We start from the raw sequence: 228591 nt of genomic DNA on the forward strand, positions 1-228591 counted from the left end.
TCCTAATTAAGTGTGTTAGTTTGTTACTGTTGCTTAAATTGTTCAAATTGTTGCCATATCAAACTACAAGCATTATTAATCATAAAGAAACTAGTTTTAACCCCATAAAATGTAATCAGAGATGGCTGCCATCTTGTTTTTACATGGGTCATGTGATGTCCTCATATGAGGACACAGGGTTTCAGGAGGATACTGTAGATAGATAGACAGATACACAGATTGGTGTATAAATTGGTGTATGCTTGGACATTGCTTGAGCTCCACATTCAAACTGTTCCATAAATTTACTCCACATATTGAAATACAAAAAGTTTTACTGGTAATATGCACACCATGAATCTTGAAATTAAATAATCCCTTTAAATTATAACCCCCCTCTCGGTCACTTAACAGTTTTGGGGTTTTTTTGTTAAATATTTCATGTAGCAGGTCATTTCTTGCTTTAAACATTATTACTGTAGTATGAAAATCCACAAGATGTCGGACTTAAATCTATGATAAAGTACTTTTAGACAATAATATTTCTAATTTTAATTGAGTAAAAGATATGAGTACTTCCTCCACCCTGTTTCCTCCTGACTGTAAAACCGCTGCTGACCGTCCTGTGCTTGCTGACTCAGGCCGGCAGGTGTCGCTGTTTCTCCGCCGCAGCCCAACGAGGACACGCCCCCTCTCCTCCCGCTGGTTTCAGGAAGCGGAAGCAGGAATGTTGGAGTGTTTTCAGAAAAGTTTGGACAAGTTTGACAGTTTGGGAGTAGAGACACAAACAGCGGAGAAACATGACGGTGAGTAAATGTACCTGCTCTCTTTACTGCGACTAATACAGTTTATTGTACCGCTGTGTGTGATAATAGCGCTGCTGCTGTTAGTTGTGACAGTACACGCACTTTGACTACTGTCAGTCTCATGTCCTCCTTGTCAAACAGAGCAGGAACAACTGAACAGGACAAACAAGTTAGTCTGAGCTAAAAACAAAAAAAACGAAAGGTTAATGGACAAACAAGTTAGTCTGAGCTAAAGAAAACAAACAAGCGAAACTTTAACGACGCATGGTGCTCACTTTTATTTTTACAGCGGTACAGCAGGTATTTAAAGGTAAAGTGGTTCATATTAGCATCCACTGTACAGGATATGTGTTGGAACTAGACAGAGGGGGTAAGTACTTGTATGCTTATTTTACAACTTTTACAACTATATTTCAGAGGGTAATTGTAACTTTTGCTTAATTACATTTGTCTGACAGCTTTAGTTACTTTATAAATTAAGATTTTTGCACACAAATCATTCAAAACGCTCACAAAAAGCTCTAAATTGTACCTTTTTTTTTTTACTGAATTATATAAGTCTGACAGCTTTAGTTACTTTACAAATTAAGAATTTTGCACTCAAAACACAAAAAGCTTACAAAAGCTGATGATTTGTTTAAAAAATTAAACTACAAGTGCAGCTCAATTATTTTTTTGTGGGGTTGCAGCGATGTATCGGTTTTACGGTATACCGTGATATAAAAGTTGACGGTTATCATACCGTGTACATTTCAACTGACAGACTTTAAAGGGAGACTTTTTACACATAAGTCCATTAACAAAATGGTTTCAAGTTTTAATTATAGAAATAAAACATTTGTTCTGTTTTCGTTCCTTTAAGAGTAATTCTGAAACCAAATTATCTGCACAGGTTTCTTCCTCTCCAAAACAAACCGATTGTTTTAAAAAATCTGTGTCTTCTCAACACTTCTCATTATGGAGGGGTAGGGTTGCAGCGATTTATTGGTTTTAAGGTGTACTGTGATATAAAAGTTGACGGTTATCATACTGTGTACAGTTGCTAATCTATGATATTGGGGGGAAAAAAACAACTGGAGAATCTCCATTTTTTATTTTAGGTAAATTAGAAGGGAGACGTTTACACATATTTCCATTAACAAAATGGTTTCAAGTTTTAATTATAGTATTAAAACGTTTGTTTAAACAAAAATATCTACTTTTAATTACGTTTTAATTCCTATAAAGGTCATTCTGACTGATAATAATATAAATTCTGTAATGCTCATACCATTGCAACCCTAGTCTATTGACAGCAAATTAATTGGCAACTATTTTCGTGATTGTTCATTGATTTTTCATGCAAAAAAAACATCATGTTTCCAGGTTCCCAAAAATGAAGATTTGCTACTTTAGTTGTTTTTTTTTTTATTATTATTTTTAGTTATTTCAATACTTTAATTTTAGTTATTTGTATGACTGGTTGGAAGGGTTGGGGGAAAAAAATCGATACAGCATATATTGCAGTATTTCTATGTGGCAATATCGTATTGTCACAGAGTGCCAAGCAGGGCTGAGCGATATGACGATATATATCGTGTGTCCATCGTTTCATATTTTGCTCTATCGTTTATATCGTTGTGATGCAAATTACACTTTTTACGGCAATATTTTTCGTCATTTGGAGTACGTCCATCTTTTGCACGGATCTCATTGATAAATTACTCTTCTTGGCTTTTTAATTCGCGAAGCTTTTACGGCACTTACAGAAACATAACGAGTGATATAACTCTGCTGTCTGACTTTTTATTAATTGGATTAAAATGTGCTATATCGATCGGGATATGAAATGACCTATATCTTGATATGAAATTATGGTCAAATTGCCCAGCCCTAGTGCCAAGTAGTATAGATTTTTTATGACATAAATGATTAAAATTGCAAATACAAATTAACCTTTAATAATCAATTGTTTTTTCAGTTCACTAGATACAGTTTGCTGCTGCAAAAAATGGCTGCAGTGAGATGAACAGACTGAATTTATTGTTATCTTAATAGATGAAATAAATGTAGGCAAAGTTTTTATTTGGGGACATAATTTACAGTAGAAAAAAAGGTAATAAATCGCAGCATATTTTATCACAATATTCAGCATATTAAACCAAATTTGTGACGTAAGTATCGTGATAATTTCATATCGTGGATTCTCCGGTGATTCCCAGCCCTACTAATTGGAGAAAACAAGCAACATGAAGATGTCACTTTGGACTTCACTGTTTTAAATCTATCGATTAATTGAGAAAATAATTTGCAGGTTAATCCATAATGAAAACAATCATTAGTCTGATACAAAATGGTTAAAATTCAGCTCCACTTCAACCAACTGCAACAAATAATCCTGCTTTTACACTATTGCATGAGTAATATTCATGTAATCATGTAACAGTATAACACTCACAGGCACCCTTTTCCTGCACTGAGTACTTTTAATACCTTAAGTATACTTCCCTGATTATACTAATGTTATTTAAAGACTTTGTTCAGCTTCTATTTGATCCCCCAGAGTGGCATCCTGCAGTTTAACTATAACAGTGATGTAACAGTGATGTAAACGTCTCCGTGTCCCCACGTTTCCACTGTTTAAGTCCGTTTGCAGTGAGCGTACATCACTGTCAGAGAGATGAAGGTTCAGGTTGCAGGAAACAGACAGTAAGTGCGGTTTCATTCACAGAGTCGTGACCTCAAAGTCTGCTTTCTATCACAGCTCACAGTCAGTGGGTCATCTTCTCTCAAAGACATTTGATTTATGGTGAGATAAAACAGAGAAAAGCAGGTAAATCTCACTTTTTTATATGTTATTGCAAGAGTGCCACAAAGAAGTGGAGGAAGTATTCAGATAATTTACTCAGGGGAAAGTACGAGAGTTGTAAATGTAAGTCATGCATTAGAAATGTCACTTTAGTAAAAGTATTATCAAGAATATTAAAGTGACAGTTCTCAATGCTGAAACATAACTTTTATAACTTTTATAATTATATTATTATCACTCATGCAATAACATAATGCAGGATTTTACTGCATCAGTTTGATTCTGATTTGGTGATGTGCAGGTCAGAAAACGTCCAAGTGTCGAGGTTGAAGTGTGTTGGAAGTTTTGTGTGTTGGAAGTGAAAGTTTTGTTGGAAACTGAATGTTCTTAGAAGTTTAAGTTGTGTGTAACTGTTGCTTCAACAGCATATAGGCTGAGTGACTGTATTTCAGAGTGAAAATGGACCACATTCAGCACCACTAAATGAAATTTAGTGGTGAGTGAGTGGTGCTCATTTAAAGGAACAGTGTGTAAGATTTAAGGGGATTTAGTGGCATCTAGTGGTGAGGATTGCAGATTGCAATGAGTGGTTACTTGTCCTGGTTAGAATTCCTTCACTGTTCATTGTTCAGGAGGTTTTTACTGGGAGCTTGCTGGGAGCTTCCTCTCCAAAACAAACGGACCAGGGGTCTCAAATGTGAACATTGTGTACGGTTGAAATTGGGCCTTAAGGAGGTGTACACACCACTTCTCACGCAAAAGTTGTGATCTATGAAAACAGACTTGATGGGAGAAACTTTGACACATGCTTACGAACATTTCGGAGACAGTGAATTAGCGATGCAGATGGTGAGGTGGAAGCCTGACTGTAGAAATTGTCTAATATTTTTTTGGCGCACACCTGGCTTTGGTCTGTACGTACATTTTTAGTATGGATCCAAAACGTTGCTTTATAAATGAAACCCCAGGTGATTTAAACCAGTAAGTAAGTTTCTCCTATGTTGTTCCTCACATCGCAGATAGGCCGCTGCCCAACTCCTGCTAATGTGTTTTCTCTAGTAAATCTGGTCATTCAGGAGATTTTTACCAGGAACTGAATTATCTGCAGAGATCTCTTCCTCTCCGAAACAAACCGATCCTGTGGTTTAAACCAGTAAAAATACTGAATAAAGCAGTTTATTGTTAAGAAAAGACATGTTTTTCTAAGGCTGCTCATCACGGAGGGGTAGGGTTACAACAATATACAGCTTTTAAGGTATACCGTGATATAGAAGTTGATGGTTATCATACCACATACGTCCGTATTTGCTTATCTATGATGTTGAAAATAAAAATGCAAAGGGATGGAGATTCTCCCCTTTATTTTAGTTGTTGTCACATACATACTTCCATTAATACAATGGTTTCAGGTTTCAGTTATAGTAATAAAACATTTGTTCAACCAAAAGTAACCCTTCCATTTTCATTCCTTTAAGGGTCATTCCGAAAATATAAATTCTTTGATACCATGAATACCCTGAAACCGCAATATTTTCTGAGACAGTTATCGTACTGTGAAAATCCCATATCATCGCAACTCTACGGAGGGGCTGCTAACTACGGTCACTGACACGAAAACGTGATTTGGCTATATCTACAGCCAGTGTTTGGCTTGTCCATCTTGGGCTACTGTAGAAACATGGTGGTGCAACATGGCAGTCTCTGTAGATGAGGACCCACTCCCTATGTAGATATGAACGGTTCATTCCAAGGTAATTAAAAGCCAGTTATTCTCATTTTTCAGGTGATTATACACTAAAGAAAACACATTTTTAAGTTATATTCCTTTTCTGCCAATATATCTCCTAAATCAGGGGTAAGCAACCTGCAGCTCTGGAGCTGTATGTGGCTCTTTAGGCGCTCTTTTTAACATTTTGTCAACTAAAATGTGCGTCATACGTCTACGACCTGACACCTTTTCCTCTATATTTTGTCAAATCTCAACAGCGGTGGCTAGTCTTTAGCCTCCCTGGCTAGGCTAGCAATGGATTCCAAATCCATAAAAGTATAAGTGTTAGAGGGAAATACAGAATTAAATAGTGCATGGACAAATATGTTTGCTTTCACCGCCAAAGTTGCAAATATAAACTACCAATTAATCATAAATAGCTAGGGATGTCCCGATCACATTTTTTTGCATCCAATCCGATACAGAGTCCTTTATTTTGAAACCGAGTCCAATACCGAGTTCGATCCGATACTTTGCAAAGCATTAAGAAAGAAAAAAAAGAATGCATCCAAGTTGTCCCATAAGGTTTGTTTTTTATTTAAATAGTATCAAAAAAGCTTATCGGTGGTTCAGCAGCACAAAATGTAAACAAATTCAATATCATCTTCTTCTTGTCTTCAACAAACAAAGTAGCGGAAAGTGGAGGCAACAATGAACAACATAGATGAAAAACCTGGCCATTTTTGTTTTGATTCCTCCAGTCTTTTATTACCGATTCCGATTTTGTAAAAATAACATGATCGGAGCCAATACTCGATCCGAGGATCCGATCGGGACATCCCTATAAATAGCCCACTGCAGAGAAGCCTTCTTGTATTAAAACATATTTTTGAATGCTCATTTAGGCTTATTTTTAATGTCGAAAGGCTAATTTAGACTCAATGTGCAGTGTTACGATAAGGTTCAAATATGTTTGCGGCTCCAGGCAGATTTTTTAAAATGATTTTTGGTTGAAAATGGCTCTTTTGATAGGTAAGATGGCTGACCCTTACATTAAATCCTACACAATGTGACCTTTAAATGTGGCTATAAGGCACACATCTAAATAGCTTGAGCTGAAACGATTAATATTGTATTTTAATATTGACCACTTTAACAGTACCTAGTCCCAGATTCTCAATAATGAAGATTAGCTGCTTTTCTTTGTGTTACATGATAGTAAATTGAATATTTTTGGGTTGTGGATTGTTGATCTAATAAAACAAGCAATGTGAAGATGTCACTTTGGGCTTTAGAAAACATTTTTCCCTGACATTTTAAAGACTAAACAACCCTTTTCTAGATGTTTGGATGCTTTTCTCTATGAAAGCTTGTCACCGTTGAAACCTTTAATAACTGTCAGAATACAAACTAAACATAGCTGCTGTTCTCCATAAAGAACGGCACTGCAAAGTTTTTATAGTCTCCTTTACAAGCCTATACGAGTGTTTGATACCTAAAGACAGATGTCGGGGTGAAGGATGACTGAGATGAGGCTGAGAACAGTTGACCACCTCCTCCTCTATTTGGCTGTGTGTTAAAGACTTTGCTTCCTCTCTGCACACCGTGTCGTCGTTTTGTGACATTCAAGTTTGTTTTGCATGTGCAAGAGAAATCTAAAAATAAACCAATCCCTCCCTCCCCCTCCCATCTCTCTCATTCTCTCTCTCGGACAGGAAGTTGTTCTGTTATTCATCCTAAACACTTGTTTCCTGTTTCACACGTTCTCACTTAAATTTGGCTTCATGCTCCTCTGTTTTTCCCTCTCCATCCTTCTCCTCCAGTCAGTAGCTCCGTGCTGTAGTTTTGTCCTCCCATCACCTCATATTGTTAACTTGAGTCAGCTGCTGTTAGAGACCATGTAACCTAATAACCTATTATTACAATTCAGTTTGTAAACAGTGTTAAAGACATACAGCACTTCCTCTGTAGTAAACTGTGGTCTTGTTCTTGATACAACAGTCGGCTGATGGCTGGCTGCCGGGGCTCAGGCAGCCTTTTGCCTGTGAGACAGAGCTGAGGGAGTTAGGCTACTGCAAAAAGAAATTAAACAGCTGCTACCAGTATTTCTTTTCTGTTAACAATAAATCTGCTGATTACTTTTACAGTTAAGCAGCAAATCCTCATATTTCAGGAAACAAAACTAGACATGTTTGGACATTTAGATCCCTTAAGTTACGGCTGGTGAAACTGCTGTTATTTAATTTTCTGTTGATCAACTAGTCAGTGAGTCTGTTAAGCCGATTGTTGAAGCTCTTCTTCTTTGTGTCAGGGTCTGCTGCAGACTGACTTGGCAGAGGTGGCTGCCGTCTTGTTTTTACATGGATTAGTGTATTGTGCTCTTACTACCACTACATAGCACAAAAAAGTGTCCACGAACAAGGATGACAGGTCTACATTAAGCAGAATGAAGTATAAGGTCTGGTAGAAATGTGATGTCCTCATATGAGGACACAGGGTCTTAGGAGGTTATGTAATTATTAATTGAATATTGTTGGGTTTTGGCTGTCATTTATAGCCTGGTGAGACTGTCCTGATGACTTGAGCACACCATATGTTTTGTCCTCTGTATCAGTCTGAACTCAGTGCCGCTCCAAACACTTTCCAGATATTAAAATCCAATCAGGCCAATCGGGGATCCACACCGTAGTTTACAACGTTAGCAGCCAGTCAGTGTTTGCGTCCTAGTCGATGACGTAAAATGCAGGCTGCAGCTTTGCAAACGTTTGTTGCAAACATTAGTAGAGTAAACACAGCAGTAAGTGACGTCATTGCAGAAATTGAGTCAATAACAACAATTTACAAGAGGAACAGTGTGCAGTCACTGGGGAAAAAACACTATCGCTGTTCTTCCAACTGGATTTGGTGAAAGCTTAATTTATTAACTGGCTCTGTTGGTAATGAAGATGTTCCCTGGTATTTTGTTATGCTGATTGGGTGAAGGAGTTTTTCTGTCAAGGTGAGTACTCCCGTCCACTGACAGTGTTCGGAGCGGCACCGACTCCAGACTCATACAGACTATGTGTTATTAAAAACAGACCAAGACTTTCATGGTGCAACGTTAATGATTTTTTTTAACTTGCCTGGTCAGGTTAGTGGATCAGAAATCTACTTACCCGAGGTCAGTTTTTATTTGCCCCTTTACAAACTGTTTTATTTATTAGCAGTTATCACAAAAACATCAAAGACTAAAGTTAATTTTCATTAAAAAAACGACTCCTTTTTATGCGCCTTGCTCTTAAACTTGTGGCAAAATGTATAATACATAGTTGAAGATTGGGCCATTCTCTAACGCTACCTCCAAGATAAATTTTGAAGTGCTCCCTTGCGCTTCAGCTCATAAATTTTGTCTTAACCTGCCGCCATTTTCTTGCAGGTGCCGAATCAGTACTGCACATGTGCAGCTCTTCAGAAACTCTTAACTACTTCCATTATCAGCTCCAGAAAAAATGACGTGCTCAGTTTTTTAAACACTTGTGAGTTGCTAGATTTACTAGCCCAACATGAGATTTTACTTGCCCTGGCCTATCAGGCAATCCCCATTGTTGAGCCCTGTATTTGAAAATGTCACCTTGGACGCTCAGAACTGTTGTTCGGCATGCTGGTGTTTTATAGTGTGTCAACCAGATGAATTAATCTAAAAACTAATGGACGCAGTTAATAAAAATAACCATTATCTACAGCCCTAAAAATCGCTTCTAAACTTTCTATGAAATGTACCCTCTTGTCTGAGCATCAACTCAATCAAAACTTCAGTACTGCACAATTTCAGTGCAGCAGTCACAGTTCCTAGAGGCAAATTCTGTGACAACACACGTTACTGCTGATCAATTCCCAAATCCGTTTTTAGATCTACCTCCTTTCATTCATTTCTATGACGAATCAACTTGCAGAGACTTGAAGCTTGTCTCACACTGAGATGATCCATCAAGTCAACATTTACTCACCTTTATTTTTTTTGGTCAAAGTCATGTTATCATTGTGGTAACTGCTTGGAAAACTCCCTGTTAGTGCACTGAAGGACACTTGGGTGTTTAAAAGTTGAGGGATGAGCTGCTTAGAAGAAGCCACAAAATTCACATGAGTTTGACGAGTTTTGCGTCACCTGGATGCCTTTTGCTGGTGGATGGGCGGGGAGCTTTGGAGCCTCGAGGCACTAGGGAAAACAAACACTGTTCATCTTACACACTGCCCACGCAGCGGTGACACAGACAAGGTAGGAAAGTGGTAGTTTTCCTTTAAGTAAAAGTAGCAACACCACAGTGTAAAAGCTGTCCATTAGAAATAAATGTCCTGCAACTTATTTCCTATTTCTTACTTCCTACTTCCTACATAAAATTAGAGAAGTATTATCAGCAAAATATACTTCAAGTATCATCATTATGCAGCAGAAAGACTTGAGTGTTATTCTAAATACTCTGCTTATTATGCCTCATAAATGTAAAAGCAGCAATTAGATTTTAACAATTTTATATCCTGTAGCATAGCATCATTATTTTCAGGCAGAAAAAAACAAAATTATAATCTACAATTCTGAATGTTGAATAAATGACATGGGGTGAAAAGTAAAACTAGGAACGTCCTGAACAAGTTTTTTGGGGCCCGATCAGAGACATTTGATATTGATACAAGTCTGATTTGATACTCAGATAAGCTGCAACCTGAAAATGAGCTAACACAGACCTTAAGTCATTGCAAAAGTAGTGTTTTTTGCTTAGTATACATAATAAAAATAAATATATAGGCCTCCATATTAGCAGCATGTTTATCAAACATGTATCCGACACATAAATAACAGCCGTAACTACTAATTATTGGCGCACCTACTTGATCCAAATACCAAAGGCTCTGATTCAAAACTATTAAAATGATGATTGATGACTATTAAAACTGAAAGTTGACCCAGTAGAGTGCCACTCCCCAAATTGTCATGATGGGATCAGGTGATCGTTTAGAGCTGTTATTGTTGTTACTACAAACACAGTCTGCTCGTGGTTGCATGCTGACGTTACAGAGCTTATACCCCCAATCAGTCTTTTATTACAGACACAAACCTGATGACAGCCAAGTTTAGTTTTGCCTATTACTTTTGCCTATGAAATGTTGGTAGAAGAAGTACTCAGACTCTGTGCTAAAATAAAAGTAAAAATACCATGGTCTAAGAATACTAATCATTACAGGTAAAAGTCTTGAATTCAAAATGTTACTTAAGTAAAAGTGAAGAAGTATTACTACAGATTGGCCTTAAAGTATCAAAAGTAGAAGTACTTTTCAGTGGTTCCTTTCAAAGTGCTATGATGTTTTAATCTTGTAGTTTGTCAATGTGGAGCAAGTTTTAGTTGCTTTGTATATTACCGGGTAGTGTAATAGTGTAGTGCTGCATCATATCATGTAAGCACATCATGTTTATTACCATAAAAACCAGGCTATTAAAATGCTTAAATCCCCAAACCCAACAGGCTTACATGTGGGACAGGTGTCTATATGGGACAGGCCTTAACTCCTTTTACATAAAACTATTATGCAGCAAAGGTGGGAAAAAAATAGGCTTCAAATAACATACCAGTGACAAATCATTCATTTGATCTAGCTCCCACAGACAGGACCTCTTAGAGAGATAGCATGATGACACTTGTTTTACAGCACTCGAGGATTACAACACCCGGCATACCAACACAACAAGACATTATCCTGTTAAAACAATTTTCACAAATTGGATTAATTTTTATGAAAAACCCCTTTGATTCTTTTGATCAGTGGACCCTTATGGACTAAAGTAATGTGAATAGCACACTGGGTAATTGAGGAATGGACACACACATTCTAACTCTATGATAGCTTCTGAGGAAGGTAGTCACCACTTGTTTTATCATCATGCTAGTAAACCGGAATGAATGATAGTCTTCTCTGGAACTCATGGTTTCAGTAAAATGAACTTCACGTTTGAATTGTTCAGAATCTAAATGTGAACATTTATATTTGTATGTGTGATCTAAACAGCTAACTGATGTTAGTTCCAGTGAGTAGCCAACAACTGGCTTCACACATCCAAAGATCTTCTATAGAAATAAACTGTTTGGCAATCAGACCATGCGTCTAATCAGCACAGGTCTTTATCTGTCAAAATGTGTAGCCACATTGGGCAAGTAAAAAGGATTGGGCATTAAACGTGGACTAGGCTTTTTTAGGGTATGGAAAAACTGTCAATTAAATGTGGACTAAAAAGTACAGTATTTCCCTTTGAAATGTAGTGGAGTGGAAGTATAATCTGGCATATAAATGAAATACTCAAGTTAAAATACAAGCATGCCAAATTTGTACTTAAATACGTACTTTCAAAAAATTATTTAGTAACTTTCTGCTAGTGTTTTTTTCTCAGTGTCCATTCCTCACTGTTTGTCTTGCCTTGCCTGGGTTTGATTTTTTTGGACAACAGAGCTCAGCACTGGATTTTATTTTGGCTGTTCCTGTGCATGTGTGTGTGTGTGTTTGTGATCTCAGTTGGTCTCAGTGTGGGTAACTTGGTCATTAATAATAAAGACCTCTTCTCATCTCACCACAAAACATCTTCGCTCTGTTTCATCTCTCGAGGTTGGGACACACTACTATTTATTTAGAGCTCATTTAAAGTAATTAATTATATATATATATATGTATATTTATATATATATATATATATATATATACACAGATATAGATAGTACTAGTCTAATATACTATATATATATATATATATATATATATATATATATATTATATATATATATATATATAGATATATACATATCTATATATATATATATATACATATATATGTATCTCTCTCTCTCTCTCTCTCTCTCTCTCTCTCTCTCTCTCTCTCTCTCTCTATATATATATAGTCTTTTTGTGTGTGACTTTGTAACATCTGCCTAAGAACTACAGATGAAAAATGACCATTTGACCTACTCTGCCACATTTACAGCAATATTTATTAATGTGCACAGTTACTGTTAAATAACCCAATGAATAAATAAATAAATAAATAAGTGAGATGAATTCTTTTTTTCTCTCCATCTCTAGGTGTGTTACCTGTTACTGATGTTGCTGTAGAGTCGTCAGTCGCCTCTGACTGACTGACTGACCCTGACCAGACACACAGACAGGCAGATATGAAGAGTGGATCACAGGGAATGGACACCAGCACTGCTCCAGGTGGGTCATCTTACTTCAACAGTGGAAATCATTAGCCAAAAGTAGTGGACATAAGTAAAGAATAAACAGTTGAAATAGTGGATGAAAATATGGATTAACAGCTTAAAAAATGAGCTAAAAATAACAAAGTTAAACAGTTGAAATACAGTAGTTAGCTAAAAGTAACTGATAAACAGTTGGAATAGTTAGTTAAAAGTAACAAATAAAGAAGTAGAATAGTTAGCATAAAATAACAAATAAACAGTTTGTATAGTTAGCTAAAAGTAATGAATAAACAGTTGGAATATTTAGAAAATATTTACAGATGAAGAATTAGAATAGTTAGCTTAAAGTAAAGGATAAACACTTTAACTAAAATGAAAGGATTAACAGTTGGAATAGTTAGCTACAGGTAATGGATAAACAGTTGGTATAGTTTGCTAAAAGTACTGGATAAACAGTTGGTATAGTTTGCTAAAAGTATGGATAAAGAGTTGAAATAGTTGGCTAAAAGTAATGGATAAAGAGTTGAAATAGTTAGCTAAAGGTAACAGATTAACAGTTGGAATAGTTAGCTAAAAGTAACGGATAGACAGTTGGAATAATTAGCTAAAGTAATGGATGAACAGTTGGAATAGTTAGCTAAAAGTAACGGATAGACCAGGGGTAGGCAACCTGTGGCTCCGGAGCCACATGTGGCTCTTTAGCCCCTGTCCAGTGGCTCCTTGAGCCTTTGAGAAAAGAAGTCTATGGAAATTCATTCTATGAATCCAAATGTTGCTGAACCTCGATACCAGTGGCTGGTTAGCTATGGATGCCAAATCCAAAAAAGTAAATTGAATAAAATAGAAAATGTAGTAGTGCGTGGACAGATTTGTTTGCTCTCACTGCCAACTCTGCAAAATTTAACTACCAGATAATTATTAATAGTGCCCTGCACAGTGGCCACCTTGTGGTAAAACATATTAACAAATGCTTATTTAGACCATAAGTATATGCTAATTTAGACTTAATAGGCTATTTACCTTGATTATAAGGCTCAAACATGTTTTGTGGCTCCACACAGATTTTTTCAAATTATTTTTGGTCAAAAATGGCTCTTTTAATGGCAAAGGTTGCAGACCCTTGGGATAGGCAGTTGAAATAGTTAGCTAAAAGTAATGGATAAAGTGTTGGAATCGTTAGCTAAAGGTAACAGATTAACAATTTGAATAGTTAGCTAAAAATAACGGATAAGCAGTTGAAATAGTTAGCTAAAGTAACGGATAAACACTTGGAATAGTTAGCTAAAATTAACAGATAAACAGTTGGAATAGTTAGCTAAAAGTAACGGATAGACAGTTGTAACAGTTAAATAAAAATTAACAGATAAGCAATCAGAATAGTTAGCTAAAAGTAAAGGATAAATAGTTGGAATAGTTAGCCTAAGGTAACGGATGAACATTAAGGTAAAAGTAACAAAGAAATGACTGAAAGATCCAGCATCTGACACCAGTGCTAGCAGTATGAATGCAACTGGACCAATCAACCAAAAATGAACAGTTAAATTGTATAAAAAAATATTGTACATGTTTGTAGTGTTACTTTATTTGGAACATGACAGGTGGTACAAATGAAACGGTACTTGAGCTTATCTGATCAGGATGAAGGGGAACAGGAACATTGTGAATTGTTTGGTGGCACAAATTCAAATGTCACAGTTTATCAAAGTTGAACAGCAGGTGACAGATTTATTTTTTCACAGTTAGTCTTAAAATAAATTGGAATTCAATGTGATATTACATTGTCATTAATTCTGGGCCCTCTGTCATGTCTTTATTGTCCCTTATCAAAGTGGTCATTGAAAAGAACAGTTAGGTGACCTATACATGCAGGGCAGGACTGGTGCGTGTGACCACCACGCTCGACTCACCTGCTGTGTGTGTTTGTATTCAATCAGTTGTAGTTTCTGTCTGTCAGGTTGAATACCTGCCAAACCTGATTGATAGCGTCATAGTAGTCAGGGTTTCTAACAGAATTATTTGTTGATTGATCCTCAGATCCCAGAGTGCAGTCAGACTGCAGCTTAGCGTGTCTGCGACGTCGGGCCTGGGCCCAGAGCAGAGACTCCATCTGGCAAGAATCAGAAGCAGAGAGCCTTGACTCCCAGGGGCCCCAACAGAGCCAGAGGGACGGGGGAGAGCAGAGACCCTCAGAGGATCCAGGTTAGACTGAGCTAACCAATGTTGTAACTGGGGATTTTGGACTCGGGAATCTTGCTAACCGTTCCCTTAATAAGAATAACATTTCGGATTAACTCTTTATTTCAAACTCCTATATGCCAAAGTCAGAGCTAAATACGGCCCATTATCATACCATTTTATCTCAATACAGTTATGTCAGTATCACGGTGTATGGTGGCTAATAAGCAACAAGAAATAGGACTGAAAGGTTGATGGTAGGGTTACATGAGGTAACTTAGAAACAGTGTCTCCATTACAGTAAGCACTGACAAGTTTATGATTTGTTTATTTGTCACAGTAGAAAACAAATATTGGCAAATATATTGTTTTTTTTAAACTGTTAAATGTTGATATTGGTATGGCTTCAAAAACCCAGCTCTCATGCTGAAGTGTGTTAAGCTGCAGTACCCCTAGTGTCCACTAGATACTACTCTAAAAAAACTGCGTTGAAGTGAGTGGGGGGAAAAACAAAATCACTTATTTTTTCTATACTGTAAGATATTTAATATATATTTTTATGTAACTGTTACGTCACAATATTTGTCGGGTTTCCACCCAAATGTTGTGCAAATTTTAACAAACTTTTCAGTAATTTGGCTGAAGAAATGCACATTTATGTGCTTTTACATCAACTACTCTGATGCGAATATTGGGAGTTGATTTATCAAGATAAGCATTAGGGCGCAACAAGATGACAAAATTAAAAGAATGCCAGTTAAACCTCAAACAAAACAATGGATTTATTACAACAGAGAGAACACTGGACAGTCGAAGCAGAGAGTCTTAAACTGCAGCTTTGAGCTCTTGAAAGAGTTCTGGTTAAAGCCCTGTGTGCACACATAAGAATGTTAAAAGCCATTCAGAGAGGACGAAGAGCTTGTAGCGGCCTGTGTTATGATGGTATGACAAAATTGTACCCCCCCCCCCCTTTGTTTTTTTGTTTTTTTTTTTATCATTTATCTTTACTTTTATTAATTCATTTGTTTATTTCTTCCTGCCTAAAATTTTTTACCAATAACAGTTTTCTATATACTTTGTAAGTTTATTTTTACCATCTCTTCATGTATGTATAGGCATAAAATAAGTGTTCTGTCTTTATTTGATCGCTATATTACTGTATTTTCAAAAAAGTTTGTAATTATGATGTGCTCAAAGACTTACTCCAACTTTGTTCTAAAAAGAAATTTAAATAAAAAATCGTCATACTGTTAACTAACAGTAAATGAGTCTATATATCATGCATCGAGAGCCCCAAAATATTGTGATATAATTTTCAGGACATATTGCCCGGCCCTAAACACACTAAACTAACATGGTGAATACAGTAAACATTATACCTGCTAAACATCAACATGTTTGTGTTGTCACTATGAGCATGTTAGCATGATGATGTTAGCATTTAGCTCAAAGTACAGCTGTGCCTAAGCACATCCTCACAGAGCCACTGGTAAGGCTGCAGACTCTTAGTCTTGTTTAAACATGCACAATCCTCTCACGTCACTGAGACCATTTCTTTCTTAAATATAAACTACTTTTGGATATTTGGACTTTGATAACCAATTAATTAAGTCATTCACTAAGCAAAAATGTCAAACATTCACTGGTTCCAGCTTTTCAAAAACAATTATAGACATCACACTGGGTTCCTGGAAACTTCATGGGCCATTTTTCACTAAATAACTAATATGAAAAATAATGGATATATTAAATGTTAATAAAAATTATGAATAGCTAGTGCTACAGCAGTGTGAGCAGGAACTGAGTGTGGCCCATTTACGTGTAAACTGTGGTGGAATTGCAGCCTGTTGGCACACTGACTATAATCGGCTGAGATGTTGAGTTACATCCTGATGTCTAGCACCACTGTAATACTTTTTATAGTGTGTCGTAACAACTGTTGCACACCACATCTGCTGGCTTATTGCATTAACACGCTCATCTGTCTCTCTCTGTCAGGGCAAGTTCCTAACAAGATCACCAGCTGGCTGATTGACTGCAGGTACAGTAACCATACACCACCTGATTAAAGGAACACAGCAATGTTTTTCAATGTCCTGTTTTAGCCTGTTTGGTACATGTCATATATGAGATTTCAGATCACTTGATAACTTAAGATAAAGCTGACATAAGCTGAGTGCAGCCAGTTGCTGTAAGTTGATTTTCTTGCAGGTGAACTGAAATCAGTGACTATCTATAAGCAGTAAAATCAATCATAAAATTGATAGAGGATTAGAAAGTGATCAATATTAATGTACAGTAAACAGACTTGAAAATTGAAATGACAGGGTCCTTAAAATTCCAAATGACTGGTTGAGTGGCTCACTGGTTTCCTTGCTGATTGGTTTATTGATATGTTGTCCCGGTGTCTGGAGGTGCATGTGTGTGTTTAGTAGCGACGTTATCAGCTGCTGACGTAGGACGGACACACAGCCTACGCCTAGACATACAACACACAGAACACACACACATACAAAGGCTGCAGACCAACGCCCAGAGATAGGGAACACAGAGCAGTTCATGCAAAAGAAAGAAGGAAAGAAGGAAAGAAAGATGCAGGAAGAAGCCAACAGAAGACGGAAAGAAAGGAGAGTAAACAGAGGAGGGGTTTCTCCCTGCTAAGTCAACATTGTTGTCACACTCACAGACAGAACTTTCGCTGCTGTCACTCACAACCCTGTGGCTGTACAGCGCTCTTATGTGTCCTCTGGCACGTCACCGTAGTAACATGACCAGCAGAATTAGAATCACAGGTTGCTATAGCAACAGCCACAGGCAGGGGCTTGAGGCCAACATGGCTGCCGGTGGAAAATGGGAGGATTACCAAATACTGCGGCTGCGCACAGTTACACAACCGTGTGTGTGTGTGTGTGTGTGTGTGTGTGAGTGTGTGTTAAATGGTGGCATGAAGTTTGTCCCATTGATAAGAGTGGCAGGTTGTATAACAGCTCAGTGTTCTCAGCGTCCGGCTGCAGACAGCAGCTCAGATCCACTAGCTCACTACTAGCGTCAACTTGCCTGGTCTGTCAGCCAGTTAGCCTGGGACAACTAGTCTGGTCAGTAGAACACACCTGGGACTGGTACCAACAAACAGGATTTAGCCTGGGATGTTTAGTCTAGCCTGGTCAGGAGTGGACTACCAGGAGTAGCCTGGTCTGACAAGGAGTTATTCTGGATAGTTGGCCTTTGCCTGACAGGCAGTCAGCCTGTATTAATTAGCCTTAGCCCAATAGACAGTCAGCTTGCGTTACCTAGCCTTAGCTTGACAGGTAGTAAATCTTTGGTACTTAACCTTAGCCCAATGGGCAGCCTGTGTTACTCAGCCTTAGCCCAACAGGTAGTTACCCTGCGTTACTTAGCCTTAGCTTGACAGGCAGTTAACTTGTGTTACTGAGCCTTAACCCAACAAGCACTTAGCCCTAGTTACTTAGCCTTAGCCCCACAGACAGTTAGCCTGTGTAACTTAGACTTAGTCTGACAGGCAGTTAGTTAGCCTGTGTAACTTAGTCTCAACCTGACAGGCAGTTAGGTTGTGTTACTTAGCCTTAGCCTGACAGGCAGTTGGGTAGCCTGCGTAACTTAGTCTCAGCCTAAAAGGCAGTTAGTGAGCCTGCGTAACTTAGTCTCAGCCTGACAGGCTGCTGGGCTGCGTTACTTAGCTGTAGCCCAAAAGACAGTTGGCCTGCGTTACTTCAGCCTGAGTTAGTTAGACTGGGTAACTTAGCCTCAGCCTGACGAGTGGTTAGACTGCTTTACGTAGCCTTAGCGAGACAGACCATTAGCCTGCATCACGTAGCCTTAGCCCATCATGCACTTAGTGTGTAACTTAGCCTAAGCCTGACGAGCGGTTAGACTGCTTTACTTAGCCTTAGCACGACAGGCCATTAGTCTGCATCACTTAGCCTTAGCCCGACATGCAGTTAGTACGCCTGCGTAACTTAGCCTCAGCCTAATGGGCTATTAGCCTGTGTTACTTAGACTTAGCCTGTGTTACTTGGCCTTAGCCTGGCAGGCATTTAGTTTTAATGTTGGTATAATCGATCTTAGTCTCACTGGTAGTTAGCCTGGGATTGTTACCCTTCAACTGACAGACACCTAACATTGGCATAGTTAGCCTTGGCCTGACTAGATTGGGACTGTTCTATTTAGCCTTACAGGAGATTAGCCTGGAATAGTTATCTTAAGACATCCTAGGAGGTGTAATGCTATCCTTAGCCATATCCTGTTCTGTAGTAATCTGAGAAACTTTACCTTAGCCTGACAGGCAGTTAGGGCTCTTCTAGACTGTCGAAAGGTTATTGGACAGAGCGGATCAAATCTTGATGGTGAAACAAGTCATTCTGTGGAGTTTGTGCCACTCACAGATGTTTCTTTCTCAATGTAAAAAAGACTTTTTAGGACCAGTGACATCATGTGACAAACCCAGAGTTGTAGTTACACGGTTTTGCCACTGTGTCAAATTGGCTTCAAAGTCTGGGGTACCTCCTGGGGGCCTGGTCGGCTTGAGATAATTACCCTCAGTTAGTCTAGTATTTGTAGCCTGGTTTGTTGTTAGCAAACCTAGCCTGGTAAGGACAATATATAACTCTCTCTGTCTCTATGTCTCTTGTCCAGGACTCCCCTCGGAGCCTCTCTAGATGATCAGACTGCTTCTCCCAGCAAAGGTAATCCAGGTTTTCTGTCTGTCTGTTTTTTTATACATTGTGAGGACTCCAACCTGTAAGGACACTTTCAAGGGACGTAGATTAAACTCTTGCAACCAGCCATCACAACTTGTTTTAAAAGTTAGGATTTGTTTTTGTTCGCTAGCAGTTCAGAATCGGTAAAGAAATGTCTCTTACCCTATGTATCCATGGATATGTTACCGAAGGATTTCATAACTATTTTGTGTACTGTGTGTGTGTGTGTGTGTGTGTGTGTGTGTGTGTGTGAGAACAGGAGTGCTGAAGAACGGCTGCAGCTTTGAAGATGACCTTTCACTGGGAGCTGAAGGTCAGTCCTGAGAATAACTCACAATGCAAACAAGATTACAAATCTCTGCTCATTGTTAACAGTTTCCCCCCATGTTCTGCTAATTCTGTATTTTAACTATCGACTCCAACATAAGGAACACTTTGACATTTGGTAAATTGTGTCCTCCATCTAACCTGTCGTCAGATAGGAAGATGGATAAGGGTAGAGCTTTCCCTCAAACACTGATGATTTGAATTAGTAGTTAAAAAAAAAGCTCAGATTTGGAGGGCAACAGGTTTTAATGCTTATTTCTATCCCAACGATCCCTGTGGTAGCCATTTCAACATACCAAAGTTCCTAGGCCACTTAGTTTGTAGGGTGTCTCGGTTTTGACTCGTGTTTTTGTTCCTTTTCTGGAGATCCACAGTACTCACATGAGGCAGGGGAAATGTGTAACAAGGTTTATTGAAATAAATAAAAAAAAAGACGTTGTCCGCAATCTCCTACTGTCATGCACACTAAACTGCCTTATGGCATTAGTGCATATATTGACAGTAGTTTTTATCAGACAGGAACAGTGAGTAGACATACTGAGTGTGATTAAGAACAAGTTCGTAGTCACTGTTCATTGTTAATGCGGTTCAACAGTGGGCTCCATGTTTTCAAGAGCAGGGGCCAGTGTCAAACAAAGGCAAAGAAAGTTAAACAGTTAAAAGGATATTTTATTGTAAAAAAATTTAATGAGGTTAAAGGTTAAAGGTTTAGTGTTATTGTCATTATACAATACAGGATTGCACAATGGAATGCATATATCATAAGAATACATGCATATACATAATAAAACAATAAAATATGCAATAAAATAGAAAAAAGTAGCACTAAGGGAAAAAATAAAAAAGGAAAACTACACTACCACTTTATTAGGTACACCTTATCAACTTCTTGCTAATGCAAATAACTAATCAGCCAATCACGTGGCAGCAACTCAACGCATTTAGGCATGTAGACATGGTCAAGACGACCTGCTGAAGAATGTGGAAGAAATGTGATTTCAGTGACTTTGAACGTGGCATGGTTGTTGGTGCCAGAAACTGCTAATCTACTGGGATTTTCACACACAACCATCTCTAGGGTTTACAGAGGATGGTCTGAAAAAGAGAGAGAGAGAGAGAGAAAAATGGTAGGGTCAGAAATTGGTGTAAACATGGAAGAATGGATCCATCCTGCCTTGTATCAACGGTTCAGGCTGCTGCTGGTGGTGTAATGGTGTGGGGGAGATTTTCTTAGTACCAACTGAGCATGGTTTAAACACCACAGCCTACCTGAGTATTGTTGCTGACCGTGTCCATCCCTTCATGACCACAGTGTACCCATCTTCTGATGGCTACTTCCAGCAGGATAACGCACCATGTCACAAAGCTCAAATCATCTCAAACTGGTGTCTTGAACGTGACAATGAGGTCACTGTACTCCAATGGCCTCCACAGTCACCAGATCTCAATCCAATAGAGCACCTTTGGGATGTGGTGGAACAGGAGATTCACATCATGGGTGTGCAGCCAACAAATCTGCAGCAACTGTGTGATGTCATCATGTCAATATGGACCAACATCTCTGAGGAATGTTTCCAGCACCTTGTTGGATCTATGACACCAAGAATTAAGGCCGTTCAAAAGGGGGTCCAACATGGCACTAGAAAGGTGTACCTAATAAAGTGGCTAGACCGTAGTTCATAGTGGGAATAAGAGAAATGATATGGTTAAAAGAAGACCAGAAGAAGAATATTTTTCTGGTCTCACGAAGAGCTTATGAAGAAAAAACTAATAACAAGTATCATTAGTATTATAAGACTCTTTGTGTGTTGTGCAAAAATTCCTTTGATATAATGAGAAACAGCTCGATCATGTGTGTAAATGAAGACATCTGTCAAACACAACAGTGTCTGTAAAATCAACAGAACCTGGTGTGAAACACAGCAATACACCGCTCCATCCTCATTCCTCAGTCTTGTTTCTTCATGAGGAGAAAAGTCAACAATCACAGAGGTGTGGAAACACACTGCATGCATGACTTACTGTCTTCTGAATGAGTCTGTGTGTGTTTTCATTATTTGTCTGAACTGCTGTGAATACATCAGTAATGGCTCTGATAGCGAAAGGGTTTATGTGTTACTGAGATAACAATAGACTGTAATGGCTTATTGTTGAAGCACTGAATGCTGGCACGTAGGTATGCTCTGTATATGTGTGTGTGTGTGTGTGTGTGTGTGGGCCGAAGGTCAGCTTGCTTGTGGAATTTGGGACTGAATAGATGCTAATGAGTCGATGCTGAGAGGCCACAGGTTGTATAGATTTGATCAGAGACACCTTGTTGAGGAACAGCAGCCAGTTGTCTAACAATATACAGTGTGAGTTTCCTTCATTCAATTTCATACACAGTAAAAAGAAATTAGACAACAGAAGCCGCTCTTTTGCTGTCCCTCAAATCATTTCAGCATTGATAATTGTTTAACTAGTAATTCCGCCTTTCTGTAGTAATGTCCGACTGGTTCTCCAGCTTAGTTTCCTGAACCTGGGTGAAATTTTTGGTCAGTAAATTCCTTGCTACCGTTGAAAAACCTCGCCCATGTTCTTAGGAATAGTTTGCAAAGTGCTGCACAACCTCAACATTTTTCTGTCAAGTGCAATCACAGCTGGAAGGCTTTGTTATGCTGTATGTGCTGGGGTTATTATTCATGCATGACACAATAATAAAAATAATAATGATATCAAACTAAAGAATAGTGTCGAGGTAATTAGAGTGACTTTAAACTTCTCTTCAATTAGTGCCACTAAGACTGAGTGTGAGTTTCTAAATATTCCTGCTGCCTCCGAATATTGCGTCCTCTTTCATCTTCACTCACTACAATCATAGAAATAAACTAAATAGAAAGCACATTGAACTGTTTGCTGAGGTCATTAGTACAAAGGAACGTGGTGATTGTTGTCAGCTGTTATGGTGCCACATTTACGCCTCGTTTCCACTTATTTTTATGTACGAAGACAAGGTAACTGAAGGTCAATTCATTCCTATGGGAATCTCTGTGATATCTGCCTGTGAAACTCCTCCCCTCAGTAATATTTTGGTCTGGAACTTGCCTCTAGTACATTAAAAAAATGTAACTTTTGTGGTGGATTTCAGAGAGACCGTATGACAGTGTGCTAGTTATGCTAACAGGCTGCTAACTGGCTAACCGGCTATTTTCCTCAATTCAGTTACCTGTGTTGTCAAGTGAGTTTATTTGATTGAAAAGAACTTGATTATCCAAATTTAACACATTGTGTCTCTGAGTAGTAGTGTTCTGCAAAAATATGTTTATCCATTATATACAGTCAGATCGTCATTATGACTCATTCAGCCGTTCATACATCTGTTTAATGAAATATTTCACAAAACATGCTACGTACCCGGCAGGCCAACATATTCATTTATTTGGTGCCATGCAATATGGCTACAGGTAGTTTCTATCAAGTTTCTATCCATCCGTAAAGACATGCACTTCCTTGCGTTGGACACAAGAGGCATCATCTGTATATTTACACATCTGCAGACACCAGTCACATAACTAAATGGAAATGGGGTGTCACTAGTTTAGAATACTGTATTGGCCTATACTTCTGTTTATTTTTTTCTGTTAAACATACAGCAATCCAAGTTTCTCTTTTATTTTTATTTTTTTTATCAAACTATGGCTAACGTTAGCTTAATTGACTTGTAAGCTCATTATAAAAAACACTATACAAACTCAGAAACTAAATAAAACTCACCAAATCCATCTTAATTAGTGTTGTTAGTCATCTAGGTAGTTAGTCCACTGTTACAATAATCATCAGCTCTGGTTTGGCCGAAATGAACCCTTAATTCACAGAGGTAGATCTGAAAATGCGCTGCACACTGTTTATTCCAGCTGCCTCTTTGCCTCTCAGCTGTCCACTCAGCTCTCCCTTGTTTTTTGGAGGCAGCTACAGTACGTCAAAAGACATGCAGTTAATGGCAGCAAAATAAAAAAGGAAATTACAGTTACAGTAATATTTGAAAGTAATGGCAAGCCTATTTGAAAACAGACTACAACAAAGCTTGTTTGGTCGTTACTACAAAACCTCGCCTCAGTGAGTTTGAAACTGTTCATTTTATTTATTTATTTATTTAACCTTTATTTAACCAGGAAGTCCCATTGAGACTGAAAATCTCTTTTACAAGAGAGACCTGGCCGAGGTAGCAGCCACTTAAAACACAAATATAATACAAAAATCCACAATAAAACAACAACTATTCAAACATAGTGGCCTCTCAAGAAACACACACACGTCTCTGTTACCACATTCTTTATGATGCCCTTAAATTCATCAATGGGTTTCTAATTTTATTTTTGAAGATTGTTCAATGTCCAAGGTGCAGAGTAGGAGAATGCAGTTTCCCCCAGATCTGTTAAAACCCGGGGAACATTAAAAAGCAACCACTTGGAGGAGCATAGCTGGTAACTACCAGAGCTGACACACAGCAGGGTGCAGAGGTTGGCTGGAAGTTTGCCCAATAATGCTTTATAGATAAAAATATACCAGTGCTGTCGTCTGCGAGAAAGAATGCAGTGATGAGTAAGTGACTCATGGTAGTGATGTGTGGTATACTGAATCAAGGCTACGTAAAATGGAGGAGGTTGCATGCATATACAATATGTCACCATAATCAATCACAGACAGAAAACTTGCCGCCGGTCAGTTTGTTTATACGGATGTTTATATGGAAGTTAGCCCGATACAGCTGTTGCAATAGTAATGGTACACAGAAAAAAGGCTGCCACTCTGGCTATCCTGCCACGTTGGTTTGAATGAGAATGTCTGTATTATGACTACAACCTTTGAAGACTTGCAACCTTTCTCCATTTGAGTTTTTATGTGGATGTGACATTGGGATGAAAAGATAATGGTATCACTTTTAGATTAGAGTGAAGTATTTGTTGAAACCTCATTAGCTGAGTAGACTCTCTGCTTCTTGTCATCAGCCTAAATCTCACCTCACATCGTCATGTCCTGACAGTAAGTGCCTTAATCATGTTGACATGTGTCAGAAGGCCTCAGTGGTGCAGAAGACTCATGACATGTCATGTATGAACAGATCTTAGTGGGCTATAATGATGTCAAACATTGTCAGAACAGGAGGATGGGAGGGGATTAAAGTGTCACTGTGTGAATGGGATAGAAGTGAATTAGTTCATTAAAGGATTCAGGCTGAATGAGGTGCAAGTGAATCAGTGAATTAGTGTCTGAAGGCAAGTGGTGTTCACGTCTGGCTCTTTTAAACCAGGAAGAAAACACTGCGGATTCAAAGAAAGAGAAAGAAATTCAGCTGAAATTAAGTGGAAAAGAGCGTGAGACGCTGTGAGACAGGCAGCGGCAGGGCAACAGGTCCCAACAGGTCCCAACAGGTTCTTATACAGTGCAAAAGAAAACAACAGTCACACCTGCAGCTGGAGATGACTTTCATTTCTCTGACAGAATGAAAGTGAACCTGTTTCAGCGTTATTTATAAAGTCAGAGCTGCAGCAGATTTAACCTTTAAAACTCTTAGTACGTTTTTAAATAGAGGGTTCTTGATTTCAGAGCGAGGTGGACCAAAGCAGCTTCTCATTTATTAGCTGATGATTGTTGATTATGCTCACTGAAATGAAAACTGTCGCTGGCAGTATTTATTTGTTAAAGCTCGCTACTAGTGAAGCTAACATTAGCTCTGTGAGTTGGTTTAAAAAGCCATCTCTGGCTCGTCCTTGGCAATATATTGATATGTATTGAGACTGTGATATGAGGCTAGATATCATCTTAGATTTTGGGTACTGTAACTGTTGTCTTTGCCTGATTTTCTAGGCTGAATTGCAGTAAAATTATGTAACTTTCTGAACTTGCCAGACTGCTCTAGCTGTGCTATTATTTGCACTCACCCACTTAGTCATTATATCCACATTATTGATGATTATTTAGCAAAAATCTCATTGTGTAAACATATTGTGAACGAACCAGTAGTCAACCCTACACTATAGTAGCAATATTGATGTAGAGATATTTGGTCAACAATATCGTGACACTGGATTTTCTCCATATCATCCGGCCCTGTCTCTGCCTGACCTTTTTTTATTCATTCATTCATCTTCTAACCGCTTCATCCTCTTGAGGGTCACGGGGGGGCTGGAGCCTATCCCAGCTGACATCGGGCAAGAGGCAGGGTACACCCTGGACAGGTCGCCAGACTATCGCAGGGCTGACACATAGAGACAAACAACCATTCACGCTCACATTCACACCTACGGACAATTTAGAGTTATCAATTAACCTAGTCCCCAGTCTGCATGTCTTTGGACTGTGGGAGGAAGAGAACCCACGCTGACACGGGGAGAACATGCAAACTCCGCACAGAAGGGCTCCCACGCCCGGGATCGAACTGGCAACCCTCTTGCTGTGAGGCGAGAGTGCTAACCACCACACCACCGTGCCGGGCTATTATTTGCTTAGGCCTATATTTGGGACAGGACTTTAATTCCTTTCACACCAAACTGTCGGGGAAAGATTGGGAAATATGGTCAAATTCTTTATATAAACCAGTCTGAATATTACTTGTTAAAAGTTCGGCTTCAGATAATATGTCAGTGATGAATCATCCATTTGATCTAGCTCCGACAGGCAGCGCATCAGAGACAGAGATGAGTCACAGCACTCGAGGATTACAGCACCCAGCATACCGACACAACACCACTTTATCCTGTTAAAACAATCCTCACAACTTGGATTCATTTTTATAAAAAAACATTTGATCTGATGATCCTTACTGACTAAAGAAATATGAATAACTTATAGAGTAATCGAGGAAAGGACACATAATTTGAGGTAGCAAACAACCCAGTTTTAAACATCCAAAGAACTTCTATAAAAAAATTAACTGCTTGGCAACCAGACCATCTAATTGAGACAGATGTTTAACTGTCAAAATGTGTAGCCACACCGGGCTAGTAAAAGAGACTAGGCTTTTAATTGTTAAGTTTCAGTTGATTGATTTTAAAACAAAAATCTTGTGAAAGGGTCTAAAATATGCATCTGGATACACACATATTATGCTTGAAGACTGAAGTTAGTGCTTCAAGACTGAAGTATAGTTCCTCAGTTGATGATAGGCTGTATGGAGAAAACATGTAAATAAAGAAACAGCATTGCTTTAGTGTTGCAGAGAGCAGCTAGTTTGTCATAATATTAATGTTAATCTAACCTCTGACAGCATCCTGAAACGTCCTCCACACAGAGAGGAAGAACCACACAGTGGATATGCTAGTTGTGAATGGAGCTTTTTAATGTAATCTGCAACCCCACAGACTAATGTAGTTTGTTTATGACATGCCAGGTTGTTAGGTAGCAAGCTAGTCAGCCAGACATGCTAAAGATGACAGCTTATGTCAGAGAAGATAAACTGTTCTTTTCTCTCTTACTGTAGTAACGTGCACTACTTCAAGGTGTGGAGAAATCCACAGCTTGACGGATCTGGCATGCCAAGTTACGGTTGCTAAGATAGATTTGACAGTCACTGTCTGGGGGAGGGGTTTATTGAAAAGTCAGTAAATTCTCAGGAAGCTGCTGGATGAACAACAAAAGAAATTTCAAGACCAGCTTGAGCACTGGGGGAATTCTGTTATTTGTATGTTTATTTTCTTTACTTTTTTCTGACTTGTATTTCTCAATGAATCAGAAAAAAATATCAAAAGATTCATATAAAATAATAAAAATAACGGATGTGCTGCCTTCCTTTCTGATTAACAGAACAGAATGTATTCTAAATCTTCTTGTTTTCCTCTGCAGCCAACCATCTTCAGTCCAGTAACAATAAAACTGAATCCTGGTGAGTTGACTTTTATCTTATTCCCCACATTCAGTCATTAAACTCTGTGTATGTGTGTTAATGCTTCTGTTTGTATGTCAATGTGTAGTTTTGGTCTTGCGGCGGATCAGAAGAGGAGTCAGTTTAAAGAGAGAGGAAGAAGTATGAACTCCACAGGATCAGGGAAAAGCAGCACTGTGTCCAGGTAAGTTCACTTCATCGGCCGTCAGTCAGACTCATGGAGGGTTCTGCAGGAAGTAATGCAGGTAGAGCGGGGCAGAGACACAGAGGGCTGTTATTAAATTTCAAACCAATTAAATGACACCGCAGAGAATTCGAGGTGCTGTTTTTGAGACCCAGGAATTTAGAGCAGAGGTTACTAACCAAGGGGTCCCAAGATAAAATCTGATGTGACACATGATTAAAGAAAATAAAAATAATGCTTAAGTTTCAGAAAATAACCATTATAGACTGGATCCTTTCCACCTCATGTGGTCCCAGAAAATCCCCAGAATTATACACAATAAATACTGTCTTCCCTTAAAGTTAGAATCTGTAACGTTTTCGTGAAACCCCCGATTTTAAAATGTTACATAACTTTTTTCCAGCAATATCCACTCTACCCCTCTTTAAAGTTGTTTTATTGTTAGTGGCGGAGTCTGCCATCCCCACGAGGGATTCACAGGAAACACTGCAGCATGAAATTCAGCATTACTGTTTGTAATTTTATATCACTGATACCAGCCTCACTGTTTGTTGTTCACTGTCAGAGCGATATTAAGTTACTGCTCATGTTAACATAACATTTTGTCTTGTCACTGCTTCTCATTGAAAGTTTAAACTAGCAAAACACAAGGTAGCTTTTATCGTGAAGCCGTAAAATGCTATGTATATGTATTTAAATATCAACATCGGTATGGGCCTCCAAAGTCCAGTATTTGTCAGGCTATGCTCGGACATTGCTTCATTTTTAGTGGTCAAAAGCAAAAAGCATTGGGAACCAGTAATTTAAGACTGTGTAAGAAGTATCTGAAGATGTAAAGACATTGACACAGTTGATTTAATAAACCATTGTGGTTAGTTTCTGGCAAAAAGGTTGTATTTTCTCCCACTTATGTTACCTACAACAGTGAAGACGTGAACCAGACTTTTCTCAGAGCTCCTCCCAGTGAAATTTGAGTGGTTTGAATTAGAGACGCTCTAATGCCATTTTTGCCTTCCTGATACTGATACCTGAACTGAATCGGCCAATACTGAGTGCCGATCCGATACCTTTTATTAAGAAAAAGAGTAATAGTTCTATAATACCAACCCTGAAACTAAAGCATTGTAAACTGTGCCTGTTGTATTTTTACTGGGGGTCCAGTGTAAAATGCAACCAATATAGCTGACTAAATCACGTGGTATCAGATCAGTGCGTGGACTGGCGTACTTGCTGATGCCCAGTCCAGCACTATAGGGAGTAACAGAGGCATTTCAGACACTAGTATAGGTATTGGAGCAACTCTAGTTAGAATAAGAACAGCTCACAGTGTCACTGCTCTGTCAGAAGCTTGGAGGGTTAAATGTTTAGAGATCTTGAAGCAGGTGTGGTCACAAAACTATTTTAAATGTATGTCTGAGGTGTGTCACCAGTACATTTGTGTTTGGAGGATTCATTGTCAAACTGAGTGTCTGGGATGGAAAGTCTTATAGAAGGCTGATTTATTGGAGGTGGTGGGTAAGCGGGGCAAGGTGATAAGATAAGAGTGGGGGCTGATGGTGCCAGGGTTGGGCGTCGTTCCAGAAATTGAAGGGGGAATGGTGGACTGTATGTGTAAAGGTTCATAAGGGGGATATGCATCATGGGTGATCTATCCATGTTGTTGATACAAGGTTTGAGAACCTCCTGGGTTGTGGTCAGTGCGACAGAGTTTTGCAGCAGGTTGAAAGATTTTTCAGATTTCTGAGTGTGTCAGGAAGAAAAGCAATTAATTTGTTGAGAGCACTGATGTATGCAAACACCCCAGAGCCTCATAATTAAACGATAGGTTCACATTTTAAGATAGCAATAGTGATGTGCCTGTACTGACAATGAAGTTGTTATTGCTTGCTGTCGAATTTGACGAATTTGTATTATTTATGGCCATTAAAAGCTTATAAACAGGACATTTCTGAGATCCATATAAACTCCTTTTTTCCCCTCTAACTTAAACCTGTTAAGCATTTACTATGTTTTCTTGTCGACCAATAAGCCTACAGTTGGTAACGTTTATAAAAACAACTTTCTGTCATACTTACTGAAATGGTCACTAGATCCACACTGTAGTGCATGAAACAGATATTCTGTGAAAAACAAATTATGTTACTCCTTCTGGCCTTACTACATGTGAACGAAAGCAAGCAACCAGAGCCGAGTAGTCTCTAAAGCAGCTGTCAGTCATATCAAAAACTGCTTGTGAAGTGTCAAACTAGGTAGCGCTCATCAAATATGAATCAAGGATCTGTCACTGCATTGCGTATTTCTTTTTTTTTTTTTAAAGATATTTTTTGGGGCATTTTTAGCCTTTAATGGATAGGACAGAGAAGTGTGAAAGGGGGGAGAGAGAGAGGGAGTGACATGCAGCAAAGGGCCACAGGCTGGAGTCGAACCCAGGCCGCTGCGGCAAGAGCCTCGTACATGGGGCACCTGCTCTACCACTAAGCCACCGACACCCCTGCATTGCATATTTCTTGCCTCAGATACATATTATAGTGTACAGTTTAGCTGAAAAAGAGAATGTTTGCTTAGGCTGGTGGGTGGTACTTCATTTGGATCCACTGTTTTCAACATGGCAGCCGAGTCACAAATGCTCTCATTTTACTGCTTAACAGTAAAATTTGTTTCTGGGACAATTGAGGTGACAAATAGACAATGCAGTGACAGACTCTTGAGTCATATTTGATCAGCGCAGCCTAGTTTGACAGTTTGTCTGCAGCTCGCAAACAGTGATTGACATGATTGAAGCTGTGTTAGGGGCCGTACACATGACCCTTCTTTAGCAATGTGGAAAATGCAAGGTCGGGTACTCTGTGCTACTCTTGTGCCTTTTTTGCTCTAGCGTTCAAGAGCATGTTGGCAGGTTGTGTCTGAGATTGCAAAGCAATCTTAATGAGCGTTAAGGCGCCTGTTAATGACGCTGTCGGCAAAGCAGTAATGATTGTGCTAAGTGGCTAATGGGCATGTAGCTACTTCCATGTTACAGATGATACGTCATGTTTGTAGTCGACCAATGAAGATGAGTTTACATATCACCTTGGGTTCGTCCTTCACCTTCTCAAAATGATCCCACACTTTGGATTTCCTGCCTGACATGTTATTAACTAGCCTGTGGAATAACCGCAGGTACCAGCCCTGGAAATTAGGGGCCGTACACATGCCACGTCTTTACTGCCTGGACAATGTGAGGTCGTGCACTAGGCACTACTATTGTGTGCTCTTTTTTTGCCAGCTTTCAAGAGCATGGTGGCAGGTTGCATCTGAGGTTACCTTAAAAAGCACTGTATCATAGCCTATTTATCTGAAATCCTGAGTGCAGAGCTGACAGTGTCGCTCTGGCGTTTGAGCATGCCTGAAAACAATGAATTTGAGGGCACCAAAAAAGCAGCATGTGTTAGGCGCCTTAGGGACCCCAGGGGCTCTGACTGGTTGTTTTTGTTCACATGTGGATTCTTGCAAATGCCATCAGAAGCACCATCATGAGGAGGAACATGATTTTTTTCACAGACTGTCTCATGCACTACTGTCTGGATACAGTGAAAGTTTCATTAAATATGACCAAAAAGTAATTTTTATAAACTTTACTTAGTGAAGCTTTGAACAGGCAGTTTTTATAAATGACTAGCATTTATTAATAATACCATAATTAGCAGAAATGTCTGTGTGGTCTTTCTGAAAGCTGCTGCAAAATGAGCTCCAACTGGGTCATTTTGTGCCTCAACAATCACAAACAACTTTTGCGGGTTCTTGAAGGGGCTGATCGTCTGCTGCTGGTCCGGTTTTCTCTGGTCTTTACTTCCTCTAGGTGGGGCTGTTGAGGAGCTGGGAAGGGGCGGAGCATTGTTGCATTCTCCAGGGCGGCTGAGCCATCATACTTATTAACTGCCCTATTAACTAAATAATTAACTATCTCACTAACAGACTAACCCACTGTCATAAAGCTATGCGTGCAAAGTACTAACTGGCTGTCTGTGTTCTCGTAGTGTTTCAGAGGTGTTGGAGCAGTCAGACGAGCACCCAGAGGAGACCTTCCTTAACCTGCGGTTAGGCTGACTAAACTAACCAGCAGACTAACTCACCAGCTAACTGACTAAGTGACTGACTTACAGACTGACTTACTGACTGTATGCCTGTGTGTGTGTCCACAGTGTGTCAGAGCTGCTGGATCTGTACGAGGAGGATCCAGAGGAAATCCTCTTAAATCTTGGTTTTGGTCGAGAAGAACCCGACCTAGCCTCAAAGGTTCCTGCCAGGTTCTTCAACAACTCCTCCATAGCACGAGGCATTGACATCAAGGTACTGACGACAGCAGCAATAAAATCTAAGTGAAAACATATGTGGCTTGTTTCCAAAGACAAACTACACATCAGCACATTAACATACTCCTTCACAACCTCACAGTCCTGTCTACTTCAACTAATTGGACTAAATATAATCCAAGAAGACTTCATAATGATGATAGGAAAAATTCAGTCAGTAGGATTCATCCTCTGGGAACCATGACCATAAGTGGAGCTGTAAAGATATTTTACTAGATAAGTGAAAACTTTGATATGCAGGTGGCATTACAGGAAAAGTCGGGATAATGAAAGTCATTTGGATTCATCCTCTCGGGACGAATGCAGGATTTATATGTCTGCATCAATTTGACGCAGTACCTACGGCATAGGCTGTGCATTTACATAGAGCCTATGCTGTAGCCTGATGTGAACCTCCCCAAAAATGTAACTACAGGTCGCGGCAACGCAGACCTCCTGTCTGTTTTTGTAAGCTGAAACCATTTCCCTCAGTGGAAACAAAGCTTTTATTTACTTTAATTTCAAGAGTTAAGAAACAATAAATTGTGAAGACAATAAAGCCTCCACAAAATAGCATTTTAAGAGGATGAACAGAGGAAATCTCCGCTTGTCGCTAGGCTAATTTATACAGTGTAAAATGCCATGGGCTTGTGCTAAAAACATTAGCATGTTGTATTTGTGGAGAAAATGTGTCCAATAAAAGAGAAGTGCTTTGTCTGTGAATGCTGCGAGTTATAGTGAAGCTGATTTGTGTACTTGTGTACATGTTCAATGTATGTTTTAGGTGCGTTTTGAATCAACCAACTAAAGCACTTAAAACCCCGCTTCTGACTAGTGTTTTGGAAGTGTAACTGCAGAGTGACACAAACACACCACCACACAAGTATAAATGCTCACAGTGGTGTAGGCTACGTGTGTAGGCTCTGCATAGCGCTGATGCATAAGTATAAATCCTGCTAATGAATGTCTGTACAAAACTTCCATTCAATAGTTGTTTGGATATTTTAGTTTAAACTAAAGTGGTGAACTGCTGCTAGAATTGCTAAACAACACCAAACTCCCAAAAAAATCTGTCCATTTATTTTGATGATTTGTGGGGAAAGCCTCACTTTTGGTCATTTTACCCATGACAACACACCAGATTAACTTTTTTGGAGTCTGCTGCCTGCCTTACACCATTAATTACTGATACTGTTTTATAATGATATCATTTCCTGCTGTGGTTCACCTGCAGGTATACCTGGGAGCTCAGCTACAGCGCATGGAAGTGGAGAACCCCAACTACGCCCTGACTAGTATGTACCTCTCCACGCTGTCCCCAGTTCTCCTGCATCTGTTGTGGTGTTTATGGCTGTACTCTGCTCTCTACATCCTCAGCAGTGTGTTCGACTGTAGTCAGTTTCAGAGGGGCAACAACACCCGAACACCTCAGTGCTGCAGATCGAGGGTTAACATGTCAGTGATGAGGAATTCAGGGGTTCATGTCCTGAAACTGTAGACAGAGGAAGTGAAGCTCAAAGACTTTGTGTGTGTGTCCTGTTCCCAGTATTATTATGGTGTTTTATGGGGTCCTTCGGCTCTTTAGCTGTTCTGCCAAGTGCCTGGACAACACCGCTAGCACGGACAAAGATCTATTTGTCCCAGACACACACACACACACACCGCACACATACACACAGACCTGCTCCGCTAACATTCTGGCCTCTTTTTGTTTTCAAACTCGTGTTTGCATGAAGGTACTGGCTCCCTAATTGAACACACACACACACAGCTGATTCTCCTCTCCTTGACAGTTTAACTGTCTTGGTGCTGTTTAAAAGAAAAAAGCTAAACCAAAGATCCTCTGTGTGTGAGAAGATGAATCACTACAGGGCTGAAAGCACTCAAATTCTGCAGACATTTGATTTTACACTCTGATGGCTGTTTGGCCAGTTTGAAACTCATCACTGGTCCCAGTTTGTTTGATGAGACAATTATTGAGTGTCCTTAAGCCGAGCGGTCTCAACATTTTCACTTCAACGTGGTAAAAATAGGTTTCGACTTGTGTCTCTGATCTTTCAGTGTGTGGATTTTTTTATGTTGTTCAGTGCAGCAGATTTATGTTCTTGCCACTATGCACCGGCACTAGGTTGCACCAGCTCCGTGTATGTTAGGGCATAAATTCGACACTAGAAGCTTTGTAACTATGAGTGATTTCTTAACTAAATCACCTACTAGTTCCTCTTTTCGATAGTCTTGGGCTGGCTTGGTTCGGCTTGGCACAGCAGGGATTTGCATTTCCACTACAACAGGGCTACCTTCTTCAAGGTGTGTCTTAAACCGATGACAGCTTGTCTTGAGTGATGATGTTTGAAAGCAGAGTCGCCTGTTATTTTTGCTGCAGGTGTTTTTCCATCACAGAGCAGGGCATGTGTGACATTTTACGATTTAGATCGACCCTAGGAGCATATGTAACTGTTTAGTTGCAACTTAGATATGTTACAACTATTCTCCATGATGCAACAGCTTTTATTTTAGCAATGCATAAACCACAACTTGTTAATAATTTACATTATAACTAGGTTAAGTTTGAACTTACACACAACGTGTAACTGGCTGCTGTCTTCCTAGTCTTACTGGCCTTATGTGGGGTGCCTGTTATTTTGTTGGTTTCATCTTTGGTTGTGTTTGTAAACTTTCATTTGCTATTGCTGGCTGTAGTTTAAACAAGTTCAAAGTTGCGGTCCTGTTCGGTTCACACAGCCTAACATATGTTTGTCAAAGTTGGGAACACACATCCACATATGAATGTAAATAAACCGTTATTTGCATTCTTCGCATACCAGATAATTTTGTTGGTCTGGAATCTGATTTAACTGATTTAAACATAAATTAAAACATATGTTTTCACCCAACTTGTATAATTAATGCATCTTATGAATAGTATAAATAGAAATGACCAGGTTCTACACAATAATAATAAGTACATGTCATAGTAAAACAAATTGTAATAGTCTAACTATCCAAATGAGTCTCCACTGTGACGCTGCATTTTGGATGAAGACATACTTTATCAACAAACATTTTGAGCAGCCACACAGACAGCTGTTGTGGCATGATATTGCTATAAACACATAAAACAATAAAACACAAATACCAACACATTCTGACCGTGACCATTACAACCAGCTGACCCGAGAGCTGTGCAGGAGCGCTGATGTAACATCAGCTGCTGTTTGTCAGACTGCTGTAGATGAACGTCTCTTATTTTCTCCGAGCTCTCCTTCCTTATATTGTGAAACTGTTCAAACATTTGCTGAAACGCAGGTGCAGGGTGATCACAAGCAGCAGATGTTCACCTATACAGAACGACATGTTCTCACTTATGAAGGAAATAAAAAAGACAAAACGATGAAGAGCACTAAAACAGCCACATAAAGGTTGAAATAATGCGTCAGATACGGTCACTGTTAAGGACTGACACTGTTAAACTAAGTGGTTTCTGATCACTCTTTCCGTTTGTTTAGGATTGACATTTGCTTTTTTAGTCTACTGGGTCACCAGAGGTGTTGACCTGGATGTTGGATGTCTAAAACAAACAACCTGACTCATTGCATTATGGACATTCATACACTTTCCATCGGCTTATCTCAAGATCACGGCCTAATTTTCTGGTTATCTGCAGATAACAACTAAATGAGTCACACACTGCTCGGTTGCACGCACACTGAAGCTCAGTGAACTGAGTCAGCAGGAGGAGAGCGGGCCAACATTTAGCCTGACGGGCAGGAAAATAGCTCATGATGACAATAAACTAGGGAACGAGGACACATTAAAAGGCCCGCTGAGATAAAGTGGAGGGGCTAAAGAGGCGCATGTTCACTGTCAAAATGCTCTTTACTGTATCACTGAATCACTAATGTTAATCCAACCTTGGCACCCCTCAGTGGAAGTATTATAAAAGGCAGCAGTTCAGGATTCAACCAAGGGATGAATAGGCTGAAAGCAGCACGTACAGTAGTGCTGCAGAGCAATGTCGCTCACCTCTCCCATGGATTACAACAGCAAAAGGGTTGAGATAAGGCGGGAGACACCCCTTTATAGGTGGGGTACCCTCAAAGGTGAACGTAGGGCTACAGAAACTGAGTATCAGATGTTCCACATATTGAGTATGGAGGCCTAAGCATGTCAGGTAATAACAACTGAAATAAATTTTTGACTTTGTTATACATATTACTGCTGTATAACTGACCCTGTTCCAACTATACCTAGTACATTTTTTTGATATCACCTTGGTTGAGGTTTAAATCCGGGTCAAGAGATCCTCCTCCTGAGACCTCATATGAGGACATCACATGTTAGGTTTACTTGACCTTACACTTTATTCTACTTAAGTTAGACCTGTTGTTCTCGTTCGTGGACACTTTTTTGTGCCATCTAGTGGTAGTAAGTAGACAATACAAGATAGCAGCCATCTCTGCCAAGTCAGTCTGTAGCCGATCCTGACACAAAAGCGGACAAGGTCCAAAACCTGATCAGATTTTATGGTTGAAACTTGTTTATTTTACTGATGTCCCGTTTGAGGACACTGGGACTTAATTCTCATTGGCAGTGTTTAGTTTTTTACTTATCGGGTCCTACTGATCCCAAATAGCTAAAAGAAATTAAAAATGCATACCAAACAAAAGTTAAGGTCTCAGGAGGATATGCTCCAGTGACAGCTGAGCAAGTTTGTAACCTGACAGAACCTCGGTCAAATTTTCCCTTCCCTGTTATACTTAGATTTACTATGAGGTAGGTAAAGAGGTTGAAAAGAAAACAAAATTTTGAAGATGGTTAAAAGATGTGGCAGAGGGGTCTGTCACAGTCTTCACGGAAACATTAAATTGTATATTGTCATGTCTTAAGTTAGCTAATGTTAGCAAAATGCTCGCCAACTAGCTAGCAAATGTATAGCTATGTCAAGTGGAGTTATCTTAAAGTCAGTTTAGCAGCGCTAGGTTTGACTTTGTCTCTAAGCAGAACCAGCATTGCCATGTTTCTTTTTGTGAAGCTTGTCCAACATAGTAACAGTAACTAAGGGGATGGGACTTAGGATTGGTCAATTGAGGAAGTGCAGGTGCACTTCAACCACCTATAAAAGGATTGAGCAAGTCTCTTGTTAAAGATGGTGTCACGGCAGTTTCACACAGTGTTGCTATAGCGCTCAGCTGATGATCCTGAGAAACAGGGAAAAGGTCCTAGCACTAAAATGGAGTGGAGTTGAGTTGAACCATGCAGTGTATACGAGGTGTATGTGTGCCTTTACACATAACCTGTTTGGTTAAAACAAACTCGTGTGTGTTTCTGTGGTTCAGTGTTGGCTGATTTGAAAACTGTCAGTCAAACTCTGGTGCAAACTAAACAAGCTGAGACCGCCTGAAAGGGAGGGACCTCTGGTGTGTTTCGTTTTGTGGTGTGAAAGCAAAGCAGATCAGTCACAGGACTGTTATGGCGTGTTCCCATTATTGCTGTGAAACATGAGGTTGAGTTGCAGTCTTGAATGTTTGGACTCTGTGAAGCAGGAGAACATAAACACACATGAGAAGCATTAAAATTCTGTGTGACTCTCTGTCAGTCACCAGAATTACATTTCCTGGTTTTTCTACCTATTAAACTTCCACAAAAGAGTAACTCAAATTGTCTTTTATTGTCTGTAAACACACTCACGAGTGAAACCAAAGGTAAGAGCCAACCCGTGATTCACTCTTGTTTGGTTTTACGCCTCCTTTATTTGCGTTTTTTGGAGTTGTGTCTAGGATGCCTGCTACTTACAGTCTGGCATAGGGATGCACCAATATGGGTTTTTTTCAACCAATACCAATAACCGATAATTACCTGCTTCTCATGGCCAATAACTGATATGATAACTGATCATTTCAGTGTGTATAACCTGTAGTTTATGTCCACAAAATATAGCTGATATAATGTTTCATAGCTCTGACCTAGCCAAATCAAACTGACTCATTTTTGTTAACGTCCATCTGTTGTTAAATCCAGACTGGGTTGTCAGGTAACAATACAAATAATCGCTAACTGTAGCATCACATGGCTAGCGGTTATTGATAAGTTTAACAACAGAATTGAGCCTTTTAAAAGCTCTGTGTTGGATGTTAGCCGCTGCTGCTAATTAGCTCGTGCTAACACTCTGGAGACGGTCATTCAGCGCTGCATCTAACCTTTGTTGTGGGGCGGCTGGAGGTCAGACCCTTGCCGTAATCCTGTTGTCTTCCTCTGAAACTGCGAAAGACGTCCACACTGCAACATGTTTTGCCCTCCTGACAGTGTGCTGCAGTTGTTGTTGTTCTTCTCTGTATTTATTTGCGGCTAGCAAACGATATTTAAAGGTACATGTACCGCCACTCACTGTGTCAGGTGTGTAGATGCTGCCATTGTTGAGTCAGTGAAAGCAGTCTGGCATCATGTTATCTGCGCTATTTATCTGCTATAATTTTATTTATCAGAATAATGCATAATAGTTAAAATGTCCCATTATCAGCCGGTAAATTGTTGGCTTGATATATATCGTGCATCCCTAGTCCAGCACCTGGTTGCCACACCGCCACACACTTCTTGTGGATCATGAGAGGGATTACTTCTGTATGAGCCTACACATTGTTTTTAGAAAAATCCTGCATCATGTTTTTTTTAAAAGCGCATTCTCAGATCACCTTAAGGCATTGCAAATGGCTTCCTGAGTGACCCTGGTGTTGTAAAAGTTTGGTTTAAAACTAACTAATAACTGATTTTACCAAAAGCTGCAGTGACTCAGATCTGTGGATCTTTTTCTTTCTTTACATGAACTGCTCCTTTAACAGTCTCTGGGCTGTCTGTGGTTCCTGGAAGCTATTTTTCTTTTCCAGAACATTCTCATACTGTTACCATCGGTTCCTCGGATCCCAGACATGTGTATGTGTGTGTGTGTGTGTGTGTGTGTGTGTGTGTGTATTGTTGTTGTTTGTTATGTAAGCTCTGTTCTCACCATCAGAAAGAATCTCTTGGGATAAGGAGAGAAAAAGAGGGAGTACGTGTCGTTTTCTCTTATTCCTCACTTCCTGTTTTAGGATCCTCAGAATGAGCTTTAGTGTGGAGTCAGCAGTCGGCAGGAAACAGGCTCACGCAGTATTACTATCATCACACATGGCCGCTGTAATAAGAGGTTCATGTTCTGTAGTCGGGTCCAGATGTGAATGAAAAAACTCGACTGCATGACTGACTGGTTTGTAGCGTTGACACAATCATTTGTTTGTGTGTTTAAGATTGAAGGTTCTTTGTGACAGCAGATTAAGCTGAAAACTTTACAGTGGCATTCTTGAGTGCTATATGGTAGGCAACTGGACTTGCCTGAGTTTCTTGAAGGCATTTCACCTCTCATCCAAGGGGCTTCTTCAGTTCTAAAGGTTTTAAGTTTTTAGAGTTTAAGTTTATCTTACCACTTTACCTTGTTCCAACAGGGAGCTGAGGACGTTATCTATGCTCTCCTCAAAGCCAACAGACTCCATTGACAGCAACTTCAACATCGACTTTATTTTGCCCCTAGAGGGCAATTAGTTGCACAGCAAGTAAAGACAAACATAAAACAGACACAAGAGAACGCATATAAATACTCAACAATCAGGGGGAGGTGGGGGAACCAAATATAGTGATCTGAAACAACAGTGGCCGTCAACAACAACCATCAATATCAACACGAACAACATAAACATCACTCATCACGAGTAACAACCAGCCAAAAGAGTAGCCTCAGTACGAAGTTTGACACGAGCACACAGGAGTTGCTGGTCCACCGACAACTGGATTGTTAACTGTGTTTGTTATTTTGCGACTTCTGGAACCGAGCTGACGTAACATCCACAGCAGTACATGGGTTTATATGTAGCAATGGCATCCTGCAGAAACCGACATCAGGTCACGTAGGAAAAAGTTGTTGGAAGGGCTTGGGAAAAAAGCTCTTTGAGGGTTAATCATTCATACTTTGACCAAAACTAGAATTTTTGACTGAATACATCGTGAACACTACTGGAAAGTAGGGGTGTGGATCACAAAAGGCTCCACGATACAATATTATTGTGATTTTAAATGTGTTGCGATATGCTGGGTATAATGTCCCCAGTGTAGAATGATGTACAAAGATAAAAAAAGGAGCTGCCCTTTACATAATAATTCTACAGCAAGTTTCAGAGTTGCAAGGAGGGTCTTTTTTTTCTGTAAGTGGATCTTTGGACGTTTATTTGCAATGAGCAATGGAAATATTACACGTGCAATGGTATGTCAAACTGTAAATCATACATGATCTGAATATGTGTCTGAAGTCTCATGTTTGCTCAGATCTGACTGAGTTACGACTCTGAGAGGGAGTATGTTTTTTGGCACCAACTGCGGCAGTTTGGTTGTAAAATCCTTCAATAGCCTCGATCAGTTACGTGTCACAGACCATGTTGATGAGCAGCCAAATCAGCATGCCAAACTACAATTACAAACTTCCTGTTGTTGTCAGGACACCTTTGGCTTTTACCTCACACAGTGTCTTCACCTCACCTCTCTCCCTCTGTGCCTCCCTTTGAACTCTCCTGCCTTGTTTATAGTGAGGTTGTTTCAGGGCAGAATACCTTTTTAAATATCTTTGTAATGTCAGCTCAGGTCAGTTCTCAACACAGCTGCACTGTATGTAGTGTGAAGGTGTGCTTATTTTGGCTGTCCTGATATCCTAGTGGAGGGGATATTTTGCAGAACCAGCCTTGTATCGTAACAATATGGGTCGTATGTGTAACTATACTGTGTTAAATCTTCCTGGATCATACCAGCACCTAGATCTCAGTCCTCATCTCTCAGCTCAAATTCACTTGGGAAGCATTTTGCATCATCCTGCAGCCTTTCACTGGCACCCGGGCTGTTGCTCAAACTACAGATTGTGCTTCTGCATTTTCGTATATCCGCCACCACAGACACAAAGAGTATAGAAGTGGATCAACTCAGATTAAACTGTAAGACTGAGCAGTAATTCTACTGTACTGCTTGTGTCTCTTCAAAAAACATATTATAGTGCACTGTTTGGCTGTTATACGAGATCATTTGTTACCAGCCAGCTGCCATATTGTTTCCTGTGACAACAATGGTCAAGCTTGCATTATGTCACCCACCAGAGGGAGCATTTATTGGTCTTGTGTGGCGCAGTGCATTCTGGTAGTTGTAGGTTTTCTATCTCTTGAGCTAAATCAAACGCCACAGCTCTTTTCCTCTGTTTTCTCTGGTCATGTAGCACCAAAAGTATTTGTGTTTCCTGCTGCATAGACAGCTTAGTTTATGAAAGACCATCTTTCCAGCAGTGAAATACCTTTTTAAGATACATACTATGTAATTCTCTCCTCCTCCTCTCTCCCCATGTTTACTATCTGTCTGCCTAAAATACCAAAAGAAAATGTGTTGATTGTAGTTTACATTGGACTTTTCCCGGGTTGTCCTGAATACCAGTTTTTGGGCATTGAAGCTTCAGATAGAAAAATCTGTAATTAACCTAAGCTTCAGTGGGGGTTAATGAGAGACGGGAACGTAAGTCAGACTTTTTTTTAAATTTTAGTTTTCAGTCGAGCATGTGACTATTAGCCATTTTGTTAGCATGCAGGTCATAGTAACATTAACCATAATAGCTAGAAAAAAAAGAATAGAAAGAAATTTGTGATGGCGTCCATCTGTGTTTACGAAAGTTCACTGTAATGCTAAGTAAAGCCCACTAAAACAGTTATTATGGTAGCTGTCTTCTACCCAGACAAGAAGTTTCAGTCCTTCATCGAATATTAAATTAGAATGAGAGTCACCAGAATTAGAGTTGGGAGAAGAGTGATGTAACTGAATGCCACTAATGAAATGTGTCAGCCACAGTGAGTCAGTTATTTTAGGAGTTAGAGGTCAGACTGGGATCAAAGGTGAGAGGCTAAGAGCGAGCAGGCCCCTGCTGTATTTCAGGTGATGACATCAGAGCGAGTTATGTGGCATTTGCAGAGTGGCGGACAAAAGGCAGAGGTCTGTGTTTCATAACAGACTGACAACTATTTAGACAGTGAGGGATAGAGGGATGGAGGGATGGAGGGACGAGTACGGAAGGAAGGAAAGTATGCAAGTCATCATCCTGTTAGAGATGAGACTGACAGCTCGACTTACACAACCACAGAAGAAGGAGGGAGGGGAGGCTTTGACGTCTGTGTCCAGTTAGACCATGAAATTACTTCATGAATTATTCTTCTGCTGCAGATAGTTACTGAATTCCAAACTTTTATTTTTGTTAAATGGGTGTAAGAATCAGCCAATGGCATGGTTGATATCTTTTATATTTTTTAAGAGTAACATGTAATTTTCAAAATTTTAGCGCAGCGCTCTACCTGACTCTGGCTGAGATCACTCATGTTCACTCACTGACTAATCCCTTACTAATAAAAATAACATTTATAGTGAAACTTTGGACAATAAAATGATAGAGCACTACACAGTAAATGGGGGATTGATGTTTCCTGAGACACTGCACTGGAACCTCACTGGTGGAGTTTATTGTGGTTTGAAGAACACTAATTTTTGTGGGAGGGAGTGCTTTAAAAACAAGCTGAGAGACACCAGGAAACATCCGACTAGCAGAGATATTTGAACTGGGTCAGAGGAGGAAGAGCGCTGCTGGATACTGACATGTTTCAGACTCTAAACTAAACTGCCTCCTGATCTACTCACTGCCTGTTACAGTTCACCAGTACGCCAGGACACATAAAGGAGCAGGTTAGGAAAAGCCTTCTTAAAAATCTTAGAGAATCCAAATCAGTGCAATGTTTTTAAAAAGCATCTTTTGTTTTTTAGTAGCATTTAACTAGTGTACATATTTTGTCTTTATTTTGACTCTGTGAAGCACTTTGTAACTTTGTTTTTTTCGTTTCTGTCTCTTTCAGGTCGTTTCCGTCAGATTGAGGTCTTGACCTCAGTAGCTAATGAGTTCTTCCAGCTCTACAGTCAAGTTTCTGGTCAACCTGTCCAACGCATCAGCTCCAGGGACCAAGGTAACCATGGCAACCAAGCCAAATCCACCAAAAGACAGTTATTGCTTTCAGACCTAGAGTTGTCTTGCTTTGCTCCAAATCAGGGACTATTTTTGTTACAAAGTTGTATAATTGCCTAGAGTTGGTTCGTGTTCTCACGGCAGCATTTACAAGCGGACCAGATCAAATGTCTTGTGTGAGAAAGCTGCTCTTGATTGGTCAGACTTTCCATGTGGGAAAAATCCAGGAAGTAAACAAAACGTTGAAGAAGAGTACACTTGCACAGCAGGAAAGGGCACTTCAAAATTAAAACCTCTGTGCTGGAAATTCACCGTACTTAAAAAGAAAGTGTGATATTTTTTTTTTTACAAACTTGACATGTTCATGAGTCACTTGCGATCCTTTCAAAATGGACCCGCAACCCACCTTTGGACCCTGACCCACCATTTGGGAGCCACTGTTCTAGACTTTTAGAGGACACTGGACTTTTTTGTCTAGACCAAGTTTGAGCACTTCAGTGAAACGTAAAACAACCTACTTTGAGATTGAGTTTTTGTCAATGATAGAAATTTTGTGATAGTTTCATTCCATCATTTTTTTTTTTCATCTCAATAACGTCTTATCTTCACCATGGACAAAACGTTAGTTGATGAATATATTTTGTCTCAGACTATGTTAACAGAACAAGCACTACGTTTGGTTGATAGTGGTTTTTACTCTGATTGTTTTATCTCTCAGGAGGAGAAGTGGGTGAAGCAGGTGAGGAGAAGTCATCTCCTTCTCTAAAGAGGAGCGGCTCGGCTCGAAACGTCGCCAAACTCCTCAAGAAAACCATCACCAAACACAACCTGCTTGCAGCCTCCTCCGAGTTGCCTGAAGTGAACACACCTAACCAGAAAACACCATCAAACGGACACGCCACTTCTGATCACACACACACCAACGATCACGCACACACCACCACCGGGCTGGAACAGAACGGCAGCAGCACCGAACCCGACCACCAGGTGGAGACCGGCACCCAGAAACACATGCGCAAGAAAGACAGCTGTCCCTTGGCGACAGTTAAAGAGGAAACCAATGGGGATGGAGAGGAAAGGTAGGACAGACCAGTAGCTAATGTAAGCTGGCTAATATTAAAACCAGTTTGCAGTGGAGATGGAAGTACTCAGACACCTTACGTAAAAATACCAGTACATCAGGTACTCTAGTTACACACACATTAAAATCCTACTTGAGTAAAAGTACAGAAATATTAGTAGCACAATGTAAAAGTATTTTAGCATCGTTACTGATCTCACCTCCCATCAGTCCTGAACAGAGCAGCAGCACCGAACCAGCAGCCAATGGAGAGCATCAACCAGAGTCAGCTGACTCTCAGTCATCCAATCAGAAAACTGAAGAGGGAACCCAGGTGGTCAAGGAGGAGGAGAAGAATCTGACTTCAACCCCAGAGAAAGCTCCTCCCTCCCTGCCCCCGCTCCAGCTGGCCCAGCTTCGCACAGAAAACACGGACTCTTTCGACATGGAGGAGGTACGGCGTTCCCCTGGGTTCTCTCCTGGGTTCTCTTAGGTTCTTCATACTTGTGTTCTCCACCCGCACAATGTAGTGGGACAGATATCTGTTTCACAAACATCACAGCTTTTTACTTCTTGTCAACTCTACAGTAACGTTACCCTTGCCTCCGATGTTAGTGATAAAAGTGCTTTTTTGTCCTAAAGTTATTTAAGATAGTTTCCAGAGTTAGCTTTGTACATATTGTTGATAGCATTTACAGTTTGTTTTGGTACGTAGTGTTTTGGTGATTTTAATAGTGAAGTTTGCCTGTAAATTAACCTAGCTAGCTATTAAAATGAAAATAAAGCATATATAGCAACCTTACGTTAGCTAAGCTCTGAAAACCAGGCTAATGTTGGTGCTACACATTGACTGTATAAAATAATGGATGTAGCCACCATGACATCATCCACTGGTTTGTGGACTCACACTCACCATATTCGAATGTGAGGGTGGAGCTGTGGAGGAGTGAGGGGTGGATCTGATTTATATCAGTAATGAAAATAATACATTGTATTTAAAAAGGCGTATTTTAAAACACCCAAGGTCACCTTACACAGCATAAAATTACATACAGAGCAAGATACATGAATTGGGCAAACACATACTGTTGCTGTGATGGGTTTTGAGATGGGATTTGCAGGACATTATGCTGTCGGACTGTCGAATGTGTGGAGGTAGGGAGTTCCAGAGCTTGGAGGGAGTGCAGCTGAAAGCCTTGGCACACATGATGCTGAGGCGTGAGGTGGGAATGGTCAGGAGACCAGCAGAGGGAGAGTGCAGGGAGTGGAGGGGGCTTGTGGCGACGGCTTTCATACAGCGTGTCACTCAAATTCCTCAATATGCGTAACTTAAAGCCTTAATAAAATGTAAATGGGTGAGTGATATAAAAGAACAAAAATAGTTTTACAGGAGACTCCATGTGGATTATACAGGAAGATATCGTTGTTTTTATTCATTGAGTCACTCAGCTCAGTTCCACATGTGCCTATATTGAAATCAGAAAGCTCACAGTGAAATTAACTGCCTTGATTTATCATTATGGGTATAATTAGTTCATACAGTCCGTACAGACAGAAAGAGATCTGTTGGATTTGAGTAGCTTCCCTGGAGCTTACATTTTATTAGTCATACCAGACAAAAAAAAAAAGGGGGGCTCGAACTCGCAATGTTGGAACGCAACCTGACGTCACGCTGTGGTGGCCAATCACGTAACAGGTGAACAGACTAGAAAGATGCCAGAAATACTTTCTTTCTATTGTTAAATATTACAGTGAGTAAAAAAAATAAAGTATTTATTATATCTGCTGCGCAGCGATGGGTCAGGTCCGGGCATTTTTAGGCAGTTCTGAGCAACAAGCAGAAGAATTGGAAGACATTTAGGAATTTAGCAACACAATCTGCCTTTTGCATCAGCTGAGGCTTGAACTCACAACCTCTGAGACTAAGAATCAACTTCTATCTCACTGAGCTAATTAGTCAGTGACAATTTATATGTAGCTTCACAAATTGACTAAGCCAGATGTGCAGGTTTAGCAGCCATCCATGCATGGAAAAGCAGATTTCAAACCACTGTAAAAAATTCAGTTATCAAAATAAAAATCTGAAAATACACATATTGCATCTAGACAGCATGGAGATGTTAGTAATTTGTTTGTAACAATGATTGATTTGCTCCATAAGTGAAAAACTGATGTTTAAAATTGCCATTTTTACATTGACTCCGATTGTTCACATTAGAGCAAAATTCAAAATGCTGAGATAAAATTCTGAAATATGCCACACATCATCTACCATGACTCTAGAATTTTGTCTTTTTTTCATGAACATTGAAGATTTATTTAGCAAGAATTTGCACGTATATGTTTACAGTACCGTTTACAGTCAAACATTTTGATGCACTGTAGGCTCAATTTTTGATAAATCAAAAATCTGAGAAACATAGTTTGTGTAGGACAGTCTGAAGATGCTCTGTAGCAAGTTCGGTGTCAATTGAGCAAAAATTGTGGGAGGAGATAAGTTTAAGAAGTTTTACAGTTTTTGAGTAATGAACTTCATAACTTTTAATAGGTTTAAATGTTTCTTCAGCACTGGGGCTACAGTTTGATGAAAGTTGTGAAGTTGTAGCACGTATGGTTGATTTGTTATGAATTTTCAAAGTTTTGAACTTTAGACACTTGCTGTAGCGCCACCATCAGGACTATTGGCTTGAGTTTACAGCTGAGGATATCTGGCATGAGACTGGACCTTTGTGCAAAGTTTGGTGAGTTTTCACCCATGGGAAGTATGATTTCCTTGGAGGGAGAAAGAAGAAAAATACCTAAGATTACAATAGTGTCTGCCCGGACCCTAATTAATACCTCATGTTCACCACCCTACAAAGGAAAGCACTTGCTTGGTTTGTTTGCGCACACGTGTGTCTTTTCTGGCGGTAAAGATACGACAACGATGATAATCAAAAAAGAGTTCTACAGATCTTTGAAGCCATAATGAACTCTTAACGAAGACAAAAAGTCTGTGAGATGGGGAGATTGGCTTTCTCTCCACACTGCACTCCCCCATAAATAGGCCAGGTTAGTGACTCCCACACCGCCTCACAACCTTACAGCTTATCGCCGCAATTCCTGATTTGGTGTGAATGCGGCCTGAGACACTTAAAAAATGAACGCACCAAAAACCGGCGTGGATTGACCTTTACAGTGAGTCCTATTTCATGAGGAGCCTGATCGAGGTTTGCTGCTTTAGATGAAGCAGCATGTTGACCAAGCGTGTTTCTGTCTTTTAATATTCAGTGTGCTTTTGGTCTTTCAGATTCAGAGTAACGAAGATGAGGCTCTTCCACTCAGAACTTCCAGAGCCACTGGTGAGTTCACCTTTCAATCTTTCAAGTGCCCTGTCAACTTGTGAACATGCAGGGTTGACATTCAGTGATGCCAAAATACTTTCTTTGAGGTTTAAGAAATATGTTGACTGCATTTCCTTCCTCATTAAATATTTGCAACACATATTTCTGTTTTAACATTTTGAAACTTACAGCTGTGTTAACTTGCTAGTCTCTCAGTCATTGTTGACACATTTCTACATTCCTCTCCAGTGTATCAATGACAGTTTATATCTGCAGCCTGTGTCTGTATGCAATAAACATGTTTCCTGTGTTCACTTAGATCTCAGTGAGGACAGACTGTCCTGTCTCTTTATGCTCAGTATAAATGATTCTGCTGTGCCGCCAGCTGGACAGATGGGGTACTGCAGGAGTAATCATGTTGTCTCATTGTCTGTGTCTTTCTCAGACCTGTTGAGGACAGTCAGTCAGCAGTCAGACAGCAGTGGTTTCGCTGAAGAGCCCTCCGCCGACTCCAACAGCTACCTCAAGGTCTGTTTGTGAGTTTTTGTTTGAAGTTGCCTGTGTCTCAGTCAGGATCACCAAGTTTGACCTTTAAGTTCTTTGAACTGACTCATATAATTCCGCTTAGTCTTATCTCACCAGGAGGAGAACATCCCTACACATTAATCAAATGTGGGAGAAAATGGTTTCATGATGTGCTATGAAACCTTGTAAGGCAGTGTGGGACATTTATCCCTGCTGCAGATTCTCAAATGTCTGCAGTCTGCAATATATCACAGTGAACACCCCCTCCCATCCCTCCAGTGGAGTACAAGGCACTTTTTCTTATACACTGGGGACATTATGACACAGAAAATGACTCAACAAAATTATTCTCATGGTGACTTTAATGCTTGTGCTACAGCTTAATTTATCTCTCCCTGTAGAGCTTCATCTTATTTTAGTAAACGATCACCAATAAACAGTGATAGAATGGAAGTAAGTGTATTTATTGAAGCACTTTACTTCCACAAAATCTTGAGTTTCTTGTACATTACTGCAGCATTTTAGTTCTAGGCAACTTTATACTACCTCATTCTACTTCACTTTTTAGAGGGAAACCACTAGACCAGTGGTTCCCAACTGGCCCACCCACAGGGTTCAGATTTCTACTTAGTCATTAGTTAAAGGTCCACACAGTAGAGGTGTGCCATATCATCTTGTTCACGGTAATACCTATATAGTTTTTAACATGGCATGAAAATTCCTATCACGATACTCGCGATATTTCAACTTGTTAACATACTGACGCCATACTTCTACCCGCGGCAACAACAAGCATGGCTGAAAGTGGAATTATTAGCGACTCCGCGGTGGTTCCAAAAAGAGGAGTAGCTTCAGTAGTGTGGAACCAACTGTGGCGTCCTGAATGTTTTATGAACAACCCTGGACTTCTCAGACTCTCTTAGTGACTTACCGCTCAGAGGGAACTCATTCAGCGGCTCCTCTGGCAGCAGCACAGCGTCTCTCCCTCTCCTCTCTCGCTGTGCGTCAAGTGATTTTGTCATAAACCTTTCGTAATGTAAACCTACGTGTCGCTTGCGGCTTGACAAACAGACAAACAGTGACTGAAATAATAGTAATAACTGTAAAAATAGGACAAGAATAACCCGATGACATCACGCACGTCGTAAAAGACAACCTGGGATGATTGGTGTGGACCACTGTGTAGTCTGTCATGTCTGTCGGCCAAGTCACGGCACGTTTTATGACTCCACAACCATGTTATCTGACATAGTGACTGTTGGAACAAACAAAAATGTCATGTTGTTTTAAATTTTAAAGATGATACTTTTCGGCTCTGAGTTAAGAAGAAGTTTGAATGCAGAACTTTCACTTGTAATGGAGTATTTTTACATTGTAGTATACTTAACACAAGGATCTGAGTGCCTCAACGACAACTGGTGAATTAATTGTTGATAATTGTGATCAGGTGCAGGATAGCAGTGACAGCTGTGACAGCGAGACCACTGTGACGTCACACCCTTCACTCGATTCGGCCACGCCACTTGCGATGGACCAACCAGTGTTCGAGCTGCCAGATGGCCCAGAGACAGAGGCAGGGCCTGGTGGTGCTACTGAGGTGGATGGGAGGAGTAGTTCCAGGGAAGAAGATGAGCATGATGGGAATTCAGAGCAGTTTCCACAGTACACAGCTCACCACCTGCCCAGGAACCAACCAATTGGAGTGCGGCAGGATGAGAGCGAGGAGAAGGAGGAGGAACAGCAAGTTGAGATTGGAGACCGAACTGATCCCAAACCAGAACCAGAACCAGAGCCAGAGCCAGAGCCAGAACCAGAACCAGAACAGGAGAGTCTGTCTGCTGCAAAAGAAGAACCACAACAGACCACAGCAGACACAGAGCCACCCACAGCAGAAGTGGCTGCTGAGGTTCAAGAAGAGCGTGAATTCTTGGATGATTCTGGTTCACTCTGTTATCCTCCTCCTCCATCCTCTCCAGTTCTCAACGCTCTGATCCGAGCCAAGCAGAACCAGCTGACCCGGAATGGGCAGCGGGGTGACCCCCAGTCCGCCAACCCCCCCCCAACCCCAGGTAGAGGACGAGGAAGACGTGGTGTCCCTCTACAGAGGTCCTCCTCCCTCCCACTCTCGTTCCTCTCACCCTCCAGGGTTGTGTCCTCCGTCAGGATCCAGTTTGGGCGCGGCCAGGCGTCCTGCACGCAGCCCAGGTACTCCTTCAAATACACCCAGGAGGCTGAGGGGGACAAGGGAGAGGAAGAAGAGCAGGAAGGACGAACTAACATTCTGTCTACTCTGATCATAAACCCCGCTTCGTCGTCTGACTCTATCAACCATCCGACAAGGCTTCCCACAGAAGCTCCCGTCCCACCTAAACCAATCCCACGCCACCTGATGCGGTCAACAATGTCACTGCAGAGTGCCAGCCCTCCTCCTAATTGGTCACCAGGAAGCCAAGCCCACTCCTGGAGTACCCAGAGCGTTCCCGATCTCTCCTTCAATCAGCGGCAACCAGGCCAGTCCCAGCAGAACATGAGCGCCAACCAGAACCAGCAGAGTTGGAATCCAGGGCAGACGATGTTCCGTTACCCTAATCCTAATCCTACAGCTCAGTACCCAAGCCCCAATCCTAGTCCCAGCCCCTACCCCTTCACTCCGAACCTTCCTACACCCTACCCTTCCCCTCTCCATCCATACGCCAGCCTCCCTAACCTCGCTCACCACCACAACTTGTCCCACCATTCCAGTCTAACCAGTCTCTACCAGCCTGCAACTTCTGCAAACCCCCACCACAGCAGCTTCTCTAACATGCATCATGCCTCAGCTCCTGCAACTCCCCACCACGTCAATCTGGGCGGCCTACATCCAGGAACTCCACCGATGCCCCACCAAGCGTACAGTCATCTATACGGTCATCAGCCACCTTACCACGCAACTCCATATGGCTCGCAGTTTGTCTCACCCTACCTTGGTTACCATGGGTACAACATGAACCCACACATGGCCTACCCTCCACACGTCACCCAGTATCCACCACCTCCAGAGCACAGCCTCCACCCGGGGCTTGCTCCTCCTGCTGCAGGCTTCCACCCAGGCCTGGCTTCATCCCTCGGCTCGGGTCACAGCCTCCACCCGGGCCTCGCTCCTCACGCTGCTCAAGGTCCAGGATCCAGCCAGGGCCCATCCAGCACTGAGATGCAGCTGAGGAGAGTTCTGCACGACATTAGAGGAACGGTTCAGAGTCTGGGCCAGGTAAATCCTCTTTGATCCCAGTGTCTAAAACTGAAACTGTCGGTTGTAAATGAAAAGGTTGTGTATTACTACTTTGTTTTATTTTGTAACTCTTGCCATGAAAATAGGTCCAACTGGTTAATCAATGGTTAGACAATGATTTTGCCAGATTAGCACATCCACAATGTTTTTAATAATCTCTGACTGGGACCAACGACTTCTTGTAGTCTCCGCTGGTTGCCAGGAACAAGTCTAGACTGAAAAACAGTTCAGCACAGACCACTCATTGTTTTTACACTTCGAGTTTTCTACGAATCAAACAAAGGAGACACAGCATGCTAATTGGTGAGCTTTGAGGTGTTGGTAGACGAGTATTGTTACCTCTAGACAGAACTGGGCTAGCAATAACCCCCCCGTTTTCAGTCTTTATGCTAAGATAATCATGAAATTGTTCTATTCTGCTTTTATCGAGTCTGTTCTTTCTTTTAACATCATGTGTTGGTTTGGTAATCTGAGCCTTAAAAACAAGAACAAGTTGGAAAAAGTGGTCAAGTTGTGCTCTAAGATCACTAGTGTTACTTTAATTAACCTTCAGCATCTGTATAAAGAGAGGGTCACCTCTAAAGTTTGGTCTATTGTCTCAGGCTCTCAACATCCCCTCCATGTTGAGTTTCAGATGCTTTCTTCAGGGTGGAGGTTTTGCCTCCCTAAATACAGCACTAAGCGTTACAGATTGTCCTCTGTCCCGACTGCAATCGTTTATCTTAAACAGCAGTGACCACTACTGTCCATGATTTACCCCCGACAGAGTGTGGATACTGGATTTTGTGTGTTTGTTTTGTATTGTATTGCCTGTTACTCTTGGCCACTGTCTGTGTCCAGAATTACTCCTCAGGGACATTTAAGTTTACCTTACCTTAACTTATCTTACCATACCATACCATACCTTACCTTACCTTACCTCACCTTACCTCACCTTACCGTACCTTACCTCACCTTACCTCACCTTACCTCACCTTACCGTACCTTACCTTACCTTACCTCACCTCACCTTACCTTAGTTAGCTGGCTTTAGGCGGCTTCATATTTAGCATACAGACATGAGAGGGGTATCAAGCTTTTTGTCTTACTCTTGGCAAATAGAGTCAAGGCCATTAATGACTTAAATGTCAAACATTTAATTTAAGCTGTGGTGGATGTTAATAACAGACAGCTTGGCAAGAAAAGCAATTTGATTTATAAAGCACATTTGATCCACAGAGGCAGGTTCAAGGTTAAACAGCACAATACAAAAGACAATTTCAATTCAAAGTTAAACAATACAATTTAAATTTAAGATAAATAAATCAAAAGAATGAGCAGGAAAAAATTTCAAATTTAAAAGACTTTGAGATTTAAAAACAGTTAAATGTGTTTGGGAAAGCAATTCTCTGGTGGTTGTGTGTTGGTGTGGATGTGGGTGGGGTCAGATGCTTTAGATATGGGCCTCTAGTTTCATAGTTGTAAACTGGCAGTAATGGCTGGAAAATTGCGTGATTAATCAGCTATTGACCCCTGAAGCCCATCTGCAACACCAGGGCTAATGACCTCATTTCCTGTAGTAAAGTTTTAACTAGATTAACTCTCACTTTCGTCAGCTTGTTGTGTTCCCCTTCTTGTCCTGACATCACTGTCCTCTCCGTCTAGATGCGAGCTGACACTCCAGATGTGTTCAGGCACCACAGAGCACCTCTGTCAAGCCACCAGGTACCGTCATCCCTTGTCACTCCTGCAATATCCATCTGATGCTTGAATTCTTTCTGTGTACACTTTTTATGTGGGAAGTGAAGTAGTGAAGGTTGTGGGTTAAATCTAGCGTAAACGCTTCCTGCAGTTAAAGTGTGTTTAAATCTTACCATGTATAAATTTTACTGGCAGTCCACGATACAAACACAGAATCCAAACTTCTCTTTGAAGGCAGGTCTGATCTCGAACTGGGCTTTACTAAGGAGACAACATGTGGAGAACATTGTGCTCCATACTTACGTATTTTCCACCACTGTGTATTCAGTTATATAATACAGTTTGCATAACCTAAAATTTACATACTGTTAGTTTGGAGTATGATATATGAGACTGTTTCCATTCAGGAAGCAACAGAGAGAAGAATGTTGTTGAGTTTCACTTCATTACTCTCCCTCCCTGTTTTCAGCCTTTGGAAGAGTTTCAGCAGAAGAGGCAGAGTCTCAACTTGTTCCGCAGTCAGATGATGGACTTGGAGCTGTCGATCATCAGACAGCAGGCTCAGGTCTACAAACACCTGAGCCCGGCCGACAGGTGACTCATAAACAAACAGACTCATGCTTCACAGTACTCAGGACTGTGATGTTACTGTGACGCAAAACAAACCCGTGTGTGTTTGCGTCTGCGTCTGCAGGATGGAGGTGGAGCAGCTTCAGTCTCTGAGGTCAGCAGTGAGGGAGGAACTTCAGGAGCTGGAACAACAGCTGGAAGACAGACTGATGGAGCTGACGCATCACACACAACACAGGGTATATACACACAACACACTGTAGGGTATACATATACACTTAACATATGCAACACACCAAAATCTTTTATGTACCAAGCTGTAAACATGTTAATTTCTACTGTGAAGTTGGGAATTTTTATGTGGGGGTCTGTGGGGATTAATTCGCTTTTAGAGCCTCAGGAACTTTTTGGCTCATGGCTTAATTTTTTAGCCCCGGAGGTTGACACTTGTTCGAGACTAACAGTCAAACAACACAGGTTATACACACACAACTCACTCGTGACAGTGTGTACACAAGGCAAAAGGCACATATGCATAATCTGCACACAGGATAGTTGTCCTCCACCAGCTGTCTCTCGGCATTCTTCAGAAACTCAAAGTACGCCCAGACCTCAGACTTTGTGCATTTAGTTGAGGGGAAAATATCCTGAGTGCCGCTATCACCACCTTCCACCATGTTTTCATTCTTTGTGTTTACACATGCTACGCATTCATGCAGCACCTGCATTGCGAGACTTGAATGAGGCTGTTATTACATATCCTGATAATCCACCGCGATAATGCAATTAATTTAAACATAAACGGTAATTCCTACCGTGTAAAAATTAACTGAGATTTACCGTAATATCGGTAATCGTTACATCCCTAACGCATACACACACACAAGAACTGACAGGCGTCAGTTTTGAGACAGTTCATGTGATTTTCGACTAAACAGATAAACTTGACAGGATGTGACCCTGCTCTCTTCCTCAGGGTCTCCATAGAGACAGCAGTGTTGACAGTCTGTCCACAGAATCTGCACTGAGAGCCATGGAGCCGGTCAGCACACACACACACACACACACATTTGTTATATGAAGCTGTTCATGCTAATATTTGTCTTAATGTACGACCTCCTCTCTATCCAGGTGTCAGACCTCCTCAGAGAGCAGCATTACCTCCGATCGGAGCTCAGCTACGACGGCCACGCCACCCCCACCGATCCCTCTTCCCGATCCTCCAGTCCAGTCCATGGAGGGGACGGCGAGCAGAGAGGAGGCGTGTACAAGGCATCAGTTAACATAACCCCTGCCCCACCTCCTCGACCGAACGCACACATTGAGGAACAGAAGGAGGAGGAGGAGGAGGAGGAAGCGGAGGAGGAAAATAGGGATGCAGGAGAAAGAGGAGGAGGGAGTGGAGGAACAGGAGGAGGAGGAGGAGGAGAAGCATCCAAGGAAGAGGGAGCAGCAGGAGGAGTCAGAGTGGAGAATCTGCAGCAGCTCATCAAAGAGGTAACAGTCTGTCAGTCAGCACTTTGACTGGTCGAGGAGACGACTCGTACATTAAATGTAATGTGCATTGTCATAGTTTTTGTTTTTATTAGTCTTATATTTTTCGTGATAAAAGGTCATAACAAATGAATTTTGCCGTAAGATTTGTTTACAAAAATGAACAATTCATTTTACATTGTTGGGCAACAAGCAACAGTGATTGGACAAAGAAAAGTTACCTAGCAGCAGAATGCGCTCTTATTACTGTTAGTAGTTTCTTTTGTTTTTTAAAGACCTTTTTAGGTAAATTTGGCTTCTTGTTAAGGCCCCGATCACACAGACAGACAGCCACCCCATCACATCCTTACCCTAACCTTCCCATGTATTCAAGCTACCATTTTTTTCCACATTAATTAGTATCCAGCTCCTAAAATGTTGAGGCAGAGGGTACTTGCTGTAGCTCTGGTTGAGGGTGAGAGGCTGTCAGTAAATAGTTTGTTGGACACAGGGAAACAGAGATCTGTGTGGGTACATGAGACCGTATAAAAGAGGGTGGATCATGGGGAGTACCACCAGTTGGTCCAGGAGCTTCTCCTCCATGATGGCTGTTTCCAGGCATATTTTAGGATGACTCAGGGGCAGTTTGACAGCCTGCTGTCTGTTTTCTGGTCGTATAGCTCTGGGTATCCAGCAACCACTACCACCAGTTTCTCCTCCATTGTTTATCAACTGTAAACTTGTTGTCGTGACCACCACAGAAGGCTCGCCTCTCAAATCATCCAATTGGACAATGGGAAAAAAGACGACGAAACTGAAATGATGTGGGGGACTTTTCCGCTTTGAGTTGAAGTTTTTTCAACTCGAGGAGTTCAGAGCACTCTGGCGAAAACGTTAGGCATCTAAAGCGCAAAAAAGCAAGGCACATAGCAATGCAAAAACAGCGAGCAAAAAGCTTCATTATCATTAAAAACAATTACAACCAGCAGCTCCTGTGTTATGCGAGGTAAAATTACTGTTTTTGTCAGTGGAGTCTGGCTTTGAAGGAAGCATAGATAAGTTTCACTTTCTGTACAGTTACCTATCAGAAAGGGCGTCTGTTTGAGAAGTACTGAGCATACGACTGGACAAATGAGACTTGGATTGCACTGCACAAGTTGTGTGAGAGTTTGTAAAAGGTGGTCGTGGTGAAGTGCTCCTGTAAAACAGAGGACATGAGTAAAGACAGCGGCTGTTTGAATGTTCACCAGTTCTGTCTCTGTTCTCCAGATTCGGGAGAGCGTGGCACAGGAGGTCCGACAGGAGATCTACAGCGAGCTGCTCGCTGCCGTGTCGCCACGGCGATCGCCCCTGCCTGGCAGGCAGCACCCCCTGTAGTCACGACGACAGCAGAGCACTGCCCACTTTCACCTTCAGCCTTCATGACCACAGCCTGAGAGCAACACTGTCTGTCTGTAACACTGTATAGCTGAGTAACACTGTCTGTGTGGAACACTATGCGTCTGTAACACTGTATGTCTGTAACACTGATGACGGATTGAGCACATCGCCCGCATGTGATAAACTCAGACGGGACGCAGAGCACGGCAAGGACGCTTGTGTGTCTGTTTGCCAGTGTGATGCATGCTGGGAACAGCAGTCTGGACCTGTGAACGATCAGCGATGTTGCGTCATCTTTTCCTGTTTTGTTTTTCTAAGCTGTTTTGATCAAAGTCAGGCCTCAAACTATTTTCACTGCCACTAATACTACAAGTACGACAAGTACTACGAGTGGTGCTGCTAACAGTGCTCTGCCAGTACCAGCACTATGAGTCCCAGTCCTGTGAATGTACCCATCACGTTCTTTTGCCTACAGTCCCAGTCTGAGATCAGATCAGTCCGTCCTGATAAGAATAAGAACAAATAATCAGTAGCTTGTGACCTAAAACATTCATTCATTTGGTTGTTTGGCTGATTTGAGCCTTTAACATGTTGTCAGCATCACACAGGGGACCAACTTCCTTTAATTATACTGTAAGTGCCTTAATAATCTTTAATCTGAGCTCTTGTGCCTTTTTAGTTTGGGGGCTACATTCCTTCATCTTTAATAAGATTTCTCTGAGTCTATCAAACTTTAACGCCTTAAAGTTACTCATTCCATGCACATTTCACCTTCGTGTAAAACATTTAAAGAGGTCTTAAAATATACAATTAAGGGATCATGATCCTTCAGCTATCCACATTCCTTCATCATCATCTTCATCACCATCATCATTGTCATTGTGCATCTGTTCCTCACGCCTCATTCACAGTTAAATCTGTTGGTTAATGTTTTTTTCTTTGTGCTAAGCTGAACTGAAAGGATCTCACAAAACGCTGGACTGTCCCTTTAAAGGCCCAGACAAACAACACTGACGTCAGAGAACTCGTGGCGACAAAAGCCGACTGTTGAGTTGTCTTACGTCGCCTGTGTGTCGGTCAAAAAGTTGCACATGATATGTCATACAGATGTTATACATCTGCGTGACAGGAAATAACGTTCCATATCAGCAGGCGGCAATAGACCCATTTTGTGTTTGTAATAGTGATGACGTATTTTGTGGGCGGAGCCAAACTGGAGGCAGAAAGGGACAGTAGTTGTGTCGGTATCAGCGCCAAGTAAAAAAGCAATATATCGTTTATATTTCTTAACATGAGTTTATGATCTGTGTGTAGTGGAAAAAAGTTTTGTCTGCAGTTAATTAGGATCTTGATATTTAGGCTAATCACTGCTCAATGCTCAGTAGAGGAGGTTGCGTTGGGATTATTTGGATTATTTAATTATTTACGTGGTGAAAGATAAATCGTCATAAGAGCTGTAAAAACTCTAATTTGTCATGCATGAATTTGACTTATTGTCCTTGATTAATAGTTGTGGAGACGTCCCCACGTAATATGATTTAGTACAACTTATGACTATGCTAACGCACTAGCTAGCTAACACTGTCTGCTTATTAACACCTTAATCATATCTAAATATATTAACTTTCACCACTACTCTCTTTAGAAAGGCCACCGCAAGAAAACACGTTCTTTGTTTATGTTAAAGTCTAGCCAATAATGTACATTTAGATCGCTTCATCTGCGTCCAGGCAGGGAAAGTGAAATGACCCTAACATTAGCGATGTAGCTAACGTAGCTAGCATGCTACCTTTGGCTAATCGCTGACAGCTTGAAACAAGTGATGATTAATTTTCTGTTTTTTAATCTAGACAAAGAACGTGTTTTCTTGTGGTGTCCTTTCTATGTGACCGCTGGTGAAAGTTACTGTATTCTGGAGTTAATAAGCAGACAGCGTTAGCTAGCTAGTTGAAAAGTTGTCTAATGTTACTATTAGCCAAATCCATGCTAGCCAAATGTGACTTTTTACAGTTTATAATGATGATGAATTATCTTTCACCCATCAGTTATTCTGTTTGTGTAAGCCTCCATGGACTATTCAGCAGCGATTATATCCTGAATATCGAGATTATAATTAACTGGAGACAAAACTTTTACTAGACATTTTTATTTCTGGTATGTCAACTGTTTCTCTCCGATGTCCACTGTTTTTTTGCCACCAGTATGCGCACACAACTGCCTTGACGTGACCGTGACGTCCAGTGAACATTGGTCCATAGTCTTAAATTGTTGTTCGAAAAGGGCAACCGGGAAACTGTCAGAATGGATTCAAGACAGTTGTCAGCCAGTTAGCATATGAACAACACAGGCCTATGTCGATAGAACAAATGATAGTTACCGTGTGCTAGCAAACAATAACACAAACAATTACGAAACATTTTTTCCACATAAAAGCCAACAAGGGCCAGCGGTGCAAGACACACTGCAAAAACTACGGCAACAGATGCCGGCTGATGGCTCAACATCGAGCAATGTCCGGCTGTTGGCGTCATGCGTCGGGGCCTTTACACCTACAGTCTTGGCTTTGTGTGTGTTGGTTGTTACTGAGCAGGTGATTCGGTTCGTGTGTGATGTCATGAGGTACTGTGGAGGTCAAAGGTTACTCCGCAGCAGCAGCAGGTTTCAGTAAGTTGTCATGGTGACAGTGATGGTGATGATGTCGATAATGATGCAATCCCCAGTGTGAGGGAGGAGCTTAGCGAGCACACCTGAGCTGAGTTAGCCTGGTTAGCATGTTAGCTTCCCACTGTCCAATGACAAATCTGTGTGCAATAATAATATGAATATATTGATTATGTATTGATTACTGACACTATCAGTAAGTCACTGCTAACATTTCAGGTCATCCTGCACCACTTCAGCACAAACTGTCTACCTGCAGATCGGATACAAACTAATCTGCAGCTGGTTTTCTGTCGAGAGAAACTCTGATTTTCCTGCTTTTTGCACAGAATCCACAGAAATAATTGATTATTGAACAATTGATTACTAATTATTGACCAACCTAATTAATGAGCATCCATTTTCTTGAGCTCTTAAGCCTGTGTGGAGTGTCTCTGTGGTCCCTCGATGGTTTTCAGATGAACAGTCACATCTGAAAACTTTGGGAGTCTCTGAGGTGACACGAGCACTCGGCACCCACCATCGCTGAGTGTGATTGACCTGTCAATCAATGCAGACATGCTCCTAAATACCTCTTCTTCTTCTTCTTCTTCTTCTTCTTTTTTTTTTTTTAAATCTTCGTAGAACAATGAGTCTTAAATCTTCCTCACAGACTCACATTAGAATTTAAATATCTACTGAAAGCTGAACTTTTGGAAACAATTAACTTCTTGTTTTTGTGGATGTTCATTTGTGATGTTTGGGAGCAGTACATGGTGAAGAGAATCTGAGTTGTATTAAAAGCTCTAAATCATTATTAACCTTTGACCTTTTGATTCTCTTCACCATTTATTGATGTTGTTTGTTTCAACTTTTTTATTTTTCATGTTCACTGATCACAAACTTTGCTCTGCTGGACCAACACTCACTGTGAGCTCCGAGGCTCTACGTGCTTTTATTTTTATTTTTTATTTTTAACTGATCAAGAAAAGAAAAATCCCTCACACACTTCTAATTACAGTTCACTGTCTGTCTGTTGGTGTCTATTAATTTCTATTGATGTCTATTAATGATGTGTATTTTGTATTGATGTCTTATCGGCGGGGTGCAGGGGAGGGATCACTCTGTAGAGATGAGAATAATAAAGATGTATTTATTTTCAGTACACACGAGTGCTGCTTCACTTCTGTGGGACTGTGTTTCCTGCCTCAAAGCTCAGAGCTCAGATCTGTCAGAACAGAACATAAAGAAAAGTTACGAAAGTAAGTAAAGTATTTAATTACAGAAGCACTTATACCTAACTTGAGCGCTTAAATTTTATTCTGTATTATAGTTCCACTCCTCGACATCTCAATTTGAAACACTGCCCTTTATACTCCACTATGTTAATGTGACTGCCATGGCCAATATTTCTGTTAATATTTTACATACAGAACTAATAGCAAGCTTATGAGATATGAAGAAAATAGAAATAAGCATGCCATAAAAAATGTGTTAATATATAACAATATATACATATAAATAAAATAAGAATCTAAGAAAATATAAACATAAGAAAGATTTGTTGTATAAGGTAAAGTGATAATGCATGAGAGCTTGAAGTAGAAAAAACACGTTGGAGGAGATCATCCTACTCACCACTAGGGAGCGACTCTGACAGCCTACCGGCTATTATTTTGAAAGCCGGAAGTCTACCATGACCCGGAAGTAATATATTTCATTGGAGGAAGTTTTCCGCCACAAGAACGACACTGATTTTACGGGGGGACTGAGACAAAACGAGAAGAGGACGCTTAAAACCAAAGAAAACAAAGTAAGAATACTTTATTTAAAGACGTTAAAGAAACTTCTGGAGGTTTTAACAACGGACTAGCCAGTAACTAGCATCTTGGCTAAGTAGCCGGAGCTATGATGGGATTAGCCGACGAGCTAACATTAGCTCATCCAAACACACATGGCGACAAAACTGACAACCGTTGACGATAATTTGAAGTTATAGATGATATCGTTGTTTTAATAACTCGTCCAAATGACTTGGCGCACAGACATATGCATTGTATTTTACTGTGAGTTATATTCTGTAGGAGATTGGTCACTTCACACAGTATTAGCTGTTGCTGTACGTCAGCTGAACTTCATTAACAGAGAGCTGTTGATCTTTTACCTTAAACTCATGTACACTGTCTTTAAAGGGTCAGTTAACCCAAGCAATGTAACAGGGAGTATTTTTTATAATATATAAATAAATGGAACAAGTTACAAGAGGTATTGAAATTAGACAGGTATGTGTCGTTAGATCATTTCAAGTGTATACAAGGTGTTATGGTTGTTTTACAGTGACCCTGCTTTGGTTAATTCACAGACATGATTTTCTACATTTTACAGGTTTTATTATTTAACCTTTTTCCTCTTTTTTTTTTTTTTTTTTTTTTTTACAGTTTTTTGTTATTATAGTCAGTGCTGCTTCTTAGTTGTTATTATGGACTTTTTTCATCACTGTATTGCTTTTGCTGTTATATATTTGTATCCCTATAGCCCACTGAGTATGAACTCTAGGCATTGTTGTAAAAAAGCTTAATGCTTAGTCAGTTTTCCCGGACTCAACAATGGTTTGATTGATTGATTATTTCAGTAATCAGTAAGCCGACCGACAGAATAAAAAAAAATCATGAACCATTTTTATGATCATTCAGTTCAAAACACCAGTATTTTGATGATACCAGCATCTTAAATGTGAAGATTTGGTGCTTCCCTTGTATATTATAGTAAACTGGTTAATTCCATGTTTTGGACTGTTGCTGGGCCAATAAAAAAGTAATTTGAAGACATGCTCTTGGATTCAAGCAATGGTTGCAGTGATATACCAGTTTAAAGGTATACTGTGATAGTAAAAGATGATGGTTTTCTTACCAAGTACATGTGCTTATCTACGATATTAACTGGAAATTGAATCTCCGCTTTATTTTAGTTATTTTCAAAGGAGAGACTTTTTACACATACTTTAATTTACACAATGGCCTCAGGGTTCAGTAATAAAATGTTAGTTCAACCTAAAAAAAACCCTCTCCATTTTCATTCTTTTAGGTCATTCTGACTAATAATATAAATTCTTTAATACCATGATACCGTGAAACTGCACTATTTTCTGAGACAGTAATCACACTTTGAAATCTCATACTGTTGCAACCCTAATTTAAGCAAATTGGCAAAGGGGCATTTGCCATTTTCACTGCTTTCCAATGTTTCATAAACTGACAGCTCAGTGATTATTCGAGAAAACAGTCTGTACATAATTGATTATAAAAATGTGTGATGGTTTGAGCCCTTCTTCCCACAGTCAGTGTCCTGTGCCCTTTTCTGCTCACATAAACAACCGAGTTGGTGTGACTTTTCTTGGCTGGCTTGGAGATTGTCTGAAGTCGATTGTTGTCAGAGCAAAATGTCTTTAAAATGATCCCTCAAAAATTAAGCTATTCACAGTCAGCTGGATCTTGACCAAGACCTTTTAAATGCAGAAACTGTCAAGATTCTGTGTGGTACTTGAAATAGTTTCCAAAGAGATGCACTACTTCTTCCCATTGTAACATTTGATAGAAACCACAGTGGCTGCTGTTTTAGGAAATTACTCAACCGGTTTTTCAAAATGAAACAATACATTTGTGAGCCTTTTTTTTTTTTTTTTTAAGATTTACACCTTTTGTATGGACCAGTAGGTTTGGGGCTGAGATCCAAAGACAGAGAATAGAGAAGTCAGAAAGTATTGAGAAATGGGTTAAAACACGTTTTACGTCTTTTTGTGCGATGATAATTTGACATTTGTAAAATATTATCGCTTTGTTCAGTAACCGAATCTTTCTGCTTTTCTGTACAAGTTGATTCGTGATGACTGTTACAATATTTGTTTGTTATCATCATAAATGTGTATGTGTCTATCAGGTATGGACTCTCCAGACAGTAGTCCAAGTCCTGCGCAAAAAGAACAAAGTGGTGAGTAAAACGTCCCGTGACAATTTTATGTTGTTGTTGTAGTAACAGTAGCAGTTGTAGTTGTTATAGATGTAGTATATTTATCTGATAAGGCTGCTCTCTGTCTTCAGGACCTTCGGAAGATGAGTCCACTTCAGCAGAGAAGCCCCAAGAGGCTGACTCGGCCGAGAAAAGCCCCAAAGAGAGGTCTCCTCAGGCCAGTCCTGCAGATCGTTCCCCCTCCAGGAGTCCTGCCTCCAGCAGCTCAGACGACAGCAGCAGCAGTGATGATGACGAAGAACATCAGGGGGCACTGAGGAAGTTAAGGAGCAGTGTGGCTCAGATCAAAGTAAGCAAGAACGTATGTGGATGATTTTAATGGCATGTCGTGTTTACATGCAACGTGGTGTTGTCACGATGCTGGAATTTCTAGCTTAGGGTGTTTTCACATGTGGTCCTTTTTAAATAAACCAAGCTCAGTCCTCTTAAAGCGCACCATGGACTTGAAGTGAGCTGAAGGTGGTCTGAGTTCGAGTTTTCAATATCGGTAGGAAAAAATGCATTGAGGGCATAAAATTTAAATTTTATATTTAAAAGCTAACTGTAACAAGGCCATAACATGACATGATTGTAACAGTGGCTAAGATACCGACTCCCCAAATCGATATTTTTGGTAACACTGATGCACCAATTGCTCTGGACGTCTTGCAGATGTTTAGGTCCTTGAAACAAGATTAGTCTGGTGTCTACAATCAGCTTCAGGGGTTAGAAAATGGAAGTAGACACTTACACTTAAGCATCTGCTGGAATAAAATCTCTGAAAGGCAAATTGTTGCTGTGACAAGAAATGTCGTGTAGTAACATTCAAGGCTCGGCACCAATTTCCTGCTTAGATTTTGAGTCACAAAGTCCACAATACATATGTTACAATACATATGTTGCATCAAGTGCTTTTCAGAATTTATTCATCCATGTATTTTCTGCTGCATCTCTGCTGAGCCTCTTAGTGCTGACTTGGTGTAATCTTTACCCTCATCCCGACCTCAGCAGGGAGAAAAGGCTTTTAATGGGATCTTTAATGACTCTCCTGGTCTTATCCTTGGTACAAACATCCTTTAGAGCAGTGCCTATTATATGTTCAGCTGAACAAACCTGCTAGGTGATCCGGCGAGTTAGATGAGGTATATAATCTCTCTAGCGTGTTCTGGGTCTCCTGCCAGTTACATGAGAATTTATCCTAGGAGCTTAAATTTACAGGCTAAATTGTAAACACATTTGCGGGGTATAAGGCTGTGGGCCAAGGATTTATTTTCGTTTATACAACATGGCTAAAAACTGACACACCTGTAGTTTTTCGGCTCACGTGTGCAGAACAGTTCAGCAAGAAAAATAAAGGACTGCAACACTGGCAGGTAGAAGAGAAGGAGTCTGCGCGTCACAAAGTGTGCTTCGCTTTTAATAGGCTCTCTTTAAAATATCTGGCCTCACTCAAAAAGCATTTTGTGATTGTGGATAACTGGCTTTGCAAGTTTGCCTGGTCTGCAGTGTTAGTTTCCATGGCAACGGAGCATGGTGGAGACGGAGTAGCCAGGGTTAAAGTTAGCTGGCCTGCTTCATGAAACAGACCATTGACCAGATAAGAAGCATCTCGACTGAATAAAGATGCAGCTTGTTTGATTGACAGAGTCACAGATAGAAGAGAACTGTGTGTCCATTACTGTCATCGTAGATGTGGACTCCCGGGGTGCCTACGAGCGTTTACTCAAAGTAGAAACTGACTCAGACTGACTCCAGTAGCTCCTGTGTTCTCTCTCTTCTTCAGCCAAACTCAGGCTTTTAAAAATGTCAGCATGCTGATCCAGTTTTCTCTGAGGAGTTCACCTTGAAGTCCATCGTTCACGGACGATCAGATCCTTTTGACGTGACCGAGGTCTGCTAGAAATACTGCTGACATGCTTTGTTTCCTTGTTGTCCAGAGATCAAGATCCAAGTCCAGGTCCAGGGAGCGAGACAGATCCATATCCAGAGAAAACGACAGATCGAGGTCCAGAGAGCGAGACAGATCGAGATCAAGATCCAGATCCAGAGAGAGAGACCGATCAAGGTCCAGAGGACGCGACAGGTCCAGGTCCAGAGAGCGGGACAGGTCCAGGTCCAGGTCCAGAGAGCGGGACAGGTCCAGGTCAAGAGGTCGAGACCGATCAAGGTCCAGAGAGAGAGACCGAGACCGTGGACGCTATGACAGAGGACGCTATACAAGGTAACGAACAGAAACACACAACAACAACTTAATTTCCAGATTCTGTTCAGCAAATAAATTATTCCCAGAAACATAATTTTTGTTTTGTCTTCCTGCTTTGCCCAGGGATCGCTATGACGATCACCGTGACGACAGGGATGGTCGTTTTGACCGGCGGACCAATAGAGATGCAGAGTCGGATTACAGGAGGCGAGGACGCTCAGGCTCCCCAACAGCAGACAAAGATCCAGCGGCAGCAGAGGAGCCGCCTGTCAAGAAGAAGAAGGAGGAGCTCGACCCGATCTTGACGAGGACGGGCGGAGCTTACATCCCCCCTGCCAAGCTGCGCATGATGCAGGCGCAAATTACTGACAAGACCAGGTAAGGCTGTTTATTATTATTTCCTTTTTATAGACGTCAGGATTAGGTCTTTTTCATTACCTCATTAATAACACTGTTATCTTTTGGTAAAAGTTGAGTAAGCATTGTTTGAACAGTTGAATGTGGGGCATTCAAGGACATATTTGTGTGTTGGCTCTGATGAGCTCTGTCAGAAAATGAAACCCTGAGATATGTTACTGTATCTCGACTGTTGAAACGACTATATATAATCTGTGTGTGTGTGCAGCCTGGCCTATCAGAGGATGAGCTGGGAGGCCCTGAAGAAGTCCATCAACGGTCTGATCAACAAAGTCAACGTGTCGAACATCGTCCACATCATCCAGGAGCTGCTGCAGGAGAACATCGTCAGGGGGAGGTAGGAGATGACACAAACCAAAAAACAGCTTCACATTAACCCTCAGTATTCACTTCTAAACATCTTTAACAGCCAAAGTGACGTTTCTTGGGAGCTACGTACGAAAGATCACATCACAAAAAGATAAAGATAAAACTTACAGATCCATGTGAAACCCGTACAGTGCAATGAGAAGCAGTCAGGTATCCATCAACTATCAAGTCTCTCCTCTTTGTCCCAGTTTGTCTCTGACTTCTCCTCTGTCTGTCTACCTGTCTGTCTCTCAGGGGTCTGCTGGCTCGCTCGGTGCTACAGGCTCAGGCGGCATCTCCGATCTTTACTCACGTTTACTCAGCCGTTGTCGCCATCATCAACTCCAAGTTTCCTCAGATTGGAGAGCTGATCCTCAAACGCCTCATCCTGACCTTCAGGAGGAGCTACCGCCGCAACCTCAAGGTACCTGTCTGTCTCTCTGACTGTCTGTCTTTCTGTTGCTGTTGATTGGAGGATCAACAGAAATTTTCTGGATCAATTTACAAGTGCCAAAAATAAATTTTGGTAGTAACGTTGGTTAATAATGTAATACTGATGAAATGAAAAGGGTGGAACTTAACCACAAGAGCACAGTGCAGCACCAACTCAAGCTAATGTCTACACTGTCTGTTCATTAGCTGTTTTAGATTTGGAGATGTGGGAGATTTGTTTTTACAAAAGTATAAAATAGAAAATACAATCTTGAGGTATACATTCACGCTCCATCCAGCATCTGAGCTCACAACAATGTCAGTGAGGAAGTTTGTGACAAAGAGAAACTCAGACGGAAACATTTGCTCAAATAAGTTAGTTTATGTGCAGTCTGAAGACACCTTAAAATTTAAATTGGCTGTAACAAGTCTGAGAGTCTTTTTTTTACAGCTTTATCAGCAGTCGTATTTGTGATGTATTAAAACCAGTTTGGGCGGCACGGTGGTGTGGTGGTTAGCACTGTCACCTCACAGCAAGAGGGTTGCCGGTTTGATCCCGGGCGTGGGAGCCCTTCTGTGTGGAGTTTGCATGTTCTCCCCGTGTCAGCGTGGGTTCTCTCCGGGCATTCTGGCTTCCTCCCACAGTCCAAAGACATGCAGGTTAATTGGTGACTCTAAATTGTCCGTAGGTGTGAATGTGAGTGTGAATGGTTGTCTGTCTCTATGTGTCAGCCCTGTGATAGTCTGGCGACCTGTCCAGGGTGTACCCTGCCTCTCGCCCAATGTCAGCTGGGATAGGCTCCAGCCCACCGCGACCCTCAAGAGGATGAAGCGGTTAGAAAATGAATGAATGAATGAAAACCAGTTTGTCTTTTGTTTTCCAGCAACAGTGCCTGACAGCCTCCAAGTTTGTGGCCCATCTCATCAACCAGAACGTGGTAGGTCCTGCAGTCTGGCTTTAGTATTAACAGAAGAGTTTAATGATGATATTCAGCTCTAATGAAGTTCGTTTTCTTCGCTATGTCTGCTCCGGCGTGTCTCTTACCCTCAGGCACACGAGGTCTTGTGTCTGGAGATGCTCACTCTGCTGCTGGAGCGTCCGACTGACGACAGCGTGGAGGTCGCCATCGCCTTCCTGAAGGAGTGTGGACTCAAACTGACCGAGGTGTCCCCGCGAGGAATCAACGGTAGCTACAACTCTTAACTCATTTGAGCTCATGATGATTGGTTAATCAATTAAGCCAATTATCACAGACAAAAAAAATCCCAAATATCAGAAAAATGCCTACAAATTCTGCTGGTTTCTTTTTCCAGCCATATTTGAGCGTCTCAGGAACGTCCTCCACGAGTCGGCCATTGATAAGAGGGTCCAATACATGATCGAGGTGATGTTCGCCATCAGGAAAGACGGTTTCAAAGATCATCCAGTGATCCCAGAGGGGCTGGACCTGGTGGACGAGGAGGACCAGTTCACCCACATGCTGCCACTGGACGACGAGTACAACCCAGAGGACATCCTCAGTAAGACCCGGAGGAGGAGACGGCATTTTACGGGACTCTCTGTAAAGATAAGCGTGAGTATGTAGCACTAACATGTGTGTCTGTGTTCACTTAGACGTGTTCAAGATGGACCCAGACTTCCAGGAGAACGAGGAGAAATACAAAACCATCAAAAGAGATATCCTGGACGAGGGCAGCAGCGACTCGGGGGAGGAGGGCGACGGCAGTGACGAAGATGAAGACGATGAAGAAGAGAATGCAGAAGAGGGAGAAGGTGAGACAAATGAGTCGACGACCAGAACAGACAGTTTTCTTCCCTGTCAAATTAAAGGGTCATTCCACTGATTTTTACTACTCAGCCTGTGGAAGCAGTTGTGTCGTGCTGGGAGGCCCTGAAGGAGTCCATCATTTTAGTATAAGTTTTAGTTTTAGTTTAGTTTGTTTTTGTTTAAGTACACGTTTTAGGTTTAGATTTAGTTTTAGTTTATTTTTAACTTTTTAAGTTTTTAAGTATTTTTAAGTTTTTAAGTTAAGTCTTGGCTCTGAAGGCAACAAACTCTGGCTACATGCACAACTAAATCCCAATAATTAAAATATCAGAAAACAGTTCGCCACAAAACTCTAGCCTCTTGTTTTTTGACTTGACAGTTTTTGATTTTGAGATGGAGCAGAGCCTGAACTGTTTGCACCTATTTCTCGTCTTTATGCTAAACAAAGCTAACAAGCTGCTTCCTTTAATTTCATATTTATCACACAGACATAAGAGTGGTATTGATCTTCTCATCCAAGTCTTGGCAAGAAAGAGAATGAGCATAAGTATCTAAAATGTCCAACAATTTCTTTGTTTTGTCTCTAACAAGTCCCCCAGCTTTATGGAAGTGTAACATTAAATCACTGAAATACTAAATGCAAATAAAATTAGTCAAATATTCTCTAAAGAAATTCCATAAATGAAACAGAAACTGAGGTGAATTCCAGGTTGGAGGTGGAGGATTAAAGAACAACTCACTGACCATGTTGGCTGTCTGATATTCTGATATTATAATCTCATATTAATCATCATTTCCATATTCTGGTAGGATTTTTTAACTTTAAATATTCCCTCTCTCACAGATGAGAAGGTCACAATCTTTGATCAGACAGAAGTCAACCTGGTTGCTTTCAGAAGAACCATCTACCTCGCTATCCAGTCCAGGTACACACACACTCACACACTCACAGTAACACACACTCTTAAAACACACTCGTACAGTCAGTGACTCAGTTGTCTCTCAGGGTGTTGGCAGTTATTTACAGCTTCTTCTATATTTGATGGACTTGGACTAATATTTAAAGCTGTGTTAAAAGCTTTCTGTGAGTGTGCTCGTGCGTGCGTGCGTGCGTGTGTGTGTGTGTGCGCGCGCGTGCAGCCTAGTTGCCATGGTTTCATTGTAGAGCAGCTCACAGGTTTGGAAAACAGGATAAAACACTGTAACAGATTGAGAAAATAACACACAAACAGGAACACACACACACACCTGAGCTCACGGATGTGCACTTACCGACTGATTTATTGATTGATTGTTTCTGTAGTTTGGACTTCGAGGAGTGCGCTCACAAACTGATCAAGATGGACTTTCCTGACAGCCAGACGGTGAGTCTGCACTGACACACACACACAGACACACACACCCACACTCTTGGCAGATTTAAAAGGCTTCACTGATACACACACACTCGACTGAGAATAAATGTGAAAACTTGTCTTTTTCTCTCAGTGTCTCCTCTGAGGATAAATCTGAAAATTCTCTGTAGTTTAGATAAATAAAACAAGCTGACACTCAGTAAACAGTGTTTGTTAACCAGAAGCAGTGGCGTCCCCAAAGATGGGGTCCGGGGGGGGGAACTGACCACCCTGATACAATTGCTGCCCCCCCACCCACCCCCACTGCATCCCCTGGTAAAAATAATTCAAGGCTGAAAATTTCTGCATTTAAGAGGCTGTGCCATGCTCATTTTCGAAGCTAGAGCGTAGGTAGTGGTATTTTGTGAAACTAGCCAGCCTAAGGCAGCCACTGGCACCAGCTTTGTCAGCACAGCCTGTCAGGGGCTGAATAACGCTCCAAACTGAGGCTACATTTTGGCCATTCTCAAAAGGGTCCCTTTAACTCTCACCTCAAGATATCTGGATGAAAATGGCTTCTATTGGTCCTCAGTGTAGACTTTATAGAATGATTGACGTAGCTACCATGACGTCACCCGTTTGTTTGTGGACTGCTTTGTCTAGTCTAGTTAACAGATAATTAATTTAAAAAAAACAACCACCCCCTGTACATTTTTCATGAATGCTGAAATTAGTTTAAGAGACCAAAACTGTTTTTTGCACCAGGCTATAAACATGATTTTTTTTTTCTGCTGTTAAAGTTGGACATTTTAACATGGGGGTCTATGGGGATTGACTCACTTTTGGAGCCAGCCTTAAATGTCCATTAGAGGAACTGCAGTTTTTGGCACTTCAAGGTGGCTTCATTTTTCAGCCTCGGAGGTTGTCACTTGGTACCCCCATGAGTCTCCTCTAAACTTGAGAAGGCTTGTGCCCCCAGTAAATGTTTTGTTCCTTTCAGTGAATATACTCCTTCAGATTAAAGCTGTATCTTTGTCTTTTTAAGGAAAAGGACACCCAGTCTGTTAAAGAATGAGTCACTGAACATGTACAGATACAAAACACATTAAAACGGGATTGTTGTAGAACTCTAAATGCTGACTGTACCAGTATTAGTCTGTGCACATCAGATAATTAGTAATAATAACTATAAAATAAGAAACCGAAGTGTATTAATTCACATACTGTCATAGTTTTCAAAAGCCTATTTACTTCGACAGCATCAGTGAATTCTGAAATTTAGTCATGACTTTGGGTTTTGGTGTGCCACCTAAGATTTCGAGTGGTCACCCCTATCAGGGCACATCTGACTAGAAATACATGACAGTAGCGGAATGTGAAATCCGGAGCTGAAACAACTAGGCGATCGATCAAGAAAATTAATTGGCAACAATTTTGACTCTCAATTAGTCATTTAAACCTCATTTATGCCCCTTTCTCTCACACTGCCAACCAGAAGGTGACGCTGATGAACAATTTCACTTTTTGATCACTAAAGATGAAAGAGAGTGTAAACACGCTGCCTTCATGTCTGTTGTCTGTTAATAGCTCCGTGCGTGTGTGTGTGGTCCTGAGGCCAGGTTGTGTAACAGTAATGGTTGCTTTCAGACGTTGACAGTTGCGGGTCAGCTTTGTGTGTGTGTGTGTGTGACAGAGATAGATAAAAAGCGTCATTTGTCTGAGGACAGTTAGTATGTGTGTGCGTTTGTGTGTGTTGCTGTTGCTTGTATCTTTGTGAGGACCAGTGTGTGTGTTTGACCTTCACACTGATGACTACTCAACACCTCTTCAGACAGAAGCAGCGACTCATTTCTGGCCGTTTGTATTCAACTGTAATATGTCGACTACTGTTAATTAAACTCTGTGAACTTCGACCTAAAAGGGAGGCGTCACATCTGTAGCATCATGACGTCATCATCTGTTCATGTCTGTAATTTGTACACAGTGGGCAAAGTGATGTTATCGTCATAAATCGTAAATGTATCTGAATCTGAAGCCACAGAGAACGTGAGAGGAAACACCTGCTGTGCACAGCAGAGATACGACAGTCCTCACGAGAATACTGAAACGACCTCTGTGTGAGGGAGAGGTCAGAGCTGATGACCCTGTCAGCCAGAGTTTCATCAGCATCAGGAGTGAATCATTCGACACAACAGCTGGAAACACAAAGATGCTCGGCCTCTTGCAGCCTCAGTCTCACACACACTTCACTGCCACACTGACTGAAGGACATGTTCATGAAAGACAAAACACATTTCAGTTTAATCACAAAATTTCACATCAAAATAAAAACTCGTCCTCGTCATCATCCACATGAATATTACTATCTGAGCTGCTGAAAGTGAGCTGTCTGAGTTTTGTCATGGTCATGTCCCGCCGCCACATTTTCTTTACACATTGTCGGTCAAACAGGGTCTGACAGATGCAAAAAAGGCAGAAAATCAAACCTGGTCCAAAACTTTTTATGATGGACGAAAGTTTTGGACTCAGTGTGCAAATGTGATTTACACACCATGAGGTCGTGTGACAATTTCGTACGAAAAAAACGGACACAATGTGCAAAGGCTCTTAGTCAGATCCAGCCCTGGCTCCTCCACAGATCCACACTCGTCCAAACAGGGTCACTGAGTTCCTGAGTGTCACTGCTCAAACCAGATTTCTGTAACACATGGGTCATCACAAGTGCTTTATAAATTTGAACGAAATGGAGGACGGGCAGGAACTATAAAAATACAAATTAAAGTACAAATTCAAGAAAATGGACCCAAACAAAGTTTTAAAATTATTTTCAACGTCTTCTTGTGTGTGGTACACATTAGTCTCCTATAAACAGGGAGGAGATACTTTATAATCTGCAGAACATCTAAAGTCACATACTTTTAGGAAACGCCTCTTGAGATTACAAAGGTTAAGAAAACATGTTTGTCTTCAAGATGTTTATGGGAGAGGGGCCCTATCAGTGTCTGAATGTGTGTGTGTGTGTTATGAGAATGACACTGACATCACTGATATCTGAGGACGTGTCATCACAGCTGCTCTCTACACGTCACACACACACGGTCAAAACACAACGTCTTGAGTTGTTCTCCCTCAGACTGAGGGTGTAACCCACCTCTGGGATTTAGCTCCTGGCTGCTGCTCTCACATTCACATCATTTGAACTTTAACCCCGTTTAATACTGAGCTGATCACAGCTGGTCGAGACGCCTCAACATGAACAAAGTCATAAAATGTTTTCAACATAAGAAGTCAGCCACATAGTATGATTAAAATATGAAGCCAACAGTTTATTAAACATGATGTGAACCTAATGTGTGATTTCTTTAATGTATAAATGTACTAATAAGATATTTGATGTCTGTGTGAACAGAAGGAGCTGTGTAACATGATCCTGGACTGCTGCGCTCAACAGAGGACCTACGAGAAGTTCTTTGGTCTGCTGGCCGGGGTGAGACAAAACAAAAATCTCTCTTCTCTCTTGTGGTTTCTATCAAGTCAGATGGGTTTTGGTTTTATGTATCCAGGTTTTGAGATATCTTTCTCTCAGATTTTTGCTTCCACATCGACACAAAGGAGGTGAATGAAAATTAGTTTGTGGTGCTCATTGTATGAAAAAAGCACACTAAGAAAATTCAGCAGCTCTTTCCAGATGCAGTTTCTCTGTTACTTCATTAGCACTCTTTGGCACATTTGAGCGCTAAAAAAACACCTAAAACCATTGATTTTTTTTCCCCAATGGACCTTTTGTGAAGCCTCACCACTTTGTGATGGTCCAACAAGCTGTCAGAGTAAGCATGGAGCCCACACTGTAACTAACTGCACTCCCTGATAAAATATTATCATATGTTTGGAGAAATGAAAGAGTGATTCCAGAGAGAAGCAGACAGAGGGGTGTACAGTCTGTGTTTGAAGGATATATCCAGGATGTCAAACTGACTCAGCAGCAACAACAGGTTAAAAAGACAAAGATAGTTAGAAGCTAAAGCCAAACTATAGGCTACAGATCACAGTGTAAAAGTGAACCACCACATCACTGCTGATCGCCACACAAGACAATGCATATAAAGGGAAACTTTGCTGATATTGAACCAGCTGTGTGGCATCGCAGTGTGTGCAGATGAACAGTGTTTGCTGCCAGCACCCAGACCTCTGCCGCCAAATGGGCAGAGATCTTCAGGGGAAGTCAGACAACGTTCATCTGCGCACACTGTGACGACACACAGCTGGTTCAATATCAGCAAAGTTTCCCTGCTTCCCTTCACTGGTTCCTGTACAGCAGGGTCAGTCTTTGTTTCACTGTTATAATCATTAAAAAGAAAAAGCAGCATGTGTATACATTCAGTAGGCTATATCTTCAGTAGCTAGCTAGCTAACCCTACACTTTTCAGGGTTTGATTTTGGTTTTGGAACAGGGAAGAAACGTGTATCGTTTTCAAAAGTGAACACAAACAGCAACAACACTCTGAAAAACCCAACTGTTTCCAGCCTCATGCATTTCACTTAGATATTTTTGTGCTGAGGACATCAAAAGTTGCCATTCAAACCTTTTTTTTAAAAAATTATTATTATTCACACATTCTAAAAGAAGCATGGTGGCCCGACTTTAATGGGAGAAATGGAACACTTGGAGTGTAACCAGTGCCTTGAAGCTGGGCTTATGTGGGGCTGCCAGGTGGAGCTGCAGTATGAACACACATTCAGGACTGCAGGAGAATTAATTCATATTTCTCTGTTTGAACCTCCTAATGGTAATGATGCTTGTTATGATTGGACTAATGGCTGGTTAATGTAATGTATTATTTCCATTCTCCTCGGCATTGTGAAAATTGAGTAATGAAAACATAAAGTAGACGACAGGCAGCTACATTAGCTTGAGTCTTGAGTCACGACAATCCTGTGAATATTTTGACTATATGCGCACCTGCCACAGTTTACAGGGCGGTCGTGACTCCAGATATTTCTGGACTGGCTCTGACTATCACAGAGAACTTTAATGTCAGAAGAGAAACAGACTGAAGACTCCACGCTCTGATCTGAGCTGTCGGTTTGTGTTTTTCATCTCTGGTTGTGAGAGGAGAAACTACGGGAGCTGAGTGGTCAGTGTTTAGTCTGTTCCACGAGCTCATCAGCAGTCTGCAGACATCAGCCTGAGATCCTGTTCAGACACAAACAGCAGAAGCAAATCTGTGCAGACTGTTTTTTTAACTCCAGTGCTGGTGAAAATGATTAAACTGGATGTCTGTGCTGTACTTCGTCAAAGCTTCTGGTACAGATGATCCATAGCTGTCTCTCTGGTATCTATACGTAACACAAGTGACTTTGATTTGCCGTTCAGTCTGTGAGAACATCTGAAGCACTGCTGAATTGCATCTAACTTGGTGTGTGTGTGTGTCTGTCTTTGTGTGTGTAGAGGTTCTGTCTGCTGAAGAAAGAGTACATGGAGAGTTTTGAGGGGATCTTCGCAGAGCAGTACGACACAATTCACCGTCTGGAGACCAACAAACTGAGGAACGTGGCTCGACTGTTTGCTCACCTGCTCTACACAGACTCTGTACCCTGGAGTGTAAGAACATGCACACACACACACACACACACACACACACACAAAACCTTTAAATCCACTCCAGTCTGACTAACCTCAGATTTAACTCACTCATTGCTGATTGTTCTCTTGATTGATTTTCTTCATAAATCATGGTACTCTCCATCTGTCTGTATCTCTGTCTTGCTCTGTGTGTGTGTGTGTGTCTGTCTGTCTGTGGTGAATGTCTCTCGACCACCAGGTGTTGGAGTGTATCAGGATGAGTGAGGAGACGACGACATCCTCCAGCAGGATCTTTGTGAAGATCCTTTTCCAGGAGCTCTGTGCCTACATGGGCCTCCCCAGACTCAACCAGAGGCTCAAAGACCCGTAAGAACACACACACACACACACACACACACACACACACACACACACACACACACACACACACACATACATAGTCTGAAACATGAGGTTGTCTGTCCCTATTCAATGATAAATGAGTCTCTAATGCTGTGATAGACGGAAAGATATTTATTATGAACATGATTATTTTAGGGAAACAGTTCTGAGGACTAGTTAGAAAGGAAATTTAGAGAAAAAGAATAATGAAAGAAAATGTGTGTGTCTGCTGGTCTCTGCTGTTAACTGGCTTTTGGTCAACTTAGTGGTTGGAGGTGTAAAAGTAAGAAGAAACAACACTGTCTGATGATTTGAGAGTGTGTTCAGTGGGTAACTGAAGAGTAAAACACAAACATATTTAGATAACTAAGTGTATTTGTGTGTGTGTGTGTGTGTGTGTGTGTGTGTGTGTGTGTGTGTGTGTGTTTCAGGACTCTGCAGTCATTCTTTGAAGGTCTTTTTCCTCGTGATAATCCCAGAAACACTCGCTTCGCCATCAACTTCTTCACCTCTATTGGACTGGGAGGGCTAACGTAAGTGACAGAAACTTTTACTCTCCTCCCTGCCATGTTATCAGACCTGCCTTTATTGAAGAAAAGACGCTAACAAAGTTCTGCTAATTCCGTAATAATACTTTTAATTTCCTGTAGATTCTTCACAATAAAAGTCCCCCGTTATTTTATTATGTAAATTTTTTTTATTGTGAAGCACCAAATTAAGGAAATGTTGAGTTTTCAAGCAGCAACTTCACACAACTTCTAATACGGCTGATAGCGAACATGAAACTGTAAAACTGGCTTGGCGTGGCACGCGCAACTAAACTGACAATGGAAACATAAATTTGTGCGGCGTGGCTTTATTCGACGTGGTCAAGAGACAATGGAAAAAGGATAATAGGGACCAACACATAATAACCCTGCCTGTTTACAGAAGGAGTATAACATCAGATCCAAAATTGTGTAGAGTTAATTGCACAGACAGTATCTTTGTGAAATTGTAATATGAATTTCTTTACATTTATTACAAAAATAATCTGTCCAAACAATCACATGAATGTTGTTTACACACAAACATCTCACAATTACAATTCTCTTTCTCTCAGGGACGAGTTGAGGGAACATTTGAAGAACGCTCCCAAGATGATCATGACTCAGAACCAGGAAGTGGAATCCTCCGACTCCTCCTCGTCCTCATCGTCCTCTTCCTCCTCATCTGACTCCTCTTCCTCAGACTCCTCCAGCGAATCAGATTCTTCAGACTCCTCGTCCAGCAGCAGCAGCAGCAGCTCAGGTACATCTGTTACTTTATGATAAACTGTGTTTTTCTTAAAACACCTCAAATAAAAGGAGGAAATTCATATTTTATTATCCTCCCTCTCATCCTTCAGACTCGGACAGCAAACACAGGAAGAAGAAGAAGAGAAAAGAACAGACCACCGAGAAAAAGAAAAAGAAGAAGAAAGGAGAGGAGACGAAGAAGAAAAAGGACAAACAGTCGGACAAGAAGCGAGCTGGACGCAAGAATGACAGTGAGGACGATGATGACAGTGATGACGAGAAGCACGCGAGGAAGGACAGGAAAGGTCGTGCACGTGAGGTGGAGGGGCGTGAGCGTGCACGTGATGCCGAGGAGCGCGAGCGTGCACGTGACGGCCCTCACCGGAACAGACGAGACGAAAGGGAAGAAGAAGAGATGAGGCAGCAGGAGGAGAGGAGACGGAAAATGGACGTTCAGGGCCGACAAAGAGACGCAGACAGGGACAGAGACAGAGATGCAGACAGGGACAGAAACAGAGACGCAGACAGGGACAGAGACAGAGACACAGACAGGGATAGAGACAGAGACGCAGACAGAGACAGAGACAGAGGGAGGGATCGAGAGAGGGAACGAGGAAGGGACAGAGAGACGGAGGAGAAGAGAGACAGAGACGGAGAGAGGGAACGACGAAGGGACAGAGAGACGGAGGAGAAGAGGGACAGAGACAGAGAGCGAGAGAAGCCGAGGGACAGAGAGAGGAACAAAGAGAACAGAGACAGGAACAGAGAGCGAGAGGAGAGGAGGAGGAGGTAAAACTTTTCATCCCTCGTGCAGCAGCAGCAGTGATGGACTGATGACTGACAGACAAGTGAAGTCTCCGTCTTCTCCTCCTGTCCGTCATCCCTCGCTTCTTTACCTCATCCTGTCAGTCACTGCTGTTTTGGATTTGGGACCCGTTTCTCTCCGTCTCTCCTTCTTCTCCTGTCTCTCCGTCTCAATCCGTCTCTCTCTGTATTTTGTATTAATGATTTTTGTTGTTGATAAAATGCAAAAAAAAAAATTAAAGTTGATTTAGATGTTTTGTAAACTGGTTTTGTTTCAACTGTTTCCAGCTCCTGACCAAGGTTTTATTTTACTGTGCAGTCACAAGAAGCTCCTGTCGGTCAATGACTGTTGTCACCAAGAAAACAATTTGTCCCTTAAAATTTTTTAGTTGTCACCATTGCTGTTTGTTTTTTAAGTTGGATTTTATAAGTTCTTCAAAAGCCCTGTTTCCACCAAACAGTTCAGTTTGATACGTTTTTTTTCTCCATTTCCACTGTGAGAAGTTGTGGATGGTACCAATGGAACCGTTCCGTACCGTCCCCATGTTTGGTCCCCCCTCTGTTGGGGTACTTAGCACACAGATCTGGTACTAAAAGGTGGAGCTGTGAACACTGCAGTCTGGTTGGTCAGTACAAGACGGTCACTCTGCTCAGGGCTGAGTTGTGTCTGGTTTTGAGGCTCATGTAACCACTGTTCATACTGTGGAGAGTTTTATTAGTAAACTGTAACAATAAAATGAAAGGATGTTTTGCTGCCTCTCACAGCAGCTGGAGTCTGAGAAAAAATAACTTCATTCACTGGGCCGACTGCCGGCAACTTTTAAGGTGGAATGTTAACTTGTAGTGTTATTCAGTGTGTGAGTTCACGATGTGAATCAATCGACACACCTTCAATTTCAATGTGACAACTTTGACCAGATTGAACTGAGTGAACAGAGTGAACTGCATATATTCTAATCCTCGCTCGAAGAAAAAAAATGGTCACAGAGCGTCGTTCCTGTGGGCTCCAGCAACACTAAACCCCTGAGCTTGCCTGAGAAGGACTAAATGCACAAACCCGCTATTTTCAAATATCCCATGGAGAGAGACTCTCACTGCAGCCTGTTTTATTTTGTTCTGAAAATGTCGGCGTGCAGCCTCGTTCTGTGGACGATAAACAAGGCGCAGACTGATAACAGAGGAAATACAGTGAGTGCTGGACGGAGCAGTGAGTGACAACAACCCCGCCCACATTTAAGGGTACTGTTTGCAGTGGAAACCCTAGGGTCTAGGTACCATGTCAGAAGGGTTACTGTTGGTTCCAAAGGTACCATACTGAAAATGTTTGGTGCAAACTGGGCTGAAGGTACTCAAGTGTCTCATTGTCTGGTTTCCCATGTTTTTGGAAGAGATCACACCTAATACTTCTGAAAAGTGTCCGAAGAAAAGCACAAGAAAAGTGACGTCGCTCCAGGTTTCAAAAGATTAATCTGTATCTGGACTACTTCCTTACCAGAACCAATAGCTTACTTTGGACAAAGCCAGGCTAGCTGTTCCCCCCTGTTTCCAGTGTTTATGCTAAGCTAAGCTAACTCTCTAACTGTACAGACATTATAGTGTTATCAAACTTCTTGTTTAACTCTCAGCAACATAGGCAAATAAAAACTATTTCTTCAAGAGTACCATAAAAGCTCTGATGTCAACACACTGAAACTCGCTTCAGTGGCAGAACTGTAGTATTAAAGCAAATGTGACGACACAATCCACTGACGGAAAACCAGCAGCATCAACATAACCAGGCGTCCACAGGTAAACACCAGCTGAGCCTCTGAGCACCACAGGTATGTCCAGGTGTGTCCCAGCTCACACAGCCTCATCACTTTCAGGTTTCACCACTCCAAACAGAAAACTATAGGTTTGTTTGCAGCAGTATTTTTGTTGACAGTCAACAGTCCCGTCTGGTGGTGTCAGCTCACATGTGTTGATGTCTGCACTTCACTGACTCATTTCCTCAACAGGACCAACAATGTTTCCAATGTCTGACCTTTTCCTGTCACGCAGCACCTGCCTGGTTTCTCCAGATTATCTCTCGCTCTGACAGGATGTTGTGTCACACTCTCCAGCTGTCGAGGGCGCTTCACATCACAGAGGAGGAGATTAATAAACAGGTAAACTGTGAGACATCCAACGCCATAAGCAGGAAACATCACCTCACTGTGGGTGCTGACAGATGGAGAGGTGTAGTGGTAGTCAGTGAGGTAGAGGGGTGGGTTACAGAGGAGGAAGAGGGTTTACTCACCTACATATTACAGTGGCTTTTTGTCCGATAGGTGGATATACCTGTGTGTATCCTCCACTACTTCCCTGGACAGATGTCTTGCTCACTCACCTGTTGTGTGAAGTATAAATGTAAAGCACATACTATAAAAAAAGATGACTTGTTTTTAGCGTTTTGAGGCACGTGTACTTTATACTTACACTCCATTTTGAAACTAATGTAAAGCCAGTGACTCAGACATCCTTATATCCTGGGGCAGGTCGTTCCAGAGCCTCCAGGCCCTGATTGACAGGCTCTGTCCCCTTTAGTCTTCAGTCTGGACTCTGGGACATGCAGAGGACCTCTGTCCGAGGATCTTAAACTTTGTGAAGGTTCATACGGGACTAAAAGGTCTGAAATGTAATCTGGAGCCATGACGAACCTTTAAAGTAATTAATAAACTTTTGAAGTCAGTCCTAAAACAAACTGGGAGCCAATGTAAAGAGGCTAAACTGGTGTGATGTGGTTACGTATCTTGGTTTTGGTTAAAAGCCCTGTGGTTGAGTTCTGAATCGTCTGAAGGTGTCGCAAGGTTTTTTGATTAAAGGGATAGTGCACCCAAAAATGAAAATTCAGCCATTATGTACTCACCCATATGCCGAGGGAGGCTCAGGTGAAGTTTTAGAGTCCTCACAACACCAAGGGGAGAGGGGGTAGCAACACAACTCCACCTAATGGAGGCTTATAGCGCCCCAGATTCAAACATCCAAAAAACACATAATTGAAACCACAAAATATCTCCATACTGCTCGTCCGTAGTGATCCAAGTGTCCTGAAGCCCCGACATAAAAAGTTGTTTGGAAAAACGTCATTTGAACTCTGTTTTTAGCCTCACTGTAGCCTGTAGCTCTCATTAGGCCCGTTTCCACCGCGGGAACTTCGGGGGAAAATTTACGGGGCCGGGGCCGTTGGTGCGTGTCTCCACCGCAGGAACCACCCCCGAAGGACAGAGTTCCGGAACTTTTACAGGGGCTCCTCGGAGTAGGTACTCAGAACGGCCCCGAGAAACTCCTGGCTGGGGCTTGGGGATTACTTGGTGCTGACTGGATATACTCAAGGCAGGATGTGACGTTTTGTAATTACTATGGTTATCATAGATTGGCTGGGCTAACGCTAGCTGTTAGCCATTAGCAGTGTCTGTAATAACTCAGTAACTCAATATACAGTCCGTGAATAAAATATTTTTTCCAGCGGATATCTTAGTTACAACATGATTGAGCTAGCAAAGCAGTTTTGTGTTGCTATGTGTGGTATTTATTCAGTTTTGGGAAATCACGATGTCTAGAAAGCATCAGTGGCTGCAGCTGACAGGGACAGCTAACAGCAGCAGCAAAGCTAACATCAGGACGCCATCTGTTAAAAGCCTCCCGTTATCGGATACGACATGAAACTACTCCAGTTAGCTCAATCATGTTGTAACTAAGACATCCGCTGGAAAAAAATATTTTTTTTCCACAAACCGTTTATTGAGTTATTGAGTTAAGATACCGCTAACGGCTGACAGCTAACTACATCCCTATGTCTCCCCAGTCAAAATGGTCGCGTAACTTTACAGGAACCTTCCTCCTCCGCTCTCTCAGTGGAGACATGGCGGTTGAGAAGGCCATTCAGAGAGAGGATGTTCATATAGTAACCTCCCAGATAGTACCAGGAACTTCTTCAGTGGAAACGGGCCTAGTACCTCTCTGTGCACCACGCTCAGGTGTGCGCACAGTGGACTCTGGAATTTTAATTTTTGGGTGCACTATCCCTTTAAGACAGGAATAAAATCTAGACATGAAGAGATAAAAGCATGTTTAAACGTTTCTGTATCTCTAAGAGTTCAAATAGATCTTGTATTAGTGTTGTTTCTGGGGTGATAAAAGCAGGATTGGACGAGCTCAGTGACATGATGTTCAAGACATAAATAACTATCAAACATGACACCAAGATTTCATGCAACATGCTTCAAGAGAGACAATCAGCTCCTGTTTTTAATCAGGAAGCTGAAGAGCTTCGGTGTTAGCCTGCACATACTTAAAATGGCATACAGAAGTTTTGAGTGCAATTTGAGTGCAAGGAGCAAAAACAAGCTCTCCAGGAGTGTCAGCTTTGCAGGAAAGGTGATTGGCAAGTCACAGAAACAGCTGAGCGATATATTTGACAGTGCTGTACGCAGGAGGGTGAAAGACATAATTGCTGATGCCTCACATCCGTTAACACTCACAGTTTGAGCTGCTCCTGCCTGGGCGTTGATTTAAGGTCCCAAGAACCAGTCGGAACGTATATCCTCCTGAGACCAAGCATTTGTTTGGTGTGCATTTGTAATTTCTCTTAGCACTTTGGGACTAAAAGGACCTGATAAGTATAAAAACTAAACATTGTCAATGATGATTTAACTCCAGTGTCCTGGTCTGGTTGTAGAGCAGTTAATTTTTTTGTAGAGGTTCTTCGGATGGATAAAAGCAGGCTGTTGGCTACCTCAAACCAGGAGTCCGTTTCTTGCTAACTGTTTTTTTTTTATCATAACCATTAGTGCACTGGTTTTACTGGAGAGGCTCCCAGCGCTGTTTCTCCCTCACACACACACATACACACACAACACTGTATCCTTGTACAACCTTGATGTGTTGTTCAAGGTGAGAGGGGCGTGTGTGTGTGTGTGTGTGTGTATGTAAGTGGGTCGTTGCAGTGCTGGACTGTGATTGGCTGGGTGTCCCGAGGAGCAGAGGAACTGGATTGGTTTGCTGCGGCAGCAAATGGAGGAACAGATCCACTGGGACCTGGGAGCTGCAAGGAACTCTGGGAAACCACAGAGAGGCCCTCTGCTCAGAGAGAGGAGAGAGAAAGAGAGGGGTGGAGGTGAGAAACAGAGGAGTGGAAAGTGGAAAAATGAACACAGGATACAGTCAAAGAGCTGTGGAGGATCACTGAGTCTTTCTCCATCTTTTATATTATATTATTATATTATAGAACTCAAAGTTTCCAAACATGTCAAATATGTCACGCTGGATTTTGGGGAAAAGTTTACAAAATGATAAAAGAGTCGTTGCTGTTTGTGTGTGTGATAATGTCAGTGAAGAAATGCTTTTAAACCTGCTGTAACTGTTTTTTTGGCCACTTGGGGGCAGCAGAAACAAGCTGCGAACACAACACTGACATATTATCACCTTTAAACAGTTAATATGTTGAACTTGTTAGCAGACGGTTGCTTATTAACATGTGTAACAGTTATTGAGCAACATAATCATTCATTAGGATTCATGTTTGTATCCACATGATGAGTTTTAGTCCAATAAGGTTATTCTGATTCTCAGAGGAATCAGACATATCACACTGTGGATCCACAGACGATACTTGTTTGTAGACTAATTGATAATTCATTGTTTGTTTTAGTCTCTTCATGGGATTTGTTGACAGTAAGGCAAATACAGAACATCACCAGACTTATCTGTAGAGAGAAGATTTGGACTTTAAGAGAGCTGGCTCAGTTCCAGGAGTTTCCCATCATGCTTTGAGTTTGTTGGGAGGTCGACAACATTTCTGAGCTTCAGAGGGAGACAGACAGGAGCGTCTCTCTCAGAGCAGCAGTGTGGAATGTCTCAGCTCTCTGACATCACGTTACCTGCCTGCTTGTTTGTCTGTCTGTCTGTCTGCCTGCCTGTCCACGTCTCCCAAAAAGACGCTTTTCAGCATCAGTCAAAGGCGATAAAGAACAGAAACCATAAGTGTTGTTAGTGAATAACAAAGTAAGTGAACACCACAGTTTACTTCAGCTTTGTACTCTTATAGCCTGATAATCAACTCCATAAGATACGAAAAAACTTTATTTATCCAGAGGTAAATTACTTTGCAGAATATATTAATTGCTTGATTGATATAAAAATATAAGAATAGCATTCAAATATTTACTTTTTTTGTAAGAACCTCTGACATTATCTCAAAGAAACAACAAAAACATATTCTGTAGAAAGCATTTAGAATAAAGTATAAAAATTAGATAAGCAAAATATCAATGAGCTGCAATAATCCAACGAACTATTTCAGTTGTTTCTGTTTTTGGTCACTGAGCTTCACTTGTTTAAGAAATTTCAGTCAACATGAGAACTTTTACTTTTATACTTTAAAGGAGCAGTGTAGGATTAAGTTGCATCTAGCAGTGAGGATTACAGATTGTAACCAGCTGAAACTTCTCCTGGTTAGAATTCCTTCAGTGTTCATGTTCAGGAGGTTTTTACAAGGAGCTGAATCACCCACAGGTCTCCTCCTCTCAAAGACAAACGAACCAGTTGATAAAACCGTTAAAACACTGAAAAAAGCACCTTCAAGTTAATAATCAGTGTTTCTCTGACGCTGTTCAGCATGTTGCAGACGGGCTGCTAGTGCAGCGCCTGCTAATGTGTGCTCACTGTTTTCCTCTGATAACTTCAGATCCAGGGACCAGTTGCAAAAAACACCTTAAGTTTTCTCCTTAAGTATGACATTTAAAGCTTATTTTCTCCTTGCACAGTAGCACAGATTCCCTTAAAAGGAAAACTGTTAACTCATTTACTGTGTTGAAAGAGATTTTACAGTGGTACAAGTTTCCATTGTGATGTCATCTCACAAGGTTGGCTTATAGTTAGATAGTGAAAAAATGGCAGAAGAAAAGAAGACAAGAAAACCATACAGGTCAGAGGAGAAAATGATTATACTTATGGAGCAATGCAACCATAGAAAGCACAAAGTACAAAGTAAATCTGATCCCCAAATATCAGAAAACAATTGTAGGAAGAAATCCCAATGAAAATGGATTCAGTCAAATATAAAGTGTAAAATCAAAAGCGTATTCACTGGTCGCAGAACACTCTTCTCAGGGTGTTAGGTTTTTTTTTCCCATTTATCACCATAAATGCAGTCATGTTGTCGTTAAGATAAAGTCAGAGGTACTTTAAGTTTTTCCCCCCTTGCTTTAATTGCTAAGGTCTTTTGTGCAACAGTCCTTGAAGTCCGTAAGTATAAGACCAAGACAGGGGGAAAGTGTGCCAAGAAAATCTCCCCCACACCATTACACCACCAGCAGCAGCCTGAACTGTTGATACAAGGCAGGATGGATCCATGCTTTCATGTTGTTTACACCAAATTCTGACCCTACCGTCTGAATGTGGCAGCAGAAATCCAGACTCATCAGACCAGGCAACGTTTTTCCAGTCTTCTGTTGTCCAGTTTTGGTGAGCCTGTGTGAACTGTAGCCTCAGTTTCCTGTTGTTAGCTGACAGGAGTGGCACCTGGTGTGGTCTTCTGCTGCTGTAGCCCATCTGCTTCAAGGTTGGACGTGTTGTTGGTTCAGAGATGGTCTTCTGCAGACCTTGGTTGTAACCAGTGGTTATTTGAGTTCCTGTTGCCTTTCTATCATCTTGAACCAGTCTGGCCATTCTCCTCTGACCGTCCTCTGTAAACCCTAGAGATGGTTGTGTGTGAAAATCCCAGTAGATCAGCAGTTTCTGGCACCAACAACCAAGCCACTTTCAAAGTCACTTAAATCACCTTTCTTCCTCATTCTGATGCTCAGTTTGAACTTGAACTGAGTTGCTGCCATGTGATTGGTTGATTAGATATTTGCCTTAATGAGCAGTTGAACAGGTGTACCTAATAAAGTGGCCGGTGAGTGTATATTCCAACATATCCCCCTGAATCCTGCACACTGGACCTTTAAATAAAAGATCTGAGTACTTCTTCCACTTTTGTTTAAAACCAACTTTTCAGGGGCATTAAGTCCTAATGTTTCAGCTCTGGCTGGAGGATCCTTTAACCTGACACCTGCTGACGTCACGAACAGGTGAGTTGACAGTAAAAACACACAGAGGGAGATACAGAGACAGGTAGAGAACTCTGCTGAGAACAATACCTGTGCTGCAGCCAGGACCGTTTTAAAATAGATTTTATCCGCTTTTATTTGCCAACAACAAACCTGGAAACGAGTCAACCAGAACCTGCTGCTCTCACACACACACACACACACACACACACACACACACACACACACACACACGGAGGTAAGAAGCTGATTTCAGATAATTTATTCCTTCAAAAATCCATCCAATTATTTTATTTTTATTGGATGCATGATAATCCTCCCTCTCTCTGTCTCTCTCCCTCTCTCTCTGTGTGTGTGTGTGTGTGTGTGTGTGTGTGTGTGTGTGTGTGTGTGTGTGTGTGTGTGGCGCATGCGCAGTGCCGCCGCTCCTCTCTCGGTGCGGCGCAGAGCGCGCGGCTCTCCGCTGCTCCGCCAGAGTTGCTGATCAGTGTCCGGGATACCTGATGGATGGATGGACGATCGATGGACTGATCAATCAAAACCAGCCGCGCGGACTCTCAGTCTGGAGACGCACAGACAGACACGCGCTCAGTATTGATTATTGATTAATGATTTGCTGCTGATAGTGTGAGTGTGTGTGTGAGCGGAGTTCAGCGCTTCAAACCTACGGGACTCTACTTTCTGCATCCATCACCTCCTCCTCCGGTAAGTCACCTTCCTCCTCCTCTTCTTCTGTCTCTTTCCCTCCTTTTATTCCTCCTCCTCCTCTTCCTCCTCCTCTTCTTCTTCTTTTATCTCTTCTCTGTTAGTTGAAGGTTATAAAACGGAGGCTTTGAACACGACTGTACCGGAGACCGTCTGTCCGGTGCTTTCAGTCCGGATCACTTTCTGTCTGTCTCTTACAGACATGTCTGGTTTTTTATTTTGAAGTAAGGAAATACTGATTCTGAGTAAAAAGTACAACATATACACTGTATATATTTAGAAATGTGGACTAGTAAAGTAAAAATATAAAGTACAACGGAAACAATCAAGTAAAATTGTACTTAAACAGTGGCAGATGAAGTATTAAGATACAAGTATTATACTTCAGTAAGGTGTGTAGTATATTTTATAAGCTGATTTGTAGACTATTAAAATTAACCAGTAACTGCAGCTGTCAGATAAATGTGGAGTACAAAGTGCATATCCTGATGAAATGTGGTTAAGTAGAAGCAGAACCTTTAAAATAGTACTTTAAATATCTGCTACTGAAGCAAAAATACTTAATTTAAATGTGTAATATTTCTTGTGAACTGATTTGTCTGTGTATGAATCTGTAAAGTCACCTGTAATTACAGCTGTCAGATAGAGGACAAATATTTCCATCTGAACTGTGGTGAAGGTATAAAGTAAAATGGAAATACTTGAGCAGAGAACACTTAAATTGTACTTAAATAGAGGCCCAAGGCGTATTAAGCAAATAAATAAATAAATACTCTGGTAAAACGTCCAGTAAAATGTGTGATATACTATATTTTCTAAGCTGATTTGTATGAATATTAGAATTAACTGGCAGCTAGCTGTTAAATAGCATTAGTGCACTGTAGAGTAAAAAGTACAATATTTTCTTGTTACATGTTGTAAAGTAAGGGTGTAAGGTATCAAGTAAAGAACCCTTAAATGCCTCAACAGTGCAGACGTATTCATGCCAAGGTAAAAGTATTGAAAAAAATACTTCAGCAAAATGTGGAACATATTTTGAATGCTGATTTGTATCTGTATTAAAATTAAAGGCTAACTACAGCTGTCAGATAGTCTAAATATAGTAGACTACAAATATTTCCACCTGAAATGTGGTAACAGTACAAAGTAAAATGGAAATAATCAAATAAAGAACCATAAATTTGCACTTAAACAGTGACAGAAGAAGTATGAAGATCTGCTGCTCAAGTAAAAGTTGTAAATGAAACTCTAGTAAAAAGCGTAAAATGGAAATAATCAATTACAGAACCTTAAAATTGTGCTTAAACAGCGGTGGAAGATTTATTCAGACCTGCAACTTGAGCAAAAACACTTCATTAAAATGTGTAATATTTCTTGTGAACTGATTTGTTTGTGTATGAATCTGTAAAGTCACCAGTAACTACAGCTGTCAGATAAATGTGGTAAAGTAAAAGTAGTTTTTTAAAGCTGTACTTGAACAGTGTCAGAGGGAAGTGTTCAGATCTGCTACTGAAGCGAAAATACTTCATTTAAATGTGTAATATATCGAACTGATTTGTCTGTAAAGTCACCTGTAACTACAGCTGTCAGATAGGGGTGGGAATCACCAGAGGACCCACAATACTTAGGTCACGATATGATGATATTATTACGATATGCTGAGTATTGCGATGCAATATATACACAATACAACACAGTACAATATATTTCTTTTTTACTAAAAGAAAAAAGCAGAGAAAACCAAGGCCAACAGGCGGGGACATCATAGGTGAGGGTGAAAAGTTTAACATCTTGTAAAACAGAAAATGAAAAGAAGCAAGGTTTCACCGTTGTATCACTGGTAATGGGTCCTTTGTGTCGCCTCTATGATCGCCTCACAGCAAGAGGGTCCTGGTTCCTGGTGCCTAATGGGCATGTAGCTACTTCCATGTTTCAGATGATACGTCATGTTTGTAGTCGACCAATGAAGATGAGTTTACATATCACCTTGGGTTCGTCCTTCACCTTCTCAAAATGATCCCACACTTTGGATTTCCTGCCCGACATGTTATTAACTAGCCTGTGGAATAACCGCAGGTACCAGCCCTGGAGATTAACCTGACTCCTGTCTGACTGCTGAGCGTGGACACTTCCTGTGTCTGTCCTTTCAAGTTAAATTCACACATGGTCCAGTCATATAGAGTTTAATGTTTGACCTTTCTGGTTGACAACATTTGGTTGACTATTCGGGGGCAGCCCCACTACAAGTGTTTCTGTTTTCCTTTCAGTGGGTTCTGAGGTAGTATTTATTCTTCTTTTGTGCCTTATTTATTTATTGTAATTCTCTCAAGCAGTTTGAATCCAGCAGACTAACAAGCTGTGGCCGAGAGTTGGTTTGACCTGCTGTCTTTAATTATTTACATCAAAAAATTAAAATGATTGTAATCATATATATATATATATATATATATATATATATATATATATATATATATATATGAGCAGACAGACAGACAGTATAATCTTGTGTGTATTGAACATGCTTCATTATTGTCAGATAATCCCTTACAAAGCCTACAGACACACACATACACACACACACACACGGACATACACAGCTGTCCTCTTTCTCTCTCTGTCACGGAGATGTTGTTAATTTTCACATAGGTGACAGTATGACAGGTTCTCTCTCTCTGTCTCTCTCTCTCGTGTGTGTGTGTGTGTGTGTGTGTGTGTGTGTGTGTGTGTGTCTGATGATGACACCTGATCAGCTGGACTGTAGTGCCCACTGCAGCTCACAGACCTGAAAACTGATCTTTCACCTCCTCTTTTGCTTTTATACTTCCTCTCATTTCCTTACCTTCTCCCTTCATCCTCCATCCTCTTTCCCCACCTTCTCCCCTCATCCTCCATCCTCTTTCCTTACCTCCTCCCTTGCCTTCCTCCCTTCATACTTTATCCTTTACCGCCATATTTTCTTCCCTGCCTCCATTTTTTCTGCTTTTCCTTTGTGACCTGGAAACTGAATTCAGTGCTGCCACCTCTCCAGCCGTCCCGTATGAAATTAAAAGACCTCCATCCTTTCATTCCTTCACTCCTTCACTCTTTCCTAGCAGCAGAGCTTTCCTCTCAGTGTGTCTCTTCCTGCAGCTGTTTGTTTGGACCCTCAGCCTGTGTGTGTCTCAGGCCTCTGTGAGTCTAATTAACACTAATCAACTTAATTAAAGCAGAAGTTTTCTGTTTAAGACAGAAGAGGGAAGCTGACAGAGTGAGGACGAGGAGCAGCAGGGAGACACTGACGCTGAGCCCAGCGTCCAATCAGAACCACAGCAATGCTGTTAGTCAATACTAACCTGCTTTTGAACTGTACTGACCGACTCTAGACTGTACTTCCTTTTTCTTGGTGAACAACTTTGACTGAAAAGAACATATGTACATATGACAGGTATAGTTTTATGATAATGAAGCTTAAATTGATGTATCAGCACGGTCTCACTCAGAAGTTGTCGAATTCCAGCGCTTGGGCAGTGACTTGCGGCCCCAGAAACCAACGAAAAAAGGCGTCCTTTAGCGTCAGCATGATAAGCGGCTGGTTGCCGTTATAGTTAAACAGCGCTCGGTGGCGTCAGGTGGAAACGTGGCAGGACAAGGACGAAAGTTAAGGCGGCGAAAGTCCAAGTTGGGCAGGTGGGAGGCAGGCGTCCCATAAGATTCTAGAGCCAAAACCTGTTCTTTTTTCCTAAATCCAACCATGTGCGTTAGTTGTTGAAGGGAAAAAAATGTGTCACAGTGTTTTACTGACATACTGCGTTCATTTTGAAAGACAATGCATGTAACAGGCAGAACTATACTATACTATATACTATACTATTGGGGCGGCAGTAGCTCAGCCCATAGGGACTTGGGTTGGGAACCGGAGGGTCGCCTGTCATGGGCAGCTCACTCTGACATCTCTCCACTTAGTGCGTGTATAGGTCCTGTTTGTGCATGTGTGTGTTCGGACCTGTGTGTAATTGACAAGCAAGAGTGAAAAATTGAATTTCCCCTCAGGGGGATTAATAAAGTATATAAAAATTAAAATTAAATTAAATTAAAAATTATACACAACCAGTGCACCCAGGGTACCTTGCACGTTGAATCTGGACGTGGAAAGTGGTAATGTTGATATGTGACGAGATTAGAGTGAGAATGTGTTGGAGAAAGAATAGTACCAGTAACATTGTTAACACTGTGCTACATTACAGAGAAATACAAAACCGTACTAATGAACCTTCATTAATATAGGCCTATATTTTATCTACAAGTGCACGTCACACACTGAGCGAGCCGCCTGTTAATGACGCTGTGGGCTAATGGGCATGTAGCTACTTCCATGTTTCAGATGATACGTCATGTTTGTAGTCGACCAATGAAGATGAGTTTACATATCACCTTGGGTTCGTCCTTCACCTTCTCAAAATGATCCCACACTTTGGATTTCCTGCCCGACATAACTAGACTGTGGAATAACCGCAGGTACCAGCCCTGGAAATTAACCTGACTCCTGTCTGACTAACTAGTGGTAAGGCTACACAAACTGGCTTTTCTAACCTGCTGGTGAACTCAATAAGGGCTGTAAGGATGTATTAATGAACTATTTGACCGCACTGAAGGTGTGTGTGAAGCTTTGAGTCGACTCTAACAGCTCAGTTTCAGTTTGCATTGTCCAGCCGTACAGTAAAGGTACATTTATCCTACTGTAACACGCTGTCTCTTGTTCTCCTCCACACAAATCAATGTTACCTATTTATAGAGCATGACCACATTACTAAACACTGCGTTTTTGTATATGTGTGTGTGTGTGTGCCAGGACTCCCACAGTGGGCAGATTGAGAAGCAGCATGTTGTTACGTCAGGACAGATTAGTTTGGAAACCTGCAGAGAACACACACACACACACACACACACACACACACACACACACACTCACAGGCAAACTGTTGTTTCTGTACTAAATCTAGCCTCGCTCTTTGTGCAGGAGTGTGTGTGTACGTGTGGAGTGACAGCAGGTATAATGAGCTCATCGTTACAACTTCATTGCCGTCCTGTTCAAAGAGCAGAGACATGACTGTGACATCAATGTTTTATTAAGATCAGCACAAAGGACACGATTTTTTTCATTTTCTTGGGGACAGTTGGAAGATTGATACTTTAACACTCTCGTGTATCTGATTGCCATGATACTGTATATCTGCGGAAGTAAAAATGTCGGCGCAAGGTAGAGTAGGCCTACATGCTGTGGATGAAGGGAAGTTTGGTGGTGTGAAGACTGAAGATTGGTGGTGTGTTTCCTCAAGCTCGGGTCCTCTACCAGAGGCCTGGGAGTTTGAGGGTTCTGCGCAGTATCTTAGCTGTTCCTAGGACTGCACTCTTCTGGACAGAGACCTCAGATGTTGTACCTGGAATCTACTGGAGCCACTCCCTCAGTTTGGGGGTCACAGCCCGAGTGCTCTGATTCCCACTGGCACCACTGTTGCCTTTACTCCCCACATCTTTTCTAGCTCCTCTTTCAGCCCTTGGTACTTTTCAAGCTTCTCGTGTTCCTTCTTCCTGATGTTGCCGTCACTCCGGATTGCTACATCTACCACCACTGCCTTCTTCTGTTTGTCCATCAACGATGTCCAGTTGGTTAGCCACCAGCAATTTGTCCGTCTGGATCTGGAAGTCCCACAGGATCTTAGTTTGGTCGTTCTCCACCACCACAGGAGGTGTCTTCCATTTTGACCTGTACACTATGCCAACCACTTGGTTATGGTGTTCCATGTACGCTCTTCCTGCCTGCATCTTACACTTGCTAATAAGCGCTGAACTGTCTCAGGAGCACCTTTGCACAGCCTGCACCTGGGGTCCTGTCTGCTGTGGTAGACCCCTGCTTCTATTGACTGTGTACTAAGTGCCTGTTCCTGTGCTGCCATGATTCGTGCTTCTGCCTTTTCCAGCCACTGGTAGGATTTCTTAATGTCGGCCACTTCTTCAATCTGTCACAGGTACATGCCATGCAGGGGCTTGTCCTTCCATGATGGTTCGCCCTCCTCTTCTGCATTGTCGGATTTCTTTATTCACTTAGCAGCTCATCTTTGGGGGCCATCTTCCTGTTGTAGTCCTGGATCTTGGTTGTTGTGTCCTGGGTAGTGGCTCTGACGCACACAAGTCCTCGGCCCTTCTGGGCACAGACGGAGCAGCAGAATGTCTGGCACAGTTAAAGTGAAAGCGTTCTTTGCCCTTGGTCTTTAAGTTGGCCTCTGCAGCAGCTGCTCCTTTCATCCATCAGTCTGATCTAATCAGCTCTGATTGAATTATCTGATCAGTTATCCACCTTGAGACTCAAATATCCACAAACCACAGCTATAGAAAAAAATTAACCTATGAAGAGTGATGAGTTTCTTTACGCTGCATTCACAGACCCACAAAAATCTCTGAATTTAGAAAGGGCACACAGACTGATACACAAGGACACACAAGCAAGGAGAAAAAGAAACAGAATGTTAATGAACTCTCGGTGCTCAGAAAAAAAACACCAAACATACAGCACTCAGTGCAGCATAGACGCTCAGCACCTTGTCTTACTGCTGGTATTTGTTGCATAGTGTAAGGGCGCATTCACACCAGGGTAGTCCCAGGGACTCGGGTCAATTGGGCGGGGAATGCAGAGAAATTTCACACCTTCATTTGGTTCGGTTCACTTTCACACTGCACTTTATAAAGTGGACCAAACCACCTGGACAACATCACGCAGTTACAACAGCCGCTCGTTTGGGGGCGGTGTTGTCCAAAACGATCACTGACCAGGAAGGAAAAAAAGCACGAGAAAGAAGAAAACCCAGCTCATCGATTGGCCAGGACCGAAATCGGAAATCCATCCCCTTGAGCCGGCTTGGTCACCACAAAAACAACGCACTGCGTTCTCTGTCACTTCCTCTCTTTGGTTCTCTGGATAGTCTGTTTGCATTTCCCACTGTAAGCGAACTGCACCAGGGTTCACTTGCAAGTGAACCGAGACCCCCAGTTTTCAAGCGGACCAGGGTTCGCTCGTTTGGTCCGCACCAGAGTTCAAATGAGCGTTCACACCACTCCAAAAGAACCAAACTATCTGTGGAAGTGGACCAGGGTTCATTTAAAGCGGACCAAATAGTGTCAGTGTGAATGCGTCCTAAATAAGCGGCATTCCTATTGCAAAAAATTAAAATTCGCTGGCCTCAGGAACAAATGCAGCTGTGGATATGGTCCCTAACTCTGAGCAGGAGAGCAGAAAACCGTATCATCATCTTCATCTTCTAACTGCTTCATCCTCTTGAGGGTCGCGGGGGGGCTGGAGCCTATCCCAGCTGACATCGGGCGAGAGGCAGGGTACACCCTGGACAGGTCGCCAGACTATCGCAGGGCTAGAAAACCGTATCCATAATTTAAAACTGCTCCTTTCAGAAAATCAAATAAAAACTTGTTCTGAACTCATAAATCTGATGTGAAATCTGGTCACTGAACAAATAAGTTTTGTGCTCGCTCAGAAGTTTTGTTGTTGGTGACACTAAACACACACACACTCACACACTCAGCTGTGTTTTCCCTCAGAGATGTTTTTCTGTCACTGTAGCAGTACTACTGAATACTGGTGTGTGTGTGTGTGTGTGTGTGTGTGTGTGTGTGTGTGTGTGTGTGTGTGTGCATGCTCAGCTAGCTAGGTACTGTGTCCTACAGAGCGCTAACAGCTAGCCACCTCATTACTCCCATTCTGTCTTCTGTGATTTATGAAGCTACCTGTGTGTGTGTGTGTGTGTGTGTGTGTGTGTGTGTGTGTGTGTGTGTGCACCTGCTCCCCGTGTTGTCTCAGGAAGTTTTAATTAATTTCCCGTCATGTGATAAAGAGGAAGTGATGACAGTAATGAAATGTGATTGGATGATTAGCATCAAAAGTGCAATTAGTGGCCTGAGGGTGACTTCAGTGGGAGAGAGCAGAGACAGAGGGAGGCTGGGAAAGTGTGTATAAAAAGAGTTTATGAAGAAAAGTTGACTGTGTGAGTGTGTGAAAGACAAAGTGTGTGTGTAAATAGGACAGCAGTGATGAAGTGTTTCCTCGCGACTCGCGTCTCTGAGGTATTACACACACATACACACGTACGCTGAGGTTGTGAAGGTCACACTGACACACATACACACACTTACGCACTGTGTCATCAGTTGGGAAGCTGCGGGAAGTTGTCGGGAATTTAACCTCTGAGACAGACAGACAGTCGACTACGTCAATGACAATCCATCTGAACCGGGCTGTTTTTGTGAAAGTCTCAGTTCAGACTGAAACAAAATCTCATCTTGTCCTTCATTTCTTGGTTCAACAAGGAGCTTTATACCGCTCTGATATCTGTCATTTAAATGTGAAGGTACAGCCAGTTAGCTTAGCGAAGCATAAAGACAGTTAAGTCCAAAGGACGCATGAAACCAGACTCGCTGTCTTGTCAGTTTCATTCACTGGCTTGGTTGATGGAGTTGAGTGAAGGCCTGTTGGGGTTTTGATGTGAGCAAAAGGCTACTGGTCGCGTGCTAAAGTCAAGATTCAAGAAGTCTGTTGTCATACGCACAGTAAAAACACAGCGGTTTACACCATACAATGAAATTCTTAATTGCCATTCTCCTTTATATACATACTAAATAGCGGTGGTCTCAGGAAAGCAAAGCAAATACATCAGTGCCTTGGTAGGTTTAGTAGTAGTCTTAAGTGCAAAAATAGGTGATAATCGGTGCACGTTCTGTCGCTTTCCAAGTACTGAATAAAGCTCAAAAGGCTTGGAAGAATGCGTCACCCGCAAAATGACTGTATATCATGTACTCACTGTGTTTCACCTTGAAGTCATGAAGAAAACTTGGATTTTCTCGTATGCCTCCACTCAGTGGTACCTTCTCAAATATTTTCCAGTCCTCCCTTGAACTACAGATCGTTCCCAGTATGTGGAAGGAATCCACAGTGGTGCCTGTGGCAAAAGACAGGTCTCCAAAATCCTCGAATGACTATCGCCCTGTGGTCTTGACATCCTTCGTTATGAAGGCATTTGAACACGTTGTCAAATCTGGAGTCTTATACTCCGTACAGGACAAGCTGGGCCCCTTACAGTTTGCAGATAGGGTAGTGGAAGACGCTACAGCTACTCTGTTAAATCTTGTACTGAGACATTTGGAGGGAAATATGAAACATGCACGTTTGCTTTTTACTGATTTCTCCTCTGCTTTTAATCGTATTCAGCCACATGTTTTAGCTCACAGACTTTAATCTAATTTTAATCTGGATTTTAGCATTGTGTGTTGGCTCGTTGATTTTTTAACAAACAAGTCTCAGAGGGTCTGGGTCAACAGGACACTGTTCGGTACCCGTTTTTCATCTCCTGGATCCCCTCAGGGATGTGTTCTTTCTCCTCATTTATACTGTTTATACACAAATAACTATCAGGGTAATCATGTATGTACAGTATTTTGATTTTGTCGGAATACTTTAAGATCATAAAAAGTCGTGATTTCATTGACGCCTCACTAACTGTTCATCTGATGAAGAGGAAGCACAAGTTTAAGGCGAGACGAGGTCAACAGGAATAGTTAATTTTGGGAGATATGCTTATTTGCTTTCTTGCTCAAAGTTAGGTGTGAAGATTGATACCAAAGACACTCTGTAACAAAAGACACATTAGAAGCGAATGTTGGGCCATTTTACCGGAAATCAGATTCAAAGCAATACAACACTATATTCACCACAAATTTAATCATTCTTTATTTTGCCGGTTGTTTTTATCTGCAAGCTTAATGTCTGATATCAACTGAGTGTAAGATCACGTCAGTTGTTGCCAGATCTCGCGAGAGTATGTTGCTAAAGGAGAGACACGTCTGTAACAAAGTAGATTCTTTCCTAATTTGTTTGTTTAAAAATATTACCGTTTCAGTGTCAGAATGTTTAGAGGGGTTGGGGCTTGTGAAAAATGGGGCGGTGACTATATGGCGAAGAAAATGGTCACAGTCTGTACTCATGTTCACTTCTCCCACTGGAATGAATGCAGTCTAGTCTCCTGAAGGGGTGGGGCAGCAGCAAATCAACTGTATTCTATGTTTTTTGTTATTGTCAACAAATCTGACGAAAAGACCAAAACCAGCAATGTGTTGGTCTGGCTTTTAATAGGTCCTGACCTCCCTACTCGGCCTTTGGCACTCAGCTCTAAAACTATTAGTTCCTACAGAGGAAATTAATCTTTATAAATGACTCACAAATGTATAGTTTCAGTTTTATACAGCTACTCTCTAACAGCAGGGAACAGTGCTTTTATCAGAGATGACTTTCAGCTGTGGCTTAATGTGGATGGAGGCTCCAAAACAGAAAGAATAAAGATTTGTTTTCAGATTTAACCGGCTTAGTTCAGACTTTACTCTCTCAGACGGCTTCTGTGTGGCAGCAGAAGAATCACAGTAAAGTTAATCTTGTCAAACACACAAAGTCACAGCGTCCTTAATGTGAAGGTGATATATAGAAACTGACTTTACCCTACTTTACATCCTCCTCCCCGTCAGCTCTAAGCTTAGTCCAAAAGACGAATGAGTGTGTACTTACTTAAACCACCTGCCCACTAAGGTGTGTGTTTCTGTGTGTGTGTCTCATGTTTCTTCTTCCATTAGTTGAGTAGAGCAGCTGTTGAATGTTTGATGAGTCAGCATGCTGAGAAGGAAGTGATGTCATGGTCGTCGTCTTCTCGGCTTTCGGGGCCGGGTTAATGTTTTCCGGCAGCAGCTTCCACTCTTAAACTTCTGCAGAGAATACAGCAGATACTCACCGTGTTGTTCTTGTACAGTGTGTTTGTAGGACTAAAGTACAGTTAACAGTACTTAATGTGGGAGCAGGGTACATATATATATATTTAGAGCAAACAATCACAGCATTCATGTTAGTCATGTAGTTGATAAAACCTCTGGGATGTATTTGTTTACCTGCTGATAACACAATAAATACAAATGAGACTAATAGGGTTTCTCTGTTAGCCTGGGTTAGTCTGTTTCAACTGAAATACTGCTGCTGCAAAGTACTGGAGAACCAGCGGGAAGCTTTTATTGTGAAGAAGTTACAGGAAATTCACTGTCCTAACAGACTTTATTAGGGGTGTTATTAGATAAAAACAGGTCTATTCAATCAGATTTCAATACACAAGGCACCCTTTAGAGTCTGTGTCAGACCGGCTTTCATCTAACTCCAATGTAATGTACCCATCTGCAGCAATGTTTGACGCTCAGCGCAGCTGACGTAGAAGGAGGGTGAAATTCTGAGAAGGGCTGGAGGGAGACATGGCAGATAGGTCAAGCAAACATAGGACTTTCACTGAGGAGACCACTGTTCATGTCCCATGTGAAACCAAAAGTCAGTGTTGTTTTAAAGTGATGTTACGTAGTTGATAGGGATGGGAATCACCAGAGGCATGATATGATATAATCACAATACTTCAGTCACAGTACAATATTATTGCGATTTTAAAAGTGTTGCGATATGCTGACCATTGCAATAAAATACTTTAGATATATTACCTGTTTTATTTCATAAGATCAAGTTTTCTGTCTGTTCATCTCACTTCAGGTCATTTTGTTTAGAGCAAAATGTATGTAGTGGACTGAAAAAGCAAATTTATAAAGCTGAATTTGTATATGCAATATTAATAATTATTTAATAAAAAGACAATACTTGGCACTGTATGACGATACAACACTGCCACATGAAAATATCACGAAAATATGCTTTATCAATATTTTCACACACCCCTAGTAGTGAATGTAATGCAACATATATCAAATGCATGAATACTCAACTTATTCAAAGGAATACTTTACCCACAAAATGACTATTTGTATATCAGCTACTCACAGTATGTGACCTCAGATGTGTGAAGAAAACTTTGTTTTTCTTGCATGCCTCCACAGTGAACCAAGAATCTGAACAAGGGAAACATTCTTCATAAATGAATTAAATGGAGTTTGTGTTTAATGACAGCCAAACTATATTAAATCATCCGTTGTTTTTTAAAACTCTCACACAACTCCTGCAGTATAATGTCATTTAAAGTCTCATTTATCAGGTCATATGGTCAGTACTTTCATAACACATGCATTTTTGTTGAAAAAAAATTCTTCACAAATTAGAGGTAATACACAGTGAGTCACTGACATGCAGGTGGTCCTTTTGTGTGTTAGGAATTATTTATGTGACATTCCAAACATGCTTATTTTAACCCAAACTGTGATCTTATTTTTAAACCTAACCAGGCAGCTTTGTTGCCTCAACCTAAAGTAGGCTGGGTAGCGAAATCCGTGTGTCCTGTGAGCACAGAAGTTTATTTTGAAAAGGCACCATGCATGTAAGGAGCAGAAACTGACCTGCCATTGGGAGTGAAAACATGTCAACTGTGGACACATATTCTGCGCTGTTTGGTCAGAGGATCACTTTTAAATACTGCAGGGAGGAAAAACACCAAAATGTTTTCATGCTTGGCTGAGCTGTAAAAGTTGGGGTTTCAGTTAAAGCAAATGGTGACTGAAGTGCAGTGGAAACAACCGTTATGACATACATTACACATGTGACTTAAATGTCCATTAGAGCGATGGAAACAGATCTGTTTGGAGCGATGAGGAGACTGTAACCTTCCCCACATTAATACATGAAACAAATTAGTTTCCATCATGTGAGGTTTGACTGGTGCTGTTTTCGTCTCGTTGCGCCCCCTTCTTGGTGGAAGTTTGTTTGGATTGTTGGGTCTCTGTAAATCAAATATGGTCTAGACCTGGTCTATATGAAAAAGTGTCCTGAAATAACTTTTGCTAAGATTTGGCACTATATCAATAAAACATTTACTTGACTTCTTCTATAGTGTTTAGTGGCATCTGACCGGAGAATTAGCTTGATGAGAGCTTTATTTTGATGAACCCAGCTTCTAATATTTACCTCACAGTAGCAGATTAAAATACACTTCAATTCACTTTTTAGTTTTGCTTATTTTCTGGAAGTTTTATCAAAATCTGCGCGGCATTATGATGGAAATTTGGCTCATGATAGTGAGCGGTGATCACAGTGATCAGAGGATTTGTAGAATAGCTTTGTGTTGGATGTGTGTTACTGAAAAGGAGAAGATGACGGAGCCTTTTTTAGACTTAATCATGTTGTTTTCACTCTCAAAAATCTCTACCGGCATCAGAAACCTTGCACTTTTCATGTGGTATATCTGTAGCCACCAAAGTTCAGACGTAGTTGTGTTGTTACATGTTGTTAACCCTGTAATGCACGGCCATAAATCAGCCTTACGTGTGTAACCCCAGTCGTGTGGTGACACCTGAGCCAGCTCCTTTTACTAAATGGAGACCATGAGGTGAGGCCAACCTTTGATTGTAGGTTATTTTGTGTGTATTGTATGCAGACTGACGTTCACCTCAGCGATACACACACACACACTGAGTCACAGGGAGGTCACAGGAGTTCAGGGTGTCTCTGTGGGACACTTCAGCGGGGAGGGGGTCGAAGTCAGACGACTGTCGGTGGATGTTCAGAAGAGTGCGAGTGGTAATCTCTATTATTAGACCACAGATTATACTAACTGAGCTACAGCACACACACACACACACACACACACACACACACACACACACACACACACACACACACACACACTTATCTGTGGATTATAATCCCAATCCCACAATCCCCTTTTGGCTCAACCAATCATGTCCCACCAAATCCTGCACAGCCCGCTGGGTAACCTACATGCAGTGGTGTGTGTATGGGTGTGTGTGTGTGTGTGTGTGTGTGTGTGTGTTAATCCCTGACAGTCTGTAATAGAGGAACATCTGGTTTACCTCTATAACTGAAGCTTCCTGTTCAGGCAGGAAACAGATTCAGTTACAAACGTTCACTTTAATCCCAATTTATATCACTACAGCAACAACATGCTACGTATGAAGCTACGGTTAGCAGACAGCCATCTTAGCTTAGCATAACAACTGCTAACAGGAGGAAACAGCTAGCCTAAATGTTGTCATCTGCACATGTCAGTGAGGGTCTGCTTGGACCCCATGCGAACGTGCATGTGCAGCCCATTTTTTGTGACCATGCTGCACGTATGCATAGCAAGCATGCTAACTGCCCATTCTCCACTTGCAACATATATTGAGCCTCATCATCTGGCAGCTCACTTTCATTATGTGCAAGTGGGCGGGGTTTTGTCTAAAGTGGGTTGGAAAAGCGAAAGATGCAGCTAGGCTAGCTGTTTCCAGTCTTTATGCTAAGCTAAGCTAAGCTAACTGGCTGCTGACTGTGGCTTCATATTTACTGTGCAGACATGAGAATGTATCTTCTCATCTAAGTCAAGAAAGCAAATAACATTCCCCAAAATGCTGCAATGAAGGAACGCTGTAGAAGACTAAACATAAACTGAAACTAATCTACGATGACGCTGCTGCTGCTTTTCCTGCTGTTTCATGTCCTCACTAATGCTGATACATGCTAAATTTGTTCGTGAGTCAAAGGATGAACGAAGCAACAGAACAAAAGTTACATCTCTTTTTTTGCCGTTGAGTTCAGTGTTCATTTGTTGGACAGCGAGGTGGTTAATTTTCATAGCGATGTGTCAGGTGATGTGGCCCCTCAGGTCCGCACCTTTCTTAGCGGCAGCAGTTCAGTCCTGGATTTTAGTGTGAAAGCTTTCAGAGTTTCTCCTTGAACAGCGAGTGTCAGGTCCTGACGGAGCAGAGCAGCTATTTAAAGATGAGCAGAAGTCACAGTGTCCTGATGTGAAGGTTGGACTGACAAAGTAACCTCACTGTACCTCCTGCTGTGTGTGTGTGTGTGTGTGTGTGTGTGTAATCCCTACTGCAGTATGTAAACCATACAACGTGATGTCAGTTGTTTTCATGAGAGGATTAGAGTCACATAAAACACGCTCTGCATCACTGTCTGAGTGTAAATCCCTGATTCTGTCCAACAGTTTCTGTCAAAGGACCAGAATCAGTCATCAATAATAATTAATCATTAATAACAGTCAAATTCAGTGATATTAACTGAAGTGACTGTAACCACCACTGAATGTAACCTCATCTTGTTTTTTAGACACATGAATGTTTGCTGTCAGTCTTAACCCTTTGTATCAGATACGACTTCACAATAAAAACTACTCCACGTTTCACCATGCGAGGCAGCGATATATGGTTAGCATTAGCAGTAACTTAATACAGCTCCGATATATTTGTTTGATAAATAATTAGGCCTGCTCCCAACTAAGAATTTTCCTAGTCGACCAATAGACGTCATTTAGGGCCATTAGTCGACTAGTCGTCTGCATGTTTACGATATTAATGTAATTATTAAATGATATATTTTGGTGGTTTGAGTTGAAGGTGTGAGAAAGAATAGTATCAGTAACATTGTTAACACTGTGCTACATTACAGAGAAATACAAACCGTACTAATGAACCTTCATTAATATAGGCCTATATTTTATCTCCAAGTGCACGTCATACACTGAGCGAGCCGCCTGTTAATGACGCTGTGGGCTAATGGGCATGTAGCTACTTCCATGTTTCAGATGATACGTCATGTTTGTAGTCGACCAATGAAGATGAGTTTACATCTCACCTTGGGTTCGTCCTTCACCTTCTCAAAATGATCCCACACTTTGGATTTCCTGCCCGACATGTTATTAACTAGCCTGTGGAGTAACCGCAGGTACCAGCCCTGGAAATTAGGGACCGTACACACATACCACGTCTGGAAAACGCAAGGTCAGGCTGGGTGCTACTCTTGTGCCTTTTCTGTACCAGCTTTCAAGAGCGCAGTGGCAGGTTGCGTCCAAGGTTCCTTAACAAGCACCGTATCATAGCCTGTTTACCTGAAATCCTGAGAGCAGAGCTGATCTTCTTCCAGGAGCTGTTTATAAGTGTGTAGGCCTATCATCCATGGGACAGATGTAAAGCTCTGAGTAGCCCTGCACTAGCATGATCAACTTTTCCGTAGGTATCAGACTGTATATTTACAGAAGAAGACCTTGATAAGGTCCACTCCAAAATATCGATATTGGCCTCAAAGTATTGGTCAGGCTGTAATTGGATAACCTAAAGGCAGTCTGAATGCAGTGCAGCAATGGCGGACTCCACCATTAACAATGGAAATGTCTGTACAGAGGGGAGGTTCCAGAATGTAAATACACTGAATGGCTTTTGTTGAAAAAATGTCGACCATGAAATTATTTCATGAATATGTCGAGGATTATAACTTTAAACCTGCTGAGATCCAAAGAGTGTGTAATCCAGCCTCACTGCTGACCTGACAGAAGAAACCAGCTTCACAGTTCCCTTTGTTTATTTTACTTTTACCTTTTTTTTAGAGTCCTTTTAGAAACCACCTGGACAGAACAGTCAGGATGTGGACGGAGAACAGAGAGACTGCAGGTCACCTTTCATCTGAGTGTGTGTGGGTGTCATAGTTTCCCAGTGGACTGACCACAGTGACATCACCAGTTCTGGTGTTACCGCACAGCGCTTCCATGACAACCAGAAAACAGATGGACAGGAAGATGGAGCGCCTGCGGACCTGTCGTTCCACCTGTCTGACTCGGTGCTTTTTCATTTAGCTAATGTGGCTCCTCGGTTCCCTCATTGGGTCTCCTCCTCGTGTCTCAGCTCCTCCAGCGTCATGTTGAGGAGATGGCAGTGCTCCTGACAGACGCCGTCTTAATTGACCTGTAATGTGTGGAAATTATTAAGTTACACTATTAAAGACCAATTTACGTCTGATGACTGCTGCTCCAGCAGACAGTTACATTTAGGTTATTAATGCAAGAACAGATGTTAAGGAGCAATTAAACAGCTTTAAATGCACCTAATAAGAAAAATATTTTGTTTGTAAAATGCTGCAGGTACAATTTAATCTAATGCTTTCCAGACTGTGTTATTGGACTAATTATAACCGTGACAATTATTTGGACAGAATATTTCCTTTTCCCAAAAGAGACGAGAAGCACTTGGCACGGAAAATAAGAAATGAGCTCAGTCACCAGAGGAAAATGTTGGCACTGAGCATGTCTGCAAACCACGAATACATCATATTTGCACGTGTCATACACATCATATCAGTGTTTCTAAAGTGAAGTGGTGTGTGAGCTGACTTTGTCATCAGGAGGTGGAGGGGACGGTGGATGGCGTGACACCAAGGTGAGACGCCTGACAAGCTGTTTGATTTGGTTGTGTTTTAGTGAGTCATTGCTGTGTCCCCAGCGGCTTTTAAGCCTCCAGATGTGGGTGTGTTGTAGCGACCTGTCACTGTGTTTCCACCTGGGATTGTGCCAAGAAAAGAGGCTGTTTCATACAGAGACACTTCGCTGCATTTCCTGCTGTAATAGTGCCATGAAAAGTGTTTGTTTCTTACCAAGACATTGCTGCGTTTCCAGCTGGACTGTGCCACGAAGAGTGGCTGTCAGCACAATCTTTTCCCAACCAAAACCAGGTGTTTTTTCTGCCCAAAGGTAACCACTAGTAACCAAATAATTGTTAAAATATAAAGTTTCGACCTATTCACCAGCAGCTCTAAGTGCGCCATTATTTCCTTCCATGCTTTGTCCTTTTTACGCAATCATGGTGAGAGCGAGAGGACACATCTCAGCAAAGTTTTCCTCTTTGCTTGAATCCCACTCTTTTGGCACATTTTGCCTCCATGGCAAGATGCTATCTGTCGCCAGACTTGAACTCCTTGAAAGATTTTACAGTTTGTGGTGGTTCCTCACCACGTTTAAGGTTTTGGAACATCCTCAAGGATGGAGAACCTCAAATGACTTCTAGGTCTCCGTCTGGAGGAGGGAGGAAGCTTAATTAGCTGAAAAAAAAGCACAGTATGTGTCGTCAGAGTGTCTTCAGGTTACGGCCTCCTGCAGGTCTTCAGATTCACCGCAGTCTGAACATAAATGTGATGTCAGACTAGTTGTTGTTAGTGTCATTGTTACCATGGAAGGCAGCTGTTTGTTTGTTGGTTTTCCATTTTAAACAACAGTCATAGTTGTTTTTTGTTTTTGTTTACTATGATGACATCCATAATGTGATCTCCTACAACTAAACAACAACTGTGCTTAAACATGGCTAAACCTTAAAGGGACAGTTCATGCCCAAATTGAAAATTGAACATAGCCTTAGTTCAGGCAGGAAACGGTGTCAAGCTCAGCTCACATCCCAGCTACATCAGCTGATCTCAAACAGCCCAATCAACTGATGGAGATTGATGGAAGGGAGTCAGCTGATAGATCACATGATTCCTTTCTATGCAACCCATTGGCGAATCTCATTCAGGGCACCCTATTTAAACTGCTCTGGCCTGCCTACTGTTGCTGCTTCCTCTGCAAACTGCTTTGCAACCTGCCTCCACCCCAGCTCCTCCTTTTGCATGCTGTGTCTGACTTATGAATGTCATTTCTGTTTGTCATTGATGCTGCTCTGCTCTGTTCCTGGGGGCGGTCTTTGCTGCTGCTCTCCCTGCCTTAGGCTTTCCATGTAGGCGAATGGAAGGGCAGAGAGGTTTGCTCTCTCTGCCTTCGGCTTTCCACATAGGCCAGTGGAAGGGAAAAAAAACACAAAACCAAATCTGAGTTTAAAATAGTGATGTTTCATCAAAATCACTTTATTCTACATGTCTCATTAAAAATTTGGCCAAAAATATAATGAGCAAAAAACCAAGGCTTTTTTTAACTTCAGGATTTCGTCTATAACTTTTAACCTTCGAACATCAAAGGTTAAGTTTTTAAAGTGTAACCCACAGGCCATGCATTTTCCACCAGTCAGTCAGGGAGCCTGAAATAAAAATATTAACTGCTTAGGGGAGGGTCAAAAAACAACAAAACAACGTCACACCCCAACCACCCCCGTCCTCTGAAAAATAAACGAACAGTCCCTAATACAGAAAACATGTGGAGGTTTCCAGCATCTTTTTTTTCTATAACTAACTATAGTTTTCTTTGAGACATGCTTACTGTAAATTTAGGTTAGAACAACCTCACAGCAGTTTTGTTTTCTGAGGAGAATGTGAGCTGTTGTGTGAAGAGCGAGGAAGAATAAAACTTTTTTTTTGCCCTGAATTTAGCCTGTCAGGTAGTTTTTAATAAATCTAGTGTTAAGTTTGTGGTTTCAGGTCAGAGCTGCTCCAGTTTGAGGTTTTGAGGTTAGAGAAATGAAATGGTTTGCTGAGGTTTGAACTTGCAGAGCCTGTTGGAGGTCAAACGCAGCCTGGGAGGAAGAGCTCTGCCTGAGCGAACATCTTCAAAAGGACACAAAGCACGATCAGATGGTTATGCGTCTGTAGGTTTGATTTGATTTGACCTGGATTTTTCCCTCGCTGGTTCTCAGAAGGATTACTGTGTCAGAAAAATGGAAATGATTTGTCAGATTTGATGTTTTTCCTGAAATGTAGCGAGCTGTTTGTGAGGCGGCGGTTTGAGTTTTCACTGGTTTCTTCTGACTGTAGGAGCTCAGATTCCTGCAGGGACGAGCATACAAACATCAAACTGTATCTAGTAGTTTGTTTCAGCGTCTCTGCTGCTGCTGGCCACTGCTTTGTTTACTGTGTGTGTGTGTGTGTGTGTGTGTGTGTGTGTGTGTCTTTGACCACTGTCATTACCAGCTACTGGCCTCAGGGTTAGAGACAGCCACTCTAAGACCTCTCTCTCTGTCTTTTCACATCTCCATTAGTTTCTTTGTCCTGTCGTCCCCTCAGGTTACTGTGTGTGTGCGTGGGTGTGTGTGTGCCTGTGTGTGTGTTGTACAGTCTCTTTCAGGGAACAGGGACATACATTAGTGCCCTCCTCAATATCGCCATCCCTTTATCTTTTGCACCAGCAGGATTCAGAGCTTTCGACCAATGGTGTGAGCGCCTCTTGCTGACATTGAAAACAAGAAAGATAACATCAGATAAGATATACGACAGTGTAAACCTTGTATTTTCCGTGTTTAGTGATTTCATGTGCTGTCAGATAAGTTGAAGGGTAACATGCCTCTTCTTCAGACCTTAACGATGGCTTATAAAAGCTTTCATACCCCACTGAGCAACAACACACACTGCAGTTGTATTGTTTGTTGCTGTAAAGCTGACACACACTTTGGATGTATTGTAACATCTAGTCCCTGAGTATTATGTTTTTCTGTCTTTGTGCATTTTGATTACTTCCTGTTTTATTTTTGTATTTTCCTGTCTTTCCAGATCCTCACCTCCTGTCCTCCTGTGTTTCCCGCCTTGTGTGATTACCTGCCCCGCCCTGATTAATGTCACCTGTGTCTCATTAACCCACCTTCCCTTGTGTATTTAGTCTGTGTGCATCCCTTTGTCTCTGCCAGTTCGTCTTTTCAGTTCCCTGTAAGCGTCCCAGCCTTTTTCCCTGTGTGAGTCTCAAGAGTGTATGATCTAGTTCTGTTTTTTGGACCCTGCCTCTGCCTTAGCGTTTTTTGGATACCTCTGCCTTGTCTGACTGCCTTCCTGTGTACCGAACCAGCCTTTTTCATTAAAGACTTTTGTTGTGAACTGAACCTGAGTTGAGTCCTGCTCTTGAGTCCTATCAGTTCAACCTTAACAGTACGAACTGGCCAGCATGGACTCAGCAGACTCAGATCCTGTGCGGGTTGCTCTCCAAAACCAAGGGAGTAGGATTCACCAACAGGAGGAGCAGCTTTCTATTCTCCGCCAAGAAATGAAGGAAATGGCGGAGCGCCAGGAGAGAATAATGACATCTCTTGGCGAAGAGATCTGCTGTTTAGCGGGCAATATTCAGAAGATGCAGTTCCAGTCTGGGCCGCCTCCTGTGTCTTCTCCTCCACCTGTAAGTCCACCCCCAGCAGCCATGCCTCTTCCTCCTTCAGCTCCGTTTCCTCACCTCTCCAAACCAGACAAGTTTTCTGGAGACTCAGGTGATTGCCAGGCATTCCTGGTCCAGTGTGGTCTGCATTTTGAGCTCCAGGCTGCTGCCTACCCCACGGAGCAGTCCAAGGTTGCTTTTATCATTTCTCACCTCTCCGGCAGAGCTGAAGCATGGGCTACGGCAGAGTGGAGCAGACACTCACCCATTTGTGACTCCTTGAAGCTGTTTTCTGGGACTTTCACCAGGATTTTCAACACACCACTCCTGGTAGAGAGGCTGCCAGAGCCATCTCCAGTCTAAGACAAGGTGAGAGAAGAGTTGCTGACTACGCCATTGAATTTCGCACTCTTGCCGCAGACAGCGGTTGGAATGACGCCGCCCTGTTAGACTCTTTCCTGTTCGGACTGTCTGATCCATTAAAGGACCAGCTGGCTCCACTTGATCTTCCAGAAGGTTTGGACTCTGTGATTGCCTTGGCTATCAAGATTGATAAGCGGCTTCTTGAGAGGAGAGAGAAAGAGGAGGCCCAGAGGTGCTGTTACTCCGCCGAGCCACAAGAGGTCATCACCCCCCAGTTGGCGTTTTTCTGGGCAGAGCCCTTCTTCGCCCTCTCCATCGCCCCCTGTTGTTGTGGAGGAACCAATGCAGCTGGGCAGAACCAGGCTCTCTCCAGAGGAGCGTCAGTGCCGCCTACGGGAGGGGCGGTGTATCTACTGCGCTCAGCTGGGACATCTCATCGCTACCTGTCCAGTAAAAGACCGGGCTCATCAGTAACCAGGAGGGCGCTGGTGAGCCGCACATTTCTGTCTGTAAGTCCCTCTCGCTCCTTGCATCATATTACACTCTCCACTCCCACCAAGACTATGAACAGTACTGTTTTGATTGACTCTGGTTCAGATGCCAATTTGATGGACTTTAAAGTTGCCAAAGAACTAGGCTTAGAGTTCATTTCTTTGTCAAAACCCCTTGAAGCCAGTGCCCTGGATGGTCACCTCTTGTGTCACATTACACATTACACTCAGTCTGTACAATTGGCATTCCCTGATAACCACACCGAGACTCTTAGTTTTCACTTGTTTGAGTCTGTTCAACACCCCCTCATTTTGGGTTTCCCATGGCTCAAGCATCACAACCCACACATAGACTGGTCGTCGGGGAGAATTCTAGGCTGGCGAGCTGAGTGCTCTAAGACGTGTTTTCTATTCTGCCCTGCTCCCGTTCAGTCGCCACCTGTAATCTCTCCTCCAGCCCTTCCTGCTGTTTCAGTCACTCCCGAATCTGATTATCCTGACCTTTCTAAAGTACCTCAGTGTTACCATGATTTGAAGGAAGTCTTTAATAAGACTAAGGCCACTTCCCTGCCTTCTCACCGTGAATATGACTGTGCCATTGACCTGTTACCTGGAACCTCTCCTCCCAAAGGAAGGCTCTATCCTCTCTCTGCTCCAGAAATGCAGGCCATGAAGGAGTATGTGGATTCAGCGCTGAAAGCTGGCCTTATTCGCCCCTCATCCTCTCCAGCAGGAGCTGGTTTTTTTTTCGTGGACAAGAAGGACAAGTCCCTCCGCCCTTGCATCGATTACCGGGGCCTTAACGACATAACCGTAAAGAACAGGTACCCCCTCCCTCTCATTTCCTCTGCTTTTGAACTGTTGCAGGGAGCTAAAGTGTTTACCAAGTTAGATCTGAGAAATGCCTATCACTTGGTAAGGATAAGGGAGGAGATGAATGGAAAACAGCCTTTAACACCCCAGTGGACACTATGAGTACTTAGTGATGCCTTTTGGTTTAACCAATGCTCCAGCTGTCTTCCAGGCTCTGGTAAATGATGTGCTCAGGGACATGCTTAACATCTTCGTTTTTGTCTACCTGGACGACATCCTCATCTTCGCCCCGCCTGAGCAATCGCACTTTCTTCATGTCCATCAGGTCCTCCAGCGCCTCCTCGACCACCAGCTTTTCGTCAAAGCTGAAAAATGTGAGTTCCACGTCCCTACTGTGTCTTTCCTGGGGTTTATTGTTTCCGAGGGCAATATTCAAATGGACCCAGCTAAGGTTAAAGCAGTCTCAGAGTGGCCCACCCCAGGAAGCCGCAAGGAGGTTCAGCGTTTTTTGGGGTTTGCCAACTTCTACAGACGATTTATTAGAAATTTTAGCTCCATTGCTGCCCCTTTGCATGCTCTAACCTCTCCTGCTAGCAGGTTCCAGTGGAATCCCCAAGCCAATCAGGCTTTCATAACTCTCAAGGAAAGGTTCTCCTCTGCCCCGATACTGGCTCTCCCTGATCCACATCAGCAGTTTGTGGTTGAGGTGGACGCTTCAGATGTTGGGATTGGAGCGATACTATCTCAGCGATCCAAGGTGGACAACACCATGCAACCCACTCCCTTCCTCTCCCGTAAGTTGTCTCCAGCTGAGCGGAACTATGATGTGGGTAACCGGGAGTTGTTGGCTATTAAGGTGGCTCTGGAGGAATGGCGTCACTGGTTGGAGGAGTGGAGCAGCCTTTTCTGGTATGGACCGACCACAGAACTTGCAGTACTTGCGTACTGCCAAAAGACTGAATTCACGTCAGGCAAGGTGGTCCTTTTCTTTAATAGATTCCACTTTACCCTGTCATATCGCCCTGGCTCTAAGAATGTTAAACCTGATGCTCTCTCGCCAGTTTTGCTCTGCCGCTGCTCCTGAATCTCCCTCTCCATTCTACCCCATCCTGTGTGGTGGGAGCTCTCACATGGGGCATAGAGGAACGAGTCAGACAGGCTTCTGCTAATGTTCCTGTTCCGGAAGGTTGCCCCCCGAACCGGCTGTTTGTGCCTTCTCCTCTCCGTTCTCAAGTGATCCACTGGGCCCATACCTCCCGTCTCTCCTGTCACCCAGGAGTACGTAGGACGATGTTCTTCATTAAGCAGCGGTTTTGGTGGGCCTCCATGGAGAAAGCGGTGGGGGAGTATGTTGCGGCTTGTCCAGTCTGTGCCCGCAATAAAACCCCACGCCATCGGCCTGCTGGTCTCCTGCGCCCACTCCCTGTTCCGCGACCCTGGTCTGACATCGCCCTGGACTTCGTCACTGGTCTACCCCCTCCGAGGTAACACAGTCATACTCACTGTTGTGGACAGATTTTCTAAAATGGTGCACTTTGTTCCTCTGCCAAAATTACCTTCTGCCAAAGAAACGGCAGAGGTTGTGCTCTCAATGTTTTCCGTCTCCATGGTTTCCCCAGTGATGTGGTCTCGGATCGCGGCCCCCAGTTTGTCTCCCGTTTCTGGAAGGAGTTCTGTGCACTGTTGGGAGCCACTGTCAGCCTCTCTTCCGGATATCATCCGCAGTCCAACGGTCAGACGGAGCGGCTCAATCAGGAGCTAGAGACTGGACTGCGCTGCCTTGCTTCACAGAACCCCACCTCCTGGAGCAAACAGCTTATCTGGGTGGAGTATGCTCATAATACATTGCCTTGTTCTTCTACTGGTCTCTCTCCATTCCTGTGTGCTTATGGTTACCAACCCCCCCTGTTTCCGGCCCTGGAGGGTGAGTCACGGGTTCCTTCAGCTCTGGCCTTGGTTCGTCGGTGCCGTCGGACTTGGAGTCGGGCTCGCCAAGTCATGCTTCAGAGTGCTGCTCGTCTTAAGAAGTTCGCTGATAGGCGTCGGACCCCGGCTCCCCTGTATCAGGCTGGTCAAAGAGTCTGGTTGTCCACCAAGGATCTCCCCCTGCGTGTTGAGTCCCGTAAGCTGGCTCCTCGTTTTGTGGGTCCTTTCCCCATATCTAAGGTGATAAACCCTGTGGCACTGAGGTTGAAACTCCCTAAGACCATGAGGATACATCCTACTTTCCATGTGTCCCGTGTGAAGCCAGCTAAGGAAAGCACGCTGGTCCCGGCCGCCCAAACCCCACCACCCCCCCCGGTTGTTTATGGAGGTCCGGTTTATTCTGTCAAGAAACTTCTGGCGGTGCGACGACGGGGCCGGGGTAGGCAGTATTTGGTGGACTGGGAGGGATATGGTCCCGAAGAGAGGTCCTGGGTGTCAGCCAGCAACATTGTGGACCCAGATCTCATTAAAGACTTTCACCAACGTCATCCTGATGTTCCTGGGCCGTCAGGTGTCGGCCATGGGTACTGTAACATCTAGTCCCTGAGTATTATGTTTTTCTGTCTTTGTGCATTTTGATTACTTCCTGTTTTATTTTTGTATTTTCCTGTCTTTCCAGATCCTCACCTCCTGTCCTACTGTGTTTCCGCCTTGTGTGATTACCTGCCCCGCCCTGATTAATGTCACCTGTGTCTCATTAACCCACCTTCCCTTGTGTATTTAGTCTGTGTGCATCCCTTTGTCTCTGCCAGTTCGTCTTTTCAGTTCCCTGTAAGCGTCCCAGCCTTTTTCCCTGTGTGAGTCTCAAGAGTGTATGATCTAGTTCTGTTTTTTGGACCCTGCCTCTGCCTTAGCGTTTTTTGGATACCTCTGCCTTGTCTGACTGCCTTCCTGTGTACCGAACCAGCCTTTTTCATTAAAGACTTTTGTTGTGAACTGAACCTGAGTTGAGTCCTGCTCTTGAGTCCTATCAGTTCAACCTTAACATGTATAAGGTTTTCACTCGACAACAGTCAGATAGTATTAATGGTTGCACATCGGTCGTTTCATTTAAAAAAAAAATTATGGTAAAATAGATTTGCGCTGTTAATAAGATGGTTTCCATTTTTTATGTAAAATAAATTTTAAAAAAATTTGCCAAAGGGGAAAAATGTAATTTCAAATTTTTTATTTTTCTTAATGCATCACTTGCCTGTGCACCTTTGGTGTAGGCTACATTCTGTTTGTAGAAATAGTATCCTTTCAAAACATTTCATAGTGTGACCTTTTGGTAAAATTTGCTTTTTTCCCTTTCTAGCAGAGAGTTTGATGATAAGATCATTGATTCCACTCTCATATCTGTCAGTTCAATATGAAGGTTCACGGGAAAGTTAGCTTAGCTTAGCATAAACACTGAAAACTGGGAAACAGCTAGACTTGACTTAAAAAGGAGCCACATACATACATACAAGGTTGTGTTATCTACATAAAAAATGGATATTATATGTCTAGGTTGGAGCAATGATATTGTTTAGAGTAGTGGTGTAAAGGTAGTTGATGAGGTGGGTGTACTACGAGGTAGATGGGAAGGCTACCAAGGAGGAAGTGGGTATACTCTCCCATACACTCAGCGGCCACTTTATTAGGTACACCTTGCTAGCACTGGCTTGGACCCCTTTTGCCCTCAGAACTGCCTTAATTCTTGGTGGCATAGATTCAACTAGTGGTGTGGTCTTCTGCTGCTGTAGCCCATCTGCTTCAAGGTTGGACGTGCTGTTGGTTCAGAGATGGTCTTCTGCAGACTTTGGTTGTAACCAGTGGTTATTTGAGTTCCTGTTGCCTTTCTATCATCTTGAACCAGTCTGGCCATTCTCCTCTGACCTCTGGCATCAACAAGGCATTTTCACCCAGAGAACTGCTGCTCATTTTTCTCTTTGTTGGACCATCCTCTGTAAACCCTAGAGATGGCTGTGTGTGAAAATCCCAGTAGATCAGCAGTTTCTGACACCAACAACCATGCCACGTTCAAAGTCACTTAAATCACCTTTCTTCCTCAATCTGATGCTCAGTTTGAGCTTCAGCAGGTCGTCTTGATCAGGTCAACATGCCTACATGCACTAAGTTGCTGCCATGTGATTGGCTGATAAGCTATTTGCCTTAATGAGCAGTTGAACAGGTGTACCTAATAAAATGGCTTGTGAGTGTATATTCCAATGGCTTTTTGAGGTGGGTATGCCCCCTATACCTGTGTATACCCTCCACTACACCACTGTTTTAAAGTGAAAACAGTAAAGGAACCAGCACAGAACCCTGTTATCGCCCCTTATTCATCCTAAAGAAGGTTGTTTTGATAACATCAGTACAGATTACACGTTATCTATCAGATAAATATGCCTCAAACAAGTTCTGAGCAAAAACATCCAAAACAATGACAGTGCAGTTTAAATAAAACACCGCTGTCAACAGTATTAAAAGCCTCAGAATGATCCACAAACGGTGCGGCGCAGTGCTGTCCAGTGAATGTATGATATGATATTTCACTATGTATTGATATTAAAGACGCGGAGATGAAACTCACTGAAGTGCTGCTTTGCACTCGACTGAGTCTCTTTGAAGTCTGAAAAGGAGGAAGAGGAAATTCAGGTTGTTGTGAAGCACTGACGCTGAAGAAAATATTTCTGCTTTCCCTCTTCCATCAGGAATCACATTGCTGCTTCAATGCCGTGTATGTGTGTGTGTGTGTATGTGTGTGCGTGTGTGTGGGATTATAACCCACAGCTGGCCTCTCTGATTACTGACTGCCTGGTCAGCCTGGATTAGACTCACACACACACACACATTACAACAGAAAAGGTAAATACACATATTTCATTTCATTTCATTTTAATGCCGAATGCTCAGTTTGCTGACTTGCTTTTTTCTTTTCCTGCGTCTTACTTTATGCATGTGTGTATGTATTTACCTGGGTGAGTGTGTGTGCGTGTGTGTGTGTGTGTGTGTGTGTGTGTGTGTGTGTGGTGTAATTCCCAGCTCAATAGAGCAGATATATTTAATCCTTCCCTCGCTAAAGCTGATGTCAGCATCAGCTGGCTCTAATGTGTGAGTGTGTGTGTGTGTGTGTGTGTGTGTGTGTGTGTGTGTGTGTGTGTGTGTGTGTGTGTGTATGCATTTTGTGGCTAATTCATCACAGTGGCAGATTAACCAGCTGTCTGCAGAACATAAAGTCGACTACTAACAACCAGCTGGAGCAGAGAGACAGGTAGAAAGACAGGAAGTGTGAAAGTGATGGAGGCTTTAGGTTTGCTATTGATTTATCTCATGACCACTGGGGCAGCTTACGTCAGGAGGTAGAGCGAGTCGTCCACCAATCGGAAGATCAGTGGCTCAAGATACTGAACCCCACGTTGCTCCTGTTTGGCTGTTCCATTCCTGTGTGAGTATGTTAAAAACTGAGTAGCACGTATGTGTAAAAAGTCTCCCCTTTGAGAGTAGGCATACCGTTGCAACCCTAAATATCAATATTATATGATATATGGGCTAATATCATTAATACATGTGGGCCATAGGTTGGTACATATCATGAAGTATAAATTAAGTATTCCAACCTCAGTTGGAGTTCGACCACTGCAACTGCACTGCACTGCAGTAATTTCTTCATGTACTGCGTTTCTTCTTCTTCCTTTGATGCCACTTTTCAGACATCAGTGTTTCCATTTCTAGTTTAGAGACATTTCTCTTCTTGGCCGTCTTACGTCCCTGAATGTCGTAAAATCTCAGGTTGAGGCCTCTAAACTGAGGACATATTGGGATATGGAATATTGAAATGCTGATTGTTTTCAGCCGTCACATTTATCAACACCCAATCATTCATATGCTGCGATTGACGAGATGAGAACGTTTCATGAATCACACTCGAACCCTATCGTAAGATGATTTCAGTGCTCGGATCTGCACCAGTTTGTAAGATTGATTGATAAATGAGGGTCTGTATATTTGTCTGAGAATTTTATATCTAAAACATATCTGACAAAAATAAACTATTGGATGGATTGCCAGGAAACGTTTTATTTCCCAGATAATGTGACCTAAAGACTTTGGCGAACTCCTGGATTCCCAACTTGAGCGCCATGAGATTGACATTCATTGTTTGCCATGAAATTTGGAGACAGTGGATCTGAGGCTAGGCAGGAATTGATGTCACATCTCGATAGAGTCAGGAAATGAGAGGAGCCGCTGGTTTTGAGAGGGTTTTTCTGTTAAACAATACTGTTAAACAATATATTGAATGTTACCTAAGAAAACACGGGCCTCTCCTGGATGATGTAACAACCTCATAGATTTAAGATCTAACCATTAGTTTTTATTGTTTCAACTTTTTTCGGAGATTATTTGTCCATCAATCTGGCATTGTCACAGTTTTACTTTCCTAGTTACCTGCATTTTTCTGCATGCACAGTCACTCGGCCCTCAGTCAGTCATTTTCCCCTCATCCTGCCTCTCTGCCGCTCCTACCTGCAAACTAATTACCTGTCTATACTGTTCCCGCTCCTGCCTGGCCACCACGCCCACCTCATCAAGCCAACTCAGTTCACCTGCTCCTCGTTACTCTCAGCCAGCACATAAACTCCAGCCTCTCAGTCACTTGATGCCAGATTATTCTTTGGCACTCATGCAAGACTCTCCAGCACTTTGTTTCTGACTGATTTCCCATACCTACTTCTGACAGCTCTGCCACGGTACCATTGCCTATTACTGGACTGAACTGTGTTTCCTGTTGGGCTAACGCCAGAAGGGGGAAGGGGGCAGGCCCTACACCATAGCCTACGCACGTGGTCTACGCTGTTGTGAGCATTTATACTTATGTGGTGGTGTGTCTGTGTCACTCTGCAGTTACACCTCCAAAGCTCTAGTCAGTGGCAGGGTTTCTGTGAAGTGCTGTAAATTTTAGTTGATTATAAACACACATTAAACACACATTAAACATGGCTTAATAGAGACAATTTCAAACACAAGTACACAAATCAGCTTCACTATAACTCGCAGCATTCTCAACACTTGTCTTTATCTGGACACATTTTCCCCACAAATACAACATGCTAACGTTATTAGCACAAGCCTATGGCATTTTACACTGTAAATTAGCCTGGTGGCTAGCAGACTTTTCCTCTACTCCTATGAAGCCAGGGACAACAGCAACATTTAACAAAAGTAATGTTACAAAGTTCGGCTCCATTACAACTCACAAGGTTCACTGACAAAACAACTGTCTTATACTAAACATATTAGCATGTTGTATTTGTTTTCCAAACAAATACAACATGCTAACATTATTAGTATAAGACTATGGCATTTCATGTTGTATAAATTAGCCTAGTGACGAGCAGAGATTTCCTCTGCTCATATGAAGCCACGATAAATCACACACAAGACTTTTTGTGGAGGCTTTACTGTCTTCACAATTTATTGTTTCTTATCTGTGAAATTAAAGTAAATAAAAGCTTTGTTTCCACTGAGGGAAATGGTTTCAGCTTACAGAAATTTCTTGGGAGGTGCATGTCAGGCTACGACGTAGGGTCTACGTTGATGTAGAGTCTACGGTGTCAATTCGACGCAGAAGTATAAACCTGCCTACTTGCATGGTTAAGCCTCTTAACCATCCAGGGCGGTGTGGCCTTTTTTGGGAGACTTCATGGGAGTGTCGAACTGTATTGTGTGCTACTTATTAGTCCTGCCCTGTACCTGCTGAAATGCAACAGTAAACGCCGTTCCCTACTGTTCCTGGTCTCCTTTGTGCTGCAATTGGGTCCAAACAACAGCCGTTACAGGCATAGTAGAAAGCTCTAGATACTACAGTGCCCATGAGACTCAGTCACTGTTGCTATGGAGGCCAGTGAATCAGTTGCCTAATTAATATAAAATTTCAAAAGAATGTAAAACCTGTTTTCTCTATAGCGTAATCTTTGAATTCGACATGCCGTTGGCGGGGTATGTAACATAATTTTAAGATCTGTGATTGGATATTGCTTGATAAAACGGCACCAGGGGAGTCGAAGTTAATTTCTCACCTTGTGTTTGTATGTATACATATACATAGGCTTGTATCTTAGATTTTATATCAGAGAACCAGATAGTTTCACAGCTGTTCATTTTTTTTTACTCTCACTTCACAACTCTGAATTTGACATGTAGCTTTCTGACACATCCAGACCACTTTGTTGCTGCAATCAGGAGCAAAATACTGCACTATAGCTGCTATATGGTTCTCAGTAGGTCCCCCAGGCTGACCCACGGCTATGAAATAACAGCAGTGAATTTCTGATGGCTGTCTTCCTAAATGTCAAGTCAGTTCAAGTCAATTTTATTCATATAGACCAAACGACAAATTTGCCCCAGAGGGCTTGAATGCATAGCTGGTCCAGCTGGTGTGTCGATGTCGATACCAGAGACCTTGATTTTCTCTCCAGTGCAGACCTTATGGGCACCAGCAGCTGCTATACCACTCTGTGAATTAAAAACCATCATTAGGTAACAATTCCTCCTGTGCCTTCAGCCAATGGTGTGACGTTACAGCATTAATGAGATGATCCAAATCTGATCCAAATCCCCAAAGAGAATTTAAATACAGTAGTAATGCATGTAGGTCATACGAGATAACTGATGATGAAAAAAAAACCTGAGTGGGTGGGTGGGTGTGTGTCCTGTCAGAGGTCATGTGACTTGGCAGAGCGAACGGAACAACAGATGGACACAGTCATAGACTGACCTACACACGCACACACACAGTGTACACTAGACACACACACACATACAGTATGTCATCCTTCCTCTCTCCTCTTACTCATTACTTCATCACTCTCCCTGTGAGCGTCTGATGCTTCACACTCTGCATCCAGTGTCATTCGGGCCTTGCTCCTCTCCGCCCGTCTTTCTGTCCACCTGTCTGTCCCTCAGTGAGTGTCTCCTGTTAGTGTCATTACTTGTTCTTGTGGTCGGTGTCACGCTTACATCAGCACTGTATGCACTGTTGCTGCGTTTGGTCATTACTGTTTTACATCTAGAGTGGATTTGTATTATGGTGAGGTGGTAATATATAAAGTCATGTTATGGATCACTTATTTTAATTCATTATCTGACATTAAGTGTGGGCAGATTGGGTCCTGTTATCACAGTTTATATCATCTACAGATGAATATCAATGATGTTCAGCATGAGTAATCATTATTTATGTGTCTTTTTGTTCTCCTTCCTCAGGGATGAAGACTCCTCTCAGCCCCTCTCAGCTCCTGGAGAGGGGGCAGATCTTTGCCTTTGGAGGAGTGTGTCAAGAGCTGATGGACCCCCCAACACCTACAAGCACCAGTCTGTCTGTCCAGCAGACTCCGTCCACAGGTAACTGACATGCTCCAGAACCAATGCTCTGAATTATCTCCTACATTCTCACTCATCTGTTTAGTTTTCTCCAACAGTCTGACTCATCTCTGATGTTTTTCTCCTGTAGTCCTTCTCTGACTCATCCTTGTTGTTTACTCCAACAGTCTGACCCATTTCTCATTCTTGATGTTTTGTTTTCTCCAACAGTTTGACTCATCCTTGTAGTTTTCTCCCATATACTGACATATCTTTGTAGTTTTCTCCTACAGTGTGACCCATTCTTGTAGTTTTCTCCTACAATCTGACTCACCCTTGTAGTTTTCTCCCACAGTCTGACTCATTCTTGATGTTTTTTTTTCTCTGACAGTTTGACTCATCCTTGTAGTTTTCTCCTTCATACTGACTTGTCCTTGTAGTTTTCTCCTACAGTTCAACTTGTCCTTGATGTTTTGCTTTCTCCTACGGACTAACTTATCCTTTTAGTTTTCTCCTATAGCCTGTCTTTAACTCTTCTATGTAGTTTTCTCCTACAGTCTGACTCATCCTTGATGTTTTGTTTTCTCCTACAGTTTGACTCATCCTTGATGTTTGTTTTCTCCTACAGTTTGGCTCATCCTTGATGTTTTGTTTTCTCCTATAGTCTGACTCATCCTTGATGTTTTGTTTTCTCCTACGGTCTGACTTATCCTTGATTTTTGTTTTCTCCTACAGTCTGACTCATCCTTGATGTTTTGTTTTCTCCTATAGTCTGACTCATCCTTGATATTTTGTTTTCTCCTACAGTCTGACTCATCCTTCATGTTTTGTTTTCTCCTGCAGTCTGACTCATCCTTGATATTTTGTTTTCTCCTATAGTCTGACTCATCCTTGATGTTTTGTTTTCTCCTACAGTCTGACTCATCCTTGATGTTTGTTTTCCCCTATAGTCTGACTTATCCTTGATTTTTGTTTTCTCCTACAGTCTGACTCATCCTTGATGTTTTGTTTTCTCCTATAGTCTGACTCATCCTTGATATTTTGTTTTCTCCTGCAGTCTGACTCATCCTTGTTGTTTTGTTTTCTCCTGCAGTCTGACTCATCCTTGATATTTTGTTTTCTCCTATAGTCTGACTCATCCTTGATGTTTTGTTTTCTCCTGCAGTCTGACTCATCCTTGATGTTTGTTTTCTCCTATAGTCTGACTCATCCTTGTTGTTTTGTTTTCTCCTGCAGTCTGACTCATCCTTGATGTTTTGTTTTCTCCTATAATCTGACTCATCTTTGTTTTGTTTTCTCTTACAGTCTGACTCATCCTTGATGTTTAGTTTTCTCCTATAGTCTGACTCATCCTTGATGTTTTGTTTTCTCCTGCAGTCTGACTCATCCTTGATGTTTGTTTTCTCCTGCAGTCTGACTCATCCTTGTAGTTTTTTCCGACAGTCTGACATATCCTTGTAGTTTTCTCCTACAGTCTGGTGTATTTTTCTACAGTTTGTTGTTTTCTCTTTTAGGTCAGGGCGGAGCCTACTCGCTGTGTGACGTGTGTAATCTGCAGCTGACCTCTGCTGCTCAGGCCCAGATACACTACAATGGCAGGTCTCACCTCCGAAGAGTGAGACAGCTTCAGGCTGGAGAGACAGGACAACAAGCAGCAGGTACACTACGACCACGGCTGTCATGTGATTGTAGCAGCAGTAGTAGCAGTTGTATCTGCACGGGTACCGTTACAGCAGTAACGGCAGTAGCACCAGTAGTTTATTTTCATCAGTTCCTTGTATGTTCTAATGCGTCTTTATGTCTCTGATTCCAGCAGGGACTCAGTCTAGGTCCCTTCCCCAGGTCACAGGGCTCAGCTCCCAGCCTGCAGGACTAACTCCAACCCCAGGCCTCAGTACGGGCCTCAGCGCTTCATCCAGCACGACTGCAGGTAGGGCCGGCGCTATAACTGCTTCTACTACTACTGGTGCACTGCGCCGACATTTACTGATTCATCAAACGTTTTATGTTGCCTCATGACTCCTGTTAAAAATTGCACTTGAATGCACCACAAAGACTACATGTAACATGACGTGCATGTGAATTCTGTACCTGCACGAGAGGAAATGAGTAGTCAGTAGTCTGTGCTTCTAATCCAGACAGTAGGCTATCGCAGAAATGCAAGTTGTCACGGTAACCAGATGGACATTAAGTGCTAAACAGGACATTAATTTGTAAAGTCTGACTTTCTGTCTGCTGATTGAGAGTGACTTTGGCTCATCCATCATCAACAGCTGCTGCCATCTGGAAGAGGTCAGAAAAAAAGAGATTTTGTGTGTGTGTGTGTGTGTGTGTGTGTGTGTGTCTCAGATTGACCCCTGAGAGAATAAATTGACCCTGCATTAACTCAGATCACATACTCAGCCTCTGTCTACGTAATGTTAGCTCCACCCAAACACCTGTCAGTCATGTTGGTAATATGAAATTTGTAGCTCCTCGTAACACGCTGGCCAAAGTTCACAATACCCATGTTACCTGAAATGAACTGAGCATCTCAAAGGTGATATGTGTTTGGAGGAAGGAATGACAAAAAAGTCTTTATGCTCAGCTAGTGCTTAGTGGCTGCTGGTTCATATTCAATGCACAGACATGACAGTGGTATCCATATTCTCCTCTGAATCTGGGCATGAAAACAAGGAAGCTAATTTCCCATAAGTTCTGATGTCACATGTTTAAACTGTTAATGAGATGGTCTTTGAGTATTTTCATTATTTTTGGTTTTCTAAGTCCTTTCAGCGCCCTCTGCTGCGGATATTACAGCTGAAGCCTTTCACATTGCCTGACCCTCTTTGGGTCTGTGATCAGCTGTGACTGGAACAGTTTCAGAGCGTCTTTAGCGATTCAGACCCAGTTTTTAAAGTCAAACTGCTGGTCAACAGAGTGAGAATGTGCTAAGGAGTTAAAGTGGAGCAGACAGCAGCAGGTCATTAAACTGGGACGTGGCACTGCTCCGAAACCACACTGACATTTCCCAAAGACACTGCTTGCATCGATTCAATATCACTGCATTGAATTTGGTTGTGTTAATGTGTCTGTGTCTACAGAAATCTGTCATGATGATGTCTCTATGGGAATTACCTTATAATTAAGAGTTCCAGTTAATTGTCCTTATTTTCTTGATCAAAAAACACAATGCAGAGCTTCCATTGGAAATCTGTCGTTTTAGTGATAAGTGGAGCTGATGTCTAGGTTCCACTCGAACAAGACAACATAAATTGTATTGTAAAGTAAAAAGCATTAAATAAATAAGTTCCAAAATAAAAATACAGGAAAACTCAGGAAATGAAAACAAACAACACACACACACACACACACACACACACACACACACACACACACACACACACACACACACACACACCTAATTACAGTACACAGGAGGATGATGTCCCAATAGAAAGGAAACTGAAAGACAGTCTTTCTCTCTCTCTCTCTCTCACACACACACACACACACGCACACACACACACACACCACTCAGCCTGAATGGTCATGTGTGTATCTGCAGCAGCAGCTGTAATTACATACTATGAGTCTATATCAGTGTACAGGCTACAATAACACTGATTAAAGATTAAATCTCTCTCTACTGGACACACACACACACACACACACACACACACACACACACACACACACACACACACACACACACACACCACTCAGCCTGAATGGTCATGTTGCTCTCCCTCTCTCTCTCCGTCCATTATATGATGCACGCTCGACCATGAAAAGCTCTTTGGCCTGAACTCAGCTCCTCTAGGCCAGGCTGTGTGTGTGTGTGTGTGTGTGTGTGTGTGTGACAGTGACCTGGCTTGCTGAGCAGCCTATCAGCAGTCAGGTCAGATGACATCACAGCCGATACAAACAGAGGAAGACAGTTGATGATATCTGTGTGCTCCTCACTGATGATCATATAAAACAGCTGGAATCAGTTATTTGTATCAACGATCTTGTAAAGACCAGTTATGTTTTCTTTTTTTCATCTTTTCCTAAATAATCTAGAACTCACAGTCAGTATTCATATATCACCAGAAATTCCAAATTAAATTCCCACATGGTCCAGTCATGTAGGTTTGGATTTATGTTGACAAGACACAGCTCCTAATAGAGTTGCATGTTTATGTTTTTTTGTTTGACTCAGCGACCAATGAAATCTTGTCGACTAATGACCTTTCTGGTCGACCAAGGTTTGGTCAACTGTTCAGAAGCAGCCCTAGTAAAAGTATGAAAACATCATCCTAAAAATGTACTAAAAGCATTAAAGGTATAAGTACGCACTGGGCAGAATAATCCTGTCAGTGTTATATTTTTATATAGTATATTACTGGTTGTAATTATTGATGCATTAATGTGTAAGCAGCATTTTTAGCTCTAACTGATGAAGGTGGAGCTCATTTTTATTACTTTATACAGTTGGGTAGTTTAACATATGATGATGAATCATCGTTTACAAATAGACCTTATGTTTTATGTATAAAATCCTGATCTGTAAAGTAGTCACCACGGCTGTCAGATAAATGTAGTTAAACATACAGTAGTAGTACAAAGTGCAATATCTCCCTCTGAAATGCAGTGTAGTTCTTGTGCCCACACACTGTGTGTAGGTGCACAGCTACAGTATGCAGCAAGCTAAATACACTTCCAGTAAAGGTTATAGATGAGGAATTGCATTTGAATTTACTGGAAGTCTTTGTGAATCTGTGAAGCAGTATTGGAGACCACAAAGAAAGTTATTGTAAAAATAAACTAGTACAGTAACAAGATGGATTTATAAGAGTCTAGAAAAGCTGTCAAATTTGTTACACTGTCCCTCAGGAACTGCCAGAAAGACATCATCACCAGTTAAAGATCAGCACGAAGCCCCTATAGAAAGTAAATACAGTAATGGATTTTGAAAACATGCACACAGAGTTAAACATAAGTGAAAGAACAAAGAGTGAAATACTTGTTAGCCCAGCAGTACTAGAATGTGTAGGCAACACATTAGTCTGTGCTCGCACTGAAAGAAAAACATGCACATATGTGGCTGCTGGAGTGATTTTTGGCAAATATTCATCCTTAGCAGCTGTATTAATAGTTGTGCTAGCTAACTGGGGAAGGCAGCTAATGGCTGACTTAGTTTGCAGTAGAATACACATGATAGCTGGGATCAAGTGATATAAACAGTGTGAAGACAGAGGCATCATGCTCTGAACCAGCGTGAACCAAGAAGGCAACATTCCATTATTTTCATACGGTCATGGCAGTGCATTAATGCTTCACTCCTTCTGTTGTTTACATTCCTCAATAAAAGACTAACTTAAATGACTCAGACCATTTTGCTAAGAAGCAGCTCAACAAAATAGCTTACACAAGTCACAGATGCATATTTTCAGAACCTACCATGTAGTCTGGTGGCTTCACTTACTAATCTCTGTGCCCTCTCCTTGTTTGTTCTGTCTCTGTTCTGCCATTAAACTGAAGAGCTTCAGGAGTCCACAGGCGGCAACAATAAGTTTGTCCTCCAATTCTGATTCAGTAACGTCAGTCAAATCTTAACTTGATCTCAATGCTGACAGTCTTTTGCAACACGGAGTCATGGGAATTTCTCACTCAAGTTGAGAAATTTTCAGCTCACGTGAATATGTGATCAGAGCAAATTTCACATGTTTACGTCATTTGAGTTGCCTGGTGCAAATTTGCTTCTATTCATGTCTTTGCATTGACTTTATATGTAATGTCACCGTGTGAAATGCTGGCGCTACTGGATGGGTTGTCCCGTGGCACTTCACACCACTGTTTCAATCTTGCCTCCTCCGGAATTAAATGCACTTTTCCTCCACTCGCTCTCTGCTTGTACATACCAACTCCCGTAGCAGCTCTTTTTCTCTGCTCCTGTGGCAGCTCGACTCCTCTTCTCACCATTGATGCAAAGAGAACTCTGTCGCTGTGTCTCGTGTGTGACGAAGAATGGATGACAAGAGACTTATTAGGATTGAGAAATATCTTGAGCTAAATGACCCACAGACCATATCCAAAAAGACATCGCCTGTTAAGTCATAGCTCTGGAGATCAGCACTTAAGGTGTCCACACATGATTTTAAGCTAACGCAGAGGTGGAAGAGGTATAGATCTTTCAGTAAAATATGTAATAACTTTGCTTGGTTGTCAGTTAACGATCTACAGCATGACGCATCCAGTGTGTGCTAGGTGTGGCACTTGATGTGCATTACATGACGCTCTGCGCGGTGCCGGTTTATTTTCAGCTCTACTGTCGTGGTTGTTACCAGAAACATAATGGTCAACTGAAACCAGCTGCCGGTGGTAGAGCAGACTCATAAATAGAGCAGACTTTTCCATAAAAATGGAAAAACGTGTGACGTTGGCGAAAAGTGCATCAAATTGTGTTCTAAAATACACAGTGCTTGAGTAAATGTAGTTAATTTCCACCACTGCTAAACACATACATCATGTAAAAAAAAGTCTGAAAACACACACACAATTAAAACCAAATCAACAATCCATTAATTTAAAAAAAGCACTGTAAAAATAAAAAAACTACAATCGCACAAACACTATCAGAACCCGAATTCATGGAATAAAAATGATAACATGGTTTTCTTAGGCTGAGGATCTTGGAGAATCATAGTCATAGTAAGGGGAGAGGAGTGCTACCTCTCACTGAATATGCTCCTACTTTTCTCCTCAGTGGCAGTTAATGACCACTGAGAGGCAGTATTAACACTCACACACACACACACTTAAACACACACACACACTCAGTCACTAATGAAAGAAGTGAATTCCCATGATCCACATGCTCAGTACAAATGAAGAGATTAACTCACATGAGACTCATAACATTTACAATATTACAGCTCCCCTCCTCTGTTGGTTTCCTGTGTTCAGCGTGGGCAGAGTCGTTGCTGGGTCCTTAAGACAACAACACTAATGTGCTTTGACTGTGTAATGCGTTGTACTGCTGCAAATACATGCCGAGAATGCAATGTGTAAAATATTTGGAGGAGAGTGTTGAAGTTTCTTTTATTAACTGGGTGAAGTGTAAAGTTACATTTTAATGAGACCAACTGTTTTCCTGATTGGTTTCTTTCACTGTGGAAATGTCAAAATCAGTTCACCTTTTACTTTCTTTGCCTTTCATGTAAAAATGTGAGTGTGTGTGTGAGGGAGAGCTAGCTCTAATTAGCTCTCCTGGGCTAATAAAGGTCAGCGTGTTGTCCTGCTGATACCTCATACATAATGAGTACCAGACAGTTATTAATAGATACCTATTGTAGCTTGTGTTTGTGTGTGTGTGAGTGTGATGGAGAGACTTAGCAGGTGTTGATGTGTAGTCTTGGGTTGATGTATTCAGCTGTGTATGAATAGACCCTGCTGACGGATATACACACTCAGGGCGCTGTTCAGTGATGACAATAGCCTCAGAAGAGGGAGGGAAGGATGGAGGTCGAGACTGCATGGGGGTGCATGACCAGATTTGAACCTATGATGCTGCACCCACATGACCCACATCTGTGACCACCAGTTGACAACTTGTAATACAATATGTGTTTATAGGTCAAGAAAAAACTGCTAGGGCTACTAGAACTAGGACTGGTGGGACAGATTAAGGTCTAGGCAGTAGAACGACTCAAGGTCTGAGAGGTTTAGTCAAGTTTAGGTAGAACAATGGCTCTCAACTGGTGGGTCACAGTCCAAAAGTGGGTTGTGGGTCCATTCTGAATGGATCACAACTGACTCGCGAATGTGTCAATTTATAAAAAACATGCTTTATTTTGAAGTAGAGTGAATTTCCAGCACAGAACTTTTATTTTGAAGTGCTGTTTCTTGCTGTAGAGTGAATGAATAATGGACAGCTACTTCACAGAGACAGCAAACTAGCTAGACAGCATGGCCAAATGCAAGTATGATGATAAATATAGACCCTTTTAAGGCTGATGTCACAATGACATCAGTTTGGTTGGAGGTGGAGCTGGAGGTGAAACACAACTCACCACCACAGGGCTGTAGGTGACATAGGACTCTTAAAATCTCGTCTTGTTGTGTTAGAAAGCCAGAATAGAAGGAGTCATGGCTCAAAACTAGCCGCCACTGCCCGTCAACAAAAACACTGGTTAAATGCAAAAAGACAAAAGGACTGGATGGAGCTATCATCAAAAATGCTCACATGTGCAGCGCACACTTCATATCAGATTAGGGGAAAAGTATTTCCTGTTGTATGGATGAATAACGTTATGTGTATTAAGGGTTATCATGTCCACCTCATCAGAAACTGGGGAGGGATCAAGAGGAATATTGGATTTTTCCGTAACACTAACTTTTTAGCACATTAGCTAACGTTAGCTTTGACAGCAAAACAAACTGGAGGAAACTGTTAAAGTGTCGTCCTCCTTTGTAAGATTGGCATAGTTATCAACTACAAAGCCAGCCATCCCACCTTCAGCAATCCTGTCAAATCATCCATCCATAGTGGAAGTATGTTACAGTGTTGGTTAATCTTTAATTGCTATGGAACTCTTGAGGCTAAAATACACTGGAATACAAGATGGCTAGATGCACATTGGTGCATCTCGGTGTGTAACCTGACATGGTGCATTCGTAAATTTAGTCTGACGCTCTACCCTACAACAGGAGCCCTGTTGGTCAAAGAGGATTTCTAAATGCACCACTTGTATCATCTTCCTCCATTGTGTCAAACAAGCCAACAGAACCTGTTTGCTAGCGCTAGCTAATGTTTGTGGAGAATCATTTTGCCTCCAGCTAAGCCCCACCCACCAGAAAATGTCATGATGTTCACTAAACAGTCTGTATTAAACTGTGTGAACCTCGAATTAAGGACTAAGGAGAAATCGGGACCCTGTGGCTGGACCAGTTGGGAACCAAGGAGGTAGAAATCTGTTGACACCAGCTGAAATTGCAGAGGACTGGGAGGACTGGTCATTGTGTGGACAAAAACTTGCAGGACTTCGAAAGGAAAAGAAAATAGTAGAATACTGATAAGATTGATAGAGTAGACACCTGTTTAACAGACACTAAGAATTGTGCCCGATTATTATGTAACAGTGAAAAGAAAAATGAAATACACTTGATGCTATTGGAGAAGATGACTAGACAGTGGAGTCTGTTGCTGTCCATGCTGGAGTCGTATGGAGATTGACTGGCTTCAGGAGCCAGCCTCAAGTGGCCTTTCAAAGGACTGATACTTTTGCCACTTCTGTATTGGGTGTGTGGCCACTTGTTGCCCCCCCTTGTGAATGATCAGTTAACAAGGGTCTGCTATTATAGTATAGATGACCTGACATAAACTCTTATAGTGTATATGACCTGACATGACTTCAGCCAGATGACCTGACATGACTGAGACCCAGTACGGGTAGGTGAGGAGAGGCCATTGTTCCCAGAATAACAGGAAACAGCAGCATTAGTGATAGTGTTTCCTCATCACTATCTGTCACTAAACCATTCTGAATTATTATTCCTAGCAGAATGTACCAAGGTCTAGTAGAAATCTGGTAGGACTAGTGGAACTGGTAAAGGGATTGGTGTTGGGGATTTGGGACTGGTAGAACTAGTCATGGTTAAGTAGGAAACTGGTACTGGCTGGACAAGGACTTGTTAATGTACAGCATAAAAACAGATAGTAAAGGACTGGCAGTATTGGTCAAGGACTAGTAGACAACCGATGGGACTTGCAGCGGTAGAGGACTGTAGGACCAGTATCTTTGTTAGAGAGTAAGAAGGACTAGTAGAGGACTGGTAGAGGATGATCTCTATAAACAGATATATGTGGATATGTGCAGAATCTGTAGGCAAGGGGGCAAGATTTTGGTGCTCTGGTTTCATTTCCAAGTAGCATTAAACAATCAGGTTTGAGCGCCAGGAAAACAGAAGTGGAAAGCGCTGGCCGGAATGCAACCTCTGAACCCATCAGCTACAGTCTTAACCTCAATTCAGACCAAAGATTTGCGACGAGACGAAACTGTTTTAGAACGTTGCAGAGAAAAGTTGCAGCAGTGTGAGCTGGCTGTCTGAACTCGACTCAAGCCAGCTGATGGTGTCACCTGCAACTCAGCTGGTCAATTTGCCGACGGCTGGTGTGAGAACGTAAAGCTGGTCACCTGTTTCTACAGCCAGTCGGCTTGTAGTGAAATCCGCTGGTCAAATCAAAATGACCTTGCTGCGGCAGGTGCTCCGTCCCCGCCGAGCCCTGTTTCCGTTCTCACGGTGTGCCGTGTTGGACGGTGGGTCGCTGCTGCTGTTCATTGTATGTGCTTATGCCCCCCCTGGTTATTCATATTATTGTGGCACATTTATTATGAATACAGTCCATCTGATGCTCATTTTGTTTCTGTTTTTTGCCGTTTTATCACTTCTACAAATGCAGCTGTAGCCAGTATCTCATTATCACTGTCCTCATTCATATTTTAAGAAGCTACAAATTATATTCAGCCCAAAAATAAACCTGAAAAGCTGCAAATCAGAACAGAAGTACAGAGAGTTGTTGCATAGAGATGATACACCATCTCATCTAGTTGCATTGGTGTGAACTGGCAGGTTTTTAGAGCGTTGCAGAACGGCACGTTGCAAGTAGTTGTCTGTTTCCACTCATGAATCTTTGGTCTGAACTGGGCATTGAGATGATTTTGCTTTACATACGCTTTTTGTAAAAATGTTCTGCATCCATATGCAGATTTCTGTTTGTAGAGATTACCTGAAATGAGCGGTGCATGAAAGAGGGAGTCTTGGCAGGATTTCTGCTTCCCCCACTGGATCTCCCACAATACTGGCCGCTGCCCCCAGAGGCTTATCATCGTCAGACTGAGAGCTGATGGGTTCCAAGAGGATGGGTAGAGGATGGCTGTTGTTTTCCAGTCCTGTTTATTTGTGGTTCTGTTTTCCTTGCTTTTCAGTCATACATTTTTCAGTTCACTAGCTTACTTCTTTTTTATTTTCCTCTCCTCTTTCTTGGTTGATTTTTTTAATCTGTCTTCCGTGTTTCCTGATGCTTATTTTGTTCAGTTATTTGTTTGTTGCTCTCTTTAATTCTTGCTTCATGTACTCATTCTGTATTTTGTTCTTGAGTATTAAGTAATTCATAGCTTGTGTCCTCCTCTCCCCTCCTTTGAGTCACGGTGCCATGAACTGGCTGAGAGTGTGTGAGCAACACAGAGATAGAGAGACAGTGAAAGAGGGATTTCCATTGAGACAGAGTGACTGTCATCGCTGCTCACCCTGAATATCATCACCTCAGTGATTCCACTGCACACTCTTCCTCCTCCTCGCTGTGTGTCGGTCGCGCTCCTCCATCCACACAATTGTCCCTCTGCGCTCACACAGACAGACAGACAGACAGACAGACAGACAGTCAGGTGGCGATTCTCTGCTGTTTGGTTTGGGTTTTCTCTCCGTTAGTTTTTGTTGTCGGGGGAGCAGATGATGGACAGGAGAGGGAGGAGGGGGATGAGGAGGAGGAGGTGAGACGGCTGTCGCCCTGTTGATGATGTGGAGTAGTTTCCTGAGTCGAGGTAGGTGATCCTTCTATGTGTTTCTGTTTGAGCTCCACGTTGAGCTGCTGTGGTTCTCAATGTTAGCGTCCTTTTTTTTCTGGGTCTGTTACGTGTGAGTGTGTTTGTTCACTGAGGGGAGGACAGGGGGGATTACATGACCCAGAGGTCGTGACCTGGAATTGAACCTTAAACTGGGGTGATGGTCTCTCTGCTCATGATGTGTACAGTCTAAAATTGGTCATTGTCATATGTAGACATAATGACAGTTATTTTCACATCACAGCAAAATGTCTAATCTTCTTCAGACTGTTTTCTATTTTGTTGTAATATTATTATAGTAATATAATCAACCAGTCAGTACAATTCTGTTGATCTGTTTTTGTTTGCTAGAGCTGGAGTATCTCTTAATTGTGTTGTTTCTTGGCTGAGGTGTAAAAGTTGTGCTACTGATTAAGAGGAGATGTGATAAAGGCTGATGGAAGCTGATTTCAACTATGAAGGATGATGTTATGAGACTAGATATCTGAGATAAAATAAAAATCAGAGATAGCTTTAGTATTTTATGATGGTTATTTAATTATTTTAAAATTCTAAAATTATTTGGACATGCTATATTTAAGTAATATATAATATAAAGGTTCTGTATGCGACAGAGTGTTAATATCGCAGCAACTTACTATTTGCTATGTAAAAATATAGTGGAGTAATGGCGTCCTGAGCAGAGAATGAATGCTATGTCTGTATGTGTTATTATTTGAGCTTCTCTGTGGTTTGTTGTGGTAGGCCATTCCGGCCGTGAGTGCACATTAGTGCATGTGTGTATTCCAGTGGCTACCTCATTGCTGCCGCTTTGAGCTGTGTCCATATGGCAGTTACCGCTGATATCAAAACATCAAGCGTATTATCAAGTATCATCGTGAATGTGTAGTGCCCATCCTGTTGTTCCCCTCTGGTTAACACCATTAGCTCTGTCAGCACTGTTGCCATCGTTTAATGTTGTGAATGGAGTTAACACCGTTAGCTGCTAGCAGCCGGGCCAGCTATACTAAATACTATACTGAATACTCAAAGTTGTCGGAAACTGGTGCTGGTGGTCAGTGACTTCCGGCATTAGACACTGGTTAAAAAAGCTGTCCTTTCACGTCGGCACCCAGCAGCATTGGAGAACCCTGAAACATCTAAAGTGAAGGCGGCGAAAGTCTGAGTAGGGGTGGGTGAGAGAGGTGGTGGATGGATCCAACAACCACCAACTTCCACCTGGGAGGCCGGTGTTCATTTCCCGTGTGATTGTAAAGCCAAACCCTGTTCTTTTTTTCCTGAACCCCACCACATGCTTTTGTTGCCTAAACCCAAACATGTGCATGTTTAGGCAAAATGTATCCACGTGCGTTTGTTGGACTATGAATGTCTGTTGAAATTTTCATCCATGCAATCAGTTGTTTATATATTTCAGGAATTTGAAAGTGTTAGACCGACGTTGCCATCCAAAATCAGCCATTGTCTTCACTTTCTAATTCTTACTCCACGGAAAGTTTGTAATCTTCTAAGTTCTGGCATTCCTACTCAAGATTGAAAATGCACATTAACAGGTAGATAGAAATGCAGATAGTCTCTCTGGTACACACACACACACACACACACACACACACAGTGCAGCTTCTGTAGCTTTATCTTCTTATGTGCACTCAAAATTTAAATCTTTTTCCAGGAATGCCATTTGCCAAATGAATATTATGGATCTGGATTATGGATATTATGGATTTTTACACAGAAAACTTGTAGAGGATTCCTGGAAGAGAGAAGAAACTGTATATGTGATAAAGAGAAAATAAACAACTGTGATAGGTCAGCTGAATCTGTGATGACTTCCTGTCTGTCTGACATTCCTCTCATTATTGATAGCGTGACTGCTGTGATTACCCACACACTGCTGATCATCATTACAACACAGTGTGTGTGTTTGTCTCTGTCACACACACACACACACACACACACACACACACACACACACACACACACACGCACAGTTGTTTGCCTTGTCTGGTTTTAGCTCTGCAGATTAAACCTGAGCTTCATCCCTTGCTGTTTCTTTGAGACGTTTTCTGTTTGTCTCTAAAACTTCTAGGAAATCATAAAAACAGAGTTCATGGAAATACAGTTGAATTGATATATTAAGGGTTCTGTTGTCTCGCTGGTCATTCATCTGTGACCTCACAGTTGCCTGTTGTGGTTGCACAGTCGCCACGACCTGGTTTTACAAGGAGGTTTCAGACTGTTCTGTTGTCTTAATTTGCTTTTAAATTAATTCAATTTAGACACATACCAAAGAACGACTGACTTATTTTAAGCCTTAAAAATTATCCGTCCTGTCCCCCAGGCTTACTTGAATCCAAGAGCCATGTTTCCATGGTAACAATCAGTGACACCTGCGCTACATGCTTACATTCTTTGCTTAATTTCTTAATAGAATGTCCTGTATGTTGAGTTTCGCCATAAGACAAACATTTTCTGCTGGGTGGTTTGAGGCCGGCCATGCATACGTGTCTTTTTGGTTTGGAAAAAACTCTAATTTAGCGAGAATTTATGGCAAATTTACGACTTTAGACATCAAAGAGAATTCTAGTTAGATCAAACTCGTTGTTGAAATCTATCTTTGTGAAATTGGCCTCAGTTTGCTTAGTGTTTGCTCTCCTCTCCAGGTCAGGACCAGATTAATTTAAAGGGTTAGTTTGGTATTTTTCAACCTGTACACCACTTTTCTATGTATTTGTGTCTATGTGACTAATGGGAACATACATGTTGGTGAAGATTGTCATCCAGGCCATGGTAATCCTAAGTGCTAGATTGTAGGAAACTTGACTTGCTTGAGTTTCTCAAAGACGTTTCACCTCTCATCCAAGGGACTTCTTCAGTTTTGAAATGGGAACAACAGCCTTTGAAACTGGTCCAGTGTTGAGCCAAACATTCTGCAATGTAACCACTTGGGGCACGTTCGCACTGTCAATTTAGGTCCACTGAAAGTGGTTGTTTTTGCCACTGACAGGCTCAAGCCCTTTTTAGATAGGAATTGTGCAAATTTGCTGGAAAGCCCAATCGGTCTTTGTTCAGCATTGGCAGTATAAAAACAAAATCGGGGAGTGCGGCAAAATGCCGCCTACCTACTTTTGTTTATACAGAATGCGCCTTTTTCGAGGCAATGGGGGGCGTGAGCAAGTAACAAAACGTGTAGCTCAGCATGTGACATGAACAGTGACGTGGGAGGGAAGCTGCGGCTGGTCAGTCCTTTGGCGATTCTCTTGTAAATCGGCCCATTCTTCACCGTCCCCGTCATCTGACGGTTAATGGCCTCTTCGTTTGAGAGGACAAGGAGGGCGCGCAATTCTTTGTCTCCCCAGTTGCTCATCTTTACAGTGTCTGTCAGGTTTGTGTTTCCCTCTTGCTACTAGCTGCTCGCTAATTCCTGCTATCAGCTGTTTCCTGTTTATCCACCGCCAGTGGGTCGCACATGCGGTGTCATCAACAGCTCCTCCCACAAGTTTTCAACAGCCCCTCCCGTTGCGGAAGACCGCCTCGGTCTGTTTAAACTAAAAAGGTTCCGCCAATATGTCTACCCTACGAGGTGGAAAATTGGGCACCTCGGATCAACTCGCCAATCCGGCTCTGTGTGTCTAAACGCTTGCAGCTTGCTGGCAAAACGGCCCAACATTTGCGGAAAATCTGGCAGTGTAAAAGGGGCTTCAGATTAGTATTTTAAATGTCTGACAACTTACGGAGAGGATCCCTACAGAGATGGACCTTTTTGTTAAAGATTTGGGTCCTATGTTTTTTTAACCAAAACCAGCCCAATTTCACTGTCGTCAAATCCACCAGACTCCATTTAAATTATGAGTAATTTTATCATTGTAAAACACACTTCATTCACAGTCTACAGAAACAAACTAAAACTCACAAAAACTGTCTTAGTTTGTCATAGACTGTTCCAATAGTAAGCAGCTCTGGTTTGGTTGGAATAAACCCTTAATTTACTAAGTCAGATGTGAAAATATGCTGACCCTTTATATGCTAAAATTACTGATTATATGTTTCTGTTTAAACCAAAAGGTCTATCTCTGTAAGGATTTTTTTGTTGTCAGACACTTGTAATAACTTGTAATGAGCCTGTCAGCAACCAAAACAGTCACTTTTAGTGAATGTACATTAACATTAATGAATATGCCCCCCGTGGTTACAGCACTCTCGCTCAACACTAGACCACTTTCAGAAACTGTTGTTCCCATTAGTCATTTAGACACAAAAACATGGGAAAACAGAGTCCAAATACTGAACAGATAATAATGTTTCCATCACAAATGCTGCCAAAAATTAGAATTTCTCTTCAATGAATATTAGACAAATGGGACAGATCAGATAAATTTACACAACTTCTTTTTGATTTTCCACTTTTCTCAGTAATTTCAAAATAAACTCCGTTTGGCTCAAAGTTTTAGTACAAGAAAACATCCTATAATAATATATAGTGCTATGTTTTCATCACATTTTCCAGCATTGGCTAGATTCTGTCTCGAGGTAGGACCAGAGTTTATCCAACACTTCTTACCATACAGAATAATCCAGAAGGGAAGGTATTTTGTAATCTACTGGTCAGATTTCCAGACAAACGTTACATTTATCATCACCACTGGTAATCAAAGAACAGTGAAACCATCAGCATGTTGTTTGTTCTGTCCAACATTGTAATACACAACGTTAGTTTGGTTTTAATCAGATGATTATGCTGCTTTATTTCTTCTGAGTCTCAGACTGGAGCTCTCCTGTCTGCTTTCATATTCCTGACTGGTCTGATGTGTGTGTGTATGTGTGTGTGTGTGTGTGTGTGTGTGTGTGTGTGTGTGTGTGTGTGTGTGTTATTTTGGATGAAGAAGGATCTGAACGTGACCTACTTAAACACACACACATACAGGCTTGTTATGCTAATGTGTGTGTTTCTCTGCATAATAATAATGTGGTGTGATGTCTAATGCTGCCGTCAGCAGAACACTCTAAGTCTATGTCGCTCTGCCTCTCTCCTTCTCTGTGGATCAAGAATGTTTAAGATGCAGATGAAGGTAGTGAGACGGCTTCTCCTCCCAGTAGGATCATTGGTGCATTAACATTCTGCGCTCTTCCAGGCGTTATCTTCAGCTGCAGTGGTTTCAGCTGCAGTGGGAAGCCAGTGAGGGATCACGTCATTGTACTGTATGGGGCAAAACATGGCCGATGAAGGCTCTGCTTGTACCTTTTTGCGGCAGAAAGTCATTTGGTACTTATGGAGCTGATCTTTTTCCTTGATTTCTCAATTTTTGATAAAGTCAGGACGGGATTATCTTAGCTTAGCATAAACACTGGAAGCAGGGGGAAACTGTTAGCCTCGCTCTGTCCAAAGTTTTGAAAAAATGTACCTTCTATAGCACCTTTGTGTACTGTTTACTTAACCCTTTCTCCACAGTGCAGGATCAATCTCTGTATCTAAATCCCCTTCCCACCTAAGTCTAGATCTTTCTGGTTCAGAAATTGAGATACAAGGTAACAGGACTTCATAAACCTTAGAATGTTCTAACCATTGGTTGACCATCATGAAAACGAAACTCAATGGGTGACATCTTGGGTAGTTTCCACTGTTTTTGAAGGTTTCTTAGAAAATTTCTTAATTGTAAGTATTTAGAAAAATCTTTGTCAGGTAGTTGATAGTTTTCCTTTAATTGTTGAAAAGACATAAATATTCCATCCGTATAACAATGTTCCAAGCGAGTGATACCCCCTTTTAGGCTGAGAATCAAAGTTTTTATTCTGGTACAAGATAGGAATAAGCCTATTTTCCCAAAAGGGAGTCTTTGGAGATAAAAAACTCGGCCCAAACATCTTGTGTATCTTAAACCAAGTTTGGACTGAGTGAACAATGCAAGGTTTACAGGTAGTACTTCTGACTGACTTTCCACCTCATTTCAAAAATCTTGACTGTGCGGCCAAATAATACAGCCTAAAAGTAGGATGTTTTAACCCTCCTTTTGTGTAATCAAGGATACGTTTACTTAAAGTGACCCCAAACAGAGTGTCTGGTCAGCTTGTGTTGAGTCACTTTTTTAAAAGTAAATGCTAAAATTCTCGAGTTCCAGCTTCTTAAATGTTTCAAATTTATTCAATTTATTTAAAAGGGACCGTGTGTGGTTTTAAAGATAAATGTCACACAAGACATGCAACACAAAGATTCACACAATAAGACATCACAGTTGTGAATATTTTCCGTTTTTTTTGAGCCGTCTATGATTGTAAAATAAATATTTGGCTTCCTGGACTGTTTGCTGGACAAAAAAAGATATTTTAAAAAACCAACTGAAGGGCATTTTTCCCTTTTTAGTGAAGTAAAAAATATTGTTAGACATCTGAGAGGTATGGAGGGAGGAGGGGGTTTCAGATGCTGTTCGATAAGCACTTCTGTTGAAACACGCTGATGCCTTTACTGCAGGTCCGCCAGACAGTGTCAGTGAGTAACTGAAACATTAAATGCCACACTTTATTTTAATGCGCGTTATATTAACTGTGAACCAGCTGGCTTTGTCTCTCTCTCTCTCTGTCTTTCACACACACACACACACACACACACACACACACATACTCGTGCTCTGTGTAACAGGAGACGGTGTGTGAACCAACAACTGCAGCAGCACACGCACTCAAAGGAGTGGCTGCAGCAGAGTAATTTAATCTTTAATCCTCCAATATGATCTGTAAGTAGTGTGGGGTCATCTTCTCTTTCTTCTCTTTCAAATAACAAGTCCTCAGTAAAAACACTAAAAAGTTTCATGCTCAGGAGAGGTGGAAAAGTTCTGTATAGATAAATAAATGGTAAATGAGAGACCTGAAAGTCCAAATCAAGATCTGCATATTTGTTAAATTGCAGACATTTGATCTGGTTGGTTCTGGTTGTATGTTGCAATTATGTGAGCAAACTAAAGAATTATACATGACAAACCTATGTCCTGTTGTCATCACCTGTGTGAGCTGTGTCTTCCTGTGCTTGACAGTAATTGGTTTGCTGACGGGCTGTCCCGTCATCTCGTACCCTCTCAGAGAATAATTGAAAAGTGTTTGTGAGGTTTCTTCCAACTGACTCTTGATATAACAAGTCTTCTCCTCCTCTCTCTATATTATTATTTTGTTACGATGCTTTTTTGACGGACAAACTGAAACCTACACTGTAGATTTGCCACCATTACTGCTAATTTTTCCTCTGCTCTGAGCGCAACCACTGTCACTCTCCGTTGCAAAACCCAACACACACTACACACTGAGGAGCTACACTACTCTCATCACTTGATGGTAGTCTGTCAAAACTTCCTGTAATTGGTCCGGAAGTCCGAGCAATCCAAAAACAGGTTTTCACACCAGAAACAAACCACACCATGTTTCGATTTGATTTGGACTGAGACCACCTTTTTTAATTGAGCCAAGGTTTGGCTGTTTGGTCCAGACTGTGGTCCAGGGTAAGTTTCACACCTGTGATTTTTGGTGGGGTTCAGTGAGGTAGGTGCAATGGAAATGTTTGTGCCGCCATATCATCTCTACATGATAATACCGGTATAATATTTAATATGATATGAAAAATTCATACCCTGATACTTGGGATATTTCGACTTGTTATTCTCCCAGTGTTTGCATGCCCACAGCGGATTGAGGAGTTCATGAATTCACATTGTCTTTTAAAAATTTTCTGAGAATTTGGTTGAAATTACATTTGGTTGGAAACCTTCTCTATCTCTCTTTCACATACACACTTTATCCCTCTTTTCTTTCTCTCTGACGCTCTCATCCCCAGGGATAGAGTTTCTCCTCTGTGGAGGAAATGGCAGCAGGGGATTAAGAAGTCACACACACACACACACCTGACGCTGATGGTTTGGGGGTTCAGATAGCGATGACACATGCCACTCTTGCTCCAGTCACCTGATACCCTATCTCCCTCGCACACTGAGTGGTGGGTGTGTTTGGCTTTTGCTCTTTGGTTCGTAAAAAGACGAGATCAGAGTAGCATGGATCAAGAATAGATCGCAGCGGGGTACAGTGAGCGACAGAGCACAGTGGAATAGCATAGACACAAACAGAACTACAGACAAAAGGAAAAAAGTCAAATCTGGATCAGGATACAGAAAAAGACTCGTCTGGTTCAGGTAGGAATCTTTACTTTGAATAAATGCCATCATCGCCATCGCCATCCTCTTCCTCATCCTCATTCTTTATGGCTTCCTGCTGCCTGTTGTCAGCCTGCTGCTGTCGGTTTCACTTTAACTGCAGCCGTTCACATCAGTTTACAGTCTGATTAACAGCACCAGATGTTTCTCTTTTCTCCGCTGAGCTGGATGATGATATAATACAGCTGTAATAATTATAGACTGACATTTATACCACAGAAAATACTCTGTCGCACAACTCTTATCCAGGACATCATTCATACCTCTATTCTCCAAACTCTGACATTAGTTTATCCATTATCGAGACGTGGAAGAGAATATACTGTGTTTTGATATTCAGCCTTTTTCCTGCTTCCCAAAGGCGTGTGACTCTGGAGAATACTATCTTTAAAAAATGTTTAATGTTATTATATTTAGAATTTAAATACTATATTCTATGACTATGATCGTTTTGATGCTTCCCTATGGAAGGTGACAAGGACCTCTCTTGGAATATTATGTAATTATAAATCATGTAAATACATCAGTGTGATCTTCCAAGGTGTAAATTACTTTGACCAGGCTTTATTTTGATCCTTTATATGAGTTTGAATCCCCGTTTTTCAGCTTAACTGGTTTTTGTCGTTGTTATATCTGCGTATGACTTTATTTTGATTTGTTTTTTCAGTGGTATATTTTTGCAATTCCTGAATAATGTGTTGTATTTGATGCTTTTGTGATGAATGTTCTATTAAGACAAAGTCGTGTTTAAAGAAGTCAGTAGAGGATTCACGATACAATATTATTACTATACTTATGTATCACAATACAGTATAGAGTGTGCCAGTAAACCCGGAACTCCGTTAGCGCTTTTAGCACTTCTGGTTCTCTTGTCTAAAAGTCAATACATTTTTTGAATGGGATTTTGGTAAAATGCCTCAAATAAGGTCTGTGGTTAACAAAAGCTTAAGCGAGTTTCAGGTTTTGTTCTACGACATAAAACACATCAGTAAATACCCTACTTGTGAATTTTGAAGCTTTTATGTGTCGTAAAAAAGGCGGTTGCTAACAAGTTGCTCAATACGACTACAAATCCTGTCAGGGACATTAAACGTCATCACCCCCGAACAGGCGAGAGTGCTGGCAGTCCGCCATCACAGCTTCTTATTTAGCTTAAACAGTCCGATTTCCCCATTATACAATGTTTTTAAAATAAAGCAGCCGAAATCAGTTGAAAGCTTAGTGGCGGTGACGTCAAGAGTCACGTGACCGTGGAGTAGTCATGTAGTCCGTTAAAGCCTAACGTTAGCTTTTTACTTCTGGCGATCGCATTTAAACTTCAAATGCGGTATGAAAGGTGTTCATATGTGAAGATTATGTCGCTGAACAAAACCTGTAATGCGTATTGCGGTAAAATATATTGTGATTAAATGCCTTTTTGCAACTGTAAATTATGTCCCCAAAGGAAAACTTTGTCAGCATCTGTTTTCAGCCATTTTTTTGCAGTAGAAAATGTCAGCTATCTAGTGGACTGAAAGAGCAATTGATTATGTGATTCTGGTGGGCTACCTAAAGTTTAATTTGCATTTATAATATTAATAATTTATATAATTAAAAAGAAAAAGATAGTTGGCACTGTGACGATAGAATATTGTCACACAAAAATATCATGATACTATGTTGATGATCACTCTTTAAATTATGTTTGTTTTGTATCCTTCTTAGTTTTTAGTTGATAATAGAATTTTAATATTTTAATATTTTCATGAGAAAAGGTCCATAAATGCAAATTAATCAGGTTTCATCAGCCACATATCTTCAGAACATTCTGACGCCAAAATGACAAATTTCAGATGGACAAATAAGGAGAAAATTTACTTTGTTCAAGACCTGTTTTTGTCTCAACAACACACTCTCGCGAGATCTGCCAACTAGATATCTCCTCTCTGGTGCTGAAATCAGTGCAGTTTCACCAAAAATACTGAATTACTAAAAATACTTTTCCAGCGGATGTCTTAGTTACAACATGATTGAGCTAACTGGAGTAGTTTCATGTCGTATCCGACAATGGGAGGCTTTTAACAGATGACGTCCTGATGTTAGCTTTGCTGCTGCTGTTAGCTGTCCCTGTCAGCTGCAGCCACTGATGCTTTCTAGACATCGTGATTTCCCAAAACTGAATAAATACCACACATAGCAACACAAAACTGCTTTGCTAGCTCAATCATGTTGTAACTAAGATATCCGCTGGAAAAAATATTTTTTTCACTGACCGTTTATTGAGTTACTGGCTTATTACAGATACCGCTAACGGTTAGCCCAGCTAATCTACGATAGCCAAGCGAGGTTGGGGATACTCGTCTTTGATTGGTGGTTCTCCATCGTCTTTGATTGGGCTACGGGGGACAACGCCTACTTAGGAGACCGGAAATTTACACCATTTAATACAATGGGGGTATATTGTAGGTGGGCCATCTTGTATTAATCCAGTATCTTTGGTTAATCGCTGATATTTGGCAAGCTTCCTCGTTAGCATAGCCTTCCTAGCTACCAAGCTAACTCACTAATATTCTAGCCTATTGGCAAGCTTCCTCGTTAGCATAGCCTTCCCAGTTAGCAGGCTAATTCGCTAACCCCACACTAACATTAGCTAATAAGGTTTTTGTTAGATGTTATTGAGGATTTTGTTTAATTGTACTAGCTTCATTTTGGAAAACTAGCTTAGCTTTAAAGAAGTATAAAGCAATTATTGGTCCAGGAGCATGTCCTATTCTGTAAAATCACATTGATTTGAGATAGTGGGTTCGCTAAATGTCAGTAAATTGTCAGTTAGCAAGCTCATTAACTTGGTCGCTAAAAGGACAATAAGCTCACACAGTTTATTTAAGAGACATATTTATAGCATGGACTTCTGTTTCATAACTGTGAACCATTCCTCTTTAGTGGATCAGTTTGAATAAAGCTGGATGGAGCAACACAGCTAATAAGCAATGATATCTTCCTCTATTTTAGACTTTCCAGCTCTCTGTTCCCTCAAAGGTCATCTCTGTCAACTCGGCTCTCTTCTGATCAGCAGTGCAAAAATCTTGTCGTGGATTTAAAGTGAATCCAGTGCATGTGTTCGTGCTGTAGTCTGTGCACCAACAAAACAGCCATGTTTAACTGACTTCATACCTGCTGCTGTTGATATCAAAGTATCTCTGTCATTCAGAAATCCACTGGTATGACTGCGACACTTTAATCTGCATCAACATATTTAGAGTGAAGCTATTTCACAGTCTCTCATACACTCTCATACACATGAGTTGTTATTGGCCTGCTGGTTGCTATGTGCTAGTTTTGTTTTAATTACTCCTACCTGGCACTGTGTGTGTGTGTGTGTGTGTGTGTGTGTGTGTCTCAGTCTCACCACTTCTTTATACTTTATTTAGACACGTGTTTCATTATATTTATTTGGGCAGCCCTTCTGATCAGATGCTTCCACTAAAAAAGAGCTCCTTGTTTTGTCTTTCCTGTCCTGAATTTATTCCTAACTCAAACCAACATGCAGCTGATTATGGCAGACATTAATTTGTAGCTTAGTCTATAGTACATGTACACTGCTGTTGAATGTGTAGCATTTTTATTTTCAGAGGAAGAAATGCAAGCGTGTTAACATTATTTAAAGGGACAGTTCACCCCAAAAATCAAAAATTCATTTTTTTCCTCTCACCTGTAGTGCTGTTTATCTAGATTGTTTTGGTGGGAGTTGCCGAGTGTCTGTCAGCGGTAGAGATGTCTGCCGTCTCTCAAATATTATGGAACGAGATGGCACTCTGCTATTGTGCTGAAAGTGCCAAAAAATACATTTAAAAAACTCTTTCCAGAAATCATGACCCGGTTACTCAAGTTTCATGTAGGAACTACATTCTTTGTATCATACTACAACTGCCAATCTTATCATCACACAAAAGGAAGCGTGCATCTACTCATGGATGAAAGCTGTAATGTTAGCTAGTTCAGTGGTGCTATGTGAACTAGTGTGGATGCACACGTGGAGATATGATTGTCAGGTGTAGTAGAAAGAAAATAATTCCTATATGAAACTTCACACAACAAGGTCTGTGGATTATCTTGAGTAACTGGGTCATCATTTCTAGAAAGAGACATAGGTGTTGAGTTTTTCAAATGTTTTGGTGCTTTGAGCACCACAGCTGAGTGCCATCTAGCTCCATTATATTAGAGAGGAGACAGACATCTATGACTTTAATGAGACTTCTTCTCTAAACATAGGCATATTTATAAGGTAGGAATCACTATTCAGGGCCCATTCCTCACCCAACACATTGTCTGAGGGCCCACACTCTCTATGGACCCTCCCCATCTCAGTGGGGTTGCACTGGGGCCTGCACGAGAAAGCTGCTCTTGATTGGTCAGACAACGCTGAAGAAGAGTACACTTGCAAGATAAATGTGACACTTTCTAATGTCACAATGGAGGGACAACTACGCAGGTTGATTTTAGCGCTGCTCATTGTGGACTATATTGCTGTCATTGTTCATTTTAGTCAAACCATACAGTTTGAAAACGAGGCGCGGCTCCAACTAGAAAACAATGTTTTGATGCATTGGATGTGCTGAATGTGCATATTAAGGCAGTACAGGAGGAGGTGCACATTAATAATCCTCCAGGACTGTAACATGCTCATGTTTAACCCAAACAATGTGTCATGTGACTGCAGTTGGTTCAGATCCAGGTCAGAACATGTTCTCACCACAAACGAACCGCACCAGAGTTCATTTGTAACCGGACTGAGACCACCTTTTCAAGAAGGTCTCTGTCCAGTTGTTTTGGTGCGCAGCCGAGGGGGCAAACAACCTTGAGTTTGATTGAACCGAACCAAACAGGGAAGGTGTGAAAGCACCCTATATTTTATGCCCCTTGTCTTTTACCAGAAGACAGACACAATGAGATTATGGTGAATTATTCCTGCATTTTTGAATTACGGCTAAAAAATGGAAATGTTCCAGGGGTCCTTGAGGAGATTCTGCAAGTTCCTGAAGTTTTGATATTGCTCCTACAAGTAAAAGCTGAAATTTCTGGATTCTGGAAGGGGTAGATGCAATTTCAAGAATTTTCAACCAATTAGTTCAAGTTTGTTTTGTAGGAAAACTACCACCAACACCAATGATTATTCCAAGCAGAGTATTTTTAAATGTCCTAAAGGTATCAGGAGGGGATCTTTTAACTGCTGTGATGCATATTGGCTCATCAGGGCTCTTCTCTCCACACCTTTGATTACTGCGAATAAGTTTTCAACCTCTTGGAAACATTCGAGTTGTTCTGTGTGCCAGTTCCCACAAATAACTGAAACGTTTGTCCCATTTGGATTCATAAACCAGAGAGGGGGGTTACAGGAGTGATTAAATATCAGCCACGCTGCTTAGTACCCACAGCCATTGGCTAAATTATGGGGGTGGTTGGTAACAGATGACACGGAGCTCTGCAGGTCAGATCAGTTACAGGAGCTTCAGTCTGCAGCTGATGGTACAGCGGGGCACTGTGTGAGATTTTCTGCCGTACGTCTTTATTATATGAGAATATGTGTGTGTGTGTGTGTGTGTGTGTGTGTGTGTAAATGTGTGTGTATTTGAAGTGTGCATGCCAGAGATGACCCTAACTGCAGTCACGATCGTAAATCTTAAACTGGACTGACCGGCAGGAAACTGGACACTACGGATTAGAGAGGGTTTACAACAAATTTATAGACTATAAATTTCAGCAGCTGCTGATGTCAGCGGACACTGAACCAGGAAAGGAACTTTGAACATGTCACATTTTAAAGCTGCAGCAAAATAAATTCATTTCATTGGACTTGCTGTGGTTAGTGGAATCGCTCTGCCCACGTTCAACCTGAGCAGAGGTCATCGGCAGCCAGGGTAGGTTCATGTGTGCAGAGCTGTTAACCTCCTCTGTCAGTCAACCCATTATCATTCCCAGGTCGTCAAATGCCAATCCTCTGTCACACCCATCAACATCTCGGAGCGAAGCACAGGGCACCCTTTAACATCTCAGTTTGACTCACAGAAACACGTAACAGGTGGTTTATGTTGTGAAACCGTCACAGTTAGGTTCAAGGAACAAAACAACTTAGGTTAGGTTTAGAAAAAAAACCTGCTGGTTTAAAGTAAGTGCATTTTTTCCATAATGTAATATGACATTAATACGTCCCATAGGTGACACGAGCATAACGTTACGTTAAAACAACGCTGACTTTTGGTTTCTCAAGTGCCTCAAACTGTGGTCTTGTAGGTGAAAGTCCGGTTATGTTTGACACATCCACCTCCCCTCCCTGTCACCCCTGCGCCGACTTTCTTGCTCTTTATAGGGAACTGCACCCTTTGAGAGCCAGGTCTCCGAAGTCGAGGTCAAAGTTGTTGAAATACAGCGCTTGGGCAGTCAGTGCAGTGTCAGACACTGATGAAAAAAGCCATCTTTTAACGTCAGCATGATATGCAGCTATTCACAGTTTGGCACTCTACAGCATTGGGGGAAATGCAGCGGGACTAGAACCAAGTTAAGGCGGCGAAAGTCCAAGTAGGGCAAGTGGGAGGGGTGGGGCATGGGTCCAACAAACACCGACCTTCACCCAGGAGAGTGGTGTTCGCGTCCTGTTAGATTGTAAAGCCAAACCCTGCTCCTTTTTCCTAAACCTAACCATGTGGTTTTATCGCCTAAATCCAACCACATGCATTAGTTGTTACACGGGGAAAACACGTAAATTTACGTTGTTGTACTGACTTAGTGCATTTATTTTGAAAGCGACTGTATGTTAACGGTAAATATCCTGTGAAAACAGAAGTGTATTTTGAAAGAAGACGAAGCATGTAACTGGCAGAACTTGACACGGCGTCCCAGAACGTCAACAGCCAACGTACCCAGGGTAGCCTACCTTTAACATCGTATCTGGATGTGGAAAGTCCATGACCAAATGTGCTTATCTGAGAAGGTCAGAGTGAGAATGTATTGCATTTGATTGGGTTTACATTGGAGTTGCACAACTCGGCGTGTCTCATAAAGATGCAAAAGTGTGCCTTTAGCATCTATGTTACACACAAGGGGCATGACAAAGTATTGGTATTTGACAGCCTATGTCAGTGTATTTAAACTGCTCTACAAAAGAGGAATTGTTCGTGGACAGCTGAAGACAGGAGTTGAAAAATGTGTTGCATTGGTGCCCAGGTTAAAGGCAGTTGCCTCTACACAGAACCTACGCTATGGCCTACATCGTTGGTATGTCTGAGTCACCTCCAAAACCCTAGTTGGTGGTGGGGTTTCTGTGAAGTGCTATAAAATTTGATTGATTCAAAACGCACATCAAACATGACTTAATAGCAACAAGTTCAAACACAAAGACAGACACTGGCTGCACTATAACTCACAGCATTCACAGACAAAGCATTTGTGTTATGCTTGAGACATTGTCCCCACAAATACAACATGCTAATGTTATTAGCACAAGCCTATGGCATTTTACATTGTATAAATTAGCCTAGCCACTAGCGGAGTTTTTCTCCTCTCATAAGAGGCCAGGATAAATCAAATGTCGGAGTTAAATGCCATTTTGGGGGGCTTTATTGTCTTCACAATTTATTGTTTCTCATCTGTGAAGTTAAAGTAAATAAAGCTGGTTTGTTTCATTTGCGTCACAGCAACGTGTGGTTACATTTCCAGGGACATGCACATCAGGCTACAGTGTTGTATGTTGAAGTATTGGCATTAATCAGTACAGAAGTATTAATTCCACTATCTCCCCAGGTTTGAAAGCTTGTTTCAACCTTCAGTTCCTCTTTATTGAATGAGAGTAATATGCTGATGGTGACTAAACATCACACTACGGACAAAATATAAAGACTGGCTTTTGCAGTGCTTGTTTTTCTTTTCTCCTACTATGTTTATTGTGACCATTATGCACCAAAGCACCAAGACATATTCCTTGCATGTAATATGACTTTTAGCTAGTACTGGCCAGCTCCAGTTCCAGTGCCAGACTGGTCAGTTTTACCATACTCGTCTAAACTGGTCAATTTTAGTTCCAGTATCAGCTCCAGTTTGAAACCTCTCAGCACTGCACTTACTTATTTCACTCTCCAGATTTGCAGGCTGCAGATGGAAAAGTGTTGTGCAAAGAAACATGTGCAGAAGCTCTAAACTGAGAGTGTTAGTTTGTTTACATGCAGTGCCGCGTTTCACAGAACTTCTGACCAATCACCAACCCCCTGAAATAAAACTGTCTGGCTCAGTACTTAGTGTTGGACGGTTTTCAGTGCTGGTTTACAGACCGTCTCCATGTGAATGCAGCAGCAGATGTGTAGCAGTATTTATAGCAGTTTGTTAGATCAGCAACTTACTGTAAGACAGAAGGGTCACTGTGTGTGTGTGTGTGTGTGTGTGTGTGTGTGTGTGTGTGTGTGTGTGTGTGTGTGTGTAACCAGATCCCAGAGGACAGAATTAAGACGACCCTGTCACCACATCATCCATCATGCCCGCACATACCGAAACATATCTCCAATTCGTACTGATCATACAGGAAACTGTGTCCAACTACACACTTAATATCACGCTATTTTCAGTATGTCACACATTCACGTTGTAAAAACGACAAAATTAAGTGCAGATAAAAATACAAGTATGCAGATTAAATATTTGAGTGTGGTGTTGATGGACACTGAGGCATTGGCACTGGAAACAAAAGGTCACATAGTTGCATGACAGGGTATGTAAAGGCTAACGGAGTCCCTGAGAGGCTCCTGTAGTCCTTCAGGATGTTCAAGGAGTCCTTGAGGTGGATTAAGTCGTCCTTGAGCGAATTCTAAGGGTCCATTTTAAAATTCTGAAGGTATTTGAGGAATTTTAAGTAATCCGTGAGCAGATTCAAGGGCTACATCCACACTAACACATTTTAAAATGCATAACTATTGCTAAGTTTCGAGCATCCACACTACACTGACATTTTGGAAACCCTAGAGTGGAGACCTTTAAAAATGCTGCTGACCCAGCTGTAGTTTGAAAACTCAGTGGTGGAGTTTCAATCTGTACGGACGGAAATGGAGACTTTTGCAAATAATGACGCAGACGCCCATGTTCACTTCCTGATAGGGTCTTATTAATCACAACATGTCAATCCAAATTATCATAACCATGTCTACATACCTTCTGTGATTTCATCCGTCCTGTGTGGGTACACTTGTCCCTTTGCCATCACTGGCTTCATCCAAAGATGTCTAACACTTTCCCCGCCAGAGTATTATTTTCAAGTTGCCAGTCACTGCCAGCATTTTTGATCATATTCACTAACCTTTCAAGACCGACAGAATAATTTGTTCCAAGAATATGTAATCAGTATTTACACGGAAGTGTAGAAGAGACCCTCTGTTTTATGCACAGAAAAACCCAACATTTCATTCTATCTCATTCCATTCCTTTTTTATCAATTCTTGAATTTGTGCATTTTCATAAAATAAAAAAAAAAAATTCGGACAAAAAGCTGAGAAAAATGCATTTTTGTCAGAGACAGACATTCTCAAGAACAAGATCAATTTCACATTTACTTTTTTTCTCATTTCTTATGTCAGTTTGAATATATTGATAATTATAATAATAATAATCATAAAAAATAATAATAATAATGAATATATGCCATGGTCAGTGGTCGTTCCATGTCATTACTGTTGTCTCCGTCTCCTCTGTGATTGTCTTGTCTGTGTGTCGCTGTCACCGTCAGGGAGACCCTGTTTCGTTCTGCCGAACTCGTTTGCTTCTTCGTCCAAATTGGATTCAGAATTCAGGAATTGTGGACCGAGTCCATCTACATCTCCACAGCTGGCACAACTGAAAACTTTTTCCATCAGCACCCACATTTTCGTAAAGTTTACGAGCTGCTACATTTCTGTTAATAACAATGGATCTTTTGTTTTTCTTTTTAAAAGATTATTTTTTGGGCTTTTTGCCTTTAATGAACAGGACAGAGTGAAATGGGGTGAGAAAGAGAGAGTGGGGGATGACATGCAGCAAAGGGTTGCAAGCCGGAGTCGGACCTGCGACCGCTGCAGCAAGGCATCGCCTCTATACATGGGGTGCCGGCACTATCCACTACGCTACCGACGCCCCAACAACAACGGATCTTCACCTTCGTTTATTTTTGGACACAGCAGTGTTTTTCTATTTCACAAGATGTGTAACAATGTTATAATAGTGAAAACACAGGGATATTTCATCAGTGGCAGGGAAGCGTTGTGCCATAAATTATGGAAAATCTCGTAAATGGCAGAGATTACATTAATGCTCCCTGTACCGCTCTGACATGTCGCCATATTTGCTTTGCAGAGACTCCCAATCTCTTTTCAGTCACCTTGATCACTTTATGTTCATGTTACTTTCAGTAACAGTTCCACCTCTTCGTCTGGTCTGACTTTCCGCCATCTTCTAAGTATTTTTAGTAACTAAGCAACAAATCGCAAAGTAGACAATCTGCTTCCTGTTTACATCGGTAAGGGCATGAGCACTGTGAATGAATGAATGGTTATGTGATGTCCATTTTCAGGCATGTAGGTATGGATGGTGCTAAAATGCTTGTGTGTACGGAGAACGTCGGAGATCGAATTAAATCGTTGTCGTTTTAAAATACACTTTTAAAATGAAAATGTATTAGTGTGGATGTGGCCCAGGTGTCCTATAGGAAGTTCTGATAATATTTGAAGAAGATTAAGTGGTTTGTTTGTTCTTTAAGGTGAAATGGTTCTTTTTTTGTTTTTCTTTTTTGGTTTTATTTGATAGGACAGCTATCAGAGAGAGGGGGAATGACATGCAGCAAAGGGCTGTGGGTTGAAACTGAACCCAGACACAGCCTTTTGTACATGAGGTATGGTGTCCCACTGAAAAGGTTCTCGAGGTGGTTTGTCTTTCAGGAGGTTGCAGAGGTTTCTGTGTTCCACAATGCAATGCTTAACATGAAGGACATACACACAAGATGATGATGAAGTAGGCCTAAAGATAATATTTAATACAGAATATGAGTGTACAGATTAACAGATGACTTGTGCTGATTAAGATTTAACAGATGTCTTTGGTGCTTCGTCACCAGAAGGAGATATTTTGTGATCAAGGGACATCTGAGTGGCTGCAGGATAAATCCACAGGTGGTGGCTGATGACTCTGAGGCTGCTGAAGCATATGAGGCTGATGAATCTGTAAAGACTAGGTGGTGATGGGGAGGTGGAGGGTGCACACGATGGCAGCAAGAAAGAACCATATTTAAATTGAGTAGCAGTGAAATGATAAGCTGATAGAGAAGGTGTGTCGCTGTGCTATTGGTTGATTGTGAATCAGCTGATGACTTGATTGACCTACTGTACCCAGACAATGACACCTAGAGATGGAGAGTGAGAAAACGTGCAAGGAGTGAATGGCAGGGTGAGAAAGAAACTTACAGCCTAAGCATGAAAAGTATTCCTGACTAAGCGTTTGATGGAGCTTCATTAGTCGGTTTACGTTCTGATAAACAACTTGATTCAAGTTGCCAATCAAACTGACTTTGGAAACTACTATTAAACACTAAATATTGCTAATAAAATCTGTCAGTAGGTTGGTGAATACTTTTAATTCCACAGTGGTTGCACATACCTAGTTTATTAGTGACAGTCTGCAGGAGTTCAAATTAAGTTTACCTGCATTACATCTTCATTGTGACCGTAATGCTGAAGGTGAAGCTTTTGTTTTGGCAGGTCCACTGAGCTGACACATTAAACCACCCTTAAATAGACACTAATCCGCATTTACATCATCATAAATAATATCCCAGCTCACAACAGTTGATCCAGACAGTGATCTGAGCTCCTGTGTGTCTGGCTACATGTGTTTGATTACAGCACTGTGTTGTGTCATGCTGTCCCGAACTCAATAATGAGCTGTAGTGATAAATACACACAATGACTCACTGCTCTGCTATATGAGGATAAACTCAGGCAGCAGTAACATGGTACACTGCTAATCCACAGCCATCTTAATGTCAGTCGGAAATAACACACACAGCTGACCTGGCCTGGCCTGATCTACACTCTAAAACCAAACCTGTCGATCCACTTTATTCAGATCAACATTTAAAACTGTCAGTCATCATCTGCAAGCATTAGGATGGATTTAACATGAGTTTTAGTGGATTACAATGCATTCAGGGTGGGATAGAATTTGTTGAAAGGCATTTAAAATGGGAGGGTCATATGGAAATTGATAACTGCCACCAGCCAAATGAGGGTGAAACTGAGCAGACGCGGATGAATTTGATCAACCTGCAAGTCACATTGGAAGGTAAACACAGGGGCATTTAACAAGCTATGGTATCCTTCCATATAGGCTGCTTGAAAGCAGTGGAGATAAGGAGTTGGGGTCCGGGCTGTTTTTTCCTTGTCCTTGTGACAGCACATTGGGTGATGCGGTCATATGCACGTTAGCATGTTGCATGTGTTTCCACACACATACCCGACAATGGTGGAGCAATGCCGACACGCTGTCCTTGTCTTCTACTCAACTCTTTCTCTCTTGCTGTGTAGCTGACTGGAACCTGCAGGTATGGTACAGTTTGGTTCAGTTTGGTACGCTCTTTTTTTGTTTCCACTGCTAAAAGTTGTAGATGGTACCAATGGAACCGTTCCGTACCGTCCCCATGATTGGTCCCCCCTCTGTTGGGGTACCTAGCACACAGATCTGGTACTAAAAGGTGGAGCTGTGAACACTGCAGTCTGATTGGTCAATAGAGGACGGTCACTCTGCTCAGGGCTGAGTTGTGTCTGGTTTTGAGGCTCATGTAACCACTGTTCATACTGTGGAGAGTTTTATTAGTAAACTGGGCCGACTGCCGGCAACTTTTAAGGTGGAACGTTAACTTGTAATGTTACTTAATGCATGAGATGATGACGTGAATCCATCAACACACCTTTTTGGCAACAATTAAATCGTAGGCAACTGGACTTTGATTTTGTCTAGAAGACGTTTCGCCTCTTGTCCAAGCGGTTTCATCAGTTCTCAACGCATCGGTCTGACTAGTCCTCACTAGTCTAGTCATCTGTCCTCTCTGTCCAAGATTTTCACATTGCTGTCCTCAAAGGAGTGAGCCTTCTCCTTTAGATGTAAATAAACAGCAGAAACTGGACCTGAGGAGTTTGCCCTTCTGTGTTGAGCCATGTGCTTGTTTAATGGTTGTTTGGTTTCACCAATGTATGAGTCAGGAGAGGACAGATGGTTCAAAAGAGGGGTGAAAGAATCCATCTACGTTAAAATAGAGAAGCCGTCTCTAAATAGGGGAGGTGGCCTGAGACACCATCTATCCCCCATTTACAATGCGGCCCTTGCTGCTGTACCTAAGAGATTGAACAACAAAGACTGCCTGAAACTAACCTCAAGTGGCTCAAAGAAACACAACGACAGTCGTTCACTGGTAACCACACATTATGCCTAACGACTGTTGCTCACCAGTGGCCCCACTCACTCCTAACGACTGTCGTTCACTAGTGTGACTCACCTGACCCAAACAATGGTCCAGTGAAACTCCACTAACGAAGTATTGTCTTATGAGGGTGGTTGGTGTACACCTCCACAGAGGTTAAAAACCTGAGTCTTACTCCACTGTTTGTCAGACTAGTGAGGACTAGTCAGACCGATGCGTTGAGAACTGATGAAGCCGCTTGGATAAGAGGCGAAACGTCTTCTAGACAAAATCAAAGTCCAGTTGCCTACGATTTAATTGTTGCCAAAATGGAATTGACCTGGATAAATGAGAATATCCACAGACTTATCAACACACCTTAAATTTTACTGCAACAACTTTGACCATTACTATAGATTTTATCGTCTCTTTTTGATGACAAAGACTTTAAGTAATGAGTGGATCTTCAAGCATTAATTTTGACCCAATTATGTGAACTATATATTCTAATATTCACTCTGAGATAGGGCTGCAACTAATGATTATTTTCATTGTCAACTAATCTGTCGATTATTTCTTCGATTAGTTGACTAATCATTTTATCAAAAAATGTGTTAAAATGTTTAAAAATGTCAGTCTGTCTCTCCCAAACCCCAAAATTATGTCATCTAATGTCTTGTTTTGTACTCACGCCAAAGGGTTTTAGTTCCCCGTCATGGGAGAGTGTGTAAAGCTGCCAATATTTGAACGTAAGAAGCTGCAATAAGAGTATTTTGGGGTACTTTTATAGTACTTTTCTATGAATAATGACTCAAACCAATTAGTTGACTACTAAAATAGTAACCGATTATTTTAATAGTCGATTAGTCATTGATTAGTCGACTAATCGTTGCAGCCCTACTCGTTCCCATCAGCTGGCTGAGAAGGACTAAATGCACAAACCCACTATTTTTAATATATCCCATGGAGAGAGGGACTCTCACTGCAGCCTGTTCTTTTTTGTTCTGAAAATGTCAGCATGCAGCCTCATTCTGTGGACGATAAACAAGGCGCAGACTTGCATCTGTGTCACCAGTAATTAGGAAATACAGTGCTGGACGGAGCAGTGAGTGACAACAACCCCGCCCACATTTAAGAGTACTGTTTGCAGTGGAAACACTAAATGGACCTAGGGTCTAGGTACCATGTCTGAAGGGTTACTTTGGTTTGAAAAGGTACTATACCGAAAGTGTTTGGTGGAAATGGGGCCATAGTGTCACTGACTTGCGCGCCAATCTGCTTGTTGTGTTAACCTCAGCATCTGCATGTAACGGCATATAGCTCAAAGTGTCTGGGAAGAATTTGTGCTTGCAAAAATGACTCTTTTTATAGTAAAGGTTGCCGACCCCTGGGATAGATAATGAGGTATCTAGAGTTGGTTAGGATGGGTTATAAGGCATTTATAGAATGAATGGGCTAGAACAAATTTTAGTGCAATGAGTTGGAATAAATAATGAGGCAGTTGTGCATTAAGAATGGGTTGAAGGACTTAATAGGGTTAAATTTAATTATAAAGCTTTTAGAATTGGTTAAAGTGGTTTATAATATTGAAAATGGGATTGAATGGGTTTACCTAAGTGAAGATGGACAGATGGACGGAATCAATAAAACCAAAACTTCTCCTCCTCCTCCTCCTCCTCCTCCTCCTCTGTCAGAGCTGATTCAGTCGCTCTCAGTGTTTCCACCCACACTATCGTTATGAAAGAATTCACTGCAGGGCTCCTACAAGCTGTGACTGTAAACGTACACAGATAGAAGAAACACACTTACGCCTCATAACATTTGTATTTGTGTATACTGTGTACAGTATATGTAACACCTCCTTCAGAAGCATCAGCACTTATTTTTCTTCACAGCCGTTTTGTTTTGTAACAGTGGTGTACGGTGTGATGTGTACGGCCCTTGATTCGGTCATGTTGTAGTGAATGTATTTATCTACACACTGCCTCTTTAAATGGAGATGAAGGAGAGTTGAGATGTACAGAGCAACTCTTACTGGCCCTGTGGCGACTGGACACATGGACTCATTATGTGAGCAGCTCATTCACCCTCTATTTATCTCTGTAACATTACCTCCCTGCCCTCAGCTACTGCAGCTCCATATGTTCTTCATATATTTACTGTAAAGCGAGTCAGCTGCTCAGGTCTCCAGGTTGAAATGACATAAATATCACAGTGAGATGGATTTCTTTCATTAGTTCTCCTGACGTTTTGCCAAGAGGTGTCGGTGTCACTCAGCCAACGGACCAGCTCAAGATACATTCACTGACCTGCTTACTTTAACACGAATGGCTACTGGTCCAACGGTTTATCTGAAATAAGAAATATCAAAGAGGAGGGAGTGCTGTTGTGCTTAACATCAGCACGGCTGGGATTCTGTCGTGGGCACCAGGGCCCAGGCCGAAAATAATCGTGTTGATATTCAGTACAACAGCACAACCTCACATGTGATATAGCATTGCCTCCTCACAGCAAAAGGGCTCCTGGTTCCAACCCCGGGGTGTGGGAGCCACTCTGTGTGGTGTTTGCATGTTCTCCCTGCGTCAGCGTGGGTTTCCTCCAGGTGCTCCAGCTTCCTCCCACAGTCCAAAGACATGCAGGTTAATTGGTGACTCTAAATTGTCCGTAGGTGTGAATGTGAGTGTGAATGGTTGTCTGTCTCTATGTGTCAGCCCTGTGATAGTCTGGTGACCTGTCCAGGGTGTACCCTGCCTCTCACCCAATGTCAGCTGAGATAGGCTCCGCCCCCCCATGACCCCCAACAGATTAAGTGGTGACAGAAAATGAATGAATGAATGTTTATTTAATTATTTATTTGGCGCTGCCTGCACAAATAATTCTGCAGCTGGACTGTTGCAGAACTCACCATCACATGAACATCAATTCTGTATTTGCGGCGTGTTTCTGTTGTTCAATGTTTGGGGCCGTTGTGATGCATTTGACCTTGTTGGCCACCGTAGTTTCACCCTGGGCAAAAATGTTACTGTTTCGTCCAGAAAGTACACATCTGTGAGGTCATACGGCGTTTGACTCTCTCTGTAAGAACACCTGGAGAAATTAACAGGTCTTACCTAACAGTTGTCTGAGCGTTAAGCTATTTTGAAGTGAAATCACCTTCATTGTTTGACTTTAACAGAACACCAACTGCATTCAGCAGTGCCGCAGAAACTAAAGAGCATTCAAATCATTAAAAGTGGGGCACCCACTGGCTCATCTTGTAGAGTAGGCGCCCCATGTACAAAGGCTATATCCTTGCCGCAGTGGCAACTCAGGGCTCCCTGCTGCATGTCATCCCCCCTTTATTAGAATGAGCACAGTGCACAAAGTGACGCAAACTATATTAAAAGTCTCTACATCTGTTTATAAAGCCTACTGACAGCTGATCCAGCTGCGATCAGTTGTTCCTGTCATCAAAAATGGACGACGCTTCCTGTGACGCCTCAGACAAAATGATGCATGGTTTACTTGCGTCTCTCCGTGCATCCCTGGTAGGAAGGACTAAGACTCAAAGAAAAGTCGCAAGTGAGGGAAACATGAATGCAATTTAAGAGACTTAAGATGCTGTGTCCATCTCTCTGATTACAGGAAGTGGGTGTGGTGCAGTGGGCGGGGCGTTGCCAGGACTGATAGGTGCCACTGGTCCCTCGGTGATGATGAAACCATTCCTGCCATTTTCTGTCGAGACGACGTCACCAGTTGGACTTTTCCCAAACTTCAACACGGTATGACGTGTGTGTGTGTGTGTGTGTGTGTGTGTGAGGAACAGTAGCTGTGACAGGGTGTCATAGCTGCAGGCGGTACAGACTGACTGTGATAAAGAGACCTGTCACTCTGTCAGCATCACCTTGTCATCACTGTTCCGCCAGTCCTGAGCAGGCTGCTGACCTCTGACCTCTGTGTGCGGCTCCTGCAGATGGACCCGGTGCAGAAGGCCGTCATCAACCACACTTTTGGCGTCACCTTGGTGCCCAAGAAGAAGCAGGTCATCTCTTGTAACGTCTGCCAGTTGAGGTTCAACTCTGACGTAAGTTTCTATGTTTCTGTGCGTGTCGTAGATCTGATTCTTCACGCTCGTCGAGACAGTTTGATTTATGCTTCTATGATCAGTTTCCTGTCATGTGATCCATCTGCACTCTGGTCCTGCTGCACTCAAAATGTCTGCAGCACATTTAAAGGAACAGTCTGACATGTCTTGTAAATCCTTGTCCTCTTCAGTGTCAGGTGAGAAGATATCAGTTTCATTCCTGTATGTCCAGAGACATAGTCAGTCCAGGACGTATTTAGCCTAGCTTAGCACAAAGACTGGACGTAGGGGGAAAGTGCTAGTGTAGCTCCATCAAACCTGATAAAATACACCTTCCAATGACTCCAAAGCTGACCAAAATTTACACTTTCTCTCACTTTTTTCGTTTTTGCTGGAGCTGGGCTAACAGTTTTTCTCCCTCCACCAGTTTTTTTAAGCTAGGCAAACACGCATACCTCTAAATCAGCTTATCTTAACAGGGACAGTACTTACCCCCTAGAAGGGTGTTCAGAGGACTCGGCCAAGGGACAGGCAAGGGCAAGAGACTACTGCTGCATCCCCCTCACTCTTTTTTGGCAAAAAAGATGCCTTGTCTATAGGTCAGTGGTCTGTACAGTCAGCTCTCCTCGCTCTTTGTTTGTTTTTCCACTTCTGATGAAGACCAACACACGGCCGCTTTGCTAACTTTGTCTCATCCGGAGAGAGTCCCAGGTGGCGTTCTGTTGGGACACCAGAGTGCAGAGCAATAACATAATACACCACAGACTATAGGGCAGGACTATACTCAAAATAATATGACTTTGTTTGTGACTTTGCAGAGAACACAGATGATGGACGAGTTCTCAGAATGTTATGACTTTATTCTCAACTTCTCAGAGAACTCAGATATGTGGGATATGTTTTGAATGTGCAGGAAGTTTTTGATGGTCAAAACTTTAAATAAATAACATTGATATTCCAACAGTCCTGTTCAGTCAAATCTGGAATTTGGTATTCAGTGACGTGCTTTTTTAATGATATAACACAAAATAATGGTCAACATTATTATTCAGCCAAGACAGTTAGACTACATTTTATCTGATAATAGATAGGAGGTGATGGCTCTAGATGCAGAGAGATAGAGTGCTCCAGGGATGATGTTTTTCTGTAGGACAACACGGAAGTTAGAGCCGCCCTGGTTCCCTCGTCAAAAAGCCACTGGGATTTCTCCATTGGATTTTGGGTTATTGCAGAAAATAAGCTATGTGGCAAACAGTCCTTTATGATACTTACGCGTTTTGTTCAGCAAGATAATCTTCACAAATGAACACACCTTTTATGATTTTTGAAGCCTAAATGCAGTCGGCAGATGTAAAAAGGCAACATTAAGATAGAAATGAACTACACTACAGTTGCATGATTTAATATCACCACTACTATGAGGTCGCTTGTATCCGTGATCTCATTCTTTCAATCACTGCCTAGAGCTCATGACCATGGGTGAGGGTTGGGATGTAGGTAGACCAGTAAATCAAAAGCTTTGCCCTCTCACTCAGCTCCCTCTTCACTATGACAGTCTGGTACAGCATCTGCATCACTGCAGAAGCTCCACCAAGCCGCTGATCCATCTCACGCTCCATTCTACCCTCACTCATGGACAAGACCCCAAGATACTTGAACTCCCTTGCTTGGGGCAGTAACTCTCTCCAAATCCAGAGGAGGCAATCCACCGGTTTCCGGCAGAGAACCATGGCCTCAGATTTGGAGGTACTGACTCTCATCCTGACCGCTTCACACTCAGCTGCAAACTGCCCCAGTGCATGCTGGAGGTCATGGTGTAATGAAGCCAACAGAACCACAGCATCTGCAAAAAGCAGAGACACAATTCTGAGCTTGCCAAACTGGATCCCTTCCTCCCTCCTGCTGTGCCTCCAGATCCTGTCCATGAATATCAGAAACAGGATCGGTGACAAGGGACAACCCTGGCAGAGGACCGAAATGAGTTTCCTCCCTGGGGTGGCTGGGCTCAGCCTTAGAGATCGGGTAAGGAGCTCGGACATTTGCAGGAAGCTCGGAGTAGAGCTACTGCTCCTTCATGTCAAAAGAGGTCAGTTGAGGTGGTTTGGGCATCTGATCAGGATGCCTCTTGGGCGCCTCCTGTTAGAGGTGCTCCGGGCATGTCCCACTGGTAGGAGGCCCTGGGGTAGACCTAGAACACGCTGGAGGGATTACATATCTGATCTGGTCTGGGAACGCCTTGGGGTCCCCCAGGAGGAGCTGGAAAGTGTTGCTGGAGAGAGGGACGTCTGGGGTGCTTTGCTTATGTTAATCACAAATTTTATTTTCGGCATCTAATCAGGTCTCAAAAACTTGATGTGAGGGCACCGGGAGTGAAAAGATGCTAACTCATTTTCAGGTTTTAGGACTCATTTCTGGCTGAAGTTGATGTTGGACTGTTCCTTTAAGGAGCTTTCCTGAAGGCATGACTAAAATGTTTGTCAGCAGAGAACTATCAAGGAAAATATTTTCATGTAATGCTTAATGCAGCTCAGACTGATTCTTGTGAGGCTCTTTGTCCTGTCATTACCCTGTCAGGCGTCTCTACAGAACAGCAGGTGTGTATAATCAGGTGTAACCCCCTGCCCTTTTATTTCATGCCGTATGAATGACATTCAGCTCATTCACATAATGACTGCTGAGAGGCAACGAGCTGCATCGTTTGTGACACGCGAGTCAGACATGACTAATTTATGAGCTGTTGAAATTATTCATGAGTGAACATGAAAAACAGGAATCACTGTTGAGGAGAGGAGAGGAGACAAGGAGAGGAGTAAAGGGGCAGCATTAACTCACTCTAATAAACTGAATAAAAGCTGAGTCATGCAGCATCCAGACAGTCACATGAGGACACTGTTAACCTGTAGCTTTGTTTCCCTGTCACTCTGGGCGCATTACACTCTGTGGTGACACATAGTATGAATCTTTTGTTTTACAGTTTATCCAAACTGTTCATACACAAATCAGGCTCCACATTTAAAGTCTATTCACAGTACATCCCAACCAGTGACGTCAGTTTTGGTTACGTATTATTTGATAACTAACAGGTTCATTTTTAACAAAAAAAAAAAAAAAGCAAAATGACAAGTAATACAAGCAGCGCCAGGGCTCCACATTATTGCTTGCCCGGGGCATTTAACTCTATGTTCAGGCAAGTGGAACGCCTCATGCAGTTATCCAGTTGGGCAAGTAAAAAATAAATTTGATGTGTTATGTAATGTTATCTGAAACTGCGTACTGTATTGCTGAAGTGGAGATTGTGCAGCTGAGCTCAGGTCTGTCTCATCACCGAACAGGACTGATGAGAAAAATCTGAAACAAGAGAAGTTAAATCTGGAGTCGATGATGCTGTATATGACATGACATGACACACACAGTTCAGCTCAGTACGCTTTTTTCCGTTTCCACTGTGAAAAGTTGTGGATGGTACCAATGGAACCATTCTGTCCCATCCCCATGTTGGGGTACCTAGCACACAGATCTGGTACTAAAAGGTGGAGCTGTGAACACTGCAGTCTGATTGGTCAGTAGAGGACGGTCACTCTGCTCAGGGCTGAGTTGTGTCTGGTTTTGAGGCTCATGTAACCACTGTTCATACTGTGGAGAGTTTTATTAGTAAACTGTAACTATAAAATGAAAGGATGAAGAAATAACTTCATTAACTGGGCCGACTGCCGGCAACTTTTAAGGTTAACAAGGGACTTAGCAAGGGAGCGTCATCCCAGCCCATGTAGGGCTTTGTATACCAGGAGGAGGAGCTTAAAATCAATTCGAAATGTAACAGGAAGTCAGAGTAGCTCAGACTGGCCTTATGTGCTCTCTCCTCTTGTAGTTGAGCTGCAGAGTTTTGAATGAGCTGAAGTCTTTCAGTGGTGTTTTTTGGGAGGCCAATAAAAAATGTGTTACAGTAGTCGAATCGGCTTGAAATAAAGGCATGAACCAATGTCTCCGAATATTTTCCATTAAGAAATGGTCGTACCTTAGCTCTGTTTCTGTTTCAGAGGTGGAAAAGTGGTGTTTTTGTCACCTTGTCAATGTGGGACTGGAAGTTTCTATCTGAACCAAGGATCACACCTTGACTTGTAACCTCAGATTTAATCCAGGGAGTTAAATTCCCCAGATTATTAAACATCACTTCTCTTTTTGTTTTAGGGCAACAAGCAGGATTTCAGCTTTGTCTTCATTCAACTCCAGGACATTATTTCTCATCCATTTATTTATTATTTTATTGACAAAAGACAGGTAGTAAAAGAGTTTATGGTTGCAGCATCGTTTGGTTCAGCAGAGATGTACAGTTGCAGGTCATCTGCAAACAAACATTGTGTTCTCTAATGATGTCACCACGTGGCAGCATGTACAGTGAGAATAACAGTGGACCAAGGCAGGTCCCTTGTGCAACCCCAAAGCAGAGGTCATGTTTCTCAGCTTAACACACAGTCAGGAAGACCAGACAGGAAGTGATATCAGGAGTTCAGGAGACAACAGACACAAGCCCAGATATAAAAATGAAACAGTCTCTCCGTTTGTCTTTTGCTTCAGTCTCAGGCAGAAGCTCACTACAGAGGCAGTCGTCACGCCAAGAAGCTCAAGTCTCAGGAGAACAAGACCAAGGCAAAACTGTCAATCGCTGGAGAGACCAATGGGAGCAGCACCAGTCCTGTTTGCCCCGCTCCTCCTGTCTCAGCTGACAGCAGCAACAATCAGCACACAGGTTGATTTTAATACCACTGATCTGAGTCATGTTTTTATTTCGGAGTTTGTTTTTTATATCATGTTCTTCCTCCTCTTCTTCCCCCTCTGCCCTCCAGATCTCTTATCGAGCCTCGCCGACTCCTTTCCTCTCAGACCTTTCCTCCTCCCCTCCTCCTCCCCTCACTCCTCTGCCTCCCCCTCCTCCAGCAGACCAGGCAGCGAGCCTCCTCCCTCCAGTCCTCCCACCGCTCTCCCCGCCCCAGGCCTCTTTTCCTCTTCCTCCTCCTCTCCCCATTCCTCAAAAGCCTCTCCGCCTCCCCCTCCAGCTCCTGTCACCTCCTCTTCACCTCCTGCTCCTCCTCCACCTTCCCAGGCCTCCTCCCAGGCCTCCTCCCAGGATGCGTCTCTCTCAATGGAGTCGGAGGAGGAGAAGGCGAAGAAGCTGCTGTACTGCTCTCTGTGTAAAGTCGCCGTTAACTCTCTGTCTCAGCTGGAGGCTCATAACGCAGGTGAGGAGATGATGTAGGGAATGACATGTTTTCATCTGCCGCCATTTATCATGTCTTCAGAGGACGGTTGAGCGACGTTTAAATCACATGCTGTATGTTATGATTGATTTGCAATGTCTAATTTCTTCTTATAGATACTACTTCCTCAGCCAAACATGGAAACCTTTTTCACCATATTCTCCTGAATTTCCAGCAATAAAAAACCCACTGTACTGCAGCACCAAACGACCATGAACATAGTGGAGCATTTAGCACTTGCAACTCATTCTCACGTCGATATCGTTCATCACATATCGACATTTGGTCATGGACTTCCATGTCCACATACGATGTTAAAGGGTGCGGTAGTTTTGACGTTCTAGGACGCCGTGTCAAGTTATGCAAGGGAATTTTTTCTTTAAAACTGATGAGCAGCGATAACTGAAAGTATACAGGGGTTATGATTGTCGTTACGTCTCTCGCCTAATAGAAGTTTGGTTTCTGTGTGTCTTTGTCCGGAAGGTTCAAAGCACAAGACGATGCTGGAGGCTCGGAGTGGCGCCGGGCCGATCAAGGCCTACCCTCGAGCCGGAGCCAAGCTGAAGAACGGCAACAGCTCCGCACTGAAGGGCTCCGGCCTGCAGAACAAAACCTTCCACTGCCAGATCTGTGACGTCCACGTCAACTCTGAGATCCAACTCAAACAGGTACAAACAGCATGGACACATAACAGCATCAATCAAGCCGTACTGTAAACAGAAACTCTTACAAAGTTAATTTTTAATTCAAATTGTGTGGCTTGTGTAGCTAAAGGGATGGCTGTTTACTGCGTTAGTCAGCAAACAAGTGACATAACATGAAAACAAAGCAGCAGTGACTTTCTGCTGCTCTCTGTGTCAGCAGAAAGTAGTCTACATGCCACTGTACGGACACTAGTCTTTCTGAGGGCACTATACAGTGGAGATATTAACAAACTCAAAATTTGATTTTAAACAGCCATAGTTTAACAATGTGATATAATAATGGTAGGAACCACAGAGGAAGAAAGAATAAAAGTAAGAAAGAGGAGTCAGATTTTGAAGGAGCTGTTTCTCCTCAGGCTCATGTTTCTGTGTAAATACCTTTTTTCTGCAAGCGAATGTTATATTTAGTTTTGAGAGCGAGCTAAACGCTTCGTAAAATGTTCTCTTTCTTCAGTTTCGACAGGAAGTCTTACTCTGTCTCTACCTCTCTACAGTCAGAGGAGTCTCAGGCTCGTCTGTCCTCAGCTCTGTTGTCAGTGTTTGTTGTTGTTGTTGCAGCACATCTCCAGCAGGAGGCACAAGGACCGAGTGGCAGGAAAACCCAGCAAACCCAAATACAGCCCGTATAACAAACAGCAGCGCAGCTCACTCACTGTAAGTGTGTGTCTGTTCAGTTTAACAGGCTCTACTGGCATTTAACATGTGTTACCAAAACACTGATACAATTAAAAGGCGGTGAATAAAACGTACAACTGACTGTACAAACGAAAACAGTCAACAGAGAAAAACAGGAAAATACAGTACATATATAGACATACATATAAACAGTACATATCTCATATGTCTCATATATGTTTACCTGTAAACATGTTTTATGTGTTTGTGTGTAAAAAAACAAACAAAAAAATGGAGTAGAGAAATAAATAAACTTTCTCTAATTCATACTTAAATTAGTTTTATTGGCATGAACCATTTTAAGGAAATGAATGATGATCAATAAACACATCAATTAAATAAATAAATGCTTTAAATCAATAATGAGTGACTGCAGGAAATATCTTCAAAATAAATTATTATTTGTTCCTGAATTCATTCATTCATTCATTAATGCACTTTTGTATTTATTCTGTATTAATTTTTGCTCCTCCTTTCCTTGTTTCCTTTCCTTTCCTTGTCTCCTCCTGTTTATCCCTCCCCTCTCTTTTTTTCCTTGTTTCCTCTCCTCTTGTTTCCACCCCATGTCCCCTCTCTTCTTGTCTCCCCTCCTCTTGTTTCCTTTCCTATCATTGTTTCCTCTCCTCTTGCATCTCCTCCACTCTTTTTTTGTTTCCTCTCCCTTTTTACCTCTCCTTGTCTCCTCTCCTCTTATTTCCTCCCTACTCTTCATCTCCTCTCTTCTTGTTTCCTCTACTTACTTTCCTTTCCTCGTCTCCTCACCCCTTGTTTCCTCTTCTCTCCTTGTTTCTTCTTCTTGTCCCCTCTCCTCTCGTTGTTTCCTCTCATCTACCTCTCCTCTCTGTGTTTCCTTCCCTTGTTTCCTCTTCTCTTATTTTCTCTCCACTCATCCTTTCTTTGTTTACTTTCCTCATCTTCTCCTCTCTTGTTTTCCCTCCTCTCCTTGTTTCCTCCCTTTGCCTGTCTTCTTTCCTCCTATTTCCTCTCTACTCCTCATCTCCTCTCCTAATTGTTTCCTCTCCTTCCTTTGTTTCCTTTCCTTGTCTCTTCCCCTCTTCTTGTCCTCTCTCCTGTCATTGGTTCCTCTCCTCTCCTTGTTTGCTTTCTTTCTCTCTCTACTCTTATTTCCTCTCTACTCCTTGTCTCCTCTCATCCTGTTTTCTCTCCTTTCTGTTTCCTATCCTTGTTTCCTCTCCTCTTATTTCCTCTCTATTTCTTGTCTTCTCTTCTCTCATTGTTCCCTTTCTCATTGACTCATCTCCTCTCATTTCCTGCCCTTGTCTCCTCTTCCATGGTTTTCTCTCCTCTCCTTGTTTCCTTTCCTTTTGTTACCTCTCTTGTCTCCTCTCTCCTTGTTTCCTCTTCTTGTTTCCTCTCCTCTCATTGTTTCTTTTCCTTTTGTTTCCTCCCCTCTCCTTGTTTCCCCTCATGTCTCCTCCCCTCTTGTTTCCTCTTCCGGTCTCCACTCCCATCATCTCCTTATTTCCTATTTTCTTTCCTCTCCTCTTCATTTCCCTCCTATTTCCTCTTCTCCTTGTCTCTTCTCCTCTCTCCTCAGAAGGAGTTAGTGAAGCCTTCCCTCTCACCCTCCTTCCTCTCCACTCCCTTCGCTCCTCCACCCTCGTCCCTCACCTCCACCATCTCGCTCCCGACCGCCCCCCTCTCCTCCTCCCCCCTCCTCACTCCCACGTCCTCGCCCCTCACCCCCACCATCTCTCTCCATCCTCGCCCTCCCCCTTCCTCGTCCCTCTTCACTGCCTCCTTCCTGCGTCCGGCTCCTGGACCAATCAGAGCAAGCCAAGGATCGATACTCTTTGCTCCCTATTGATGGCGGGGTTGAGGGTGGGGAGTTGAATCGGCGACCTTTGACCTCTGACCTTCAGTTTGTTGAAGTAACAGAAGAGACATCAGCTCTGCCATCGTGGCTGCGGGGATTCAAACCTGCGACCTTCTCACCTGACTGAAGGAGACTTGAGAGGACTGAACCTTCTTATTGTTTTAACTAAACCAGACGTGAAGCTGAACACAACAGAGGCTGGAAAGTCCTCACACATCCTGGAAAACCTGGAAAGTCCTGAAAATGACAGAACTGTCCTGAAATTTCTAGAAAGCAATAAGTGGTCCTGGAGGAAATATATCAGTGTGCAGCTTTTTCTGCCGTCCTCATTTGTTATTTAAATGTTCCAGATTCAAAACATCCAACTGGAAGAAGAAGAAAAAACATTCAACTTGTGCATGAAACATAGAGAATAATTATATTTTTCTTTCTTTGACCTTTTTACCAAAACAAGAACCCCGAAGTACCTCGTCCCTCATGACAAGTGAGTCTTTGTGACAGCGTGAACCCACTGAGAAATACAGCAGGAGTTTGTTTTAATGTGCTTTGCTTTGACATTTTAAAAAAGAACTAGGATTCATAAGGAACAGCAATAACTCAATGCTACCTGAGACCGAGACACAAAAGTGGTCAAGAACGTCTGGACTTGGTTCAGGTCTGTTTAGGACGGGTCTTTGGAGTTTGGACGGGGTTGTTTCTGTTTAAAAAAATCTCCTCTGAACACAGAAGCTCTTCTTCCTCCTGCTGGAGGAGCTAACCAGCACAAACCTGATGTCAAACGTCCTCCATCATGAATGAATACTACACGAATGAGAGATGTCTTCATATCATATCAACTCTGGACCGTAATGCCACAGATGTCCCCTTCAGACGTTCTTGCGTTCCTGATTGACTTGCTCCTAACATACAGCATCTAGAGCAGACAAACTTTGAAGGGGAGAAAGAGAAATTAAAGGATAAGGCAGGCCAAGGTCTCTCAATACTTTCTGACCTCCCTGTCCTCTCTATTTCTCTCAGCCCAAAACCCTCCAGTGAAGACGTAAATCCTTAAAACCATAGTGCTGGGCGGTACGACCAAAAATTTGTATCACGTTATTTTGTAAGATTCTGGCAGTTTCAAGGTATATCTTCACAAATGAACACCACTTTTATGATTCTGTCTATCTCGCCATCCACTTCTGAAATTTTCCACCTGCTTTCTTTTAATTTTTCAGTTATATTTTATGTCGTCCCCCTACACTCTGGTCCTCATGGTGTTTTCTTACATTGCCAAGCAGGTGTGTAATTCTAGTGGACACTTAAGGCCTTTGCACACTGAGTCACTTTTTTCAAATGCGTTTTTTTAATCTGTCATCTGAAAGAACTTGCTTTTTTTTTTAAGATTTTTTTTTGGGCATTTTTTGCCTTTAATGGATAGGACAGTTAAGTGTGAAAGGGGGAGAGAGAGGGGGGATGACATGCAGCAAAGGGCCACAGGCTGGACTCAAACCCGGGCCACTGCGGCGACAGCTTTGTACATGGGGCGCCTGCTCTACCACTAAGGCACCGACACCCCAGTCTGAAAGAGCTTGTTATGCACAGTGAGCTGTTTGAGTTATGAAATGATTCTGTGGGCCCCGTTCCTCTGTCTTGTTGCGGCTGTGTCCTGCCGCCACATTTTCTTCACTGATTCTTGGTCAAACGTCTCTAAAGGCTCTGACGGATGTAAATAACGCCGAAAAATCGAACCTGTTCTGAAAATTTTCATGATGGACGAACGTTTCAGACTCAGTGTGCAAACGTGATTGACACAACGTGAACTTATATTTATCTTTAGATGTGCGACAATTTCGGACGACAAAAGTGGACTCAGTGTGCAAAGGCCTTTAATCCCTTTCGTTGTAATTTATTTTTAGGTTTTTTTGCCCTAAAAACACATTAGTAGTTGAGACTAAAATAGTAAAACCAGTTCTCATTCCAAGGTCGTCATTTACAAACACTCTGTCACACCCCCAAGGTGTCTCATACCGACATACGAGCGTCTGTATGTGACGCACAGCTATTTCCTGGGTGAAACACAATATGACACATGGTTCCAGTTGTCAAACGGTTGAGGCTGGGTTCAGGAAATCACTTGGAAGCCACTTGGTTAGGTTTACAAAAAGACATCATGTTTTGATTTAAAATAAGTATGTAACGTGACCTAAGTCTGTCATGTATCTATGTAAGTTACGTAACGCTATGTTAAAACAATGCTGACTTTTGGTTTCAAGCGGGACACAAAACGGCTGTGTCTTGGGTTAAAGTGTTTGTTTGACACATCCACCACCTCCCCTCGCTCCCACCCTTGCAGACTTTCTTTCTTTATACCTAGATGCTTTGAGCGTCAGATATTTCCATGGATTGGTTCACACTGAAGTTAGTTAACAGCCTGTTGCGTCCCTGCCTTCAGTGTCGGTATCACCCACCAAAGCACATGACAAAGTGTCGATATATGATGATCTAGGAATGAAAACAGGCTGAAAATAATGACATCAGCTTTTAAAATCTAAAATGTGTAATATGTGTGTCATTGGTGATGTGTAACCCCTTCCAGAATCTCCAAAATGTTACCACCACCTGTCCTCGTGGTGGCTACAGCCCTGCCAAGGTGGAATAAACCAGAATTATCCTTTAAAAAGCACCAAGCAATACGCCTTAACAGAAGTCACATTTGGATCGTTAATTCAGGACAGTCTGTTGCTCGTTCTGGCCTCCAGCTGACTCAGCTTGCTGTATGTTTGGAACCAGAGTCTGAACTGAAGTACATGAACGCCTCCTCCTTATATCTGATGTCCTCATGTCTGCCTCTTCCTGCTGTCGTCTCCACTGCCTGTGTGTTAAAGACTCACTCTGCAGTCTGGACCAGGCTACTTCCTGGTTTTACAGTGAAAAAGGCCTTTCGTCCTGACTGTTAGCCTGATGTGAACAATCAGTCTGTCAGTTTCAGTCTTCACCTTCCTGTTGTCGCTGAATCTGACCAGAACTTTCTGGGGTTTAAGGCATCCGAACTACAAAACTTTTAGCACAAAGAGTCAGAGGAACTCTTTAAAACTTTGAACACATCACTGGAACTTTTCAGAACCTGTAACAGCAAAGGAACATTCTCCTTAAATAAGCTTATTCACTCGCAATGACGAACAAGGAAACATAAACACTTCTCTGGTTGCTTTTTCTGTGCTCCGATAAGTTGTTTTACAGTGTATGTTGTAAATAAGTACCCAAAGCTTTGTCATGACTTTTAAACAACCACATGATCTGTCCGTCCAGCCAACACTTAGAGACATTACATGCTTTAGACTGGCCCCATTATTTCTCCTCTAGCGCCACCCTCAGGATAAACAGAACAGTTAAATAATTAAGATGTGTGACAAAATAATCTCAACTCAAAAACAGCTTTACTCTCAGTTTTTGACTGTTGTTGTGTGTATTCTGTCGCTTTACACCCCACCTCTCCCAGTCTCTGTTTCCCACACTGTATACAGTGTATAAATATATATTTTTTAAACTGTGACAGGAGCTTGTTATTATCTTGGACCAGGTTAAACTCCTATAATAACAGAGTGACTGTCGACATCTGAGAGCAGGGAAAGAAGTCAGTGGGTGAGTAAACACACGCAGCCCGAGGGTTTGAATCTGAGGTTTTCTCAAAGAAAAAAATGTCACCTTTAAGTGGCTCTAAGTGTGTCACTACTCTGCCAGCTTTCATGGCTCCACTGACTCCTGTAATATTGAGACAAAATGGCAGCTCCTGCCCTGAGATGCCGTGACATTAATCATTTCTGAATGACTGACATCCCTGCTGTCTGACAGAGTCACAAGTCATTGTGCTGCACTGGTAGGTCCATAACCACACTGTGGGAAACTGCAGGAGCAGGTGTTTGAACCAAAACATTATGAAGGATAGATATTTTTTTACGTTCAGAAACAAATAAAACAGCATTGAGTCATCAAAAATAATGAAAAATAGAGACCACAGTGGGCAGAATTGGATAATACTGTGGATAATGAATGGTTTTATTTGATATTTTGTCTGTATTGATTTGTTCGGATAGACTCTTCAGCATGACCTAACTACTCAAGTTCAGATTCAGTTTGCAGGAAACGGCAGCACTTAAAAAATGTGGTATTGTTATGAGTAGCGAGTCTGTGCTGCCAGTTATCTTGATGACTCAAGTACATTAACTCACGCTGCATTTTAACAGTAATAACAGTGATGTTTGTGAGTTTGTCTCTCAAATATCAACAATTGAATTTCCAATATTTATTTTGAATATGTAGCCCAATTTAGCGTTTTCTTTTTTGATAAGTACGTACGGCATTGAAGAAATCTACAATGACATTTTTGACTACTGGAGATTCCTTTTTATGCCTTCACACCGGCAATAGCCTTGGCTGGAGGCATTATATTTTCAGCTTGTCTGTCCATTCATATGTGCTTACGTCCTATTCTCGTGAACACAGTATCTCAAGAACCCCTGGAGAATTTTTTTTTCTTTCAAATTTGGCACAACTTTGCTGTTGGACTAAAGTATGAACTGGTTAGATGTTGGTGGTCATAGGACAAAGGTCAAAGTCACTGTGACCTCATCTGTTTCATTTTTGTGAATGAATGCCTTGAGGGAATTAATGCAAATTTGGCACAAACATCCACTTGATCTCAACAATGAGCTGATTAGAATTTGGTGATCGCAGGTCAAAGTCAAGGTCAAGGTATTACTGCTACTAATAAGTGTTAAAAGCGCTTGCCATTTTCTTTGTCCTGAACCAGACTTGTGAGCTAGCTCCATTCGCTAAGGAAGATTATAAGATTTTGCTGAAAGCTAAGGGGAAAAAAACCACACTTATTTGTGGATTTTTGAGTTGAGATTATTTTGGAACAAAAACTGATCTTCCCTGCTCAACATCAGTATATTATTTGTCTGTCCATCACACTGGTATTTTGGGTGTAGTGAACACTGTGGCCTCTAGGGTGCACTAGCATTTCATTTGTATTTTTAGACTTCAGTGTGGTAAAATTAATATGATCAGGTGGTTGTTTGACAGTCGTGAAAGAGCTTCACAGAACCAGGTGAAACCATAGAAAACACTGAAGAAACATGTTAAAGACGTGGAGCAAAAGATGATATAACTGGACAGTTTATCCTCTTTGATTGAGCCACTCAGCTCAACTGAGGGAGAGTTGCTTGTTTCGCTCTGAGATCAGTTAATTAAAGGGCATCTAAGGTACTTCCTGTTGTTGGGTTGAATAACATTGTGTGTATTAAGGGTTATCATGTCCACCTCATCAGAAACTGGGGAGGTATTAAGAGGAATATTGGGTTGCTCCATAACGCTAACTTTTTAGCGCATTAGCTAACGTTAGCTTCGACAGCAAAACAAACTGGTGGAAACCGTTCAAGTGTCGTCCTCCTTTGTAAGATTGGCATAATAATCAACCACAAAGCTTCCTGTGACATCATCCATCCGCTGAGTGAGAGCGTACGGGTTGGCCAGTCTGGTCCTGTTGGTTCCAGAGAGTGAGTGACCTGACACGGTACGTTGGTAAATTCAGTCTGACGCTCTACACTAAAATGAGAACCTTGTTGGTCGAAGAAACGGAGCGTTATATTTCTGCATGGTTTCACGAATGGTTGAGTTAATCACACACTTGGAATGAGTATTTCTGAATGCGCCACTCCTACATTGTCTAAAACAAGCTAACAGAACTTGCTAGCTAGCGCTGGCTAATGTCTGTGGAGAATTGTTTCGCCTCCAGCTAAGCCCCGCCCACCAAAAAACTTCATACTGTCTTCCTTTTTAACAGTCAAGGAACACCAGCCTTTAAGGACTGGACTGGAATAATCTGAAATATCAATAATACAAACAGAAAGAAACACTGGCGGTTGTTTTCTATGGTTTCAAATGGTGGGTGTTTTCCTGTCTGTCTTCCTGCCTCCTCCTGAAGAACTTGAAGCACCTCAGTCTTCCAATAATGAACAAACAGGTTTAAGGACATTGTGTGTGTGTGTGTGTGTGTGTGTGTGTGTGTGTGTGTGTGTGTGTGTTTATCTATGCAGTATTTTGGTCTTACAGTGCAGCAGCTCTTATCGAACTCATCAACATGTTAACCTGTAAAAAAGAAGACAACGTGTCAAATCAAATGTTGATGATGCTGATTTAACCTCCGCAACCAAGCTCTGAACTCTTCAACTGAACTTCCTCCTCTGTCCAATGATGTCATCATGATGCAATAATGTATAGATCAGCTGCTGCTTTCCTATTCGCTTTGCTTCCTTATCAGCAATACTGAGACCTGAGAGTCTTGATACTGGTCCAGAGTCTTGATACTAAGGCCTGAGAGTCTTTATACTGGTCCAGAGTTATGATACTGAGGCCTGAGAGGTCTGAGAGTCTTGATACTGGTCCAGAGTTATGACACTGGTCCAAGTCTAGATCCTTGGGCAGAATCTTGACACTGGTCTGAGTCTTGATACTGAGGCCTGATAGTCATCAAACTGGTCCAGAGTTTTGATACTGGGGCAGAGTCTTGAAGGTCTGAGAGTCTTGACATTGCTCCGAGCCATGTACTGGGGCCTGAGAGTCTTGACACTGGTCCAGGTCTTAATACTGGTACTGAGTCTGGATTCTAGTCAGTGTCTTGATACTGGGGCCTGAAAGTTGTGGTACTGGTTCAGGTCTGGTTACAGGGTCCGAGGTGCAATACTGGAATAAAACAAACAGGGATTCACAGTTTGAACTGAAGAGTTATTTCTAGTCGACATGTGAAACTTTTAATTTCTGTTTGATCAGTTGAAAATGTCTTTGCTGAAAACTCAAGGTTGTGTGTGTGTGTGTGTGTGTGTGTGTGTGTGTGTGTGTGTGTGTGTGTGAGTGCGTGTGTGAGTGAATGCGTGTATTCCCTCCATGCTTGGAATGAACCATGTGATTTAATCACTCTGCTTCCAAAATAAAAGCTCATCTTCCATCAGCCCCAGAGGAACATGCAAACAGTGAGTAATTCAAGTGTTTAAAGGAGCAGTTCACCCAAACTGCTGCACACGGGGCTCCACTCTGAACCAGACAGGAGGGGCTTTTAACACCTCTGATATAGTGTTTAACTAGAAAGTTACAAATTTTGAACTTTTATTTTTCAAAAACTGTAAATCAAGTTCTAAAATTAAATCTGATCAAACTTTTATTTTTATTTCCACGAAAAATATAAGTTTTGGAATTGTGAGTTTAAACTGTGGTGACACATCAGGTACAGTTTTCTGAGACTCTACACAACAAAAAGGCAAACAAGGTCAGACTTAGACAGTTCAACATGTCTTCAAGATTCAAACCTTTCAGAGGTGATCTTGAAGAAGAAACACAGAAAAACAGTTAAGAGATAAAAAAAAAAATAAATACAGATATTTCTTTTAGATTTCAGCTCAGAGCTGCTGTGTTCAGTCGTACTCAGATGTGTTAAAAGGTGACAATTCCTGCTTCAGAGAAACTCCGTCCACTTCTTCATGTACAGTATTTATTCTCCGAGCTTGTTTTTTTTATGATGATGATGATGATATGCAAATCTGTCAGATTGAGATTATGTACCACTTCTCTCCTTATCATTTTATTTCTGTAACTTTGTTTTATTGTTTTCATTAAAAGAAAAAACTGCTGAACGTTCATCGACCCTGCATTTCCTTAAAGTAAGTTATTAGCTGGTGAGACTTTGACTCATCATCACTGACTTCAGTTTTACTGAATGAAAATCTGTCGAGTACTGTAAATTGACTTTGTCCCACCCTGGACGCAGACTGCCCTATCATAACGTAGGATCGGGCCGGCTGAGACCAGGGTCCGACAACAACACAGCCCTGCTCCATTGTTTCAGATTTCCTTCATTTTCAGGCTGGTTTTGTTTGGAGCTAAATGTTGTGCCTGGGGCACGTTGTGTATTAATGATACTCGTTACCTGGAGAGGTTGGAAAAAGATATACGTTTCCTCCCTGTTCCAAAACCAAAATCAAACCCTGAAAAGTGTAGGGTTAGCTAGCTAGCTACTGAAGATATAGCCTACTGAATGTATACACATGCTGCTTTTGCTTTTTAATGATAATAACAGTGAGACAAAGACCGACCCTGCTGTACAGGAACCAGTGAAGGGAAGCAGGGAAACTTTGCTGATATTCAACCAGCTGTGTGTCATCACAGTGTGTGCAGATGAGCGTTGTTTAACTTCCCCAGGAGATCCCTGCCCGTCAGGCGGTGGAGGTCCGGGTGCTGGCAGCAGCAGAGGGGTAGGGTGATCATATTTTGATTTCCAAAAAAAGAGGACACTCACCCCAGCCACGAGATAGCCTACTTAAATGATACTCGCAGTTTACTCAAAGATGCCTTATAATTTTAATATATTTAAAGTTTATATGTATGGATAGAAAATTCAGTTATATTACAAAATAATATCTCTCAAAGACAGAAATTTAGATAGGCTTGTCAGAGGTAACTCAACTTGCTTTTATTATGCCTAAAATAATAATCTTTTTACAAGTTTCAATTGTACAAAAGTAAATATAAATGTAAAATAAATGTAAAATCTCTGGAATTAAATAATGATAGAAATAATGTCTCTTCTGTATTAGAAAAATCAGCTTGTAAAACAATAGCTATCTTTTCAAGTCTTACTGGACAAATAAATAAATATATAATATGAAATAATGTTCTAAATAATACCTCTTCTGTATTAGAAAATCCAACTTTGAGCTCCCCGGCATCTTTATTAGACACAGAATCATATGTGCCAGCTTTGCACACGGAGCACTCAGCCTCCCATATATCTCGACCGGGTCGGGACGGTAAGTTGGGAAGTTTTTCTGCAGTTCATCTGTGAAGCTGCACTTGTGCTTCAGCATCTTGGAAGCTCAGAATAATGTCTGTGTCTGCTGCTTCCTCGTTGTGAGTGTTGGAGATCCGCCGATAAGGCAGCCTCTCGGGGATTACGCGCGCACACACACTCACACACACAAGGAAAACCAGACATTATCATTAATTTCTAAACAACCCCCGGAAGCCCCGGACGGGATGTGAAAAGTGGACATATCCGGGCAAAAGAGGACGTTTGGTCAGCCTACACAGGGGCGAAACTAAACACTGTTCATCTGCACACACTGTGATGTCACACAGCTGGTTCAATATCAGCAAAGTTTCCTTTTAACCTCCGTTTTACAAAACAGACAGGTAGGCCAAAAAATCCTTGAATCCAAAGCAGTTAAATTAAAAAACAAAACAAAACAGGGAATCAAACACAGAGATTGCTAGAAAGCTATGACAGGAAGGAACAATGACAATCTGGCAGAGACATAGGGAGCAGGTGAGTAAGAGGTAGCAAGTGTGGTTGATGATAGGTGAGAAACACAGGAAACTGCAATGGCACAAGAGGTTGGTACTTCAAAATAAAACTGGAAATATAACAGAATCCAGTATGTTACACCAACAGCAAAACCAGTTGTGTTTTAGCGAGATGTTGCCGTGGATCCATCAGATTTTTAGCCACCAAACCTCATCTCTGTTTTTGCTGCATGTCATGTCCACTAGAGGGCACTGGAACCAGATCAACATGGAGGACATTAGAAGGAAATCTGTCACTGTGGACAGTGTGGAGGGTTAATATGAAGAAAAGCTGCAAGAAACTGCAACTTCTGACCTTTTCTTCCTCGACAGAGAGAAGTTACACTCCCTGACACATTTACAATTAACACAGTAACTTTTTAACTGAACCCCAGCTGAACCAACATGTTGCACACACATGGCCTTGGATGGAGAACACTGTGATGGTAAACAGCTCGCTCTCATCCTCCTCCCTCTTCTGGTAAATCAAAATCTGCAGACTGAGTGTTTCATAACAGCTGACAGTCTTGTCTGTTGTTGGTTTTGGTCTCATTTCAGGACACGAGAATAAATGTTTATGGTGAAACTTAAAGATTATTTTGGTACTAACAAAATCTACACCTGCTTCTGACTGCTTGTAGTGCTTGTGTAAATAAGATATTGCACATAAATGTTGCTTATCATAATTAGAGATTACAATTTTAATTCATATTGTGCTCTGTTATGTTGAGATGCCTTTGAAACACGTTAACTTAAACATGGCAAGGGATTAGAAATATAACACGTTTAGTTAAATTAGTTGGCATTTAGCAGATTTAAGCTTCAGATTTGGGATCGTAAAAATGTGAAAGATACAAAACTGGGAAAGGCTCTTCTCTGAATAAATAGAATAAACCAGCGCCCTCCTCCTCTGCCCTCTTTACGCACCGCAGCCCCAAACTCATTTTTGTTTAATTTATTTATCAGAGACGAGACGTGGGAGATGCAAACATTATTTCAAATTGAGTTTTGGTTCAATAAGACTTGTGGACCTGGGAAAGCAATTCGGCATCTGTCTCCGCTCACACCAGTCAGACTGTCTTACATGTTGTTAAACTTAACGGTGGGTTATTGCCGACATCAGACTGCCTCTATTAAGATGTTTTAATAGTGGTTTCATTTTACAACAGAGACAAAGAATGCTGAGGTTGAGGGCAAACTGACAGAGAGGTCTCTCTTATGATGCAAGCAATGCGTTTGACTGCAGCAGAGAGTGACTGATCGGAGCCTCCTGTAGCTGTTGTGGTTTTTTGGTGTCTAAGTTTCATGTCCGACCATTTTTGTTTAATTTTTTGGACGATTCTTACAACAGATGACACAGAGTTAATGGCACCTATTACCTTCTCTTAGGCTTTTGATTTACCTGTTCCTGTCACACCATTGCTGACAGAGGGAAATAAAATGTATTCTCAGCCCCACTTCACCTTAAATAACTTCAATCTCAGCGTCGGACAATTTTTTCTTTGTCTCTCTTTCTCCTTCTTTGTTTGCTCCATGCTTGCAGGTTGGGCGTTACCGAGGTAGTGTGAAGGTTTTTTATCTGCAAATCTACTCACAGATTTACTGAAATTTCATGAGAGAGATGGTTTAAGTTTGACATCATCTGAAGAGAAAGAAAAGCACTGTGTCAGTCTGACCTGAACAAACTGGTACCACTGACAGAACCGGACTGGTCTGGAAGCCTCTAACTGGTTTAATCTTTGACTATACACTTGATGTTTCCTGCTCCGTGGAAATAAATGATCAGGTCAGTTAAAAGGTCGCTTCAGTGTCGTCCGGCTCGCACCTGTCATGAGCCTGTAAATCTCGACAGCGCCTCACACAGTGTACACAATGACTGACTTTCTGTGAGATGTCTACATGCCAGAAGGAAACCAAACAATTATGAGAGGTCACTTTAAGGTGAGAACTCTGTGAGCCTCTTGGTGATGTTAATAATTAGAATCTTTCCCTGAGAAAGACGAGATATTACGGCTAACCTGACTTTAACTTATGCTCCCAATTTGTGTGTTTTCAGCGGGATCACAGATTGCTTTTACCTTAAATCTGCACATTTATCACAGCTGACCTCAGATGAGAGTTCACTCAGACCTGTATATTTAGTGCTTTAAGTAAAACCTCTAAATCACTTCTAACATCCACCTAAGTAACAGATGAGTTTGTGACCTTGAAGCATGAAAATAATCGTCAGTAAAAACAAACTCTATTAACACTTTTTTAACAAGTTTGGTGAGGTGCAACGTTTGAGTGCACAACACTTCATACAGTGATACAACTTTCTTTACATAAACTACCTTAACACTAAATACTTAAGTTGCTTGGACTTAACTTAGATATTTTTATGCCTGGCAATAGCTGTGGCAGGAGGCATTATGTTTTCTGACTGTGGGGCGTTGGTAGAGTAGTTGATAGTGCTGGCGCCCCATGTACAGAGGAGATGCCTCGCTGCAGCGGTCGCAGGTTCGATTCCGACTTGCAATGCCTTGCTGCATGTCATCTCCCCACTCTCCCTCTCTCCCAATTTCACACTGTCCTTTCTGTTTCCCTCACTATCCTGTCAATTAAAGGCAAAAAGCCCAAAAAATAGTCCTTAAAAAAAAAAATATAAAAAAAAAAATAAATAAATAAATTCTGATTGTCCGTCTGTCCCACTCTTGTGAATCCAGTATCTCCAGAACACCCTGAGGGACTTGGCACAAACATCCACTTGGACTCAAGGATGAACTGATTACTATTTGGTGGTCAAAGGTCAAGGCCACTGTGACCTTATCTGTCTCATTTTTGTGTACACAATATCTCAAGATAACATCAACATCTTGAGGGACTTTATTCAATTGGCACAAATTTGGACTCAAGGATGAACTGAGCAACATTTGGTGGTCAAAGGTCAAAGGTTAAGGTCACTGTGACCTCATCTGTCTCATTTTTCTCATTCAACGTGATATCTCAATATCTTGAAGCAGTTTCTTCAAACATCCACTTGGACTCAACAATAAACTGATTCGATTTTGGTGGTCAAAGGTCGAGGTTACTGTGACCTTGTATCTGTCTCATTCTCGTGGATGCCTTATCTCGAGAAGGCCTTGAGGAAGTTTCGGCAAATTTGGCACAAACATTCACTGATGGAGCAGCTGATTGATGGTGGGGAGTCAGCTGATAGATCACATGATTCCTTTCTATGCAACCAATTGGTGAATCTCATTCAGGGTGCCCTATTTAAACTGCTCTGGCCTGCCTACTGTTGCTGCTTCCTCTGCAAACTGCTTTACAACCTGCCTCCACCTCAGCTCCTCCTTTTGCATGCTGTGTCTGACTTATCAATGTCATTTCTGTTTGTCATTGATGCTGCTCTGTTTTGTTCCCGGGGGTCTTTGCTTCTGCTCTCCCTGCCTTAGGCTTTCTATATAGGCGCATGGAAGGGCAGAGAGGTGTGCTCTCTCTGCCTTCCGCTTTCCATGTAGGATGAGGCTCTCTGCATAGGCCTGAGGAAAAGCAGAGGGGCCCCAGAACAGAGCCATACTGCCAAATATAATACTGCAAATGGAAATAAAATTTTCTTTGACTAAAGTGTTCCTGACTGAATTAGAATTTGTTGGTCTAAGGTCAAGGTCACTGTGATCAAATCTGTTATTTGGCATTCAGTGACATGCTTTTACATGCAACACAATACTCAAGGAAGACAGTTTGCCTACATTTTAACTGATGGGGGCCTCAGAGGGACCTGAATAATGGACAGGGGGGCACTGGCCCCAAAAAAGGTAGAGAACCACTGGTTTCATCAGCTTCCTGACACAGTTTGATTTGAGCTAACTCACAAGGCTTTAGAGTAAAACTCTATATTTTTAGAGCTTTGGGTCCCTCCCTTTTTCTTCATTTAGTCCCAATAATCTTCATGTTTAAAAGGGATACAGTGTTTTCCTCTGCTCTGCTGTCTTCCCGTCTATTTTGGGTGTAAAGTGTAGATTGCAACAAGTAGTTGCACTATAAGCACAGACCTTTGAGAGAAGGAGGAGGAGGAGAAGGGGTTGAGGAGGAGAGGTGGAGTTCTTTTGTCTTGTTTGGGATAAAGGAGGTGTGAAGCCTCAGAAAGGTCCATCAGAGAGACGCTGACGACTGCTGCAACAGGAATATGAACAGTATTTGAATTCAGAGATGTGAAGTATTTGCACTTATTGTAGCACTTATAGGCAGGAGAACTGTATTTGTACTTGTTGTTGTACTATTGCCTATATATTGATAGTTTTTGCACCAATTCTAATAGAACTTTGGCAGGGTAGTAACATTTCTAAATGTAGCTCTTAAAGTAGTCGCAGATTCAAGACAGGTCTTCTTTGTACATACATGGTAAGCCTGACTGTTAGCTGCTACAGTGGTTAATAAAGAACTTAGTGCAGGCGCACAGTAGAAACCAGAGTCGAACAGTAGATTCCAGTAAAATGCAGGACTACGAGGAGTCAGTGTCGTTCCTGGGGACCTGGGGCCCGTTCCAGAGGAGAGTCTTCTTCCTGCTTTGTTTCACCGCCATCCCAAGTGGATACAATCTGCTGTCCGTCATCTTCCTGCTGGCTACGCCCTCCCACCACTGCCACATCCCTGCCCACGCCAACCTGAGCCAGGACTGGATCCAGGCCAGCATCCCAGTACAGGTCAGAACTGGCCAGCTCAGAACTGAGTGATTCTGAAAGTTATAATTAAGTGGGAAAAAATTGATTGATTGATTTAAGATGAATTGCCCAAAGGTTTTGAAATTCCATTTCCATTTCCAAACATGTCCTCTAAAATGTGTCACTTCTCCAGAGCAACACACAGAAGTGTTTTCTGATCTGATGCCTCCATCAGCAGGATGACGTTATTCGCCTGTGACTTCCAAAACTGTTACAAATGATTGTTTTATGATGAGACAACATTTTGGTTTTGCACAAACACAGCTTGGTTCAGTGTAGGGAGGGATCTGCCTTCGTAAGCTGAGGTGACATTCACTATCATGGTAACAATAAAACTGCAGAGGACAGTATCTTATTAACCCATTCCTCTGACCAAAATTCTGTCTTCCTGTTGGTTATGCATCTTGCATTTTTCCAAGCTGTTTGGGATAAGTAAGACCTAATAAGTATAAAAAACCAAGCAGTAAGTATTTTTGGAAGAAAATAATGTCCTCGTATGGGGACAATGGTTTTGTTTTAATAGTCACAAGTGTATAATAAACCATAAAACACTTTATTTCAGCATCTGTTGTGCAAAAAACAAATAGCAAACGATGCAATGTTAGAGGTCACTGTTCAAGCCTAATGTGCTCACACCAAACGCAATGTGAATGTTCTTGCTGCCTTACTTGCACCAGTTTGAAAACTAGAATATTTAGTGTTGCCTTGCTTCATATGTGCAAATAACTTGTGTCATACATGCGCGACATTGAACGGATGAATGAACTTCCACAGTACTCAAAATGAGTATTTCCTTGATATATCATATTTAACATTTTCTTTCCAAAAACAGACCGAAAATGGATACTTTTTATTTTTTATTTATGAAACGATAAAAAGAGATATCCAAAACTCACTCTGTGAAATCACTTGAGTTTAATTTGACAGCAAAATTTAGGAGTTTATTTTAGTTTGGATTTCTGTTCTGGAAAAGTATGCAAATCAGTGCATATTTAATTAGATGATTCTGCATTTGCACATTTAACATTAAATGTCATAACAGTATGTAATACAAAAAATAACTGTCTGTATATTTATTTATTTATTTATTTATACATACCCAATCGCATGCTGAGCCATAACACAGCTGGTGTCTGAGTACAAGCTTTCGAAGGATTTCGAATACATGAAAATGGGGTCAGCTAATAATTGACAATACAGCTTCGGATCCAGGTTGTGATCTCAGTGCAGGTTAGAACTGGTCTACTTTGGACTGATGCGGTCTGCCTCCCCAGACTATTAATGATGATGTTGTTTTCCTGTTCAGCAGGAGGACGGGCGGCTGGAAAGGAGCAGTTGTAGCCGGTATGAACTGGACCTGGTGCAGAACCTGTCTGCGCTGGGATACACAACCAGCCTGAACCTGATCCAGAACCTGTCAAGTCCAGACGTCCTCCTCTCCAACCTGAAGCGGGAGGGCTGTAAAGATGGGTGGAGCTACAGTTCTGAGTACTACCAGTCTACTGTAGTCAGTGAGGTACGTAGCTACTGCTGTTACCGCATCTACTATGCACTTAGTTTTACTTTTACTGTTTTCATTGGCGACCCCCCACCTTCCTCCAACCACTGTTTGTCACTGTTTAGACTGTTATGTAAGAATCCAGTCGAGTCAGAATAATTTCTGTCTGTACAACACAGGGGGGTCGTGACCTCTCTCAGCAGCCACCAATCATTGACCGACCTCAAATGACAAAACTGGTTTGGTGTCTCCTGCACTTACATGACAACTTCTGCAGCAACTAAATTCATGTTTGTGTTTGAGTAGAATTTATGCAGATTATTGTAATGTGCAACTACAAAGAAGAACAGATGTATGTTGTGCTAAACTATATCACATACTACTAACTACTTCTGACCAGGTTTTGACCTCTGAGCTCACTGGGAAAAGCCATAGAATTAAATATACTCGATGCTGCTGCCCATGAGGATACATACAACACTAAATCTAGCTAGAACATCCTGGAATATCCAAGAAAAAAAAGAATTACATTTTCAGTATTTTGCTGAACTCTTAAAGTTTCCAAAGCTTTCCAAAGTTACATCCTTTGCGTTGTTGTGGCAATCTTTAGCCAATCTGCTTGGGAGGAACATACTTGTCGCAACATGTTAGGTAATCGGCTGTATCAGTTAGACAGTCAATGGACTGTCTTTGAAGGCGAGATTATAGTGAATGTAAATCTCGTGATGATGTCAAGTAACAACAGATGTTACAAAAGGGGAATGCAAAGGTCACACACTTACAAACACATAGGAAGAATGAAACAATATAAGCATATGCATGAAGAAGACAAAAGTTCCACCACAGCGTATTGGATAATTTCCTGTTGGTGCAAAACAGTAAAATGTATCAATAACTTGTAAACCGACTGCCGAAGCAGTTTAGTCCGCAGATATCTACAACGTACATAGTTCATTGAATTAATACAGTGAAGGATTTGAGATCTATTTTATGTTCCCTTGTTGGAAGAGGTATTAACGTTTGTAATTCCTGTGTTTAAGATTAAAAAAAGCACAGTATTTAAGGGCAGGCAGTGCATCTCAAACTAGAGGGCAACATGTAAATAAGCAACCAAATAAAATTAGTACGGCTCATTTGACCAGGCAACTTTGGGTAACACTTTACTTGAAGGTATCTACATAAGAGTGACATGACACTGTCATAACTATGACATGAACCTGTCATAAACATTATGTACATGTCATAAACATTTATGACTGCTGTCATTAAGTATCATTCATTTTTTGTAATGACAAGTTGACATTGTTTTGGGTTGTCTTGATTATGACAATTTGACATTAATTAAAGTGACATTACCAGAAGTTGTCTTTGTTATGACAAGTTGACATTACATTTGTTTGGGATGTTCTTATAATGACAACTTGACATTAACATAAAGACATCTTCTGGTCATGTCATCCTGGTTAATGTCAAGTTGTCATAAGGACAACTTCCAGTAATGTCATTTTGATTAATGTCAAGTTGTCATAATCAGAACAACCCAAACAATGTCAACTTGTCATTACAAAAACCGAATGACATTTAATGACAGCAGTCATAAATGTTTATGACATGTACATAATGTTCATGACAGTTTCATGACCGTGTCATGTCATAGTTATGACAGTGTCATGTCACTCTTATGTAGATACCTTCAAGTTAAGTGTTACCCAACTTGGTAATATAGATGATTAGGCAGAGGGGTCGGAGGCAGTTCTTCAACCATATCCTCCACCACACAGTGATTTATGTCCTTTTACTCCTTTGAGGTAACTATCTAAAGTTCATCTCAGTTTGGTGCCAGTTGTGAGGCATTTCAAGGGTGGGCAACCAAACCTTTGGCACAGGAAGGTAACAAAAACAGCTCAGGAGAATGGCCAACGTTCCAGCCCCATTAATTTCTCTAAAAACAGGTATTTGCACATGTATGCAGAAAATGTAGGCAACGCCCAAGAAGTATTGACCAATCAAGTTTGAGTTGCAGGTGAACAGTCCATGTGGAGAGCAAAAGACGTGGAATCGCTGAGATGCCTCCCTGAATGTAGCACAAAGCGTTAGAAATCGTCCTTTGTCCCGTCTGCTATCGCTTATCTTAACTAGCAGTGACCACTGATGTCTATGATTTACCCCCGACAGTGTGCGATACTGGATTTTGTGTGTTATATGTTGTCTGTTTTGTTGTACTCATGACTACTGTCTGTATCGCTCATTATTGCCTCTCGGGGACACTAAGTTTTACCTTACCTTACCTTATGCAATCCCTGAACCCATCGGCTGTTGTCTGACAACGTTACAGTTTTTTTTATTAGCTTTTAAAAAGTCATTTATCTCCATTTATATGCAAAGATTAGCCAAAATGACAAGACATGGAAGAGAAAGTCTTGACCAAATACCTGTAGGCTACACTGGAACAACCAAAATATTGGCCATTGCCCCCAGAAGCTTATCACTGTCAGACCAAAAGCTGGTGGGTTTTGAGATTGATGCTCCACCAAAAATAAGCAACTTGGAGGCTGTTAAAACTAACGGTCAGGACAGGAAGAGACCAAATAGAGGAGGACTGATCTCTGGGCTGTTGGTTGTTGCAATGTTTTCCAGTTAATGTCTGTTTTACATTTGTTGGTTGCATTACCAGGTTGGCTTTATATTCCAGTCTACGATGGCTGTTTTGTTCCAGTTTATATTTCCATGTCTGCTGCAGAGTTCCCATTCATTCTCTGTCTTCCAGTTTAATCTGGTGTGTGATGACCAGTGGAAACAGCCTCTGACCTCTCTCGTCTACTTCCTGGGAGGACTGTTCGGATGTTTCATCTCTGGACAGATCTCTGATCGGTACTTTTCAGCTCCAGTTCAAATTGTTTTCTCTAGCTGCTCCTCTTAGCTGCTACAGAGTTAGCACGGGTAGAACGTTTTACAAAGTATGTCTGGTAGTTAGCTGTGAACTAACCTAGCACTGATCAAAAAGATGAAGGACTGCTACATGTCATGGAAAAAGGAAATGTATAGCTAAAACTCAGCAACATAATTTTGAATTTCCATTAGCTGACAGGCCAAAAATCTAAAGACCTAGCTCTCATGGTTTGCCGTAAACTTGGGAGACCAATATGCTAGCTTCCAACAACACTTTCCCATTCCAGTGTCTCGTCTGTGACACTAATTTCTGTTGTATTTCTACCTCAGGTTTGGCAGGAAGCCTGTACTGTTCAGTGCCCTTGCCATGCTGAGCATCTTCAGCAGTGCCTTGGCCTTTGCTCCGTCCTGGCCCGTCTTCACCATACTCTTCTTCATGCTGGGAATTGGTCAGATCACCACCTTCATAGTTGTGTTTGTACTGGGTACGGCTTTTTTATTTTCACAATACTGTGACTTCTGACATTTGTCCTCCTCTCCACTGGTTGTGCGCTCTAGTGTTGTTCTGTTGTTGACTCTGTTCACACCAATCTTCTTCTATGCTTTTGCCTTCTATACAGACAAAGCCTTTCAATCCCAAAGATAAATCATTACAACCAAAGTGAACGCACCAGTTTTGTTTTGAGAGAGCTTTTTATGCCGACAAATATTATTATGCGTTTTTTGAGGATGGGTATCATTTAACAAAATGACAATACCAGTACCCTTAAAGTGATACTAATATCAATACAGTAATTCATTTGACACCTTTTTTCTACTTCATTGGATACCTGTCATCTAATTGGAGGCATGTAGTTGCGTAAAATGCCAATTGGGCGTCACAGGTGTCGTGTAGTATAGCTTCCTAACGTTTTGGGTCAGGGCATCATTGGATTCTTCTTAATTCATGTGCATTTTAAAGACAAATCCCTGTGCCTTCATTTTTCCGTTTTGGTTTAATATGACAAAAACAAACGAAAAAAAACATGACTTCCATTTTTCATCTCCAAATGAAAGAGGGAAAAGGAGTTGCCAGAAACCCCAAATGAACTGCTTTGGATTGGTTTTTGTCTTTTTTTTAAATTCTGCAACAAAAAAGGAAAAACAGCTCGGTTGAGTTTTGGCTTGGTGTGTTTTTAAATTACAAATGAATTACGAAGTATCTGATGATACCTGGACCGTTTTGGTGGCATCTCTGGCACACTGAACTGTCAACTCCGTCAAATACAACACGCTCAACTTCACCATACCACAGACTGTATGGGTTGTAGCTGCTCCTGTAGCCAACCAATCACACATCCCATTAAATCGAAGAACACTTGCAGTAATTAGCTGGTTTCATTTGAATGAAGATGTCTCAATAGTTCTTGTTACTGGCTCATTTCAGTCAATACCTTAAGGGTGTTGAATACCAATACCCAGCCCTACAAAGCCATAATTATTTCAGCCTTGACAACAGAAACTGGTCATAGTATCATTCCCTGACACTTTTTATAATGTTTCCTCAACAGGTTCAGAGATCTTGACCGGTTCGACCAGAGTTCTCTTCTCCAGCCTCTGCTTGCCTGAGGTCTATGTGTTGGGTACAATGCTGCTGCCTGTCACTGCCTACGTAGTCAGGAGCTGGAGACACCTTTCACTGACCATGGCTGTGCCAGGCCTGGTCTGTATCCCCCTCTGGTGGTAAGATAACCTCAGTACACTATTAAGATATAGCTGCATCATGTGCAGTACTAGATCAATTGGTGTGCAGGTAACATTTTTATGACAGGAAAAGATATCCAGCTGTGGGATGTTGCCTCTGCCTTCTCCTTTGTGCTTTGATGTATTACAAACAAAGTTCTTTGTTCAGACAGTACAATAAAATAACTGTTGCTGTGATAACTAGTGCAGTGCAGTGTTTTCCCACCCACACAGTGACTGAGGAATAACCCTCTTAAGGCCCAGATACACCAAACTGACATCAACGAACTAGTGGTGACAAAGACCAACTGTTGCATTGCCTCAGGCATTGCATTGTCTCCGCCAAAAAGTTGTACTGAACACACTGCAAAGACTACAGCCAATAGCCAACTAGCATATACGTTCTGTGCCTGAGTGAGAAGAAATAACTTTCCCCACTAGAAAGCAGCGTTAGTCTGTACTTGTCATTCAAAAAGGGGAACCAGAAGACCAACAGACCGGATTGAAGATGCTAGTTAGCCAGTTAGCACATTAACAACATAACCCAATGTTTAAAGACCAATGGATATTTACTGTGCACTAGCAAACAATGTTGCCAAGAAGTGCACCTTGTGTTTTGCAACCTGCAAAATGCTTTCTGTGTGATCGGGGCCTTACCTTGTGTAAGAACTTTGCTTAAATCTCATAACCTCCTCACTTAAGTTTGTTTTCTTTTCTCATTTCCGTTTCTCTTCTCATACACTGAGCTGAATTACCAATCAGTGTGATTTCATTCAGCAAAAAGGATGTGCCATCTCCAATGCCAACTCAAACATGCTGAATCAGCCATAGAAAAGCAGTCAAGAGCCAACTAGTACCAACAGTGCTGGACACTCAACAAAAAATACACTCACTGCCAGCCTGACATTGACCAAAAGCCAACCCTTGGCTTGGTGTGTCAGATCCCTTAGGGAATACCTTAGTGCATGTTTAAAGTGCAGCTTAACACTCGTTGTAGCTTTACCGTGCCCCCCTGCACATACTCAAAACATTCATTTAAACCCAGACCAAAGGCACAAGGTCAGTGCCTTGTATTTTGGTGCATTGAGGACATTTTCAGAGCTTCTCAGAGAATTTTATGACCTGTGTGGACTCCTTAATCATTCCTACCATAGCTTGATGAAGTCACACACAGACGGATGAACCAGGATGATCTAGACTCCTTCTCCAATCTTCACCAAAACATTTTCCACTCTCTGTAAACCAGGCTGATTCCAGAGTCTCCTCGCTGGTTGGTGTCTCATGGCCGTTTTCAGGAAGCAGAACTCCTGCTGAGATCTGCAGCTCTCGAGAACCAAGTGGAGGCTCCGCGTGTCATCTTCCCCTCAGCCAATGTAAGAACCTTAAACCTCAGCCTTGATCGACACACTTACCCTAAAGGACAGCGAACATTGTGCTGTAATCTCTGTCTGTCCACAGTCTGAAAAAGCAGAAAGCAAGAAGGCAGAGTCCCCCAGCTTTCTGGATCTGTTGAGGACAGCAAACATTCGACATTTAACACTTATTCTGTGGCTCATCTGGTGAGTTGAGGCACTTTTCAATTGATATAATTTCCCCCAGAAATCTTTCTTGTTTCCTCCTTGCTAGTGCTCATAATAGCAAGGGTGATAGGTTCATCCACTGCAGTCTCGAGAGGATGCTAACATTTAAGTTTGATTCTTTTGTTTTTTTTGCAGGTTTTCTTTGAATCTAAGCTACTTCGGACTGTCCTTCAACATGTCTGGACTCTACGGCAACCCCTTCCTGAACTACTTCCTGTCGGGAGCTGTTGAGCTGCCAGCATACTTTGCTTGCTGGCTGGCGGCACGCAGTCTTCCTCGCCGTTTATCGTATACCTGCTTCACCCTGATGGGGACGCTAGCTCTGTTCCTCATTCAGATCACACTGAACAGTGAGTACGACCAGCTGTAATCCTTTCTTTGTGACTGTATTCATCATGTTGAAAAACTCGAAACAATGAACCATTTTCGGAACAACTGATTGTTCACTAAGCCCCACCCCTTTACTTAACATTGCTATGCCTGACAAGGATTTCTGTTCTTGCACAGCACACAAAGTTAACAATGATAACAGCTGCAGATTTACCACTGAAATAACTTAACGTGTAGCTAATAAGGGTTTTTTCTTGAGTGCTTCAGGAGTGTTTCTTCTCCCTTATCACTAACATATAGCACACCTCTCCCCCGCAGGTTATCCATCTGTCACCCTGACCCTGGTGCTGCTGGGTAAATTTGGCATATTGGCTGGCAGCGGGATGTTGTACGTGTACACTGGTGAGCTGTCCCCCACGGTCATCAGGAGCACTGTGATGTCCTCTTGTGCCATGTTTTCCAGACTGGGGTCGTCTGTTTCACCTTACCTGATGCAGCTGGGTGAGACCTTTCACTTCATCATATAGAATAAAGTAGCAGTACAATACCAGCTGAAGTAACAGCTGTGAGGCTGCCCTTCTGATGCATTCAGGTTTGGCTTTTAAAGGGTCAGTTCACCCAAATGACTAAAGTTTTTCTAGGTGTCCTCAGTTAAACCTTAAGATACAGATAGTTTTGGTTTTATCTGGTGAGGTTAAGAGAAACTTGTCTGAATTTTTATTCCTCCGCGCCGGCGATAGCCATGGCCATAGCCATTAGTAATGAGTGGAACTTCAAGCATTTAAAAATATATACTAATTTCGACCGGGTTATGTGAAAGGCATATATTCTAATCCTCATTTGTAGAAAAAAAAAAGCGTCACAGAGTGTCGTTCCTGTGGGCTACAGCAACACTAAACCCCTGAGCTTGCCTGAGAAGGACTAAATGCACAAACCTGCTGTTTTTAAATATCCCATGGAGAGAGACTCTCACTGCAGCCTGTTTTATTTTGTTCTGAAAATGTTGGCGTGCAGCCTCGTTCTGTGAACAATAAACAAGGCGCAGACTGATAACAGAGGAAATACAGTGAGTGACAAAGTGAAGCACTCATGTTTTCACAGACATGAATGTAAACTGTCAGAGAAACCTGACTGATACGTAGAGGCATACAGCCATGAGGCGGAAATTCTAGTTTATTATTGTAACTCGGATTAATTCAATGCTCATAAAGTTCTGTCTTGTTTTTGTTCCAGCTGTGTTCTATCAGTTCCTGCCGTGGATCGTTGTGGGTTCTCTGTCACTGCTCAGTGTTCTAGTCTGCGTTCTTTTGCCTGAGACCTTCAGACAACCGCTGCCCGACACCATCCAGCAGATGGCGGTCACACAGGGGTCAGTTGTCATATCCACCTGAACATTGTGATGCAAATGTTTAGCATAGGAAAAAGTATACAGTCTACGAATCTGACTATGGATCTTTGAAATGCAGTGAAAAAACTGATTGCAATTCAAAGACATGGACTTATTCTGTGCTATTTGGTCAGTTTTAGATATGATACAGAGAAGTAGAAGCACGTCTCCAACATGACATCAGCACCTCTAACGATGCTGCTCTGTGGGAAAACACTCACACTGCTTAGATCTTTGCAGCTCAGCCCTCAAAAAGCTTTAAGAGTTTTAAATAGGTGCAACAACACAAAGTGTAGACAAAAGAACAAAGAAAGCACCTGGCAATGAAGAACCAAAACACAAATATGTGTTCAAAATATCTATGAGAGGCAAATATGCTTATTTTAGTCACATATCCGTCTCAAAAATGTATTAAAAAATCTAAGGCAAACACTTGACAACAGAATGAAAAAACATTGTGTATGCGCGGCCTACATAACGCAACTCTCTTCATCTGGCTTCCAGGTTCAGGTGGCCGTGGGCCTCCACACCGCCTTCAAAGGATGATGGGAAATCTGCTAAAGACCAGACTACTGCACCTGAGGTCATCTGCTCGACTCACCTATAAGACTCCTGACACAAAAACGAATACAAACAAAACTACAGATGGCACTGAAACTGCTGGAAAACACCAAAACAAGTGTAGAACTGATGAACAAGAATGCATTCACTGACACTTTATGGATGGAAATTGTCTCTGCTGTAGCCTACAGCACTGAGACAAAAAAGAATGTAATCTGTAGTTAATATGAAGAAGATCTGAATATGTATACTGTACAGTCTCCAGGTGGTAAGGTGTATTTTTGCTCCTGTAGCAGCAGCAGCACAAAATTCAGAACTGTTAATAAAAACTTTTAGTTGTGTATATAAAGACTGTGTCGTTTGGTGTCTACCAGAACGATTCAGAGAAACCTGTGGATGTGTAAATATGTAATGTGATAATTGATTTAATAAAGAATTAATAAATAAATAATTTTTAAAGCTCTTTATATTTATTGTTTATTTATTATTCAGTTGACTTTGTGTTTTCATATGTGAAGTTTATTGTTTTTATTTGAACATGAATCTGATTTTGAATGTCATAGTGGTCTGAACTGGACAGGGCGTGGCCTGTCTGACCGTGGCCCCGCCCCGGATACACGACGCCAGTTTATAAAGCTAGAGCCACGCAGTGAATCACCGGAACCGAGTCAGTCAGTCCTTCAGAATAAAAGCAAGGAGAAAATTAATTTTTACAAAATACATATATTTTTTCCAAACAGAGATGCATCAAAATAATCTTGGAAAATAACACAGTGAATTTGGACAGAGAATATGCTGTAATTATTGGGAAACGTTCCTAAGACATTTGTCGTTTTTGCTTTAAGCCATTGGTCTATCCCAAAAGTTTGGCTTTCTTTACAAAGGCTGTTACAGCCACACAGGCCTGCTATAATGTGACAGCAATTTATTGGTTTATTCAACACAAACAGTGCACATTAATAAGCATTAATGTAAATGTTAACCAAGAGGCAATTTGTTTTTTGTTTTTATCGGAAGTGTCTGGACAGATGTTACATAGTGAATTGAAAAACAGAATATATTTGATCAATCATAATTAATTATAATTATTGCAAAGTTTTTGAGAGCATTTATAAACATTTAGAGCAATAATAAAAAGAGAAGAGGATATTAATGTTATTTAGAAAAGCATAACACAGAATAAGCCTATACTACAAAATCATGTTCAATTTAAAACATGTAGCCTAATGCACAGACATATAACACAATACAAGGCTACAAAGAAATGAAACAGGGAATTAATGTTAATAGAAATATGTACTAAATAAGACAACACAGCTGCCTTGTTAGACTCTAATTGCCACATGCAAAATAGAAGCACAGACATAGGACATATACGACATATAATATTACAGCAGCAAAGGAAAAGTACAAACAGGAAGCATCAGTAGAAATATATTTATATATATCTTTAGCAATATATTTATATATAAGTACATAAAGTAAGTAAACTGTACAAAAACAAAGAGCAGTATAATAACCAAACAGTATAAACCACAAGGCAATATAACAAGGAAGCATCAAAGAGAATCAGAATATAATAAAGACAGACTGAATGAGTGATTTTACATTCTTGTTAAAAATTATTATTATTAAAAATTCTAATTATCAAAAATAAAAGCAAGATATAATAATAAATAGACAGGCTGAGTGGCAGAATTGACATTATTGCACATAATAGAAAGCATATACGGTATATAAAATACAAAAATCACTTGCAATAAAAGTAAAGACACAATAAAGAAAAAACATTTTATTGGTCCTCTAGCTCAGGCATTAATATTTTAATGCGTGCAAATTTAAAATTTAAAGTTTTAAATTAGATTTAAACTAACTTTAATAAAAAAAAAAGCTTGGCAATAAATCTTATTCTGATTCTGAATATGATTCTGACAAAAAAAAACCACATACAAAAACATATAAAAAACAATAAAATAATTATTAAAAAAACATTAATAAAGACCTCATCATACAAATTGCAAACAAAAATAAATATGTGTTAAAAATGTGATTGAAAGTTCATATTAACTGTTAAACATAAGCGCTCCAGCTCCTCTTAACAGACGTGTTCCTCCGGGCTTTTATTTTGAATGTCACTCTACCGGAAGTTCTCTTCTTTTACTGAGCTTCACCGCGGCTGCGCACAGCAGTCAGCTCCACCGCCTGCTCCCTGTGTGCCTCCACTGTTGTCCAACGCTAACACTGAGCAAACTAAGCTCCTCAGTGTTTTTAATGGAAAACAGATCAAATATCTCCCGATAAACCCGCCTGAGAGGAGGAAGAAGAGGAGGAGGAGCAGGAGGAGGAGACGAAGAGCCGCAGAGGAGAAGGAGTCACACGGGAGGAGAAGGAGAAGAGGAGGAGGAGGACAGGGAGAAAGAAAAAATCGGGACAGTATAATGCTGCAGAGCTGACTGAAAGGTAAGAAAACCCGCCGGATCGATACTTATTACTGATCGATCCTGAAGTTATCGATACTGAGCGGATGGTGGCCGAGGTGACGGAGGTGAAAGCCGCAGCCGCCGCAGCCTGCAGCTGCTGAATGTAGGTCATTGTGTCTGTGGGCCGAGCCGAACCAAGCCGAGCCAAACCGAGCCGGGCCGGGGCGTCCTGCAGCTGCAGCCAGGCCGCAGGCAGGCTGAGGAGGAGGAGGAGGAGGATGAAGGTGAAGCCCTCTGCAGTGGGACTGACGGGTGCTGCAGTGACCAGTCATTCATCAACACTAATATTACTGTACTGTTACTGTTACTGATGATAATAATATCTGAGTCAAATGATTAAAGTTTTACACAAACAATTAAAAAGCAACAGTGCAAAAGAAACATTGAAAAAGGTAAAATAATATTAAAGTATTTAGTTTGAAGTATTTCTTTATAACAATGTGTTCATGGCTAAAAAAAGGAATAACAAGTTAAACTAAAAGAACACATTTTTAAGTTTAAATCAGGGGTGTCAAACTCATTTTTAGAATTGAATTCAAGTTCGTTTGCCCCCTGAGTGCGGTTCATTTGGGCAGGTGTGCACCAAAACAACCGGACCAAGACCTTCTTGAAGAGGTGGTCTCAGTCCGGTTACAAATGAACTCTGGTGCGGTTCATTTGTGGTGAGAACGTGTTCCGACCTGGATGTGAACCAACTGCAGTCACATGACATATTGTTTGGGTTAAACATGAGCATGTTACAGTCCTGGAGGATTATTAATGTGCACCTCCTCCTGTACTGCCTTAATATGCACATTCAGCACATCCAATGCATCAAAACATTGTTTTCTAGTTGGAGCCGCGCCTCGTTTTCAAACTGTATGCTTTGACTAAAATGAACAGTGACAGCAATATAGTCCACGATGAGCAGCGCTAAAATCAACCTGCGTAGTTGTCCCTCCATTGTGACATTAGAAAGTGTCACATTTATCTTGCAAGTGTACTCTTCTTCAACGTTTGCTTTACTTCCTGGATTTTTCCCACATGGAAATTCTGACCAATCAAGAGCAGCTTTCTCACACAAGTTTGTGGTTTATACTACACAGACATTACCACTGACTATACATACATAATCTAACTTAGATCTGGGTGCAGCAGCCTCTGCCATGGTGATGTGTCTTGTTCTCTGGGCGTGTTTGTGACAGAAAAGTGTTTGTCAATCAGTATCGTCTGTTTTTATTCCGCCACAATGTTGCATGCAAACAGTTCACCCTGGCTTTCGTGCAGGACATCAGGTTACTGCCTTGGGGAATTAATGAAACTCACAGGAAATTACAATGATGGGTCAAATTTCTGGAAAAGTTGCCGTGATTGAAAGAAAATCGAAGAATTCACGGGGATTGGCTGGATTTGCATTAGTTGTTGTGATTGCAACATCGCTGCAACATGAACAGAGAAGTCTTTGATTCCTGAAAACAAAATTAAAGTAAGCTTAAATTTGAAGCTGGAGCCAAGAGACAGTTAGCTTTGCTTAGCATAAAGACTGGAAACTGAGGGAAACAGCTAGCCTGGGTCTGTCCAAAGGTAACAAAAACCTCTGATTATCAGAGCACTGATTGAGAAACTATAACGTATTGAAACCAGAATCTGTTATTGAATGATAAACAATGATAATCTAAACCAGCACAGTGCAGAGACAGAGGATAAAAACAAACACAGCTGTGTCGAGATATTCACTGTAGGATTTAGCAAACAAGTTTCTGTAGTGGTTTCAAGTCCAAACTAGAGCTGCACCCAAAAGTTATTTCCATCACCAATTAATCTCATGATTACACACATAAAGCCACAAACAACTGACAGAAATATAAACCGACTGATTTACTGACTGACAGCGAACACACACTGATGAAACAGACAGTAAATCACAGGCTGAGCTGAATGTGGAGCCAAGAATCTGAATCAGCTGGGAGGAGTGCCAGCTGAGAGAAAATCCTTATGGAAAATCACTGAGCTGTCGATATAATGTTCATATCATACTTCAGCCGGGGTTTGTCTCTGTCTGTGTGCTACAGTGTTCCATAATGACCCAGTTGATTTCATCATCTGTAATATGGCTGCTGAACTCTTGTGTTGACACTCCATGTGTTTGTCATCTGAGCAGTAAGAGACAGGTCGTATACAAAGCTGTGGGCTAGTGTCTGAGGCTTTGGACTAGTGTCTGAGGCTGTGGACTAGTGTCCGACGCTGTGGACTAGTGTCTGAGGCTTTGGACTAGTGTCTGAGGTTGTGGGCTGGTCTCTGAGGCTGTGGACTAGTGTCTGAGGCTGTGGACTAGTGTCTGAGGCTATGGGCTAGTGTCTGAGGCTGTGGACTAGTGTCCGACGCTGTGGGCTAGTGTCTGATGCTTTGGGCTTTTGTCTGATGCTGTGGGCAAGTGTTCTGAAGCTGTGGGCTAGTGTCTGAGGGTGTTGGCTAGTGTCTGAGGCTAGTTTCTGGGGTTGTGGGCTAGTGTCTGAAACTGTGGGCTAGTGTCTGAGGCTGTGAACTAATGTCTGAGGTTGTGAACTAATGTCTGAGGCTGTGAACTAATGTCTGAGACTGTGAATTAGTGTCTGAGGCTTTGGGCGAATGTCTGAGGCTGTGAACTAATGTCTGAGGGTGTGAACTAATCTCTGAGGCTGTGAATTAGTGTCTGAGGCTGTGGGCTAGTGTCTGAGGCTGGGGGCTAGTTTCAGAGGTTGTGGGCTAGTGTCTGAGGGTGTTGGCTAGTGTCTGAGGTTGTGGGATAGTGTCTGAGGCTGGGGGCTAGTTTCTGAGGTTGTGGGCTAGTGTCTGAGGGTGTTGGCTAGTGTCTGAGGCTGGGGGCTAGTTTCTGAGGTTGTGGGCTAGTGTCTGAGGGTGTTGGCTAGTGTCTGAGGTTGTGGGCTAGTTTCTGAGGTTGTGGGATAGTGTCTGAGGCTGGGGGCTAGTGCCTGGGGTTGTGGGCTAGTGTCTGGGGTTGTGGGCTAGTGTCTGGGGGTGTTGGCTAGTGTCTGAGGCTGGGGGCTAGTTTCTGAGGTTGTGGGCTAATGTCTGAGGCTGGGGGCTAGTTTCTGAGGTTGTGGGCTAGTGTCTGAAACTGGGGGCTAGTGTCTGAGGCTGTGGGCTTTTGTCTGATGCTGTGGGCAAGTGTTCTGAGGCTGTGGACTAGTATCTTAGTCTGTGCATTAGTGTTCTGAGACTGGGGGCTAGTTTCTGAGGTTGTGGGCTAGTGTCTGAGGCTGGGGGCTAGTTTCTGGGGTTGTGGGCTAGTGTCTGAGGCTGTGAACTAATGTCTTAGGCTGTGAACTAATGTCTGAGGCTGTGAACTAATGTCTTAGGCTGTGAACTAATGTCTGAGGCTGTGGACTATTGTCTGAGGCTATTGGCTAGTGTCTGAGGCTATTGGCTAGTGTCTGAGGCTGTGAACTAATGTCTGAGGTTGTGGGCTAATATCTTAGGCTGTGGACTAGTGTCTTATGCTGTGGGCAAGTATCTTAGGCTATAGACTAGTATCTTAGGCTGTGGACTATTATCTTAGACTGTGGACTTGTGTCTGAGGCTATGGACTAGTATCTGAGGCAGTGGAAAAAATGTTAACCTGAAAAATTAGGCTTTGGTTGGCAGCTGCAGCGGCACGAATGAAACCAGCGCAGTCCCCTTAAAGCTGGGTATTGTGGCTGGCTGGTGACTAGTGGCAGTGTGGGGTCTAACCTTTGTAATGGCAGCAACCTAAAGTTTGCTGATCCAGCAGGAAGCTGGGGCTATCTGGTGCCCTGAGCTTGCTGGATTCAGGTTGCTGCAGCCGCTGTCTTTGGAGCTTATGCCCACTTTCCAGTGTTCCAAGTGTTCTGTAGCAGTGGGGAATGAGGCGGAGGAGACAGTATCATTTGAAGCTGTAGCTAAAATTAGCTACATAAATGTGAACTTGAAGCCACAGCTGTGAGCCCTTGGCTCCAGATATCAGAGGGCCACACTACTGGCAACATTTTCACATTTGTAAAACAGTCTGCCGACACTGACGGGTATTTAGAGTCTCTGTTTGATAAGTCCGTCTTCCATTTTTTGGGTTGCTTTGTAGTGTAGGCAGTCATTGCCAATGCTGGAAGAGCAACTTTCTCTGCACCATTGAATCAGGCTTTCACCAAAGGGATGTCCAAAGTCTCCTGTCATGGCCTAGATTTTCTAAAGCCTCAAAACAGAGCCAAGAGGGGGTGCAGAAGTCTAGTGTTCTCTGAGACCGCTTAAATTACAATATCCTCTAAGTTTATTATAGGATTTTTGCCCAATGATGCCAAAATTACACTGCCTACTCCGGCTTTAATTGTCGTCTGTATGTTTGTCTACAGATGTCCAACGTTACAGTGGAAGCGACCAACATGCTCCCCATCCTCAAGAAGAAACTGGCCTTTCTTTCAGGTACACACACACAAACACACACACACACACCACCCATGAGATAACATGTCTACATGTGAGGAGCGTGTAATCTCAGTTTACATGCAGTTTGGGCTGTAATCAGATCTACCGGTCTGTCTCTCTCTTCAGGGGGCAAAGATCGGCGCAGTGGTCTGATCCTGACCATCCCTCTCAGCTCAGATCAGACCAGCATGGAGGAGCTCAGCGCCACGCTGGACTACCTGCTCAGCATCCCCAGGTATACACAAACATGCAGTAACAGCAGTAGTGACACTCTGGTATGCGTCTGTTCTGTCTCACTTTTAATGTCTTTATACAAGTTTGGAGTTAACGTGTCACTGAGGAGCTGCTGGATGTGTACTTTGTATCTTGTCTAAATCCTGCAAGTTAAGGTGTGTTATAAAAGGCTTAAAGGATGATTCCAGTTTATTACAACATGAGTCTTATCGCTTTGGCCTGAATATGAGATGACCCTGATTATAAGGTGACCCCTCCCCTTCCAACAGCTGTTTTTGAATATTCAGACACTCTCAGATTAGTCCTGTCAGGCGGTTTTGGAGTACATTTACTCAAGTATTGTAAGGAAGTATAATTTTGAAGTACTTGTACTTGAGTATTTCTATTATACTGCTTTCTTTTTCTACTAAACTGTTTTTTTTGATAGAACGTTTTACTCTACTAAAATTATTTAACAGCTTATAGGTGTGTTTACAAGCTTTTATTGGTGATTTTTCACTGTAGAAGGCGCTGCTGTTCTCAGTGAAAGTCATTCTCCAGCTACAAGGACACTGCTATGTGTAGCTACATGCTAACGTCAGGGATAATTGTAATCTTGAATGTGGTGCTGTTAATTTCTCCCCGATTTCCGATCATATTTCTGATGGAACATGCGTGGTTGTGTGCCAAACTCTGTTACAGTCATTCCCCGAGCTGTAAATACACTGCTACATGTAGCTACATTTAATTTCAGGGATATATGTGATCTTTGTTGTTGATGTTGTTAATTTCCCTGATTTTGGATCATATTCCTGCTAGAACATACATGATTGTGTTTATGAGCTTCTACTGATAATTTTTTACAGTAGAAAGTGCCCCTATTTCCTGTTAAGGTCATTCCCCAGCTGCAAATACACTGCTACATGTAGCTACATGCTAACATCAAGGAAACCTGTAATCTTGGTTGCAGATGTTGTGGATTTCATCCCAATTTCAGATCATATTCCTGCTGAAACATGTCTAGTTATGTGTCTTTTATTGGTGATTTTTCATGGTAGAAAGCGCTGCTGTCCTCTGTGAAAGTCATTCTCCAGCTACGAGTACACTGCTACGTGTAGCTACATGCTAATGTCAGATAAACCTGTGATCTTAGTTGTTGATGTTGTTAATTTCTCCCTGATTTCGGATTATATTCCCCCTGGAAAATATGTGATTGTGTTTAGGAGCCTGTATTGGGGATTTTTCACAGCAGAAATCTTAATCTTGGTTGTTGATGATATTAATGTCTCCACAATTTTGGATTATATTCCGTTTGGAACATGTGTGATTGTGTTTAAAGGCTTTTATTGGTGACTTTTCACGGTATGAAGTGCTGCTAATCTCAGTTGCGGTCGTTTCCCGGCTGCAAGTACACTGCTACATGTAGCTCCATGCTAACGTCAGGGATGTTCTCTTGGTTGTTGATGTTGTTCATTTCTTGCTGGATTATGTGTGATTGTGTTTAAAAGCTTTTGTTGGGGATTTTTCATTATAGAAAGTGCAGCTAAACTCTGTTACAGTCATTCCTCCAGCTGCAGTGACGGTGCAGAGACACTGCGATGGGGAAGATACTTAAACACTTAATCAGAGCAGACAGATTTTTTGGAAGGGGGGCTTTAGGATACAGCGATTAAACAGTGTTTTGGACAGAGGGTGAATACAGGTGCTCCAGTACAGACAATACGAGGAAAATAAAGACTTTTTTTTAAACATTAAAGCATGTGAACATGTTTTAATAGAAACCCAAAGTACAAGCATGAGTATTTTTTACAAAGTATTATTTTTACTTTTAGTTAATAAAATGATCTGAGCACTACTTCTACCACAGCTGTTGGGAAAGTTTCCCTGAGATACTAACAGAGAGTCCTCACCTTTGAAGACTTTTCTCACGTAAACATGAAATCCCTCCATAAAAGCACAACACAGCTTGTTTTTCATACTCTCACTCTCTCCTGTCAGAGTGATTTTCTCTGGTTGTTTGTATTTTTCAGTCTGGTTTTTTTTTTATACCTCCACTCCATGACGTTCTCTGACAGCAGTAATTTTTGGCAGCTTGACGGATGATTCAGTCCTCATTACATTTCCGCAGTAAAGATGTCAGCAGATGCTTTCAACTCGTTATCACCTGTCAAGAATTTATTTCCTCCAAAACATATTACACAAGCTGTTTGAAATTCCTTTAGGTTAAATTGGGCTCAGTGGAATCAAGGAACATCAAGGCTACAATCAACACATGATGCAACACTGTCTGTCAGAGCTGATTTACTCTCTCCAGTCAAAAAGAATATCTGATGCAGCGAATACAAAAGTGTCTTCAGATATAATACTATCCTGGGTTTTTCCAACATAATTTCTGACAATAAAATGTTTTTATGTTCGGGCCAATACCATATTTTCAGGTCTTATTTTTGTGGTTCATGGTTTATGTGGGCCATAAATCACAGAATTTAAATCTGAAAGTATATGTAAGACCAAGGTTATAATAAACTTGAATTATTCTTTAAATCTTTGCAAATAAATCTACCAGTGATGCTAGTTTAAGGTCTGTTAGTGTTCATTGCATTGGAAAGCCAACTTATTTGTCCAATCTAAGTAAATATGGGTGAATGGATCACTCCGACTTTTTGAAGCACAATGAAAAATTTAAACTCTTAAGTGGGATTTATACTTGTGCCTCAGTTCTATGCAGAGCCTACACCAAAACACACATTAAACACACATTAAATATGGCTTAAAAGGGACAATTTCAAACACAAGTGCACAAATCAGCTTCACTCTAACTCGCAGCATTCACAGACAAACACTTGTCTTTATCTGGACACATTTTCCCCACAAATACAACATGCTAATGTTTTTAGCACAAGCCTATGGCATTTTACATCGTATAAATTAGCCTAGCAGCTAGCGGACTTTCCCTTTACTCATATGAAGCCAGGGACAACAGCAACATTTAACAAAGTTAACTTTAAACAATTCTGCTCCATTACAACTCACAAGGTTCACTGACAAAACAACTGTCTTATACTAAACATGTTTTCCAAACAAATATAACATGCTAACATTACTAGCACAAGCCTATGGGATTTTACATTGTATAAATTAGCCTAGTGACGAGCGGAGATTTCCTCTGCTCATATGAAACCAGGATAAATCACACACAAGACTTAAAATGCTATTTTTGTGGAGGCTTTATTGTCTTCACAATTTATTGTTTCTTATCTGTGAAATTAAAGTAAATAAAAGCTTTGTTTCCACTGAGGGAAATGGTTTCAGTTTACAAAAACAGACAGGGGGTCTGTGTCGCAGCATTATGTAGTTGCATTTCAAAGTATAAATCCAGCATTAGTTTATACACTGATTTTTTTAAAAGAATGAAAACAACAAATTCTTACACTTACTAAAGTCATTTTGGGTCGACAACCCAAATGCTGCATAAACAGGAAATTGTATGCAAATGTTTGTGTGTTTGAATGATCTCATTGTTTCATAAAATGCTTCCTCTCTCCCACTCTCATAGTGAGAAGTGTAAAGCTCGGGGTTTCACCGTCATCGTGGACGGACGAAAGTCTCAGTGGAACATTGTGAAGACTGTGGTGCTCATGTTACAGGTACAAACACATTCACTGTGCCTCCAGGCTCTTGTAATACTGACATACATGACAGGATTATAAGAGCTGAGGATGATGATGGTGTTGTGGCTGTTGCAGAATGTGATTCCAGCCGAGGTTTCGCTGGTTTGCGTGGTGAAGCCAGATGAATTCTGGGATAAGAAAGTCACACACTTCTGTTTCTGGAAGGAGAAAGACCGCCTGGGCTTCGAGGTGAGTCTCTCAGCTGATGCTCCCAAACCAGAGTTTTCTTTATGCTGTTTCAGTGTCCTCTCCGGCACTGAGGGGAAACTGATGCGATTTTCGAACCAGATGCTTTTGTATCTCATTTTCTGTCTAAAGCCCAGTTCGGGCCAAAGACGACAGGCAACTACTTGCAATGCAACGTTCTAAAAACCCTGCAGTTCACACCGATGCAACTAGATGAGACCGTGTATCATCTCTATGCAACAACTCTCTGTACTTCTGTTCTGATTTCAGCTTTTCAGGCTTATTTTGTGGCTGAATATAATTTGTAGCTTCTGAAAATATGAATGAGGATAGTGATAGTGAGATACTGGCTACAGCTGCTTTTGCAGTAGTGATGAAACGGTGAAAACAGAAAACGAACCTCAGATGGACTGTATTCATGATAAATACGCCACAATAATATAAGTAAGGCAGCACCAATTAGTTAGTCAGTAAGAGTGTGTGTGGGTGGGGCATAAACACATACAGCGAGCAGCTGCAGTGACCCACCATCCAACACCAGCACACTGTGAGGACATAAACAGAGGGCACGGCGGGGTCGGAGCACCTGCTGCAGGAAGCAAACTTACCATATGCGGTCATTTTGACTTGACCAGCAGACTTCACTACAAGCCCATTGGCTGTTGAAACAGGTGACAAGCTTTACGTTCTTAAACCAGCCACTGGCGATTTGACCAGCTGAGTTGCAGGTGACACCATCGGCCAGCTTGAGTCGAGCTCAGACCAGCCAGTTCACACTGCTGCAGCTTTTCTCTGCAACGTTCTAAAACGCTTTCATCGTGTTGCAAATCTTTGGTCTGAACTGGGCTTTACATGAACTTCACTTCAAACTAGATACAATCTGACACCATTTTGGGTGTCAAAGTCGAATATTGGCATATTTTTGACCAAATATCCTGATATTGATACTGTGACGATATTGTGGGGTTGACTATTGGTTCTCTCAGAAAATATTTACACAATGAGATTTTTGTTCAGCAAGATAATCTTAACAAATGAACACCACTTTGATTTTTGAGGCCTAAATGCAAACCACCAGAAGTCAAAAGCTAACGTTAGGCTATAAATGAACTAAACCACTAACGTCACCACTATAACAAGTTTGTAAAGGCGTGCTGGGCATGATGACGTTCTGTAGTCTCATTTAGCTTCTTGTTAGCAGCCATCTTTTTCAAGATTCATGGAAGCTTCAAAGTTGACACATGGGGTATTTACAGACGTATTTTATGTTGTAAAACAAAACCTGAATGTCCTTTAAGCTTGTGTGAACCACAGACCACAGGAATCTTACCAAAAAACCATTAACTTTGAGACGAGGAAAGCGGGAATGCTAAACTGATAAAACTCATATCTGGATTTTAGGACTCATTCCTGGGGCTCTCTGTTATCTGATTTCGCCTTTTTAATGTTTCCCTGCACTTCTGACTGAGTGCTGTGTCCCCACCGCTCGGCCGGTCGTTCATAAATCTTCCGGTCCACCCTTTGGTCTCCTCTCCCCAAATAGCTAAGGGTTCCATATTGTTGAATAGTTGTTTCACTAAAGGCAAAAATCTTCATGGCTGTTCTGAACAGCCACACCAGAAGGTGATATTCAAAGTCACAAATTCATTCTCAATTTGAAATAATCTCAGAGACAAACAGACTGTCTGTTGATCCAGTTTTTGCTGTTGTAGGGACATTTTGTTCCTAAACACACGATGAATTGTGTTGTTACCTGATATCAGACAGCCAGTTACGATAACCTCGAGCATCATTAACTGTCCTGAGTGCTGCTGAAACCTGAGCCAGGGTCGATTGTGTGTGTGTGTGTGTGTGTGTGTGTGTGTGTGTGTGTGATTTTTCGGCCAACCTCCTCCTCTATTATAACAGATGGTTTTACTGACAGAGATCAGTAGTCTGTGTGACCCAGATTTCTGCAGCCATTTTGGCTCTGTAGTTGTTGCCACGGTAACCGGAGCGAGTTGGTGGGTGTGTAAGTGACTTGAAAGTTGCTGCAGATAACAGATAATCCATCGCAGCCAACGATTAGGCGACTTTATTTACAGTTGAGTCAAAGTGGAGTTATCATTGTGCGCCGAGAGCAGAGACTGTCCCTGCTGGTGCGTTCAAGGACGCTCCGACATTTAATGAACAGTTTAAATGTTGAGTTGTGACATTGTTTACTGACTGAATATGTTTTTGAAAGATGAAATGATTTGACAGATGACGTGCTGGGGTTGAGTTTATTGTTAAATTTGTTGGAGTACTCATCTTCATCACACACACACACACACACACACACACACACACACACACACACAGCTGCTGGAGGGAGATTCCAGTGACTGCTGAAATGTGACTCATCTAAACTATGAAGTGTGTGTGTGGATGTCACAGTGGGGTGTGTGTCCTGCAGTTGCTCCAAAGTCTGACCTGACATTTAAATACACACACACACATACACATACACATACACACACACACACACGCACTGAGCTGAGTCAAATGTCTCTGACTGCATCTGCCTCAGTGACAGCTGGAGGAACGACTCATTACCAGCTGTCTGACTGTCCAGGTTTATCTGTAAAGCCACCTCTCATATGAGCGCAGTTTAAAGTGAGTGATAACACGAAAGGATCAAACTTTTCTGTGCCGTACAGACAGGCACAGAAAAGAAGGTCAAGGTCTAAATCTTCAGCTAAACTTAGAAGAAGGTCTTTTGTGAAACCTCAGATCAGCTCGCAGGCTCTTAATGAACACTGAACACTCAGTCTCCAGATTTAGAAAGTGCTCCGGGAAGCCAAAGGAGAATTTTGTCTTGTGATCGCAGACCTCCGCTGGGATGGAGCACTGGAGCAATGCTTGATATGTAATCTGTGAACAGAGCGGATATAAAACATCTAAGTAAGGGTCTGAAGAATGCTTCCAAATAGGGCTGCATGATATCTCTTTCTTTTTGTCATCTTAATGTCAACTTGTGGGATAAATGCATTATGAAACACTGCGATGTTGCACTTGTGTTTATTTCAGTGTTCAATTTTTTAGGAACAAAATGTTAGAAATATTTTCCTTTTTTAAATCAACAAGCAATCTGTTATAGTTTAGCAGTGTACTAGAAGCAGCACACTTTGAATATCGCTTTATTTTTAGCAAGTAATAAAATATCACAGTATTCAACAACATTATCATCTTATATTTTCCTTTTTTTATAATCATTCTTCTTATTGTTTTCTTTTGAACTGGAAAAAAACAGCATCGTATGGCCATATAAATCTATAAAAACAGGGTACAAGGACTGAAGAGGTAACACAATTATAGTTAGGCAGAAGACAGTGCTGAGACAAACTAAAAGAAAATTAACTATACTAAAAAAAAAGAATTAAATAATCATTGTTAGACATGAACATAGCTGATTGTCAGTCAAGGATCAGGGACCTTTAATGAAGGAGATGTAATTTGCATCTTATGTTTTCCTTTTATCGCACAGATAGTCCTAAACTTTGATTTCTCAGGTGCTCAGGTGAAGTTTTAGAGTCCTCACATCACTTGCAGAGATCCAATGGGAGAGGAGGTAGCATCACAACTCCACCTAATGGAGGCTGACGGTGCCCCAGATTCAAATGTCCAAAAACACAATTGAAACCACAAAATATCTCCATACTGCTCGTCCGTAGTGATCCAAGTGTCCTGAAGCCCCGACATAAAAAGTTGTTTGGAAAAACATAATTTGAACTCTGCTTTTAGCCTCACTGTAGCCTGTATGTCTGATTGCCTCTTTGTGGACCGCGCTCACGTGTGCACACTTGCATGCAAGACCAGCGAAAGCATGTGAACACACATGAATGGACGAGCAGTATGGAGATATTTTGTGGTTTCAATTACGTGTTTTTGGACGTTTGAATCTGGGGCGCCATCTGCCTCCATTAGGTGGAGTTGTGTTGCTACCCCCTCTCCCCTTGGATCTCCGTAAGTGTTGTGAGGACTCTAAACCTTCACCAGAGCCTCCCTCGGCATATGGGTGAGTAGATAATGGCTGAATTTTCATTTTGGGTGCACTATCCCTTTAAGAAAACAAAGGACTATAATTACACCTTTGCAAAGTGCCCTCCCCCAAATACTTAATCAACCAGTAGCAGGGCTCCAGTGGTCACAGGTCTGAGCTGCAGGAAGCCTGAGCTCAGCAGAGCTGGAGATAAAGATGCTTGTTGTGTGAGACGGAGAGAGAAAGAAGGAAAGAGAAGGGGAAAGATGGTTACTCAGAGCGTCTGTCTGATGTCAGACCGAACTGTCAACAGCCTAAATAATCATAACACTGATCTGTATGAATCAGATTTAAAATCCATCCATATATCCATGTTAAATATAACAATGTTCTCTGTGTTGGTGTGTGTGCATCCTGTCAGGTGATCCTGGTTTCGGCCAATAAGTTGACTCGTTACATTGAACCCTGTCAGCTGACGGACGATTTTGGAGGAAGTCTGGACTACGACCACAACGACTGGCTCAACAAGAGACTGGTCAGTATTTTATTTTAGATACAGTTATGTTTGTTTTTCTGTTTTTAATTTTCTTTTCAGTCTGAGCATGTTTTTGTTTACATGTCCTTATTTGTTGTCAGGTTTTTGAGAAGTTCACCAAGGAGTCGACGTCGCTGCTGGACGAGCTGTCGATTATCAACGACAGTGACAAGAGCAGCTCGGTGGACAAGGAGAAGTACGCACACACACACACACACACACACACACACATAGGTTAAAGTGTACTACAGCAGACAGGTTAAATTAGAGCTGTGTCTCTCTGTCCTCTACAGATCAGCTGACTGTGCCCTTCTGCCGTCCTTTGACCCTGAGACTGTCCTTCAGACAGGTAAATATCAACTCCTCTTATTTCAGACATGCACATCTTTATATAAATGTGAGAGCAATTTTACACGTTGGTCTTAAGTTTGAGACGGATTTAACATACTGGCCATTTTCGGGATTTTATACCCGATCACACACAAAGCCTCTTAAATTATCTGACCGGACAATGGGGGAAAAAGAGATGACGTGGGGCGCTTTCCCACTCTGAGTTTAAGTTTTGTCAACTCAAGGAGTTCAGAGCGCTCTGGCAAAAATGCAAAACACCCAGAGCGCAGAGCAGAACACTTCATTCTCATTTAAAACAATTGCAAAAAGTCGCCTCCAGCTGCTTAAATGTGTGCTACTACCAAGACCTGGAGCTACATAGACATTAAGGATGGATGGTTTAATGATGGATGGATGGCTGGCTGTGGTCACTGTACTGAGCAGCCCTGTGTCTGCGTATTGGTCGGAGGTGAAAGGACTCTTTGTCTGTGGTACCACCCTCCTCCCTCTACAGCATGTACACACACACACACTGACGCATTATTGTTTTCAAATGCTTTTATAACAGGCTTTTAAATCTCAAACCCTCTCTGTCTGTCTGCAGGTCACGAGCTGCTGTCTGAGCTGCAGCAGCGGCGATTTAACGGCTCGGAGGGAGGAGGAGGAGGACAGGGAGGTGAGGAAGCGGCCAGGTGTCACTGCGGTGGTGCGGCTCACACAGCTGAGCAGATGAATGGATGCATGAATGGATGCATGAATGGTCATATGTATTGTTTTGTGCTATTTTTGTCTCTGAGCTGTTGAATGAAGTCATTCAGTTGTTCCAGAGGACTAGGCAGGAAACTCCAGTGTGACACAGTGTTTGAGGGTACTGCATAGACTGCTAGAGTTCTAGGTACTGTATAAGCACACTGTGACAGTGACCTCTGTGTCTGTTACTGTGAAGCAGACATTATCACCCAACCAGCCAGTTTCATAAATCATTGTATGCTGCCCTACTCAGCCTTTAAAGCCTGAGCTGATATTTTAATGTGCTGAAAATGACCGTCTGCAGGAACCTTTTTATACAATTACACCAAAGATTAGGAGACGTCCTTGACTATAACCCCCACGTCTGTTTGAACTCTCTCTGACCTCTGACCTCAAGGTCCAGCCTGGTGTCCCATGGAGGAGGAGCTGCTGGCTCAGCCTCAGGTGATGAAGCTGCTGGACTCGCTCCGGGAGCAGTACACCCGATACCAGGAGCTCTGCCGGCAGCGAAACAAGCGCACCCAACTGGACGAGATCCACGCCAAGGTCATGCAGGTAACGTGCACGCAGATGAAAAAGTGTGTGAGCGGCTGTGAACGTGTGTCTCCATCAAGCAGCAATCTGAAAATGAAGCCAAAGTGCAGTCAGTCGTAGCAAGACGGCGGATGATTACCCGCAAGGTTTGTTCTGTTATTACAGATTGTCAGGGACCAAGTAGTGAGGCAGCAAGGACGCAGGAGGTGTTGACAAAATTGTAGGGTTTTTTTTTACCCTCGTGGACGGTTCATGATTTTAATTGTTGTTTTCTTCCTGTAAAATGCATCAAGACTAACATATGACTGAGACATTGATGGTAGATGGATTATGCTTTAGATTTTAGACAGACCCAGACTAGCTGCTTCACCCGTCTGTGTCTAGTCGATGTTTCATACGTGTAAACAAACTCACGTTCAAGTTGTCCCAGACGTAGATCCTTATTTAGTGAGCAGTGACATCCCGTCCAGGCGTCTCCTTTCTGTGTTTACCTTTGGTGAGATTTAGAGACAAGTGCTGTGAAAAAAGAAATCACATTTATTTGTAAAGCTGTCGGAGGCTTATGCAGCTTGTCTCGATGTACGTTGTTTGGCACAAGTCCTTTTTTTCTCTGAATCTCTACAGCAGAGGCAGCAAGAGCAAAGTTAGCACAAGCACTGGAGCCACGTTAGAGACTTTTATGGGAAATACATTTAACTCTCCTCCCAAATTTCAAACTGTTCCTTTATGACGTTCACCGCTCCTCCTGCAGTTCATGTTCCTGAGCAGAGCACCAATGTGTAAATATCTCCTCCACCCGCCCGCAGCACTCCGTATACATCGCTGCAGTATCATAAAGTCTCTTTGCCCTGATTCTTTTATCATCCAGTCTTTGACCTTTAACCCGTAGAAACAGAGTCAGTGAGCAGCTCTTCAGTAGACGTAGACTCTGCTGTGGTTACTGGGGCTCCTGCAGCCGCAGGGGCTGACGGGTAACACCACTGTCTTGGAGATGAGCCTGGGGGTTGCCATGGGAACCGCACCATGTCGGCCGCTAGCCGGGATTTGAGGTTGGGGGGTGTTGGCCTAGTTCTGGATAGAGGAGTGTGTGTGTGTGTGTGTGTGTGTGTGTGTGTGTGTGTTAGCTCTGTAAGGCATCACTGACCTGATAAATACAATTAAATCATGATACTCAAACACACGCATCTGGATAGACTGTCCCAGATGTTACTGTTTCATTTCACATTTCAACTTCTACTTATAACCAGATCATATTCACTTTATGTTGTGTTATTTTGTAATGGACAAATAAAGAAAGTCCTTTTAACTTTTTTTTTCTACCCCCAAAGTAATCATCCACGAAACACAAGGTCACTATCAAACAAGACACACTCACAGAATTCCACAAATACCTGAAATTTTCACTGTAAATATTATGGAAAATACACATATTTTTAATTAGATTATCAAATAAAATAGGTATTTTTTAAAAAATTATTTTAAAAAAGAAACAAACATTTTTCCCTTTTTTTTCTTGGAGATTTTTAAGAGTAGTTTCTGACTTTTTTTAGAGGAAGTTTAAAAGGCTGCTCCACTGAGTTTACACATTAAATTATCTCGGATCAGACTTGAGTCTTCACATTTTGCACAGGCAGCTGTTGTTACAATCTTGAGACATGGCGTTTGAAAGATGTGCCACACAGAGAGGGTCTATCGAAATAATTTGAGAAATGTAGGCTCTAGTGTTTTTTGGAGCCCCGTTTCCACCAAGCAGTACAGTTCAGTTCGGTACGCATTTTTTTCTGTTTCCACTGTGAGAAGTTGTGGATGGTACCAATGGAACCGTTCTGTACCGTCCCCATGTTTGGTCCCCCCTCTGTTGGGGTACCTAGCACACAGATCTGGTACTAAAAGGTGGAGCTGTGAACACTGCAGTCTGATTGGTCAGTAGAGGACGGTCACTCTGCTCAGGGCTGAGTTGTGTCTGGTTTTGAGGCTCATGTAACCACTGTTAATTGTCCACTGTTCAACCATGAAGCCTGTAAATATATTTGTGGAAGAAATATTGTTTGTTTACTGATTTTGATACAAACTTTACAAGAAAACCTGTATGGGCAGCGACCATCAGAGAAAATGATGTTTGACATAACAGGATATGTTGGACTGCTTCTAAACTTCCTCACATAAAGACAGGTGGAGCCTCAGAGCCCCCTGTTGGTCACTGTGCTGCACTGCAGCGCTGAGACTTGTGTCTCTTACAGCTCCTCTCACAGCAGACATTTTGAGATTACAGGAGGAAAAGCACAGGTGTGGTTGATAAAATAATTTATGGTGGAATTAATTCAATTAAGCTGCTTCAGTTTCAGGGTCCTTATTATGTGCATGTTGGCTTACATTTACACCGTCATGGCTTCTGCCTGTTGTATGTAACTGAATTTAAATCTCTGTGATTGGATGTATCATATTGAAATACACCTTGGGAATCATTATTACCTTTTTTATCCAACATTTGTGTGTACACAGGCTTGAGCCAGATATTTACTGACACAGTTATCATCCATCTAAACAACAAATATCGTATATTGAGAAGTAAATTTGGGCCTTCACTCCTGAAATCAGCACCTCCCACTTCTGCCTCCACACTAAGTCTGTATCTTGTGTTTTCTGTCTGTGTTTACTTCAGGTGGTCACCTGGCTGCAGGGTCCAGGTTCAGAGCTGTTGAAGACCCAGCAGGCGATCGGAGACTCGATGCGAGCGGCTCAGGCCCTGCAGCAGAAACACGAGGAGATCGAGAGCCAACACAGTGTAATGCAACACATTTAATACACACACACACACACACACATCATCATCATGTCAAGCACAAACTAATGAATCAGATTTAAGTGGAGTTTTTTCTTTGATGCTTCCACTCTGTCGGATCCAATAACTGTTCACACATGAGATCTGTGGTTTGAAGTATTGAAAAAGTGTAAGATTCAGAACAAGGCAAATATATTAAAATGGGCAGCTTATGATAGAAATGTTAAACCAAGATTTAAGCAATGAGGAGCAAAAGGAATAAACTTGGTGTGTGTGTTTTGGAAAAGGATGGGGGGCTGGAGAGTTTGAAAATCTGAGAGGAAAATACAAATTATTTTGCTGTTGTAACGACATGTCAGTGTCACACAAATTGTTTTGATAAAGACTTAAGTGGGAAAAAAAAACTTGACACTGCAGGTGAATATGAGCATTGGGCTGATTCTGTGTGTGTGTGTGTGCGCATTTACAGGAGTGGTTTGCGGTGTATGTGGAGTTGAACCAGCAGATCGCTGCCTTGCTCAGTGCCGGGGAGGAGGAGGAGGTGGTGGAGCTGAAGGCGCTGCAGCAGCAGCTGAGCGACGTCTGCTACCAGCAGGCCGCTCAGCTAGAGGGCCGACAGAACGTCCTGCAGGCGGCGCAGGGCTTCCACAGCACTACACAGGAGGTAACACACACTCACTTTTGTTCTGGTCACAAACTAAAAACTAAGGCTAGAACATTCAGGATGAGGCCAAGTGCAGGCAACCGGCAAGTAAATAAAGTGTCTGTGATTTATTCTGAGCAATCAAACTGTCTCTGCAGTTGTCCCAGCAGTTGGACGGTCTACTGGGCATGCTCTGTGCGGACGTGGCTCCAGCTGACGGAGCTTCGATTCAACAGAACCTCAAACTGTTGGAGGAGAAGCTGCAGACTGTCGGTTGGTGCTCTGAATGATAACGCTTGACCTTTGAAACAATAGTGCTTTTTGTGATATTAATTAAGTATGTTCATCTATGTCTCATCCCCACAGAGGCAGGTCTTGGTTCTCTGCGCCAGAAGGGGACGGTGTTAATGGAGCAGATGTGCACCCAGCCGTCGTGGCCTCTGGAGGAGACGGAGAGTCCAGCTGGAGAACAGCAGGACAACGTTCAGCACATTCAGGCGGTGATGGAGGAGATGCAGCTCCGCAAGCAGAGGTGACCTTCTTCTTTTCACAGCAGGGAACCTCGTGGAGTTTCTTTATGAGTCTCCAAAAAGCTGAAACATGATACTGAAGTTTAAGACAAAGTGTGGTTCTGCTACTGAGCTACATGATCATATTTTAGCAACGTGAGACTCCCACATATTTTGTTAGTGTTCTACAACTACAGCTTCCAAGAGTCTTTTACTGGACCGATAAGTCAATCAAACTTTATTTGCACAGCATGTAAGTGGTGGTTGGGGGTGGGTGGGTGATGACATCCACGACACACAGACCAAAGCGGACCCTCATGGTCATGCGGAGGTGGAAAGTCTAAATAGGCCTTTAGTTACGATATGTGAATGAAGCCATTAATCGTGTGTGTGTTGCAGGTGTGAGGACATGGTGGACGTGAGGAGGCTGAAGATGCTGCAGATGGTGCAGCTGTTCAAATGTGAAGAAGACGCTTTACAGGTAGGAAACACAGCAACAGACACATGCACACACACCACAGCACTTCCTGTACTGATGAGATGATGATTGTGTGTGTGTGTGTTCAGGCAGTAGAGTGGCTTGGAGAGCTGTTGGATGCTCTGTTGAAGACTCACGTCCGGCTGGGTGACGACACTCAAGAGACCAGGACCATGTTGGACAAACACAGGAAGTTTGTGGATGTCGCTCAGGTGAGACACAAAAATTATCAACTTTATGAGACGAAACAATTCTACAAACAAAACAATAACAATAACTCTGCCTCTCTGTCGGTATCTGACTTCCTGTCTCTTCCATCAGAGCACGTATGATTACGGGCGTCAGCTGCTGCAGGCGACTGTCGTCCTCTGTCAGTCTCTGCGCTGTACGACACGCTCGTCCGGAGACACTCTGCCAAGACTCAACCGAGTCTGGAAGCAGTTCAGCGTCAGTGCCGAGGAGAGACAACAGAGACTGGAGCTGGCTCTGAACTTCCATACTGCTGCCGAGAGGGTGAGACAGGCACAGAGAGAGAAACCTCATGGTGTTGTCATGTGTCAGGAGTAGCAGCAGCAGTAAAAATCATGTGCAGTCTCGGCCATTGTTGCCGGGCTTGTACGGTAGATGCAGCTGAAATCTACGAGTCACATCATTGCAGCCATGTGGACTTTGAACGTCTTCAGTATGTGTGTTTTTTTCTGTGTTTCAGGTGTTACAGCTTGAATGTGTGGACCCAGAGTCTCTGGATGAAGTCGACGCCTCTGGGAAAACTCTGCTGGACAGACTGGCCCTGCCTGTGATCTTCCCTGATGGGTGTGTACTCACACACACACATACACCACTACATGCCTAATCCTAACCCCAGCCCTGTCCTTAAACCTGTAATAACGGACTATTTGGGCTCATTGGGGGTAGCAGAAACAAGCTGTGAACACAATACTGCCATATCATCACCCTTTAAAAGCTCAGACATACTTTCACACGGACGGGCACACGTTTCTATCTATAGTACAATTGTGAGTCCATGTCAGTCCCCAGCAGGGAAAGGGAGATCTCTGTCTGAAGGGGCTGCTGGGTCAGTTGTGAATGTCTATTGGGTCTTCAGGTTAAAACTAAATTCACCACGGTGCTGTAGCAGCTGCTGGATTTACCGAGAGCCGCAGAGTTGTGGACTGAACTGTGGAACACGAGATTATATTTTGGAATTGGAGCATGCACAGTCAGCACTTTTGATATGTGTATAGTTTGAGTGGTCACAAAAAAGTTCAGGCAGGACATGGTGTCAAGCTCAGCTCACATCCCAGCTACATCAGCTGATCTCAAACAGCCCAATCAACTAATGGAGCAGCTGAGTGATGGAAGGGAGTCAGCTGATAGATCACAGGATTCCTTTCTACGCAACCAATCGGCAAATCTCATTCAGGGCGCCCTATTTAAACTGCTGTTGCTGCTTCCTCTGCAAGCCGCTTTGCAACCCGCCTACACCCCAGCTCCTCCTTTTCATGCTGTGTCTGACTTATCAATGTCATTTCTGTTTGTCATTGAAGCTCTGTTCTGTACCTGGGGTCTTTGCTGCTGCTCTCCCTGCCTTAGGCTTTCCATGTAGGCGCATGGAAGGGCAGAGAGATGTGCTCTCTCTGTCTCAGGCTTTCCTCGCATGCACGTGGAAGTGCAGAGAGGCCCCAGAACAGAGCCATACCGCCAAATATCAAATTGCAGAAGGAAATAAAGACTTCTTTGGCTAAAGGGGTCCTGACTGAAATGGGCTGCACGTGGACATCCACCTAAGGGTCAGTGCAGACCCTTGTGGACATGACGACATTTACGTCATACTGACCATAGTAGACACACGGATGCATAAACTATGAATTGCCTCACTTGTGCCTGGCAAATGTGAGTCAAATACTAACTCTCTTTTAGCTCTGTTTTGGTCTCCACCAACTCCAGGAAAAAAAAGTTTCTTGAGCTGCTAAATTATCTGCTATGTTGTTTTTTTTAAAGATATTTTTTGGGGCATTTTTAGCATTTAATGTATAGGACAGACAAGTGTGAAAGGAGGAGAGAGAGAGAAAGAGAGAGAGAGAGAGAGAGGGAGTGACGTGCAGCAAAGGGCCACAGGCTGGAGTCGAACCCGTGCCGCTGCAGCAACAGCCTTGTATATGGGGCGCCTGCTCTACCACTAAGCCACTGACGCCCCAATGATCTGCTATGTTGACTAGCTAGCTAATGACTGTATTGTTGTTGTTTCAGGACCGAGCAGTTCTTCGGGAGTCCCAGCGACACAGCAGCGGCAGCGGAGGGCGTCAGAGAGCGCCTCCTGCTGGTGGAGGAGCGACGGCTGCAGCTGCAGGAGGCGGGGCTTCCTAATGATGACGATTATGAGGAGGAGGAGGTGCGAAACGGGCAGGAGGCACGGCTGGACGTGATCGGAGAGGAACTGAGTGAGAAAGAGGACCAAGATGAGGAGGAAGAGGAGGAGGAGGAGGAGGAGGTGGTGGTGGTGGTGGAGCAGCAGGATGAAGACTTAGAGAGGGCGACGCAGGACTGCTAATGGATCGCTGCAGCCTTAATGAAGCTCGTTAACAAAGGGCTGCTGATTAATTTCCACTGAAACCACCGCTGGTTGCTTCTGTCTCAGTGTAGCAGTAGCTTCACTCTCACTGCTGGTGTCTCTTTACATTCAGACTACATCTCCTATCAGCCTCACAGCTTCCTGAGAGAGAATAAACGTGGTGGATGTGATGGTTTCACTCCATTAAGCAGAAACTGCGAGCTTTAAGTCGTCTGCTCTGGAACAACAGCGCCCTCTAACTGTTCTTCTGCCGTTAGCAATCCTGCAGATTTCACAAACTGTAAAATACTGGAATTATTAATATTCATATCTCTGGATGCTCCGTTGAAGACGATCGACTGTAAAATAATCAGTTTGGATAAGAGTACGTCTAATGTACAGCTAACACCGCCTCCTCTTTCCCAGCATGCCTCTCGTTCACCTGAGTGTGGGTGGAGCTTCCATGGTGCTAACACGGTTACCAAGGTTTCTGTCTGTGCCTCCTCAAACTTCTCGCCTCATTTTATTTCCCTCTAACAGAAGATGAACTTTACGGCCTGTACAGAAGAGGCAGAGCTACAGTATATCAGGTGCAGCGACTTGATCCTGTTCCTGCATCAACGGTCCGTTACATTTCCCCCCACAGACTGTTGGAGCTTTTCACCACAAGGATGAACATGAAATCCTCCATGTTGAATCATCTATACAAATAAGCTAAAAAAATTATCAACAAAAAATGAAAGATAGAAGATTGTTTGTAAAGCGAACTTGAGGATGGAAGTTATAAGGCAACTACAAGTCCTAAAAAGAGCATTGTGGAACAACAAATAACATCCAGTCAGCTCAAAGTAAAAGCATTTTCCCACCAAAATTTGAGGTCTTCCTTTAAAGCTAAATTTAAAGTAAAATTAAAGTAAAAAAAAGTGAAGTAAAATTTAATTTTACCTTTGCCTTATACTCAGAGATGTAGATTTCAGGGGGACGCAGGGAACCCATCACCCTCAAATACATGAAAGTAACGAAGGACTTTTATTTTGACAAAATTTAAGACATTTACACCATGAATTGATGCAGAAAAGTCGGTGAATTAACATTCACCAGAATGCAGGAAATTAAGTGTTCATGCTCTGAATTTTCTGGCGGAGGAACCCAAACACCCGTTTCATATGCCCCCAATGTTGAAACAAAACCTTCACGACCTGAAGAAAACCGTAACAACCTACGTTAGCTTAGTTTGACAATGGTAATAAAATAATTTATATAGGGATGGGCATGAGTACTTGATTTGGGCATCAGTATTTGTATAATCGTTGCCCAACCTCCCACATGTGAACACGACTTTTACATTTTTGGTTTTACCATTTAAAATAGGTTAAATCTTATTTCATTGTTGAGCAGTGTGCAGGGTATTGCTTCGTTCATCACCTCCCCACCCTGCTGTTACACAAAAAAGGTTCTATGTTCCCCACTCAACCAAGCGGGAAACACAGAACCCTTTTTGGTTGAGCGGGGAAAACAGAACCCAGGAAACATAGGGATGACCCCCTGTTACTACTAGTACTGCTGCAGGAGTGTGAGCTCCACACCAGGGAACATTTGGTGAGCGTCCACCAGGACACACACATTGACAAGGCTAACTGTTAGCATCAAATGGCTAACATTCCCTACTGATTATTTACAGGTATAACGACAGAGTCGAGGCGTTTTGGTGTAGGTATGAATGTGTTGGGACTGTTCACGGCTCGGTCTCAAATGTTAGCCACTGCTGCTGTGTTAGCTTGTGCTAACGTGGCAGTAGTTGAACTGACTGGGACGAGAGCGGCTCCAGACTCCTGAGTTTAACCTATGTTATGGCAGCGACAGAAACTTTGCAAGTTTTCTTATGTGAACATTTCATTAATAGTTTAACTGGCTAATTTAAGCCTTTTTATTCAGTAAGTGAGTTTCAAATTGCACTTGCTTTTCATTCCATTTACATGCCTTTTTTTACGCTACATGGCCATTTTCCTAACTATTTTTACAAAACAAGTCCTTTGACATACCTATTTTTTCATTATGTCAATGTACATACCTGTTTTTGCGTTACATTTCCATTTACACACCTGTTTTTGTGTTACATGGCCATTTTCATACCTATTTCTACAAAACAGTCAAGTGAAATACCTATTTTTACATTACGTGTCTATGTACATACCTGTTTTTACATAATATGACCATTAACATACCTATTTTTATGTTACAAGTCCATTAACATACCTATTTACATTACAAGTCCATTTATACACCTATATTTTTGTTACATTTCCATTTACATACCTATTTTTATGTTACTTTTACATTTACATACCCATTCTTACATGTCCATTTACATACCTGTTTTTACGTTACATGTCCATTTCCATAACCATTTTTTGCGAGTACAAAGATAGTATCATAATAATTTAATCCAAGTACTCAAAAGTTACTTAAAATGCCCATCCCTATTTCAAGCACAAATTATTATCATTATTATTATTATTATTATTATTTGTTGGACATCTGCGGGCCTCTGTATTTGCCAATTACAGGTTTGACCAGATGAATCCACAAGTGGAAACACACAGCTAGGAGAGAAATTGATTTCATAGCAAAATTAATTCTACTGATTGGACGTTTTTTGGTGAAGCCGTCTGCAGGACTTGTAGTTGTAACACTGATGTGTCCATCAAGCTCTACATCTCTCTAGGACCACTCTGCTGCTCTAAATAAACCCTCTGCCTTCATGAAGGAAATTCAACCTGTGCAGCTTTGCTCTGATCCAGACTGACCACCTAATGGTGACATCAGCATACGACTAATCCGTTTTCTATTTATTTGACTTTTTTTTCAGGCAGATATAATTGATTGGTATTTTTGACCAATAACTGTTGCTGTGAGTGTAACCGCTAAACTCTGTGTCTTGCTCTCTGTCCCATAACCTGTACCATGACAACAGTATGACATCATTCCCTTAATAAAGGAGCATTTTGAAAGTGCTGTCTGAGGTGGGATTTTTATTTGTCACTCATTTTGATAGAAACACACAGCTACTGAAAATGTTTTCAAATAATTTATTAAAAAAAGGTTCTCACTACTTCCACATTAACAGTTTAAACATGGAAATATCTGAATGTATGATTCTCTTCCTCCTTAAATAGATTACATCATACCTTAACATGCTGACATTTGTGAACTTTTAATAAAACTTTATACTAGAGTGCAACGCTACAACATCCTTCACTCGTGGTATGACATTATGTTCACAATGTTGTCAAAGAGAAGTAACGTTAAGATAAAACTGCCATGAAAGTATCTTCCAGGAGCGTGGAGAGTGGACGCCTCGGTGCTGATGTTGATGAAGAAGAACCTCAGGACTGAGATCATGCACGAGGTAATGGAGGTCTGTAAAGTGTTTGTTAGCTGCAGGTTATCGCCGTGTGTCCTTGTCCATAAGGTCTTTGGCCTCGTTGATCTTAGCAGCGAGATAAGGTGACCCACCTGCACACATACACACACAAGTCTGATTCTGTGATCACTCCTTTTAACAGCCCATCTGCTGATGTAGACAACGTTAATCTGAAATTATTAACTGAAAATATTTTTTTTTAACAACTTGATTATCAGTGATTTTGACTTTTACATATCACACAAACAGAAATTCAAATTAATTTATCAGCCAGCGCTCACTGCAGTCTTAAAAACATCTGACTTTTGTCTCTTTAAGGGTTAGGGTGTGAGCTCACCTTTGTCTGGATGGTTCAGGACCATGATCCTCCGATGGGCCTCGCGTACCTTGGCCTTTGTGCTGGCTGGGCTGGAGATACATAATACATCCATGTAAGCAATAATTTCTTTCCTCTGAGCAGTGACACACACTCCAAAGGATTTTCAGAAGTTAGCAGACATTTACCTGATGCCAAGAATGAGGCTGGCCTCTCGTTTGGACATCTTCTGCTCAAACCCTCCTTTGTAATATGATGAGAACGCCTGTGGTGACAGAAAAGGATCAGAGCTTTGATTCTCAGTAGTCTGAACATCTCAAAAACACTGGGACAGGCTCAACTTTATTTGTTAGTTGATATTTTTGTCCAGAATGTGAAATGCTAAGGTTTTCCCACATATGTTTTATCTGAGATATCGCAAGTGTTTCTTTGAAACATCTACAATATGAACATAAAACAAAGACCCTGAGCACAAGACACTACAAAGACAAACAGCTGTACAACAGCAGGCTACATGTTGTGGGTTTATTTCAGCTTTAGTTTGAAACTACAGACCTTCAGCACAAAAAAGGCAAAAGATATTAAGTTTTGCATAACAGGACTAAAATGAACATCCCATCAGATGTGTAAGAGGTTAAATATATATATATATATTTTTTTTTTGGTTAAGATATTTTTTGGGGCATTTTTAGCCTTTAATGGATAGGACAGACAAGTGTGTAAAGGGGAGAGAGAGGCCTTGTACATGGGGCGCCTGCTCTACCACTAAGCCATCGAACGCCCCAAGAGGTTAAATAATTACTCACTGATGAGGGCATCTTCCTGACAGTTTCAGAGAAGACCTGTCCGAGAGGCTTCCACAGCTGGAACGCGTAGCGACCTGCAGATCAAACATGAAACAGTAAAACATTATTTTACTTTTCTAGATGAAACGGGAGCAACAAAAACCAAAGCAGAAACTTTGACTAGAGAGTGAGTATTAAAAAAAGAAAAGAAAAATGGCAGACAGGGTTTTTAGGTTTAGCAGCTCATTTTAAGTGTGACTGAAACAACATAAAACCCTGAAACATCTATATCACATACACATCCAGATTATATATCTTGGCATATTACTGCTCTTATTATTATCAAATTGTTCTTACCTGCGAAACCCGCAGCAGCCACACCAAGACCGACTGCGATCAGAGTCCCTCCCTGTCACCAAAAACAAAACATCAGACAGTTACTACACTGAGACAAATCATACAACATGGATACTTTTAAGATTAGTTTGGCAGCTTCAGTAACAGGGATGCACGATACCGGATTTTTTGCCTATATATGAAATGCCAATATGTAACAACTTATTTGAACAATAACCAATATCAATATATCTACTTTTTTCCCTACCTGATTTTAGTGATCATCAAGTCTCTTTGTAGTGGAATTAACTGGTAACCCCAAAGCGCCTTCACACTCCACTCTCACTTCAACACACCTGTCTTTAACTAAAGCTTCCCCAGATGCCTGAGGGGTATTCCAGAAAGCGGGTTTAGTGAAAACTCTAGTAGTATGTAACTCTAAAATGAGGGAAACTCCGGGTTTTCAGTTCCAGAAAGAGAGGTAAGTCAAACTCAGAGTCAATAACCATGGCAGCTGACACTGTGAACCTAACCTGCTCGCTGGCAGGTTTTCTTTAAGAAACCCTGAGTTCACCCTGTCTCCTCCCTACTGCCGAGCCTGAACCAAGCTGTCAGACAGACATGGGTTGTTTGTATGTAGGAAATCTGATCAATATCGAGGCAGAATTAATTCACAATGCCTTACGCTGGGAGAGGATCTTCAGACCCCGTTTAGATGTGCTGTCTTCCCCCAGTGAATATCTGTTTGAACCATACGTTTTAGACTCAATCATTTACCGTCCACAAAAAATCAAATCTGACACCCCGCGGATGTGCGCTCTCATCAGAGCAAATGTGCATCACGCTATGTTTTTTTGTGATATTGGTGGCCTACAGTACATAATGAAATAGCCACTGAATGACAGGTTATTTAAGCTACTTTGTTTAATAAATCAAATATGAATAAAACTAAAGAAAGGTACAGTCATTTTTATTGTGGTTGTGCACGTGCTTAACTCAAAGTGTACCTACTCAGAGTTGACTGAACTAATTCAAATCAGCTGTTCTGGAACCGGATACTCAGAGTTTCCCAGCTCAGGGTAAGTCAACTCAGAGTTCAGGATCAGACTTAGAGTTTGTTGAACCTCCTACCTGGAATACCCCTCAGGTCAGGCAGCGCATTAAAGTGACTCAAAAAATAATAGGAAACTAGGACTTCCTAGAAATGGCTGTAACACATTCATTGCAAAATAAGAAAAGGCATGTTAAAGCCATTATTGGCTGATACTGATGACGTACCGATATCATCAGCATAATGGTCAATTCCGATATTTAATTGTATAGCCAGTATCAGCCGATACCGATGTCGTGACGATATCACCGTGCATCCCTACCTCATAATGTACCTTATTGCCAGTTTGAGTCCTGATTGTGTCATTTCATAATAAGCTTTAAGTATGATTTTCCATTAAGAACATTTGTGGAGCCCCTGAAAGTCCAGTCTTGCAGACACCCACTAATATTATGAATATTATATTAAGTTAGGTTTTCCAAAAAGATGTTTCTGTCTCAGTCGTCAGCTCAACATCTTGTGAAGTGAGATTTTCTGTATCATAAATAGTACAATAACATAAATCTAACCACAGAGGCAGACTTCAAAAGGAGCATCTTAAGTGTATGCAGGTTAACATTTAGATTTTACCATCACAGTATGTTTATAAAGTCCCTTATGTGACATGGAGGTGGCTGAATGTCAGAGCCATGACACTAACATGTGTTAACATGTGGGCTGTGTGATAGGAGGTCGTGACCCACAGTAACGTACAGTAATATTGAGTAATTACAAAGTTGTCCTTAAATATAACGTATATCAAACCACAAGCTAGCCAATGTTTAGTTTAGCTAGTTAGCTCAGGTGATGTAGCTCGTGCAGCAGCAGTGACGTGCAGTGACGTTAACGGTCATTAAGGTTACGTAAAACGCACGCTACCAGGTAAAAACCGCTCTGGTTAAATTAAACTGACTCTATAAAGGTCCTGAGTGTTTGAACAGACACTCACCAGCCGTCTGTCGATGTCTGCGTCGCTCCTAACGGTTGTTTTTGGAGCATATTCAGCATATCGCAACAAGTCTCCTCCATCCACGGTCATTCCGCCGGTGCTCGCCATGTTGCCTCAGCGACAGTGACGTCTGTCAGTGTCACGTGATTAAACATCGTCCATCTTCTTCGTTGGTGTTTTACGGCAGTTGGCATCCTGCAAGTTGCTTTACTGCCTCCTACTGGCTTTATCCGACCACTGCTATCCTCATCTACAGTCATATTATATTTATTTATTATATTATATTATATTATATTATATTATATTATTTTACTTTATTTTCTATTCTTTTCTTATTTATTGTATTTTTATTTCATTTCATTTTATAATAGAGTAGAAAACTTAATTCATCGCCTAAGGGCAGCTCATAAAAGCTCTTAAAAGACAAAAAAACAGCACTTTCTCTTATCGACAACAACACAGTGGTATTAAAATAGACATGAAATAGAATGAGTTAACTGCATAAATAGAAATGAAATTAAAATAAAATTGCCCATTCCACATTTCCTGCAAGAAATAAGAATGCTAACTCCTTTTCTCTGCACTGACTACAATAACCCATTGGATGTTTCCCTAATACATAAAGAGTTAAAGGGAAAATAAATTAACAAAATTATGAAAGATGTAAACAACCAACACAAAAAAGATAAATTATAAAACTTACCCTGTGATCTTTGAAAGTTAAAAGTTGAAGATGAAATCCTCTTGCGTCATGTATGCTGGTTAGTTCGTATAAACGCCTTATTTTTGGCTAAATTTTAAATGAGGCGTAGAATAAAGTGATTTTGATGAAATATCACTGTTTTAAGCTCAGGTTTGGTTATGTTTTTTTATCTGACGGTCATGTTTGTTGCACATGATGTGCCATAGGAATGTTGGAAATTTGGAAATCCAGTGATAATTTCTTTTCTTTCTTTCTTTTTTGTTTTTAGTCTCTGGTTATGATAAAATGGGGTGTCAAACATATGGCCCAGGGGCTAAAGGTCTAATCTGACCCACTGAATGACTTTGCACACCTAATATTGACGTACAGTACATGTGAAGGTTAAGAGATGCCAGGTTTCAGGAGCAATTTAAACAGCGTGTAGATAGTTAATGTAAAATGCTGCTTCAGAAGTTTTTCCACCCTGACCAGAATACATCTGTCTTAAATAACAATGAACACTTACTGTGGTCATATTTAAAGATATTAAACATTGTGCAACATATTGTCAACCAGCAGCTTCAGTACAAAAGAATCTGTGCCAGACTTCTGTCTTAATTGGGTAAAACCCTGAGACACTGACAAAACTTCAGATTTATAAATGGTTTATAAGGCAGGGGACGACTTAACCTGCCTCTTCAATCGCTTCCACTTTAGTTTTAGTAACTGTTCATCGTTTGGTGTGTTAAAAGATGAATGTTTTCAGATTGATTATAGGTTTATAGATTATTATGTAGTGGGTTTACTGGTCTGGCCCACTCTAGATCAGATTGGGCTGTATGTGGCTCCTGAACTAAAATGAGTTTGACAACCCTTATTTAAAACAAACTGTTGTTGTTTTGTGTTTGTGCCACTAGATGGCGCCATTGACAAGTGAGTCGTGGTGCTGTAAACTGTGTTGGTGAGTTGCACAGAGTAGGATTGGTAAGTGTGTTTTACTGGACGTTAACAGTTTCAATGTGGTGTTTATATGTGTTTGTGTATGTTTGGGTTTGCATTTGTGTTGTTTTATTGACTTTATTTTTGTTTGCATGATTGTTTTGTTTATATTTGTTTAATTTGTGTTGCATCAGTCACATCTGTGTTTGGTTATATGCTCTTTTTTCCATATGCTTGTATCTTTTGTCGATCGCTGCACTTATATGTGCGTGTTTTATTTGTTTGCGTCGACATGAGTTTGTATTTGTGTCTCTCTTTGTACTTGTATCTGTGTGTGTGTGTGTGTGTGTGTGTGTGTGTGTGTACGGGTGTACTTTGTGGCCCTTGTGGACCCTCGACATGATTAGGAGTCCAGCAGGAGTCTCAGAGCAGGGAGCAGCGCCACAGAGGAGCTGATGGAGACCTGAGCCTGGAGCTGGTTTCTATTGTCCCCGGTAATTGGATTTGGTCTGGGAGGAGAGATGGCTGCCAGTGAGAGGCTGCGATCATTAGGTGTGAATGAGACGTGTGGTGCCAGGGCTGAACACACACACACAGACTGGTATTGTGCTGTTCAATGGACAGCACACACACACACACGCACGTGCTCACATTAATCCAGATAAATCTGAAATAGCTGTTTTCATGTCAAACACTATTCTTCCCACACGTGCATTTTCAGATAATTTTTGAAAGCTCACCTTCACAAGGAAACATGAAAACAGGACAACAGCTAACGCTCTTCTTCTTCATCCTCATCTGCCAAACACACAGTAAAGAGATGTTTCATGACCAAGATAACAGTTAAGACAGACTCTCTGAACTTCTTTTGCACGACACTCCACGTTCTTCCTTTAAAGTAGCCCGGTCCTGCTCAAGTTAGTTTACAGCATTGTTACTCAAAGTCTGGCCTGCAGCCCAATGGTGGCCCCCAGCAACATTTCATGTGGCCCCTGAACATGACACTAAATACGTATATTACATACAAATCATTTGCGATCCATTTCAATGCTTTCACAACAGCACACATTTGATACACTACTAAGTGACTCCATCAAACTTTGCCCCTCTAACAAGTGTCTGTCAGGTTAGGGATGACAATTTGTTGCCATGCAATCACCCCTCGAACGCAGACTGGCCAATCATAGTGTAGCTCCAACAAGGGTCCGACAACAGCTGTGCTCCATTGACTCTAATGCAGTTGTTTCAGATTTCCTTCATTTTCAGGCTGGTTTTGTGGATTTGGAGCTAAATGTTGTGCCTGGGGCACGTCGTGTATTGATGATACTCGTTACCTGGAGAGGTTGGAAAACTGTTCCAAAACCAAAATCAACCCCTGAAAAGTGTAGAGTTAGCTAGCTAGCTGGTAAACTACTGAGGGTATAGCGATAAACTTGTCAGATTCTTTTCCAGCACAGACCCTGACTGTCCAAGGTGCAACTACAGTCCAGCCACAATAGGACACATGTTTTGGGCGTGTCACTTTCTCGACAGCTACTGGGGGCAAATATTCAAGTTTTTTTCCCATATTTGTAACCCGTCCACCAAAACGCGGGAACTGCCCATTGTTCCGACCATATTAAACCCATTGTTCCGAAGTCCGTTCCGAAATCATCATGATGCCCTGTGGTTAAGGTCTGGTTAGGTTTAGGCACAAAAACCACTTGGTTAGGGTCAGGAAAAGATCATGGTGTGGGTTAAAATGAAAAAGAAAGTGACAAACACATAAGCCGTGAGCCTGCTCCACCTCAAGCCGGTCGCGACGCACCATACACCCACCGCGAGCCGTTCAGCACCGCGGACAGTTGGACTAATGGGATGTCGAACCAATGGGCTGTCGAACCAATGACATGGACCCCCAGAACGCTAGGTGTTCTTCAGAAAACACTCAGTTTGGAGCGTTTGATAGCTCTTCAGAGGCACTGAATATTTACAGCTGAGATGCTTTGCATGTGGTTGTTATGAGGAATATCCATGGAAGTTAATGTGTTGGCGCAAGGTTGAGTACTTGCTTTGGATGAGGGGAAGGGTGAAGCATGTAGGGAGAGAGGATGGATCGACCCATCGGCCTGTGTGGGTTCATGAGAGGAAACATATATACAGTATATTAACATACATGTAAGATATACCAGTTTGTCTTTGCGGTATATGTCCTTCCTCCTCTGTGACTCATTGGCTGAAGTGATAGTGACGAGCGTGGCATTTTTCAACTCAGAAAAAAAAAGCCCAACTGTCAGTGCTCGGTGCAGAGTTCATACCCAGCACCTCATCGTGCATCTGGTGTTTGTAGCACAGCATAAAGATGCAGTGCTCCCATTGTAAAGCATTACAAACATACACCAGCCTCAGAATAAAATGCTTTGGTGGACACAGCCCCTTCTTTTTAACTGGAAGTCAAGTAAAGCCCCACCGTATTTACAGTGGTTAAAGGAGGTTTTCTCTCTTCTGCCTTCAGAAAAACTTTGATATCAAGTATGTAAAGCTCACAAGAGCGTTGTCTTTACCTGGAGTCCTGTTATAGAGTTTATTGGAACTTTTCACTTTTGTTGAATGTACCATTTATCTAGTTGTAACCACAGTATTTGGACAGATGTCCCGCCGTACAGTTATCCATCCATCCATCCATCCATCCATCCATTTTCAGCCGCTTATCTGAAGTCAGGTTGCAGGGGCAGCAGGCCAAGCAAAGCACCCCAGACGTCCCTCTCCCCAGCAACGCTTTCCAGCTCCTCCTGGGGGACCCCAAGGCGTTCCCAGGCCAGACGAGATACATAATCCCTCCAGCGTGTTCTGGGTCTGCCCCGGGGCCTCCTACCAGTTGGACGTGCATGACACACCTCTAATAGGAGGCGCCCAGGAGGCATCCTGATCAGATGCCCGAACCACCTCAACTGATCTCTTTGAACTCGAAGGAGCAGCGGCTCTACTCCGAACTCCCTCGGGATGTCCGAGCTCCTCACCCTATCTCTAAGGCTGAGCCCAGCCACCTTCGGAGGAAACTAATTTCGGCCGCTTGTATCCGCGATCTCATTCTTTCGGTCACTACCCAGAGCTCATGACCATAGGTGAGGGCTGGGACGTAGATGGACCAGTGAATCAAAAGCTTTGCCTTCTAGTTCAGCTCTCTTCACCACAACAGTCCGGCGCACCAAACCTTTCATTCTACCCTCACTCATGAACTAGACCCTGAGATACTTGAACTTCCTCACTTGAGGCAGTAACTCTCCCCCAACTCAGAGGGGGCAATCATTTTTCTGGTAGAGAATCATGGCCTCAGACTTTGGAGGTGCTGACTCTCATCCTGACTGCTTCACACTTGGTTGCAAACTGCACCAGTGCATGCTGGATGTCACGGTTTGATGAAGCCAACAGAACCACATCATACATACAGTTATACTGTATTCATAACATTTTTACTACTTGGGATTTGAAATGGGATGTGCCGTTTGGTGTTTTTCCGTGTTTTGTTTTAATCTGTTTTTCTTTTTGTCTTTTGTTTTCCTCTATTGAGCCTTGGAGCGACGGGGCGCTGGGCAGTGGGGTGTATATTTACATACGTTTTGTAATTTGCATTATTGTATCATGTTTACGTGTTTTCCATTACCTAAAAAATGTATATATTAAAAAAAGGCAGACATGTAAAATTGTGAAGCTCTCCTTTAAAGCAGTTGTTGCTCTTATTTATTACCTGTCAGCTGATTTAAAGGTTTATAATGCAGCAGAACACGGCTGCATCAGAGGAGAGCAGAGTATTTGCATATTAGAAAATTAACCTGTGCTTTTATGTGTGTGTGTGTGTGTGTGCACATGTACACAACTCAATCTCAGCGAGGGAAACACATTTACTGAAACACACACACATACACGCGCAGTGTTACCATGGGAACCAAGCAGCCACTCTGCTCCTCAATAGCGGGCGAGTGAGTCGAGGTAGATGGCCATTGTGTTGTGTGTGTTTGGGGGGTCGGGGTGGCGGTTCGAGAGGGGTTAGAGGGGCAGTATTAAACAACGCACTAGACAGATGAAAGCACTGCACATCCTTAAATCTAATCATAATTTAGTCATCACTAGAAGATGGTATGATCAAAATAAAGAAGGAAATAGGCAAGACTGACGGGACGGAGAGAGACCTGAGTGCATGAGTCAAGGGAAGGGGGGACGGGAGATTGCTGTTAGATGGAAAATGATGGAGCCTCGTGGACAGAGATGGTCTTATTCCTAAAGTTGATGCTTATTTGTTGCATCAGTCCCTATATCCAGACACAAGACTAAAAGGATTTATAAAGAGTAGGTGCAGCTACACTGCTGCAGAGACAGTGGACTCAGTCATGAGCACCAAAAACCTGGACGTCCACTCATTCTTTTTTTATGTAAAGTTATTACCAATCAAATTACAAAAGGAATGGAAATGGAAAATTAAAAAGTTAAAATGTAAAACAGTTTCCTTCAGTTAACAGAGACGATTCTGTGCTCACTGGAGGAAAAATATTTGTTCATGTAGAAATTCTGGAATAAGATGTTCATTCATTTTATCTTGCTAAACGTGTTTCCAGAAATAATACATTCTTAAAAAAGAAAAAGAAGAAACAGGAGATCACGTTTTATCTGAGACGTGCAGGACTATTATCCTGCAACAATGCTGCAGAGAGTAACACAGCAGAGCCCATTAGGGTGACCTGGCCCTCCTCTCCTTCACTGGGGAGAACTTTTGAAACAAATTCAGACAAAGAGTGTTCAGAGAAAGGAGGAGGCCCGAGTGGGGTTTTCTGAAATGGGCCGATGAAAACTGATGATGATAAATCTTAGATTGGAGTTCTGATATTTAGAATAAGTAATCTGTAGTAATCTGTCGCCTCACAAACATCCAGAAAGTGTGATTTTTTTCCTTGAGGAAGTTATTCTGAACAAAGGATTAATCACTTTTTGACTGGACAACATTTCTCTATTAGCAAGGTTTTTATTAATATTGTTTAATGACAGGCAGGCCAGCTTTTTTTTTTTAGGAAATATAGGCAGGGGAACAACAATTTCAAAAATGGGCCCCTCATCCTCCCAATGACTGGCCAATCTATCCCTATACATTTTTCTATATACATTGTTATACTTCCTGCGAAAATACTCCAATGAAACATTTTTCCATCTGTATTTTGTATCTACTTGTACTTGTTTCTACTGTTAAGACCTTGTTTTCTTATTTTGAAAAACAGAAGTAGTCACATGTGTCCTGGGCTGAAAAAATGCCCTCAGATGAATGGTTTGAAAAAAGTAAAATCAAACAATAACTGGGGAAATTACTGCAAGGTATTAAATCATAAGATCAAATCAGGAGTGAAAAAATCATCATTTTGAAATGTGTTTTAATTATACAACTTGTATTGTCAATAAATTGTTATACTTGTTCCAATTTAAGGGTCAACCACCGACCTTTCATCTGTACCCTATGACCCCACCTGATAATATAAAATGATTACACCCTATACATTTAATTTTCCAAGACCATGACCTGGATGTTTTCATTCTTCAAAGCTGGTTAAAAATGAATCAGGAATTGTTGTCAGAGCAACACAGATTTGGGCACAGATTTGCAAAAGGCCCCACAGCTTCTCCGACATAGACACACAGACATTGTGGTGGTTTTGTGAATAGGTGCCTGTTTGGGGTCATTTTGTGTCTTTTTTTCATAGTTTTTTTTTTAATCTCTTTATAGGTATTTTGTGTGTTTCCTTTTCTGTTGTGGTAACTTCAAGGCTGATGTGTTTTAATTTAAGTGACATTTTGCAGGTGAATGCTGGGGAGTCTCCTCACACTTTTGAAGTCATTACAACACAGTTCATTCATTTTGCAGACACTTTTGTCCAAAGTGGCTTTCAATAAGTGCATTCAAACCATGCATGTTAAAGAGCAAGTTATCATCCCAAATTGGGAGTGTATCCCTTTTATGATTCAACTTTTTACTGCTCAGCATTTGAACAAACAGTAGCCTACATTACAAAGGTACAAACAACATTCAAAATTTAAAGAGAGAATATGGAAAAACGTAAAGGACGTGCACATTCTTCTTGGCAGTAACACAAGCTGTCATGCAACATTTTACCACATCATATTGTGTCTAATGTTCATCAGCTTAGCATCAACATTTATATAATGCACACAGAGCAAGGATAGGGCCCAGAGATATCAACTGACACATTAATCATCTTTATGTGGAGTGTATCCCCCTTTAAATAGATAACTTTAAGCTTTTTTCAGTGCTTTGAGATCACGTTTTAGATGTTTTAAAAAACAAATTGCTCACTTTCTTAGATTTCTAATGAAAGACTGTTGATGATTTTTGAAGAGAACATGCAGGTTACTGAGAAATCATAGCTGAATCTATACTTATATGTGATCAAATGTGCAACAAAATAAAAGTTTGTAAACGTAAATTAAGTTTTGAAGGCAGAAGTAACCTTAGTCTCTCAGAATTTCAGTGTTAATTGTGCGTTATTGTTGCAAATAACCAAGCAAGTTTGCAATTAATTAATATACCATGAAGCAGGTAGTTTTTAAAGCTTTGCTCAAAGCCACAGTGGTGTTAGTTCTGCCTGCAAACTGTTACAGATCTAATCAATTGAACTGCATGTCCATGATACTGGAAATGAACAATATTGATTCAGAAATATGTGGTTTTGATAAAAAGACAAAGTCCTCTATCGACCCTACACAAATTGATTCATCTCTTGCTGGAACACAGGTTGGAGGAGAATTACTGTGTCCCTGTTGAATGATGTTTCTCTCTGCCGGACTGACACTTTGGATTTCAGGGGCAGCTTCAAGCAGCCCATTAGGAGGAAACTATTCTCCACCTCTGCTTTGTCCTCCACTCTGCGCTCCTTTTCCCATCCTGGTCAGATTCGTCTGTGAAGACGTGTGTCACGACCTTCCTTTGTGAGACTAAATAAATGCACCACCCCCTGCTATCAGCCGCGGTATTGATCATGCCTTTTAGGGATTTTTTAAAATCCCATTTCATGATAATGAAAATAATGGAAATGTATTGTGTATAACATAATCACCTTGATACAGAGCACATTAGTGACACACAGAGAATGGGTGTTGGGAAAAATGTAGGAAAGCTCACAGAACTCTGAATGCAGAAATGCAGCTATGAATAAAGAATAGAAAACAAAACCCAGAAGTGTCTATTTTCAACATGCCATGACACATTAATGGAAAAATGGCACCATGAAATTTAAATACATCCCGCCAAAAGGTTGTTTTTTTCAAATTAGAAATAGTCAAAAAGTAATTAGGACAAATTTTAGTATGCCTCATTGTGATCATAGGAATAATAATAGACATTAGTTTATAGTGATAATAGCTGTTGTCATTTTCTGACTGTACAGATTACATTCACCATTGAAGGTGTGCGTTCTTTTGTAGTCATGTGTGCCTCAATAATTATTTTCATTTTATCTTTATTTGACTTAAGTATTTCCCCCCCGTAAATTTAAGGAACTTTCATGGGGAACAAAATAAAATGGGAAAGGAAAATTATGGCATGTAATATGTAAATATAATTCCTGCAATAGTAAAAATATATTAAAAGAATTATCATGGCTTGAGTTTTGATAATTTACTAAGTTAGTTCACTATTTACTAGTATTTTTTTGTATTTATTTATTCAATGATTTATTATTAGTAGTAGTATTAGCAGAAGTATTATTTCATTAATCAATCAAGGAAATCATATGAAAAAATTAAATACAATTTCCCTCAAATATAAAATTTGTATTTTATATAATCTGACAAATAAATTGATTGATTGATTATTTAAAATAAATCAATTAACAAAATAATAATAATAATATAATAATTTAAAATTATTAAATAATTCAATAATCATTTAAAAATAAAAAATAAAAACATAATATAGAAAAATGATAATTATTGAAAATAAAATTATTTAAAAA

At 41.8% G+C, this 228591-nt stretch overlaps 6 protein-coding genes across 12 annotated transcripts; 5 read left to right on the plus strand and 1 right to left on the minus strand.

Annotated features, from left to right (window-relative positions):
* Positions 1–678: 678 nt before the first annotated feature.
* itprid2 (ITPR interacting domain containing 2) lies at positions 679–60231 on the plus strand. 3 transcript variants are annotated; one of them, XM_049593690.1, is made up of 23 exons: positions 679–785; positions 12383–12514; positions 14533–14697; positions 16672–16714; positions 19327–19376; positions 19651–19704; positions 27540–27579; positions 27668–27763; positions 31945–32092; positions 33329–33389; positions 42841–42873; positions 43041–43148; positions 43866–44226; positions 44439–44661; positions 47497–47548; positions 47976–48058; positions 49503–51302; positions 52968–53027; positions 53473–53597; positions 53698–53812; positions 54550–54615; positions 54705–55070; positions 56316–60231. In XM_049593690.1, exons 2-23 carry the CDS (start codon positions 12472–12474, stop codon positions 56421–56423), a joined length of 4200 nt encoding a protein of 1399 aa, XP_049449647.1. In that variant the 5' UTR covers positions 679–785; positions 12383–12471; the 3' UTR covers positions 56424–60231. The 3 variants fall into 3 exon arrangements, with proteins under 3 accessions (XP_049449647.1, XP_049449646.1, XP_049449648.1); XM_049593689.1 differs by lacking the exon at positions 679–785 and adding an exon at positions 918–1155; XM_049593691.1 differs by lacking the exons at positions 679–785; positions 42841–42873 and adding an exon at positions 919–1155.
* Positions 60232–60760: 529 nt separating this feature from the next.
* On the plus strand, positions 60761–78238 carry cwc22 (CWC22 spliceosome associated protein homolog). 2 transcript variants are annotated; one of them, XM_049593700.1, is made up of 19 exons: positions 60761–60879; positions 63003–63053; positions 63164–63381; positions 65009–65292; positions 65398–65652; positions 65900–66028; positions 66295–66463; positions 67356–67409; positions 67523–67658; positions 67786–67992; positions 68087–68245; positions 69085–69166; positions 69544–69604; positions 72984–73061; positions 75024–75176; positions 75397–75524; positions 75971–76072; positions 76642–76829; positions 76927–78237. In XM_049593700.1, the coding sequence occupies exons 2-19, from the start codon at positions 63005–63007 to the stop codon at positions 77607–77609; spliced, it is 3135 nt and encodes a 1044-aa protein (XP_049449657.1). In that variant the 5' UTR covers positions 60761–60879; positions 63003–63004; the 3' UTR covers positions 77610–78237. The 2 variants fall into 2 exon arrangements, with proteins under 2 accessions (XP_049449657.1, XP_049449658.1); XM_049593701.1 differs by lacking the exon at positions 60761–60879 and having other exon boundaries at positions 63005–63053; positions 76927–78238.
* A 7911-nt stretch (positions 78239–86149) lies between these two features.
* znf385b (zinc finger protein 385B) lies at positions 86150–170880 on the plus strand. Of its 3 annotated transcripts, none has more exons than XM_049593710.1 (11): positions 86150–86397; positions 118115–118252; positions 119725–119868; positions 120024–120140; positions 155047–155183; positions 155375–155485; positions 160061–160232; positions 160330–160722; positions 161224–161408; positions 162003–162098; positions 163678–170880. In XM_049593710.1, exons 2-11 carry the CDS (start codon positions 118117–118119, stop codon positions 163945–163947), a joined length of 1761 nt encoding a protein of 586 aa, XP_049449667.1. In that variant the 5' UTR covers positions 86150–86397; positions 118115–118116; the 3' UTR covers positions 163948–170880. The 3 variants fall into 3 exon arrangements, with proteins under 3 accessions (XP_049449667.1, XP_049449669.1, XP_049449668.1); XM_049593712.1 differs by having other exon boundaries at positions 163681–170880; XM_049593711.1 differs by having other exon boundaries at positions 120027–120140.
* Positions 170881–177395: 6515 nt separating this feature from the next.
* Positions 177396–188455, plus strand: LOC125899416 (solute carrier family 22 member 4-like). 2 transcript variants are annotated; one of them, XM_049593714.1, is made up of 11 exons: positions 177396–178013; positions 179341–179547; positions 182297–182400; positions 182749–182903; positions 183969–184140; positions 185387–185513; positions 185599–185699; positions 185856–186070; positions 186369–186551; positions 187284–187419; positions 187942–188455. In XM_049593714.1, exons 1-11 carry the CDS (start codon positions 177804–177806, stop codon positions 188042–188044), a joined length of 1713 nt encoding a protein of 570 aa, XP_049449671.1. In that variant the 5' UTR covers positions 177396–177803; the 3' UTR covers positions 188045–188455. The 2 variants fall into 2 exon arrangements, with proteins under 2 accessions (XP_049449671.1, XP_049449670.1); XM_049593713.1 differs by having other exon boundaries at positions 177400–178013; positions 179338–179547.
* A 1718-nt stretch (positions 188456–190173) lies between these two features.
* sestd1 (SEC14 and spectrin domains 1) lies at positions 190174–215090 on the plus strand. The gene is made up of 19 exons (XM_049593706.1): positions 190174–190458; positions 194825–194894; positions 195024–195132; positions 198667–198757; positions 198857–198970; positions 203389–203502; positions 203604–203698; positions 203796–203851; positions 204437–204508; positions 204980–205137; positions 207779–207901; positions 208368–208562; positions 208700–208814; positions 208908–209073; positions 209450–209531; positions 209618–209740; positions 209850–210041; positions 210238–210341; positions 211779–215090. Exons 2-19 carry the CDS (start codon positions 194825–194827, stop codon positions 212077–212079), a joined length of 2280 nt encoding a protein of 759 aa, XP_049449663.1. The 5' UTR covers positions 190174–190458; the 3' UTR covers positions 212080–215090.
* Positions 215091–215154: 64 nt separating this feature from the next.
* dnajc15 (DnaJ (Hsp40) homolog, subfamily C, member 15) lies at positions 215155–219127 on the minus strand. The gene is made up of 6 exons (XM_049593728.1): positions 218980–219127; positions 216962–217013; positions 216626–216699; positions 216008–216084; positions 215841–215911; positions 215155–215595 (listed from the first exon to the last, which is right to left on the minus strand). Exons 1-6 carry the CDS (start codon positions 219085–219087, stop codon positions 215525–215527), a joined length of 453 nt encoding a protein of 150 aa, XP_049449685.1. The 5' UTR covers positions 219088–219127; the 3' UTR covers positions 215155–215524.
* Positions 219128–228591: the final 9464 nt, after the last annotated feature.

Source organism: Epinephelus fuscoguttatus, linkage group LG13, assembly GCF_011397635.1.
Source record: "Epinephelus fuscoguttatus linkage group LG13, E.fuscoguttatus.final_Chr_v1".
NCBI classification, from domain to species: domain Eukaryota; kingdom Metazoa; phylum Chordata; class Actinopteri; order Perciformes; family Serranidae; genus Epinephelus; species Epinephelus fuscoguttatus.

What these genes read in the sequence shown, in the direction of transcription:
- itprid2 (XM_049593690.1), top strand. Translation starts at nt 12,472, where the DNA reads ATGAAGAGTGGATCACAGGGAATGGACACCAGCACTGCTCCAG. An exon ending in ACTCCAACAGCTACCTCAAG is followed by an intron (nt 48,059 to 49,502) that starts GTCTGTTTGTGA and finishes AATTGTGATCAG; the next exon opens with GTGCAGGATAGCAGTGACAG. An exon ending in TGCAGCAGCTCATCAAAGAG is followed by an intron (nt 55,071 to 56,315) that starts GTAACAGTCTGT and finishes TCTGTTCTCCAG; the next exon opens with ATTCGGGAGAGCGTGGCACA.
- dnajc15 (XM_049593728.1), bottom strand. Translation starts at nt 219,087, where the DNA reads ATGGCGAGCACCGGCGGAATGACCGTGGATGGAGGAGACTTGTTGCGA. An exon ending in GGCTGCTGCGGGTTTCGCAG is followed by an intron (nt 216,700 to 216,961) that starts GTAAGAACAATT and finishes TTTGATCTGCAG; the next exon opens with GTCGCTACGCGTTCCAGCTG. An exon ending in TCAGGAAGATGCCCTCATCA is followed by an intron (nt 216,085 to 216,625) that starts GTGAGTAATTAT and finishes CTGTCACCACAG; the next exon opens with GCGTTCTCATCATATTACAA.
- sestd1 (XM_049593706.1), top strand. Translation starts at nt 194,825, where the DNA reads ATGTCCAACGTTACAGTGGAAGCGACCAACATGCTCCCCATCCTCAAG. An exon ending in AGTTTGTGGATGTCGCTCAG is followed by an intron (nt 209,741 to 209,849) that starts GTGAGACACAAA and finishes CTCTTCCATCAG; the next exon opens with AGCACGTATGATTACGGGCG. An exon ending in TCCATACTGCTGCCGAGAGG is followed by an intron (nt 210,042 to 210,237) that starts GTGAGACAGGCA and finishes TCTGTGTTTCAG; the next exon opens with GTGTTACAGCTTGAATGTGT.
- znf385b (XM_049593710.1), top strand. Translation starts at nt 118,117, where the DNA reads ATGAAGACTCCTCTCAGCCCCTCTCAGCTCCTGGAGAGGGGGCAGATC. An exon ending in TTTTCCCAAACTTCAACACG is followed by an intron (nt 155,184 to 155,374) that starts GTATGACGTGTG and finishes CGGCTCCTGCAG; the next exon opens with ATGGACCCGGTGCAGAAGGC. An exon ending in CTGAGATCCAACTCAAACAG is followed by an intron (nt 161,409 to 162,002) that starts GTACAAACAGCA and finishes TTGTTGTTGCAG; the next exon opens with CACATCTCCAGCAGGAGGCA.
- LOC125899416 (XM_049593713.1), top strand. Translation starts at nt 177,804, where the DNA reads ATGCAGGACTACGAGGAGTCAGTGTCGTTCCTGGGGACCTGGGGCCCG. An exon ending in TCATCTTCCCCTCAGCCAAT is followed by an intron (nt 185,514 to 185,598) that starts GTAAGAACCTTA and finishes GTCTGTCCACAG; the next exon opens with TCTGAAAAAGCAGAAAGCAA. An exon ending in ACCTTACCTGATGCAGCTGG is followed by an intron (nt 186,552 to 187,283) that starts GTGAGACCTTTC and finishes TTTTTGTTCCAG; the next exon opens with CTGTGTTCTATCAGTTCCTG.
- cwc22 (XM_049593700.1), top strand. Translation starts at nt 63,005, where the DNA reads ATGGACTCTCCAGACAGTAGTCCAAGTCCTGCGCAAAAAGAACAAAGT. An exon ending in GTCCCCGCGAGGAATCAACG is followed by an intron (nt 67,659 to 67,785) that starts GTAGCTACAACT and finishes TTCTTTTTCCAG; the next exon opens with CCATATTTGAGCGTCTCAGG. An exon ending in ACTTTCCTGACAGCCAGACG is followed by an intron (nt 69,605 to 72,983) that starts GTGAGTCTGCAC and finishes CTGTGTGAACAG; the next exon opens with AAGGAGCTGTGTAACATGAT.